General features: G+C 41.7%; 4 protein-coding genes, 2 long non-coding RNA genes and 3 pseudogenes across 92 annotated transcripts; 6 read left to right on the plus strand and 3 right to left on the minus strand.

Annotated features, from left to right (window-relative positions):
- Window positions 1-6,596: 6,596 nt before the first annotated feature.
- Window positions 6,597-98,349, minus strand: LOC149119652 (uncharacterized). 50 transcript variants are annotated; one of them, XR_016228419.1, is made up of 9 exons: window positions 97,940-98,146; window positions 96,648-96,750; window positions 96,348-96,512; window positions 95,954-96,154; window positions 92,923-93,032; window positions 92,447-92,570; window positions 92,208-92,322; window positions 79,477-80,099; window positions 79,029-79,314 (listed from the first exon to the last, which is right to left on the minus strand). It is a non-coding gene; the product is annotated as an uncharacterized LOC149119652 (long non-coding RNA). The 50 variants fall into 50 exon arrangements; XR_016228420.1 differs by lacking the exons at window positions 79,029-79,314; window positions 79,477-80,099 and adding an exon at window positions 6,597-7,264; XR_016228404.1 differs by lacking the exons at window positions 79,029-79,314; window positions 92,447-92,570 and adding an exon at window positions 77,021-78,141.
- LOC127487936 (anaphase-promoting complex subunit 16 pseudogene) lies at window positions 70,779-71,599 on the plus strand (annotated as a pseudogene).
- LOC103345229 (uncharacterized) lies at window positions 98,332-129,538 on the plus strand. 34 transcript variants are annotated; one of them, XR_016228462.1, is made up of 9 exons: window positions 98,332-98,644; window positions 99,273-99,383; window positions 109,760-109,977; window positions 111,817-112,318; window positions 113,160-113,340; window positions 113,469-113,632; window positions 117,402-117,560; window positions 125,799-126,182; window positions 126,615-128,131. It is a non-coding gene; the product is annotated as an uncharacterized LOC103345229 (long non-coding RNA). The 34 variants fall into 34 exon arrangements; XR_016228459.1 differs by having other exon boundaries at window positions 113,549-113,632; XR_016228461.1 differs by having other exon boundaries at window positions 113,549-113,632; window positions 117,426-117,560.
- Window positions 107,298-108,378, minus strand: LOC127487935 (putative palmitoyltransferase ZDHHC24 pseudogene; annotated as a pseudogene).
- A 39,708-nt stretch (window positions 129,539-169,246) lies between the features above and the next one.
- LOC149119653 (protein-L-histidine N-pros-methyltransferase CARNMT1 pseudogene) lies at window positions 169,247-196,629 on the plus strand (annotated as a pseudogene). The gene is made up of 6 exons (XR_016228470.1): window positions 169,247-169,412; window positions 169,706-170,045; window positions 171,622-171,732; window positions 173,158-173,230; window positions 191,468-191,578; window positions 191,944-196,629. The product of XR_016228470.1 is annotated as a protein-L-histidine N-pros-methyltransferase CARNMT1 pseudogene (transcript).
- Window positions 196,630-196,781: 152 nt separating this feature from the next.
- Window positions 196,782-222,829, minus strand: LOC138847675 (uncharacterized). 4 transcript variants are annotated; one of them, XM_089324863.1, is made up of 5 exons: window positions 221,203-222,829; window positions 218,945-219,075; window positions 218,602-218,652; window positions 211,513-211,852; window positions 196,782-197,069 (listed from the first exon to the last, which is right to left on the minus strand). In XM_089324863.1, exons 1-2 carry the CDS (start codon window positions 221,827-221,829, stop codon window positions 219,070-219,072), a joined length of 633 nt encoding a protein of 210 aa, XP_089180989.1. In that variant the 5' UTR covers window positions 221,830-222,829; the 3' UTR covers window positions 196,782-197,069; window positions 211,513-211,852; window positions 218,602-218,652; window positions 218,945-219,069. The 4 variants fall into 4 exon arrangements, 3 of the variants coding, with proteins under 3 accessions (XP_089180989.1, XP_089180990.1, XP_089180991.1); XM_089324864.1 differs by lacking the exon at window positions 196,782-197,069 and adding an exon at window positions 204,601-204,756; XM_089324865.1 differs by lacking the exons at window positions 196,782-197,069; window positions 211,513-211,852 and adding an exon at window positions 213,032-213,218.
- A 45,589-nt stretch (window positions 222,830-268,418) lies between these two features.
- Window positions 268,419-269,894, plus strand: LOC100352877 (DDB1- and CUL4-associated factor 12-like protein 2). The gene has a single exon (XM_002721826.5). The coding sequence runs from the start codon at window positions 268,419-268,421 to the stop codon at window positions 269,892-269,894; it is 1,476 nt and encodes a 491-aa protein (XP_002721872.4).
- A 2,854-nt stretch (window positions 269,895-272,748) lies between these two features.
- On the plus strand, window positions 272,749-274,224 carry LOC100353129 (DDB1- and CUL4-associated factor 12-like protein 2). The gene has a single exon (XM_017337830.4). The coding sequence runs from the start codon at window positions 272,749-272,751 to the stop codon at window positions 274,222-274,224; it is 1,476 nt and encodes a 491-aa protein (XP_017193319.3).
- Window positions 274,225-285,655: 11,431 nt separating this feature from the next.
- On the plus strand, window positions 285,656-287,311 carry LOC100353382 (DDB1- and CUL4-associated factor 12-like protein 2). Its single transcript, XM_051835083.3, has one exon. The coding sequence runs from the start codon at window positions 285,836-285,838 to the stop codon at window positions 287,309-287,311; it is 1,476 nt and encodes a 491-aa protein (XP_051691043.2). The 5' UTR covers window positions 285,656-285,835.
- Window positions 287,312-288,358: the final 1,047 nt, after the last annotated feature.

Genomic DNA, 288,358 nt, shown 5'->3' on the forward strand with positions numbered 1-288,358 from the left:
AGGTCCACCGTGTCCCTCTAATTTGTTAGTTTCCTCTGCCGTTTTCTCCCTAACTCTTCCCTGAGGCTGCACTCTCTCCACTTTTTAAAAACTATCTTCTCCTAGACTAGATCAGTATGCTCTCTCCCTATTCTGCCATCTTGGAACCTCATTTGGACATTTTCTATTGTGGTTTCAAAAAATTCACTAGTTGGTTCTTTTTTTTGTTTGTTTTTGCAAAGTCTAATCTGACATTAATTCTATCTGAAGAATTCTCATCACTTGTCTTTTTTTTTTAATCTTGTATGATTTGCTTAACATGTGCAGCATTTTCTCTAATGCCCTGAGCTGATGAAATAGTTACAGTAATGGTTTCTATATCCCTGTTTACTAATGTTGCAGTAATTGTCATTTTGGAGTTAGTTTTACTTGATTCATTTTTCTCATAATTATTTTCCCATGTCTTTTCATACCTATTATTTTATAATTGGATGCCAGTGTAAATTTTCACTTGTGTTCTGGATTTTTTTCTTCTTATAAATGTTCTTGACATTTATTCTGCAATGCAGTTAGCATACTTTGGAATTAATATTTTTGTACCTTGTTTTAAACTTTGCTAGGAATGAACAGAGCTAGAATATAGTCATAGCTATTTTACCCACTACTGAAATTAGAACTTTTTTATTACTCTAATCCTTGCCCTTTGATATATGAGGTATTCCACTTGTGCTATTAGAGTATTCCATGGGCAGTGTTCTCTGCCTTCTATGATCTCTCAGCATTGTTTCCTGTAACAATTTCAGGTGGTTTTTTCTTCCTTCTTATTTTTGTAAAGATTTATTTATTTGAAAGGTAGAGTTACAGAGAGACAGGGACACACACACACACACGCAGAGAGAGAGAGAGAGAGAGAGAGAGAGAGAGAGAGGGAGAGAGAGAGAGAGAGAGAGAGATCTTCCATCCACTGACTCACTTCCAAATGGTTGCAATGGATAGGATTGGGCAAAGCCGAAGCCAGGAGCCTGGATCTCCATCTGGGTCTCACATGTGAGTGGCAGGTGCCCACATGGTTTTAGAATATTTTAACCACTTTTTCTCATAGCAGTCACTTATTCTTGTCTACCCCCAAAAAACTCAGTCCTAGGTGACTACCAATCTACTTTCTATTTCTATAAATTTGACTATTCTGGACATTTCATGTGAACATAATTATACAACATAAGCTATTTTGTAAACTGGTTCTATTTAGCATAATATATTCAAGGTTCATCCATGTTGTAATATACATTACTGTTTTATTTGTATTGATGAATAATATTCCATTGTATGGATAAATCAGATATTATTTATCCATTCATCAGCTGGCAGACACTGGATCATTTCTAGTTTTAAGCTGTTACAGATGGTGTCACTATGAACATTCATATATAAGAGGGTTTTTTTGCAAGCATATGTTTTCATTTCTTTTAAGTATATAAGTGGGAATGGAATTGCTGAGTCATATGGAAACTCTTGCTTAAGAATTTAGAATTAAACTATTTCCAGAGTGGCCACACCATCTTACATTCCTACCAGCAATGTGTGAAAGTCTCAATTCCTTAATCTATTCACCATTAATTGTTATTGTCCTGATTTTTTATTATAGTCCTTCTATTGCACTTGCAGGGGCATCTCATTGTGGTTTTGATTGCAATTTCCTATTTTTTTACATTCTCTAATAAGCATCTCTTCAGGTGCTTATTTGCAATGTAACTATTTTCTCTGGAGAAATGCCTGTTTAGATAACTCTTCTTTTGTTTTTCTGGTTTTAGTTGGGTTGCCATTTTAGAATTGAGTTTTAAGATTTCCTTATATATTCTAGAATAAGGGATTTCATTAAATATACTATTTTAATTTTTTTCCCATTCTGTGGGTCATCTTTCATTTTCTTGATGGTGTCCATGAAGCACAAAAGATTTACATTTTGATGAAGTCCAGTGTATATACTTTTTGCTTTTTGTTGTGAATTTGGTATGTCTCCTATCTAGGAAATATTTGCCTAATCCAAGATCATACAGATTTATGGTTATGTTTTCATCAAAGAATATATAAGTGCCTACCTTTACTTTCTGATACATTTTGATTCACTTTTTTATATAGTATGCCTTGAATCTGTAGATCAATTTGGGGAATGTTGCTATCTTAACAATATTAAGTTTTCTGATCCACAAACATGGGATATTTTTTCAATTAAGCTCTTCTTCAATTTTTCAACAATGTATAGTTTTCAATATAAAAATCATATACTTATTTTGTTAAATTTATTACCAGGAGCTTTCTAATGTTATAAAGAGGGTAATCTTTATAATTAATTTTAGGTTGTTTATTGATAGTGTATAAATATTTTTGCATATTGATTTTGCATATTGATCTTGTATCCTGATACTTGATGTACTTCTTTTTTGTTCTAGTAGATTTTTATTCAGTTTTCGAGAATGTTCTACATATAGGAACACATCATCTACAAATAAAAATAGTTCTATTTCTCCCTTTTCAATCTGTATGTTTTGTAAAAAGTTAGATATAACTCTCTTAAACTCACTCTATGAGGACACTATTACTGTGATCCCAAAACCAGACAAAAATATTACAGGAAAGAAAAATTATACTACTATCAATGACGCATGTGGATGCAAAGGTCCTGAACAAAGTACCGGCAAACAAAATGTAAGAGCATTAAAAGGACTATAAACCATAATCAAGTGAGATTTATTCCTGGAATGCTAGGATGTTTCTACAGAAGAAAACTGATCAATGTAATATACCACATTAAAAACCACAAAATAATCTCAAATAATGCAGAAAAAGCATTTGACAAAATTCAATAACCTTTCATGATGAAAGGAAAAAAAACACACTCAACAAACTAGAAATATAAGGACTCTACTTCAACATAATAAAGATCATATATGAAAATCTCACAAGTTTCATCTTCCTCTATGATGAAAGATTGATTCCTGGGGCCAGCACCTATGTCATCTGCATCCCACATGGGCGCTGGTTCGTGTCCCGGCTACTCCTCTTCCTATCCAGCTCCCAGCTAATGGCCTGGGAAAAGCAGTGGAAGATGGCCCAAGTACTTGGGCTCCTGCCACCCACGTGGAGATGAAACTCCTGGTTCCTGGCTTTAGCTTGGCAGAGCCCTGGTCATTGCAGCCATCTGGGGAGTGAACCAGCAGATGGAAGACCTCTTTATCACTCCCTTTCTCTGTAACTCTGCCTTTTAAATAAATTTTTAAAAAATCTTAAAAAAAAAAAAAGATTTTTCCTGAGAGAACAGGAACAGAAAAGGATGCCCGTTTTCACCACTTGTATTCAACATATTATTGGAAGCACTAGTCAGAGCAATTAGGAAAGAAAAGGGAAGTGAAAGGCATCAAAATTTGAAGGGAAGAAGTGAAATTATCTGTTTGCAGAGACTTGATCTTGTATGGAGAAAATACTATATTTTATAGAAAAACCTTAGAATTAATTTTAATAAAGAAATTGATCAGTTTCAAGGTACAAAATAAACATGCAAAAGTCAATTCTATTTCAATACATTAACACTGAAAAATCTGAAAGTGAAATTAAGCAAACAGTTCCATTTATAATATAAATTAAAAAAATAAAATATTTAATAATAAACCTAACCAAGGAAGCTGCAATGGTCTGAATGTTAGTGTCTCCCCCAAACTCATATTTGAAACCTAATCACTCAATGAGGTTGGTACTTGCAAGATGTTAAGTCATGAGGGTGGAGCCCTTGTGGATGGCATTAGTGCCCTTGTGAAAGAAGTTCCAGAGAACTGCACTGTCTCTTCTACTATATGAGGACACAGGAAGAAGGCATCAGACATGAAAATGGGCCCTCACCAAACACATAATATGCTGACACCTTGATCCTGGACTTCCCAGTCTTCAGAGCTGTGAAAAATCTGTTGTTTATAACCCACCTAATTTACGGTATTTTGTCATAGCTGCTCTAACAGACTAAGACAGAGGTAAAAGACTTGTGCATTTAAAACTACAAAGCAGTGCTTAAAGGAATTAATAAACAGTAATAATTCTGGTGTTTGTAGATTGTTAATATAGTTAAGATATCAGTAATACCTACAGTGTTCTACAGATTTAAGGTAATCCATATCTAAATACAAGCAACATTTTTTTAAAGATTTATTTATTTATTTGAAAGTCAGAGTTACACACAGAGAGAAGGAGAAGCAGAGAGAGAGGTCTTCCATCTGCTGGTTCACTCCTCAGTTGGCCACAAAGGCTGAGCTGCGCCAATCCGAAGCCAGGAGCCAGGAACCAAGAGCTTCTTCCGGGTCTCCCACGTGGGTGCAGGGGCCCAAGGACTTGGGCCATCTTTTACTGCTTTCCCAGGCCATAGCAGAGAGCTGGATGGGAAGTGGAACAGCCGAGACTCACACCAGTGTCCATAAGGGAAGCCAGCAGTGCAGGCGGCAGCTCTACCCGTTACGGCCCCAACATTTTTTTTTAATAGAAAAATCTGAGGTAGGCACTTGACACAGTGGTTAATATGCTTCTTGGGATGATAGCAGTAGAAGATGGCCCAAGTCCTTGGGCTCCTGCACCCACGTGGGAGACCTGGAAGAAGCTCCTGGCTCCTGGCTTCGGATTGGCCCAGCTCTAGCCGTTGCGGCCAATTGGGGAGTGAACCATCAGGTGGAAGACCTCTCTCTCTCTCTCTGCCTCTCCTCTCTCTGTGTAACTCTGACTTTCAAATAAATACATAAATCTTAAAAAAAATATGCTGCTTGTGATGCTTGCATCCCATATCAGAGTTGCCTGGGTTCAAGTCCCATCTCTATTCCAGATTCCAACTTTCTGCTAATGTGTACCCTGGGAGGCAGCAGGTGAGTTGCATCGTGCCACTCTGATTTAATTCCTGGCTCCCACATTTGGCCTCACCCAGCTCCAGCTGTTGTGAGCATTTGGCAGTAACACAATGGATGGGAGATCACTCACTCTTCTCCCTTTGAAATAAAGACAGACAATATAGACCAATGGAATAGAATAGAGAGCCAAGAATTCAATCTTCATGTATATGGTCAAGTGATTTTTCACAAGGGCACAAAGACTATTGATTGGTGAAAGAACAGTCTTTTCAGCAAATGGTTTTGGGAAAACCAGATGCATACATGTAAATGAATGAAGTTGGACTCTTAAACTACATAAAAACGGTAACCCAAAGAACCTAAATGTAACATCAAGAACTATCAAATTCTTAGAAGAAAACCTACAAGGAAAACTTTATGACACCTGGTTTGGCAATAATTTCTTGGATATGACACCTCAAACAAAGAAAACAAATAAATTGGACTACTTTACCAAAATTAACACCTACGCCCCCCAAAACACAAAGAATAGAGTAAAAATGTAGCCTACATAAACATGTATTACTTATGGGTGTCTCAAATAAATATGAGTATATGAGAAAGTAGTTGCATATCATACATCTGATAAAGGATTGATATCCTGAATTAATATAAAGAACTACAACTCAACAACCTGATTTTTTTTTTAAAAAGGCAAAATGACTACACAGACATTTCTCCAAGCAAGACATAGAAATGGCTAATATACATATGAAAAGATGCTCAACTTCACTAATTCCCCAGAGAAATGCAAATCAAAATAACAATTAGATGTCACTTCAAACTTATGAAGAGAGCTACTATTAGAAATAACTTTAAGTACAAGTGTTGGAAAGAATGTGGAGAAATTGGAACTCTGCATTATTGGTGGGAATATAAAAATGTGCAGCCACTATAAAAAAAAAAAGGACATCTAGATTTATAACCAAAATAATTGAAAGGACTAAAATAGATATTTGTACACCCATGTTCATAGCAGTATTACTTACAATAGCTCTAAGATACACTCATCTATCAATGGATAAATGGATGGACAAAAAGTAGTATTTACATACACAAGAATATTATTCAGTTTAAAAAAGGGGGGGGATTCTAATACATGTTACAACATGGATGAATTTGAAGACATTATGCCAAGTGAGATAAGCCAGTCAGAGAAAGACAAATAATGTATTATTTTGTTTATATGATGTACCTAGAGTTGTTAAATTTATAGAGACAGAAAATAAATAGTTGCTGAGAGCTAAGGGGAGAGAGCATAATAATAATGGGGAGTTATTACTTAGTGGATATGAGGCTTCAGTTTTGCAAGATGAAATAATTGTGTAAATAGGTGATAGTGATGGTTGCACAACATGAATATATTTAGTGTCACCAAAATGGTAAAGATGATAAATTTTGTTAAATTTGTTTTACTATGGTTATTTTAAAACTCAATTGACCATAAATGAATGGGTTTATTTTTAGACTGAATTCTGTTCTCTTGATATGTAAGCCCTTTCTTATGCCAATAACACTCTCTATCACTGTGTTGAGTACTACAGTTTTTAAAATTTTGTGATTGAATTTGGCCTTTCTTTTAAAATATATTTTGGATAGCCCTACCTAAAACACCTGCACTATGACCCTGAGTAGTATGCATAGGACTTTATGACACATATTTTGGCATAAACTGTTCTAAGGAATGACATTCCAATATTTTGTTAACAAGTTGCTAACTCTTGTTTATTTCCCCTCTAATTCAATGACATCATTTGGCATAAATTAACAAAAAAACACCACTAAGGGATGGAACTATTACAAACAATAAGTTCCTCAGTCTAGAGGAGTAGGTGCTTTTGCAAATCAGTTTAATCCAATGATACACAAATGCCATCATTTACAAATAACTGCTATCAGTATTAGGGTGTAGTGTGTTATGATATATGTTTCTCTTTGTACACACACCAGCTTCTTTTATTGTTTTAGAATTCAATGAGCAGATACATAAACCAACTCCAGTTTTCCATACAGTGTACTACTACTTATCAATAAAGGGAAAATATATTCATGCATACAAGGTATGAATCTCAAAGACATTTTGCTGAAGGAAAAATGACAAATGCAAAGGAAGAATACTGCATGATACCCTTTATATGACATTCTAGAAATAGCCCAAGTTGTCTCCACAAATAGGAAGCAGGCCAGTATTTGGCTGTGAGGGAGCAGAAAGGAAAGTGACTGGAAAGAGAAGTGAGGAAAGGTTCTGAAAAAATGATAAATTTCTCCATAGTGGTAGAAATTTGTGTTACACATGTGGATGCAATGACCAAAACTCAACAAATACCGTAGTTCAGATCTATGAATTTCTTGTATGTAAATTTTACCTAAAAAGAAAAAAAATAGACAAATATTAAACTATTTAATCATTAACATGGTATATTATCTACAGATGGAAAGTAGGTTGCCCATAGCTTAATTTAAATCTTATTTATTTATTTATTTTCCTTTTAATTGAAAGGAAGAGAGGGAGATAAATAGATCAATTTTTTTTTGACAGGTAGTTATAGACAGTGAGAGAGAGAGAGACAAAGAGAAAGGTCTTCCTTTTCCATTGGCTGCTACCGCTGGCACTGCGCTGATCCAAAGCCATGAGCCAGGAACTTCTTCCTGGTCTCCCATGTGGGTACAGGGGCCCAAGCACTTGAACCATCCTCCACTGCCCTCCTGGGCCACAGCAGAGAGCTGGACTGGAAGAGGAGCAACCGGGAGTAGAACTGGCGCCCATATGGGATGCTGGCGCTGCAGGCAGAGGATTAACCAAATGAGTCAAGGCGCTGGCCCCTAGATCAATCTTTCATCCTCTGGTTCAGTTTTCAAATGCCTGCAACAGCCAAGACTTGACGACACCAAAATCAGATGCCCAGAACTTCATCTACGTCTCCTCCATGGGTGGCAGGGACCAAAGTACTTGACCTATCACCTGTGCTCTCCTAGGATGTACATTAGAAGGAAGCTGGATCAGAAATAGAGGAGGGGCTGGTGCTGTGGCATAGCTGGTAAAGCTGCTGCCTACAGTGCTGGCATCCCATATGGCCACCAGTTCAAGTCCCGCAATGGAAGACCTCTCTCTCTCTCTCTCCCCCCCTCCCTCTGTAACTCTGCCTTTCAAATAAATCTTAAAAAAAAAGTCTATCTCTCTCCCTCCCTCTGTGTGTGTGTGTGTGGGTGGGTGTGTGGGTGTGTGTCTGACTCTACATTTAAAGTAAATAAATAAATACTAAAAAAAAAGGAAATGGAGGAGCCAGGTTCGAATCAGGCATTCTAACATGGAACGTCTCAAGAGGTGCCATAACCACTGCACCAAATGCCCATCCCACACAGCTTACATTAAAATGTAAACACACACACACAAAAACCCACGAATTCCTCTATGGATAATGGGTGGATATAGATATAGATATAGATATAGATATGTGATACAGGATAGAAAACCGCAAATACTTTAGTTTCTAGGTGATGGTTATATGCATAGTCCCGAAACAATTCAGTTAGTCTTTCTGGGTACCTGATAACTTTCATGATAAAATGTCAGGAAAAACTGATACTGAATATAAATTTGTATCTTACTTATTCACTCTCAATATAGCTTGATCATCTCCTCACATAATTTTAAATGCTACTACTATCTTGTTAATGGAACCCTATGTGAATATTTTAGAGTTGTTCAATCCTTCCTGTCCTGTAGCATATTTTAATAATTTTGCAGGTGATAGCCATTCCATGAATGGAAACCATTCCCATGAAGGATTACTGTCTGAGAATCACTTCCATGAAATAAAATCTTCCGAGTCAGATGTTAAGCAAAGATTTTATGTGGTGGAATATATTTTCTAGAGCAACGCTAAAGTGATTCATATCAATTTTCATTGTACCAGAATTTGAGAAGGTCAGGTTGAAGTCAGGAGCAAAAGCAAAAAAATACAATAATCACTAATTTGGGAATATCTTTGTTGGACTCTTGGCTTATTGAAAATTTAAATATGATTTTAAATCTTAACTTTTGTCTTTGTTGAAGAATTATTAGAAAATCCAAGTCAATAGAGGATAAATTTTAACAGTATCTTCCATCATTATTAATAACTTTTAAAGATATAATTCCTCTGTGTACAGCAGGCAAGCAGTGGAGAGAAGGAACATATAAGAAGATCACAAAAAATATCTGCCTTAGACCAAACTGGGAGGTAATTCCTTCTGGGGCATATGTTATGGCAAAAACTGGGAGGTTACATTAAAAACATATACAAACTATCATATGAATTAGTAAGGATAATATTGAAGAATAAATAAAATAAATAATTTTAACTGGTCACTTAATTAAGAAAATCACAAATTATATAGAATGGACATACATAGAAAGCAAAATAAAAGGAAGATTTACTTTACGATGCAGGGAAAGGACAAAGAAGAAATGCTGCTCTTGGATTAGGAATGGACTGGGATCTAAGGCAAGCACATCAGGACAGTTCTCAGAAGGAAGGTCAAGACAGACTGGGTGCCAGTTAGGTTAACCCAGAGAAGGGTAGGGAATGGATTTTGAATCTCAGTGCAGTATATAAAATGGGAACTCCTGATCTGTGCTGTCCCTGGTGTGTGGGATCCTCACACACTGTGGAACTGAGGAATGGGCCCCAAATGATCCCTGGCTTCTTATTCTTAAGCAAGTCACAGGTCTAGAATGGAGGCTAAACTTGGCAGTGGGCTATAAATTTCAAGCACTCTACAACTCAGGCAATGGAGGAAGCCTGGGTGCTAGGATTGGACGTCCAAAGTACTTGGCTGATCAAGGAGGAAAGGTTGATAGGACCGTGTCTTGGGAGTTGTAAAGCACTCACTGACCAGAGGCTGTTGCTGGGCTGAGCTCGCGGCTTCAGATGTTAAAACAAGAGCTGGAGGTAGAGTGGGATCACTTGACCCCAAAGCACTTTGCTAGTCAGGAATCAGAAGTGTCCTGGACTAAGGATTGCCCTGAATGCCAAAGTCCATGTGGCAGAGCTTGGCCCTGATGATACCATGCCCCCATCCAACTGAACTGCTTTCTCAAACACCTACATTTCCATTGGAAGTTACTGATAGGAAAATGTGGAGAAGAACTAGTTATACCTGGTGGAGAGAAACAGGAGATCAATTTCCTGATATCATCTTCTTCTAGGTGAACGGTGGCTATTCTCAATGGGCTTAGACCACACTTTTCAGTGCCCTAACATGAAACTCTAAATTACCTAAAGAACTGGTGAAAAGGAAACACTTTGTAGTCCCACCTTGACAATAGTTTAGAGCATGTTATAATGCAATGGGGATGTGCAGGTCCTTTTGTTTGATGCAGATACCCCAATTCAATCAGTTGAAATAGAAGGCCACAAAGGAATGTATTTATGCAGATGTGGGACTTCCAGGACCATTCAGCCTCAGAATCAAACAACTAAATATAGTTGGAGGGGGGGGGTCAGGTGGAAAGGTTTGGTCCCTCCTGAGTGTACTGCTGTTTCTTTCTTTTTTTTTTTTAAGATTTATTTATTTATTTGAAAGTCAGAGTTACACAGAGAGAGAAGGAGAGGCAGAGAGAGAGAGAGAGAGAGAGAGAGAGAGAGAGAGGTCTTCCATCCACTGGTTCATTCCCCTACTGGCCGCAATGGCTGGAGCTGAGTCGATCCGAAGCAAGGAGCCAGGAGCATCTTCCAGGTCTCCCACACAGGTGCAGGGGCCCAAGCACTTGGGCCATCTTCAAATGCTTTCTCAGTCCATAACAGAGGACTGAATCGGAAGTGGAGCAGCTGGGACTTGAACTGGCACCCATACGGGATGCCGGCACTACAAGCGAGGACTCTATCCCCTACGTTACAGTGCCACCCCCTACTGTTGTTTCTCTTACTCTAAGAGCTTAGCATAACTGTCAACATTGTAGCTCATGTACTTCTTCACTCATCACACCACTCAGATGGCAAGGCCACAGGTGGGTTTGCTCAGTCCTTCATCCTCAGTTTCTTAGGAGAGGCCTGCTCTGTAGAAGGGGCTCCATCAATAATGGGTTGAATGCAAACAAATGAACAAATGTACAGGCTCCATGCAGTGTTGGCTGGCACCAAACCTCCCCTGGTGTTCGACTTGGCCAACAGTTATTCACTGGGGATTAAGGACAGGGTTGGCCATGGGTTGAAGTTCAAAAGGCACTTCAAGACATGTTAGGTCTGGGCTCAGTTTGAGGTTCCAGATCTGAGAGTTTTTTCCTAAGAGGAACTCATAAGGGATTTATTTGTTAAGACTCCAATAGCAGGCTAGTGTTGTGGCACAGTAGGTTCAGCTGCTGCCTGTGATGCCAGCATCCCACGTGAGTGCTCGTTCACATCCTGGCTGTTGCACTTTAGATCCAGTTCCCTGCTAATATTACTTGGGAAGGCAGCAGAAGACAGCTCAAATACTGGGCCCCTGCTACCCATCTGGGAGACCCAGATGGAGTTCCAGGCTCCTGGCTTTGGCTTGACTCAGTGCTGACTGTTGTGGCCATTTGGGAAATTCTGAAACAGTGACTGGAAGATCTCTCTCTATCCTCTCTCTCTTTCTCTCTGTAACTCTGCCTTTCAAATAAACAAATAAATCTAAAAAAAAAAAAAAAAAAAAAAAAAACACTCCCTGGGATGGTGCTGTGGCACAGTGGGTTAAGCCACAGTCTACAGTGCAAGCATCCCATACAGGTGCTGGTTCTAGCAGAGCGGAATGTCCAAAGTGCTCCAGGTCTGCTAGAGAATTTACAATTAAGCAAAACTTTACTTGCTCAGAAAGTGTTACACCTGGGCCCATGCTGAAGCACAGGAGATTAAGCCGCTGCCTGCGATGGTGACATCCCATATGAGCACCAGTTCGAGTCCCAGCTGCACCTTCCCAATCTAGGTCCTTGCTAATGTTCCTGGGAAAGCAAGGAAGGATGATCCACGTACTTGGACCCTAGCCAACACAAGGGAGACCCGGATGGAGTCCAGGACTCCTGATTTCAGACTGGCCCAGCACTGGCCACAGGAGACATGTGGGTAGTGAACCAACAGATGGAAGATCTCTTTGTCCTTCCCCCTCTCTCTGTTACTCTGCCTTTCAGATAAATAATAATAAATAAATCTTTTTAAAAAGAGAAACTGTTAGTCCTGCAAGAAACCTTTTGAAATCACATAGCCCAACACTGTTGCCCTACAGCCTCAGTCTTTCATTTTTCAAATTGGAAAACCAAAGCTTCAGAGAGTGAAGTAAAAGGTCTGTAGTCAAAGGGTATGAATGTGGTAGCTTTAATGCTCAAATTCAAGACTGTTCATACACTACCTACTACTTTTTCTATGCTGCAGCTCATGAGTCTAAGTCTTTCTTATATAAATATATTTTAAGAATTTTCAATGTGAATGCCTTTACTATTGACCACACTCCTCACCACACTCTAATGTCTCATTCCAGGCAACTCAAAGTGTAAAGAGTGAAAGACCATGCTGGCATGGATCAGATATATCTGTACTGTACTTCTGTGTCTCCATATATAATGCCAGACACACGTGCAGAAAATTATCATCTCATCCACATGAAATGGTTTTGGAGCAAATTGCCACAAACATGCTACGGTTTTCAAAGGAAACAAGTCTCCTCCTCCCTCCCCCCCATAGACACACACATCCAGCAACTCCATCACCTGTGCACAAGGAGATGCAAAGAAATCGTGTCAGCACAAGTAAATGAGTATGTAATTTATCTGCAGGTTTTGTTACTGGGTGACAACTGGCAAGACTCCACGAAAGTCTCTCATTCAGAAAACTGTTCAGAGTGGCCTCTCTAGCAGATGGCCTTTCCAGTCTCTGCAGGCCAAGACCATAAGCAGAGGGTCCCAACCAGTCAGATCCAGATTGAACCAGAGCACGCTGGATGCAAGAAGTACTGTCGTGCTTCTGAGTTCAAGATAATGCAGGTCTCAGAAGTGGGACCATGTCAGACTCCTTAACTCCTGAGAATACTGAGTTGCACATACAACAAACTGATCGTGAGGATGAGCTAGTGCAAGACAGGCACCCTAACATGAGATGAGCTTAAAGAGTTAATGGGATATTAGACATTGTCAGGTCAGAGGGTGTAAGCAACCATGGAATCTCTGGAGGGTTCCTGCAGAGAATTGACATACTCATGCATAAAAGTCCCAGTCTGCACTGTGGCATAGTGGGTAAAGCCGCCGCCTGCAGTGCCGGCATCTCCTATATATGTGCAGGATCGAGTTCCAGCTGCTTCACTTCTGATCCAGCTCTCTGCTATGGCCTAGAAAAGCAGTAGAAGATGGCCCAAGTTCGTGGGCCCCTGCACCTGTGTGGGAGACCCAGAAGAAGCTCCTGGCTCTTGGCTTCGGATCAACTCAATTCCAGCCATTGTGGCCTCTGGGGAGTGAACCAGCGGATGGAAGACTCACTTCTCTCTGCCTCTGCCTCTCAATAAATACATCAATATTAAAAAAAGCCAGTCTAATGTTTCAGCAAGAGACTGCAAGAGGGTAAGGCAATAACAGCGGATCTAGTTATGAGGTCACTGAGCAATAGAGGTGAAGATCAGAGCACCAGATTAACACATATGGAGGGGCATGAGAAGTACGGAGATGTGGAGTCTGTTTTGAAGGTAGAATTGATGGTACGCATATATGGAGAGTGAGAGAGAGGAATCCAGTGATGCCTGCAAAGCTTTTGGTTTGAGGAAGACAAAGGATGGAGATTCCATTTCCTGTAACAGTGAAAATAATGACAAAGGCAGGATAGAGGGAATGAGGAGCTGAGTGTGGTTTGTAATGAATTTCAATTAGGGATGTACATTAGAGGTCTCAGTGGTGATGCTGAGTAGACAACGGAACATATGAGCCTAGAGGGCAGTGACAGGACGAAGCTTACAGAATTCATGTTGGAGTCCTCTATGTGTGGGGAGGATCAAGCACATGCAACCATATGACACTTAGGAAGGCAGCACAGGTAAAGCATTGATGTGTGAGGGCCAAACCGCATGGCCCAGCAATGCAGACACGCTGATGAGGTGAGGAGCAACCAGCCATGACGCTGGAAAGTATGAGAGGGAGGAGGCAGGGATCAATATCCAAGTGTACTCAGCAACCCAATAAGAGCAGTGGTGAGAAGTGACCCTTGGGGTAAGCAGCATGAACAGTATTTAGGAACATTGAGAACAGCTATTTCAGTGGAGTGGTGGGGAGGCAGCTTGATTGGGGCAGGTTCAGCAAACATGGTGGTACATTGTAGAGTAACCAAGATACTCAGTGATTTTCCAGAAACCGTGGTGGGTGCAAAGGGCCGATAGATGCTGAGGTGGGAAATGGAGGGGGTTGTACACTGCTTTGTTTCTCCCTTATTTTGTTTTTGGACGGGAGGCTTTTCAGAGGGCGTGGGTACTGATGGGAACCACCCAGAGAAGGGTAAACAGTAGGTGTGGGAGGCAGCACAGGAAGGAGATCATGCACTGAACATTCAAGAAGGGATGGTATTGGGAGCCAAATAGGCCTGGGTGTTGGGAGGTGTGGTCAGGTCATGTGAGAGGTGTGCAAGTTCAGGAGGAGAAGGCAGAGTGCTACTCCAGGACACAGGGAGATGGGAAGTTCTGTGAGACTCAGGGACGGACACAGGGAGATGGGAAGTTCTGTGAGACTCAGGGACGGACACAGGGAGATGGGAAGTTCTGTGAGACTCAGGGATGTTTCCTTCCCTTCCACGTCCTCAGTGTCATCAGCAGACACTGTGGGTGCTGGCTTAGTAGCTGGATACGTGTGGAGAGGATCAGGTGTGAACTGCAACACCTTCAGATGGGGAGGGAAGTGAAGTGCCTGCAGCTGTGCTAACACACCCACCACATTCCCAGTCTGACTACCCAGCTCTGTAGGCACAGGGAAGGAGGGTGGGGTGGGAAGTATGGTGGGGCCCTCAGGGGCCAGTGCCCCACTTCTCTCCCACTGACAGTGAAGGGAATTTCCTGCCCAAAGCCAGTCCCCCATAAGCCTGAGTGTCTAGGGACTGCCTGCACCTTCTAGTTTGGCTGCTGGTTGCCATGGTGACGCAGCCAGGGGCAGGCACTCTGTTCCCTCATGGTAAATGAATGGGAGCCTGTGGGTGCAAAGGGGTGCCTTGAAGTGGAGGGGGGAATTCTCTCACTTGGGTCTTCAGTGAGGGACACCTCCTGGGCTCTGCCGCCCCACATGCAGCTGCAGCAGCACGGCCTGAGGCCAGCTACTTAGAGACCCTACACAGGCGGCCTTCACCCACACAGCCAACTTCTCATAAGTCATTTCTTTGAAGAATCCACTGCCTTAGGAAGCCTTGCCTTGCTCATGTTCCACGGAGGTCACATGTTCTCTCTCTGCTGGTGCCCTCTGGGGTGAGCATGCTGGGCAGAAAACCTAAGAACACTTGTTAACATCCGGGTAACTGGATGGGAACTGCGGCTAGCCAAAGGGAACGGCAGGCCCACAGGTGCAGGTTCGGCCTATGGCAGGGTGAGTGTAAGGGCACAGATCTGATGTCCAAAACGAACACTCAAGCTCACCAGCGGCCAGTCGCCCGTAGACCTGCTCACTCCTTCTTTTCCTGGCCTGAAGCACACAGGGCACAAAATTGAAGTCAGGGCAGGGCATGTCTGAAGCCCGGCTGCTCCTTCTCGCCACCGAAGAGCGCCTCTGTCTTAATTTCAGTGTCTTGCTTGGCCTCCCAAATTTGCAGAGGCATACTCAGCGTGGAGTGTCAGTGTCCAGATCCACAATGGCCTAATCTGCCTGGTGACTGGTTACTATGGCAACGTTGCCAAGAGCTTTCCTCACTCAGGCAAGTGAAAGGGAGCAGAAAAGGAGGAGGGGTTGGCCATGTGAGGAGGGACAGGAGTGTATTCTGAATACCTCATTACGCTAATTGATAGACTTTTGCGATGAAAAGCCCACTAAGGCAGGCGGGGGCAGCAAGGGGTTTGACTGGCAACAAGAAGCTTCAGTCAAGGAGGTAGAGGCTTTGTCCTTGGAGAAACTCGCCAGGAGTCCTTAGGCAGAGAAGGAAAGGTGTCTCCGGATCAGGACGGGCAGAGAACTCAGTAATTAACCCTACCGCTTGTTCTGAGCATTATAGAAACTGCAGACCCCAAACCCTGCTTGGGTTCTGTGCACAGGGAGGTAGCCAAAGTTCCTTCCCTGAGTGAGAAAGGTGACCGGGGCTCAGACCTGCAGCCTGGTGGCCCAGGGCGCATGCCTTGGTGTAGGCACCCAGGGCGTGGCTCCAGGGAGTCACGTGGGGAGCAGGTTGCCGCCCTCCACCACTTTGCTGCCCACTTCTTTGCAGCATCGACCTGCCTTGTTTTGCTTCTTTCAGCCTCTCTCCTCCAGCCAATATTTTGGGCTGTATAATCAGCTTAGGTGTCTTAATGACTCAGTCATGGCTTAATTGGCCCTAGCTGCTGGTTGCCATGGTGATGCAGCCAGGAGCTCTGCTCACCAAGTTGAAATAAGAGAGAACCTGAGGCGGGAGGGGCACCGAACATGGAGAGGGCCAAGACTGAGGATGAGAAGACTCTAATTACACTAATTGATAGCTTTTGGTGATTACAAGCACATAAATACAGGCCCTGGGGCCAAGGCAGAGGAGGCTGGGGGCCTACCTGGGAAAGTCAAACATGAGACCCAGAGGGAAAAGCTTTTGCTGGGCACAGCTCCAATAACTCCCACGGGAAGAGAAGGCTCTCTCTACCTGCTCAGGCTCTCGGGGGTCACATTTCCTGAGCAGTCAGGCATGTCAGAGGATCAAAGCTTGCATGGACAGGAGGCTAAGACAGCTGTTCAGATGGCAACCGAGACTCAGGAAGGAGAAGACACAGAACTCCGTCTCTCGCTTGGGTAGTGCAGAGCCAGGACTGGAGGCCAGGGCTCCCGTGGAGCAGGCTGGACCTCTGTGCCCCAGGCTGCCCTCACTGGACACCAGGATGGTCCATTCCTTCACTGTGAAAGTCGATGACGGCCAGGGAACGGAAGCAACCTGCCCTCCAGGAGTGAGAACGTGGCACTCGTGGGTTTGAATGCAGCCCACGTGAATGGAAAGTGCATCGGGCATTTGAGCAGGGACAGTGGGACCAGAGAAGGGAGCAGCTGGCTCTCCAAGGATCCCACAGGGCTCACAGCCAGGCTGGGAGTGACTCAGTGATTCTAAGTTCTGGCAGGGATCGGTGCCATTAAGAGGGAGGGGAGACAGGAAGAAAGGAGGAAAGGAGAGAGAGAACCTCCTCCCTGTCCAGAACTGCGACTTTCTTTGGCAATAGTCCCTTTCTTGAGCAGAGGCTGGAAATGATGTTCAGGGACTTTTGCCAAGATAGCTTGCTGGTGATTCCAGGGGAGCAGGAAGCTAATCTGCAGGTGAGGGCTAGGCCCCGTCAGTGTATGGATGGGCAGCAGTGCTACATCAGAGTGAGCAGTGACATCCCCACTCTCAGACCCTGGGTCACTGTCCGAGCTGGGAATGGGTCCCAGGAGGACTCGTGGTGTCCTTGCAGGGCTCTGTGTAGCAGGAGGGCAGCTGCAGGAAGGGCCTATTCCCTGGGCCTGGCACTGGTGTGGAAGTAAGCCATGGGGAGAATCTGCTCACACCTGGCGTCATGGGACAGGGCAGAGGAGAGAGCACCCTCATGCACTATCCTGAAGGGACCTGATGCCCCCACACCAGTCCCTGGAAAAAGCCTCGTTAGAGAAAATGTTGCAGTGCCTTGTGATAGACAGAAATGGCAGTGAATGATGAAGAAATCCAGGAAAGGCAAGTCCATGTGCTCCAGACTATGGTATTTCCAAGGAAGGCTGATACGGGAACAGCACGTTCAGACAACAGACATTGCAGGCCTAGGGTGGTGAAACCTGTATCACTTTTCTTACAAAAAAACCTGGGATACATGTGGGTTGGCCCTGATTTGGACAACAGACCCCCTGCTCCCTAGGTCAGCGGCTTCTGGACATTCTTTGTGTGTCACAGAAAAGACGTTCTGCACAAATATCCAATAACTGCTGCAGAGGGCACAAAGAAAAACACAGTGACACAATCAGTGCAAACACAGGTGCAGGTTCCTTTCTGCCCTGAAATAAAATGCCAAACTAATATCCTTCACATTTCCACAATGGAGAAAGAAACCATTTAAGTCTGTAGGAGTCCATATAACTTTCCTGACACTGAAACCACTCTCTGTGACATACTTGTACATGATGAAGATTAAAGGTTTAAATGAGTCATTGAGGAAGAGGCACCTACACACACACACACCCACACACGCACTCAAAGGAGGTTTCCACATAGTTGACCAAATAAAACTGTTCCACCTTTGAAAGTAAATGATACAAGTGTAATAAACAGGCAGGTGCCACCGTGCCAGTAACACTCACGTTTTCAAGGAGGGTGTCATGGCATGGGCAATGGGGAAACTCAGGTTTTTCTGTTTTCATCATGTGAGGTTGTTTTGGGGAGTGATCTCTTCATTGCTCTCCCTGTCTGCTTCTCTCAGTCCTGTGTTTGGATATCTGTATCTATTGTTATTTTGACTACAAAATATTTTACATGTGATATGCCCTGAACTGTCCTTGTGATATTTTTAACATGTCCAGTGCACTTTTGCCTTGGAACACACACCTCATGGAAGTGGAATCCTGAAGTATTTTGTCCTTCTGTGACTGGCTTATTTTCCTCAGCTTTATAACCTGAAGATTCATATATGTAGTCATGTATTGCAAAATTTCTTATTTTTTAAAGTTTTATAGTGTTTCAGCTTAAAATTTACACCATATTTTCTTTGTTCATTCATCAATTAATAGACATGTAGTTTATTTCCATGTCTTTGCTATTGTAAATACTGTTGCAGTGAATATAGGAGGGCTTGTACCTCTTCAAGATCTTGTTTTCAGTTCTTATGAATAAGTATCCCACAGTGGAACTGCTGAATCATATGGTGGTTTTTTTTTTATTTTTTGAGGAATCTGTATATTGTATTCCATAGTCACTGTACCACTTTCATTCCCAGTAACTGTGTTGTGATTACTTGAGGTCTTCCTTCTTTTTTATTGTAGGCACTTATCATTTATCACTATGAACTTTTCTGTTAGTAGTGCTTTTGCAAAATTCCCTAGGTTTTGGTATGGTGTGCTTTCTTTTTGTGTCTCAAGATATTTTATTTCTTTTTTCATCAGTGGTTGTTCACGAATATGTTAATATCCATCTATTTGTGACTTTTCCAATTCCACTTGTGCTGCCAATTTCTAGCTTCATTCCATTGTGTTCAGAAAATATACTTGGTGTGATTTCAATCTTCTTAATTTTTTTAAGACTTGTGTGACCTAATCTGAACAAATATCCAACTGTACTTGAGAAAAGTGTGTATTCTGCTTCTTTTGGGTGGAATGTTATGTGTGAGGATGTGTCACAAGTTTGTGGAAGATGAAATTAAAGGATAAATTTGTTTTGGTGCAAAATTTTGAAATCCATGAATACAAGGTGTGTAACAGTTTATGAAAAATGCATATTCTGAAAAAAGTATGCATGTATTTCAATTTCTTCTGCACCCAAATAAACTTACCTTTTAATTTCATTTTTTTTTGCATGAACTTTATCCAGGTACCTCCATAGATATGTTAGATACATTTGGTCTATAGTGTTATTTCAAGTGCTCCATTTCCTTATTGCTTCTCTCTATATATAGTCTATCCTTTTGTCCATTAATGAAATTGGGAATTGAAGCCTTTGCTATTATAGTATTACTATCTATTTTTCCTTTTATTTCTGCCCATGTTTGCTGAGTTTATATTTAATTACTTTAGTACTGGGTGTATGCATATACAAGTATATTCATAGATGTTAACTCTTTCTGGTAGATTGATCCATTTTTCATTATGAAATGTCTTTTTCATATGTGACAGGTTTATACCTAAAAGCTGTTTGTCTGATTTAAATATAGCCAACTCAAGTGTCTTTTAATTATCATTTGCTCAGAACATGTTTTTCTACACTTGGCTTTCCAGTCCAAATGTGCCCTCAATATCAACTGTTTCTTGTAAACACCATATAGTTGAGCTTTTTTAAAAAATCACACACCTAAATCTGTGTCTTTTGATTGAGGAACTTAATCTATTTACATTTAAATAATTACATATAAGGATTACATACTGCCATTTCTGTTAGTCTTCTAATTCTTTTCTCATTTCCTCTCTTGATGTCTTTCTCTGAACTTAAAAAATTTTGTTTCTATTGATATGCTTCAATTCCTTTTTCTTTTTCTTTAGTGTGACCTCTGTAGGTAATTTTGTTGTTGTTACCTTGTGGTTTACATAAAATATCTTATAATAGTCTATTTTCAACTTTAAGAATTTAAAAACTTTTTTCACTATGTATTCTTTTTTTTTTTTTTAAAATATTTATTTGAAATGAAAGGTAGAGTTAGAAAGACAGAGTTGGAGGGAGAGTCAGTGAGGCAGATCTTTCATTGACTGGTTTGTTCCCCAAATGTTCACAATGGCTAGTGCCAGTCCAGACAGAGGCCAGCAGCCTGGAACTCCATCTGGGTCTCCTGTGTGGGTGTCAGGGGCCCAAATACTTAGTCCATCTTCTGGAGTGGCCAGGACTTGAACTGGTGCTCAGATGGGACACTGACATCACAGGTGGCCATTTAACTTGCTGCACCACAATGCCAGGTCCCTCAACTGTTAACATTTAAGTTCAATCACATACAAAAAGTTTACATTTTAACAATATATTTACATATTCATACTGTGTATCTTTTAACATACTTTTAGATATAGTTATTTTTAATATTGTTGTCTCTTAACTTCTATACTGGAATTAAAAGTTGAAGAAGCACCTGGCTCCTGGCTTTGAATCGGCGCAGCTCCAGCCGTTGTGGCCATTTGGAGAGTGAACCAAGGGAAGGAAGACCTTTCTCTCTGTCTCTCTCTCTCACTGTCTGTAACTCTACCTGTTAAATAAATAAATAAATAAAATCTTTTAACATTTCTTATGAGGCAGGTCTAGTGGTAATAAACTCTCTCAGCTTTTGCTTGTCTAGGGAAGTCTCTCATCATTGAAGAAGAGTTTTGCTGGATGAACGATTCTTATCTGGCAGTTTTTGTACTTTCAGCACTTTGAATATACAGCTTATATACTCGGGGAAACAATGACAAGTTCACCATTAACTTTACATTAGAAACCACAGAGTTGGACCACAATGGAATGATACTTTAAAACTACTGAAAGAAAAATCCTGTCAAACCTGGAATTCCAAAAGCAACAAAAACTCCTTAGAAAATGAGCAAAATAAAGATATTTTCATACATAAAAAGTAAGAGGTATTTTCCTCCAGAAAGCATACCTAATATGAATTCTGGAAGAAATTCTTCAGGATGAGTCAAGGGAAATATCCCAGATGGAAATTTATATATGCAGGAAGGAAAAAGAGCACTGCATTTGGTAAATATATGAGTAAATACACGAGAATTTCTAAGTACCTTTATTTCAGCTATCAATCAATTTAAATATACTTTAAATACTAAAGACATTTTAGATAAAAGATAAAATAGCATGTGTGTAGAAGTGAAATATCTGACAAAAAGTATGCAAAAAATGTTGTGTTCAAATCCTGGGAAATGGGATTTAGGATTTAAGGATTCTAGTGCTGTGGCATAGCGGGTAAAGCCACCGCCTGCAGTGTCGGCATCCCATGTGGGTGCTGGTTCAAGTCACGGCTGCTACACTTCCGATCCGGCTCTCTGGTGTGGCCTGGGAAGGTGGTGGAGGATGGCCCAAGTTCTTGGGCCCCTGCACCCATGTAGGAGACCCAGAAGAAGCTCCTGGCTCCTGGGTCTGGATTGGTGCAGCTCTGGCTGTTGTGGCCATCTGGAGTGACCCAGGAGATGAAAGACTTCTCTCTCTCTGTAACCCTTTCAAATAAATAAATCTTTAAAAAAAAGTATGGGACTCTTGCCATTCGCTTTCCTCAAGATCATATCAAGTTAGTGATGAGTTAGTAAAATGATGCTTCAGGAAAAAAAAAAAAAAGAGAAAGGTTTTGCTGCATAATGTTTATAGATTTCCATGATGTAACTACTTCCAACATTACAGATTCCAAGCTACTAATAGTTAACAATCTACTCAGAGAAATTTTGATTATTTAACAACTGACTCTTATTTTTTATTTTTTATTATACAGATATAGTTAGACAGTGAGAGAGACAGAGAAAAAGGTCTTTTCCATTGGATCACCCCCTCAAAATGGCTGCAATGGCCAGAGCTGCGCCAGTCCACAGCCAGGAGCCAGGTACCTCTTCCTGGTCTCCCATGAGGGTACAGGGGCCCAAGCACTTGGGCCATCCTCCACTGCCTTCCCAGGCCACAGCAGAGAGCTGGACTGGAAGAGGAGCAACCTGGACCAGAACCTGGAGCTCATATGGGATGCCAGCGCCACAGGCGGAGGATTAACCAAGTGAGCCACGGTGCCAGCCCCAACAATTGACTCTTATGAATAAAGCTAGTAGCTCCAGTTCCAGTTCAAGATATCAAACAAATTCTTTTTCTATTGTTATATACAGTGAGGTTTGGTAGAGGAGGATGACAGCATTCGTAGGTCATCATAACACCCAACCCCAGCAAAATCTCATCTTTTACTTCTAATTGATAGGCATGTGGTCAGGCTGCATTTATTCAATAACTCAACAGGAAATGAGGAAGCTAGAGACAATAATTTTTTTACTCATTTCAAAGATACCATTTGTTAAAAGAAGGAGAGAGAGAGGATTAGCTATTTGAGGACATGGGACTGAGGAGAGACTATTTATTTCAAATTCCAAATAGGAGAGCCTTGAACAGCTTAATTGTAAGTGGCAAGAAGTCTAAAGAAAAATGGAAAGACAAAAAATGAGACACTGAAAAGAAAAAGATACGGAGAAGATAAAATTTACAAGTTAGGTCATAAGGTAACTAGAATATAGAGGTAGCATTTTCCAGTGCATTGGTAAAATGATTACACTTAAACAAAAATAAAAATGGATCCCATTGATTCAAGAAGGGAGAAACAAAGACTAGTTCTTGTCTACCAGCTCCTTTATTTTAGAAATTAGGCGAAAGTCATCTGCAGAGTGAGGGGGTGGGCTTTGTATTGTGAATTTGAAAACTATAAAATGATCATGACATAGTTTCTGTGAATGAAGAGTGAAAAAATGTTCAGAGGAAAATTAAACTAACATTCAGGCAACTTTGAAGATACTACAAAAGGCGGTTTCACACACACACACACACACACAGACAGAGAGACAGAGACAGAGAGAGAGAGAGAGAGAGAGAGAGAGAGAGAGAGAATCTTCCATCTGCTGATTCAATCCACAGATGGCTGCAATGTCTGGGGATGGGCCAGGTCAAAGTTAAGGAGCCAGGAACTCCACCAGGTATCCCATGTGGATGGCAGGGAGCCTGGTATTTGGGCCATCTGCTGCTTTCCAGGCACATTAGCAGGGGGTTGGATTGGAAGTGTAACAGCTAGGACTTGAGTTGGCACCCATATGGGATGCTGTACCACAATGCTGGCCCCTATTTCTTTTACTTCTTTGATTGGAATAAGAGGGTAGAGTAACTGAGAAACACATTTAATTGCTGCTAGAACCACAATCATTATTGTATATGTCGTTACAAAATCACTCATCTTATACATTTTCAGACTATGATAAAAGAAAGGAACCATAAGACTGTAGGGTTGGTGGCTTAAGCAGGAGGCTAGAAACGAATGGAGTAAGTAAAGTACAATAGTGAGGAAAAGCCAAATTAGGAGAGACTCTTGACTATCCCTAGCACATATCCACTAATCTCATAAAAATCAGTAGGAGGATGACTTTGATGTGATACAGCCTTCCTGTATGTGAGGAAATCTCTTTGGCTTAATCAAACCAGAATGACAATATGCTACTTATTCATGCTTTACAACAACTTTCTGAAGGACCCAAAATTAGGGTACAACCTTTTTTTTTAAGATTTTTATTTATTTATTTGAGAGGTAGAGTTACAGACAGTGAGAGGGAGAGACAGAGAGAGAGGTCTTCCATCCGCTGGTTCATTCCCCAAATGGCCACAATACCCAGGATTGTGCTGATCCAAAGCCAGGAGCCAGGAGCTTCTTCCAGATCTCCCACGTGGGTGCAGGGGTCCAAGGACTTGAGCCATCTTCTACTGCTATCCCAGGCCATAGAAGAGAGCTCGATCCAAAGAGGAGCAGCCGGGACTAGAACCGGCACCCATATGGAGGCACCCAGACGGAAGATTAACCTACTGTGCCATGGCGCCGGCCCCCAATCTTTTAAAGTAGCACACTGATTTCCTTGGACATTTTGCCATTATTCTCGAAGAAGTGGTACATCCTAGCCTATGTGTTCTTTAGGGATTCTGAAGGGGGGAAAAAGCATTATCTTGGATAATGGATGGATCAGCAAAGTTATCAAAGCTTGGATCAAGGGACCAGCACTGTGGCGCAGTGGGTTAAGCTACTTCCTGCAGTGCCAGCATCCCATATGGGTGCCAGTTCAAGTCCTGGATGCTCCACTTTCTATCCAGCTCCCTGCTAATGGCCTGGGACAGTAGAGGATGGCCCAAGTGCTTGGGCCCTTGTACCCATGTGGGAGACCTAGATGAAGCTCCTGGCTTCAGCCTGACCCAGCCCTGGCTGTTGCAGTTATTTGGGGGGAGTAAACCAGCATATGGAGAATCTCTGCCTCTCCTTCTCCCTGTGCAACTCTCAAATAAATTAAAAATCTTTTTAAAAAAAAGTTTGGATCAATTCTAAAAGTTCAATCCTTCTCATAGCATACCTTAAAGTCCCTGTTCAACAGTACCTTAATGTTTTCTTAGTGTGCACAGAATGGACTTGCAAGCATGTTTCGAGAAGCTACAGAAAGATACCTAGATCATCTACCCAAGTGGATATGGGTAGGCAAAAATTCTAGGACCTGCCATTGACTAGCTTTACAAGAGTCTTCAAAAAGTTGTGGAAAATGCATATTTATGAAAAAACTGCCTAGATTTCAATTTTTTTTTGCACCGAAATAAACCCTCTTCTAATTACATTTTCCACAAACTTTTCTGAAGTCCTCTTGTCCACTGTTTGTGCTTGATTTCACTCCTCTCTGAATGAAGAGGATGATTCACAACCATGTACCAGGTGGCTACATCCTTAGGGTCCAATCTATATCATATATTCTTGATAGATTCTACTCTTTTTCCATCCAGGCTTTGGCAACCACAACTAGGACATTTATTCCATTCCTTATAGGACTTTGGTTACCTGACTTTAGCATGAATCAGAATCGCCTGGAATTTTTTTTTTTTTTCACTTCAAAGGCAATAAAAGAGAGCAATTGATCTTCCATTTGCTGGTTCACTGCCCAAATGGACACAATGGCCTCAGCTGGGCTGCAGCTCAGGCAAAGCATGAACAGAAACTTCATTTGGTTCTCCCACATGGGTGGCAGGAGCTGAAGCATTTGGGTATGAGATGCTGCCATCACAGGGGGTCACTTAACCCACTGTGTTACCATGCGGCCCCTGGAGGGCTTGATACAGCACAGACTGCTGGGCCCTATCCTTAAGATTTCTTATATGGAGGCTGATCCTCCGCCTGCGGCCCCGGCACACCGGGTTCTAGTCCCGGTCGGGGCGCCAGATTCTGTCCCGGTTGCCCCTCTTCCAGGCCAGCTCTCTGCTGTGGCCTGGGAGTGCATTGGAGGATGGCCCAAGCGCTTGGGCCCTGCACCCTCATGGGAGACCAGAAGCACCTGGCTCCTGGCTTTGGATCAGCGCGGTGCGCCGGCCGCAGCAGCCTTGGGGGGTGAACCAATGGAAAAAGGAAGACCTTTCTCTCTGTCTCTCTCTTTCACTGTCCACTCTGCCTGTCAAAAATAAGAAAAAATTAAAAAAAAGAATTTCTTATATGGAAAATTAGAGATAGAGCCATAAAGTTTGCATTCCTAACAAATTCCCAAATAATGCTGCTGTTGTGGGACTGGAAACCACACTGTGAGAACCAATGTCATTTGCAGAGATAGTGAGTTCTAGAGAACACAGAAGGTAATGCCAGGAGAATAACTGTAGTGAAACCATAGGATAAATCAGGGCCTTGCTTGAGAGAACTGGAGAGGAAGTACTAAAACAGAAAAACGGAGAGGGAGAAGGAGAACTACAGGAAGGTGAGTTGGTTCGTTTGGAAGAAAGAAAAGAGCCTGCTCATATGCTGCTGAGATTGTGTGTGTGTGTGTGTGAGAAAGGGAGAGGGAGAGGGAGAGGGAGAGGGAGAGGGAGAGGGAGAGGGAGAGGGAGAGGGCATAGTGAGTCTGTGGGAACGTGTGGGAAGAATATATGGATGTAGACTTGGCAGGTCTGTAAGTGCTAAGAATGTGTAGAATATTCACTGTTTTTGTTCTTAAAGATTTATTTAATTGAAAGAATTACACAGAGAGAGATCCTCCATTTGCTGGTTTACCCCTCAAATGGTCGCAAGGGCTAGGGCTGAGCCAGGCTGCAGCCAGGAGCCAGGAGCTTCATCTTGGTCTTCCACATGGGTGCAGGGACCCAAGCACTTGGGCCATCTTCTGCTGTTTTCCCAGGTGCATTGACAGGGGGTTGATCAGAAGTGGAGTAGCTGGGACTCAAACATGTGCCGATATGGGATGCTGGCGCTGTAGGTGGAGGCTTAACCTATTGTGCCACAGTGCTGGCCCATTGATCCAAGCTTTGATACTTAGCTGATCCACCCCTTAATGGAAAACCAAGATAATGCTTTTTCCTCCCTTCAGAAAATGCTGGCCCCAGAATATTCACTTTTAATTACATGTGGTTTCTCAGTGTAATGAAAATAAGATTATCAGCAGAGAATAAAGATGGAGAAAATCTTAAGAGTTGAGGATAAAAGATAATACCTAACAGTTACTTAAGGTGAGTGCATAGGTGGACTAAAGAAATATAGCAGAACTGCTGGGCCTCACCAAAGGCACCTATTCTAAGATTTGTAGTCTATGATTGTCTCATGGTGTGGATTTTGTAAGAACCTAGAGTGGCAAGAGCAACATTCTGGTTTATAAAGGTTTTAAAGGGGGCCAGTGTTGTGGCTCAGTGTTAAGCAGCTGCCTGCAATGCTGGCATCCCAGATGGGTACAGGTTTGAGTCCTGGCTGCTCCACTTCCAATCCAGATCCCTGCTAATGTGCCTGAGAAAGCAGCAGAAGATGGTCCAAGCGCTTGAGCCCCTGCTACCCACATAGAGTTTAGGCTCCTAGATTTGGTTTGGCCCATTGTGGCCATTTGGGGAGTGAACCAGCCAATGGGAGATATTTGTGCGCGTTCTCTCTCTGTACTTCTGCCTTTCAAATAAATGGATGATTTTTTAAAAAAAATCTTAGAATGCTAGGATGTCAGTCATGTCTAAAAAGATTTTTTTTAAAAGATCTTATTTATTTGGGAGGTAGAGTTACAGACTGAGAGAGGGAGAGACAGAGAGAAAGGTCTTCCATCTGCTGTTTCACTCTCCAAATGGCCTTAATGGCTGGAGCTGAGCTGATCCAAAGCCAGGAGCCAGGAGCTTCTTCCAGGTCTCCCATGTGAGTACAGGGGCCCAAGCACTTAGGCGACCTTCTGCTTTCCCAAGCCATAGCAGAGAGATGGATTGGAAGTAGAGCAGCAAGACAAGAACTGGCCCCACATGGCACGTACTGGCTCCTAAGATTTTATCACTAATCAACTGGAGGAACTGAGACCCAGGACAGGTTACGGACTGTTACCTAATAATACTGGTTAGTAGAAAATCTGCAACTGGAGTTCAGGGCTCCTGACAACCATATCAGTTCATTATCTTGCAAGATTACTGGGCAGGACTGAGTGTACCCATTTTGTGCCTACTGAGGCTGTTGAACAGAGTTCTAAGGATACACTTCAGGGATTTTAAAATTACATGTCTATGTTTGGACATCCAGTTAGAGTGGGTAAGGGGCCCAGAGGATAGCACTGAGGAGATCCAAAGTCAAGTGTCCAATCCTTGTGTTCAAACCCCAGTAGGTTAAGAAACTACTTGGATCACTGTGTCCAACATAATCCTATAATGGAGGGCCGGTTCAAGTCTTGGTTAATCTGCTTCCTATACACTTCCTGATAGTGTTCCTGGGAAGAGAGCAGATGATGGTCCAAGTGCTTGGGCCCCTGCCATCAACATGGGAGACTCAAATGGAGTTCTAGGCTTTTGGCTTCAGCCTGGCTCAGCTTCAGCTGTTGCAGGGATTTGGGGAGTGAACCAGCAGATGAAATCTCTCTCCCTTTATTTCTGTTATTCTCTTTAAATTAATTAAATAAATAAATCTTAAAATAAACAACGAAAAACCCCAGGCCCTCAATACCCATGAGGCAAGAGGAAAAGGTGAAACTATGTCCAGCTTCTGAGTTTATCCCTGTTCCCTAGAGACAGGGGATGAGGTTAAGTGCAAGGGACTATGTTTGAGCATTGAGATGCTCAGCTGCCCTCTTCTCTCCAGCTAAGAGCTAATTTATTTTTATTCTTGCAAGCGCCACAATTCTATCTAAGTGCTCCAGAACTAAATATCATCTTCAGTGAATGAGTCACATTCTTAATCTGTGCAGGTGCTGATTGCTTTAATGATCTGTACAGTACTTATGCTCTGACAGTGAAAATAAGAAGGAATCTGAGAGGGCTGTGTATACGGATGTGACAGAGACCCAAAAATAAGTTTATCTTAATTTAATCAATAGTCCTTAATGACTAAAAGCCATTCCTGGATTTAGGGCCTAAGGTAGGAGAGCAAAAGACTTGAATGGGAGTGCTGAGCCTTAATCAGGAAGGGAAGGTTTGCCACTGGAAGCATTGCCTAGAAATGGGATAAAAGCAGAGGATAAAGTTCACATGCTCAGTAATCAGGGACTGTCAGGGTACTAATCTGCAGGGATCTTACAATCACTGAATGCCAGGTAGGGCTGGAAGATCTTTTTTACCTCTGTGGAAATACTGATGGAAGTGTGTGTGTGTGTGTATAAAATTTTAAATGAGACTTTAATATACATACTATTTTACAATTTGCCTTATGCAACTAATGGTATGTCACAGAGCTTTTAATGTGTAATACATAGAGATCCTCTGGCTGAAAAGCCCATGAGAGTATTTCAGGCATGGAAAGCCAAGACACTCTGGCAAAAAGATCTCTGTGAGTGAGATCCCAGTGGAAAGAACAGGTCTTCAAAGAGGGAGGTGCCTTTCTCTGAAGGGAGGAGAGAACCTCCACTTTGACTATGACTGTGTCTAAACAAGATAAGAGTCGGAGAACTCAAGGGGCTTCCATAGCCTTGGAAACTCATAACTGGTGCATAGGGAGATTACTGATGCCATAAACAGGAGTGTCAATTGGTAAAGTCAACAACAGGAGTCACTGTGCACTTACTCCTCATGTAGGATCTCGGTCCTTAACGTGCTGTACACTGAGGCTTAATGCTATAACGAGTACTCAAACAGTATATTTCACTTTGTGTTTCTATGGGGGTGCAAACGACTGAAATCTTTACTTAATGTACACTAAACTGATCTTCTGTTAAAAAAAAAAAAAAAAAAAAAAAAAAAAAAGAAAGAAATTTTCAATTCCCAACTTGACTCTCACTGGGATTAAACATGACAATAGGTCTGATCTGATTTCATCATCATTTTAAAAAAATCATCTATTATTTTTCACTTTATGTTTCTGTGTGGGAGCAAACTGTTGAAATACTTACTTAAGGTATACTAAGCTGATCTTCTGTATATTAAGATAATCGAAAATGAATCTTGATGTGAATGGAAGGGGAGAGGGAGTGGGAAAGGGGAGGGTTGTTGGTGGGAGGGACGGTATGGGGGGGGAAGCCATTGTAACCCATGAGTCGTACTTTGGAAATTTATATTCATTAAATAAAAGATAAAAAAAAAAATGTGTAATACATAGAGATCCTATGCACAGGATAGGATGTGCCATCATTTTATTTTACTGTAACTTAACCAGTCCTTTCTTGATGAATATTTGGGTTGTTTATACTTTGTTTTTACAATTACACATTCTGACACAGCGAAAATAATTGAATCATCTTTGTACCCACATAGGAATGCTATGTAAATTTCTAAATATTCTGTTCCTTTGTTTTATTCATATATTTCTACAAGGCTCTTAGAATGTTTTGATTTGTGGTAGGAAACCTCACTCCTTTTGTAAAAAAAATTATAATCTTGAAAATTTTCTTCTCCAACTGACTTGAACTTTCAGCCTGCCAGTTTCCAATAAAGAAATTCTGTTGCCTGTTTATCTTTTACTTCGAACTACATTGACCTATTTTGGATTAATTTCGGGTGTAGTGACCTCTTTACAATACTCAGTCATCATGGAACTTCTCCATGCCCACATATCAATATTAGGATTTTCATTGCTTTCTCTCTGAATTTTCTATTTTTTGGCAACATTTCTATTGTGTTCTTTGTATCTTTCATACTAATATTAATAATTGCTTTAGTAAGGATATTAATCTTTTGTCTATTAAAATGTTCTATATATGTTTAATGTATATAGTGGTATAGTAGCTAAATGACAAACTGAAACTAGACTGCTTGGAATCAAGTCCTGGTTCTACCTCATGCTAGCTGTGTGACACTGTGAGGTATCTAATACGTCTTTGCTTTAGTTTTCTCATCAGCAAAATTTGGATGGAATAAAACTACCTACTCCATAGTTATGAAAATTACATGAACTAGTACATGTAAATTCTTAGAATCACACAGAGCATATCGTAAACACTCAATAATTTTGAGTCCATGGAAAGTCCATATTCTTTCAGATTGTATCTTGTCCTTCCTTGAAAATTAATTTTAATTTCACAAATACAGATAAATACATTTCGGGTGTCAAAAAACTCCAAAGCATTACAAATGATGCTACCCACATGTGATACTGGATTGAATTCCCAGCTCTCAGCTTCAGCCCAGCCCAATCCTGGCTGTTCTGCACATTTGGAGAATTTGAACCAGTGGATGGGAGTGTGTGCTCTCTCTCTGCCTCTCAAATAAAGAAAAAAAAAAACATTGTAAACACACAGGAGATACTTCTATCCCACCAGACTCCCTAATGCTCAGGTGTGAGAATACTTTCATACTGGTTTATTCCCAGACCTTCATGTCCAGTGCCTAGAGCAGTACCAGGCACGCAGAGCTCTTCCTGCTGCCTGGTCTGCTAGACAGAGCCCTGACAGTCACCATGAGTCCTGTGAACCACTCACAGCTCTACTGTAACATTTTTAAAAAAATATTTATTTATTTGAAAGTCAGAGTTACAGAGAAAGAGAGGCAGAGAAAGAGGGAGAGAGAGATCTTCCATCCGCTGGTTCACTCCCCACTGGCCACAATGGGAGCTGTGCCAATCTGAAGCCAGGGGCCAGGAGCTTCTTCTGGGTCTCCCATGTGGATGCAAGGGGCTCAAGGACTCAGCCATCTTCTACTGCTTTCCCAGGCCATGGCAGAGAGCTGGATTGCAAGTGGAGCAGCCGGGACTTGAACTGGCGCCCATATGGGATGCCTGCATTGCAGGCGGCGGCTTTACCCTTTTCGGCACAGCACCAACCCCTACTGTAACATCTTGTGGTCTAGGGCTGGTGTCCTCCCCAGGCTAGGACTCAGGAAATGTATTTATATTTGTGGGTGGTAGACGCCCAACTACTCAAGCTGTCACCACTGCCACTCAGGATCTGCATTAGTAGAAAGCTGGGGGCAGAAGCCAGAGCCTGGAATTGAACCCAAGCACTCTCATACGGGATGCAGACATCTCAGCCACCAGCTCCTCCTATACACTTTCTCAAAGGAGCCTGGTGCCCCCTTCTGGCCGGATGTTTGAAGGCACATACTATAATGCTAATACTGTGGCTCATGGCTTACTGTGGAGAAGGGTATGCAGTACTCAGCTACTCAGCTGCCCAATTCTCTTCAGCTAAGACCTGCCTTATTTTCCTTCCTGTCAGTTTCTCTCCTCCATTCAATATTCTGGGCTCTATAATCAACTTAGGTGTCTAATTACATAGTTGCGGCTTAATTAGCCCTAGCTATTGGTTGCTATGGTGATGAAGCCAGGAGCTGCACTCACCAAGCTAAGCTAAGAGGGAACCAGAAGTGAAAGGGGACAACATGAGGAAAGGGGTGAGGTTGAGGCAAGATGATTAAAAGTCCATTTTAAACTTCTGCTCCCGGGAGGCTGGTGCTGCGGCTCACTAGGCTAATCCTCCACCTTGCGGCGCAGGCACACCGGGTTCTAGTCCCGGTCGGGGTGCCAGATTCTGTCCCGGTTGCCCCTCTTCCAGGCCAGCTCTCTGCTGTGGCCTGGGAAGGCAGTGGAGGATGACCCAGGTGCTTGGGCCCTGCATCCGCATGGGAGACCAGGAGAAGCACCTGGCTCCTGGCTTTGGATCGGCACTGGCTTCGCAGTGGCCATTTGTGGGGTGAACCAATGGAAAAAGGAGGACCTTTCTGTCTGTGTCTCTCTCTCAGTCTAACTCTGCCTGTCAAAAATAAATAAATAAACTTCTGTTCCCTACTCTGTATCTGAGAAATTATGAGTCTTTTCAGGATAAATGCCTTTCAATAGAGACATTCCCAAGGTAAAGATAAAGCTTCACATACTCAGGATCCATAGTAGTCTCAGGGAGTGGCTTTGGCAAAGACACAAGGAGGTATGAAGAGCAAGACCCTTATTTTATAAAATTCTTACTTTCAGGTAACATCAGTCCATGGCACATTCCAATTTTGAGGTCCTTTCCCTTTCTGAGTATTTTCAATAAACTTTATTTGCAGACCAGTGTAAGATCTACAGAAGAGGGGCTGGTGCTGTGGCACAGTGGGTTAACACCCTGGCCTGAAGCGCCGGCATCCTATACGGGTACCGGTTTTTTTTTTTTTTTTTGACAGGCAGAGTGGACAGTGAGAGAGACAGAGAGAAAGGTCTTCCTTTGCCGTTGGTTCACCCTCCAATGGCCGCCGCAGCTGCTGCTCTGCGCTGATCCGATGGCAGGAGCCAGGAGCCAGGTGCTTTTCCTGGTCTCCCATGGGGTGCAGGGCCCAAGCACTTGGGCCATCCTCCACTGCACTCCCGGGCCACAGCGGAGAGCTGGCCTGGAAGAGGGGCAACCGGGACAGAATCCGGTGCCCCGACCGGGACTAGAACCCGGTGTGCCGGCACCGCTAGGCGGAGGATTAGCCTAGTGAGCCGCGGCGCCGGCCTAGGGCACCGGTTCTAATCCTGGCTGCGCCACTTCCGATCCAGCTCTCTGCTATAGCCTGGGAAAGCAGTAGAAAACGGCCCAAGTCCTTGGAGCCCTGCACCCACATGGGAGACCCAAAAGAAGCTCCTGGCTCCTGGCTTTGGATTCGCGCAGCTCTGGCCGTTGCGGCCAATTGGGAGTGAACCATTGGATGGAAGACCTCTCTCTTTCTCTCTGCCTCTCCTCTCTGTGTAACTCTTTAAAATAAATATTTTTTTAAAGAAAAGATCTACAGAAGAGTCACAGAAAGTACAGTGAGGCCCCCACATACCCCAGATTTTTTTTTCCCGTTACAAACATCTTATGAAGCGTAATTAACAAATTTATTCAAGTTCATATTATACTGATATTTTCTTACTTTTACCTCTTTTATATTCAAATTGACAAGTACTTCAAAAACTTTGTGGAAAGTGGAATCAAAATTTTGAAATTGCTGCAGTTTTTCCTTAATACATATTTCTGTGAACCTTTAGAAATATCTTGTATTTATTTTTTGCTGTATATATTCATCATGTACAACATGATGTTTTGATATATAATAAAGGAAGCTTAAAATGTATATGGGAGTTTGAATCACTAGATAAATAAAATAATGAGACTTATAAGTTGAATCTAAAAGCTAAGCTTCCCATTTTCTAATTAACCAAATAGTCTTTTCTGTGCCCACAAAGATACTTTTAAGGACATCTATATGTCATACAGTTTGGTAGGAAATGAACTGAAATATTGGTAGTTACATTTGAGGTGACTTATTTTTCTTCTCTTTATCTGTATTTTATAGATCATCTTTAATATATTTGTATTATTCATATAAGTAATATCTATTATGGAAATATTTATTACATTATCATGTGTTAAAGCATTCATTATCTTTCTAATACTACAGTACTGGAATGAATTACAGATTATAGAAAAATTTTAACCTAATATAAGGGATTAAGGTAAAGGTTCATTTGCAGAGAAACAAACTCACTCTCCTCACAACCTTCTTCTGATACAAAGGCCCAGGTCAAGTCAAAAGCATAGGCCCAAGATCTTTCAACCTCACAAGTATGCAGGAATTAAAATATATGGAGGGGGCAGGTATTCATCCTAGCATTGAAGACACTAGTTAAGATGCTCCCTTACATTTCAGGATGACCAGGTTCTGATTCATAACTCCAGCTTCCTGCTAATGCACAGCTTGTGAGGTACCAGTTGTGGCTCAAGTGAATGAGTTCCTGCCATCCATGTAGGAGACCTGGATTAAATTTCTGACTACCAGCTTTGGCATGGCCCAGTCCCAGCCATTCCAAGTTTTATGGAGTGAACCAGATGATGAAAACTTTCCTTGTCTCCCTCTCCAACCAACAAACTCCACAAATAAGTTAAAAAATTAAATATACATATATGATGGATATAAAGCACACAAATAGTAATTTGCTTACAGTAAAGGCTAAATAAAGTATTATGAACTTATATAACTAATTTATGTACCTTGGTATATTTCTAATATATAGAAAAAACAAAAAATAAATAAAAACAATATCCTACTTGAATCAGAATCTATTAATATTCCATGGAAACATGAACACCTGTGAATCTATTAGTTCTGTAAGCACCACGTAACATACTATAGCTATGGCCTTCTGAATAAGGCCTCACCATGAAAAATCAGATCAGAGCAGCCTCTTCTAGGTGCTTCATGTTTGTCACAAGAAGCTTCCACAACAGATTTCAGCAGAGATACATATATAGTCACATGAATGCAAATCAGAACTATCACTTCCTCTATCATCCAGCCAGGCACTGGATCCCACAGGAAGCAAAGAGTTGGAGTCTGTCTGAAGTATAATTATCAAAATTTCATAGGAAAATCATTCAGTATTCATCAGTGACTTTATGTACTGAATAAAATATCTGTTCATTTTGAATACTTAAGTTGCTTCTCAGTTTTTAAGGAACATACTGAGATACAGAACATTTTAGTTTCTTAAAATAGTTCTGAATTCTCAAAAGGGAGATTACTGGGCCACCAGAGATGAATAATTCTATAATTCTTCACTTGTGAATAAATTATTTTTATCATGATTCTACCAATTTTGGCTGCCACTAGCAACAGGTGTATGTACCATTTTTACTAAATTCTAACAAGGAACACATTTCCTTCCTTTTTTGTTAGGAGAAAATGGTATCTCATTGCTTTAATTGTTCACTGTACCACTGCATATATAAAGACCATGAATGTACTAATAGCTGTATCTGAAAAAGGGCAAATCTTCTGGCTAAGCTATCCAAGTAACAGTACCTAATAAAACAAACTCAGGAACTAATACCAAGGAATGTGTAGAACTTCCTTTAAAACAGAAAGATCAAAACATTGTCAAATGCTGAAAACATCGAAATTAGAAATCCCTACAGCAATAATGCTTGCTGGTCCAGTAAATACTCCTCTTGGGGCTAGTGCTGTGTCATAGTGGGTAGAGCTGCTGCCTGCAGTGCTGACATATCTTATGGACGCCGGTTTGAGTCCCAGCTGCTCCACTTCCGATCCAACTCTTTGCTATGTCCTGGGAAAGCAGTAGAAGATGGCCCAAGTCCTTGGGCCTCTGCACCTGCGTGGGAGACCTAGAAGAAGCTCCTGGCTCCTGGCTTCGGATCAGCGCAGCTCCGGCCATTGCAGCCATCTGGGGAGTGAACCATTGGATGGAAGACTCTCTCTCTGTCTGCTTCTGCCTCTCTGTAACTCTGTCTTTCAAATAAATAAATAAATGTTTAAAAAATACTTTTTAATAGACAGTCTTATTTTTTTAAAAGATTTATTTATTTTATTTGAAAGAGTTACACAGAGAGGAAAAGCAGAGAGAGAGAGAGAGAGAGGTCTTCCATCCACTGGTTCACTCCCCAGTTGGCTGCAATGGCCGGAGCTGTGCCGATCCGAAGCCAGGAGCCAGGAACTTCTTCCGGGTCTCCCACGTAGGTGCAGGGGCCCAAGGACTTGGGCCATCTTCTACTGCTTTCCCAGGCCATAGAAGAGAGTTGGATCAGAAGTGGAGCAGCCAGTTCTTGAATCGGTGCCCATATGGAATGCTTCAGGCCAGGGCGTTAACCCACTGCACCACAGTGGTGGCCCCCAGATGGTCTTATTAATATAATTAAATAGTACTCAATTAAATGAGATTCTCCTAAAGAAGTTTTAAGAAATCAACCATTGAGGAAGCTATATATCACAAACTACTTAAGAGTACATTACTGGGGCCAGTGCTCTGGTGTAGTGGCTAAAGCCACGGCCTGCAGTGCTGGCATCCCATATGGGCACCGGTTTGAGTCCTGGCTGCTCCACTTCTGATCCAGCTCTCTGCAATGGCCTGGCAAGGCAGTAGAGGATGGCCCAAGTCCTTGGGCCCCTGCACCCACGTGGGAGACCAGGAAGAAACTCCAGGCTCCTGGCTTCGTATCGGCACAGCTCTGGCTGTTGTGGCCATCTGGGGAGTAAATCAGCAGATAGAAGACTTCTCCCTTTCTCTGCCTTTGCTTCTCTGTAACTCTGCCTTTCAAGTAAACAAATAAATCTTAAGAAAACAAAAAGAGTACATTATTATGGGGAAGGAACCAACATGACAGCTGAGTAAGGTGCTCTGGCTTCCACCTCCCCACAGAGAGACTAATATGAACAGCTACCCCTCCAATGCTGCCAAGTCACCCTTTCAAGAGCTACAGAAGCCAGGTGAGAAACCACAGTACCTTGTTTTGTTATAATCATAAGATTCACATGGAAGAGAGCAAGAAAGAATTGCTCTTGTTGCCATCCCTCCCACAGCTCCAAGAAAGATGGTGTGGAAAGACGCCTCCCACTTTGGAGGACAGGGAGCTGAATTTCACTCTAAGGCCAACCTGCAAAAATATTCAGCCAGACACAGCACCCTGGCTCCTGCCCCAAGGCCAGTAGTACCTGTAGACTACTTGGAACCTCAACAGCCAAGCAGCCTCCAATACCTGACCTCCAACCACAAGTAAAAAGCTAAACTCCAGTCATATGAAAAGGCCAGGAAAAGGAGCTTAGGACAGCACCTTGGAGCTCAGAGCTGTACCTGCTGTGCCTCAGACAAGGTACCTGATAAAGCTCAAAGGCCTCTACTTGCTGGGCAGTGCTCATAGACTGAGCCTCTAGACTTTCGTGGCATTGGGTGGAGACCTGCACTTTGGTTGATCAGACTCATGTTGCCATGGGTCACTGACAGCCTTGAGTGGGCTGGACAACCTGAAACTTCATGGGGACCTGTGATTGTGAGTCCTGGGTGTGACCAGCTTGGGACCAATCTGTTATCACCCTCCTCCAACCCTGGATAGACAGCAGGGGAACATGGGACTGTGTCTTTGGGACTCAGCAGATCCCAGTGGTTTCCATCCCTAGGCAAATGCCTGTGGACAGGCTCTCTGTGCACTTACCCCGGTATTAGACAGAGACCTGAACCCTAATGAGAAGATTTCTTTTGGCATATAGCACAACCAAGTTCTTACGTGCCTGGTGGGCATCCTCAGGAATGCACAGGATCAGGTAACTGTCAGACCCAAGTGTGACCCACTTAGGGCCTGCTTCTAGAGCTGAGGGGCTGCCTCTATCACTCTTCCTACAACCTTAAGCAGACAGCAAGGAATCACAGGACTCTATTAGGATTCAGTGCCGGACTAGTAAAACCCAGCCTTGAGCAGACCCTAATGGTCCTTGTCCCTAGACGAATGACTGCAGACACAGTCTCTGGACCTGCTTCAGGGTAAAGCAGAGTTTTGTGATCCTGGTTGAGCAATCTTATGCCCTAGCCAGCATCACCAGTGGCTGGCAAGTGTTGCTTCAGGCAGTGAGCATCAGCAGCAGGCAAAACACTGTAGAGTGAGCTTTGGTCCTATACCCAGACTGTACCGGTCTTGGTAGGCTGTGGGATCTGGATGTGATTTGGCAATGTGGCATTGGTAAACACAGGACAAAGAGCCTGGACTGACCACAGAAGCTTCTAGGGGTGTACCTCCCTCTCAAAGCACTTCCCCAGTGCATACTGAACAAGTTATCTATTCCAGATTTGGGAGATATCTGCATTTGGGGAGTACTTTAGGATTCAGTCAGTAAGTATATCAACAATGGACCTGGGACAAACTTCTATTAGGGTGCTACCCTAAATAGCAAAAGTATCAGTAGGCTCAGAGAAAATGAACAGACTGCTGAGAATTCTAGAAGGATGGCCACAAATGAAGCCAGATTACTATAACTGATCCTTCAATGCACAGACAATGTTGTATACTGGTAAATCAGGAACTTTAAGGAAACAATGACCTCAACTAAAGAGCAAAATAAAGTATCAGAAACCAACCATCCAGAAAATGAAATTTCTAAATGCTTAGATGAAAATATAAAAATAGCTGTTTTAAGGAAACTCAACAAAATTCAAAAGAACAATATTCTAATAGAGAGATTTGATAGAGAGGTGGAAGTAATTAAACAAAATGAAGCAGAAACCTTTCAACTGAAAAGTACACTAAGAGAAATTTAAGACATGATAGAAGGAATCAAGAGCAGAACAGATCAAACAGAACAAAAAGCCAGTGAGCTACAAGACAGGCTATTGGAAAACACATCATCTCAGAAGAAAAAGAATCAAAAGGAATGAAGAAAGCTTAGGGAAATTATAAGACAGCATGAAAAAAGCAAATATCTGAGTTACTGGGATTCAATAAGGATTTGAGAATGCTAAAGGCATAGAAAGCATATTCTAAGTGATAATGAAATAGGGCCAGTGTCATGGTGTAGCAGGTTAAGACGCCAACTGCGATGCTGGCATCCCATGAGTGCTGGTAAGTCCCAGCTGCTCCACTTCCAATCCAGCTAACCTGCTAATGTGACTGGGAAGGCAATGGATGTAGTTCTAGGCTCCTGGCTTTGGCATGGCCCAGCCCCAGCTGTTGCAGCCATTTGGGGAGTGAACCAGTAGAGGCAAGATCTGTCTCTCCCTCCCTCTCTCTCTGTAGCTCTGCCTTTCAAATAAATAAATAAATCTTTTAAAAAAGGAAAGAAATCCCATTTCCAATAGCTACAAATAAATTAATAACCTAGAAATAAAGCTAACGAAAGAGGTGAAAGATCTGTACAATGAAAACTATATATCCTTGATGAAAGAAATAAAACAAATGGCAAGATAACCTGTGTTCTTGGACTGGAACAATCAATATCATTAAAATATGCATACAAACCAAAGCAATTTACAGATTCAATGTAATTCCTATTAAAATTCCAATGATATTTTTTACAGAAGTAGAAAGAACACTACTAAAATTTGTATGGAATCACAAAGGACCCTGAATAGCCGAAGTGATCTTGAGCAAAAAGAATAAAGGAAGAGATACTACACTACCTACCTTTAAAACAGCTGCAGACATTGGAATGGGCAGCGAGCACAGGAAATAAAAAAATAGACAAATGAGATTTCATCAAACTCAAGAGCTTCTGCACAGCAAAGGAAACAATCAGCAGTGAAGAGAAAGCCCACTGAATGGGTGAAAATATCTGAAAACTATACATTTGACAAGGTTGATATCTATAATATAGAAGGAACTCAAATAACTCAATAGCAAAAATAAAAAACAATCCAACTAAACATGAGCATTTCATGTAAACAGATATTCTTCAAAGACATACAAATGGCCAAGAGGTACATGAAAAATGCTGAACATCACTAATCAGGAAAATGAAAATCAAAACCATATTAAGGTATCACCTCATTCTAGTATGATTGGCTATCATCAAAACTATAAAAGATAACAAGTGTTGGCGAGGATGTGGAAGAAAGGAAACCCTTGCAGACTGCTGGTGGAAATGTAAATTAGTATGGTCATTGTGGAAACAGAGGGAGGTTCCTCACAAAAACTAAAAATAGAACTACCATATGATCCAGCAATCTGTATATATCCAAGAGAAATTCAAGTCTGTTGAAGAGACATCTGTACTCCCATATTTATTGCAGCATTAGTCACAACAGCAAGGAAATGGAAACTACCTAAGTATCACCCACTGATGAATGGATTAAGAAAATGCTGGGTCCGGCACTGTGATGCAGCAGGTAAAGCCACTGCTTGTGATGCCAGCATCCCATATGGGTGGTGGTTCATGTCCCAGCTGCTCCACTTTTGATTCAGCTCCCTGCTAATGGCCCGGGAAAAGCAGTGGAAATGGCCCAAGTACCTGGGACACTGCCACCCACATGGGAGACCCAGCGGAAGCTCCTGGCTTCAGCCTGGCTCAACCTTGGCAACTGCAGCCACTTGGGGAGTGAACCAGCAGAGAGAAGACTGATTTCTCTGTCTAGCTCTGGCTTTCAAAAAAATAAATCTTAAAAAAAAAAAGTCACTGTATGATCTCATTCATGTGGAGTCTTAAAAGTAGGTGATCTCGAGCCGGCGCCGTGGCTCAATAGGCTAATCCTCCACCTTGCGGCGCCGGCACACCGGGTTCTAGTCCCGGTCGGGGCGTCGGGTTCTGTCCCGGTTGCCCTTCTTCCAGGCCAGCTCTTTGCTATGGCCAGGGAGTGCAGTGGAGGATGGCCCAGGTGCTTGGGCCCTGCACCCCATGGGAGACCAGGAAAAGCACCTGGATCCTGGCTCCTGCCATCGGATCAGCGCGGTGCGCCGGCTGCAGCGGCGGCCATTGGAGGGTGAACCAACGGCAAAGGAAGACCTTTCTCTCTCTGTCTCTCTCTCTCACTGTCCACTCTGCCTGTCCAAAAAAAAAAAAAAAAAAAAAAAAGTAGGTGATCTCATGGAAGTTATATATAATGGTGGCTGCAAGAAATGGGGAGGGTGAAATGAGGAATGGATGCTCAATGGGTACTAGGTTATAGCTAGATAGAAGAATGATAATGTACTGTATACTTCTCTAAAAAATTCCCTAGAAGATAGGATATTGGATATATACACTATATTTTTTTAAAGATTTATTTACTTATTTATTTGCAAGTCAGAGTTACACAGAGAGAGGAGAGGCAGAGAGAGAGAGAGAGAGAGAGAGAGAGAGGTCCTCCATCTGACGGTTCATTCCCCAATTGGCCACAACGGCCAGAGCTGTGCCCATCTGAAGCCAGGAGCCAGGAGCTTCTTCTGGGTCTCCCACATGGGTGCAGGGGCCCAAAGACTTGGGCCATCTTCCACTGCTTTTCCAGGCCATAGCAAAGAGTTGGATTGGAAGTGGAGCAGCCAGGTCTCGAACCAGCGCCCATATGGGATGCTGACACTGCAGGCCAGGGCGTTAACCCACTACGCCACAGCACCGGACCCAGGATATATACACTATAAAGAAATGTTGAATGTTTAAAAGGATACATGTATATATGCTAACTGGATATTAATAATGTATACACATGACAAAACATCACATAACATTCAATAAATATGACTGTTTTTATATGTCTGTTAAAAATCTAAAAACTTTTTCCAAAAGAATACAATATTACTTTTCAGGTATTAACAGAACAAAAATATGGGAAAGAATGCAAGTGAATAAAGACTTAATTACTATCCCAGGACAAAGAAAATTAGATGCTAAGCATCAGCGTTGTGGCATAGTAGGTGAAGCCTGTGACACCGGCATCCCATATGGGTGCAGGTTCGAGACCTGAGTGCTCCACTTCTGATCCAGGTTCCTGCTAATGTGCCTGGGAAAGCAGCCCCAGCAGCCCATGTGGGAGATTTGGAAGAGAGCTCCTAGCTCTTAGCTTTGGACCAGCCCAGCTCCAGCCACTGTGGCCATTTTGGGAGTGAACCAGTAGATGGAAGACCTCTCTCTCTCTCTCTCTCTCCCTTTCAAATAGATTTTAAAAAAAAGAAAAAAAGAAAATCTGATTCTAAAGGAACACTAGGGACTTAAAAAGAAAATCCTAGGTGTAAGTGCCCATTGGGAAGCTGACAGGATAGCATCAACTTTAAAAATCATGCTAGGACTTAGCAAGATCAAATAGCAATAGTCATTAAGACTATTTGTATTCTGGTCCTGTATTTCTGGGAACACAGTAGGATTGCATTTATCCATTCCCCTCTGAAGGTATGTGCATCACATGACTTGCTTTAGCCAAAGGAATTTGAGCAGAAATAACACTTATCAGCTCTTGGCAAAACCTTCAAGAGTAAGCTTCACCACATTCTCTCACAACTGGCAAGGTTCCAGAATGAAGCCCGAGTTCTGGAGTGAGGAAGTCATAGAACAGACTCTCCAGCCAAATCTCAATGAATACACAGCATGAATAATAAATGAACTATTTCTTCAATAGGCCTCAAGGATTTGGAGATTGGTTGTTACTACAGTAAAACCTAGTGTACTCACAGAAAACATCAGAGAATGCAGAGAATAGGAGGTATGCTTTTTTGAAAGACAATCTGAAAAAAGGGCATTTAATACGACAGCAGAGGTAAGGAATAAGCATGAGGTACTAGTTGAGAAAATATACTCACACATAAATCATAAATAATGGTATATAATGAGCAACTCTCTAACAATACCAGGGCCCTTAAAACTTAAATAATCCACACGAGGATTTAGTTTTACTATGAATAAAACTAGACTTTAAACAGAAATAACATTATCTAACATCTTTTAAGAGCATACTCCAGACGGCATGTTGAAAATAGACAGGTGAATCAGGGATTCTAGTAAAAATATTTCAATAATCTAGTCAAGAAATGACAGTGGCTTGAACCAGAGTGGTACCAGAGAAGTTGGTGATTACATAATTGTCAGACCTTGGAAGCAACCAAGATGGCCTTCAATAGGTGAATGGGTAAGCTAAATATACATCCATATGATGGATATTTGTTATTCCAATTGGCAATATCTAATGACTTATGGTGTTGAACATCATCTAATTTTTTGTTTTTGCCACCTCTGTATCGTCTTTGATAAGGTGGCCATACAGATCTTTCCCTCTATTTTTAAGTTATTTGTGTTCTTATTGACTGTTTAAGTCATCTCAGGAGAACTAAGAAATGGAAAGGTATCAGCTAATACCAAGACATACACATTATTTGGGTCCTAACTCAAACAAAAAATATTTTAGATGAAAGTCTCAGTATTGACTATGTATTTGAGAAAACATTTAATAGTGCATGTTTGACAACAGTACTGTAATTATGTTTTCCTAAGATCTCTTATTGTCTAGAGATACATACTCAATATTTACAGATAAAAAGATATGATGTTTGGAGTTTGCTTTAAACTAATCTAGGATAAGAGCAAGTGAAGTCTGGTGGGAGTATACAAGGGGTCTTCAAAATGTTCATAGGAGAGAGAGAGACAGATAAAGAGAGAATCTTCCATCCATTGGTTTACTCCCCAAATGGCCCCAAGAGACAGGCTGAAGCCAGGAGGCAGGAGCTTCCTCTGGATCTCCCTCGTGGGTAGCAGGGGCCCAAATACTCAGACCATCTTCTGCTGCCTTCCCAGGCATATTAGCAGGGAGCTGGATGGGAAGTGGAACAGCTGGGACTTGAACTGGCACCCAGATGGGATGCTGGCATCGCAGGCAGCCTAACATGTTACACCACAATACCAGCCCCAATAAACTTACCCTTTAGTTCCATTTTCCCAAATTTTCAAATAGCCTTGGAGATGAAATGATATTGGCCATGGCCTGATAATTATTGAAGCTGACAGGGATTAGGGTGATCATTACATTTTCTCTCTATATATATGCTAGAAATTTTGTCTAATTAAAAGCTTAATGAAAAAGAGTTAGTGGTAGGTTGGCTTGTGCTGCTGCCACTTTCCTGTCCAGGACATGTGAGCTGGCCTTGGGCTGCATGGGCAGGGGCCAAGGCCCTACCCTCAAGCCACCATTGAGTTGTGCCATCCTTAGAGCCAGAATACACACAGCCCTGCTCTGGAACGTACACCTCTGTTGTATTTCATATACAGTCCTCATCAACAATAGTTTTCAGCTATGGATCTGCAATGATTGATGATGATGCAATGGCAGCATAAATGAAGATCAAATGAGGGAAGCAGAATAATACCTAAGGATACATGTTCTAAAATACAAGCTCCAAGAATTTCCTTTTAGCAACAACAGAATGGAGAAACTTGGAAGAAGGATAAATTTTCTCTAACCAGGACCTCAAAGCTGGACTGCAGTGAGGAAGAGAAGGTCAGGGGGCCAGTGACAGAGTGGAGGGTACCCATCACTGTGGGGGGCCAATAGAGAGCAGGACACAGAAACCTCAACAGATAAGACTCATTCTCACACCTTATGGATGGCCATGGGCCCCTCCCTGCCAGTTCCTGATCTACCCCCACCACAGGAGAATGCATCATCGTGGCAAAGCTAATGAAGGGCTGAGTGCTGGATGGGGCCTGTGTATAAAGCTAAATTCTGTTATGCAGAAAAAAAAAATAGATAATATATCTTTTAAAATACTACATATAAAAACTGAGAAAAGGGATAGAAAAATGGACTACCAGACAACCCAGAAATAGAAACATGCACAGATGGAAGTTTGATTTATAAAACACAGGAAGTACTGAAGACCACTAGGGAAATGACGGATTGTTCAGCAAGTGGGGCTGAAAAAACTGGCTGTCCATAATTTTTAAGTGAAAATCCACTCCAAACAGATTAAGAAGTTAAATGTAAAAGCAAGACTTTTAAACTTTAAGGAGACCTTAGAGTACAGAAAGATTTCTTAAAAGCATAAAGAAAGCTCTAATCATAAAAAATACAAAATTCAATACAAAATCTGAAATGAAACTCTTCTTAGTAATCAGAGAGAAGTAAATCATGATTAAAATGAGCCACTTTACATATATTTGATTAAAAAATTAACATGATAATATCAAGTGTGAAAAAGGATATGGGTCACTGGGCTCTCTTATACACTGCTGGTAGGACTGTAGATTTGTACAATCTCACTGAAAAGCAATTTGACACTATTTTCCAGAGCTGAAATCCACAAATGTATGAACTAGCAATTTCTCTCCTAGTTGCACATAGAGAAGAGGAATCCATAAGAAAATCTGCATTGGCACTATTTGTAAAGGCAAAAACATTCAAAAGAACACAAATTTTACAGGCCGGCATTGTGGCATAGTGGGTTAAGCCACCACTTGCAACATAGGTGTCCCATATGAGTGCCAGTCTGAGAAAGGGCTACTTCACTTCCAGTCCAGCTCCCTGCTTATTAATGTGCCTGGGAAAGCAGTGGAGGATGGCCTCAGTGTTTAGGCCCCTACTACCTATGTAGGAGACCTGTTTGGAGTTCCAGGCTCCTGGCTTCAGCCAGCTGGGGAGTGAACCAACTGATGGAAGATCTCTTGCTCCCTCCCTTCCTCTCTCTGTAACTCTGCCTTTCAAATAAAATAAATAAGGCTTCAAAACAAACCCCACAAATCCCTAAGAGAATAGATCAAGAAAATATAGTGACACAATGAACTATTATACAATGTAAAGAAATGAACTAGAACCACACAATATAGACTGATCATAGTAATAATAATGTAAGAGAAAACTAAGTCCCCAAAATATACATATGGCACAGTACTCTTATTTATTGAACAATGTAAGTTCAAAACATGTAAATCATACAGTATGAGATTTACAGATGAGATTTAAGATTTATTTTATTATTTGAAAGACAGAGTCACAGAGAGATGTGGAGACAGAGAGAAAGAGAGGTATTTCATCTGCTGGTTCACCCCTGAAATGGCTGCAATGGTCAGAACTGAGCCAATCTGAAGCTAGGAGCCAGGAGCTTCTTCCAGGTCTCCTATGTGAGTGAGGGCCCAAGGGCTTGGGTCATCCTCATCTGCTTTCCCAGGCACATTAGCAGGGAGCTGGATCGGAAGTGGAGCAGCTGGGACTCGAACCAGAGACCATATGGGAGACTGGCACTGCAGGCTGGACTTTTAACCGGCTGCACCACAGTGCTGGCCCTACAGATGAGATTTTTTTTTTTTTTTTGACAGGCAGAGTTAGACAGTGAGAGTGAGAGTGAGAGTGAGAGTGAGGGAGGGATGGAGGGAGGGAGGGAGAGAGAGAGAGAGAGAGAGAGAGAGAGAAAGGTCTTCCTTTTTCCGTTGGTTCACCCCCCTAAATGGCCGCTATGGCGGGTGCGCTGCGGCCAGCGCTGTGCCGAACCGAAGCCAGGACCCAGGTGCTTCTTCTTGGTCTCCCATGCGGGTGCAGGGCCCAAGCACTTGGGCCATCCTTCACTGCCTTCCCGGGCCACAGCAGAGAGCTGGACTGGAAGAAGAGCAACTGGGACAGAATCCGGCGCTCCAACCGGGACTAGAACCCGGAGTGCTGATGCCGCAGGTGGAGGATTAGCCAAGTGAGCCGCGGCGCCGGCCAACAGATGAGATTTTTTATAAAGTAAGATAACAATCAGAAAATTTAGGATGGCAATTAGGTCTTGGAATGAGGCAAGGGGATAAAACAGGGCAGGGGGCAACACACAGTAGAGGTTAAAAGGTTACTGTTAACACTTGGATTGAATGGTTGGTTCATTATATTATTTTTTGACTCAAGAAAGAAAAAGCCAGCCCCTGACATTCAAGAACTGGTTTGACACTTGTTAGAGGTCTGCCTGGTACTCACTGCAAGGCCTTGTTATCCTCCTGTTGGATATGAACATCTCATAAAACACTAACATCAGACCAGGTCATCCTGAGTCTATGAGGAAATGAGACAAAACAAGACTATAAATTTCTGTAAGCATATACAAAAACAAGTTCATTGTGCAATTCACAAAATACCAAACTTTTTCTCTCAGTTAAAATGAGTTAACTCCTACTTCCAAGTATACCATTAGCTTCATACTAGTCAGCCCTCCCTATAGATAAAATGTATTGAGATACCCAATTATAGAATAATCCTCACTCCGATAGCTTCCAGTCCAATCCTGCTTCCCTAAACCCTCCCAAATCACCTAGCAGAAGCCCAAGTTTTTTGTTTATTTGAAAAGCAGTGTCAGAGTGAGGGAGGGAAAGATAGAGAGATCTTCCATCTGCTGGTTCCCTCCCCAAATGACAGCAACAGCTAGGGCTGGGCCAGTATGCAGCTAGAAACCTGGAATTCCATTCAGGTCTCCCAGGTGGGTGGTAGGGGCCCAGGTACTTGGGCCATCTTCTGCTGCTTTCCCAGGTGCATTAGTAGGGAGCTAGATAGGAAGAGCAGCTAGGACTTGAACTGGCATTAAAATATGCGATGCTAGCAATGCAGGCAGTGGTCTAACCTGCTGTGCCACAACGCTGGTCCCATAAGCCCAAGTTCTGTAGTAAAGTCTCCCCAATATCTTACTGAAAACAATCAACATTCCCATTGTTTATTCTACTTTGATACAATGAGTAATAAACTCAACGTGTTCAGCTACAGATATATTCTCAGTGGTCTATGCCACAGGGCACAGCCAAATTCATTAATTAACTCTTGGATTGCAAGAAAAATCAGGGATCCTATGCTAAAGCCCTCCTGGGTTACTTATTTCTGTCTGCATTTATATTTTTCCAACTAAAGAGTCTCTACTTCATTCTGTTTGAGAATTATTTGATATTTTCTTAGTGCAATGGGTAAAAGGAGAAAGACAGGAGCCCTAAGGGTGACTCTTGGAGGAGTCTAACTATAAATATGGACTAGCAAAGAAAAGTCAAAGAAGGAAACAGTTATGAGAGCAGCAACACCACGAAGAACAGCAACTTGGTGACATTAAACTCTTGTCTCACAGATTGGCTTTAGGTCTTTGGCAAGACTTTGAAAGGTCTCAAGCCACTGCTTTCATGACCAACCCCATTGTCTGTCCTCTTATCTAATACTTCAAACTCCTAGGAATTATCCTTGAGTATGATTAAAAGAGAAACAACCTGCATTATTTTTGAGGGATCTGGGGAAAGGGTAGTAGAGGCTTTCTATGGATTTGGCTATCACTTTTTTCGTCTTTTGTTTCCAAGGTTGTTTTGTGAGGTGCTCTAGGTAAAAGAGCAAAGGGGATCTGAAGGTAAAGCACAGAAGGGTCTAGGTATAAAGGAACATAGCTTCAAATAAAAACCATGCATATTTTGCACTTGGACAGTACAAATGCTAAAATAAAACATTACACAGAAAATGCATAGGAGCCCTGTCATTTGCTAGGTCTGCCATAACAAAATACCAAAGACTGGGTAAACAACAGAACTTTATTTGCTCATAGTAATGGAGGCTAGACGTCCAAAATGAAGGTGTTGGCAGGTTTGGTTTCTTCCCAGGCTTCTCTCCTTAGCTTGCAGATGGGTTCCTTCTTACTTTGTACTCACATGGTCTTTCCTCCATACATGCACATGTCTGTAACCTAATTGCCTCCTTTTAGAAGGACACTAGTCATACTGGATGAAGACTCACTCATATAAACTCACTGTAAATTAATTACCTCTTTAAAGGCCTATCTCCAATTACAGTCATGTACTCAGATACTGGGGGTTAGAATCTGAACATCTGAATTTGAGGGGAGCCAGAATTCAGTTCATAACAATAAGTATTCTACATATTTAAATTAAATCATACTTTGAAGGTAGCCCCTTCCCTGGAAAAAAAAAAAAAACCTCTTAAAATATACAGAAAAAAGGATAATGGGAGAAGAAAAAGAACATCCAGAGGATATTATAAATATTTTTCAATTTATGATTTAATTTTGTATTTTGGAACAATCAGAAAACCAGTATGTGATTTAATTTTATATTTTATCTTTGAAAACTAAAATAGGTATTTATATAAAATAAATTTCTGAGTATTCTCACAGGGGAGGGATATGGCCTTTTGGATATTAAGCACTTCATTAAACTCCATGAATCTAGCATGTGTTTTCAAAAGGAAGTTACAAGCTCAGGAAAACAATGAGAGTTTCAGTTTATCAATTAATAAATTATATGACCCTGGGTAAATTGCTTAACTAATCCATATTTGTAAAATGAAGACATAGGAAAGGTATATATTACTGAGTATATTTTTATATATTTAAATGTATATTCAAGGGTACTCCAGAAAGTTCACGGACAAATAGAATTAAAAGTTGTGTATTTTGGTGGATAAAAATTTGAATCCATGAATAATGTTTTTACAAAATGCATCTTCCATGAAATTTATAGGATTCCCTCACATATAGGATGTCAAAATCTTTTGTACCAAAATAAACTTATGAAGTACCCTGGTATTTACAGATGTCAAGTCAGTGACAGTCCTGCCTGACATATCTGTAAGAAAAACATCATAAAGGACATTTTAAGCAAGCATGTGGTTCCATAAAGAGAACTAATGATGATGGCAGCAGCAGCAGCAGCTGGAAAAGTAACCTCATGACGTACAGAGCAGCATAAAGTCTAGGACAGACTTGCAAGGGAAAAGGCTTTAAAGCCCAACCCACACCCCAGTTCCTTTTCAGGAATACCCCCACTCCACAGACATTACACTGATGCACAGTATTTGCTGGGAGTAGTGGGCAGATACCCCATTCACCTGTCTTCTGCTATCTGGGTTGTTTTGCATGGTTAGTATTCTATGAGGGGGGAAAAAGCATCACTTTGGGGAAAAGGTAGAAAGGAGAGCCGAGAGTGAAAAGAATAGCATCAATGGTCAGTACAGTCTCTTAATTTGCAGAAGGGTTTTAGGTATTGGAAAGACTTTGCAGGAGCCAAGATAGCTACTTGAACAACTAACTCCACACTACTGCTTTCCCATGAAGATCTCCCCTTTCCTAGGAATTATACATGCATATGAGCAAGTTTAGAAAAAAAGACAATGCTGTGACATTGGCTGGGGCCAGGGTTAGAAAGAAGGTGACTGGGATAAACTACATTCTTTTTCTTTGCTTTATTTAGGATTGTTTTTTAAGGTTAATAGTGTATACCATGTAAAAAACTTCGAAAAACCAGACTGTGGAGGCGTGACCAGGAGGTTCAGTTATAAACCAAAAGGCTGAAGAGAAGGGCAAAGCAAAGAAACCACGGATGGCAGAAACAGTAGCAGAAAAAAAGTTTGTACAATAACCCTTTGCATCAGAGGGACTCCAGGTTTAGCAAAGGCCTACCTGACTTGCTAGCCAATTTAATGCAGGGACCCACACTCCTGTGAATGGTGAACTCTGTTTTGTGAATCATGAACAGAAGTTTTTTTTTCCCCCCTAAACAAGAAATAGTATACAACAGAATATAATGGAAAATAGAGTGAATTGCAGGTAGAAAGCTAAGAATGGTTTTGCAAACCATTCTTTCACTTATACATATATCACAAAGATTAAAAAATGCAACTTCCAGTTAACAGGTCATGGTCAACACACCTCTCAGACTTTAGGGATAAAAGACTTCCTAGGAGCTTCCTGATGGGGAGACCCCAGGGATATATTCCTTCCTCTGCATTTTTTCCAATGGCAGGCCCTTTGCTTTTATTTTTATTTATTTTTTTAAAGGTTTATTTATTTGAAAGAGCTAGAGAGAAGGGTCCTCCACCTACTGGTTTACTCCCCAGATGGCTGCAATAGCTGGGGCTGGGCCAGTCCAAAGCCAGGAGCTTCCTTCAGGACTCTCATGTGGGTGGCAGGAGCCCAAGCACTTGCACCATTCTCTGCTGCTTTTCCCAGGCCATTAGCAGGGAGCTGGATCGGAAGTAGAGCAGCCAGGACATGAACTGGTGCCCTTATGGAATGCTGGCATTGCAAGCAGCAGCTTTACCTGCTTTACCACACTGGCCCTGAGCCCTTTTGCTTTTAGAATGGCTACTGGGAAGTGTTCTCTCTGGTCCCATCATTCATTCTGACATATTCCTTAGCAAAAGCTGAGTAAAAACACAAGTCCAGAAATAACCTCGAAGCTTTTAACAGTGACAGACCTCAATATTCCTGCCAACAGAGAGAGAAGGAGAGGCAGAGAGAGGTCTTCCATCTGCTGGTTCACACCCCAGTTGGCTGCAACGGGTAGAGCTGAGCTGATCCGAAGCCAGGAGCCAAGAGTTTATTCCGGGTCTCCCACGTGGGTGCAGGAGCCCAAAGACTTGGGCCATCTTCTGCTTTCCCAGGCCATAGCAGAGAGCTGAATTGGAAGTGGAGCAGCCAGGACTTGAACCAGCGCCCATATGGGATGCTGGCACTGCAGGCAGCAGCTTTACCTGCTACGCCACAGTGCCAGCCCCCATACTGCCAGCTTTAGTGAGCAGACTGGTCTGTGCCCATGAGACCCCTTGGAAATATCCCCTGGCTTCTCATAAGTCAGGGCAGCAAGTACTAGGGAGGTGATAGAGGTGAAGAGGCAGGCATTCAGAGTGACACAGCTGTAGATTAAGGACATCAAATGAAACAGTAATAATATAGAGATGAATAAGGGACCAGTTGTGGAATTCCTAGCCCCTTCATTTCCAAGTATTGAGGGTATTTTGGGAACTGACTATTTAGTTTAGTTTTGCTAAGGTACTTAGCCATGAAAAATGAAGGACAATCAGGAAAATGTTAGTGTGGGTACCTATTCTAAAAATGATGCTGGCCTCCCCCTGGAGGCACAGGCAGAAACAGATGGGATTTTCCTTCTCTCAAAACAGTCGCAGTAATTTGATACACATATTTCCCAAGAATAGCTCAATTATCACCTACATGGGAGCAGGGGTGGGGGTGGTTATCTAGGGGGGCAAGAGTGGTGCCTCAAGAATAAAGCTGATCCACCTGGCAGGATAGCACTCACGTTGCAACTAAAAACCTCTTCCTCTATACCTCTCATTCTGGTGAAAAAAAAAAAAAAAAAAAAAGAATATGGAAGATCTCTCTGTGACTCTGCCTTCTAGATAAATAAAAACCTAAAAAAAAAAAAAAATCCTAGAGGTGAGAGTTCAGGACTATGGACATGCACCATGACATTTCTGTGATGTGGAGTAGGCTTTTACAAAATCTAAAACTCCTTTACAGAAATAATCCCTTCCCAGAACTTATATATGTTTGTTTATTCTCTACTACGGGGTGGAGAATCTCTAGCACACAGCCAGGTAAGGCCCATAAAATCATTTGGTCTGGCCCTGCCAAGGTAACTGCAGATGGGCCTTGAAATTCAACAAATCTACAGCAGCCTCATTTTTAAGTTGATTATTTTGTATGGCCTATGAAGGATGTTATAAATATCCAAATAGCCCTTGGCTGAAAAAAGGTCCCCTTCCCTTGGTCTAATGCATTAAAGCCACCTCTGCGGATGGCAGGTGTTTGGAACCTGGAACTCATCTGTAAGTGAAGAGGTCATTTCACTTATATTTTGGCTGTTGTTGCACCTGTTATCATTGGTTCTTTTTTTTATTTTATTTTTTGACAGGCAGAGTGGACAGTGAGAGAGAGAGACAGAGAGAAAGGTCTTCCTTTGCCGTTGGTTCACCCTCCAATGGCCGCCGCGGCCGGCGCGCTGCGGCCGGCGCACCGCGCTGATCCGGTGGCAGGAGCCAGGAGCCAGGAGCCAGGTGCTTTTCCTGGTCTCCCATGGGGTGCAGGGCCCAAGCACCTGGGCCATCCTCCACTGCACTCCCTGGCCACAGCAGAGAGCTGGCCTGGAAGAGGGGCAACCGGGACAGAATCCGGTGCCCCAACCGGGACTAGAACCCGGTGTGCCGGCGCCGCTAGGCGGAGGATTAGCCTAGTGAGCCGCGGCGCCGGCTGGTTCTTTTTTTTTTTTTTTTTGACAGGCAGAGTGGACAGTGAGAGAGAGAGACAGAGAGAAAGGTCTTCCTTTGCCGTTGGTTCACCCTCCAATGGCCGCTGCGGCCGGCACACTGTGGCCGGCGCATCGCGCTGATCCGATGGCAGGAGCCAGGTGCTTTTCCTGGTCTCCCATGGGGTGCAGGGCCCAAGTACTTGGGCCATCCTCCACTGCACTCCCTGGCCACAGCAGAGAGCTGGCCTGGAAGAGGGGCAACCGGGACAGAATCTGGCGCCCCGACCGGGACTAGAACCCGGTGTACCGGCGCCGCAAGGCGGAGGATTAGCCTAGTGAGCCGCGGCGCCGGCATCATTGGTTCTTTATCTTTTTGTCCTTCCACTGGAACCAAATGCCTCCTGATTTATAATTATATCTGGTTGTCACACTCTTACTGCTCCCGCAAATCATCCTAAAGAAAAGGGGCAGCAAGAAGAGTTTTATTCTGGTACTCACTCCATCCTCAGTGAATGCAGCATTTTTCTCCTAAATATACTAAAGTAAAACTCCTGGGGATGTGGGTAACTGAGTAAGAAATCAGAAAAACAGGTTTGGCCCTAAAACATGTTTGGGTACCTCCTAAACTTTATTAAATCTATCAAAGTTAAAAAAAATTGGACTTTGTCAATAAGAGAATTTATTCCAAAGGATTATGTCAAGAGGAGGAAAGGGTTATTGCAAAAGCAAGAACCTCAGCAAGTGTTTCAAAGGTCAAGCAGGAAAGCGTTTTTTATTTTAAAGGCAGACATGAGTAAGCCTAGAAGAACAGAGTATGGGGAAGTGGGATCAAAGAGCATGGAGAATAGATAGCTGACCCTGGAATGTTTTTTTCTTTAAAGAATGGGCCTTTAAGGAGGGAGTGTATGCAGGTTCAGCTGAGGGTGGCCTGGGGGAAGATAGAGATGCCTAAGTAAAATTTGGTCAAGTAAAGGTACCAGGTATTGTTCCCATTGGTCTGTACAAACAGTTCAATCACTTACAAAACAAAGAACAGGAATTTGGAGGGTCTATGTCTGGCCTTGTTATAGATAAACTGGGGGAGAGGGGCAAGTATTCATGAGTTTTGTCTAAGTCATATGGGGAAAAGAGATTTTTTCAATAAGCCATTTCATGGAACACAAAATGGTGGAAAGGGTTCTTAATTGGCTCTGTTTTCAGGGAGAAAGGAGTTTAGACATAAGTCAATATTGTCAGTCCTTACTTTTGTTCAAAATGAATAAAATAGTATTTGTGGCTGAGTAACTCAGAGGTGACTGTAAGCCTCTTGAGTGAGTAATGAGAAGCAGGGTGTTTGAGGCCTTTCACTGGACTTCCTCAGCATCTAGACCATGGCTTGTCCAGGGAGAAATTCAGCCCATGCCTGGTGTGCTGTGGAGATGAGTCCTTTCCTGTAAAGTTTCTCCAGTTTCCAGTAAAATGATGAACTGAAGAATGGGAAAGACAAGGAGACTGAGTAAAGAGCATGCTTTAATAATCTGGATGGAAATGATAATAACAGGTGACATTTACTTAGCAATTCCCTTATACCATGTACCATCATCAAATATTGTACTTTGTTCCTCTAATTATACATAAAATATAACTGCTGGTGTTATAGGTAAGCAGATAGGGATTACAGAAAGAGCCAGAATATGTTACACACACTCCGCCCCCAGGGGTTGCTTCTAAAACTCCTCCCATGGCCAGCAACCCAAAATTGATAATGTAGCAAATCTGCTGCCTAAAACCAATGCCAGCTGAAAATATCCAACATGGCTGCAACCACATTCTGCCCTGACCTATAACCAATTATAACAGAATTACCATGGCTGACACTCTACTCAAATCATGCACCTGTGCCAAGATACTTATGAGATTTCATAAACAGACCAGAAAATGGGCAGCACCAAATTCCTGGAAACCTCTGCCCTTTCCTGGAAAACTCTACACAAAATACCACCCCCTGTGCCTCCAGATAACATAAAGGACTTCGAACCTCATGGGGTGCAGCTCACTCTAGAGCCTGCCCATATTTCATCTTGAATTTATAGTTTTGCTTTGCATCTTGTTCCCCTGCTAACCTTTATCTGTGTCTCATCCTTGAAATCATTCCTGCATTGGAAACAAGAACCTGGATGGACATACCCCACAACACTGGGGGTGGGGACATTTGTAATGGAAAGTAGAGTGTGAGGTTGATCAGTAAACCAACTGCTTAGAATCCTGCTAGCTATTCCCAAGTCCAATTTCATCTGCTCGATGCCTGAAAAAGCCAAAAATTCATGGGGAAAGTGTTAAAGCAAAGAAAACAAGTGTATTCAGAGTTTTGGTAAACTGTGAAGGTCAAAGACTAGTGTCCTAGAGAAACCATCTTGCCTGTGCATTATATCAGTCTATTTTTAAGTACAAGTGGGAGATAAAAGTGAGGAGGCAAAGGCAACAGGTGATGAATCACTTCAGACACCTCTGAATGCCAGCAAGGGTCCAAGAAGGATCATGAAACTCTGTTCTTGGATAGTTGACTTTGGAAACAGAGGTCTTGTCAAGCTGCTCCTATAAATCCTTAACAAAAAAATCATTATTTCTGTGCATGCCTCTGTATGTCCTCGGGGGAGGCAAGTTCCAGGTAAGGGCCTATTTGCAGAAACCTCAAGTTGCAAGCAGAATACCTCTAATGACTAGCACGTCTGTGTGCAAGGATGAACAGAAACAGTCTAACCCTAAGGTTAAGGTAGCAAAGGAGACAGAGAAAATATGAAGGCAGAGATGCCAAGCTTTCTCACCCTGTTTCACTTCAAGTCATTCCAAGACCTAAAGCCCCAGTATGAATCATGAAGTTATTTTTACTGACAGCTGGTGGTGCTCCTGCTCTCACAATCAGTTCCTTCTTTAACTTTTCTTCAACAGTCCAGAATACTCTTAATTTTTTAAGGTAAGTTTGCTCATTTTTATTTATTTATTTTTTTGACAGGCAGAGTGGACAGTGAGAGAGAGAGACAGAGAGAAAGGTCTTCCTTTACTGTTGGTTCACCCTCCAATGGCCGCCGCGGCCGGCGCGCTGCGGCCGGTGCACCGCGCTGATCCAATGGCAGGAGCCAAGTACTTATCCATGGGGTGCAGGGCCCAAGGACTTGGGCCATCCTCCACTGCACTCCCTGGCCACAGCAGAGAGCTGGACTGGAAGAGAGGCAACTGGGACAGAATCCGACGCCCCGACCGGGACTAGAACCCGGTGTGCCGGCGCCGCAAGGCGGAGGATTAGCCTAGTGAGCCGCAGCGCCGGCCACTCGTTTTTATTTTTAACAACTTTATTCAAGCCTACTTTACATACCACAAAGTTCTACCACATGAAGTATACAGTTCAATAATTGTTTTAGTAAATTCATGGCATTTTGCAACCATCACAACTATACAGTTTTAGAACATTTCCATTACTCCAGAAAGATCTCCAGTACTCATTTCCATTGAATCCATATTCTCACTACCAGTTCCAGGCAACCACTTGGTGTTCCAACTATCTCTACAGATTTGTCTCTTCTGTACATTTGTAAGTGTAGTAATACATATAACATATGTGGTTTTTAGTGCTTGGTCTACAGACTTGTAGCACCCCAGTCTTTGTAATTACCTAGTACACATTATACATCCCATAAATCAGTCCTTAGATACAATGTAAAAGGGAGAGGAACTTCAATCACCTTATGTTAGCTTATATTATATTATTTTATTTTTTTTATTTGAAAGGCAGAGTTACAAAGAGAGAGAGAGAGAGAGAGAGAGAAAGAGAGAGAAAGAAAGAGAGGCCTTCCATCTACCAGTTCACTCCCCAAATGGCCACAATGGCTGTGGCTGGGCTAGGTTGAAGCCAGGAGGCAGGACTCCCATGGGGGTACAGGGACCCAAGGACTTGGGCCATCTTACTGCTTTCCAAGGCTATGAGCAGGGAGCTGGATCGAAAGTGGAGCAGCTGGGACTCCAGCTGGCGCCCATATGGACGTTGGCACCACAGGTGGATGCTTAACCTACTATACCACAGCACTGGCTCCTCTAATCATTCTCAACTCCCATACCATTGCCTCTCTTCTTCCCTTCTCTTCCAGATGCCTATGTTTCTTATATAAGAAGCATACAGGCTGATAAGCATAATTTTCTCTAAAATGTGATGGCCACAAGGTTTCCCTTTTCTCAGAATTATTATCTGGAAAGTTCAACCCCTGGGTTCTAGGCCTCAGTTTCCCCGTTAATGAAATGTGGATAATAGTACATACTTCATTGAGTTATTGTGAAGATTGAATGAGTTTCTTTGTATAAAGCCCTGATTTCAGCGTCTGACACACAGTAAAAATTCAATAAACGTTTGCTGTTGTCACTACCATCATTAGGAAGCTCTCTGATGGTTCTAGGTGATGTGATTACTCCCATCTCCTCTCCACAACAGTGGCAGAAATCTGTGGGTAGGGTACCACATATGGCCTTGAATCTTTGAAGCATATCTGATTTGGGAAAGAGGACTTAACTTTCCACATTACCAAAGCCATGATCTCAGGTTCCTAGACAATAACAAACTTAAAATTAACTCCTTTCTCTAAGAATTAAACCAGAACTTTTATTTCCATTTTTTTTTGTTTTGTTTCTCAACAGTAGAAGGAAATATTAGCACTAGTATTAAGCTGTGAATGGGGAGGCTGCTGGTGATTTTCATTGTCCTCTTTAAACATCTCTGTATTTTGTGCATGCTGCTCTGCTTCTGATCCAGCTCCCTGCTAAAATGCACCTGGAAAAAACAGCAGAGTACTTGGGCCCCTGCCATCTACATGGAAGCCTAGGGTGGCACTCTGGGTAGAAGGATTATATATTGGTTTTCTTATTAATATTAAATCTATATTTATCAGGTTTTCAATAGGGCTCATGAATTGCTTTTTCTTTTTTCTTTTTTTTTTTTGACGGGCAGAGTGGACAGTGAGAGAGAGAGACAGAGAGAAAGGTCTTCCTTTTCCATTGGTTCACCCCCCAATGGCCGCTACGGCCAGAACTACGCCGATCCGAAGCCAAGAGCCAGGTGCCTCCTCCTGGTGTCCCATGTGGGTGCAGGGCCCAAGCAGCTGGGCCACAGCAGAGAGCTGGACTGGAAGAGGAGCAACCGGGACAGAATCCAGCACCCTGACTGGGACTAGAACCCGGTATGCCGGTGCTGCAGGCAGAGGATTAGCCTATTTAGCCTCAGTGCTGGCCATGAACTGCTTTTTCAATCATAAACAAAAGCTATTTAAAAAGATACATAAGAATTAGTAATGACATGGGAAAATATCACTGTATAGTTAAATGAACATTACATTAAATGCAAATAACTAAAAATACGGGAAAAGCTAGTAAAAATTCATCTAGAAATTGAAGTCTGGTAGTATGAGTGGGTGTTTTAGAATTTCTTCTGTGTTCAGTTGAACCTCTACAATGCATTCTTATTATTTTTATAATGAGAAAAGGTAAAGGCTATAAAATTAAATCTCAGTGTAAATATAGGTTAAAGGATGTGGGAATCATTCAAAGAAAGAGAAATCCTATGAAACACAGAAATATGTTTAAGCTTCCCTAATTATCAAAGAAATGCAAATTAAAACAATGCTGAGATGCAAGTTTTCACCTATCACATTGAGAAACAATTATTTTAAACATAATAATCAATGGAGGCAAGGATGCAGAAAAGTGTTTTATATCTACTCTGCTTGAAAGCATGTTTTTTCCTTCAAATGTGGCGGGTGGTGAGAAAGTGTGACTAGTTCTAGTTCATAGAGCACTGCTGCCATCTTCTGGAAGTAAATGAAATAATAAACAGATTTGAGGTGACTTTACCCCTAGACATTAAGGCCTTTGTGAAGGCCTTTCATCTGGTGACTAAAATAACTGTAATTCAGGTGATGGATATGTGGGGAAGAGCTAAATTTCTGTCAAGCAGATGGAGAGAGATCACTGCATAAAAGTTGAAGATGTAGAAGTTTTGTAGTGTGATAAGGGTCATCTGCATTTGCTGTCTTTTTCTCATATTCTATCATTTTTCATGTTTTCACATTTCCCCTCTGTCTCCTCTCCAAAGGCTGATGTTCGAGGGATTGTATCATAGGCCCTCTGCTCCTCTGCTAATGCAAAGATGTTAGCAAGTGACTAACATAAACGACCCTAACATTAATAATGGCTCAGGAAGAAATGCAAAAGGAATTTGCACTAATTGAAGAGTCCTGAGACTGAAGCTTTTTGAAGCACTGTAATAGTAGAGGTATTGGTAAAGAGTTGCAAAATGGTGGACTAGGAAGCTCCAAAATCTCTTCCCTCACATCTCAAACAAAACAAAACAAATAAAGAACGACCATAAAAAAAATGAAACAAATGTTCATTAGGTCCATTTGCTCTATAGTATGGCTCAATTCCACTGAACTTCCATTTTATCATGGCAGCATTCACAACAATCAAGATATGGAATCAAACAAAGTATCCATCAAGAGATAAAGAAAGAAAGTGTGGTAAATATACACAATGGAATATTATTCAGTAACAAAGAAGAATCAAACTTTGTCATTCGCAACACTATGGATGCTATTGGAAGCTATTGTTAAGTGAAATAAGCCAGACACGGAAAGACAAATATTTTTGCACACTCTCCCACACATGTACAGGCTAAAATCATTCAGTTTGAAAATAGAAGAGTGATCATTAGAGGGTGGGGATGGTGGGGGTTTGGACAGAGGGAGGCTGGATAATACGCACCAAATCAAAGTTAGATCGAAAGAATAAGTTCCTAGTGTTACATAGCACAGTAGGGTGACTATAGTTCACAATAATCTATTATACAGGTTCTAGCCCTGGCTGCTCCTCTTCCAGTCCAGCTCTCTGCTGTGGCCGGAGAAGGCAGTGGAGGATGGCCCAAGTTCTTGTGCCCCTGTACCCGCATGGGAGACCAGGAGGAGGCACCTGGCTCCTGGCTTCAGATCGGTGTAGTTCTGGCCGTAGTGGCCACTGTGGGGTGAACCAACGGAAGGAAGACCTTTCTCTCTCTCTGTCTGTCAAATAAATAAATAAATAAATCACACTATACATCATAAATATGTAAATTATGTTAATTTAAAAATAAAATAATTACTTCATTACTAAATAAAAGGAGAAATATAATCAAATAAAAAGATCTAATATTAAAGTAACAACAACAAACAAAACCAAGCAAGAACCCTCTGAACCAACTTTCCCAGAATCCAGAAAAAAAGTCAGTTTTATAGCAACCGAGCAAACACCCAATCCCCAAAAAAAAAAGAAAAAAGAAAAAAATCCATCTTCAAAATGATAGGAAAAGTTTGTGGTATTTTATTCATTCTTGCCCCACATCCTTTCCAGTGAGGTGGTGTTTCTGATCTTGAAGAGGTAGCACAAGTTCCCAATCCCCTTGTTTACAAATTAATGTGTACAACTGGTTCTACTTTGCTTGTGGGATAGCTGATGCAATGCACCCATCTCTGCCTAATTCGGAGCTAATATGGAAAAGTGGAAAAGCAGCAGGTACAACTCATAAAAGCTGCCATAAAACTACAGAACTGCAGACCTTTGGGGCAAGAGATATACAATAGACCATGCAGGGTGTGGAAGAGAAGCTGAGGAAAGGCTCTTTGGGAAATCAGGATATTAAAAGGGACAAAAAAATTGACAAAAACCACCCTGAGGAAGCCCAGATATAGAACTTACAAAGACAAAATCTTATACACAAGTGTCTTAAATATGACTAAAAGCTAAAGGCAACTATGCACAGAGAATTAAAGGAAAATTAGGAAAATGATCTAAGACCAAAATGAGAATAACAACAAAGAGATAGAAATGATAAAAAAGAACCAAACAGAAATTAGGAAACTGAAAAGTATGACTGAAATGAATAATTCACTACATGCACTCAACAACAGATTTAAGCAGGCAGAAGAATTTGAAGTTCACTTCAGTGAACTGAAGGCAGGATAACTGAAATTATCAAGTATGAGTCACAGATTAAAAAAAAGAATTAAGAAAAACAAATAGAGTTCAAGGGCCGGTGCTGTAGCACAGCGGGTTAAAGCCCTGGACTGAAGTGCTGGCATCCCATATGGGCGCCCATTCCTGTCCTGGCTACTCCACTTCTGATCCAGCTCTCTATTATGGCCTGGGAAAGCAGTAGAAAATGGCCCCTACAGCCACATGGGAGACCCGGAAGAAGCTCCTGGCTCCTGGCTTCGGATTGGCGCAGCTCCGGCCATTGTGGCCATCTGGAGAGTGAACCAGTGAATGGCTCTTTCTCTGTCTCTGCCTCTCTATGTTAACTCTTTCAAATAAATAAAAAAATACATCTTAAAAAAAAAGAAATAAAGTTTAAGAAAACTATTTAAAAAATTGGCTCACATAATTACAGAGGCTTGCAAGTCCAAAACCTGCAGGGTAGACCAGAAGGTTGAGAGTCAGAGATGTTGACCATGGAATTCAAGTTTGAAAGCTGCCAGGCTGGAGTCTGGAGAGAGATGTGATGTTACAGTTCGAGTCCAAGGGCTGTCTGCTACCGAATTCACTCTTTTTTGAGGAGGGTATTTTTGTTCTATTCTGGCCTTCAACTAATTAGATGAAGCTCACCCGCTGAACGGAGGACAATCTGCTTTACTGAAAGCGTACTGATTTACATGTCAATCTCAGCCAAACACACCTTCTAAATAACATCCAGAGTACTGGTTCACCACGTATCTGGACACCATGGCCTGGCCAAGATGATAGAAATGATGAATTTTATGTTAATGGATATTTTACCACAATCATTTTAATAAATCAGGAAAAAATTTAAGGAAAATGAGACCTGGTGGAGATGTGAAAAAAGTGGAACACTTCTGCACTGTTGTTGGGTATATAAAATGGTGCAGCTGCTCTGGAAAACACTTTGGCAGTCCCCCAAAAAGTTAAAAAATAGAATTACCATATGATCATTCCATTCCTAGTATTTATACAGGCATTATTCACAATAGCCAGAAGAAGAAAACGACCCAAACGTCCAACAAATGAATGGGTAAAGAAACGGTGATTTATACATATAATGGAATATTACTGGCATAAAAAAGGGCATTTTTAAAAAAGATTTATTTATTTATTTGAAAGGCAGAGTTACAGAGAGGCAGAAGGCAGAGAGAGAGAGAGAGAGAAGCCCTCCATCCACTGCTTCACTCCCTAAATGGCTGTAACAGCTGGTGCTGAGCAGATTAGGAGCCAGGAGCTTCTTCTGGTCTCCCATGTAGGTGCAAGGGCCCAAGCACTTGAGCCATCTTCTACTGTTTTCCCAGGCCATACCAGAGAGTTGGATCGAAAGTGGAGCAGCCGGGACTTGAACCAGTGCCCATATGGGGTACCAGCACTGTAGGCAGCAGCTTTACCTGCTATGCCACAGCGCTGGCCCAAGGAATGGAATTGATACATACCAAAACCTGGATAAATCTTGAAAACGTTATGCTCAGTGAAATAAACAAGAAAAAAGGACAAATATTATCTTAATTCTATTTATATGAACAGCTTAGAATAGGGAAATTCAGAGACTCAGAAAGTAGAATAGGAGCCGGTGCTGTGGTGTAGTAGGTTAAGGCTCCACCTGTGGCGCTGGCATCCCATACGGGCGTCAGCTTGAGTCCTGGCTGCTCTTCTTCCAATCCAGCTTTCTGCTAATGGTTTGGGAAAGTAGCAGAGGATGGCCCAAGTTCTTGGGCCCCTGGCCTCAGATAGGCCCCGGTTCCGGCTGTTGTGGCCATTTGGGGAGTGAACCAGCAGATGAAAGACCTTTCTTTCTGTCTCTCCCTCCCTTTGTCTGTAACCCTGCCTTTCAAATTAAATAGATAAATCTTTAAAATAAGAAAGTAGAACAAAGTTTATCAGCACAAGGGAGGAGATGGAAATGGAGTGTTAACTGTTTAACAGGTAAAAGAGTTTCTGTTTGAAATCATGCAAAAGTTCTAGATAGTGGTGATGATGGCACAACACTGTGAATATACTTAATCTGAATTATACACTTAAGCTGCCAAATGTTTTATTCTATATATTTGGGTACAATTAAAAAAAAAGAGTACAGTTCATAGGAGTAAAGAATTGAGCACTGGAATGAGAGGAGATTTTGATCAGGAAACAGAACTTTGGAGTTTAAGATTTGGAATACCATGTTATGACATGATAACAGGTATGGTCACTAGTGTGGGTGGGTAGTGTATTAGAGGTGAAGATGGCTACACATAAGGAGGATAACAAATGAAATAACAGGTTGTTGGGTGAGTTGGTGTCATACATACTAAATCTCCAAAGATGGTGGCAGTAGAGAGGAATATGACAGACAATTAGGTTCTAAAATACTTAATGAATATTGGATAAAGGACTGTATGTGATGGAAAAGAGGGACAAATGATAAATGAACAAACAGCATGAACCGCAAATGAGGCCTAGTAGTGAAGAAGAGTATGTTTAAAAGCAGAGATGGCCATTGCTTGTGACAGTTCTCTTGGGCCTATGCAAATTAGTTTGTCCCGTGAGGGTGTGGGAGCATTTTAGAAAGAATTCCTGGCTTTGCTAGCACCACTTAATCAAATTTAAAATTCCAAAGATAGTACCAGAAGTCTGTGACACAATCCTCCATAACAGCAAAGTTCCATAGAGACCTAACATGGAAGGATGAGGTCCCAGGATCCATACAGAAAGGAAGTCAGGAGAGAAGTCAGGCCAAAAAAAGAGGAAAAGCAGAATTTCCCAGTCTCCTGGGATTTTTGTGGTTATGTAGGAAAAGGACTAACCTAATTGCTCAAGGCCCTAACTCAGAGTAGCCTTTCTCGTCTGCATTCTACTGCTGGTACTGTTCTATTCTATTAGGCCTTGTAGTTTCTATTTTAAAAATATTTATTTTATTTATTTGAAAGAGAGAGGTAGAGACAGAGAAAGGTCTTCCATCCACTGGTTCACACCCCAACTGGCTGCAACAGCCGGAGCTGCACTGATTCGAAGCCAGGAGCTTCTTCCCGGTCTCCCATGTGGGTGCAGGGGCCCAAGAATTTGGGCCATCTTCTACTGCTTTCCCAGGCCATAGCAGAGAGCTGGTTGGGAAGAGGAGCAGCCGGGACTAGAACCGGCACCCATATGAGATGCCGGCGCTTCAGGCCAGGGTGCTAACCAGCTGCGCCACAGCGCCAGCCCCTGCCTTGTAGTTTCTATGATGATCCTAATTTTAAGAGTCCAGGGGCCGGCGCCGCGGCTCAGTAGGCTAATCCTCTGCCTTGCGGCACCGGCACACCGGGTTCTAGTCCCGGTCGGGGTGCCGGATTCTGTCCCAGTTGCCCCTCTTCCAGGCCAGCTCTCTGCTGTGGCCCAGGAGTGCAGTGGAGGATGGCCCAGGTGCTTGGGCCCTGCACCCCATGGGAGACCAGGAGAAGCACCTGGCTCCTGCCTTTGGATAGGCGAGGTACACTGGCCGCAGCGTGCTGGCCGCGGCGGCCATTGGAGGGTGAACCAACGGCAAAGGAAGACCTTTCTCTCTGTCTCTCTCTCTGTCCACTCTGCCTGTCAAAAAACAAACAAACAAACCAAAAAAAAGAGTCCAGGAGGTATAGAAAAAACAGAGGAGAGACATTCATCCATAAATTTATATATTGAGTCTAACAGTGAAATCTGACATAACTGTGGTAAGAAATTCTGATTTTTTTTTTAGGATTTTATTTATTTGAGAGGTAGAGTTACAGAGAAAGGGAGAGACAGAGAAGGATCTTCCCTCCACTGGCTCACGCCCCAAATGGCCACAATGACTGGAGTTGGGCTGATCTGAAGCCAGGAGCCAGGAGCTTCTTCTGGGTCTCCTACACAGGTGGCAGGGGCCCAGGGATTTGGGCCATCTTCCACTGCTTTCCTAGGCCATAAGCAGAGAGCTCGGTCAGAAGAGGAACAGCCAGGACATGAACCGGTATCCACATGGGATGCTGGTGCCACAGACTGAGGATAAGCCTACTACGCCACAGTGCTGGCCCCCCAAAATTCTGATTCTTAACAAGGCTTATATTGCCTTCAGCTTTCTCTTTGAATCTCTATTTCCCCATTCAGGTAACTTATTACAATGGACAGAAGTATACTTTTTACAATGCAAACAGCAAAAGATTTAAATCAATATTCTTCTCTCCTTGTTATTACCTTCAGTTAACTATGTGGGATCAAGTATCTGGTAGAGAAGGCAATCATATTACCCATCCTCCAGCGTTGTCAGGGAGGGCACACAGGTTCAGGCATGTATTCTCCTGGAACTCTGCCTATTTATTATATTCCTAGATTTATAATATACCTTTCATATATTTACATGAGATTTGCCTTTAATTTAGTTGTGTTTAAAAGAGACAGAGAGATTGATCTTCCATCCTCCTGTCTTTGTCTCTCCCTCTCTAAAACTCTGCCTATCAAATAAAATAAATAAATTTTTTTAAAAAAAGAACTATGAGGACCAAGATAAGCCAATTTGGAGATGGAAATATATGAATAATGTTGAAAATTAAATGAGGAATAAAAGGACAGATTCTTAGTAGGCCTTCATCAGGGACAAAAACAAGCAACCTCAAAACTTTTGAATTAGGAGCCATTTGTTGAGATAAGTGTCCCTGGAATATTAGCTCTATGTGAGCAGGGAGTCTGGTTCAGAGACTACAACAATGACTGGCACATAGTAGACACTCAGTGAGCACTTGGTGGTGAATGAATGAAATGGCAATTCTGTCAAAGATCCTGAAATATATAAAGCCATACTTTCAGTAATGAAGAACAATAATCTTCCATTGTCACTAGCCACGTCCCTAGCAGTTATCAGGAATTAAATATTTCCTTGGGCTTTGTAGGTACTACTACAGAAAATCTAAAAAGAACTTTAATCTTTGTAAACACTTTCAAAGTCTTCATCTGTTCACAAAAGGTCTCATATATATATATGGTATTTATAAATATATAAAGGTCTCTTTATATATATATATATATATATATATATATATATATATATATATATATATAAATGAAGGGGAATGGGCAAAGGGGAGAGAAAAGGAATAACCAAGTAGGCTATAAGCATCCCTAAAGACACAATCAATCCCAAATACTATAACACCAAACACTGAGATCCTAAAATCTCCAAAATCACAATTTTGATAGAAGAAAATCTCAAATGTTAAAATCCTGAAAACTGCAATTCACATGAAAAAAATGTGTCATTTGTCTGCATTGGCATTCTTAAATCTACTACATCACAGTGCCTGCCCCAAATTCTAGGAGCTTTTAATAATGCAGCTTTAAAGATGCATTTGACTGAAGAAACCAGCAAAGTTATTGACTGGGAAAAAGAAAAATGCTTTTAGTAAATGACAATATTTGTCTATCCTTGAGTTTTTTTTTTAAATATTTTATTTTGATTATTATTTATTTGAAAGTCGGAGTCACACAGAGAGAAGGAGGGGCAGAGAGAGAGAAAGAGAGAGGGGTCTTCCATCTGCTGGTCCATTCCCTAACTGGCCACAATGGCCAGAGCTGTGCTGATCCAAAGCCGGGAGCCAGGAGCTTCCTCCAGGTCTCCCACGTGGTGCAGGGGCCCAAGGACTTGGGTCATCCTCTACCGCTTTCCCAGGCCACAGCAGAGAGCTGGATTGGAAGTGGAGCAGCCAGGACCTGAACTGGCGCCCACATAGGATGCCGGCACTGCAGGCAGCAGCTTTACCCGCTATGCTGCAGCGGCAGTCCCTATCCCTGAGATCTTTTAATGGTGCCAGAAACATCCCAGGAGCTACAAGCAGACCTAGCACCTAGACTGCATTTCTAGTCAAATTCTCTGATAAAAGAATCAGGATCTCCTATGCAAAATAACTCCAAATAATTTTTTAAAGTCTCTGCCTCAAGGAAGTTGAGCATGCTGCACATTCCTAAAGTGTGGCCTGTGCATACTGACTTCCAAGAGTTCACTATGGTGTGGGGGAAGTAGTGTTATGTAGAAAAATGTGGCAAACACTACCTCACTCAAGCAATCCATGTTAACATCATCACTGATAAGTCATATTGATAGCATGCACCTTTAATATGTTGTCAGAAGGATGGCAGTTTTCTCTATGTGGTCAAACTCCCAAAAATCTGTAACTTCAATTCAATAATAAGAATGACACCAGACAAATCTTAATAGAGAAGTATTCTACAAAATCCCTGATCAGTATTGCTTAGATCTGTCAAGATCATCAAAAACAAGGAAAAGGAAAATCTGAGAAACTGTCACAGCTGGGTGGAATCTAAGGTGATATCACAGCTAAAAGTAACATGGCAATCTGGATCCTGGAATAGAAAAATTACATCAGGCAAAATAGAGGAAATCAAAATAATGTATGGGTTTTATTTTAAAGCAATTCATCCATATTGGCTTATTAGTAGCAATACATTTGTTATATTGTCAGTATACAATACTGAGATGTTGATAATAGGGCAAACTGCATGTGGAGTATATGAGAACTCTACTATTTTTGAAATTTTTCTGCAAAACTATTCTAAAATAAAAAATTAATCCAAATTATCATTAGTAAAGTTGCTTAAATTTCATGTATGAGATTATAGTAACTGGGATAAAAGGTTCTCGAAATTATGTTCAGAAGGCAAGCTTGGTTTCAGAACTTAATCATGGGAACTATGTTCTTCTATTTTTTTAAAAAATATTATTTATTTGATAGGACGACAGAGAAGGAAGGAGGATAGACAGTGACAGAAATATCTTCATCTGTTGGTTCATTCCCCAAATGGCTGCAACAACCAGTCTGGGCCAGGCCAAAGCCAGAAAGCCAGGACCTTCATCATGGTCTCCCATGTTGGTGGCGGAACCCGAGCACTTGGGCCAACTTCTGCTGCCTTCCCAGGAACATTAGCAGGAACCTGGATTGAAATCCAAAGAACCAGGACTTGAACTGGCACACTGAGATGGGATGCCAGCATTCCAAGTGGCAGCTTAACCCACTATGCCACAATGCAGGACCTTGGAACTAAATTTATTTAAGATTTCACTCCCCAAATGGCTGAAATGACCAGGGTTGGGCCAGGCTGAAGCCAGGAGCCAGGAGCTTCTTCCTACATGGATGGCAGGGGCTCAGAGACTTGGGCTCCAGGCTCATTAGCAGGGGGCTGAATAAGAAGTACGGCAGCCAGGACTTGAACCACGGCCCTTATGGGATACCAGTGCTGCAGGTGGTGGCTTAACTGCTGCACCATAGTGCTGGCTCCAAGAACTAAATTCTTAAAAGACAGCGAAGGTCTATAGCTCTTGCAGATGACACTGACAGATACTGGCATACTGTTTTGCACTCCCCTGTCACTTTCTCCTTCCCACCTTTTACTGCTGATTAGTTTATAACCTTTGGTGGCATCAGGCCCAAAATCAAAGTCCAATATTATGTGCTTGGCTGACATGTGGTGAAACAGAGAAGACTTCAAGTGGCATGAGCACAAGTTCCCCTCTCCATGCTGCTCCTGTGGATAAAGTCCCCTAGTCAAACAACTCTTCTTACCAAGAGGATCAAGTGCAATTCTTTCTCATCCCTGAGTAGCAGGGTTCACTTCCATGGCGTTCACATAATTATTCAAACAAGGCAATCATATCCTCCCACAGGAACCAGAGGTCACTCTGCTTTTCATACTGCAAAGCCTACCTCCTGCAGGCCCTAGTTGTGTATTCTGTTCCTGAGTGTATTTCTGACATGGACCTGCATGACATGTAGTGTGTGTGGCTGGGAGCATATGCAATCGACTGCTGCCCATCTCATGTGTTCAGTGCTGCATGCCATATGTTCAACCATTACCATGACCCTAGGGCAGAAATCCCTTCCTCAACAAGGGGATGAATAGGAGATGATTAAAATACTTTTATAACATACACAAGGAAAAAGGGCAATAAAAGTATTGATCACATAAGGCAAGGACAGCTATTCCCAAGCAAAAGGTATCTGGATTAAAAAGGCTAAAAAAGAAACAAACAAAACAAAGATAGAAACAGCAGCACATATCATTTGCAAAATAATCCTAAATCCCAGGGGAAAAAAAAAACTCAAACATCAAAACATCTTGAAAACTTTAGTTACAAGCCCTTCACCTCCCCTCCCCTCCCCTCCCCTTTTCCTTCCAACAGACATAAGGTATACTGTGGTTGGTGTAGTACACATCCCTGCTGTAGTCATAGATTGCTAAGGATTTGGGCACTGTTTATCTGTATGTTACTCTGGTAGCTGTTTATCTTCTTGGAAACCTCTGCAGACTTTGGGTGATAATGATATGTATCAATGTAGGTTCAGATTGTGAAAAATAACCAGCTGTAGTGCAGGATGTCAACAGTGGGGAAAGTTGTGTGTGTGCAGGAACAGGGTCAATGGAAACTCCCTGTGCTTTATGCCCAACTTTTCTGTGAATCTAAAAATGCTTTAACAAAATAAAACCTATTACCGAAAAGAAAATCACTAGAGTAATCCAACATCATATTTCAACAGGCAGAAGAAAGAATACGTCGTTTGAAATTATCCAGAGAAGCAGGAAAAAAAGGGAAGAAAAATGAACAAAGCCCAAGAGATTTGTAGGACACAATCCAGCATACTGACATAGACATAATTGGAGTTATAGAAGGAGAAGAAAGAAAAGGAAAGTATATTTGAAGAAACAATGACCAAAAACTTCCCTAATTTGATGTAAGACATGAATGTACACATTCAAGAAACCCAGTGAACTCCAGGTACAATGAACTTAGAGATACATTAGAATCAAACTGTCAAAAGCCAAAGATAAAAAAATCTTGAAAGCAGCAAAATAAGAACTCATTTAATACAACAGAATTTCACTAAGATCAATAGCCAATTTCAACAGCCAGTTTCAGAAACCACTGGAAGCCAGAAGGCAGTAGGATGACAAATTTAAAGTGCTGAAAGAAAAAAATTTCAACTAAGAATTCTATGTCCAAAAAACTCTTTCAGAAAAGAATTAAGATAACTCACATAAAGCTAAGAGACTGTTGTGAGGAGACCTGTCTACCAAAGATGCTAAAGAATGAGAGAAACTGAAGCTATATGAAGAGTAAAGGACACTGGTAAAGGAAACTACACAGAGAAATACAAAAGCCAGCACTGTATTTCTTTTTTTTTTTTTGATCTCTTCATTTTTTCCTACACAGTTTAAGAGGAAAAATGCATAATATAATGATTATAAGTCTCCATTAATTGACACTCATTGTATAAAGATGTAAAAATAACGTAAGCAGGGAAATGGAGTTGGATGTATTCTGGTAGAATCTTTGTACACCATTGAAGCTAGCTTGCTTCAATTCAAACAAGATTGTTATAAATTTAAGAAGTTAATTGTGGGACTGGCACTGTGGCATAGCAGGTAAAGCAGCCACCTGCGATGCTGGCATCCCATATTGGCGTGTTCTACTTTGGATCCAGCTCCCTGCTAACGGCCTGAGAAAAGCAGCAGAAGATGGCCCAAATCTCTGGGCCTTGCCACCAAATGGGCAGTAGCTCTAAACAGGTATTTCTCAAAAGGAGATATAAAATTGTCACCAAGAACATGAAAAAACGCTCAACCTCATAACCATCAGGGAAATGCAAATCAAAACCATAACGATACTATCTCACTCTAGGAAGACTGGCTATTATAAAAGACAACAGAAAAGAAATCCTGGCCAGGATGTGGGGAAAAGGGAACCCCTGCACACTGTAGATGAGAATGTAACTTAGTGTAGAATTGAGGAAAATTCTATGGAGGTTCTTTTAAAATAGAACTACCATATGATGCAGCAATCCCACTCCTGTAGGGAAATGAAATCCATCTGTTTAAGAGACAACTGCACTCCCATGCCTATTGCAGCACCATTGACAATAGACAAGAAATGAGGAAACAACTTAAGTGTTCATGCACTGGCAAAGAAAGTGGAGAAAGAAAAAAATGTGGGTTATGGCTCTGGCTGGCCCCAGGGGATGGGAGAGTAGGTGGGATGCCAAAGCTCTGAGTAAAGTGAGACTTCTTCTAGCAGTGTCTTCCTCCTTCTCAGCTAGTCCAGTCAGTGGAAGCTCTGTCATTGGATCTGATTTCAGTGCCTCAGACCTTGCTCACCATGGAAAATTCTTTTCATCTATCACAAAGGAGCTGGAGAAATGTTGAAAGACGGCTCTGTGAAATTTTTCTACAAATCTGTTTTCAGCTATCAAGTTGCATCCACGTTTAAACAGGTGAAACAAATCAGCAAGTTGCTCAGATGAAAAAACTCACTGGTTTGGTAGAAGAGCTGGAGGTTGATGAGTGGCTGCTCAAACCCACTGAGCAGCTGCTGGGGTTCATGTTGCCTGGAAGGACACCTCTGGTGCACAGCAAGTGCAGAACCAGCTTCCACAACCACACGTAGATTCAGAGCTACATGGCTGAGTTATTAACTCACATCCCTACTTGATTTCTCTGTTATCTATCCACAGGCAACAAATACTTAAATGTGTGATCTTGCTGGGAAAATTTTTGTTTATTTTTTTTTAAAAGCACAGAGAATCAGATTAAGATAGTCAGTTTCAGAAAACCAGAAGTTTTGGGTTTAAGGATATTTATAAAATTTTCACAAGCCACATAGGACACATGCAAGAATTGGCCAACCAAATTGTGTGTATCCTGTCATTCATACAGTTTCTGGAAATCTTCACTGGTAAAGTCCGTGGTCAGAGTCCGCTGGTTGTATAGTACTTCTGACCTAAAACAGTTCCTTTGTAAATGAATGTGATTTCAACTCAGGACTTGTCCAAATGAGGAATTTCTTTCCTTCCTTCGTTTTTTAAAGTTTTTATTTATTTATTTGAGAGGCAGAGTTACAGAGAGAGGGAGAGACAGAGAGAAAGGTCTTCTACCTGCTGGTTAATTCCTGAAATGGCCACAACGGCCAGAGCTGGGCCAATATGAAGCCAGGAGCCAGGAGCTTCTTCCAGGTTCCCCATGTGGGTGCAGAAGCCCAAGCTGGGACACAAACTGGAGGCCACATGGTATGCCGGCACCGCAGGTGGAGGCTCAACCTACTGTTGCACAGTACTGGCCCTGAAGGATTTGTGAATGTTCAATTTTCTTCTATTTTGTAGACAGCTAATACTATATATTCTTTTTCTAACTTCTAAACATGTCAATTTATGGCTAAACAAAAATTTTTTTTTTGACAGGCAGAGTTAGAGAGAAAGGTCTTCCTTCCATTGGTTCACCCCCTAAATGGCCGCTACGGCTGGCGCACTGCACTGATCTGAAGCCAGGAGCCAGGTGCTTCCTCCTGGTCTCCCATGCGGGTGCAGGGACCAAGCACTTGGGCCATCTTCCACTGCCTTCCCGGGCCACAGCAGAGAGCTGGACTGGAAGAAGAGCAACCGGAACAGACCCCGACGCCCTAACCTGGACTAGAACCTGGGGTACTGATGCTGCAGGCAGAGGGCTAGCCTAGTGAGCTGCAACGCCGGCCTCAAAATACTTTTTTGAATGTTGCAGTACTTATAAGAAACCAGTGAGCAAAATTCTTTTAAACACAGAAATTTTGAGTTTATTTAAAATTGGGAGACTCAAGCAATTCTGTAGCAAGTAAATCATTTAAAATAGACAAAAAGAAAAAATGTGGTAAAAACACACAAGGGAGTAGTACTGAGCCATAAAAAAGGATGAAAACTTGTCATCTGCAGCAACATGGCCAGAACTGAAGGCCATTATTTTAAATGAAATAAGCCAAGCACAGAAAGGTAAGTGCTGGGGCTGGCATTGTGGCACAGCAGTTTAAGCCACTGAATGCGATGCCAGCATCCTATATGCACTGGCTTGAGTCCTGGCTGCTTCATTTCCAATCAAGCTCCCTGTTAATATGCCTGGGAAAGCAGAAGATGGGAAGTGAACCAGTGGATGGAAGATCTTTCTCTCTCTGTATGTCACTCTGCCTTTCAAATATATGTCTTAAAAAAAAAAAAAAAAGGATAAGTATTGTATGATCTCCCTCATATGTGCAAACAGTGATCTCATAAAAGTTAAAAGTATAATCATGGTTATCAGAGTCTGGGGAGGGAATGAGGGTGGGTGGGATGGAGAAAGGTTGATTAATGGGTACTAAGTTGTAATTAGATATGAGTAAGAAGATCGTGGGGGGACAATGTCGTGGCGCAGTGGGTTAAGCCACCCCTTACTAGAAAACTGCCACTTAATTAAAGGTCACGATGATGAAAATAGAAAACTATAAAGCACAGAAATAATTTAAGGTTGTGTTTTTACTAATATAAAAGAAAATTCTGTGATTCATCAGGAAACAGTCAAGATACACTTCTTAGATATTAGTGGGCTCTTCTACCTTGAAGTAAAGTATATATTATGGGGGAAAAAATGGATTTGGGAAATAGGTCTTAGAAAAATGCAACCTACACCGATTCTTTCAATAATAACAGTTTCTGGTAGTATGGACTTTCCTAGGAAAAGAATTTTTTTTTAGATTTATTTATGTATTTGAAAGGTGGAGTTAGAGAGAGAGAAGGAGAAACAGAAAGAGAGAAGGGGAGAGAGAGAGAGAGAGAGAAAGATCGATCTTCCATCCATTGGCTCACTCCCCAAATGGCCACAATGGCCAGAGTTGGGCTGGTCTGAAGTTAGGAGAGAGGAGCTACATCTGGGTCTCCCACGTGGGTGTCAGTAGCTGAAGCACTTGAACCATCTTCTGCTGTTTTGCCAGGCATATTAGCAGGGAGCTGGATCAGAAGTGGAGTGGATGGGACTTGGACTGGCACCCAATACCGTACCTAGCCAGGAAGAGAATTGTTGACGAAATGATCTTTTTTTTTCTTTTTGTCTTCAATTTAATAACATTTGAGGCAATTTAAATTTCGTGAGACTCCTAGAATATTACATTAAGAATTATCCACGGGGCCAGTGCTGTGACACAGTGGGTAAAGCCGCCACATGCAGTGCCAGCATCCTATATGGGCGCTGGTTCGAGTCCTGGCTGCTCAACTTCCGATCCAACTCTCTGCTATGGCCTGGGAAAGCAGTGGAAGATAGCCCAAGTCCTTGGGACCGTGTACCTTCTTGGGAGATCTAGAAGCTCCAGGCTCCGGGCTTTGGATTGGCCCAGCCCTGGCCATTTGGGAGTGAACCAGCAGATGGAAGACCTCTCTCTCTCTGCCTCTTTGTAACTCTGCCTTTCAAATGAATAAATAAATCTTAAAAAAAATTATCCACAAAAAATTTGACAAAAAAGAAACAATATAATGGCAATGACTTTCAAACAGTTATCTAGAAAGCAAGTTAATTGTTCACCTAGAGTAAAATTTAATTTTGAATATGACATCAGTGTTCACATTAATAATATTTAAGGGAAAAATATACTTTGAATTAAAAAACTTTTATCACCCTTCCTGGCCTTTTGTGCCTTGATCATGAAATACAGATTTCCAGGAAAGTGAAGAATAAGATAGATTAAAAATAAATCACCAGGGCCAGTGCTGTGGTATAGCAGGTGAAGCCACTGCCTGCAAGTGCTGGCATCCTATATGGGCACCCATTCGAGTCCCAGCTCCAAGTCCTTGGACCCCTGTACCCGTGTGGGAGACCTGAAAGCAGCTCCTGGATCCTGAATTTGGATTGGCCCAGCTCTGACTGTTGTGGCCATTTGGGGAATGAACCAGTGGACAGGAAGACCTCTCTCTCTCTCTCTCTCTCTCCCTCCTTCCGCCTCTCAAATAAATAAGTCTTGAAAAAAAAAATCAGGTTGCTAGTTGTCTACCTTATTAGAACAATACCTCAAGCTACTTTTTGTCACTTATGGAGATATATTTGTTCCTAATATAAATATTTTCCTTGGAAAAATAATTTTTAAAACAAGACATTTTTGGGTATTAGTGTACAGTAGGGTAGCTATAGAAAAAATAAAAACCTCTATAAAATAAAACTTAGAAGATAAGGTTTGGAATTCTTTCACTATATAGAGATATTAAATGTCTGAGGAGATATATTATTCCCAATTTGACATTGTACCCTGGGAGGCAGCAGGTTATGGCTCAAATGGCTGGGTTCCTGTCACCTGGGTGGGAGAACTGGATTGAGTTCCCTGCTCCTGGCTTCAGCCTGGCCCAACTCTATTTCTGGCATTTGGGGAATGAATCAGGGGATGGAAGATCTCTCTCTCTCTGCCTTTCAAATAAATACATTCTGAAAATAAACAAGTAAACTTTCAGAACAAGATGATTTCACTGGTAACTAATTCTAAATACTTAATAATAATTAATGCAATATTCTTAAGCTCCTCCAAAAGGCAGCAGAGTAGGGATCACTTCCTAACTTACTATATGAGACCAACATTACCCTGATACTAAAGCCAAAGATATAAAATAAAAACTATATTAATAACTTATGAATATAGATCTAACAAAATATTAACAAACAGAATCCAACACACTGAAAGGATTATAGCCACATCCAAGTAGAATTAATTTTAGGAATACAACCGTGTACAACATGGGAAAAAAAAAAATGCCAAACATCAAACAGAGTGAAGGAATAATAAAGAGATGAGCATTGTAACCAGTACAGAAAGAATTTCATATAATGCCAACATCCTGCCAGCATCATGGCACAGTGGGTAAAGCTGCCATCTGTAAAACTGGCATCCGATATGTACGCCAGTTTGAGTGCTGGCTGCTCCACTTTGATCTAACTAATGAGCCTCAGAAAGCAGCAGAAGATGGCCCAAGTGTTTGGGGCCCTGGTACCCGTGTTGGAGGCCTGGATGGAGTTCCAGGCTCTTGACTTGAGCCTGCCCAGCCCAGGCTGTAGTGGCCATTTGGGGAATGAATGAGCAGACAGAAGACCTCAGTCTCTCCCTCATACTCTGTTACCAAGATATATCTTTAGAAATAGAAATTTCTTCAAGATAAAAATAAGTTTATGAAAAAAACCACAGTTAACATTCTTGATGTTGAAAAAAAAAAAAAAAATTAAAGACCAACCAGCTCCCTTCTAATGGCCTGGGAAAACCAGCAGAAGATGGCCCAAGTGTTTGCACCCCTGCCACCCACGTGGGAGACCCAGATGAAGCTCCTGGCTGCAGCCTGGCCCAGCCCTGGTCATTGTAGCCATCTGGGAAGTGAACCAGTGGAGGGAAAATCTCTCTTTGTCTTTGCCTGTTACTCTTTGAAAATAAATAAATCTTAAAAAGAGATAAAGAACATAAAGGATGTCAGCTTTCATCACTTTTTTTTTTAAAGATTGATTTATTTTACTTGAAAGAGTTACACAGAGAGAGGAGAGGCAGAGGCAGACGCAGAGGCAGAGGCAGAGGCAGAGAGAGAGAGAGAGAGAGAGAGAGAGAGAGGTCTTCCATCGGCTCGTTCGCTCCCCAATTGGCCACAACCGCCGGAGCTGCGCCGATCCGAAGCCAGGAACCAGGAGCTTCCCTTGGGTCTTCCACGTGGGTGCAGGGGCCCAAGCACTTGGGCCGTCTTCCACTGTTTTCCCAGGCCACAGCAGGGAGCTGGATTGGAAGTTGAGCAGCCCCGTTTCTTTCTTTCTTTTTTTTTATTTGACAGGTAGAGTTGTAGACAGAGAGAGACAGAGAGAAGTCTTCCTTCTGTTGGTTCACTCCCCAAATGGCTGCCACAGCCAGTGCTGCGCTGATCCAAAGCCAGGAGCCAGGTACTTCTTCCTGGTCTCCCATGCAGGTGCAGGGACCCAAGTACTTGGGCCATCCTCCACTGCCTTCCTGGGCCACCGCAGAGAGCTGGATTGGAAGAGGAGCAACCGGGACTAGAACCCGGTGCCCATATGGGATCCCGGTGCTGCAAGCGGAGGATTAACCAAGTGAGCCACGATGTTGGCCTGCAGCCGGTTTCAAACTGGAACCCATATGGGATGCTGGCATTGCAGGTGGTGGCTTTACTCACCATGCCACAGTGCTGGCCCCCATCACTTTTATTCAACTTTGTGCATGTTCTACCAAGAGCAATTAGTCAAGAAAAAAAGAACGTACAAATTTCATAGGAAGAAGTAGAATTATCTTTTTGCATAGGTGCCATAATCTTACATGTGTACAACTGCAAAGGATCTGCAAATAACTATCAGAGCTGGTAAAGGTAAATGAATTCAGTAAATGTGAAGGACAGAGATCGACACACAAAAATCAGCTGTATTTCTATACAGAAATCAACAATCTGTAAAGGCAACTAAGAAAGTACTTCCAGGTACAATGGTAAAAAAAAGAAAATAAAATGCACAGGAATAAATTTAGGCAAGCAGGTGCTAGACTTTACATTGCAAACTTAACTGTCAATATTCCTAAAGCAATATACATACCAAATGAAATCTCTATGAAAATCTGAATGGTCTTTTTTTTTTGCAGAAATGGAAAAAGTGATCTTTAAATTCAGAGAATTTCAAATGACCCCAAATAGCCAAAACAGTCTTGAAAAATAAAGTTATATGACTTGTATTTCCTAACTTCAAAGTTACAGGAATCAAAATAGTGTGATACTTCCTGCAAAAAGAGACCAATGGGATACGATTGAAAGCCCAGAAATAAACCGTAAGTCCATGATAAATTGCTTTTGACAAGCATTCAGTGAGGAAAGTAGAGTCTCTTCAACAAATGGTGCTGGGACAACCGAATTACCTACATGCAAAAGGCGAAGTTGGACCCCCATTGCATTTAAAATTTAATCCCAAATGGATCAAAGATCTACATGTAAGACCTATATCTATAAAAATCCTAGAAGAGGGGCCAGCATTGTGGCACAGTGGGTTAATGCCCTGGCCTGAAGCGCCCGCATCCCATATGGGTGCCGATTCCAGTCCTGGCTGCTCCTCTTCAGATCCAGCTTTCTGCTATGGCCTGGGAAAGCAATAGAAGATGGCTCAAGTTCTTGGGCCCCTGCACCCGCATGGGAGGCCTAGAAGAAGCTCCTGGCTTCGGATTGGCGCAGCTCTGGCCACTGGCAGCCATCTGGGTTGTGAACCAGTGGATGGAAGACCTCTCTCTCCGTAACTCTGTCTTTCCAATAAATAAAATAAATCTTTAACAACAACAACAAAAAAATCCTAGAAGAAAACACAGACTTAAGTGCTCATAAACTTGGGTTTGGCCACAGATTCCAGCTGCCACACTAGAAACATAAGACAAAAATGATAAATTGGGGATCATCGAAATTAGAAACTGTATATCTAAGGACACTTTAATATAAGCGAAAAGACAACCTACAGGATGGAAGCAAATACTTGAAAATCATATATTTAATTAGGACCTATTATCCAGGATATTAAAAGAACTTTAGCAATTCAACAACAAAAAGCCAAACAATCTAATAAAAATATAATACACCTGAGTTGTCATTTTTCCAAAGAATATACAGTCACCCCTCAGTATCCATGGGGGATTGGTTCCAAGATGTCCAAGAGATACCACAGTCTGTACTCAATTTTTTTTTTAAATATAAAATGGCATTATATTTACCTATGACCTATATACATCCTCCTGTATAGCTGCAATTATCAAGAGTATCTGTAATACTTAAAACAACATAAATGCTATGTAAACAACTGATATACTATTTAGAGAATAATAACAAGGGAAATAAGTCCATATGTTTAGTACAGATGCAGCTTTTCCCCAAATTTGGTCTATCTATTTGGTTGAATCTGTACATATGGAACCCACAGAAATGGAGAGCCAAATGTATATAGACAACAAGCACATGGAAATATGCTCATTGTTTTTAAACTTTAGAGAAATGACAATCAAACCCACAATGTGACATCACGTCACACCCCCTACAATAGCTAGAAGAAAGAAAAATAAAAGAGGAGCCGGCACTGTGGCATAGCTGGTTAAAGCCCTGGCCTGCAGTGCCAGCATCCCATACAGAAGCCGGTTCGAGTTCTGGCTACTCCACTTCCGGTCTAGCTCCTTGCTAATGTGCCTGGGAACATTTCTTTGTGTAACTCTTGACTTTGAAATAAATAAATAAATAAATCTTTAAAAAAAAAAAAAAACTTTTATTTAAAGAGTTACAGAGAGAGGTAGACAGAGAGAGAGAGAAAGAAGTCTTTCATTTGCTGGTTTACTCCCCAGTTGGCTGCAATGGCCAGAGCTGCACTGATCCAAAACCAGGAGCCAGGAGCTTCTTCTGGGTCTCCCATGCAGGAGCCATCTTCTATTGCTTTCCCAGGCCATAGCAGAGAGCTGGATCTGAAGAGGAGCAGCCGGGAATAGAACCGGTACCCATATGGGATGCCGACACTGCAGGTGGCAGCTTAACCCACTATGCCACAGCACCGTCCTGAATAAAATAAAACAAAAAATAAATAAATAAAAGGAAACTAACAACTTTCATTCACTGATAGTAGACATGTAAAATGATGCAACTACTCTGAGTAAGTTTAGCGTTTCCTTCAAAAGTTAAATATAGAATCACCAAATGTAATGGTGTGAATGTTCGTACCTTGCAAAATTCAGGTTGAAATTTAGTGGCCATTGTAAGGGTACTGCGGAGTGAAGCTTTAAGAAATGATTAAGCTGAGAGGGTTCCACCTTTATGAATACATAAAAATGCTATTATGGGAGTGGTATCCTGTGGTTCCTTCCACACAGCAAGAAGCCTGGACGTTAGACTTGTCTCCAGAATGGTAATAATTTCCTATTTGTTATAAATTACCACCCAGTCTGTGGTACTGTTATGGTAGCACAAAATATAAGAAGCCATGTGACCCATAATTCCAGTGCTAAGTTTTAGAAGCAAAGGATTAAGAACAGGTGTTCAGGCCAGCACCGCGGCTCACTAGGCTAATCCTCCGCCTGTGGCGCCGGCACACCAGGTTCTAGTCCTGGTCGGGGCACCAGATTCTGTCCCGGTTGTTCCTCTTCCAGTCCAGCTCTCTGCTGTGGCCCAGGAGTACAGTGGAGGATGGCCCAGGTCCTTGGGTCTTGCACCCGCATGGGAGACCAGGAAGAAACACCTGGCTCCTGGCTTCAGATCAGCGCAGCACTGGCTGTGGCAGCCATTTGGGGAGTGAACCAACAGAAGGAAGACTTCTCTCTGTCTCTCTCTCTCACTGTCCACTCTGCCTGTCAAAAAAAAAAAACAAACAAAACAAAACAAAAAACAGGTGTTCAAGCATAAACTCTCATATACAAATGTTAATAGCAACACTATAAGCAATAGTCAAAAGGTAGAAACAACTCAGTGTCCATAAATGAATGGGCAGATAAACAGGATGCGGTATATTTATATAGTGGACTATTATTCAGCCATAAAAGAGAATCATGTACTGACATATGGTATAAAGTGGATGAACCTTTAAAACATTATACTATTGCTGAGCGAGGAAAGACAGTGTAGAGGCCCTGGTGCCCACAGGCCAGGCAATGTCAGGGTCACTGACATTGCAGCACTGGCCAAGGGAGGCTGGGGACAGGTCACAGAGGCCCTGGTCTGCCTATGCAGGCTCTGAGCCTTTACTCTGCATGCAATGGGAAACATGGATGGAGACTTGGCCACTTCTTAGCTGCATTATTTTCCATTGCCTACTGTCTGGGAGCCTTGTGCGGTCTGTGTCCCCTTCCCCCTCCAGTGCCTCCAGAGTCAGTTCTTTATATTTTATCACACCTTAAAAAACAAACAAACAAACAAAAAACAACAACAAAAAAAACATTATGCTAAGTGAAAGAAGCCAGATGCAAAAGGTCACATTTTTTTTAAAAAGTTTTATTTATTTCAGAGGTAGAGTTACAAAGACAAGGAGAGAGACAGAGTTCTTCCATCTGCTGGTTTACTCCCCAAATGGTTGCAACAGGGCCAATCTGAAGCTAGGAGCCAGAGGCTTCTTCTGGGTCTCCCATGTGGTGCAGGGGTCAAACCACTTGGGCTATCTTCCACTACTTTCCCAGGCCATTAGCATGGAGGTGGATTGGAAGTGGAACAGCCCGAACTCCAACTGGCACCCATATGGAATTCTGGCAGTGCAGGCAGAGGGTTAACCCACTGCGTCACAGCAACAGCCCCTCAGCTCTCTTAAGTTATGATCATTCCTTAAGTTTTTTCATTTAGTTCTAACATCTACTTGTATATGCTAAATGCATCTAAACTTATGTTCTGGACTTCATTTCTCCTTTGAGCCCTAATTAACCTCTGCTTCTTGGTTTAGACATCATGCATCTCCAAACTAACTTTACATCCTAAACAGGCTTCTCTTCTAACCTTTCCCACATCAGTCAACTGCAGCACTCCACATGCTGTCACTGAATCAAAACACCCAAGAATTATGAGATTTCTTGTTTCCTCCATTCTAACCACTCAGCTTTACTGCCAACATATATACTGAAGCTATTCCCCTTCTCACCACCTCTACTGTTACCACCATAGTAGTCTAAAGAACTATCAGATACACTATGAGACACAGCTTCCTAACTGGTCTCCACGTTCCCGCTTTTGCCATCCCCCCACCCATTCATTCTGCATACTGCAATCAAAGTGATCTTATAAAACATAGATTGATCATGACACTCAGTAAACTGCAAGTGGTTTTAAATAAACATGTAAGCAATTGGTTTGGCTGGATCCTGGTTATACCTCTGCCCTCACTTCCTGCAGTCCTTGGTTACTTTATGTTTCTTGGGGCATGTCAGTTTGTTCTCATTGCAGGGCATTGGCAATTGCTATACCCTCTGGTTGGAATCTTTTGCCCTTAGATCTTTGCATAGTTTGCTCCTTTTTGTCATCTCAGACTCAGTTTAAGTATCATCTCCTCAGTGAAGCCTATGTAAAACTGCTCCACTGTCATCTTTTTTATGCCTCACACCCTCAATGAAATGTAGATCCTATGAAAACTGTACTTTGTGTCACGTTCCTTACTTTCCTGCACCAAAAAACAGTTTGACACATAGTATATAATATGAGCTATTACTAACTGAATGAATGCTTCTCATAAATCACTCCTATGGTTCCAGGGAAGCTGGGAAACCCAACAATATAGGTACCCGGACCAGTCTTTTTCCCTGTCATTCATCCTGCTTAGGTTCCTTAGCATTTGTTTCAGTGGTTCAAAGGAACAAAGCCACTGTGAAGACAGTGTTTTTAGATTTCATCTAATTCTTGTCACAACAGCCAACTTGGGGCAGTACTGTTCCATGAAAGTGCTACAAGGGCTGGCGATGTGGTAGAGCAGGTAAAGCCACTTCCATGATGCCTGCATCCCATATGGGTGCTGGTTTGGAGTCCCAGATGCTCCTCTTCCCATCCAGTTCCCTGTTAATAGCCCGGGGAAAAGCAGTAGAAGATGGCCAAAGTGCTTGGGCCCCTGCACCCACATCAGAGACCAGGAAGCTCCTGGCTTCAGCCTGGCATGGCCCTGATCTTTGTGGCAATTTAGGGAGTGAACCAGTGGATAAAAGATCCCTTTCTCCCTCTCTGCGTCTCTCTTTATAACCTTGCCTTTGAAATAAATCTCAAAAAAAAAAAAAAAAGAAAAAAAAAAAGAAAGAAAGAAACCAAGTGCTGCAGTCTGCTCTTTGCTTGCCCTTTGTGTTTGAAAAAGATTTTATTCTGTACAAGTTAGGCAAAAGGATGGAAGATCTGTATCTCCCTTTCAGTCACTCTGCCTTTCAAATACATAAATAAAAACGTTTAAAAAATCTTACAGGGCTGGTATAGCAGGTAAAACCACCACCTATAATACCAGCATCCCATATGGGTGCTGGTTCGTGTTCTGGCTGCTCCACTTCAATCCAATTCCTTGCTACTGGCCTGAGAAAAACAGTGGAAAATAGCCTAAGCGTTTAGACCTCTGCTACCCACATGAAAGATCTGGAGGAAACACATGGCTACAGCCTGGCTGAGCCCTGGCTATTGCAGCCACCTGGGGAATGAACCAGCAGTTATAAGCTCACTCTCTCTCTCTTATTTTCAAATAAATAAATAAATCTTAAAAAAAAAATCTTACAATCTATCAACATGGAGCACCTTTCCATTTGTTACTTCTTGCAGCAATATTTTGTAGTTTTCAGCATAAGTTTTATTTCTTTTTAAGATTTATTTGAGAGGTAGAGTTACAGACAGTGAGAAGGTGAGACAGAGAAAGGTCTTCCTTCCATTAGTTCACTCTCCAGGTAGCCAGAGCTGCGCTGATCCGAAGCCAGAAGCCAGGCGCTTCTTACTGGTCTCCCATGCGGGTGCAGGGCCCAAGGACTTGGGCCATCTTCTACTGCTTTCCCCGGCCATAGCAGAGAGCTGGATTAGAAGTGGAATAGCCGTGACTCGAACTGGTGCCCATATGGGATGCTGGCACTGCAGGCAGCAACTTTACCTGTTATAGCACAGCTCTGGCCCCTCGGCATAAATTTTTTGCCTCATTGATTAAGTTTATTCCTAAGTATTTTACTTTTTAGGTGATTAAAAAAAAAAAGACCCATTTATTCATTCCAAAGGCAAAGTGACAGTGAGACAGAATAGCAGAGAGAGGGAGAGGCGCCTTTAGTCTAGTGGTTCACTCCCCAAATGACCACTACAGCTCAGGCTGGGGCAGGCTAAAGCCAGGATCTTAGAACTCCATCTGGGTCTCCTACATGGATGTTAGGGGCCAAAATACACAGACTAACTTCTGCAGCTATCTCAGGAGTATTAGCAGAGAGCCAGATCAGAAGTGGAGCAGCCAGGACTCAAACCAGAGTTCCAATATGGGATGCCTACATTGCAAGTTGCAGCTAACTACCTGCCCCACAAGGCCATATCTGATTATTCTTTTTCAAATGGGGTTCCCTTTTTTCTGTTCTTTTTCAGGGGCATGTTTGTTTTATGTAATATTTTTAAACATTTATTAAAATATGGTATACATACACATACATACAGCTACTTTCATTTTGATTGCTACTCATTCGTGTATGGAAATATAACTGATTTTTGTATGTTGATATCTGTTTCCTCCACCCTTACTGAATTCATTTATCAGCTGTAACAGCTTTTTTTTTTTTTTTTTTGGTGGAATCTTCAGGAATTTTAAAAAGATTTCATTTTATTTCAAAGGCCGAGTTACAGAGAGATGGAGAGACAGAAAGAGATCTTAAATACCCTGGTTCACTCCTCAAATGGCCACAACCACCAGGGCTAGACCAGGCCAAAGCCAGGAGCCAGGAGCTTCTTTCGGGTCTCCCATACGGGTGCAGTGACCCAAGCAGCACTTGGGTCATCCTCTGCTGCTTTCCTAGATGCATTAGCAGGGAGATGGATTGGAAGTGGAACAGCTGGGACTCCAGCTGGTAATTCTGATCTTTCAAGAGCAAATAATTTCTGGCCAAAAACCAAAATTGCCCCATTTCCCTGTATATTTGGATGAAAGCTGTTAATAAAATCAGGTACAATTCCAAGAAATGACACTGGAGAAGAACCAAGCTGGATCTATATGTAAGGAATAACTCATGAGACAGCACACATATTTATGTTGTATCAAGGTCACTATCATCCTACCATATTAAGCTAAAAATACCATCACCACCTGGACAGTTGAATGTTTTATTGTGAATGATTTTTCTCTTTGTTTCTACACTCTGCATCACTAGGTTGGTTTGGTAATAAATATGTGAAACCTTTTGTTACAAACAAAAAGACCAAATAAAGACATTCTCAGACAGACAAAACCACAGAATTATTTGCTAGACTTTCTTTAAAAGAAATATTGGGGGCCGGTTCAAGATCCGGCTGCTCTACTTCCAATCCAGCTCTCTGCTATGGCCTGGGAAAGCAACAGAAGATGGCCCAGGTCCTTGGGCCCCTGCACCCACGTGGGAGACCCAGAGGAAGCTCCTGGCTCCTGGTTTCGTATTGGTGCAGCTCCAGCCGTTGTGGCCAACTGGGAGTGAACCATCAGATGGAGGACCCCCCCCCCCCCCCCCCCCGCCTCTCCTTCTCTCTCTGTGTAAATGTGTAACTCTGACTTTTTTTTTTTTTTTTTTTGGACTGGCAGAGTTATAAAGTGAGAGAGAGAGACAGAGAGAAAGGTCCTCCCTCCGTTGGTTCACCCCCCCAAATGGCTGCTACAGCCGGCACGCTGTGCCTATCTGAAGCCAGGAGCCAGGTGCCTCCTCTTGGTTTCCCATGCAGGTGCAGGGCCCAAGCACTTGGGCCATCCTCCACTGCCTTCCTGGGCCACAGCAGAGAGCTGGACTGGAAGAGGAGCAACCAGGACAGAATCCGGTGCCCCAACCTGGACTAGAACCCAGGGTGCCGGTGCCACAGGCGGAGGTTAGCCTAGTGAGCCATGGCGCCAGCCTACTCTGACTTTTAAATAAATAAATAAATCTTAATTTAAAAAAAGAAATTCCTCTTTGAAAAAAAAAATACATGAAAAACCAAAGAATACTATGAAAGCAATAATTTCTAACAGTATTAATGCATATGTATTCAAATTTCTCTTCTTAAGTGATTTAAAAAGCAATTTTATAAAACACTTATGGACCGGCGCTGCGGCTCACTAGGCTAATCCTCCGCCTGTGGCGCTGGCACACCAGGTTCTAGTCCCGGTCGGGGCACCAGATTCTGTCCCGGTTGTTCCTCTTCCAGTCCAGCTCTCTGCTGTGGCCCAGGAGTACAGTGGAGGATGGCCCAGGTCCTTGGGTCCTGCACCCGCACGGGAGACCAGGAGGAAACACCTGGCTCCTGGCTTCGGATCAGCGTGGCATGCCGGCCGTAGCAGCCATTTGGGGGGTGAACCAACGGACAAGGAAGACCTTTCTCTCTGTCTCTCTCTCACTGTCTAATTCTGCCTGTCAAAAAATAAAAAAAAAAATAAAAAAATATAAAACACTTATATAGTGGGATTGTTGGACCTATAATATACAAAAATGTAATATATTGAACAAAAACACAACAAAAAAGTTTGATGTTAGAAAAACTGTATTAGAGAAAGGAAATGCATGATAGTAATTTGAATCCAAAGGAAGAAATTAAAAGTACCAGAAATGGTAAATAATAATGTGTGTGTGAATACACTGACATATCTACTACATACATAAACACTTGGCTTTTTTTCTCAGGATTTTTATAAAAATAATTGGCAAAGTAACAATTATAAAAATGCAATGCTGTATTTTTTTTTAAAGATTTTTATTTGTTTAAAAGGCAGAGTTAGAGAGGGGAAAGAGATCTTCCATCTGCTGGTGCACTGCTGTATTTCAAATATACATATAACATTAAGGATAAAAGTGGGAAGGGGAAATAAACTTTTACAGATATAAATTTCTACCTCATTGAAATTTTTTTTTTTTTTTTTTTTTTTTTTTTTTTTTTTGACAGGCAGAGTGGACAGTGAGAGAGAGAGACAGAGAGAGAAAGGTCTTCCTTTTGCCGTTGGTTCACCCTCCAATGGCCGCCGCTGCAGCCGGCGCACCGCGCTGATCCGATGGCAGGAGCCAGGATCCAGGTGCTTTTCCTGGTCTCCCATGGGGTGCAGGGCCCAAGCACCTGGGCCATCCTCCACTGCACTCCCTGGCCATAGCAGAGAGCTGGCCTGGAAGAGGGGCAACCGGGACAGAATCCGGCGCCCCAACCGGGACTAGAACCCGGTGTGCCGGCGCCGCAAGGTGGAGGATTAGCCTATTGAGCCACGGCGCCGGCTTTACCTCATTGAAATTTAATATAAATCTCTAATAGATATGATAAGCATATAGTAAACTCTAGAGCTATCCAGTAAGATTACATATGTGTGTGTGTGTGTGTGTGTGTGTGTGTAACAAGAATTAAGGTGAGAAACTAGAAAGTATCTATATAAAATAAAAGATTGTAGTAACTGAAGGACAAAAATGATATATAGAAAACAAATATCAAATGGGAGACAGAACATAGAAAAACCTAAAAATTTCTTTGTACAGAAATCTGACTTAGTCACAAAAAGCAGCTGTGAAAGAAAATGTGTTTGTAGGCACAGGTATTTGGCAAAGAGTGTGACACGGCTTTGGTGGGGGGGGGAGGTGGTTGCATTGTGGTGCATTGGACTAAGCAGCTGCCTCGGACACTGGCATCCCAAAACAGAGGAGCACTGGTTCAAGTTGTTGCTGCTTCACTTCTGATCCAGTCCCTGTTAATGTGCCAGGGAAAGCAGGGGAAGATGGTCTAAGTCCTTGGGTGCCTACCACCCACAGGGGAGACCTGGGTGGAATTCCAGGCTCTTGGCTTTATCTTGATCCAGACCTGGTCACTGCACTAGTTCACTTGGGGAGTGAATTAGCAGATGGACAATCTCTTTCTGTGTCTCTCCCTCTCTCCTGTAACTCTGTCTTTCAAATAAATAAATACATCTTAGAAAAAAAGTCAGCAAATAATCAATACTGGCATCCCATAATGGAGTGTCTTTAGTGGACATCTGGGGAATGAGCCAATGATGAAATCTCTCTCTCTCTGTATCACTCTGCTTTTCAAATAGATGGATAGTTCTTAAAAGAATTTAAGAGTTATCAATACTGCTTGCTTCAGCAGGGATGGAGCTAAAGAGAAATAGGTTTGAGGATGGTGAAGCATTCACTTTTTATTACATATCTTTATAATTCCCTGTACTGTTTGAGTTTTTCAGAAGCATGTTTCCATGTCAAAGTGTGTGATTATGAACACATACAAGAATATAAACCCAGAAAGGACGAAAAGGTAATGTACCAATCAATAGTAGGTGTTAATGAGTTTTTAGCTCATAGATGACTGTTGTCTACTTTTTGCTGTTTTGCATTTCCCAGCACTTCAACAGTAAGTATGAATTACTCAAAAACATTTCAATAAGGTATATACAGGATTGCAACATTAAGACATGTTCACCATTATATGAGGAAGTGGGCTTCATTTTCCCCATTCATTGACAAACTACCTCCTATTTATAATAAGGAAAACAGAAAATACTAGGAATATCTAAGAAGAAATATTCTTTATTTATATGAAGAAAATGGACAATTGTACTGGAAAAGATAAAGGGGGTAAGTCAATAAAGGAATCAGCTATATTCTTGGTTGGGAAAACTTAATTATTTTAAAGATGATACTTTTTTTTCAAAGTAATATAAATTTGAACCAACACAAATTTAAAAATGCCTAAATGGGGGGGAGTTCACAAAGTTATTCAAATTTAATATGTAGGAATACATATAAAAAGTACCAATAATTTACAAAAAGAATAGATGTAAATTATATTAAGTGTTTTAATTGAGCTAAAGGACACTAAGAAAAAAAATTCAAGATAGAGAGGGTCACAATCTTAATTTAAAAATTAGGAAGCAAATGTGGACAAAATACATAATTTTAACCTCATAATATCACACCATAAGACCAGTATAGGAATGGGCAAAGTATATCAAAATGTTAGTAGTGGTATCCTGTGTTAATTTTTTGCTTTACAATGTGTTTAAAGTTTCTAATTTTTCTATAATGGAATATATTATTTCTGTAATGATAAAAAGAGGAAGTTACCCTTTAAAACTTCCAACAGGAAAATGAAGAATAGAAATGGAAAGATAAATTAGTGGTGAAAAACAGCCAATAAAAACATACAAAAGCAAATTCAATCTAACAATTTTAAAAGGCCACTTAAAAAATAATAATCTGTTCCATTTCTCAAATTGGCAAAGAAATTTTAAAAGGATATTTTTCAAGGGAGTATCCTAGCATTCAAAGCAGTAGAAATACATTCATTTCTGTTTTTCTCTTTTTTTTAAACACAAAGGGTGGAGGAAGAAGAGGAATTTGGTCTCTTTTTGATGCTCTGCTGCCATCTATAGAAAACTATGCAAAATGCAACTAAGAAATTCCCTTGATCTGAAATCCATTGCAGCAGACTTAAATAAATATATAAGTTAGAAAAAAACCTGATAACTCTTTCTGGGACCTTGGCTTCTCTGTAAGCTGCATAAGCAAAAAGGTTGTGAGGTGGGAAATGTTAGGCCTACATTGTAAATCTCAGTTATCAAATTAATGCAGGATGAAAAGTGAGAGAAATAAGAACAGGTAGATTGATACAAGTAGACTACCTCATAAAACAAATGTCAACAATTAAATTGAAATCATGCACAATAGACTGATCAGAAGGGAATCAAACGAGAAATCCTGAAAATCTCTGAACACTTGGAAAATAGACTACATAATTACAAATAATCAATGTATCAAAAAGAAAATCTAATAAGAAATAAAAGTAGCACTGAATAAAACTATAAACACAACATATTAAAATACACAGGATGCAGCTAAAGCAGCGCTGAAAGGGAAATTTATAACATAAATGCTTATCTTAGAAAAGTTTTTAAACCCGTAATTTAAGTTTCTATTTCAAGAAAGCAAAAAAACAAGAATAAACAGAAAGCAAATAGAGAGCAGAAATTAATGTAATTGAAAATGAGAAAATCCATTTAAAAAAGTTGATTCTGAGACTGGCGTTGTGGCATAGCAGGTAAAGCTGCCATCTGCAATGCCAACATCCCATATGGACTCTGGTTTGTATCCCGGCTGCTCCACTTCTGATCCAGCTCCCTGCAAGTGGCCTGGCAAAAGTAGTGCAAGATGGCCGAAGTGCTTGAGCCCCTGCTATCCACAAAAGTGACCTGCAAGAAGTTGCTGGCTTTGGCCTGTCTCAGCCCTGGCTTTTGAAGCCTCTTGAGGAATGAACCAGTGCATGGATGAAGACTCTCTCTCCCTTTCTCTCTGTAACTCTTCTAATAAATAGATAAATAAAGAAATAAATCTCTCAAAAAATAAAAAGTTAGTTCTGGGAGCAGCTTAACCAGCTGTACCACAACACAGGCCCTGAATGTATAGTTTTTTCATGACCTGCATATGAGCACCTGTTAAGACTCCAGGCTGCTCCACTTTTTTTATTTATTTATTTGAAAAGCAAAGTTATGGACAGGCAGAAGCTGAGAGAAAAAGAGAGGTGGAGAGGTCTGCCATCCACTAGTTCACTCCCCAAATGGCTGCAAGTTGGAGCTGTGCCCATCTGAAGCCAGGATCCTGGAGCTTCTTCCAGGTCTCCCACATGGGTGCGGGGGCCCAAGGACTTGAGCCATTTTCCATTGCTTTCCAAGACACATTAGAAGGGATCTGGGTTAGAAATAGAGCAGCACAGACACAAACTGGCCCCCATATGGGAGACCCAGAAGAAGATCCTGGTTTCTAGCTTTGGCCTGGCCCAGCCCTAGCAGTTGCAGTCATTTTAGGAGTAAACTAGTGGATGGGAGCTTCTTTCTGTCTCTCCCTTTCTGTAACTATGCCTTTCAAATTAACAAAAATATGAATCTTTGAAAAAAAAAACCTGAAAAAATGTAGGAAAATTATATATAATCCATGGGCTGACTCTTGAACAAGTCAAGGGATTTAGAATTCATTAGATAAAAAAATGATAACATTCTACAACATAAAACTAGTAATTTTTAATGGCAAAAGATACCATAAACAAAGTCAAAAGGTGGGCTGGTGTTATGGTATAGCGGGTAAAGCCAACAACCTATGATGCTAACATCCCACATGGCTGCCGGTTTGTGTTCTAGCTGCTCCATATTTGATCCAGCTCCCTCCTAATTGCCTGGAAAAGGAGAAGATGGCCTAAGTGTTTGGGCTCCTACCATCCACATAGGACATACAGATGAAGCTACTGGCTTCTGCCTGGCCTAGCCCTGGTTGTTTTGGCTATCTGGGGTGTTAACTAGTGGATGAAAGATCTCTCTCTGTCTCTGTGACTTTCAAATCAGTAAATTATTTTTTTAAAGGATTTTTAAAATTTATTTGACAGGTAGAGTTATAGACAGTAAGAGAGAGAGACAGAGAGAAAGGTCTTCCTTCCGTTGGTTCACTCCCCAAATGGCCACCACGGCCAGCGCTGGGCCAATCTGAAGCCAGGAGCCAGGTGCTTCCTCCTGGTCTCCCATGCGGGTGCAGGGGCCCAGGCACTTGGGCCATCCTCCACTGCCCTCCCAGGCCACAGCAGAGAGCTGGACAAGGAGCAACCGGGACAGAATCCGGCACCCATATGGGATGCTGGCACTGCAGGTGGAGGATTAACCAAGTGAGCCATGGCACTGGCCAAGGAAATTAATTTTTAAAAAGTCAAAAGATAAATAATGAATTACATAAAAATATCTGCAAAGCCTAACAGATAAGGAGCTAATTTGCATAATAAAGAATTCTTACAAATTGATTATGTTTAACTGATATATTTAATCTCCACATTTCAAACACCATTAATCCCAGAATAGAGTGAGTAAAGTATGACACTTGGCTATGAATGCTAAAAGGGAACTTGCCAAATCACACACAGGTGAAAAGCTGTTTCTTAGTGGTATTTAGCACTGGAATAGAATACAGTACTCCTTCAGGCTACTTAGGGAGTCCTTTGACCAGAAGTAGATAGATCTTATGTAGCAGAGCTGGCTGCTGGTTTTGAGTTTAACACATAAAAGCTATGTATGTCCTTGAAGAGCCCACTCTGCCATTCAGCACTGGAGCTTTTTTTTTCTCCTTAAAGATTTATTTATTTGAGAGGCAGAGTTACGGAGAGGCAGAGGCAGCGAAAGAGAGGTTTTCCATCTGCTGGTTTACTCCCCAGATGGTCAAAATGGCAAGAGCTGGGCCGATCCGAAGCCAGGAGCTTCTTCCGGGTCTGCCACGTGGGTGCAGGGGCCCAAGGACTTGGGCCACCTTCTACTGCTTTCCCAGGCCATAGCAGAGAGCTGGATTGGAAATGGAGCAGCCGGTACTTGAACCGGTGCCCATAGGGGATGCGGGCACTGCAGGCAGCAGCTTTACCTGCTACACCACAGCGTCAGCCCTGGTACTGGAGCTTTTAATTGAGCTACTCCACATGAGGGCCTGGGTTTTACCCATGTTCACCTCAGCTGAGCACTAAGCAATATAGAATAATCTTGGATCTCCAGAGAGAATATTCTGGTGAGGGTCCACATCTTCTAGGCCCTGGGACTCAGGAGTCTGAGATAGGCTCTTCACTCAAATGCCTAGAATATAGGACATGGCAAACCAGACAGGGTGAGAAGAGGCAGCCCACCTGGCTTAGGATGACCTCATTCTCATTTACTGAAACTACTTTAGGTAGCTGGGACTAAATAAACTGTCACTGCATTGAAGACCTTTATTACACTGTTTAGGCTGCTATGAAAAATTACCATAAACTGAGTGGCTTATAAACAACAGTAATTTATTTCTCACAGTTCTGGAGGCTGGAAGTCTACCATCAGGATGCCAGCAGTCAGGTTCTGCTGAGGACCCTCCTTCCAGTTTTCAGACAGCTGCCTTCTCGTTGTCTGAAGGGTCTTCAAGAATGCTGGAGGAAAATGAGATTAAGAGGTAAGTTTATTTTTATATAAAAATTTATTTAGAATTAATACAAATGAAAAAACATAATATACTTTTTCCATAAACATTTTTGAATATCCTTGTATACTCACATGGTGAGAACTAGGTAGCTATCTGGCCTCGTTAGAAGGGCAAAAATCCTATTCATGAAGATTCCATCCTTGTGACATAATTACTTCCTGAACACTAAGGCTGCAAACACCATCACATTGGGGACTGCATTTCAAAATACAAATTTTGAAGAAACACAGATATTCAGCACATAATAAGGCCTCACAGAAGTACTGCTGCTGAGTCGCTCAGTGCCCTTGGTCTGATTTCAGCTTTTCTTTTTTTGTGAGGGCAGTGGGAAAACTGGGTGGTTATATCGAATGGTATGGGGACACGTATGAATATATTAGCTCTTGCTCACATCTATGGTATGGGAGACATTACTCAAAGTAAAAGTAAGATTTAGACTGCAAGTCTGATGCCCAAGTATGCCACATCCATAAGCCATGTGTTTCAGAAGAAACAATGCAAAATACAAGAGAAACATTCCAATGTAAAGTAAAAGTGAAATTCATACCACATCTATGAATCAGGTGCCAAGCAGCTTAATCTCACAAATAGTTGTCTGATGATGGGGAGTGCCAAGGTAACTGAACTGACACTGCTGGTTGATAAATAAGGCTTCTCCTGGAGAGTAAAAGCCAAGGAAACAAGAAGTAAAAAAACAAACAAACAAACAAACAAACAAACAAAAACCTATGTGAGTCAAAGCCAAGGAGAGACACAAAATTACTTATGTTCACTTTCTACTAAATGGAGCACAGGATATTTCCCAGGTAGTTAAAAAGTGGAGAATTGATTGTTTTTAAGAGAACTGACCACTTGCTGCTGGTATGGTAGTTGGTACCCTCTAAGATGTGCTACAAACAGAAACAGCTACAAAGACAAAGAATGGGAAGGGAAAGTCACACTGCACAGACTGCAGAAGGATCCTGAGGAACTTCAGAAGACTGCATGGATGGAGAAAACCAGATATACAGCCACGAGCAGGGATATTATGGCTGTCCTGAAAGGAACTGGTATAGTCCCAAGGCTTCTTTTTCTGGCAGCCATTGTGGACACAGCAGGATGGAAGGTAGTTGTCATGAAGAATCAGTCTCCACTGGGGCTAATGACTATTTCTCCTCAGATGAGCTACAGAACAAGAATTTGGCATGACCAGACAGGTACACCATTGCCATTCTTCATGGACAGGGTAGCAATATGCATACTATCTGACATATAATTGGGAGATAGGCTTTTTTCAAATGCTGGCATTCAGAAAGGGGTGAGCAGAGTAGAGAGCCATGGTATCCTGCCATCAGAAGCCAGGTGGAAAGAAAATAATCTATGGCTGTGGTCACACATCCTACAGCTCAATCATCCCCAAATAGAAGACTCTATAAAAGTATGAACCTATTACACTTGGATAGGGCACAATGAGTGGAGAATATCTTAACAAAATATCTATTTGGGACTCTGTTGATGATGTTATAATTATGAGGAGAAATGGACAGAAATACAACATTGTAGGAAACATTAACATTTCCCTCTCATTCTTCAATGGATCCAAAAAAAAGTGTTGTGAAGCCAGATGATGTTGTTGGTAACATGCATTATTCATTCCATAAAATTTAGGGAGTAGCTACTATAAGACACAATCAGAACAAAATCGTAACAGACACACACTAAAGACAATGAAAAAGTAGGCTATGGAGAACTGACGTTCTGGTAGGCACAAACAAGCAAAGAACCATAACAAGTACATAAGGATGCTCAGAGGACAACACGCATCAAGAACAGGAGGGAAATGGGAACTGTGCATTTAGGTGAGGGTGGGGGTGGAGGGGTCACAAGAGATGAGATCAGATGCTGAGGGTTAGGTACATGGAAACCAAATGTTAAATCAAACACATGAAAAAAGGGGAACCCTGTGGACACCTTCAGGGAAAGTTCCAGGCAGAAGGAACACGGGGCAAAAGTCTGTATCTACTTTAGGAGCAACAGGACGTTAGTACAGTCAGAGGGGACTGAGAAGGGAGGGGAGAACTATGAGAGAAAGAAAGAGAGAGGACTGGTGAACAGAGCACATGTGGCCTGATGGGTACAGGCAAGGACGTGTGATTTACCCTGAATGACATGAGGCCTGCCAGCTTTGAGCAGACATCATATGACAGGACTGTTGTCTTAACAGCATTACTCTGGCTACTGGATTGATCATGGGGAGTAAAGAGAAGGACGGTGCGGCAGGGAGACAGTTGGGAAGCAATTCCCACAATCCAGGGGGAACAGATGGACTTGGGTCAGGGCAGTAGCAGCAGAGGTGGTAAGACATCAGATTCTGCGTCTGCTCTGACGAGAGAGCTCACAGGGTTTTTCCTGACCAATGGAAAATGAGGAGGGAGTAAAAGAGCCCAATGAAAGATGAATGACTAAGAAAAGAGGATCCACATCGTTGCCTGTGACTGGGAATGTAGCAAGTGAAGGTTTACATGGGCGGATGGAATAGTTCTGCATGAGGCTTCTTAACTTGGATGGACTCTTAGGCAGTGAATTCCAAAGGAAGGGCAACAGCCAACAGAGAGGAGGGGAGGCAGTGCTGAGATTTGAAGAGGAAAGCTAGTTGTGAGGTGCCAGGGCAGGCCTGCATAGAGACCCAAGAGAGGAGGACCATAAGCATTTGGAATAAGCACGAGGCAGGAAGATGCTTTCACTTTGGCAGGGACACAGCACTCATGCCTTATAACCTAGTCCAAAGGCTGTGGCTTTTGCTGGCCTCCTAGCCTCTAGGTACAGGTGTGCTCCTACTGGAGAGGGTGGCATGGGCAGGTCCCACTAAGGAAAAGAGTTATGTGTTTATGCTGACTTTTTCAGTTGGCCCAAGAGCCACAAGCAGGAGGAAGACACACGACAGCAAAGCAGGTGATCCACCCGGACTTCTGGCTTCTCTGAAACTAAACCTTAACTTTGCTCATAGGAAAAAGCACACACAGTGAGGTGGTTTCACCAATCTGAAAATGAGACATTGCCCAGAAAAGGTCCTCAGAAGAAAAGGGAAACCAGGGAGCCCCTCACTTCATGTCCCACGGGAGAGGAGTGGGACTGGCTTAGGAACAAGCATCAAAGCCTCATTGACTCACTCGGCTCAAACTGTTGCAGGGACTGCTGACTGCTCCCACACATAGTGAGTGCTTCACTCCACATCCCAGTGCTGGTACCAAGGGACCAAGAGCCACCAGGCTTCCAGACAAGGGGAGACATGTCCCACTGTGGCCAGTCTGACAAACGCCTGACCCCACATGAGACCCTGGAGGTTCACACCCTTTCCTCAAACTGGATTTCTTCTCCCACACTGGAGAAGGCAGGAAATCTCTTTGAGTACAGGGGTCTGTATCTACCTCCCTATGTACCCACACATGTGCATATCTGTACAGAGATGATCAGCTTTTTCTTCCAGGGAGGGCCTCCCTCCCATCTTGTGACCTATGGATTTGCTAACAGCAAATTAAATTCAAAGATGAGAGGAGGTCCCTGCTGAAATATACTTGAGCCTTTAAAGAGAAACTCACACATAATGCATCAAACAAAGGAAGGAAAACATAATGCAGGAGATGAGACGTTTTCCTTCACTGCCTTTCCACTGTCCCAGAAAATTCCAAGTTGCAGATGCAAAGCAGCTTGAAGAAGTAATCTGCCTCCTCTAGCACCCTGTCTGGTGTTCCCGTGTCATTACAAAGGTTAAATGAGGGACGATCAAAGGCCTTCACAACCTGCACAGAAAATACGTGTAATGAAAAATTCGTGCATAGACTTGGAACTTTTTACACCAAAATCAACGTACCTTTTAATCTGATGCTTCCATGAACTTTCCAAAGCCCACTCTTAGGGAAAAAGCCCACCAACCCACCAGCCAGTCCCAACCATCTCCTGCACTCTCCCTCTCCAACTACTCAAATACTTCACCCTTGCTTTGTCTGCTTCCACTTCTTTTGCATCAGATCTAGTTTTCTAGGACATTTGGTCCAGGATCCTAAAAGGCAGCTTATCCATCAAATGCCGGATCTCATTGTGTTCGTTCTCTCTGGAGGCCTGTTTGCTGGATGTCCCTTCACTGTGAACACCCCACATCTACAAAAGAACCATAGCGAGTGACAGCTCTACAACTTTTCAACTCCTTTCTCAGCCCCCGAGCTGGGATGACTAAAGGATCCCACTGGGGCCCACCAGAGAACATGTGTTCACATACTCAGTGATGTTACTTACACATGACGTTGTTGTCATCAGTTCCGCCTTCACTACAAGCCACAGGATTCCTTATAACATCACAGTCGTGATCACTTGTGCCAATTCCATGAAGTTGCCACAACTATGTAGGACATATAGCACCATGGGGCCCATACCAAACTGTCACCAAAATTAAGATACACCACCTGGGTTCAGCTTAGCACAGTGGGGTAAGGCGCCACCTGTAGCACTAGCATCCCATGTAACTGCAAGTTTTAGTCCTGGCTGCTCCACTTCTGTCCAGCTCCCTGCCAATGTGAATGGGAAAGCAGCAGAAGATGGCCCAAGTTTCTGGGCCCCAATACCCAAATGGGAGACCTGGAAGAAGCTCTGGTCTTCTGGTTTTGCCCAGGTCATTGCAGCCACTTGGGGAGTGAACCAGGGGATGGAAGATCTCTCTCTCTTTCTCTCTCTGTAACTCTGCCTTTCAAAAATAAATATTAAAAACATGTATTCCACCAGCTTTGTAATGACAGAAGGGAGGCCTGTCACTGACATACTCTCCACTATAGCAGACAAGCTCTGTGGTGCCCTAACCTAGAAGAAGATCCCAGGATCCATAAGGAAAGGAGGCCAGAAGGGAAGGCAGGGCACACAGAGGAAGGCAACTAGGCTTCCCCACCCTCTGCACTCCTTAGGTTCCGTGGAGAGATGCCTTTGGCCTAAGCGCTCAGGGCCCTGATGGAGCAGCTCTAGCGGTACACACTCTGGTGTGGGCACTTCCTCACCCCACATGGCCCTTCTATTAAGAGTTTTCCATTCTGGCGCTAGTTTTGAGTCTGGGAGCAAACGCAGCAAACCTGTCTACACTGTGTGCTCAGCTCTGTTAACCAGCCACGAACAACGCAGAACCAGCATTTCAGGGCCATGAAAGCCACGCAGCAGCATCCCTAATGCCTTTAAACATCATTGCTGGAAGGAGACGACCCTGACTACCTCGTCTAACTGGGAATCCGTCCACCGCCTGTCTTTGTCGCATCACTCCTTTTATTCTCTTACTATCCCTTAGCCCTAAGCTGATCACTGTTAGTGCGTTTATTGTCTGTCTCCACCCAAGGGGATGAATATGCCTTGAGAACTGGGCACTCGTGTCCTCTAACCGTCTTGGGTGCCCGGGCTCGAAAGCAGTGTCTGGTACACAACACGTACCCAAAGCACATGGCTTCGAGGGGAGAGGCTGTGCGGGAGGCTGGGAAAGGACGTCCTTAGAAGGCGTTCCAGGGCTAGCAGGCTTTCGCTCACTCAAGCACCCAGCCCCTTACCTTACTTACAAAGAAAAAGAACAGGAGAAACTTCCCACCAAACTTTCAACGCCATGATGATGCAGCCGCCTCGGGAATTCCGTACAGCAAGAATGCGCATGCCCAGCACGACTAAGCGTGCCCATTTTCACTGCACGGCCCGAGCTATGGTTAGAAAGGTACCGAAGACTAACGCCTACTTCCTCTTCGCTCTCACTCCTCCCAGCAATGTCCGCAACCACGCTGAGCAGAAGAAACCGCCCATAGAGCAGACTCGGCTCTGCTTACGGAGGAGCGGCAGCAATTCAGCACACACCCAATACTCGCCGGCAGCCTCAGCGCTCCCGCCACCGGAAGGGACAGGCTCTAACAGAGGAACTTCCTGTTGCTGTTGCTATGGCTTCGGGGCGGGACTTCAGGAGCCCTCCTGCGTCACAATTGCAAATCCACTTCCGGGGTAACACCACGAGCTACCGGGTGGGCTGCTTGTGCGGAAAGCGGTGGCTTCCCGCTTGCCGTTTGTGTTGCTTTAGTCCGTTAGTGGAATGATGAGGTCCTAAACAGCCCAAACGGGCGCAAAGCGAACGTTTTCTTAAGACCTTTGTCGTCTTTTGTTGAAACTTTGACCATGTGGGGGCAGTGTGGTAATACGAATGCCCGCCTCTCGGCTCTACCTCCGCCCTTCATGTTTGGAAAACAGTTACTCCTCAAAGTGAAAATTCCTTCTTTAAAGAGGTAAGTATGTTTTAAGCTAGCCTTGCAACTCCTACTGTTTCTTAAGTATCTCCTAATCTGATGAACAACAAATATATTTTGAAAGTGAATTTCTTTGATTGCCAGGGGCCTGTAAGATTTCTCATCTTTCCAGTTTTTCTAGGCAAACTGCCACATTTTTAGCTGAGCTTTTCGTAACTCTTTTTGTTCATTAAATGCAAACATGCTGTATTAACTATTGGGCTCTCAGAAAATAGAAATGAGGAAGTAGGTATCACCTCAATGCCACTATGCATATATGACTACCTATATTTTCATGTGTTGCCTTTTTATGAACGTGATATAAGGCTGGTAGCCACGCCCCCCCCCATGCAATCCTATCCAGCCACCTGTTAATCAAATGACCCTTACCCCAGGATGTACATCCCTTGACCTGGGGGCGGAACCATGTAATCACTCTCTACCTGGCAATGGAGAGGAGGATTGCTCTTTCCCGCTTTTCATGTGAACCTAGCGCAAGTACATTACTGCTGTCTGTCTCATTCTTTCTCTTCTTTGTCCGCTCTTGCTGAACAATGCCCGCGTGTTTGTTTTCCTTACCTTGAAATGAAATCTATCATTTTACATATGTATTTGTTCCTGTACTTAGAATGCTTCTGTAAGAGACAAGAGTCTGGAATAGGAATTTAGACCCAACCTAGCCACCACACATTGGCGGAGCCAACCAGGAGAGAGTTCACTCCAGAAACAACAGTGTTAGGTAAGTGGAATTAAACTGGTTTCTGTCTCAGGAACACGTGTTTCTAAATCCTGAAACTCTCCCCTAGTCTCTTCTCTCGGCTAAAATGCAAATGTTGGTATCTTATTCTTTCTAATTTTGATAGTTGTGGGGAGGAGAGGCCAATACAGACTGTTAGCATTAATGGGATTTGGGCAGAGAGGCAGGGAAAAGGTGGGCCAGTTTGTGAATGCTTGCTGATTTATAACTGTTTCCAAGGTGTGTGTAACATGTTTTTAATGATAATTTTTATTAGTTAAGTTAGAACTTTGGCTTTATGGAATGATTTTACAGTTACCATTCTTTGGTCTCTGCTTTTTCCATTTCAATCAGGCATGCTAGAGTGACTTTTCATTTGCTAATATTGGGTATCACCTGGTGTGGCAGGCTAGGGAAACAGGTTCTGTTGCTTAGTAACCTCAGCTAGCATCTAGAAGGCAGGACTCCAAACATGACAAAAGCTCCACTTCCTGCCGCCCAGGGTGGGACTTCCACCCCAATATGGTGGCCCCCAGTGAAAACTTGGTGGTTGTCAAGATGGTGGCGCTCATGGGGACTTCCGCCCTTACCAGAAGATGGGCAACAGACCTCACCCAAGATGGCGGCCCCCATAGCCAATCGCATGCTGCACTCCTGGTCAGCAGTGAGATATTTTTTATTTTAGTTTTTTGTATTGGCTTACGATGTTCCTCTGTCAGGTGTCTTCTGTGGGTCACTGGGACCACAGTGATGATGGGTCACCTAGGTCATAAGCCTTAGGCATGGCAGTATAAACTCCCGAGAATTTTCAGGGTGAAATAGCCAAGGTGTTACTGGGTACTTATTAATAAATTTGCAATATTGATAAGCCTGGATGTTGTTGCCACAAATTCAGAGAAGGATTCCGAATACTGGCATAAATGAACGAGGCAACATGATAAGTTTTAAGCTTTTTATTCAGTGAGATAAATGCATAGGAGAGTGAGGGTGTTAGTCTAATCTAAGCAAGAAGGGAAAGTCTGGAAATTAAATTGGAATCCTTACCAAGCAGAAAGCAGGCCAAAAGCCACATGAAACAAGTGTTTTGAGCAGCTATTAACAGCTTATGGGCAGCGCGTTGGCCATGCGCCCCAAAGGTACAGGGCAGCAAAGGTCCATAATAGCGAAAGAGGGCAAGAAGGGCTAGGCCCACCATGTTTCAGGCCTTTAATCCACTTCAAAAGGGGAGTGGTTAATTAGCTTGATTTGGCAGGTGGGCACAAAGGGGGATGAGATCACACAGGGGCGTGGTGAAGGTGTGGTCTTCCAGCTCACAAACCTGATCACCTTTTCTTTTTTAAAGATTTATTTTATTTATTTGAAAGAGACAGAGAGAGGTAGAGACAGAGAGAGAGGTCTTCCATCCACTGGCTCACTCCTTAGATGGCCACAACGGCCGGAACTGCACCCATCCGGAGCCAGGAGCCAGGAGCTTCTTCCAGGTTTCCCACGTGGGTGCAGGGGTTCAAGGACTTGGGCCATCTTCTGCTGCTTTCCCAGGCAATAGCAAAGAGCTAGATTGGAAGAGGAGCAGCTGGGACTAGAACTGGCACCCATATGGGATGCTGGCACTTCAGGCGAGGGCTTAAACCTGCTGTGCCACAGCACTGGCCCCCAAACCTGATCAGTTTTATTCTGTATGCCAGCCTACAACAAAGGAATTCACTTAGAATTCTGGGGACTTGTTTTATTACCCAGGAATTCAGCTTCCTGGTGTGAGGTGTGACCTGGAAGTCTGTATCCAGCAATGGTGGTGGCAATCTCTGAGTTTATTTGCAGCTCTCTGGAAAAGCTCAGTCATGCATGTATGTGCCTCCAAGTGTACTGGCATTTTGTGATGGTGGTATCCACCCTCGTGGCCAGCTACTCCAGGTATGGTGATTTCATATATGTAAGAGGGGCATTGGATAGTAATTATATGCAGGAAGGCCACTCAGAAGCCTGGTTGAAACAGCCCCTAGTGGGCTGGGTAGAATAATGGAACCCCATTCTGGGTACAAAAGGAGACTAAGGCGCCAAAATTGCAGGTAATACAATGGATCCAAGTCACATGCTTAAGCATAATTAGGTTTCTGGAGAGCCATGTCTATTTTTGTCTTCTTAGTTCCTACAAAGAGACTGTTCATCTGTATAATTCTACATGTATTCTGTGGACTAAGTTCTAAGGGTACAATTTGAAAACTAGCCACGGGACCCCAAATCTCCATGAACTGGATGGTAAAAGCAGCATTTTAAGTGTTTAGTGATAACATATATAGAGTTTAAGAGGATAGAATGCTCCACCATGGGAAGCAGTCCATTCAGACTCACACAATGGCAATTGCTCTAAGTATCCTTCAGTGGACTCAGAATCAGCCCAAAAGACATTTTGGTCTGGCTGAAAAGTCCACAAGAGAGCATTTAAGGTGTGGAGAGCCAGGACACTGGTATGAAGAGTATCCCTCCATCAAGGACCTCTATAGGACAAGTGTATTGTAGTAGGCCTGACCTATGAGATGAGCCTCTAGAAAAATTCAGATGTTGAGAGGTTTACTGATGGCAGTTGTTACATGAAGGAGTTTATGCCATAGTGGATCTTACGTAGGTATTAGAAGCTCTGGCATTGCCAAATAATACTTAAGCTCAAAAGGCTGAACATTATTCAGATCTTTTCAAAAACAGATCTGTTTCTGAAAGGTTTTGTTTAGTCTTGCAAACTCTTAATCACTAATGTAATTGGAAAAGACCCACAAAATGAAATGAATATAGACTATAATGCACTTTGCACATCCCCTACACTGTGGTGATCCTCTGCTGGAGTTCTTCATGGGTCTTCTAGATGGCCCCCGTGGCAGGGGTGAGGAACCTTTTTTCTGCCAAGGGACATTTGGATATTTATAACATAATTTGTGGGCCACACAAAATTATCAACTTCAAAATCAGCCTGCTGTAGATTTATTGAATATCAAATACCTCCTGTGTTTGCCTTGGCAGGGCCAGAAAAAAATGATTTCACAGACCTTATATTGCCCAGAGGCCAGATATTCCTCACCCCCTGCAAAAATCACAGATTGTGAAGATGGGTAGTGAATGAAAACATAAGGCCCTCAGCCTGTAACACTGAGATGATTTAATTCCTGCAAGACTAGATCAGTATACTGATGTATTAGTGGAAGTGATTCCTTTGCTCGGCTGGAATTTTTTGTAGGTGTTCCCTGTATGCTGACCCTATTGGTCACCTAAATTTACTGCTTTTTTCAGACCTGTCCTCATTTCCCATTCAAGAAACAGAGGTTGTTCCCAGGAAACAAACAAGAGCCTTCTGCCACTTGGAGGTAGAAGAATAGGGGATGGAAGCAGGAGGGATTATTTTCTGAGGACTGCATGCCTGCCAGTCAGGGGGCCACAACCAAGAGATGATGCCAAGTACAGTCTGGGGTCAAAAAGTTAGGCAGGGGCAGACCACATGTGCGGTAGGTTAAATGCTGCTTGAAATCCCTGCATTGCATACTGGAGTTCCTGATTCAAGTCCCATTTACTCCGCTTCCTGTGCAGCTTCTTGTTAATGTACCTGGGAGGCAGCACTTGATGGCTTAAGTACTTGGGTCCCTGTCACCCATGTGGGAGATCCACATGGAGTTTTTGACCCCTGGCTTCGGCCTGGCCTAGACTTGGCTGTTCTGGCCTTTTGGGGAGTGAACCAACGTATAGATCTCTCTTTGTCTCTGTGTGTCTTCTCTCATTCTGCCTTCCAAATAAGTAAATTAATTTTTTTTTTGAAAGCTCAGGTGGAAGCCAGTGCTGTGGTACATTGGGCTAAGCCGCCACTTGCAGGGATGGCATCCCATTTGGGTGCCAGTTGGAGTCCAGGCAATGGAAGATGGCCTAAGTGTGTGGGCCCCTGCCATCCACATGGGAGACCCAGAAGAAGCTCCTGGCTCCTAGCTTTGGCCTGGCCTAGTCCTGGCCATTTTGACCATTTGGAGAGTAATCAGTGGAAGGTCTCTCTCTTTTTCTCTCTCTCCTCTTTCCCTGTAATGCTGCCTTTCAAATAAATAAATCTTTTTAAAAATCAGGTGATAATGCTTCCAGTGAAGACTTTTCTTATTGGAAATTTATCCCCAACCTCCTTTCCAAATAATATAACTTCTCAGACTCATTTCAGATCTTGGACTTCACTCAGTGAACATTAACTTTAAATATTCAATAGTGTGGTCCATTTTTCACCATTTAGATTTATTTTGGAAATGTTTTCCAATATTGTATGATTTCCTTCATGGATTTCCTATTAATATTTGCATTCCTATCTTATACTTTGCTTAAGGTTGTTTGCTGACACATAATGAGTGACTATATCTTTTCAGTGAGTGAACATCTTTGGAATGTGACGTTTTTCCTTTTAAATTATCTTCTTAGGATAACTTTCCAAGACTGAAATAAATACATAAATGAAAGGGTTTGAATCTTTTCATTATTCTTGATGCATGTTTCCATGAGAGGCAGTGTCCAGTTTTTATTAAGAACATAGGGTTATTTACTTTGACAAAGCTTTATTATGCCAGCGCTGCCCATACTGGTTGCGTAACAAGACTACACTCTGTGTCACAGTTGTCTGTTCTATGAAATCGGGGATACACTAGTTAATACTGCACAGAAATACTAACAGAAAGGTGGACACAATAATAGCCATCATTATAGTCACTGTAGATATGAAATGTAGTGTATTTGTACTCTTGCATAATGAATTTCGCACGTCTTCTACAAGGGTTATCTTCTACATGCTTTTTGTTCTGTGATGTTTTATTCCTCTTTGAACATTAAGGCATTTAGTGGTATTCTTTTCATAGTTTAATAATTTTGAAATACCTTTAAAATGACTAATGCTTAAAAATTTCCTATTTTATTTTCCTCTTTTTCTAGGTTTTGTGGTCCATATTTTCCCTTCTGATTTTTTTTTTTATTGCTTTATACTTAGCCTGCAATTTGTTAGCTTCTTTGTCAACTCAGTTACATTGGCCTCCAACGCCTCCTAGGTACTGTTGGTCAAAAGGAATGAGGGGAAAGTGATTGAGGTAAAGTTTAAGACATTGTCTTCAGGCCATTACAGCATAGATCTTGAATTATATTCAACTCTTGCTATTTTCTGGCATTCTAATTCTCTTGATTTATCCCCTCCAACCTTTCTGGTCACCCTAATGCCCCTCCCCTTGTCTTCCTTTTCCTTTTGTCCTCCCTCAACTTCTAGCCCACTCTTCTTTCCTTTATGTCTATGCATTATAAATGCTATGGCTATCAGTGTTAAAATATTGTTTGTAAGGTGATATTCTTTTCTCACAAGTAAATGTAGTATGATAGTTTATTTTTTTGCATCAAATCATGTAGACAACTACATGCACAGATAGTGAACCAACATTTTCATTTATGTTCTTGGATGGGTGAGGCTAACATCTGAACAAGTAGACTAAGTGAAGCATATTGTCCTTCCTGATGTGAGTGTACCTCCTGCAGTCAATTGAAGGCCTAAATAGAATGAAAGGGTTGACCCTCTTCTGAGCAAGAGGGAACTGTTCCTGCCTGTCTTAGAGCTTAGATATTACTTTTGCCCAGAATTTGTTCTAAAATATTAACTTTGACTCTCCAGGGTCTCCAGCTTGGCAAGTGCAAGTCTTGATACCTGTCAACTTCCAGAAGCAGCACAGGGGAGCCAACATCTTTTTTTTTTTAATCTTTGTGTATATAACTTTATTGAAAGCATTAGATGGGTAGATACATCACTTTCATGAATTGGAAAATTCAATTTCACATGGATACCCGTTTTCCCCAAGTTGACCTATAGGTTCTAGTGGGTTCCATTTATGATCTCAGAGGAGTTTTTATTGGTGAGACTTGATAAGCTGATCCTCAAATTCATCTGGAAGAGCAAGAGCCAAGAGTAGATCTTAGTGGATTATTCTCAAAGGGAAGGGAACGGGGTAGCTAAGATGACCCATGGAACAGAAGAGGAAACTTGCTCATGGCATACTACGTACGCAGTGGATCACTGTACCACAGGGAAAAGGAATGGCCCGCAGCCATACACAACAATGGGCTACATCTCAGAAACAAAGCAGGAAGTGAAATGGCAAGGTGTAGGAGAGTAAACTTCATGTGAGTTCATTTGTGTAAAATACAAAAACATGCAAAAGCAGTATGAGCCCATGTCAGAAAAGCAAAACAAGGGAACTAGTGCAAGACAATGTCCCCCCACCAGGGAGGGCTCAGCGGGGACCCTGCAGGAAATGGAAACTTTTCCACATGGGTTGGGAGGTGGTTGTTTTACAAATAATCTTGCAGCTCCTCACCATGTAATAAAAATCATGAAGATATCCTGGGGTGTGAGGGATGGCAGGGAGGAGGATTCAGGGCAAATCTGCCAATGCTGACGTGTAGCACCAAGAGCCAGGCACAGCGAGTCCCCAATATCTTTAAAACACCGTAAACCAGCCAATGACCCCAGTAGCTCCATCCTCTTGGGCGTGCACAGAGCCTGCCACAAGGGCCCTGAGGTTAAGCCGAGGGTTAGGGCACCCATGTCCCACATTAGGGTGTCTGAGTTCAAGTCACTTCTCTGCTCCTGACTCCAGCTTCCTGTTAATGTGCACCTCGGGGAAGCAGCAGGTGATGGCACAAGTAGCTGGGTTCCTGGCACCTGTGTGAGAGGCCTGGACTGAATGCATCTGGTGCAGTTGCAGGCATATGGGGAGTGATGCAGCGAATGGGAGACTCGCTGCACTTCTCTCTCAAATTTAAAACAAGGGGGGCGGACCCCTCCGGAATTCTTAGTCAAGCCTGCTGGAAGGAGGACCTTCCCACATTTTCTGCAGACTTTTACTTAACCCTGTTTTAGACCCAGACCCTCCTCCCTCCCTTCCCCACTAACCCTGAGACCTGTCTGGTTTCTTTTTCAAACAACTCTTCACCCCTTCTCGCCCCAGAAGGGTGACTGTCAGGGATGAAGTGGGACCTGTGGGGAGGAGAGCACCGGAGCTGCCCCTGACCTACTTTCACTCATCCCTACCATCTGCCTGCAGCCTCGCCTCTCCTTCCCTGCCACTGGCGGAGTTCCTGAGCCTCTGCAGGGTTCTGGGGGGCGTTCTGCTGGCTTCCTGGTCCTGGGAACTTGCAACCCAACCCCTTTCTGTGCTTCCAAACATTGCCAGCCTCTTTGGCCTGTTGCTGCCTCTCCTCTCACTTTCCTTCCCTGGCTGAATTCGTATCTTTTTTATCTCTTTACTGTCATTTTACTGAGATTCTAAGAGAAAACTTTTGTTTACACCTGCCACACTGAGCCTGTCTGCTTGCAGTCTTTATGCAGGAATGGTTAACAAGGAGTTCTGGAGGAGCAGGCTTCACAGAGGCTTCAGCACCCCCTGCCTCGGGTTTGTTCCCTGCTTGCTTTAGCTGTGCAAGGTGAAGACGAAAGCAAAGACCTGGAATTGAGCAGGGACCCAGCTCCTTGAGGAATAACCTGCTGCCTCCCAGGATGCGTGTTGGCTGGTGGCCTAGGTTCAGTCCTGCCCCCTTTACTTGCTACCCCATGATCTCACTGAGCTTTAAGATTTTCACCCATTGAGAAAGGAGAAGTGCTGCCCAGTGGCCTGGGTTAGCTAAGAGAGGCTGTGTGAAACTGACAGAGTGCTAGACCTGGGAATGTTTGCCTTCTCACCACCAGATCCCAGCAGCCTGGCCCCAAGGAGGGGAGCCCTGGCCCCTGAGACCCTCAGGCCTGACAGGGCAACCAGAAACAGCAGCCCCGACTTAGGGAGGGACTGGAAATCCAGTGAAGACGGGGAGTGGGGCGTGGGGGCAGTGAGCAGGAAAGTCAGCAGTTGATTAGCCTGGCAGAAGGGCAGCAAGGCCCTGAGTTGCAGGTGCTGAGCTGTGTAGGGCCAAGGCCAAGGCTGAGCTGGCATTGCCCACTGCAGGCATCAAGGGCCAACCTGCCTCTCCGCCTGTACCCCCGCCCCGCCGTGCAGCTTGAGCCCTTCCTGGAGTCAGGAATCCGTGAGTCCCACTGCCTCTGAGGTTGGGAAGCTGATCCCATCCCCGGGCAGTGGGGAGGCCAGGAAGGGACAGAGCCAGACGAGGGTACAGTGAGGACCCAGGACAGCCTGCAGGTTGTGGCAGGGGCCCAGGTTGTAGGAGTGCTGGCCCCGAGCCCACTCCAAACAACAGCATCCCCTGTAAGAGCAGCCTGGCTGAATGCAGCCGCGCCCCCACCACACATGGGTCCATCATGAAGGCCAGGGCAAACTGGGCCAGAGACACTCTGTGAGCAGCATGAGCCAGGGCAGCAGGAGGAGGGCGATGGTGTGTAGGGCACCTGAGTACACAGCAGGGCTGCCAGCACGAGGCCCAGCAGCATGGAGACATAGAGCAGGACACCAGCGGCCTGGAGCAGCAGGCACAGGAAGGGCCTGTAGTTGTGGAAGCCCACACAGCGGTCCAGCAGGTGTCAATGGTGGTCCTGATGCAAGATGCAGACGCGGCAGGCAGAGCAATGCCCGCCGCGCGGCGGCACCTGCTTTGACACTGGTAGCAGTACACCTGGCCCAGGCCATAGCCATGGATGCTAGGATCCGAGCCCAGGAGGAGCCCCATGTTGCCCTGCAGGTTAAGCAGCTGGAAGGTGCCCAGCGTCAGCTGCAGGGCCCTGGCCAGGGTTTCCAGTGGTGGAGGCCTGGGACTCAGCACCAGCATGTAAGTCAGCTCCAGGCCCATGGCAATGGCCCACAGCACCCTGAGCACGAGTGGTAGCCACATGGTCACCCCTTCAGCACACCTAGCCGCCCTTGGCAGCCCCATGGCCTGTACCCCAATCTTTTTATAATGAATCTACAAAAATAAGCATTGCTCTATAGATAAATGATAGAAAAATAAATGTTTCAACTTCATATGGTTTCTATCAGTTTGAAGAACTTTGACTAATAAACTGGCTCAGGCAGGATATTTCTTTGAATATAAAGTGCTCAGGTGTCAGGCCTTGTGGTTTAAGAAAGCTGAGTAAAACAACCTGAATGCATGGAATATAATGAAAACTCAAAGACAATGAATACAGAAGAAATGCTTCTAGAAACAAGAGGAGGACACTTTAAATGTGGGTATAGTATAATAAGCCAATATGGCCATGTGAAGTTGCTTCATTGATAAGACAACTAGCATTGCCTTGGTGATGAGGTGGCAGGATGCAAGGGCCTATCACAAGCTGTGGACCATCCACCAACACCAAAGGACATGGACAGTAATACTGTGTTGGTCAATTCCAGTGAGGTGTTTCAGAGAGCCATGATGATACAGGTCCTCAGAACGTGCCAGCACTCTTTAAGCCTGTGTGTTTGCCTATAATAGATGACTTTCCTGAATAATGCCTTGCACATTGCCAAAATTTTATGGCCAAACTGTTGTTAGGATGACTGAATTCCTGTCAGTAATGCCAGGATGTTCTCTTATTACAGTTCAGATCCATGGTTTTAACTGTAGTGTGTTGTTCTTAGAACCAAAGACAAAATCTCTGATGCTGCCTAACTATCTGTCTAATGAACTCCTAACACAATACCAAGGTAAGTGCAGCCTTGTGGGGGAAAGCAGGACTCTTTTCTGGCTCTATGAATGTTGGGCCTAGAAGAAGAATCTCTCCTGAATCTCAAGAAATCTCCCCAGCCAGTCCGCTGGAGGTAGCACACAAGGGTGTGCACAAAACACACCAAAAGATATTCAAAAACTCTGGAGTACTTGGACTTTCTCAAAGAGGTCCTTTGGGTTTCTTGCAGACTGCACCTGAACACCCCTAGTGCTGAGCAAACCCAGCCCTAACATTCTGCTCTTACAACTCCTGAAAGTATGGAGGGTTCAGCAACACTGACAATCCTAAAGGAAACTGCCTCCTGACAAATCATTTCAGTTTATTTACTGCTCTGTGGTGGATTACTGCCTGGTGGATATTCAGAGCTGGGATAAAAGACATCTGCAAACATTTTTCCAAGGCACAGCATGAGGTGTCCCTCTCTCCCTTGCATCTCCATACCTAAATCTGCATGCAAAATTGAGTAAAGCTCCTTTGTTGGGGCAGGACCTCAACAAGTGAGTATAGTCTTTTGAGCTGCAGGATGGAGCCTCAATTGAGCTAAAGAATAAACTATGACTTGGAGGGAATGCATGGCCAGGGTTGGACAGTGACAAGTGTTACAGTGAACTTCACGGAATCCCCTTTCCCTGGGACACCTGCGTGTCATCATCTCTCCTGCTATGGCCCTTCACCTCTTCGGGTCCGTGTCTCCAGGTGTCAAATCATCTGATGTCTCTGCGCCTTTCTTAATTTTCAGATGTGAACTCGGTGATTCTATTGAGCAGATGAAAAGGTCAAAACACCGTCCAACATTATCTTGGAACAGCAGCCATAGGTGCATCAGCAGAAGGCAGCACTGGCACAGGAGCTCCTGGCCCCGTGAACAAAGAGAATCTCCATGGGGGTGGTAGTGGCTAGGAGCTCAAGAAACATGGGCTCAGCCAGTAGCCCTGCACCTCACCACTTTCACCTCAGGCAAGTGTTGGAGCTGGAGCCCATTTCATCCCCAGGTGCGTTAGTCTAGTAGTGGGCAGGCTTAGGAGGTATCTTCCTAGAGAGCCACTCTAGGTCCAGGCCTCCTCTCTCCCAGGACTCCTTCCCACCCTTCCTGAACCAAAAGTCACCTTAGGGGTTTCAGGCAGCTGGAACTTGCCTGCCCTTGAGCATTAGTGAGGTAGTACTGCTCCTGGGTACCGAGGTAAATATTTTCATATAGTGAGCCAAGTAGAGAAACTTTGGCTTTCTTCTACGTTTGTGTTAACAGTTTGGAACTAGGACCATGTTGAGGGTGAGCAGAGTAAGGCATGGAGGGTTACATTCTGCCTTTATTTAAATTTTTGAAAATTTGTTCATAGTAATTAATTTTATCTATTTTTCAAATAAATCAGCAAGTTTTACCTATCTGGAATCCTATGGGTTTTGGAGCCTCCTGAAATTTTTTGTGGAGGAAAAGTCATCCCAAAAGATAACCTCTATGTGGACATGGCACAGTAGGAGACTGGTAGAGAGGTTTTAGGTAACAGGCGTTTAAACACAAGCGTGAAATGAATGTCACGTATTTCATTCACAACTCCAAATACTAGACATCTGTGGTTCTCTTTTGTTAGAAAGCATGACTGAAGGCCGGCGCTGCAGCTCACTAGGCTAATCCTCCGCCTGTGGCACCGGCACTGCAGGTTCTAGTCCCAGTTGGGGTGCCGGTTCTGTCCCAGTTGCTCCTCTTCCAGGCCAACTCTCTGCTGTGGCCCAGGAAGGCAGTGGAGGATGGCCCAAGTGCTTGGGCCCTACACCCGCATGGGAGACCAGGAGGAAGCACCTGGCTCCTGGCTTCGGATTGGCGCAGCGCGCTGGCCGTAGCAGCCATTTGGAGGGTGAACCAAAGGAAGGAAGACCTTTCTCTCTCTCTCTCTCTCTCTCTCTCTCTCTCTCACTGTCTAACTCTGCCTGTCCAAAAAAAAAAAAAAAAAAAAAAAAAAAAAAAAGACTGAAACCCATGTGCAGGTCACTTTGGGTGAGAAGGTATTTGGCATGGCAGCCATTCTGAAACCTACTTCATGACTTGGATTCCATTGTGCTGGATATTCTGAAGTAGAGAAAAAAACAGAATATTCCTTTAGGAAAGGAAGTTTCCTTTTTGTTTTAAAGATTTATTTATTTGAAAGGAAGAGTTATAGAGAGGCAGAGGCAGAGAAAGAGGTCTTCCATCCAACAGCCAGAGCTGAGTCAATTCAAAGCCAGGAGCCTGGAATACTCCCCAAATGGCCGCAACAACTGGAGCTGAGTCAATCTGAAGCCAGGAGCCTGGAGCTTCTTCCAGGTATCCCACGTGTGTACAAGGGCCCAAGATTGGGCCATCTTCTACTGCTCTCCTAGCCTATAGCAGAGTGCTGGATCAGAAGTGGAGCAGCTGGGACTCAAACCAGTGCCAATATGGGATGCCAGCACTATAGGAGGCAGCTCTACCCACTATGCCACAACGCCGGCCCCCAGAGAAGTAAGTTTGAACTTTGGAGTCTTGTGAATGGAGAATCTGAAAAAGCAACTCTAGCTTATGGAAAGTTCCCATTAGCAGAGAGTAACTAATTGAAAAAAATCATAACAGAATCAAAGTACATTTTAAGTATCTGTATAAAATTATATATATGAATGAGGTACAAGTTATATAACTATGCATAAGTAATATCTCATGTATGTTTTTAAATATGTATATGGAGGGGCCGGCGCTGTGGCGAAGCAGGTTTAAGCCCTGGCCTGAAGCGCCGGCATCCCATTTGGGCACTGGTTTGAGTCCTGGCTGCTCCTCTTCTGATCCAGCTCTCTGCTATAGCCTGAGAAAGCAGTAGAAGATGGCCCAAGTCCTTGGGCCCCTGCACCTGCGTGGGAGACCCAGAAGAAGCTCCTGGCTCCTGCCTTTGGATTGGCACAGCTCCGGCCGTTGCAGCCATCTGAGGAGTGAACCAGCGGATGGAAGACCTCTCTCTCTGTCTCTCCCTCTCTCTGTAACTCTACCTCTCAAATAAATAAAATAAATCTTTAAAAAAAATTTATATGGAAATACACACATATATTTACTAGGATATATTAAGATGTACTTCTATGAGAAGACTGTAAGATAGGAATGAAAGCATTGTATATTTCATATAATTGATAAGTGGATCAAATGACATAACCTATGTAAATATCCAGCACAGTGATTCACATCAGGCACAAGCCCTTTGACATGTTATATCATGTTACCCCATTATATGTCCTATTGCCACACTATAATCCACGTCACATATCGTATAGCAGAATGAGACCTGATCAGGAGCCACAGGTGAGTTTCTTCTGCAGAGAACCACTGAAATAGTTGCAAAGGAAATGATGCACTGTTTACATTTGCATCACAGAAATCCCAGGGGAGCCAAGTGTTTTGGAGAATTGGTTAGGGTATTTGTGAAACAAGGTCATGTATGAACAGTCATTTAACATGGCTAATAGGTACATGAGATTTATCTTTCAATGCTCTCTGATTTTCTATGTGTCACATTTTGTGTAATTAAAATGTGTAATAATCTGATTTGCAAACTCAAATGTTGACAAGGCCAGGCGGGCAAGACAGAGTAGCAAGCAGGGAGAGGACTGTGGCAAATTGGGGAAGACTATTTCTTCCAGAAGGACAGGTGTATTCAGCTCCATTTCAGTTCTGGTGGCCAGGGATATTTTTTCAAGACTGACCAAAATCATAATATTTTTGTGAAACCTGTGGTTGTTTGATTGTTGGAAGTGGACTGAAATATGTTTTATCAGTGTACTATTGTGTTTAAGGGATGGAAAATTCTAATTACTCTGATTTGATCATTTCATATTGTACATGTATTGAATTATGCTTTATCCCAAAACCATGTACAATTAAAAAAAAAGTGTTCTGCCATCTAAGCAAGTTTGGTAAAGCAGAGGTATGCTGAAGCTTCCAATTTATTAACTACTTGAAACAAGTTTCATTCACTTGAAAGTAAGAATATAAGTGAAAATATTTATGAGCTAAACATTGTATCCTGCCACTCTTCTGTCTCATTTGTCCTCATTCTAAGTCTTGCTCCTGTATTTGCATTGCTCTGTAGCTCCCTTCACTTCCAGAAGTTCGTATAATTTTATGTTTCTCTTTCCATACCCAGTTCTGATATCAAAGTTCTAAATACCAGGAACCAAGATGTCACAAGTGGCTGAGATAAGAATCCTGAAAGTAAAGAACCAGAAACCATCTGAGATGCTCTCTTTCTTGTCCATTTGATGGTTGTTCTTAAGTCGTATGCAGGTCCTTGACAGACCCTGGCAAGCAAGTCTCCACGTCACAAGGTAAACAGGCTGGGGAGGCAGGGTATCCTTAAGGGCCCCAGGGGGATATTGTGAAACTAATATCTCTTGAGAACAGGAAATGCGCATTTGTTTTCTCAACAACTTTGCTTGTTTATTTTTTCTTTCAGTTGAAGTAACATTTCTGTTTAGTTTTCAAAAACATTTTAAATATGATTCCTGTTTTACTACATTCTGTCCTTGCATCCAGGCATCCATTCATTCATCCTTCATCTTTGTGTAATGGTTTCTGCAAAAAGGTTCCATGTCAGCCCTCATCATTTCTTCTTGAAATGTGAGTACATTTATCATCTCTGGTATGGATTTTTCTGAATTACTAGAATTTTTACAATACCAATTATTTTATACTAAGATCAAATGTTAGATATAAGAACAGATATTTTAAAAATATAGTATTTTATCTTGTTCCTTTTGAAGAATAGGAAATTGTCTTGCATTACTAGATGAAATGCAAGAGCTTCAGTTCATTTGTCTCTTTAGTTGCCTTGAATGCTGTAATATGTCCCCAATGGAATGCTTACTTCCTGCATCCTCTGTGTACCATGCTAGACTTTTTCCTTAGCACTTGATTCCCTCAATTCTCTACAGTCACATCAGCTCTATGGTCACATTTAGGTCCCCTGCCTCCACAGAGCTTTCAAGAGTTCCCCAAAAGAACTACCTGAGGCTCAAATGGTCAAAAGCTTTTTGAAAATCAACTATTTGATCCTCACTCATGGGCTGTAGAGACATTCAGAATGCTGTTTCATGTCTCTTCAGTCTCTCCCCTAAAGAGTAGTCCACAGCCTCCATAAGATTATATATTATATTAAAAGAAAACCTTAGAAGTGTTCCTTATCAAAATTGAGTATAAATTTATATATAGTAGGTATTAACCCATGAGTATGTATGGCTAATATTAGAATGAAAGTGGTAAGATCTCTGTATCTGTTTGTATGTTCATAATTGAATGTGATGTATTTTTTTTTAACTTTTATTTAATGAATATAAATTTCCAAAGTACAGCTTATGGATTACAATGGCTTCCCCCCCCCCCCAGTAACTTCCCTCCCACCCGCAACCCTCCCCTTTCCCTCTCCCTCCCCCCTTCAATTCACATCAAGATTCATTTTCAGTTCTCTTTATATACAGAAGATCATTTTAGCATATATTAAGTAAAGATTTCAACAGTTTGCATCCACATAGAAACACAAAGTGAAAAATACTGTTTGAGTACTAGTTATAGCATTAAATCACAATGTAAAGCACATTAAGGGCAGAGATCCTACATGAGGAGTAAGTGCACAGTGCCTCCTGTTGTTGACTTAACAAATTGACACTCTTGTTTATGGCATCAGTAATCACCCTAGGCTCTTGTCATGAGTTGCCAAGGCTATGGGAGCCTTTTGAGTTCACCAGCTCTGATCATATTTAGACAAGGTCGTAGTCAAAGTGGAAGTTCTCTCCTCCCTTCAGAGAAAGGTACCTCCTTCTTTGATGACCTGTTCCTGTTCTTTCCACTGGGATCTCACTCGCGGAGATCTTTCATGTAGGTTTTTTTTTTTTTTTTTGCCAGAGTGTCTTGGCTTTCCATGCCTGTAATACTCTCATGGGCTTTTCAGCCAGATCTGCATGCCTTAAGGGCTGATTCTGAGGCCAGAGTGCTGTTTAGGACATCTGCCATTCTATGGGTCTGCTTTGTATCTCAATTCCCATGTTGGATCGTTCTCTCCCTTTTTTATTCTATCAGCTAGTATTTGCAGACACTATTCTTGTTTATGTGCTCCCTTTGGCTCTTAGTCCTGTCATTATGATCAATTGTGAACAGAAATTGATCACCGGGACTAGTGAGATGGCATTGGTACATGCCACCTTGAGAATGTGATGTATTTTTGATATTTTTTCCATGTCTTGGTTACAGGAAGCCATGAATTAATAAAATTACTTGAAATGTTAGTCAAATTGTTTTAGATATAAATGAGGCTACATACATATACACACAAATATGTAAGTGTGTGTATGTATAATTTCTAAAACCCCCAGAAATAGAAATTATATTTCAGGTGCACTTGAGTTAGGTAAATCTTTGGTAAATATGATAGGTAAATAATGTAGGTTTGCTAAAAGCAGCTCTGTCTTCCATGTTGTCAGCTTTCATGATAACATGAGTGCATATTTTCATTCTACTTGGCTTCAATAATCAAATAAGCCACGATTATTTGTACTGGATGTTTAAGGTTATAGAAACCATAAACTGAAGAGCATATGCACAGGTGAAGATGGAATAAAAGTGAAGTGTGTGATATCCTTTACTTCATGTATGTCAAGCACAGTAGTGAATCTAAAACCTCATGCAAAAAATAAGTTACTAGGAAATTACTTATAATGCTGGTTAACTTTCTTAGTGTTATATCTGCCTAGAGTAAAAGTGTAGATCATTTCTAGGTCAGAATAACTACTGACACACTAATTACTGAACATACATACAATGTTCATATGTTCTATTTGACATTTCATTTCTGATGGTATGGAGAAGCTAAACATATTTGGGTATCTTAATAATCATGAAAAAGTATCCCATGAGGAAGCATATGCCTCTCAGAATTACAGATTCTCAAATGTGTTAGTCTGCTCTGAAATTTTGGTCCCTGATGGAGGTATTGATGAAGGGGTTATGTCTCTTTCAAATGCATCTGTTGCTGTCCTCAGCGCATTGTAATGGTATTAGGAGGTGTGACTCCTCATAGCCCTTATGACTTTAAATATTACCTGTCTGTTTCTGTTCTTTAAAGCCTTGACTAATTTCCACAAATTATCACAACCCTAATTATGTCCTTACTTGAGAGCCCATCTGGGGAAAGCAGTTGATTTGAAATCACAAAGACTAAGGATTACATAGTCAAATAGATAAATTTAAAGCCCTACCCTTGTATATTTACAGTGATGTTGTTCCTGTGATTTGAGAGATTGGAAGGACATGGATATTCAATAGTGACAGCCGCCACAACAGTAAATTCAAAGAAACATAAAGGGACAACTGACTAAGGAATTGCTAGCTTTTGCAATTGAGCTATATTTTGAATTATTTATTATTTATTTATTATTATTTATTATTCCTGAAGTATTTATGAAATGTGCATCTCTCTCCTGTTCATGTGATTCCTTTTTCCTTTGCTAGCTGTAATTTGGTGGCTACCGCTGAAATGCACCAAAGCCATTTCTACAACAGCATCTCTTGGGCCCAGAACCACAGATTGTGCTTTTTTTTTTTCCTCAAAGATTTTATTTATTTACTTGAGGGGCAGAGTTACACACAGACAGTGAGGGAGAGATAGAGAGAAAAGTCTTCCATCTGCTGATTCACTCCTCAAATGGCTGCAATGGCCAGAGCTGGGCCGATCTGAAGCCAGGAACCAGGAGCTGCTTTTGGGTCTCCTACATGGGTGGCAAGGGCCCAGGGACTTCGGCCATCTTTTGCTGCTTTCCCAGGCCATTAGGAGAGAGCTAGATCAGAAGAGGAGCAGCCGGGACATGAACTGGCACCCATATGGCATGCCAGCGCCAAAGGTGAAAGCTTAGCCTACTACCCCACAGCACTGGTCCCCACAGATTGTGCTTTGAGGCCAGGATCCAGCCTCTCTCCTATCAGTACCTCTTTTTTCTGTTCTGGAAAGTCTGCTTCCTTCTATATGAAAATACCCAGAGATCTCAAGCCTATTAAATTTGTGTTTTAGCTCTGGTGCAGTACACATAACATTCAAATGGCTGTTATCATACTTGCTCTATGTCTGCAGATTTTTTATTTATTCTGGAGATGGTTTTGGTAGCATGTGAGTTGTAGGAATGTGACCAGTACATTCATTATCTAATTTGTTGGAATTCAATATTTGTTAAATTCTGTTATAATTTAGTTTATTTCTGTCAGTTCTGTGGTCTTTCATTTCACTCTGTCCTGTTTTTCATTTCTGATTTTAGTTTGTCAGTTTCTTTTTTTTCCTAAGAATTTTAAAATTGTGTTTACTTGTTAGCAAATTCAGTTTTGCTTTCATTGATTTCTTCAAAAGGTTTATTCATTTTTTGAAAAACAGCAACAAGAGACAAAGGAAAAAGAGAAAGTAATATATTGCACCTGCAGATTCACTTCCAAATAATAATAGCCTGGGAAGAGTCTGACCAAAGCCCGGAGCTCCACCTGGATCTCCTGCATGGTGGCAAGAACTCAGGTATTTGAACCACAATATGCTATTTCCTACCTGCATTAGCAGAATAATCTGCTTGTTCACTTCTCAAATAACAGCCAGTCCAGGAGCCTGGAACTCCATGTGGATCTCTAACATTGGTAGCTGGGACTCATGTACATGTGCCATGACCTGCTGCTTTCTATAACGTACATCACCTATAATGGGAATAAGTATCCATATCTATGAGTGGAATGCAAGTACTTTGATATGCCACATAGGTATCCCATGCAGTGTCTTCATCAATGGGCCTAATGCTGACCCCATAATAATTTTCAGTATATAATGCCCTTCTTTGTTTTCACTAACAATTTTTGTCTTATGCGTGTTTCATGTGATGTTAGTATGGCCAAAACAGATGTATTCTGTTCTTTGAAAAATTCATTCTAACAATGACCTTTTTGTTTTATTTTTTGACAGGCAGAGTGGACAGTGAGAGAGAGAGAGAGAGAGAGAGAAAGGTCTTCCTTTTTGCCGTTGGTTCACCCTCCAATGGCCGCTGCAGCAGGCGTGCTGCGGCTGGCGCATCGCGCTGATCCGAAGGCAGGAGCCAGGTGTTTCTCCTGGTCTCCCAAGCGGGTGCAGGGCCCAAGGACCTGGGGCCATCCTCCACTGCACTCCCGGGCCATAGCAGAGAGCTGACCTAGAAAAGGGGCAACCAGGACAGAATCCGGCGCCCCGACTGGGACTAGAACCCGGTGTGCTGGCGCCGCAAGGCGGAGGATTAGCCTATTGAACCACGGCGCCGGCACAATGACTTTTCATTGGAGTCAAAGCTAGTCTTTGTTGTCTCTTCCTATAGTATTTTGTCGCTTGTTTCTACCACTACTGAATTTTGTCCAGTTAGTTAAATTTTGTAGTGAATTTTGATTCCCTCCTCATTTTTTTCTTTTACATATCTGGAATACTTTATGTGCCTATTGGGTATGTTTGTCCTTGCAAAATTAGTACAGAAGAAAAAGATGAACATTCCATATGGAGGACAATGACTATGTCCAGAAGACATAACAATGGGGTGGAAATTCGATCGTTTAGTTAATATGCCTATAGGGATGGAAATCCCAAATATGTACACAAAATTGTCGCAATTATATTAACACTGAAATTACATATAACATCCTAATTATATAGCTATTTATTTTGAGTTGTCAACACTCCCAATTGAGACTGGCGCTGTGGCATAGTAGGTAATGCTGCTGCCTGCAGTGCCGGCATCCTGTATGGGTGCCGGTTCAAATCCCATCTGCTCCATTTCCTATCCAGCTCCCTGCTGTGGCCTGGGAAAGCAGTAGAAGATGGCCCAAAGTCCTTGGACCCCTGCATTCTCATGGGAGACTTGGAAGAAGCTCCTGGCTCCTGGCTTTGGATCAGCATAGCTCTGGCCATTGAGGCCATCTGGGGAGTGAACCAGTGCATGGAAGACCTCTATCTCTGCCTCTGCCTCTCTGTTAACTCTGGTTTTCAAATAAATAAATAAAAACCTTAAAAAAAAAAACCACTCCCAATAGCAACAAAAAAAAAATTTTTTTAAATTTATTTGACAGAGTTAGAGAGAGAAAAAGCTCTTCCTTCAGTTGGTTCACCCCCGCAAATGGCCGCTACGGCCGGCACTGTGCCGAGAAACTTAGTCAAACATCTGCTAACCAATGATCAATCTTATGGATAAAAAAGTCTCCAACCACACTAGCTAAGATTCTGTCTACCTTTGGATGAAATCTTCTCTGTGGTTTCCCCTTGTTTCCCAGAAGGTCCTTGGGACTGTTCTCATTCTAGGTGGGGGCCTCTCTCACTTGTTTCTGAATGGTATCATGCTGGAGGTACTGCTGCCATTAAGTATCTGATTTATTTATTTATTTATTTTCATTTCTTAATCCTGAGTCCTCTTTTACCCTCTTCCAGTTCCTCAACCTCACCACATTTGGGAGGCTAGCTTTGTGGTTAAAGAAGCCAGAATGAGGTTTGTGAAAGTACAGATAGGAGCCTGGATTTTTAAACACTTGTCCCCAAAATCAAAGTGATAAATGGAATGGCGATATCCTTAGACATGTATAGTCAACATACATGTTGGGAAAGACAAAACCCTGTCATTGTTTCAAGGGTCTTGTTTCTCACCGAAGTATAGTAGAACTTATGTTTTCAGATTGTGGAATTACCAGGTTGGTGTGGTATCTTGAAATTCAAGGTTTCTTTAGCTGTGTCACCCTCACCCCATTCCTGTAGTCAGAAGCTTCCAGAAAAGGATGGATACCTACAAAACCATTCAGTTTCCACCATCCATTCAAATAGAACAGGAGCTGAGCAGCGAATTCAGGTACTTGGTTTTCACAGTGGCGTTAAACTCATTCTTTCCTGTTTACTTTCACGGAACACCTTCTTCTCTGAAGTCCCTGGTCTTTTGTCTTTGTTCACAATGGCCTGGATTCCCTGATGTTTGATCTTTCCTTCTATCCAGAAACACATAACCACTGCCATTACCTACATTTGAATCTGCCCTAGGCCTGCAGGTCCTTTTGACATCACAGTTACTAATGGGGTTTCCCAAGGGCAGCCTCAAGCCCTTGCAAATTTTCACACCTGTGTAGTGTAGTTACAAACTGCTTCTTTTCTCTGGAAACATGATGAAAATTCAAGATGAATGAATAATATATATTAACCTCATTTAACATTGGAGGAAACTGATAGGGCAGTGAAGTGCCTCACCCCTAGTCATGCAGCTGATAGGCATTGCATCCGTAAGATGGTGAGGTCCTCACAATGGTCTGTATTGCTGCCTCTCATAAAATGTTATCATTGGAATGGCTCACTTTCCTTCTTCACCAAAGGTTAATTACACAAGAGCCAGGTGGCATGCATCTAGGGAAGAGGAATGGCTCTAAGAAGGGAAATAAATTAGTTTTACAGATCAGCTGTGGTTCAACATGAACCGTAGATGTTTATGCAACAAAAATGAGGGATCTTTAAAGAGGGAGAAAGGAGGAGAAATGCCCCAGATACTCCTAAGTAGGGATATTGGATGCCACCTTCCTGGTATTTGCCTTGGTGGAAAACTATGGTTGGTTGGCTCTTGTTTGCATTTTTGAAATTTGAGACATAAGAGGAGGGAAGATATTTGTTCCACATGCAAGTTCGCTGTAGATGTTTGGGTTGATTTCTGGTGTTTCTGTTCTGTTCCATTGGTCTATCCATCTGTTTCTGTACCAGTACCCTGCTGTTTTCATTACAGCTGCCCTGTAGTATGTCCTGAAATCTGGTATTGTGATGCCTCCAGCTTTGTTTTTGTGATACAAGATTGCTTTAGCTATTCAAGGTCTCCTGTGTCTTCATATGAATTTCAGCATCATTTTTTCCAGATCTGAGAAGAATGTCTTTGGTAGTTTGATTGGTATCACATTGAATCTATAAATTGCTTTTGGGAGAATGGACATTTTGATGATATTGATTCTTCCAATCCATGAGCATGGAAGATTTTTCCATTTTTTGGTATCCTCTTCTATTTCTTTCTTTAAGATTTTGTAATTCTCATTGTAGAGATCTTTAACGTCCTTGGTTAAGTTGATTCCAAGGTATTTGATTGTTTTTGTAGCTATTGTGAATGGGATTGATCTTAGCAGTTCTTTCTCAGCCGTGGCATTGCCTGTGTGTACAAAGGCTGTTGATTTGTGTGCATTGATTTTATATCCTGCTACTTTTCCAAACTGTTTTATGAGTTCCAATAGTCTCTTAGTAGAGTTCTTTGGATCTCCTAAATAAAGAATCATATCATCTGCAAACAGTTTGATTTCTTCCTTCCCAATTTGTATCCCTTTAATTTCTTTTTCTTGTCTGATGGCTCTGGCTAAAACTTCCAGAACTATATTGAATAGCAGTGGTGAGAGTGGGCATCCCTGTCTGGTACCAGATCTCAGTGGAAATGCTTCCAACTTTTCCCCATTCAATAGGATGCTGGCTGTGGGTTTTTCATAAATTGCTTTGATTGTATTGAGGATTGTTCCTTCTATACCCAATTTGCTTAGAGTATTCATCATGAAAAGGTGTTGTATTTTATCGAATGCTTTCTCTGCATCTATTGAGATAATCATATGGTTTTTCTTCTGCAGTCTGTTAATGTGGTGTATCACATTGATTGATTTGCACACATTGAACCATCCCTGCATACCAGGGATAAATCCCACTTGGTCTGGGTGGATGATTTTTCTGATGTGTTGTTGCATTCTATTGGCGAGAATTTTATTGAGGATTTTTGCGTCTATGTTCATCAGGGATATTGGTCTGTAATTTTCTTTCAGTGCTGCATTTATTCGGGTTTAGGAATTAAGGTTATGCTGGCTTCATAGAAAGAATTTGGGAGGATTCCCTCTTTTTCGATTGTTCTGAATAGTTTGAGAAGAATTGGAGTCAGTTCTTCTTTAAATGCCTGGTAGAATTCAGCAGTGAATCCATCTGGTCCTGGGCTTTTCTTTGTTGGGAGGGCCTTTATTATTACTGATTCAATTTCTGTCTCGGTTATGAGTCTGTCTAGGTTTTCTGTGTCTTCATGTTTCAATTTAGGTAGGTTGCATGTGTCCAGGCATCTATCCATTTCTGATAGACTTCCCTGTTTGCTGGCATACAAGTCCTTGTAGTAATTTCTGATGATTCTTTTTATTTCTGTGGTGTCTGTTGTTACGTTTCCTTTTTTCATCTCTGATTTTATTGATTTGGGTCTTTTCCTTTTTTAGTTTGTTGGGCCAATGTTGTGTATGTTTTGTTTATTTTTTCAAAAAACCAGCTCTTCATGTGGCTGATTTTTTGTAATTTTTTTTGGATTCAATCCTGTTGATTTCTTCTCTGATTTTAATTATTTCTCTTCTCCTCTTAGATTTGGGTCTGGTTTGCTGCAGTTTTTCTAGATCCTTGAGATGCACTGAAAGTTCATTTATTTGGTTTATGTCACAATAGAACATTTTTTATATAGTATGTGCATGCTATCACTATTACTGTCTTCATAACTTAATGCAGGGCATTCAACCTCTACTTGTTGACTCATCCAAAAGAAATGAGTATAATAAACCACACTTTGTATACAAAGTTATTGTAGGTATTTAGTAAACTTGTGTGCATTTTAAAAACCTGAAAAACATGAAAGAATAAAAGTGTTACAATGCCATAGGGAATAATTCCATGTATTATGTTCTATAGATAAGATAGTCTCGTTCATATTTCTAGTTCACTCCCTACTTTCCCAAACCAACACTTCTTATGTGTCCTTTTTCAGCAAAGATTGATAGATGATTGCTTGGGGGAAGCAACATGGAGAGGAATTTTTGGAAGCAAATAGGGTGCCATTTCATGTATATCAAAACATTGTGTTGTAATCTTATGTTTGTACAACCAAAAGAACATTAGAAAAGAACTGTACATAGTTGGCCATGATAGCAATATTGTGGTTATGTCCATAATGTGGGGATTAACTTTTAAGATACTCAGTGACAGGTTTTCTAATGAAATAATGTAATTTGTGAATCTTCATTGTCTGTGGGTATATTGAGGGGTGTTGGAAATTTTCTTAGGGTATCAGTTGGTCTAGATTGACTATACTAAATATTGAACAGAAATGAGAGGATCAAACAAGGTGGAGACTGTAGTGGTCTGAGAAAAACTGTGTTTCCTCTAAAAGGGACAGCCAATTCTCAGTTCCAGTTCAGGGTACCTGGATGTGAATGTGGGACCACAGACAAAAGATTGTCTATTTTTTTTACATTGCCTGATTTTTGAGGATTTTGCCATAAATACTAATATTGTTATGAAAACTAACGTCCTTTTAAAGTTGTCACCCAATTCACAAGTTTATTTTATTTAAAGATTTGTTTTATTTATTTGAAAGACATAGTTATAGAAAGAGGTAGAGAGAGAGAGGTCTTCCATTCGCTGGTTCACTCCCCTAATGGCTACAATGGCTGGAGCTGGGCCGATCCAAAGCCAGGAGCTAGGAGCTTCTTCCAGGTCTCTCATGATGGGTGAAGGGGCCCAAGGAATTAGGCCATCCTCTGCTGCTTTCCCAGGTGTATTAGCAGGGAGCTGGATTGGAAGTGGAGCAGCCAGGATTCAAACTGATACCCATATGGGATGCCAGCACTATAGGCAGGGGCTTTAACCTGCTGTGTCACAGCACTGGTCCCTCACAAGTTTAAATAAAATGTGATCTGGCTATCTAAAATAGATCAAATTCAGCATGCAGCTGCAAATTTACAACTGTTTGGAGTTGTTTGAATACCTTGTTCCTTTTCATCCCATTCCACTGAGATTTTCCTCTTAGTTCCACAGAATCTCTGGAAATGCATTCATTTTAAGTAATTACTATATTTTAGGTATATATACATGCACCAAAAAAAAGCTGATTGTACTGTGTATTAGTACATCTGCTGTTTGAAATATATTTTGGGGCTTCTCATCCCTGCTTTCATGCATTTGAAATTTCAGGCTGATAAGGGAAGTTGTGTCCTATCCAGCATGGAGGGTGGCGGTGCAGATGGAGTATGAGGAGGTGGGGATCCACAAGCAGAACAAGAAAGTCTGAGGAATCAGTTCCTCTGTGGGCTTATTTACATTGACACATGCCATCTGATGATGCACAGCAGGCATAGAGAAGGTTTTAATGTACCAGATAGTGTCCAAAGTAACCACACTTTTGGGCTATTCCACAAGGCCATTTCCATGGAGCCAGAGAAAAGAGATCTCCTTGGTTTATAAGAATACTCCACTTCCTTTGCCACAGTGATAATTCCTCCATCCAGCTCTGCAGCCTTGCAGAAACACCTTTTACTATGTCTAGGAACCAGGATATCCAAAGGTATCAGCTAGATGCCCCATCCCAGTTTTACTTCTGCAGTTTGGGGTAGGGGAAATTTTCCTGGGCTCCCAAACCCCAACTGGGGAGAAATGGTAGGCAGGAATAGAGTAGAGCAGTGTCTGTAGGTTCAGAAGCTTTCACAGCTGATCTCCAGAACCCATAGTCTATTCCCTTTTATCTTAAGCAAATCTCAGTCATCTCTATTTAACAAACACGAAACAACAATGTAGTTTTGGTAAATTGTTGTTTCTGATATTCATTCAATCTTATACAGAGCAGCTTGGTCCTGCAGAGAATGGCCCACTATTTGAATAGGTTATTTTTTAAAAAATTTTATTTAAAGTATACACATTCCATACATTTCATATATACAGATTTAGAAAGATAGTGATTCTTCCCACTCTATCCTCCCTCCTGCCCACTCTACTACCCTTCTTCCTCTCTCTCCTATTCTCACTTCTAATTTTTACAAATATCTGTTATCAGTTTACTTTCACTAAGTATAATGGTTTCCAGTTGCATCAATTTTGTTGCAAAAGACAGGATTTCATTTTTAACTGCTAAGTAGTATTCCATAGTGTATATATACCATACCATCATTTCAGCTTATTTACTAGGTTGTACTAGATTATTGCCTCCTGGATATTCAGAGCTTGGTTAAAAGACATCTTCAAACTCTTTTCCAAGGTATTGCATGAGGTGTCCTTTCCCCACCCATACCCACACCCAAATTAGCAAAGATTGAGCAAAGTCCATTTTTAGGGCAAGACTCCCCCAGGATGAGTATAGTTAACTGTGCTGCAAGATACTGCCCCTATTGAGCACAAGTCCCCTGCACCCTGGGTTCACCCTTCTTACAATCACTTTCCATAGTTTCCCTCAACACCTGTGTATTTACATGCACCTGAAGTCCTACCCTGTGAGAGGAGACATAAAGAGAATGCCAACAACCAGCCTCTAAGTGGTAATAATTAGGTTTTGAATGTGAAGCCAGCATACTGACTTATGGTCCAGTGGTCCAGGCACCATAAGGAGATCAGACCCAGCAGGCTGACTACACCTCTGTCCTGACTCTGTTTCAGTGCAGGTCATAGCCCAGTGGTGACATAAGCTCAAGGAATGATGGTCAATACATAGGGCATGACCCTCTGCCCTGATGAGACCATGATGACACTACTACTCCACCGTGGGCAATAATGGAGACCAGGAGGGACTTCATAGCCAATGTTAGACAGTTACTAGTGTTAGGTTGGACTTTAAGGAACCACATTTTCCTGAGACAGCTGAGTGTTGTCTCTCTTTCTGTGGGTTTAAGGTACCCTTACCTCCTGGAACCCATGTTCATAGGTCTCAAATGTTCTGATCTCTCTGCTTCTGCCTTTCTTCCTTTTCAGATGTAATTCCTCCCATGGTCTTAGTGATTGTATTGAGAGGAGATGGAATGGTCAAAATAGTGGTCTTTGTTACCTCAGAACTGCAGCTGCTCTACCAAGACAAAGAGGTTTTCCAGGAGTGTGGCAGCGGGACAGCAGCAGCCTCTACCTCACCTAGTTAACCACCTGCAAATGCAGAAGCTGCAGTGCATTTCTTCCCCAGGTGCCTTAATGCAGTAAGCAGCAGATACAGGAGGCACACACTTTCCGGGGAGCCACATTGGGTGCAGGCCTCCTCTCTCTGGGAACCCCTGCCTGGCCTTCCTGAAGCAAAGGCCACCTAGGAGTTCAAGGCAGTTTGGACCTGTATGTTCTTGGGCAGTGGGAATGCTCCTGGGCACTGAGGTAAATATTTCCATGCCATGTTTAGATGAGTCAAGAGGAGAAGCTTTAACTCTCTATCTCCTATGTTTGTGTTAGCAGAGTTTGACTGGAACCAGGGCCCTGATCAGGTTGAGCAGAATAAGGCACGATAGTGCAAGTGGAGGGTCACATTTATGTTTTATTTCAATTTTGGATGATTTCTTTATATTAACCTTTATTTTCAAAATAATTCTATGAATATTACTGAATGCCGAGGATATTGGTGCCTCCTGAAATTTCATGTGGAGGTAAAACACCAACCTTAAAGATAGCTTCCATTTGGACACAGCACAATAGGGCCTGGGAGAAAGGTGTTAGGAGACATGTATTTAAACAGAAGCATGCAATGAACATTGTATATTTCATTTCATTCACATCATCATATACTGAACATCTTTGGCTTTCTTCCCTCAGAAAAGAGTGCAAGTTGCACCAGCATGACTGAAACAGGGGTCACTATGTAACAGAGGTCACTGTGTTTGGCAAGGCACTTATTCTGGACCCTGCTTCAGGAATTGGACTCCTTTGTGCTGGAAGTTCTGATGGAAAAAGGAAACTGCAGCTCATGGAAATTTCTCATGAACAGTGTAAATAGTTTCAAAATTATCAAAGGAAACTGAACCAAACTACATTTTAAACTTCTGTGTATAATTGAATTTATTTGGACAATGTACAGGTAATATGTTAATGTTACTTATTATGTAATGTAAGTAATATATCATGCTTGTATTTCTATAAATATATAGAAATATATACATATTCAAGAATATATTTGGAAGAACTTGTATGAGAAGACTGTATGCTAGGAATAAAAGTATTATGTGTGTAAGAGCACTGATGAGAAGAGTAAATGATATAACCTACCTAAATATCCAGCACAGTGCTTCATATCAAGCATAAGCCTTCCGATATGTTAACTATTGTTGTCCTATCATATGTCCTATTGACATTACCATAAACTATGGCACATATGGTATAATAGAATGAGATCTAACTAGGAGTCTAACCAGGATTCTTCAGGAGAGACTCACTGAAATGTTTACTAAGGAAATGATGCACTATCTATATCTATATTGGCATCACAGAAATCCTGGGGTGATGCATGTGTGTTGGAGTATTGGATAGGGTTTTGTGAGCCAATGTCATCTATGAACAGTCTTTAAACCTGGGTAAAGGGTATGAGATTCATCTTAGGATGCTCTGTACCTTTCCATGATAGACATGTTATAAAATTAGAAGTTCTAGATCAAGATTGCAAATTCAAATTCTGACATGGCCAGGTAGGTAAGAAAATTGAGAGGTGGGGACTGTCGCCAATTGTGGAAGACTCTTTTCAGAAAGGGAAAAAAGGGAAAGGACAGGACACATGCAGCTCCATGTTAGTGTTGGTGGCTGGGGATGTTGGGCCAGAAATTGCCAATTTTTCATTTTTTCAAGATTGACCAAAATCGTAATGTTTATATGAATTCTGTAGTTATTTAATCATAGGAAAACTAACTGAAATATCTTTCGTCAAAAAATGAGCTGTCATGTTTAAACATTCTTACTTGCATAATGTAGATGTGTTGAATTATGTGCCACTCTAAAATTTTATACAATGAAAGGAAAAAGTGTACTGGCTGTCTATACAAGGTTTGTAGGAAACACACATGCTGAAACTTACAATTTACCATCTTCAGTAAGAACCAGTTTGAAGTAATTTTCATTGTCTGGAAAAAGCATTGTCTGGTGAAAGCATTTATAGGCTAATCATTATAGTCTACCAGTCTTCTGTCCTTCTTATCCTCGTTATAAGTCCTGCTCCTGTATGTATATTGCTCTTTCACCCTTACCTTCCCAGTTTTCATATCAAAGTTATGAGCATCAGTGTCTAAGATGTCACCTGTGGCTGGGACCAGAATCCTGACAGTAAAGAATAAGACAACCCCTGAGCTGATTTGTCTTTCTTGTGTATGTGGTTGTTCTAAGTTCTTAGTAGTAAGCAGGTTCCTGACAGAGGCTGAACAAACATTATGCCTCAGGTGAACGGATATCAGGCTGTGAAGGGCAGTGCATCCCTGGGCACACACTGCTAGGTTTCTCCCTTAACTTTAGGTCCCTGCCTCCAATGGGCTGTCCAGGTATTCAGAGTCACCTGAAGAACTACCTTTTTTTTCTAGTGGAAAAAAGATTTTTGAAAATAGACTATGTATATTTGATTCCCCCTGATGGACTTTGAACACATTCAGACAGCTGACACATGTCTCATGCATCTCTCTTCTGACATGTAGTCCTCTGTATTCACAAGTGTATGTGTTATACTAAAAAAAAAAATCTTAGACTTGTTCTCCAATATTGATTATAAATTTATCTGTAGTGGATATTGTCCAGTGATCTTTGTGTTACTGATATATGGTGAATGTTTACAATGAAATCTGTGAGATCTCTGTGTCTGTCTATGGTCATGTATGAATGTATGTTTTATATGCATGTGCTTTTCCATGTCTGGATGATAGAAGTAAGAAATTTATAAAATCAGTTGGAGGATTTTTTTTTTTTTTTTGACAGGCAGAGTGGACAGTGAGAGACAGAGGGAAAGGTCTTCTTTTGCCGTTGGTTCACCCTTCAATGGCTGGCGCGCTACAGCCGGCGCACCGCGCTGATCCGATGGCAGGAGCCAGGTACTTATCCTGGTCTCCCATGGGGTGCAGGGCCCAAGTACTTGGACCATCCTCCACTGCACTCCCTGGCCACAGCGGAGAACTGGCCTGGAAGAGGGGCAAGCGGGACAGAATCCAGCGCCCCGATCGGGACTAGAACCCTGTGTGCCGGCGCCGCAAGGCGGAGGATTAGCCTAGTGAGCCGCGGCGCCGGCTTAGTTGGAGGATTTTATAGTCAAATTGGCTTAGATGTAAATGAGAGTATTTATGTATATATATATGTGTGTGTATATGTATATATATGATTCCTAAAACTCCTAGAAATAAAGGAAACCAAGTTATTGCAAATGCAGGTTTATAAATCTTTGGTAAATATAATATAGTTTTAATAAAAATAGCTTTCTAATGTCCACATGCTGTAAAATAATTAGGAAGTTACTGAAAATGATGGCTCACTTTCTTATTGTCATTTCTGCCTAGAATAAAATCTGGATCATTTCAAGGTCAGGTAAACCACTAAAACAATGATTACTGAATCTAAGTTTATATTTTCTATTTGACATTTGTTTCTGTATGTTAGAGGAGCCAAATATATTTGGGTGTCTTAGTAAACATGAAAAAGTTTCCCATGAGGAAGTATATTCCTCTAGAAATTGCAGATTCAAATGTGTTTGCCATTAAATGCCATTCCACAACTGAGTTATAGACTGCGTGTGACTTCCCTTAAATGCATCTGTTGCTATCTTCAGCCATTGTGATAGTTTGCATTATATGGGCCTTTCATAAATGATGTGATCATTCTTAGGGTAGAGCCCTTATGTCCTTAAACATTACCTGATTCTGTTTTGTGTAGCCCTCAGCAATTTCCACAAGTTATCACAACTCTGATTGTTTCCTTTCTTAGCATATTCTAGGAAACTTTTATTGGTAATCACAAGTATTAAGAATTACATGAACAGGCCAGCGCTGCGGCTCATTGGCTGGTCCTCTGCCTGCGGCACCGGTACTCCAAGTTCTAGTCCCGGCTGCTCCTCTTCCAGTCCAGCTCTCTGTTGTGGCCTAGGAAGGCAGTGGAGGATGACCCGGGTGCTTGGGCCCTGCACCCGCATGGGAGGTGGGGAGGTGCCTGGCTCCTGGCTTCGGATCAGCACATTGCGCAGGCCATAGTGGCTGTTTGGGGGGTGAACCAATGGAGGGAAGACCTTTCTCTCTGTCTCTCTCACTATCTGGCTCTGCCTGTCAAAAAAAAAAAAAAAAAAAAAAAAGAATTACATGATCAGAGTTTTGCAGGAGTTCAAGTTGGGTCTTTGTCTCAAGGTGGACAATGAGAAAGAAAAAGTGAAAGTAAGGTTTTATTGAGGAGCAAATACTGCCAAACATGAGGGGACACCAGGCGGGGTTCCATTGAGGTTTTGGAAAAGGGAGCTTATATAGGGAGAGCATACTGATTGATCCATTCCCTATTTAGTGCACTGCTTTTCTTGCCTGTTTGTTTTTTGCATACACTTGCTTCAGGGGTGTTATTTATGATCAGATGAGAAATGTTCAATAAAAAATAATTTTTGTTTTGAAAGTCATACTTGTGGGAGTGGGGGGAAGGGAGAGGGAGATGTTCTTGTTCCATCTCCCGGCTCACTCACTCTCCAGATGACCACAATGGCAGGAGTGAGAGCCCTGGCAGAAATTCCATCTGGATTCCCATGTGGGTGGCAGTTGTCCATGACTGGGGCCATCCTTGACTGCCTTCCTAGGCACGTCAGCAAGGAAATGGATAGAAAGTTAAGAAGCCAGGACTCAAATCTTTGCTCATATATTCAGGCAGCTGGTTAACCCGCTGCACTACAACATTGGCCCTCTAGAGGTGAATTTTTAAAAATTTCACCAGGGACAGGCACTGTGGTGCAGCAGGTTAATGCCCTGGCCCGCAGTGCCGGCATCCTATATGGGCGCCAGTTCAAGACCTGGCTGCTCCACTTCCGATCCAGCTCTCTGCTATGGCCTCTCTCTGTGTAACTCTGACTTTCAAAATAAATAAATCTTCAAAAAAGTAATCTTCACCAGAGCATGCAAATGCTACAATTCTCTGATGTCTGAAGTGCTTAGCCATGTCTGTGTGGAGCCTGGAGATGAAAAGGTGTGGAGGAATACTAGGGCATCATATGAAGAGAACCCCAAACAAGTGAGAATTCTAGGGCAGGAAGGGGCATAAAGGAAAGCGATGACAATGGGCACAAAGTAGGTAGGGTGAAGGGAACACTAGATGATCAGAAGCAAAGAAGACAAAATGACTATTCTAAAGGCAAGGATGCTTGTACAAAGTAATGTGGGCACATCTTGCTCTTGTCCACTAAAGGCTCACCTGCTTTTCCATGCCCAAGAAGCCACACTACAGCTTGTCGTTCTAGGGATGTGATGAGTCCTTGCAACAGGCAGATAAGGAAGCAGAAGTAAAGAGGGTGCCAGGGACACACATTTCAACTCTAGTGAAGAAGATCCCAAACAAGAGGGGAAGGGCTGTTTTCAGGTTTCTGAGCTGAGCCTCCAATCCTCCCTGCCCATGACTGATGATCCTGGCCATTCTGGTTTCCAGGTCAAAGGGAAAAGATGAATAGAAGCTGCCATTCATGAGGAGCTGATGGGTTTCCTGAGCTTGGTAACCTTAGACAACTGACCATGCTCATCCCTGGTGCCCAAACTGACCCTCGGGCAGCCATAGATTGGGATACCAGAACTACTTCACCTTCAGGAATACAGGAAGATCTGCATGGCCTTTGGCTCTCAAGGCCCGCCCCTATAACACTTCGCAGAGCTGAGGATCCTTAGAAACAGTTTCTAGTACATCAACAAAACCTGTCTCTGTGCCCCCCTCCGACTATTGGTAGGAACATGAGTTACCCTGTAAACCTGTGGAGAACAAATTTTCTGTCCCTTCTAGTTCTATAGGAGCTTCTGAAATCTAATGATTCGGAAGCCACTTTTGTTTCCAGCCTAGGACTGCAAATATGGGGAAGGAAATGATGGGCTACAGGGTACATTTCACTGAGCAAATGTATCAATCGCACAGTCAAGTCTTCAACTTCAAGTGCTGTCTGTGTAAATTACATATAATGTGGAATGGGGGAGGTGTCTAATATGCATGTGACTGCAATATACATTGGTATGTAATATAGGAACTGTTCAAAGTATATTTTCCTCTGGAACCCTTTGAATTAAAAGAAAAATATCTAAGTGGGATAGGAAGAAAAGGGACAAAGCATTCAAATTATTTCCTACACAAATTACTATTTTACAGCAGCAAGATTTAGCAACTTTGAATGTCAGAATAAAATACAAATCAAGTTTTGGTTCTGTTCCATGTGGTATTTGGGAAAAACTAAGAAATGTATTGAAGTTGGAAAATAACTGTGGTTCACCTAGTTTCTAATGTCATGCAATGCTATTTCATATTTTTAAAAATCAACTGGGTACAAAGTGCTTTCTTACAATTTAAATTTGAAACATTATTATGTTAGGTAATGTGGTCTTTGAAAATTCATGGAAAATGTAAATAAATTTATTAATTCCATATTCCATAAAGTTTTTGAAGATTCTACAATTCAGTGAAAAAAGAACTGCACAATTCATTTCAAAAATTCCACAATTCAATTCAAAAACTTAAGGAAGTAATAAAGGTCCAAAGCAATAAAAAGTAAAACTACAGACTTCTCATGCAGAAGAAAAAAAACAAATCTATAGACTTCTCATGCAAAAGAAATAATCAGTCTTAGCAATGGTGCATCTTCTCACAGACATCACACACAAAGATGATGCTCCTCTTCGGGTCCAGGTCTCTGCTATGGCCTGGGAAAGCAGTAGAAGATGGCCCAGGTCCTTGGGCCCCTGCACCAATGTGGGAAACCTGGAAGAAGCTCCTAGCTCTTGGCTTTGGATCGGCGCAGCTCCAGCCGTTGTGGCCATCTAGGGAGTGAACCAGTGGATGAAAGACCTCTCTCTGTCTCTACCTCTCTAACTCTGTCTTTCAAATAAATAAATCTTTTTTTAAAAAAAAAAAAAAGAAAAATGGTGGGTGAGTGGATTCAGAAACAATAAGATTGAACTCATGCCACATGTAGGTTTAAAAAATACGAATTATTGTGTTTAAAATTTGCTTCAGTTTTACATAAGAAAAAAACCAAAGGAGATGTTTCTTGATCATATGATACAGTATTTTCCCAAAGTCCTCTTTTCTGTCTCTTGTGTGTCGTGCCCTTCCTAGATGTTACCTTACGTATTGAGATGTTTCAGGCTCTTCCAAAATGCTTACTTGCCGTAGAGATGAGCTGGGAGGTGCCATGTTAAATGGGGCCTAAAGATGGATCCTATTGTTATCTTGAGGCTTCATGTCTTAGATGCTCCTGAAGTCTTGGTCCTCAGTTGTCAAGATAATTAGAAAATGAGAGTGAAGGTTATAATCTAAAACACCTGGGATGGAGTGGAGTGTCAGTGAACAAAGCATATATTAGATCATGATTTACAAGGAAGAAAACCAGGGCAGAACGATGGCATTCTAGTGTTGTCAGCCATGAAGCCTTCCACTGACTTTTGCTGCTGCAGACTTTTGAAAGTTGTCCAAAATTAGCTTTCCAAAAAGAAGTTGCAAATTGGAAGCTGTGGGCTGAATATATTCCACTGAACTGTTTTAGATTGCCAACACTCTGTGGACAAGTCATATTTGAGTTGATTTCTGATACTTAAGGAATACAAAGCTTTGGGTCAATGTTTGTAGTTTTGATACATACTAAATCCTGGAGAATAACCCTCCCCTAAATATGAGTAATGGTCATTCATTTTGGAGCAGACCCATTCCTTCCCAGTCCCCCACATTTTCCATCCTGCTTGCTTCCCTCATTTGGGTTTGTAATGCTGATCATTTTTAAAAATATTATAAGGGATATAAAAATTACACAAAAGCAATTTCCTAAGATGAACCCTCATTTGCCAATCATCAATTTCCTTTTTTAAAAAAAAAAAAACATTTATTTTTATTATTTGAAAGGCAAAGTTTCAGAGAGGCAGAAAGAGAGAGAGAGATCTTCCATCCACTGGTTCATTCCCCAGATAGCCACAGTGGCTGGAGCTGTGTTGATCTGAAGCCAGGAGCCAGGAGCTTCTTCCAGATCTCCCATGCCAGTAGTGGATCAGCTGGGACTTGAACTGGTGCCCATATGGTATGTTGGCCCTGCAGGTGGTGGCTTTACCAGCTACACTACAGCTCTGGCCCCTCATCAAGTATTAATAGTCAGCATCCATAGCCAAATGTTTTTCATCAATACTGCCACCCATTCTTCAAAGAACCTGCCTCCATTCATGGATTACTTTTAAGCATACTCAGATCATCACCACACTTCTTCAACCACATATTTCAAAGTATTATCTAACATACAGGCCACTTTTTTTTTTAATGCAAACACAGTAGCATTAGCACAGCCAAAAAGTGTGAATAATTTTTGCTTACTATTATCAGATATACCATTGGCTCATTTTATACAAACAAAGCAACTTTCTTTCCATGTTATTTTATTTATTTATTTTTTTGACAGGCAGAGTTAGACAGTGAGACAGAGAGAAAGGTCTTCCTTCCATTGGTTCACCCAACAAATGGCCGCTAAGGCCGGCGCGCTGTGCTGATCTGAAGCCAGGAGCCAGGTGCTTCCTCCTGGTCTCCCACGTGGGTGCAGGGCCCAAGCACTTGGGCCATCCTCCACTGCCCTCCCGGGCCACAGCAGAGAGCTGGACTGGAACAGGAGTAACCAGGACAGAATCCGGCGTCCCAACCGGGACTAGAACCCGGGGTGCCGGTGCCACAGGCGGATGATTAGCCTAGTGAGCTGAGGCGCCGGCCCATGTTATTCTCTTAATTTTGCTGCCTTTTTCTTGCAATGAGGAGAAAGAAGAAATGTGGAATGCCATTCTGAGAAAGAGGACTGGAGAGTCTTAATTACGAATAGGATATTCGTAGTGCAGGGAAGGATTCCTTGACTGTTCTCACTTTAGTCCTTGGACAGGTTTGTGTGCATATGATACAATATTGCTCTCATAATTTTCGAGGTGACAAAACAATGAATTCCATGGCTTGCTCAAATTTACACACTTAGTATTAGAGCTTAGAGAGGAACTCAGCATGACTTTGTTGGCCCCAAATATTCAGGACTGACCCAATAACTGATAGCTTCCCTAATTTTCACCTCTACTTCCAATTAGGACCAACTGAAAAAGCCAAATCTCGTCCTTTACCAATCGTATAAGATACTTCTAGTTATGCTGCCCTTATCGTCACCACAACAACAATTTACAGCCAGGGCATATCCTAAACCTTCCCTTTTTGCCCCAGTAAAAGATGACACTCTGGCTATCCTTGCTTCTCTATCAAATGCAACTTATTATGGCTGAATTCCTTTCTACAGAAATTTCTGAATCAATAGCTCATTCTTGCTCTCATTAGGGTGGTCCACATTTATTTCCATAAATCTTATATGTTTCAGATTCACATGCAGATGACAGTGGAAAGACTCAGGCCCATGTCACAAATGTGGGACTGCATAAGTTCCTATTGTCTTCTCTGACTCTGATGTTCAAATCAGCCCACCAGTCCATCAAACTAAATATAAATTAATATATGTTTGAAAACACCTCTGTCTGGGCTGGCGCTGTAGCATAGTAGGCTAATCCTCCGCCTGTGGCACCGGCATCCCATATGGGCACCGGTTTATGTCTCTGCTGCTCTTTTTCCAATCCAGCTTTCTGCTTATGTACTGGGAAAGCATTTGGAAGATGGCCCAAGTGCTTGAGCCTCTACATCCACTTGGGAGACCTGGAAGAAGTTCCTGGATCCTGGCTGTGGTTTGGCCTGGCTCCAGCCATTGTAGCCATTTGGGGAGTGAACAAGCAGATGGAAGACCTTTCTCTCTGTTTCTCCTTCTCTGTAACTCCACCTCTCAAATAAAATAATATTTTTTTTAAAAAGAAACTGCCTCAGTCTGCATACTTTATATATGTATATATATACACACACATATATGTATGTGTGTATGTGTATGTGTGTGTGTATATAAGGCAAGAGTGGTAAGTGGGAGGGAGAGAGAGAGAGTTTTCACCTGCCAGCTCATTCTCTAAAGTCCCTCAACATCCGGCAGCTGGTGCTGAGCCTGTCTGAATCCAGAACCCCAGAACTCCATCAAGTTCTCCCATATAGGTTGTAGGGATGCAACCACTTGAAATTTCACCTGCTTCACCCCATAGTGCACAATATCAGGAAGATGAAAATGGGAGTGGAGCCAGGTCTCAAAACCTGTAGCACTCTGATATGGGATGCAGATCTCACCATAGCATCTTACTCATCATGCCAAACGACTGCCCACAGTAACAGATATTTAAGGCAGTATTTTCAGACTTCAGTTCATTGACTTTCCAGGTATGGCACACATGTGTATAAAGGGCTGACTATGTTTATATTAAATCTTACTTTTTCTGTCAGTTGTCTAACACTAGGATATATTACAACTAAAAGACCAGCATTTAAATTCCTGCTATAATTGACAAAGGGAGATTGTCTACATCAAGGGTGTGAGAAGAAATGACTATATTGCTTATTTCTTCTGAGTTGAGCGATTGAAGTCATTTTAGATTTCTACCAACGCTGCTCATGGTATGTTCTCATCCAGTCTGATCCATTAGTCCTGGATATAGCAGGCAAAGGGTGTTTGTTACCCAACCCCAAATGCGGAGGTGTCCTGCATTAGGGACAGCCCAAGAGCAACTGCTTTTGTGTCAGAGACAACATTCCTAATAGCAACAGTAAGCATGAAAGTGGAGTTTGGACGTGCATCCAAGGTGACTGAATAAGATGTAGTTATAGTGACTTCAGCTGCCTTTGAATTCCATAAGGACAAAGGAAGGACCATGTTTCCAGTGATCTAAGGGGAATTTTTAGCGGAGAAGTGACAAAACAACAAATACTCCAAGCCTCCATGGAAGAGCCAGGAGGGAATACAGCTGGCTCCACAGCACAGCCAGCTGACCACTGGGAGTTGCCATCTTCTTAAGTTAAAGTAGGAAGAAGTTGCCATGTGCCTTGCCAGTCACAGCTTTAGCTACGAGAGAATTCCAAAGCCACCCACTTTTACTACAGCCTAGAGAGCTGACTGCAGTCTGAACAACAGCTTGGCTCTGAGAAGGGAAACCACATTGTCTCTCTCCCCTCCCACACCTCAGCACAATGCCAGACTTGGCTGTGAAATGTTGCACAGAAGATCTCGGTGATGCTGCTACCAGAAGCAAACAGATCCAGATTCAGAGCAAACTGAAGGGCAGAGAACAAATCCCCTACATCTTGAAACTGAGGGAGTTTGGGGGCTTTAGCCTGTAGGTGTGCTCACTCACTATATGTGATCCATGAGGGTTTCTCCTGTAGCTTCTGGGTGCTAGCACCATCCACAGCTCATAAAATCCCATTAGCACCCTGGGAGATCTGGGTAATGACCTCACTGTACCCTAAACATCGGAACCGTAACAACTGAAATTTCCTCAATCCCACTGAAATCTACCCAGTGGACCTAGGGAAGAACATACTTGCATTCCACTCATGCCTCCTGAGCAAAATAGTCTGTATAGCCTGAAGTAAGCCTGTGGGACATGAACAAGGTTCATTTCACATCCCCCAGTACCAGCAATAGGGATGTTGGTGTTACAAGCCAAAGCATCACTTGCATTCTTCTAGTAGGAATCGAGGAAGGGCCTATCCACCCCACACAGTCGTAGAGCCACAGCAATTGGTGGCGCTAGCACTAGCATCACTCAGATTTGCCAATGGGACAAGAGGACAGCCAAAATTGTCTCCCTTTGCACCATGAACAAGGACTTAGATATCACAGTCTCCAGGGTGACTGACAGAACTCTCTGTGGCTGGTGCTATGGCACAGTGGGTTAAAGCCCAGGCCTGCAGTGCAGGCATCCCATATGGGTGCCGGTTCCTGGCTTCTCCACTTCCAGTCTATCTCTCTGCTATGGCCTGGGAAAGCAGTATAAGACGGCCCAAATCCTTAGGCCCCTGCACCCACGTGGGAGACCCAGAAGAAGCTCCTGGCTCCTGGCTCCTGGGTTCAGATCAGCGCAGCTCTGGCTGTGCAGCCAGTTGGGGAGTGAAGCAGTGGATGGAAGACCTCTCTCTCTCTCTGGCTTTGCCTCTCTCTATAACTCTGTTTTTCAAATAAATAAAAATAAATCTTTTTAAAAAAAAGAAAAATGAACGCTCTGTGGACTAAAGATGTACACCCTGGGAAACCCATGTTAATCTCTGAGCCACACTATTGTCCCACTGAATTGCAGCAGAATAGGCCACTCTGTCTCTTATAGACACAAATAACATTGACTAGAGCGAAAGAAATCACTGACATTACACTTCTGTACTCTCCTAGAACCAAAGACAAAGCAACAAGCCAAGTGATACCATACAGTCCATCTAAAACATAAAACACCTTTCCAATAAAACCTATTCCATAAAGAAGAGAACGTTATACTACATGCACAGATGTTAATGTAGGGACACAGTAGACATGAAGAAGCAAGGTAGCATGACTCCTCCCAAATAACACAATAGTTGCCCAGAATTTGATCCTGAACTGACCAAAATATATGAAATAACAGAGAACTCAAAATAATGATTTTAAAGAAACTCAATGTGAGGCAAGATTAAAGAAATGAGTGAATCAATGAATGACATGAATGAAAATATTGCTCTGATAAATAAATCAGTAAGAAGAACCAAACAGAAGTTTTAGAGATGCAATCTTCAATCAGTGAAATAAAAAATACAACTGACAGCTTTAACAGTAGAATAGACAAGTAGACAAAGAATTTCTGAGCTAGAGGATAAGACTTTTGAAATAACACATACCAAAAAAAGTATTACAGAAATCTATATGAAATATGTGATAGCATTAAATAACCAACTATTCATATTAGGTAACTATTCATATCTTATGAGTATTATATTCACATTCCTGAATAAGAAGCAGGGAAAAGTCCTTGAGATCTGACAAATAAATTGTTGAACGTTTCCCTGGTCTTGAAAGAGACATGGACAACCAGATACAAGAAACTCAAAGGACTCCAAGTAGACTCTAAATATCTTCTCCAAGGCAAATTGCAGTCAAACTGACAATAGTTAAACACAAGGAGATAATCTTTTTTTAAAAAAGATTTATTTTATTTATTTGAAAGAGTTAAAGATCAAGGTAGAGACACACAGAGAGAGAGAGGTCTTCCATCTGCTGGTTTTCTCCTCAGGTGGCTGCAATGGCTGGAGCTGTGCTGATCCAAAGCCAGAAGCCAGGAGCTTCTTGCAGGTCTGCCACGTGGGTGCAGGGTCCCAAGGACTTGGGCCATCTTCTACTGCTTTCACATGCCATGAAAGAGAGCTGGATCAGAAGAGGAACAGCTGGGACTAGAACCGGTGCTCATATGGGATGCCGGTGCTTCAGCCAGGGCTTTAACCCGCTTGGCCACAGCGCTGGCCCCAGGGAGATAATCTTAAGATAGTTAAAGTATCAAGTTATACACACACACACACACACACACACTCAGGAAAATGATTACATTAATGTGTTAGATCATGTATTTGATGCCTTTCCAATTTTTTGATGTAGACACTAATTGCTATAAACTTTCCTGTTAATACTGCTTTTGCTGCATCTCATAAGTTTTGATATATTGTGTTGTCATCTTCATTCCCAGGATTTTTTTATTTCCCTTTTTATTTCTTCTGTGATTCATATTTAGGCAGGTACTGTTCAGTCTCAATGTGTTTGCTTATGTCCTAGCGTTTCTAAATTTGTTAATTTCCAGATGCACTCTATTTTGATAAGAACACATTCATGGTATAATTCTAATTTTTTCAAATATGCTGGAACTTGCTTTATTTTCTGGCATATGGTCTATCCTAGAGAAAGTTCCATGCACTGATGAAAATAATGTGTATTCTTCAACTGTGGGATGAAATATTTTGTAGATATCAATTAGGTCCGTTTGGTGCATAGTGTAGTGTTGGGGTGTATGAGTGAAAGGAGAGACAGGACATGGGAACTCCTCCTCCAAAAAGTGCCGCTAGCCAACCCAGTGGTTTCCTTTATTGATAAGGATTACAACAGCCTTTTTTTTTACAGCTCAGGTGCATGTTCATATAACTCTAAGGTTTCTCTGAAACATGTTTAGCAAGACAGATTACATAAGCATGTCTGGGAAAGCAGCTGCATGTCCTTGTGAAGCCAACATTTCCAGAAGGGCTCAATGCTCTTTTTATTTGTAGGTCATAAACTTTCCTTAACCAGTTCCTGCAGTCACACACTGTTCTAAGAAGAAAATATCTTCACTAAGAGTTCTTTGGCACAAATCTTATTCTCCACAGTGCAGACCAGCTCTGTTGTTTCTTTGTTGATTTTCAGTCTAGGAACCTTTTAGAACTGTGGCCCTCAGTTCACTAACATGTTTTTTTATCTTTGAAGATAAACCCCTAGAAATGCCTGGGAAGAAATATTTCCTTCTACATATGTACCCTACCTGATGTACAGTTCTTATTATGTGCCAGGCATTGATCTAAGTACATTACAAATATTAACATATTTATGTTCATAACTACATTTTTTCATTGCCCATGATTGGAAACTGAAGCCAACAAGGGCTAAGGATCTTGCCCCACATTCCATGGATACACCATAACAGAGACCCACCACAAAAGTGAGGTAGGGAAAAATCTACCCTACACTTTTGCTGTGAGTAGTTAAGGAGTCACTGCATATGGAGTGTCTCATACTGTGCCTGGTACATGCAGAGAATGAACACTGCAAATGGCCAATGCTGACAGTGTATTGGTATTCAAAGCCAAGTATCTGAAAAAGGAGCTCAGAGATTTTCATGTGCCAATTCTAGGAATAATAGAGAATAAAATTCATTTATACAAGAATTGGTTAGCAATAACAGGTCTAAAGACTTATGGGCCACCTTATATGCAAATGTGTACACTCAGACATAAGTCAATTTTTACAATTTTATTATTGAAATAATTTCACTTGGCCATATTGACTAATTACACCTCACCCCCAAATTAAATTTCCCTCCTCTTTTGTCTCTGGAAGCATTTATCTTTCTGTTGCTTTGATTTGTTCATTGTTTTGTTTTTGTTTATTATTTGAGGTAGCTTTGTGTTCAGTTCCTCCAGGATAGAATCTTGTTTTACTCTTTTTTCCTTAACCACAATGCCTGACACCTGAACTGTATACAGGTACACAAATATATGTGCTGGCTGAGCAGGCATACTAGTCAGAGTTCTTCAGACTAGTAAAACCTATAGAATGCAGAAATATCTAGGAAACTACCTACCTATCATCTATCATATTTAGATGTTTATTTTTATACAGATATATTATAAAGTTATTGATTCCCTTGACTTGCTTCTGGTAGCTGAAAAGTATCATGACTTGCACTTGGCAAGCTGGACACCCAGGAGAGTCAATGCTAGTGTTGTAGATAAAATTCTTAGCAAAACTAATATTCCAGCTATAAAGCAGTCAGGTAGTAGTGAAAGTTTCCTCTGGCTGAGAAGAGGGTCAGCACTTTAGTTCTGTTTAGGCCTTTAAATGACTGGAGAAGGTACACTCAAGGAAGGAAAATCTGTACTTTACCTGTTCAGATGTTAACCTCATGCAGAAATACCCACAAAAACCACTATGAAAACTTACCAAATATCTGGGCACCCAGTGGCTAAGTCAAGTTGATACAAAAAATTAAGTCATGGGCTTTCTCAGCCAGATCCGAATGCCTTTAGGGCTGATTCTGAGGCCAGAGTGCTGTTTAGGACATTCATCATTCTATGAGTCTGCTGTGTATCTCGCTTCCCATGTTGGATCGCTCTCCCTTTTTTTTTTATTCTATTGGTTAGTATTAGCAGGCACTAGACTTGTTTATGTGCTCCCTTTGACTCTTAGTCCTTTCATTATGATCAATTGTGAACAGAAATTGATCACTGGGACTAGTGAGATGGCATTGGTACATGCCACCTTGATGGGATTGAATTGGAATCCCCTGGTATGTTTCTAACTCTACCATTTGGGGCAAGTCAGCTTGAGCATGTCCCAAATTGTACATCTCTTCCCACTCTTATTCCCACTTTGCATGGAAAGCCAAGACACTCTGGCAAAAAAAAAAAAAAAAAAAAAAGGACCTAAATGAAAGATCTCTGTGAGTGAGATCCCAGTGGAAAGAACAGTTTTTCAAAGAAGGAGGTACCTTTCTCTGAAGGGAGGAGAGAATTTCCACTTTGACTATGACCTTGTCTAAATAAGATAAGAGTCGGTGAACTCAAAAGGCTTCCATAGCCTTGGAAACTCATGACTGGAGCCTAGGGAGATTACTGATGCCATAAACAGGAGTGTCAATTTGTAAAGTCAACAACAGGAGTCACTGTGCACTTACTCCTCATGTAGGATCTTTGTCCTTAATGTGCTGTACATTGAGATTTAATGCTAAAATGAGTACTCAAACAGTATTGTTCACTTTGTGTTTCTATGGGGGTGCAAACTGTTGAAATCTTTACTTAATGTATACTAAACTGATCTTCTGTATATAAAGAAAATTGAAAATGAATCTTGATAAGAATGGGAGTGGAGAGAGAGTGGGAAAGGGGAGGGTTGCGGGTGGGAGGGAAGTCATGGGGGGGGAGCCAATGTAATCCATAAGCTGTACTTTGGAAATCTATATTCATTAAATAAAAGTTAAAAAATTAAGTCATGCAAAATTTACTTATGAAAATAAATTTAAGGATTCAGAGAAGATTTCAGCACTGATAGCCATAAGACATTGTAAGGCATAGACAGAAGGAAAGGAGAGGGGTCTGGAGTGTGAGAAGGGAAAGGAAAGAAGATCAGAAAATTGGTGTTAAGGTGATCATGAAGGTGAAAATGGAAAAAATTAATAGTTAGTATGGCAGAAGGGTAGCATTGGAGGCATGTAATTTAAGATCTAGGATGCAGTGGCCTGAAGATGATGTCCCAAATGTTAACTCAATCCTTCGGGTAAATTCCCAAGAGTGGGATGGCTGTGTCTTATGGTAGATCTATTTTCAGTTTTCTGAGGAATCTCCATACTGTCTTCCACAATATCCAAGACTGCCTTACAACAGGCAGAAGTCCTCTGAAATATTAGCTATGGTGACCCCTCAATATTTCCTATTACCATGCAATAAACTTTGACACATATTGTATAACAGAATGAGATCTGATTAGGAGCCACACATGGGGTTCTTTAGGAGAGATCCACTGAAATGTTTACTAAGAAAATGATGCAATGCCCACAATTGCATCACAGAAACCCTGGAGGGATGCAAGTGTGTTGAATTGGTTAGGTTATTCATGAGACAAGGTTGTCTGTGAATAATTGTTGAAACTGAGCAATGTGTACATTAAGATTCATCTTATGATACACTCTGCTCTTCTACATTTGATATTTTATATAAAAGAACATTGTAACAATCAGGGTTTGGAATTCATATGTTGACAATATTAGGTAGGTAAGACAAATGAGAACAGCAAGCAGGGTGGGGACCATGGCAAGTTGGGGAAGAATCTTATCTATTCCAAATGATGGAGAATGTTCAACTCCCTTTCAGTGTTGGTGCTCCTGAATGTTTGGCCAGAAATGCTGAATTTTCTTTTTTCAAGACTGACCAAATCCAACATGTTTATGTGAATCCTCTATTTTATTGATTGTTGGAAACTGACTGAAACATGTTTTATCAAAAAGTTTGCTGTCATGCTCATGGAGATGAAAAATTCTAATTACCCTGATGTGATGATTGTACATTATACACATAGATCATTCTGAATGACTGGAATTTTTTAAAATACCAAATATCATTATATAGTAACATAATGTATTATACATAAGAACAAATAGAAATTTTAAAAATACAATATTTTTGTCTTGTTCCTTTTGAAGAATAGGAAATAGTCTTGCATTGCCATATCAAATGCAAAACATTCAAGTCTATTTGGAATATACTGCCCTCACCCTGATCTGTGGTTATTCCATTTATTTGGCCATGCATTTTCAGATTGACTTCCTTCAGTAACCTCCAGTGTATGACCACACAGTGGTGATAACTATCTCTGTAGCTCCCCTTTGAATAAAATGTTCCCTAATATATTTAACATCAGTCATAAATAATATTTAATTAACAGTTACGGTGCCATGACTTGGAGAGGATCAAGTCCATAATTGGATTCTGGAATTTCTCATCTGGTACCCTGGGTATGCACACTGCAATCCTTTTCTTCATTTCTCACTGGTGGCTTTTTGCAATACATTGGTGAGTCAAACTCCTGACACATTGCTCCAGAGACACTTAAATTAACACTAGTCATAGCAGATTTGATTCTAATGATTCTGTGTGTGCACTGTGCAGCTTGGTGGGAGTCCTGGGTTTTGTGTAAAAGGTAACTACTGGAATGGAAAGTCCTTTTCTTGGCTGTCCGTCTTGAGTGGGGGTTCTTCCCTGGTTCCATGGTATGGAATATCTTTTTCTATGACCATAGTAAGGCCTGCGTGTTGTCTATTTGTTCCTTTTTCTCTCATGAGAAAGCAGTGGAAAATGGCCCAAGTAAGTAAGTATGGTCCCTGCCACCCATGTGGTATCCTGGATAGATTTCCATGCTTCTATCTTCAGGGTGGCCCAGCCCTGGCTACTGTGGCTATCTGTGGAGTGAGGCGGCTGATTGATGGTGTCTATGTCTCTCTCTCTTTCTCTCCCCCTTCTCAATCAATCAATAACTCAATAAAACTTTTAATAAAATTTCCCCAAAGAGGCTACACTAAGACTTTGGGTCTCTCCTCCTTCCTCTTACTACCACCTTTAATCCTCTCTTCAGTTGCTGTGAATGATTTAATATGTCCCCTCTATACTTCCTGTATCCCTCTGTGAACGCTATTAGAATTTACCATTGCCACTTCATTCCCTCAGCTTTCTATAGTCACATTAGCTTTAGATCTCCTGCTTCCACGGGGCTCTCAAAGATCTCAGAGTCCTAAAAGAACTACCTGAAGCTCGAGTGGGAAAAAGCTTTTTGAAAATAGCCTGAATATTTGATCCCCGCTGATGGGCTGTGGAGACATTAAACAGCTGGTAAATATCTCCTCATTCTCCCCTAAAGTGTAGTCACCACTCTCAGAAACATTACACATTATATCAAAATAAAATGTTAAAAGTGCCCTCCACCAATAGGGAGTATACTTTTTTTTTTTTTTTTGACAGGCAGAGTTAGACAGTGAGAGAGAGAGACAAAGAGAAAGGTCTTCCTTCCATTGGTTCACCCCACAAATGGCCGCTATGGCCGGCTCACTGCGCTGATCCAAAGCCAGGAGCCAGGTGCTTCCTCCTGGTCTCCCATGCGGGTGCAGGGCCCAAGCACTTGGGCCATCCTCTACTGCAGGGAGTATACATTTTTACATAGTGGATATTAACCAGTGAGATTTGTATTACTGATATATGGCTAACAGTTTGGAATGAAACTGTAAAATCTCTGTTTGCATCTGTCTGTGTGTTCATGTATAAATGTGTATTATATATTCCTCATCTAGATGATAGGAAGTAATTTAATCAGTTGGAGGTGTTCTAACAAATTGGCAAATATATATATATATGGCTATATATATGTATATATATGTGTGTGTGTGTATTTATGTATAATATCTAAGAGTACCAGAAATATAGAATTAAACCCAAGTGCTTTTCAAATGCACATTAGTTATGTAAATCTTTGGTAAATAAGACAAGTTAATATTGTAGGTTTAATAAAGTCAGCTCTGTCTTCTGAGTTATCAGTTTTAGGTATAAAACTGATAGGTATATGAGCATATATTTTCTTTCTTTTTATTTATTTATTTTTTTGACAGGCAGAGTGGACAGTGAGAGAGAGGCAGAGAGAAAGGTCTTCCTTTTTGCTGTTGGTTAACCCTCCAATGGCCGCCGCGGCCGGCGCGCTGCGGCCGGCGCACTGCGCTTATCTGATGGCAGGAGCCAGGTGCTTCTCCTGGTCTCCCATGGGGTGCAGGGCCCAAGTACTTGTGCCATCCTCCACTGCCTTCCCGGGCCACAGCAGAGAGCTGGCCTGGAAGAGGGGCAACCGGGACAGAATCCGGCGCCCCGACCAGGACTAGAACCCGGTGTGCCGGTGCCGCAAGGCAGAGGATTAGCCTAGTGAGCCGCGGCGCTGGCGCATGAGCATATATTTTCGTTCTTAGCTTTACTGGTCCCATAATCCACTACTGTATCTACTGGAGATTTAAGTTTATAGAAACCATAAACTTAACCTAAGACCACATGGACAGGTGAAGATGAAGTAAAAATGAAGTGTGTGGGGGTCGGCACTGTGGCCCAACAGGTTAAAGCCCTGGCCTGAAGTGCTAGCATCCCATATGGGCGCCGGTTCTAGTTCCAGCTGCTCCTCTTCCCATCCAGCTCTCTGGTATGGCCTGGGAAAGCAGTAGAAGATGGCCCAAGTCCTTGGGCCCCTGCACCTGCATGGGAGACCCAGAAGAAGCTCCTGGCTCCTGGCTTCAGATCTGCGCAGTTCTGGCTGTTGCAGCTATCTGGGGAGTGAACCAGCGGATGGAAGACTTCTTTCTTTCTACCTATCTCTGCAACTCTGTCGTTCAAATAAATGAAATAAATCTTTTAAAAAAGGTGAGTGTGTAGTTTGTTGTTATTCTAGGTCCTTGAAATGCATTTACATTTATTTTTTGGCTTTCCAATTTCTTGATGTTTGCACTAATTATTATAAACTTCCTTCTTAACACTGATTGTGCTGTATCCCATAAGTTTTAATATGTTGTATTGTCATTTCCAGGAATTTTTAATTTTTATTTTTTCTATGACTCACTGATCATTCAGGAGATGCTGTTCAGTCTCAATCTGTTTGCATATTTCCTAGAGATTCTTGCGTTGTTAATTTCCAGCTTCATTCCATTGTGTTCAGAAAAGATACATTTTTGAATTTGCTGAGACTAGCTTTTTGGCCTAGCATATGGTCTATCCTAGAGAAAATTCCATGCACTGATTAAAAGGATGTGTATTCTTCAATGGTGAGATGAAAGTTTCTGTAGATATCAGTTAGATCTATTTCTTCAATACTGTAGATTAGCTCTGTTGTTTCTTTGTTGATATTATATCTCAATCCGTCCATTTAAGAAAGTGGGGTATTGAAGTCCCCATTACTATTGTATTGAAGTCACATTTCCCTTTAGATCCATTAACATTTCTTTTAAATAGCCAGGTGCCCTGTAATTAGGTGCATATATGTTTATAATAGTCACATCTTTGTGATGAATTGATCCCTTACTCATTAATTATATATTGTCCTTCTTTGTCCCTTTTAACATTTTTTGCAATCGAGTCCATTTTGTCTGACATTAAGATGGCTACACCTTTTTGTTTCTGCTTTCCATCATCATGGAATACCTTTTTCCATCCTTTCATTTTCTTTTTCTTTTAAAGATTTATTTACTTGAAAGTCAGAATTACAAAGAGAGAGAAGGAGAGGCAGAGAGAGAGAGAGAGAGAGAGAGAGGTCTTCCATCTGCTGGTTTACTCCCCAGATGGCCGCAATGGCTGGAGCTGCACCAATCTGAATCCAGGAGCCAGGAGCTGCTTCCAGGTTTCCCACACGAATACAAGGACTTGGGCCATCTTCTACTGCTTTCCTAGGCCACAGCAGAGAGTTTGATCAGAAATGGAGCAGCCAGGACTCGAACCAGTGTCCATATGAGATGTTGGCACTGCAGGCGGCAGCTTTACCCGTTATGCCACAGCGCCAGCCCCCTATCCTATCATTTTGAGTCTGCATGTATCTTTGTTGGTGAGATGTGTTTCTTATAGGCAGCAAATAGATAGGTCTTGTTTTTTAATCCATTATTCCAGACTGTATCTTTTAATTTGAGAATTTAGGTGATTTTATTTTCATTCAAGTTTACTATTGATAGGTAACGACTTGGCCCTGCCATTTCATAAATATTCCTATGATTGCTTTGGATTTCTTTTGTACTTTTAAACTAGGAAATATTTTGCTTTCAAACTGTTCCATAATGATGATTATCTTTCTTTGTTTCTGTGTGTAGTACATCCTTAAGAATCATTTGTAATGGTTGGCACGTGGTGACAAGTTCTTTCAATTTCTGTTTTTTTAATGGAAGGTCTTTATTTATTTATTGGAAAGGCAGAGTTACAGAGAGGCAGAGGTGAGAGAGAAGAGAGGAGAGAGGAGAGAGAGAGAGAGAGAGAGAGAGAGAGAGAGATCCTCCATCCAATGATTCACTACCCCTGAGCTAAGCCAGGAGCCAGGAGCCAGGAGCGAGGAGCTTCTTCCAGGTCTATGCGGTTGCCCAGTCCCAAGGACCTGGGCCATCTTCTACTGTTTTCCTAGGCCATAGCAGAGAGCTGGATTGGAAGTGGAGCAGCCAAGACTCGTACTGGCTCCCATATAGGATGTCGGCGCTTCAGGCCAGGGCTTTAACCTGCTACACCATAGCACTGGCCCCATTTATATATATATATATATGTATATGTATATCTCCTTATCTGTCACTTTGAACCTATTATTTAAATATTTAGTGATTTTAGTGATTTTCTGTAGAGAGTGCATAGTTTAATTTAGTTTTTAATAATTCATTTTGGGGGAAGCTAAGGGCGTGAGGAGAGAGCCCACTGAAAAAAGGCGAAGGAGCAACAAAGAGGAGAGGCGGAGAGCCCCGGGAGCAGAGCTTCAGCAGGGCTTTCGAACTTGGAGAAGAGCAGCTGGCAGGTGAAACAACAGCCGAGGCACTGTCTCAGGATCAGAACTCCAAACTTGCTGGTCCCTTGATGCTGGGCATCCCAGACTCCAGAACTGTGAGCCAATAAGTGTCTGTTCATTGCAAATTATCTAGTTCAGATATTCAGATTTGGTGACAAGTCACCAAAATCTCCACTGCGATGCTAGTCTCAGAAGGACTTTCTTCAGCATTGGGCAGTACCTGGTTTCCTTTTTGGTGCTCAGTTAGTTGTCACCTATCAAGGAGAACAAGTGGTATTTGTCCCTTTGGGATTGGCTTATTTCACTCAGCATAATGTTTTCCAAATTCCTAACAGGGATCACTTTTCAGTTAAAATTTAAACACCTAAGAATAATTGTGTGTTAATTACAGAGTTCAACCAATGGTGCTAGCACAAAAAAAATACTAAAATGGATAAAGTATTACATTGTACATCAACAGTCAGGACAAGAGCTGATCAGGTCACTATTTCTTATAGTGTCCATTTCACTTCAACAAGTTTAGCCCAGTATTGATTCCTTCCCTGATGAATTTGCAACATTTAATAATTACTGAAGTATCAGAAAGACTTCTTGAATAAGACCCCAGAAACATAGGCAATAAAAGCTAAAATAGACAAATGGGACTACATCAAGCTAAGAAGCTTCTCTACAGCAAAGAAAACAAAGTGAAGAGGCCACTGACAGAAAATATTTTCAAACTATGCATCTGATAAAAGATTAATATCCAGAATATATAGTAAGCTCAAGAAACTCAACAACGAGCCGGCGCCGTGGCTCAATAGGCTAATCCTCCACCTTGCGGCGCCGGCACGCCGGGTTCTAGTCCCGGTCGGGGCGCCGGATTCTGTCCCGGTTGCCCCTCTTCCAGGCCAGCTCTCTGCTATGGCCAGGGAGTGCAGTGGAGGATGGCCCAGGTGCTTGGGCCCTGCACCCCATGGGAGACCAGGAAAAAGCACCTGGATCCTGGCTCCTGCCATCGGATCAGCGCGCTGCGCCGGCTGCAGCGGCGGCCATTGGAGGGTGAACCAACAGCAAGGGAAGACCTGTCTCTCTCTCTCACTGTCCACTCTGCCTATCAAAAAATAAAAAAAAATAAAAAAAATAAAATAAAATAAAAAAAGAAACTCAACAACAACAACAAAAAAACAACAAGCCAGTTAAGATATGGGTAAAGGATATGAACAGGCACTTCTCAAAAGATGAAATACAAATGGCCAACAAACACATGAAAAAATTCTCAAAATCACCAGCCTTCAGGGAAATGCAAATCAAAACCACAAGGAGGTATCACCTCACTCCAGTTAGAAAGGCTAGAAAGGCAGCTATTGAAAAATCAAAAAGTAACATGCTGGCAAGGATGTGGAGAAAAAGGTACCCTACTGTATTGTTGATGGGAATGCAAATTGGTACAACCATTATCAGAAAAAAATATGGAGATTCCTCAGAAGACTAAAAGTAGCTATACCACAGGACCCAGCTATTATCCCACTCCTGGGAATATATCCAAAGGAAATGAAATCAGCATACAAAAGAGTGACCTGTACTCCCATGTTTATAGCAGCTCAATTCACAACAGCTAAGACATGGAATCAACCTAGATATCCATAAACTGATGATTGGGTAAATAAAATGTGACATATGTACATACATGATGGAATATTAGTCATAAATAAGAAAGAGATTGGCACTTGCAACAAAATGGATGCAACTGGAGATCAGTATGCATGTGAAATAAACCAGACCCAAAAATACAAGTATCACATGCTTTCTCTTCTTTGTAGCAATTAATATATAAAGAGTATAAAAATTGTGGGCATATCATATCATTTGGTATATAATTATAAATATTGCTTCACTGAGTCATACTATGTAAAAAACAATATACTCTTCTTTCTCACATTAAAAGAATGGAGAGGGGGAGGAAGAGGTTAGTGAGGACTCCTGCAGTACTAGCAATGTTTTGTTCTTTTTTGGAGTGTTGGTTATGAGTGTGATCTGAGGACAAAAACGTGTTTATCTGTACACTTATGTGCATTTCTTGATTTATATACTGTGTTTCAATAAAATGCTTTTTTGTTAAAAAAAAAAAATTCATTTTGATGCTATCTGACTTGTTTTCCCCAGAAAACTTTTTTTAAAGATTTAAAAGCAAGATTTATTAGAGTCAGAGACCTCCATCCAGAGTGGCATCAAAGGGGGCTGCAAGAGAGGAATAACCTGAATGCACTTGTACTGGGGTGTTAAAGCACAATTTTGGGGAAGAAAAAAAACTTATCAGCTTGACATTTAGTTACAAGGTGCCTACAAAAAAAACATCAAAAGATCTGATTTGTAATCTTTTTACATTGTCTAGCTTGCTCACGATAAAACAAAAAGAGACATCAGAAGGGTGAGATACCTAATTTACTTTACAATAAACTGGGAGCTCAGAAGGAATCGCCACTCCCTTGGTATTTTCATGATAAGATTGGAAGCTTTCAAGGAGTGGGCAGGCAGGTGCTTTTGACCTTGCTAAAGATAACTTTTTGCGGGGAAGAAAGCATTTTTGCACTCTCAATTTCCACTGAGACTACCTTGACTGCCTATTAACCCATCTGACTTCTCACATTGCCTCCCCCAGAAGAATGGACCCTAACTTCTGTTAGGGGGTATGGGATAATGACTACTCTGGCTTCTTCAAGCTGAGTAGGGCTGGAGTAGCAGTCAAGACGGTGCCAGCAGCAGGTGGGGGATGCAGTGCAAAGTTGCAGAAACAGCTTCCATTTGAGGTTTCAAGTGCATGGCTATCTAGAATTTCACAGTTTTAAGTTTGGAGAAAATGCATCTTAAAAAGCAGATTAAACACCGAGGGTCTAAAACAAAGGACAGAGTCATTATTACAGAACCTATAGGGAAGGAGCTGTCTAAACCATGAGGAAGTTTTCCCATTGAGAGGCAAATAGAAACTGACAGAGGGGCTTGATAATAATGAAGTGGGCTGTAAGACCTGGCCAGGTATGAGGCCCAGACCTATATATCTCTTGGGAATACAAATTTCATGCATTTCATAAGCACAACTGTAGAAGCACAGTGATTCTTCCCACCATTCTCACCCTCCCATCTACACTCCCACTCCTCTTCCTCCTCCCTCTTCTATTCCCATTTTAATTTTTTACTAAGATCTATTTTCAATTAACTTTATACACATATGATTCTACTAAATAAGGAGGTCAAAGAGTAGTATGGAAAAATTCCAAATTAAGGAAGTTTTCAGTAATTATTTCACTAAAAAGGCCTTTTATCCATTCTCTCTATCCAATTTCAAAAACTCCTAAGACCACTATGTTGGGTCACTTGATAGTATCCCATAAATCTCTGACATTGTTTTATAGTTGTCTTATTTCTTCTTTTACTTTTTTATTTAAATGTAAACTTTCCAGAGATTTGTCTTCTAACTTGGATTTCTTTCTTCTACATCACCAAGTCTGTTCTTAAGGCTCTCCACCCCATTTTTTATTTATTCTATTGAGTTCTTCATATCCAATATTTTGTTTTCATGGCTCTTTAAAATCTCAATTTCATGGGCAAAGTTTTTATTCATGTCATGTACAGATTTCTTTAGTTCATGGATTTGCTTCTGATTACTTCTAAGTAATCCTATGATCAATTTTTTGAATTCAGTTTTTGGCATTTCTTTAGTCTCATCATCTTCACATTCTAGTACTGAAATGTTGTGTTCTTTTGGGGGTGTCATGTTGTCTTCCTTATTCTTGTTTCTTGAATTGCTGCATTTATTATTAGACATTTGTGAAGATACTTGTTGGATTTTTTTCCCCCTCTGATGGGTTTTATCTTTGGACTCTCCTCTGTGGCTTAGTGGAGTGTCCACTCTTTCAGTGAATACCCAGAGACATGTGCTGGTTGTGGTCAGGGAACTCTGTTAAGTGCTCCAGGGTGAGGGGAGTTTCCAAGGAGACACCCAATCTGGGTGACCTAAATCTATTTTGTCAGAGGGGAGGTTTGTTCTGCTTTGTTGGCATATTTTCACACTCACCCCCTCTCCTCAGAGGAGATCAGTGCCTCATTGCTAGATCCACTGGGTACAATATTCATCTGTACTGCCACAAGAACCACTGAAAGGATCTGTGCAGTCCTTTATGTGAATATTCATCCTGTAGCAATGACCCTCACCAGAGAATCAGAGAGCCCTGAGGGTGTGAAGCTGCCCACAGTGACTGCCCAAAGTCCCAGCCACACACCGTGCCCTCCCACAAAGCTATAGTGTTGTCACAGTCCAGGCACACAAAGTTCCCACAATGACGAGCATCCAGCCTCCGTCAATTCTCTCAACTAGACTCAGGCATTTCCTCTCTGTTGCTTGCTGGGCACATAGACATGAGCTGGCACAGTTGTTACATATGTCCAAAATGGAGCCCAACCTCTCTTGGCTAGTTATAGGACACTGGTGCTGGGTGGTAAGGGAGAAAGAAATGTGCCACCCCCTATTTTCCCTCTAGGTTAGCAGGTACACTGTCCCATACACGGCTCCAAGCCATACTCATGCCAGATTCTTCCCACAGGTTAATCACCAGTGGCTTGGGATGCTGCAGTGTGGTCTCAGCTCACTCTCCAAAGCTGACTCTGAGGTTCTCAGCTGCTGAGGTCCTAAGTTGTGTGCATCCACACCCTCTACGTAGGTCCACAGTGTTCCTCTAATTTGCATGAAGTTTCCTCTGGAGTTTTCTCCCTAACACTTCCCTGAGATTGTACTCTCTCCACTTCTTTTTAAACTATCTTCCTCTAGACTAGAGCAGTAAGCTCCCTCCCTATTCTGCCATCTTGGAACTCTCCCTGCCTTTTCATTGGAGATTCAAAACTATGCATATTAAAATAATTAGGATATTACTTCCGAAATTTTACTGTTTTTTGTCTGATATGATTTTCCACCCATTTCTGCCATTTACTGCATTTCTTCCATTCAGTTAAATTTTTGTAGTGAAAAGTTTTGATTTCCTCCTATTTTTTCCTTTGTACATACTTTTTTTTTTTTTAAATTTATTTGACAGGTAGAGTTATAAAGAAACACACACACACACAGAGAGAGAGAGAGAGAGAGAGAGAGAGAGAGAGAAAGGTCTTCCTTCTGTTGGTTCACTCCCCAAATGGCCGCTACGACCAGCGCTGCGCCGATCCGAAGCCAGGAGCCAGGTGCTTCTTCCTGGTCACCCATGTGGGTGCAGGGCCCAAGCACTTGGGCCATCCTCTGCCCTCCCGGGCCACAGCAGAGAGCTGGAATGGAAGAGGAGCAACTGGGACTAGAACCCGGTGCCCATATGGGATGCCTGCGTTGCAGGTAGAGGATTAACCAAGTGAGCCATGGTGCTGGCCCTGTACATACTTTTTTTTTTTTTTTTTACAGGCAGAGTGGACAGTGAGAGAGAGAGACAGAGAGAAAGGTCTTCCTTTTCCGTTGGTTCACTCCCTAATGGCCGCTGCGGCAGGCATGCTGTGGCAGGCGCACCGCGCTGATCCGAAGCCAGGAGCCAGGTGCTTCTCCTGGTCTCCCATGCAGGTGCAGGACCCAAGGACTTGGGCCATCTTCACTGCACTCCCGGGCCACAGCAGAGAGCTGGACTGGAAGAGGAGCAACCGGGACAGAATCTGGCGCCCCGACCGGGACTAGAACCCAGTGTGCTGGCACCACAGGCGGAGGATTAGGCTAGTGAGCCGTGGTGCCGGCACCCTGTACATACTTGTGATACTTTATGTACATATTCGGGATACTCATCCTAGCAAAATTAGTATGAGAGACAAGAGCATTATATATTTAGGAAAATTACTTTGTCAAGAAGAAATAACATGGGATGGGAATTTGATCCATTTGCTAATACATTAGTAAGGATGAAACCCTGAAACATGTACATGAAATTATTTAGGGACCAGTGTTTGTGGCATAGCAGGTAATGCTGCCTATGACATTGGCATCCAATATGGGTACCAGTTCAAGTCCTGGCTTATCCACTTCCAATCAAGCTCCCTGCTAATGTGCCTGGGAAAGCAGTGGAGGATGGCCCAAATGTTTGGGCTCCTGAACTCTTTGTGGTGGACCTGGAAGAAGTTCCTGGCTCCAGGCTTTGGCCTGTACCTGCCCTAGTCATTGCTGCCATTGTGTAGTCCATAGTCTCCATAAGATTATATATTACGTCAAAACAGAATCATAGAAGTGCCCTTCATCAATATGGACTGTATATATATATACTTAGTGGCTATTAACCAGTGAGCTTTTTATTACTGATATATGGCTATCAGTATTAAATCTGTAAGATCTGTGTTTGCAGCTGTCTCTATGTTCATGTATGAATGTATGTTATGTGTATGTGATATTTCCTTTGGATGACAGAAAGTTACTAGTTTTGTCAGTTGGAGGAGATATATATAAATTAACTTGTATATAAATGAGGCTTTGTGTGTGCACGTGTGCACGTCTGTGTGTGTGTGTATGTGTGGTTGTGTATAGTATCTAGGGCTCCAAGAAATATAGAATTAAACCCAAATGGTTTTCAAATGCACATGAGTTAGGTAAATCATTTCTAAGTAGGACAGGTTAATGTCATAGATTTAATAAAACCAGCTCTGTCTTCCGAGTTGTAAGCTTTAAGTGTAATATGAACATATATTTTCATTCTAATTTTGCTGGTCCAAAAAGCCATTATTTTGTCTCCTGGACATTTGACGTTATAGAAATTATAAACTTAATCTGAGATCACATCGACAGGTGAAGATTCAATAAAAGAGAAGTGTGTGATAGCCTTTACCTCATGTGTGCCAAGCACAGTGGTGAATCCAAAACCTTCTGCAGCAAGTTTTTAGGTTTCAACATTTGTGCTATTTGCCTAACATACACATGCTGAAATAATAGTTACTAGGAAATTACTTAAAAGAAGAACTAGCTTTATTTAATGTTACATTTGCCTAGAATAAAAATCTAGATTATGTCGTGGTCAGATAAACTACCAAAACCCTAATTACTGAGCATATGTATTAAGCTGTATATTCTATTTTGACATCCCCCTGTATGGCATAGTGAAGCTAAATATATTTTGATATTTTAATGATCATAAAGAAGTATCCCATGAGGAAGCATGTGCCTTCCAGGAATTGCAGATTCACAACTGTGTTAGTCTGCTACCAAAATGCTGGTCCATGACAGAGCTATAGACTGAATATTTGTGTCTCCCTCAAATGTATCTGTTGCTATCCTCACCTCATTGTGATAATATTAGGAGGTGGAGTCCTTGGTGAGAGTGATGATGTCACCCTGGGGGCAGAGCTCTTACAACCCTAAGCATTACTGGTCTGTTTCTGTTCTGTAAAGCCCTGAATAATTTCCAGAAACTATAGCACCCCTGATTGTTTCCTTACTTGAGAGATGTCATGAGAAAGTGTTTTATTTGAAGTCACAAAGGTTAGGAATTACTTGATCAGATAGCTACAAATGGAGTCTCACCTGATATATTTACAGCGGTGTAGCTACTCTGCTGTGTGAAGTGAGCGATTAGAAGGCCATGGATATTGAACAGCAGCAGCAACAATAAATCCAAAGAAACACAAAGGAACATGTGACTAAATAATTTCTCATTTTTGGCAATTGAATTTTATTTTATATTTTGAGCCCAGAATTCCTGAAACAATTTTATAGAAGTGAATTAGAAATGTACATGTGTTTCCTGTTCATGTGTTACCTTTTCCCTTTGCTGACTAATGTGTTGGTAGCACCTGGAATGCGCCAGAGCCATTTCTACAACACATTCTCCAGGCCTGGAACCTCAGATTACAACATGTAGCCAAGATCCAGCCAATCTCCTATCAACCCTTCCTTTTCCGTTCTGTCATCCATGGTAGCGAGGTCCTCTTACATGTATAAGAAAGCACTCAGCCATCTCAACACTTCCATTTGTGTTGTTTTTATTTTTAAATTCGCTTATTTGAAAATCAGAGCTACAGATGGAGAGGAAGTGGGAGAGGAAGATATATCTTCTATCTGCTGGTTCACGCCCCAAAGGACCACAACTGCAGGGCTGAATCAAGCCAAAACCAGTAGCCAGCAGCTCCATCCTGGACTCCCATGTGGATGTAGGGGCCCAAGTACTTGGGGCATCATGCATCGCTTTTTCAAGGCCATTAACATAGCATAGCTAGGACATGAATCAGCACCCAACTAGATAGTGTTTGCAGGTGGCGGCTTTACTCATTACCCCACAATGCTGATCCCCACATTTGTGGTTTAGTTTGCTGCAGTACATGTAACATTTGAATGATTCTGGCATTGTTGTCAAATATTATACTAGTTCTATGTGCGGATTTTTTTTTATTCTGAAGAGTTTTGGAAATGTGTAGTTTTATAGGAATGTGTCCAATACATGCATTATCTAATTTGTTGGAGTTCAATGTCCATAGAATTCCCTTATAGTTTTGTTTATTTTCTGTCAACTAAGTGATAATATTCCCTCTTTCATTTCTGATTTTAGTTTCTAAGTTTCTTTTTTCTTTTTTTAGGCCCTTTATTTTAAATTAGTTTTAACAGATTCTATATGGTTTGTAGACACAATTGTAATAACATAATAATAGTCCCTTCTTTTCTCCCTCCCTCCCTCCACCTCTCTCCCTCCCAATCTCCTTTCTTCCCCTTTCTGTCCTTTTTTTAGCTTTTGATATAACATACTTTAAATTTATATTACAGCAAAAAGTCTTAGCACTTCACCAAATAAGAAGTTTAACAACTAAAAAAGCAAAAAAGTCAGTCTGTTTCTCTTTTTTTCATAATTTACCTAAGAATTTGTAAGTTATGTTAATTTGTCAAAGAATTATTTTGATTTCATTGATTTGTTAAAGATTTATTTATTTGAAAAGCAGAGTGACAGAGACATGGGGGGTGGAGAGAGAGAGAGAGAGAGAGAGAGAGAGAGAGAGAGAGAGAAAATCCACCCACTGATTCACTCACCACATAAGCACAACATCCTGGACAGAATCAGGGCAAAACAGAGGCCTGAAACTCCATGTGGCTCTTCCATATCGATGGCAGGGACTCAAGTGCATGTGTCATGACATGCTGCTTTGTATGACCTGCATTGGCACAACTTGAAATAAGTAACCATAACTGAAACTAGAAATCAACTACTCTGATATGGCATGTTGGCATCCCATCAAGTTTCTCAACAATTAGGCCAAAGGCACACCCCATATTATATTGCCTTAATACAGTTTTTGTCAATATATAATGACTTCTTTGTCTCCAGTAATAATATTTGTCTCACGCATACATTACATGATGTTAGTATGGCCACACCAGCTAGATTTTGCTTTATTATATTTATGTCCTTTTCTGTCTGTTACTTTGCAAATATTTATGTATCTGAATCTGAAGTAATTTTCTGTAGACAGTATATAGTCCAAATTAGTTTTTACAACTTTATTCTGATTATATACGTCTTTTCATTGGAGAGTCAAAACTATGTATATAAAATAATTACTCAGCAGACTCATAGAATGGCGGATGTCCTAAATAGCACTCTGGCCTCAGAATCAGCCCTAAAGGCACTCAGATCTGGCTGAAAAGCCCATGAGAGTATTTCAGGCATGGAAAGCCAAGACACTCTGGCAAAAAGATCTCTGTGAGTGAGATCCCAGTGGAAAGAACAGGTCTTCAAAGAGGGAGGTGCCTTTCTCTGAAGGGAGGAGAGAACCTCCACTTTGACTATGACCTTGTCTAAACAAGATAAGAGTCGGAGAACTCAAGGGGCTTCCATAGCCTTGGAAACTCATGACTGGTGCATAGGGAGATTACTGATGCCATAAACAGGAGTGTCAATTTGTAAAGTCAACAACAGGAGTCACTGTGCACTTACTCCTCATGTAGGATCTCTGTCCTTAATGTGCTGTACACTGAGGCTTAATGCTATAACGAGTACTCAAACAGTATATTTCACTTTGTGTTTCTATGGGGGTGCAAACTGTTGAAAGCTTTACTTAATGTATACTAAACTGATCTTCTGTAAAAAAAAAAAAAAAAAGAAGAAGAAATTATCAATTCCCAACTTGACTCTCACTGGGATTAAACATGACAATAGGTCTGATCTGATTTCATCATCATTTAAAAAAAAATCATCTATTATTTTTCACTTTATGTTTCTGTGCGGGAACAAACTGTTGAAATCCTTACTTAAGGTATACTAAGCTGATCTTCTGTATATTAAGATAATCGAAAATGAATCTTGATGTGAATGGAAGGGGAGAGGGAGTGGGAAAGGGGAGGGTTGTGGGTGGGAGGGACGGTATGGGGGGGAAAGCCATTGTAACCCATGAGTCGTACTTTGGAAATTTATATTCATTAAATAAAAGATAAAAAAAAAAGAATTTGAAGCAATACAAAAAAAAAAACAAAACAAAAAAACCAAAAACTATGTATATAAAATAATTAAGACATTACTTCTGAAATTTTACCGTTTGTTGCCTGATATGACTTTTATTCCTCATTTCTACCATTTACAGCATTTCCTAAATTCAGCTGAGTTGAATTTTGGGAGTGCAAAGTTGATTTCCTCCTCATTTTGTCCTTTATACATACTTGGGATACTTTATACACATAATGGGGATACTCATCCTAGAAAAATTACTATACAAGACAAGAGCCTTATATATATTGAGGAAAATTACTGTGGCAAGAGGACATATCAACAGGTTGGAATTTGGCCTGTAAGTTAATATACCAGTATGGATGAATTGCTCAAACATGTACACAAAATTATCTAGGGACTGGTGTTTGTGGCATAGCAGGTAATGTTGCTGCCTATGTGGCTGGCAAAACATATGGGTACTTGCTCCCGTCCTGGCTGTTCCACTTCCAATCCAGCTGCTTGCTGATGCATCTGGGAAAGCAGTGGAGGATGGCCCAAGTTTTTGGGCCCCACATGATACCTGAAATAACCTCCGTGCTTGGGCCTTGCCCAGCCCCAGCCATTGTGGCCATGTGGGGAGTGAACCAGTGGATAGAAGATCTGCTTCTCTCTCTCTCCTTCTCTCCTTCTCTCCCTCTCTCCCTCTCTCCCTCTCTCCCTCTCTCCCTCTCTCTGTATGTGTGTGTGTATAGCTACCTTTCAAATAAATAATACGCATCTTTAAAAAGTTATCTAAAATATGTTAACACTGGGATTATATATTGTGGGGAGCAACTGAGACTAGACTAAGTTACTGGAATTAAGACTTATTCTAGCCTGCCTTCAGATCAGTGTGGTGCGCCGGCCGCGGCGGCCATTGGAGGGTGAACCAATGGCAAAGGAAGACCTTTCTCTCTGTCTCTCACTCTCACTGTCCACTCTGCCTATCAAAAAATAAAAAAAAGAGACACCAGCGGGGAGAGGAGGGATGCCCAGGGCTCCGAGTCCACACATCGGCGCTGGAAGCGGAGGTGAGCTCAGTAACTGGACACATTGGCGGGGAAATGGCGGACAGAATTTTAGAGGGAAGCGGGCATTGAAGCAGGAAAGTTCAACAAACTGACTACAGGAGAGAAGGAAAAATAAATAAATAAATAAATAAAAAGGTGGGGGCGTACTGGTACAGACAAGATCCACTCTCCCCCAACCTTGCAAAGGTGAGCAAGAGACAAAGAGCTGGGATATACATAATAAAAGGGGAGAGTTAAGGCTACAATTCAGTAGCCTAGGCAACTCAGTGGGAGTCCGCAGGAGAAACCAAGCCTGCACAGACTCTTTGGGTAGAAGCCAGAGATTGGAAGCTAAATACCATCGATTCTGCTCAGCCTTGCAATATTACTTACCTCCTGAATAAAAAATAAAATAAAATAAATTAATAAATAAATAAATAGAGATTTACCACGCATAACCTGAGGGTGTCACCTTTGCACACCTGTAACCCTGAAGAACCAAGCAGAGCTCTCAGGCCACACCCATCTCAAGCCTCCAAGGCTCCTCCAACAGCAGGCAGTCCACTTAACACGGACATAGTAAAAAAAAAAAAAAAAAAAAACAACAAAAAACCTCACAGTGAGGGAAACAGAATTAACCATGCCAAGCAACAAACACAGAAATCGAGGGAACAAGATCAACGATGACACTATGACAACTCCAAATAAACAAAACACCCCAAGCCAAGATTATGAAGATGATGAGATAGAAGAAATGCAAGATACGGATTTCAAAAAACTTATGATAAGAACATTTAGAAGTTTTCAAAAGCAAATCCTTGAACTACAGAAATCCTTATTGGACAGGATTGAAAATCTCTCTCGTGAAAATGAAATTTTAAGGAAGAATCAAAATGAAATGCAGAAACTAGTAGAACAGGAAAGTGTGATAGTGAAGAGAAATCAAAATGAAATGAAGAGCTCAATAGATCAAATGACAAACACATTAGAGAGCCTTAAAAACAGAATGGGTGAAGCAGAAGAGAGAATATCGGACTTAGAAGATAGAGCACAGGAAAACATACAGTCAAACCAAAGAAAAGAAGAGGAAATTAGAAATCTAAAAAATATTGTTGGGAATCTACAGGATACTATTAAAAAAATCAACATTCGGGTTCTAGGAGTTCCTGAAGGCATGGAGAGAGAGAAAGGATTAGAAGGCCTTTTTAGTGAGATACTAGCAGAGAACTTTCCGGGTTTGGAGAAGGACAGAGACATCCTAGTACAGGAAGCTCATAGAACCCCCAGTAAACATGACCAAAAGAGATCCTCACCACGACATGTGGTAATTAAACTCACCACAGTGAAACATAAAGAAAAGATCCTAAAATGTGCAAGAGAGAAACGTCAGATTACTCTCAGAGGATCTCCAATCAGACTCACAGCAGACTTCTCATCAGAAACACTACAGGCTAGGAGGGAATGGCGAGACATAGCACAGGTGCTTAGAGAGAAAAATTGCCAGCCCAGAATATTATATCCTGCTAAGCTCACATTTGTGAATGAAGGTGAAATAAAGACCTTTCATAGCAAACAGAAATTGAAAGACTTTGTGGCCACTCGTCCGGCCCTGCAAAAGATACTTAAAGATGTGCTACACTCAGAAACACAGAAACAGGGCCATCAATATGAAAGAAGGGAAAGGAAGAACACCTACCAGTAAAAGAGCATGGGAAGCTCAAAGCATATACTAGAAAATATCTCCGGGAAAATGGCAGGGCAAAGTCACTATGTATCAATAGTCACATTAAACGTGAATGGCCTGAACTGTCCAGTTAAAAGACACAGACTGGCTGACTGGCTTAAGGAACAACACCCAACTATTTGTTGCCTACAAGAAACACATCTCTCTAACAAGGATGCATGCAGACTGAAAGTGAAAGGTTGGAAAAAGATATTCCATGCCAATAAAAACCAAAAAAAAGCAGGTGTAGCCATATTAATATCAGACAAAATAAACTTTAATACAAAAACTGTTAAGAGAGACAAAGAGGGGCACTATATAATGATTAAGGGTTCAATTCAACAGGAAGATGTAACTATTATAAATGTATATGCACCTAATTACAGGGCACTGGTCTATTTAAAAGATATGTTAAGGGACTTAAAGGGAGACTTAGACTCCAATACAATAGTACTGGGGGACTTCAATACTCCACTCTCAGAAATAGACAGATCAACAGGACAGAAGATCAACAAGGAAACAGCAGATTTAATCGACACTATTGCCCAAATGGATCTAACACATATCTACAGAACTTTCAATCCTACATCTAAAGACTTTACATTCTTCTCAGCAGTGCATGGAACCTTCTCTAGGATTGATCACATACTAGGCCATAATGCAAGTCTCAGCAAATTCAAAAGAATTAGAATCATACCATGCAGCTTCTCAGACCACAGTGGAATGAAGCTGGAAATTAGCAACTCAGGAAATCCCAGAAAGTATGCAAACACATGGAGACTGAACAACATGCTCCTGAATGAACACTGGGTCATTCAAGAAATCAAAAGAGAAATCAAAAACTTTCTGGAAGTAAATGAGGATAACAACACAACATATCAAAACTTATGGGATATGGCAAAAGCAGTATTGAGAGGCAAATTTATAGCAATAGGGGCCTATATCAAGAAATTGGAAAGGTACCAAATAAATGAGCTTTCAGCGCATCTCAAGGACCTAGAAAAACTGCAGCAAACCAGACCCAAATCTAGTAGGAGAAGAGAAATAATTAAAATCAGAGAAGAAATCAACAGGAGTGAATCCAAAAAAAATTACAAAATATCAGCCAAGTGAAGAGCTGGTTTTTTGAAAAAATAAACAAAATTGACACCCCATTGGCCCAACTAACTAAAAAAAGAAGAGAAAAGACCCAAATCAATAAAATCAGAGATGAAAAAGGAAACATAACAACAGACACCACAGAAATAAAAAGAATCATCAGAAATTATTACAAGGACTTGTATGCCAGCAAACAGGGAAACCTATCAGAAATGGATAGATTCCTGGACACATGCAATCTACCTAAATTGAACCATGAAGACATAGAAAACCTAAATAGACCCATAACTGAAACAGAAATTGAAACCGTAATAAAGGCCCTCCCAACAAAGAAAAGCCCAGGACCAGATGGATTCACTGCTGAATTCTACCAGGCATTTAAAGAAGAACTGACTCCATTTCTTCTCAAACTATTCAGAACAATCGAAAAAGAGGGAATCCTCCCAAATTCTTTCTATGAAGCCAGCATCACCTTAATCCCTAAACCAGAGAAAGATGCAGCACTGAAAGAAAATTATAGACCAATATCCCTGATTAATATAGATGCAAAAATCCTCAATAAAATTCTGGCCAATAGAATACAACAACACATCAGGAAAATCATCCACCCAGACCAAGTGGGATTTATCCCTGGTATGCAGGGATGGTTCAACATTCGGAAATCAATCAATGTGATTCACCACATTAACAGACTGCAGAAGAAAAACCATATGATTATCTCAATAGATGCAGAGAAAGCATTCGATAAGATTCAACACCCTTTCATGATGAAAACTCTAAGCAAATTGGGTATAGAAGGAACATTCCTCAATATAATCAAAGCAATTTATGAAAAGCCCACAGCCAGCATCCTATTGAATGGGGAAAAGTTGGAAGCATTTCCACCGAGATCTGGCACCAGGCAGGGATGCCCACTCTCACCACTGCTATTTAACATAGTTCTGGAAGTTTTAGCCACAGCCATCAGACAAGAAAAAGAAATTAAAGGAATACAAATTGAGAAGGAAGAAGTCAAACTATCCCTCTTTGCAGACGATATGATTTTTTACTTAGGGGATCCAAAGAACTCTACTAAGAGACTATTGGAACTCATAGAGGAGTTTGGCAAAGTGGCAGGATATAAAATCAATGCACAAAAATCAACAGCCTTTGTATACACAAGCAATGCCATGACTGAGAAAGAACTGCTAAGATCAATCCCATTCACAATAGCTACAAAAACAATCAAATACCTTGGAATAAACTTAACCAAGGACGTTAAAGATCTCTACGATGAAAATTACAAAACCTTAAAGAAAGAAATAGAAGAGGATACCAAAAAATGGAAAAATCTTCCATGCTCATGGATTGGAAGAATCAACATCATCAAAATGTCCATTCTCCCAAAAGCAATTTATAGATTCAATGCAATACCAATCAAGATACCAAAGACATTCTTCGCAGATCTAGAAAAAATGATGCTGAAATTCATATGGAGGCACAAGAGACCTCGAATAGCTAAAGCAATCTTGTACAACAAAAACAAAGCCGGAGGCATCACAATACCAGACTTCAGGACATACTACAGGGCAGTTGTAATCAAAACAGCATGGTGCTGGTACAGGAACAGATGGATAGACCAGTGGAACAGAATTGAAACACCAGAAGTCAACCCAAACATCTACAGCCAACTTATATTTGATCAAGGATCTAAAACCAATTCCTGGAGCAGGGAGAGTCTATTCAATAAATGGTGCTGGGAAAACTGGATTTCCACGTGCAGAAGCATGAAGCAAGACCCCTACCTTACACCTTACACAAAAATCCACTCAACGTGGATTAAAGACCTACATCTACGACCTGACACCATCAAATTATTAGAGAACATTGGAGAAACCCTTCAAGATATTGGCACAGGCAAAGAATTTCTCGAAAAGCCCCGGGAGGCACAGGCAGTCAAAGCCAAAATCAACTATTGGGATTGCATCAAATTGAGAAGTTTCTGTACTGCAAAAGAAACAGTCAGGAGAGTGAAGAGACAACCGACAGAATGGGAAAAAATATTTGCAAACTATGCAACAGATAAAGGGTTAATAACCAGAATCTACAAAGAGATCAAGAAACTCCACAAAAACAAAACCAACAACCCACTTATGAGATGGGCCAAGGACCTCAATAGACATTTTTCAAAAGAGGAAATCCAAATGGCCAACAGGCACATGAAAAAATGTTCAAGGTCACTAGCAATCAGGGAAATGCAAATCAAAACCACAATGAGGTTTCATCTCACCCCGGTTAGAATGGCTCACATACAGAAATATACCAACAACAGATGCTGGTGAGGATGTGAGGAAAAAGGGACACTAACCCACTGTTTGTGGGAATGCAAACTGGGCAAGCCACTATGGAAGTCAGTCTGGAGATTCCTCAGAAACCTGAAGATAACCCTACCGTTCGACCCAGCCATCCTACTCCTTGGGATTTACCCAAAGGAATTTAAATTGGCAAACAAAAAAGCTGTCTGAACCCTAATGTTTATTGCAGCACAATTCACAATAGCCAAGACCTGGAACCAACCTAAATGCCCATCAACGGTAGACTAGATAAAGAGATTATGGGATATGTACTCTTTAGAATACTATACCACAGTAAGAATCAACGAAATCCAGTCATTTGCAACAAAATGGAGGAATCTGGAACACATCATGCTGAGTGAAATAAGCCAGTCCCAAAGGGACAAATACCATATGTTCTCTCTGATGGGTGACAACTGACTGAACACCAAAAAGGAAACCTGTTGAAGTGAAATGGACACTATGAGAAATGGTGACTTGATCAGCATAGCCCTGACTGTTAATGAACAACTTAATACGTTATCCCTCTTAGCAGTTTTTTTGGTCTGTTCTACTTAATATGACTGGTTTAATTCTGTAATTATCACACAGTTATTCTTAAGTGTTGAAATTTAACTGAAATGTGATCCCTGTTAAACGTAAGAGTGGGAATAAGAGAGGGAAGAGATGTACAATTTGGGACATGCTCAGGCTGACTTGCCCCAAATGGTAGAGTTAGAAACATACCAGGGGACTCCAATTCAATCCCATCAAGGTGGCATGTACCAATGCCATCTCACTAGTCCAAGTGATCAATTTCAGTGTGCAATTGATCATAATGAAAGGACTAAGAGTCAAAGGGAGCACATAAACAAGTCTAGTACCTGCTAATACTAACCAATAGAATAAATAAGGGGGAGAGTGATCCAACATAGGAAGCGAGATACTCAGCAGACTCATAGAATGGCGATGTCCTAAACAGCACTCTGGCCTCAGAATCAGCCCTAAAGGCATTCAGATCTGGCTGAAAAGCCCATGAGAGTATTTCACGCCTGGAAAGCCAAGACACTCTGGCAAAAAAAAAAAAAAAACACTAAATGAAAGATCTCTGAAAGATCTCTGTAAGTGAGATCCCAGTGGATAGAACAGGTCTTCAAAGAAAGAGGTACCTTTCTCTGAAGGGAGGAGAGAACCTCCACTTTGACTATGACCTTGTCTAAACAAGATAAGAGTCGGAGAACTCAAGGGGCTTCCATAGCCTTGGAAACTCATGACTGGAGCATAGGGAGATTACTGATGCCATAAACAGGAGTGTCAATTTGTAAAGTCAACAACAGGAGTCACTGTGCACTTACTCTTCATGTAGGATCTCTGTCCTTAATGTGCTGTACATTGAGACTTAATGCTATAACGAGTACTCAAACAGTATTGTTCACTTTGTGTTTCTATGGGGGTGCAAACTGTTGAAAGCTTTACTTAATGTATACTAAACTGATCTTCTGTAAAAAAAAAAAAAAGAAGAAGAAATTATCAATTCCCAACTTGACTCTCACTGGGATTAAACATGACAATAGGTCTGATCTGATTTCATCATCATTTAAAAAATCATCTATTATTTTTCACTTTATGTTTCTGTGTGGGAGCAAACTGTTGAAATCTTTACTTAATGGATGCTAAACTGATCTTCTGTATATAAAGAGAATCGAAAATGAATCTTGATGTTAATGGAAGGGGAGAAGGAGTGGGAGAGGGGAGGATTGCGGGTGGGAGGGACGTTATGGGGGGTAAGCCATTGTAATCCATAAGCCGTACTTTGGAAATTTATATTCAATTAATAAAAGTTAAAAAAAAGGACTTATTTTGTGTATCTGCTCTCCCACAATATGGCGCTGGGGAGGAGTAAACTTCTACACAGCTGCCTCTCGCCAATTTGACTGATAAGCTGCAGGAGCTGATCCTGCTCCTGATTGGAGGAGAGCAGCGTGCTCGGCGTGTGGGCAGCAGAGTTGGGATTGGTGGAAGAGGACTATAAAGGAGGAGAGAGACAACATGCACGAGGAACATCTGAAGGAACATCTGAGCAGCCCCAAGAGAGCCGGCCGGCGGTGTGCCGCTCCTCCGTGGAAGCGGGGAAAGTGGCAGGGGGAGCCGCCCCTCCACGGAGGTGGAGGGGTCAGCAGCCAACCCGAGAAGGACCAGCAGCAAACCCGGGAAGGGCCGAGCAGACAAAAGAACAGCGCAGGGTCCTGTGTCATTCCTCCACGAAGAGGGGGAGCGACAATATATAACATCGTTTTTATAATTTGTTTTTATTTAATAGACAGGTAGAGTTACAGACTGTGAGAGAGAGAGGGAGATAAAGAGAAAGGTCTTCCTTCCATGGTTCATCCCCCAAAAGGCCGCCACGGTCGAGCTGTGCCGATCCGAAGCCAGGAGCCAGGTGCTTCTTCCTGGTCTCCCGTGTGGGTGCAGGGGCCCAAGTGCTTGGGCCATCCTCCACTGCCTTCCTGGGCCACAGCAGAGAGCTGGACAGAAAGACGAGCAATTGAAAGTAGAACCCGGTATCCATATCAGATGCCGGCACCGCAGGCAGAAGATTAGCCATGTGAGCCACGGCACCGGCCTATATATAACATCTTAGAGAGCCCTTTAGTCTGAAATGATACCACCTATGATAGCATACACAAATTCTCCTATATGCCTTCGTCCAGTACTTGGGATACTTGAGATATTTCTTGTTGTAGACAACATCTTCATACATTGTGTGCACAAGACTGCCTAATTATAATTATTTTTATATATTTCCCTTTTAATTGTTATACAAGTGAAAAGATGGATTCATGGGTGTGCATTTGGGGCAGCAATTAGGTCACCTCTTGGGATGCTCACATCCCAAATAGGATTTACTGGGTTTGCACCTCGGCTTCAGTCCTGATTATATAGATTCCTCCTGGAGCCAGCGCTGTGGCACAGCGGGTTAAAGCCCTGGCCTGAAGCGCTGGCATCCCATATGGGCACCGGTTCTAGTCCCAACTGCTCCTCTTCCCATCCAGCTCTCTGCTATGGTCTGGGAAAGCAGTGGGAGATGGCCCAAGGCCTTGGGCCCCTGCACCTGCGTGGGAGACCCTGAAGAAGCTCCTGGCTTAGGATCAACGCAGCTCTGGTCGTTGCGGCCAATTGGGGAGTAAACCAGCGGATGGAACACCTCTCTCTGTGTCTCTCCCTCTCTCTATAACTCTTTCAAATAAATACAATAAATCTTAAAAATAATATTTCCTCCTGATGTTCATCGTGGGAGACAGCAAGTCTCACAAGGGCCTGAAATGCACCCTGGGGGCCTTTGTGAGAATGCTGTGTTGGAGTGTGGATGGGGATGGATGATAGAGAAATTTGCTTGCCATGGAATGGAAGCTGAAAATACACAGCTGCTTAGGAGCTGAAAACCAAAGGTGCAGAGAGAAGTCTGAATTCCATTGTTTCAAGTTTTTAGGGGGCAAAACTGGGCTAGGAGTAGGCAGGAGGTGTGTTTGGGGAATTCCTAATTTGCCAGAGGAGGGAGACCTGCAGGCAGCTTATGACAGGCACTTTCCAGCCGGAATTTGGTAATGGGAGAGTTTAGTGATATTTCCCACAAACCAAAAATGTGAGCTTTTCTGCAGGAGTGCTAATCTGTGAGTCAATAATTTACCTCTCCTCCTAGACAAGCCCATGTTCCCCTCCCATGCACACAACTTGCACAAGGATGTGTTGCCCAAGAACGCCTCTCTACCATTCCAGATGGCGAGAAGTAAACATTGGTTCATTTTCAAGGTACGACTGCTAGGTTACATGCACCTGAAAGTTCTTAGGCAAATAAGATTTAGTGGCCAAAACAGCTGAAGCAAATGCTAGGAAGGTTGGACCCTGTTGTTACTCCACCAATGAGGAACCGGAGGAGGGATCTGCAAACTAGGCAGTTAATAGCTTGCTGTAAACCACCCCAGGTGTGCTGGCCCACCAGGCACTGGGTCTTGCTTTTGCTGCACTTCCCAAGCCTGTGTCTATCATTTGAGTGGATGGATGGGGCTGTTTCTCACAAAGACCAAAGTTTATGAAGCATCCGTCATCATAGGCAGGACCATCTATGGTGAGTGTGTGCGTGTCCTCAAACATGTGAGGCTTTACTTTCATCACTTGCCTGTGGTTTAGTAGGCCACGTGGAGTTCCAAAGACCTCAAGGGCCAAGAAGGGGCTCGCACCTCAGTTTCCCTGCTGTGGGTACTTAGGAGACGCCTGTGAGTGAGCAACATTTGTCCACATGAGAGATTTGTTTGGAGATACCTGCATATCTCTACTCTGTTAACTTCATTGTCAATTCAGGAAAATGTGTCCTCTCCACCACGCCACATGGTGAGAAGTAAACATTTGGTTTGTTTTCAGTGTACGACCGCTAGGTTACCTGCACCTGAAAGCTCTCAGGCAAACAGGAGTTTAGTGGCCAAAACAGCTGAAGCAAATGCTGGGAGGAGTGTACCCTCTTGCTACTCCACCAATGAGGAACCAGGGGATGGACCTGCGTGCTAGGCAATAAATAGCTTGCTGTGAACCACCCTAGGTGTGCTGGCCCACAAGGCACGGAGTCTTGCAAGATCATTCAACAAGTCTCGCTTTTGCCGCGCTTCCTGAATCTGTGTCCTTCGTTTGAGAAGATGAGTGAGGCTGTTTCTCACAAAGACCAAGCTTTATGAAGCAACTGTGAACAAAGACAGGGTCACCCATGGTGAGTTGTGTGCATGTTCTCAGAGACAAAGATGCGTGGTTTTATTGCTTGGCTACTGTTTCCTTTGCCACACTGAGCTCCAAGGACCTCCAGGGACTAGAGAAGGCAGACAGGTTAGTTTCCTTGCTGTGGGAAAGGAGGAGATGCCTGTGAGAGAACAACAAGTTGCCCACATGAGAGATTTGTGTGGAATTGCCAGGGTAGCTCTACTCTGTTAGCTCCTTCCTGAAGTCAGGAAAATTGGCCCTAGTGGGCCAACTAGGTAGTGTTGCTCACCATGGGGTGAGGGATGAGGGATTTAGCTAATGTTGGGCGTTCTCTGTTCATCGGCTGCACTCTTACCCTGGAGTTTTACTCCTTCTGCTCAAGCCTATGGCATTGTTTTGTCTTCTAGTTTTCTCCCTTTCCTCCTTTTCCATCTTCTTGCCTCCAGAATACCCCTTAACTTGCCTCCTTTTAACCCCTTCTCCCCTTCCAGCCATTCTTTCTCATTTCTCCTATGCATGTCAAGGCTTATGGCTTTGAATGCCAAAATGCTGCCTTGATCCTTGTGTTTTTTTTCACATGTAATCCCGGTATGAGTGTTAATTTTATGTAATGACTGGACTAGACCACTAAGTGCCTATACGTTTGGACAAAATTCATTGTTCTGTCTATGTTGGTATTTCTGGTAAGGTTTAACATCTGAACAGCTAGACCTTGTAAATGAAATTGCCTTTCCTGGCGCAGCTTGAACAAAAGGGCTGACCTGTCTGAGCAAGATGGGATACCTTTTCCTTTAATGCATTTTATATGTGACAGAAGAATAGTCTGGAGATTGTACTAGAATTTTCAGTGTTTCTCCAGACCATGAAATGTATGTCTTGGTACCTGGGAGCCTCCTTAATTGCCTCATGAGTGCCAGCAAGTGTGTAATGCATCTTTCTTTCCCTGCCAATATAGGGAAATGGCAGATATATAGATGGATGAATGGATGATTAAATAGACATGCAGATGCACATACATGGAGATTTCTGCCTTCTGTTTTTTTCTAATATTGACATTTCTGGCTAAAATATTTAGCCAGCGAATATCTTGAATACCTCTATAGTGGTGAGGCGTCAGGCCGTGTGGTTAAGCAAAGATGAACTGGGTTGATAATACAAACTGACTTAAGACAATGGACATATCAAAGCAGAGCAGAGAGATGCTTTGTCTCAAAGTAGGAACACTGTTTAAATTTCTGCAGGTGTAATCAGCATATGTGACCAAGTTTCAATCACATCAAAACTGAAGACAACCCACCTGTCTTGGATTTGTAGAAGTAAGACCCTTGGCTTTTCCCTAGCTGAGATAAATCCTTGAAGTTCATATGCCATGGACCTGGAGCTATGCTAGTCAGTCTCACCTGGGCAGATCACTGAGCCATGATTTCCCAAAGATCTCATCACATTTTAGTTCCACTTAAGCCTGTGGGGCTGGCTACACAGATTTCCTCCTTAAAAAATGCCTTGCGTAGAGCTGAGGTATTTTATCCAAGCTCCCTGTCTGATGGCTGAGTTGCTAATGGTGATGCCCTGCTGTTTTTGTTTCCCAGGTTAAATGGATGATCAGACCTGCAGTAAGCTACTCTTAAAGTCAAGGAGCAAACTTTCTAGTGCTGCTGCTCTACGGAGCTGGCAAAGCAATTCCACATGCAAATACCAAGGTAAGAGCTAGCTTCTGGGGGGAAGTGAAGGCGTTTTTTCTGGTTTCTAGAAATAGTCTACTCACGTTAGAAGAAGAAGAATCTCACCCTGGATGGAATCCAACACTCCCCAGCCAGTTATCTGGTGAGTGGCACTCAGGGAAGTGCACAGTGCACCGTAGAAACTTCTTTAATATGTGGAAATGCACTTTGTATCTTTAGAGACATAATGATTAATTTTTTAATATTTGTTAAAGATGAGAGTTAACAATAGTCTTTGAACATTGGTCTAAATTGGACCTCATGGTGTGTAGTTGTTCACATTAAGTCTCCAACCTCTGGTGTTTATCGAGTACTTTAACAGTTTCTTCCCACCTTGGTACTACAGAGATCCCCTCTCTGATTCCCCCTTGTCATTCAGGAGGTCCATGGTTCTGTTCTGATTCTGGGTTGTGGGCCTTTCCTTCTTATGTCTGAATGGCCCCATAATAGGAGATTTCCCCCAATGAATCGTCTTAAGACACCATGCTTTATTAGGATGTTATTTCCTCAAGTCCCAAGTCATCTTTGATCGGCCCTAAAGTCCTCTACCTCTCCACATTTGGGAAGCTAGCTTTGTGGTGAAAGACTCTAATCTGGTATGTGAAGTAGAGCTCTGAGAGGAGAATGGATTTTTAAATATATCTGTGGAAGCAAAGCAATAAATTAAATGGTAATGTCCTTAGACATCTTTCAGCCACATGTGCATGTTTGAGAAAAACAAAGCCCTATCATGGTTTTGAGGTTATTGTTTGTCACATAAGTACAGTGTAAGAACTCTGTTCTCAGAATATAATGTGAACATATTTAATGTATTTCTCTTATACGGACTTAGGAGCCTAGTGAGGCTTCCCACTACCACCTGTGTTCACGTATTTCTAACCTCCCTACTCCTTCATTTCTCATTTTTTGTTTCAGTTTTTAGAATGATATATTTTCAGTTTTATAACCATAAGCTTAACTTTCCACTAAGTTTTCAACAAATAGTAAGAAAAAAACTTGTTCCTCAACAGTACAGACAAGGGTTGTAAACAATAAATCTCAAAGGTTAATTTTGCTCATATATATTGTATTCTTAGTTGCCACAGATCAGAACACAAATGGTATTTGTCTTTTTGGGACTAGCTTATTTCACTAAGTATAATGGTTTCCAGTTGCCCCCATTTTGTTGCTAAAGACAATTTAATTTTTTATGGCTGATAGTATTCCATAGTACTTATATACTGCATTTTCTTTAGACAGTCATCAATTGATGAGCACTCTGGTTGATTCCATATCTTAGATGTTGTGAATTGAGCTGCAATAAACATGGGTGCACAGATAATTCTTGAATATGCCGATATCGTTTGGTTTGGGTAAATTCCAAGGAGTGGGTTGAAATGAGGTATATGGTGGATCTGTTTTCAGATCTCTGAGGAATCTCCATACTGTCTTCCACAATGGCGGTACTGGCTTATTGTTCCTCCGACAGTGGATTAAGGTACCTTTTTTCCACACCCTCACCAGCATTGTTTGTTGATTTCTGTATGAGAGCCATTCTACCTGGGGTAAAATTAAACCTCATTGTGTTTATTTGCATTTCCCTGAAGGCTAGTGATCCTGGGCATTTTCCCCCAAAGACGCCTTTTATTTAAGAATACAAACTTCATGCATTTCATAAGTACTTTAGGAATATAGTGATTCTTCCCGCCATACCCACACTAACACCCATTCTCCTCTTCCATCTTTCATTCCCAGTCCCATTCTCCATTAAGGTCCATTTTTGATTAACTTTATACACAGAAGACCAACTGTATACTAAGTAAAGATTTCAACAATTTGCACGCACACAAACTGTTCCTCAACAATTGAGACAAGGGCTAATCAGTCATTGGATCTTGAAGTTAATTTTACTTTATTTCAAGAAAATTAAAGATGTGCCCAAGAATGATGCGTCTTTTGGAAGCACTTAGCTATAATACAACACTTTGAGAACAGAAGTCTTGCATGGGAAGTTAGACCTCCTGTTAAATTAACAGGTAACACTCTTATGTGTGGTGTCAGTGATCACCCAAGGCTCATTTTTTTAAAATACTTATTTGAAAGAGTTATACAGAGGCAGAGACACAGAGGTCTTCTATCTTCTCACTCACTCGCCAAATGGCTGCAATGGCTGGAGCTGGGCGGATCTGAAGCCAGGAACTTCTTCCAGATCTCCCACACAGGTGCAGGGGCCCAAGGACTTGGAACATCCTCGGCTGCTTTCCCAGGTGCATTAGCAGGGCGTTGGATCAGAAATGGAGCAGCTGGGACTAGAACTGGCTGGCACCCATGTGATGCTGACGTTGCTCGAGGTGGCTTTATCAGCTATGCTACAGTCAGTGCCAGTCCCCTGAGCATTTTTTAAATGAGTTTGCTGGCTATTTTAATTTCATCCTCTGAAAAATGCCTGTTCAAATCCTTGCTGATTTCTTAACTAGATTGATTTGTTGTTGAATTTCTTGTGCTGTTTATAGATTCTGGATAGTAATACCTTATTGGTTGCATAGTTTGCAAATATTTTGTACCATTCTGTCAGTTGCCTGCTAACTTTGCTGAGTGCTTTCTTTGTAGTGCAGAAGCTTCTTAGCTTGATGACGTAATTCCATTTGTCTATTTTCTATTTCCTATGCTTCTGGAGTCTTTTCTAAGACGTCTTTGCTTATGCCAATGTTTTTGAGTTTCTCCAAAGTTTTCCTCTAATAACTTGCTGGTATCAGGTTACAGATTGAGATCCTTGATGCATTTTGAGTTGACTTTGGTATAAGGTAGTGGTCATCTTTCATAATTCTTCTGCAGAGATCCAATTTTCCCGGAACCATTTGTTGAAGGGACTGTTCTTCCTCCAGGCATTGATTTTTTTTTTTTTTACCTCCTTTGTCAAAGATTAGTTCGTTGTAGATGCATGAACTGATCTCTGGGGTTTTCACTCTGTTCTGTTGGTCTACTTGTCTATTTCTGTGCCAGTATTGGGCCCTTTGGATTAGAAGTACCCTATAGTATGTCTTGAAATCTGGTATTGTGATGCCTTGGGCTTTGTTTCTTGTTTTGTTTTTAGATGTTCAGAGTCTTTTGTATTTCCTTATGAGTTCTAGCACTTTTTTCTAGATAGGAGGAAAAATATGGTTGGTATTTTGATTGGGATTGCATTGAATCTGTAAATTGCTTTTGGTAGTATAGACATTTTGATATTAATCTGTCCAATCCGTGAACATGAAGATTTTTCCATTTTTGTCTTCTATTTCTTTAATGTTTTGTATTGTAAATTTTATCAGATCATTTACCTCCTTGATCAAATTTAGTCCATGGCATTTAAATTTTTTGTAGTTACTGTGAATGATATTGATCTTTCAAATATTTACTTGAGGCTGGCGCCGCGGCTCACTAGGCTAATCCTCCACCTTGTGGCACCAGCACACTGGGTTCTAGTCCCGGTCGGGGCGCCGGATTCTGTCCCGGTTGCCCCTCTTCCAGGCCAGCTCTCTGCTGTGGCCAGGGAGTGCAGTGGAGGATGGCCCAAGTGCTTGGGCCCTGTACCCCATGGGAGACCAGGATAAGTACCTGGCTCCTGCCATTGGATCAGCACGGCGTGTTGGCCGCTGCACGCAGGCCGCAGCGGCCATTGGAGGGTGAACCAATGGCAAAAGGAAGAACTTTCTCTCTCTCTCTCTCTCTCTCTCTCTCTCTGTCCACTCTGCCTGTCAAAAAAATATATATTTATTTGAAAGTCAGTTACAGAGTGAGAGGGAGAGACAGAGCTTATATCTGCTGGGTCACTCCCCAAATGGCTGCAATGGCTGGAGCTGGGCCAGGCTGAAGCCAGGAGCCTCCCCCAGGTCTCCCATGTAGGTGCAGTGGCTCAGGCACTTTGACCATCATCTGCTGCTTTCCTAGACAGTATCATAAGCAGGGAATTGGATTGAAAGTGGAGCATCCAGGACTCAAACAATTGCCCATGTGTGATGTCAGCTTCCCAGGTGGCAGCTTTTTCTTCTCCACAACATCAGCCCCTATGACACTGATCTTACAAGTTCTTTCTCAGCTATGGCATTGTCTGGCTATACAAGAGCTATTTATTATTGTGTATTGATTCTATATTCTGCCACTTCACCAAACTTTTATGAGTTCCAATAGTCTCTTAAAGGAGTCTTGGTTTGCCTATGTATAGGATCATATTGTCTGCAAACAGGGATAATTTTACTGCCTCCTTTACAACTCATCACTTGATTTCTTTTTGTTGTCTAATGGTTCTGGCTAAACCTTACCTTCCAGAAATACATTGAATAACAGTGGTGAATGTGGACATCCTTGTCTGGTTCTAGATCTTACTGGAAATGCTTCCAGCTTTTCCCCATTCAATATGATGCTCACTGTAGGTTTGGCATATATTGCATTGATTGTGTTAAGGGGTGTTGCTTCTATACCTAATTTGCTTAAATCTTATCACGAAAGGATGTTATTTTTTGGAATTTTTTTTAACTTAGTAAATATAAATTTAAAAGTACAGTTTATGGATTACAATGGCATCCCTCCCATAACTTCATTCCCACCCATAACCCTCCCATTTCCTGCTCTCTCTCCCTTTCCATTCACATCAAGATTCATTTTCAATTATCTTCATATACAGAAGATCAATTCAGTATATATTAAGTAAAGATTTCATCGGTTTGCACCCACACAGAAACAAAGTGTAAAAATACTGTTTCAGTACTAGTTATAGCATTACTTCACATTGGACAACACACTAAGGACAGAGATCCTACATGAGGAGTAAGTGCACAGTGACTCCTGTTGTTGACTTAACAATTTGACACTCTTGTTTATGGCGTCAGTGATCTCCCTAGGCTCTTGTCATGAGTTGCCAAGGCTAGGGAAGCCTTTTGAGTTTGCCGACTTCGATCTTATTCCGACAGGGTCATAGTCAAAGTGGAAGTTCTCTCCTCCCTTCAGAGAAAGGTAAAGGATGTTCTATTTTATCAATAGTTTTCTCTGCATCTATTGAATACTACTTTCATTCTTTTTGTTAATGGGACATATAACATTTATTGACTTGTATACGTTGCATGACCCCTGCATACCAGGGATAAATCCCACTTAATCCGGGTGAATGATCTTTTCTGATGTGGTGTTGTACTTGATTAGCTAGTATTGTGTTGGATTTTTTGATCTTTGTTCATCAATGAATACTGGTCTTCAGTATTTTATTTCTAAAACCAGAGAAAGATATAAGGTGATTGTCGTCTCATAGGAGTTTGGAAGGATTCCATACCTTTCAATTGTTTTGAATATCTTGAAGAACTGGAATTATTCTTATTTGAAAGGCAGAATTGTAGAGAGGCAGAGGTGGAGAGGGAGATGGAGTGGGAGATCAGTCGATCTTCCATCTACTTGTTCACTCCCCAAATGGCCACAATGGCTGAGGCTTGGCTGATCTGGAGCCAGGAGCCTTTCCTGGGTCTCCCATGCAGTGCAGGGGCCCAAGTATTTGGGCCATCTTCTGCTGCTTTCCCAAGCCACAGCAGAGCTGGATTGGAAGTAGAGCAGCCAGTTCTTAAACCAGAGCCCATATGGGATGCTAACACTGTAGGTGATGGCTTTACCCACTGTGCCAGAGTGCTGGCCCTGAAATTAGTTATTCTTTAGAAGTTTGGTATAATTTAGCAATGAAGTCATTTAGTCCTGGCTTTTTATTTTGGGAGTGTCTTTATTACTGATTCAATCTCCATTTTAGTGATTGGCCTATTTAGCTTTCTATGTCTTCATGACTTAATTTTGGTAGATTGTATGTATCCAGGAATCTATTTCCTGAGGGTCTTTCCAAGATTTTGCATATAACTATTTGTGTTAAATCATGGTGATTCTTTTTATTCCCATGGTATTCATAGTAACATCTCCTTTTTCATCTCTGATTTTATTTAGGTCTTTATTTTTGTGGTCCAATGGCATATAAATTTTGCTTATTCAATAGAACAATCTCATTTCACTAATCTTTAGTATCTTTTGGTGTCAATTATGTTTAATTCTCTCCTATAAATCATGTTTTTTTTCCTCAGTACTTTAGATGGAAAGATATCAGATAAAAAGTAAATCTATCTAATGTAGGCACCAATTACTGTAAACTTCTTGAACTGGAATACTGCTTTTGCTATATCCCATAGGTGTGTGTGGTTTTTTTTTTTTTAGGTTTTGATATATTATTTCCAGGAATTTTTAAATTTAATTTCTTGCATGTCCCATTCCCTTTTTTTTAAAACAGGCAGAGTTAGACAGTGAGAGAAGGTCTTCCTTCCGTTGGTTCACCCACCAAGTGGCCACTACGGCCGGTGTGTTGCAGCTGGTGCGCTGCGCTGATCTGAAGCCAGGAGCCAGGTGCTTCCTCCTGGTCTCCCATGTGGATGCAGGGCCCAAGCACTTGGGCCATCCTCCACTGTACTCCAGGGCCACAGCAGAGAGCAGGACTGGAAGAAGAGTGAACGGGTGCAGGCGGAGGATTAGCCTAGTGAGCCATGGTGCCGGCCTGTATGTCCCATTCTTCATTGAGAAATATATTGTTTAGTTTCTGTGCATTTGCATGTCTTCTGGAGTTTCTTAGATTGTTAATTTCCATCTTCATTTCATGTGATTAGAAGAGATAGTATGATTTCCAGTTTTTATTGAATTTGTTGAGACTTGCTTTGTGGCCTAGCAAATGGTCAATCCTAGAGAAAGCTCCGTGCACTGAGGGGGGAAAAGAATTCACATTCTTTTCCATAACAGGAAACGCAGGACCACTTGGATCTGTACTCAGCCTGGGTGTCCTTTTAGATACCACACTTGTTTAAATGACTTTGGGAGGTGGCTGGAGTGCCACTATCAGGGGTCCCAAATGCCAGCCTCAATCCCTTCCATATGCACAAGACTGTCTTCACAACATTACAACCTTCTTATAACCTTTTCTCTGGAAAAGTGAACAGTCAAAATAAATGCAAAGTGTATACTTTATTGAACATTAGAGGGACCAAAAGGCTAGGGTCATGAAGGGTCTCCCCCAAAGTGACATTCTGTGTTTCTGCCTCCTAAAACGAGCATAGAAGCCATTTTCTTCCTTCACTGGAGTTTATCACATCAGGTCTAGTTGGTATATACAATTGGGGTGACAAATGACTCCAAGAAGGGTTATGAATCCTGTCTACACATGAGGCATTAGATGCTCTGAACCATTGTTTTTTTAAATATTTATTTGAAAGGCATAGTTAGAGAGAACAAGCGAGAGTTCTTCCATCTGCTGGTTCACTATCCCAAATGGCCTCCACAGCCAGGGCTGGGCCAGACCAAAGCCAGGATCCTATTGCTTCATCCAAGTCTCCCATGTGGGTGCAGGGACCTAAGCATTGGGACATTTTCCACTGATTTCCCACGTGCATTAGCAGAGAGTTGACTCAAAATATAGCAGCTTGTACTCAAACCAGTTTCCATGTGGGATGTTGGCATTGCAGGCAGTGGCTTTACTTGCCGTGCCACAATGCTGGCCCCCATTGATGTTTTGCAACAAAAACCAGGGAATCTCGGAAGATGGAGTAAGGAGGAGAAATGCCCCAGATGTTCCTAAGTGAGAATATTAGATGCCACTTATGGTAATTTGTTGATATAGAAGCCATTATTGGTTCATATTTTTAGTTTTGAAATTGAGGACCCAAGGGAGGAAAGTTATTCCTCATGCAGGTTTGTGTTCATTGGGCCTCTGGCTTGGAGGGCCTGATTACTCTTCAAGCAGCTTTCAGAGGAGAGAGTCAAAGTCTCATCCAGCAGGACTTCTGTGTCATTGGGCAAGGTTTCTGCGCTCATTTTAGGGACTGTCACTATCTGCAGTCAGCTGACAAATGTGAATTCTTTTTTATGGAATTTCCATTTGTCTTTCTCCACTATATATTGCTGTAAGCCAAATATCTGACTGGATAGTTTATACAGAGGTTTATTCTGGCTCATGGCTCTGGAAGCCAGGAATTCCAAGATCTGGCAGTTAAAGTGGGTAAGGCTCTGATGCTGCCTCATCTCATGGCAGAAAGTGGAGTCATCGGAGGGGAACTGAGGAAACACACAGAAGTCAGCCTGGCTTTATCCAACTGCACTCTTGATAAGACAAATCTAGTTCTGGAAGAGTCAGAACTCACTCTCAGAAAGAGACATTAATTCATTTATCTGGACTCTATTCCCATGGTTGAAACAACACTTCCATTAGGTCTCACTTCCCAACCTTCCACCATTGAGTAATTAAGGTTACAATCCATGAACCTGTAAGGGACACTCTCAAACCACAGCATTACTTAACCACTATCAGGAGTGTTTTGTTTGTGTTTTTTTGTTTGTTTGTTTGTTTGTTTCAGAAAAGTTTTCTTGGTTGGCTTTTGTGACACCTGTGAATTGAGGGATAGGGAAAGTTCATATAAATACTTTTGCACACATTGAGTGTACTCTGGAGATGACATGAAGGGATGGTGGCAGACACTAAGCATGCAGTCACAAACATGTGGGTTCCATGTGATCAATATATTGGAACAGGAATGCAGTTCTACAGTAAGTTCACTTCTGTAACTTGAGCCTTGCAGCCTGGTACATAGGACAAAGAATTAGCAGAATGCCTCTGGTTGGATAAACTGTCTGTCTGGAAAACATAGGAGATGTCAAAGTCATGAGTACACATTGACTTTAATTTATTTGCCCGATTCAGCCAGGCTAATCTGTACAGGTGAAAACCACCAACATATTTCCCAGGATTTGTAGCATCTCATCCTTACATATCCTAAGAAAATAGCATATTCTCTCTCAGGCAGTTTTCCCATACAGGTGTATAAATTGGGGGTCTAGTGGCCTAAGGAAGTAGATGCTCTTCTCAAAGCATTCTTTATAGCAAACTCATAAATAGGAGAGGTACCTAAGGGACCAATACTGATTTAGTTTTGGAATGTATTGACTGCACAGTTAGATGTACATGATCATGTTCCATTTTAGGTGCTTTTCTATCCATGGCTGGCTTTGTCCCCGTTGTGTAGCTTTGGCAAGAAGGCTCTGGATTTCTGGGCTTGGAAGGTCAGGTAGATATGGTATTTCTTCTGAGCAGAAGCCAGGTGAATTGGATGGAAGTGAGCTGTTCCATCCCTTAGGAAAAATTCCCACCTAGGTCTATGCTGGGAAGCAATCAAAGCAAAGTCCATGACACCAGGCACTTCCCTGCATCTCAGGGCATTGGTTAGTGAGGAAGCAGGCAAGCCAGGTTTCTCTTGGTGCAAACCCCCCTTTCATGCTGACTGTTCTTATTAGGAATTGTGTTACTGGAACTGTGAAGACAATTTCTGCACAGGCGTACTCATTCTTGAGCTGTTCTGCTGTGGAGCACTACTTATTTTGGGGCTTGGAAAAGTCCTATGCCTGCTAAACTCTGGACTCCTGGATCATACTAGACAAGGACATACCATAAGCAGCACTGGGTGAAATCTAAAGTGACTTCCACTGCCAAAATCTTGAGGAACTAGGCAGTATAGCCGTTTCCATCCACATTTTCCCCCTTTGAAATTGCAACAGGAATTTAAATGTTGATGTTACAACTGAAAGATCAACATTTTCTATACAAGAAGCTTATTTATACAAGGCAAGCAAATTTCACATTTCCTATAAGAGTTAAGAGCATAATGATACTTCTCATCCTCACTCCTTCCTTAATTTCTTTTGAAGTTACAATGACATATTTCAGTTTATTTTATAATTTGGAAGTTTAACCTCCACTAAAGTATTTGACAAGCATAAAAACTGTTCCTCAAGTGTATAGACATGGCTGTAAACAAGTCAATTTTCAAAATATCAATTTTGCTAATGTACATACATCTATTAGTTTTAACCCAAATAACAAAGTCTAGTATTTTAATATAAACACAGTGCTATATATACACCTGTTTAGCTTCTAGGTCATCAATGAACTGAAGTTCAAAAATATCAGGGGTAAAAAACTGATTGGAGGCAGGCACTTGGCCTGAATATTAAAACACTCCTGGGGACATCCATATACCATGTCCGAGTACTGGGGTTTAAGATTTGGCTCCAGTAGAACTTAAGCTTTACAGTTAATATGCAGCCTTCAAGCAAGTACAGAATCAAGTTATTTGTTCACTGAAGCTTACATGAGAGACACTGGTAGAGTTCTGGGCTCCTGGATTCAGTCTGGCCCAACCTCAGTTCTCGGCCATTGTGGCATTTGGGGACATGGACAAGTGGATGGCAAACCTGTCTCTACTCATCCTCTTTCAAATAAATTAATAATTTATTGAAATATTTTGACTGGGGTTTTAAAAAATATTAATTTTTTTTGACAGGCAGAGTTAGACACAGAAAGGTCTTCCTTCCGTTGGTTCACCCCCCCAAGTGGCCACTACAGCCAGCACGCTGTGCTGATCAGGAGGAAGCACCTGGCTCCTGGCTTCAGGTCTCCCATGCGGGTGCAGGGCCCAAGGACTTGGGCCATCCACTGCCTTCCCAGGCCGCAGCAGAGAGCTGGACTGGAAGAGGAGCAACCGGGACTAGAACTTGGCTAATCCTCCACCTGCAGCACGGGCACCCCAAGTGAGCTACTGCACCAGCATGTTAATTGACTTTTAAAGCTGGGAATGCCAGAAATAGAGTTCCTAATTACTCTTTCACACTATCTGGGTCTTACATTTATGACAGTTACCCCAGTATTTCTACCATCTTCTACCTTCCAGGTGTGCTAGCAAGAAGCTGGATCACTCAATGATTTTTTTTATTGTTTTCTGTGTTCTCTTTTTTTTAAATTTTTCAGGTAGAGGTATAGACAGCAAGGTCTTCCTTCCGTTGGTTCAATCCCCAAATGGCTGCGACGGTCAGCGCTGCACCAATACAAAGCCAGGAGCCAGGCGTCTCCTCTTGGTCTCCCATGTGGGTGCAGGGGCCCAAGCAGTTGGGCCATCCTCCACTGTCTTCCCGGGCCAAAGCAGAGAGCTGGACTGAAAGAGGAGCAACCGGGACTAGAACCAGCACCCATATGGGATTCTGGGCTGCAGGTGGAGGATTAACCCACTGCACCACAGTGCTGTTCTCTTTTATGTCTCCAGTTTCTTATTTTCTTGCTTCCAGCATTGGATTTAGTATTCTTCTGCTTTCTCTTAAATGTATACATTGAGATGATTGATTTCAGTTGTGATTTTTATTATAGTTGTTTATATAAACTTTCCTCTGCACACTGCTTTACTGCATTCATTATGTTTTTGAATTTTTCTTTACATTATAATTCACCTCTATTTAATGTTTTACTTGTTCCATGTGATCTGAGTATTAGCTTAGGCTCCTATAGTCCTTTATTTGATATATTTATTTCTCTTTGAAAGGCATAGTTGGAGGAAGGGAGGGGTCTTCCATCTGCTGGTTTACTACCCAAATGGCCATAATGGCCAGAGCTGAGCAAATCTGAAGCCAGAAGCTGCTTCCAGGCCTCCCGAGCAGGTGCAGGGGCCCAAGGAATTGGGCCATCTTCCACTTCTTTACTAGGCCACAGCAGAGAGCTGGATTGGAAGTGGAGCAGCTGGAATTTGAACCTACACCCATATGTGATGCTGGCACTGCAGGTGGCAGCTTTACCTGCTATACCGCAGTGCTGGACCCTCTAAGTATTTTCTAATCTCTTTCTTGAACTTTGTTAACCCACTGTGTGTGTGTGTGTGTGTGTGTGTGTGTGTGTGTGTTTATGCAGCACGTGAATGCATGCAAAGCAAGATTAACTCAGAAACCTCTTACCACAGAAATCAGGAAGAGGGCTCCAAGAGAGGAAAATTTCTAAAAAAAATTTGTCAAGGTGCGGTCTTCTAAGCACATTTCAGGTGAGGAGTAGGATTATAGCTAACAGAGTGTGGGGACAAAACTCATCAGAAGGCTGGAATTGTTGTCCTTTCTAGCCTACTCGTGATAAAACAAGCCTTCAGAAAGTTAGGAGTAGTAATTTTTTCATATTCTCATAATAGAAGTAGAAACTCGGAAGGGTGGGATCACTACTTTCTATTATGATACAACTAGAGACTTGGAGTAGGTTCAGTACTTTTATCTTACTGAAGGCTGCTTCTATGGAGAAGCATTCATCTTGTCACTCTTCAAGGGACTTTCCCTTTTCTCAAGTAGGTACTTGACATATCTGCCTATTCATCTGTCTCCTCTTGTACCCCCCTCCACACACATACACAAGAATGGACACTAATTTCCCTTAGGAATATGAGGATGACAACTGCTCTGGCTATTTCATGCTGAAAGGGGCATTGTTGGCCGGTGCCATGGCTCACTAGGCTAATCCTCTGCCTTGCAGCGCTGGCACACCGGGTTCTAGTCCTGGTTGGGGCGCCGGATTCTGTCCCGTTGCCCCTCTTCCAGGCCAGCTCTCTGCTGTGGCCAGGGAGTGCAGTGGAGGATGGCCCAAGTGCTTGGGCCCTGCACCCCATGGGAGACCAGGAGAAGCACCTGGCTCCTGCCATTGGATCAGTGCAGTGCGGCGGCCATTGGAGGGTGAACCAATGGCGAAGGAAGACCTTTCTGTCTCTCTCTCACTGTCCACTCTGCCTGTCAAAAAGGGGGGGCATTGTTGAGGGACAGCAACAGGGCATTCTTAGGGTCAATATAAGGGTCCCTGATAGAATGCAGATTTCCAGGCACCATCTGGAATACCACCTGGAGTTAGATGGCTTCTAGTTGTTTAGAAATCCTGGATAACAAAGCATGTAAGACACTTATCTCTCAATGGAGAGCCTCATCTTCTCAGTTCAAGGCATCTAGCTGGAACCCTCAAGGTCAGAGACTAAGTTTTAGATGGAAAAGAATTTCTAGAGCTTTAAACCATAAGGTCAAAGTAAAAGTTAAAGCAGAATTTAAATTAAGGCTGTGGACCAGAAAAATAAGGACTAAGTTAGATAAAGTTAACTCCTTTAAGATTAAAATTTTTAGAGGAATTACTCAAAGGCAACAGAAAACATATGAAACTTCCCTGAGGAGCATAAAATTTTGTAACCTAAGGCAGTTATAAAACACATAAAAAACCTCGATTGAAAAGGATTAGGATGCAATATAAAAACATACAGAGTTTTTTTTTTTTGACAGGCAGAGTGGACAGTGAGAGAGACAGAGAGAAAGGTCTTCCTTTGCCGTTGGTTCACCCTCCAATGGCTGCCGCGGAAGGCGCGCTGCGGCCAGCGCACCGCGCTGATCCAATGGCAGGAGCCAGGAGCCAGGTGCTTTTCCTGGTCTCCCATGGGGTGCAGGGCCCAAGCACCTGGGCCATCCTCCACTGCACTCCCTGGCCACAGCAGAGGGCTGGCCTGGAAGAGGGGCAACCGGGACTAGAACCTGGTGTGCCGGCGCCGCTAGGCGGAGGATTAGCCTAGTGAGCTGCGGCGCTGGCCAAAACATACAGAATTTTAATACATAGTTACATAAAGCAGCTTTTGAATTTTGAAAATGTTAAAGCAGTTTTTCCTTCCAGGAAGGAAACCAGTAAGTTATTTTTTTACAATTAAATTTTACAAAAGTGTTGCATGCCCTAGGAATCTCGGGAAAAGTTTAGCCTAAAAGGCAGACATTTAAGCCTAGTGCCAACACTTTCTTAAGACATCTTTAAAAAGTTTGATACATGCATACATGTTAATGATCAAATTAGGATAATTAACCTCCATCACTTCATATATTCAGGATTTCTTTGTAGTGTGGGCATTGAAGCTATTTAGAAATATAGATATATTAACTGTTAACCTACTGTACAACAGAACACCAGAAGGATTATTTTTACAATAAGGAAAAAATACTTTTTAAATAAACCTCAGATTTACTTTTATTGAACTTTTTAGGCATTGATTTCTGTATGAAAGCCATACTAATTGGTATGAGGTAACACTCAATTGTGGTTTTGATTTGCACATCCCTAATGGCTAGTGAACCTGAGCACTTTTTTCATTTGTCTGTTGGCCATTTGGATTTCCTCTTTTGAAAAATGTTTAAGTCCTTTGCCCGTTTCTTAACTGGGTAGTTTGTTTTGAGTTTGAGCTTTTTATATAGTCTGGTTATTAATCCTTTATCAGTTTCACAGTTTGAAAAGAAGTTCTCACATTCTGTTGGCTTTCAAACAGAAATCAACTAACAATAAAGGCTGAGGATGTGGGGAAAAAGGTACTCTAATCCACAGTTGGGAATGCAACATGGTAAAAACACTGAAGATAGTTTGGAGATACCTCAGACATCTGAATATAGTTCTACCATATGACCCAGCCATCCACTCCTTGGAATTTATCAAAGGGAAATGAAATTGGCAAAAAGAGCTATCTGCACCTTCATGTTTATTACAGCTCTATTGACAATAGCTAGGATATAGAATCAACGTAATGCCCATCAATGGAGGACTGGATAAAGAAATTATGGAATATGTACTCGATGTAGTACTACATAGTGGTAAAAAGATATGAAATCCTGTCATTTGCAACAAAAATGGATGAATCTGGAAAACATACTAGTGAAATAAGCCAGTGTAGGATGAAAAGTTCTGTAGATATCTGTTAGATCCATTTGGCTTAGATCCATTTGATCTATAGTGTCAATTAAATCTGCTGTTTTTGTAATCCATTCAGCCAGTCTGTGTCTTTTAACTGGAGAGTTGAGGCTATTTACATTCAATGTGCCTATTGATAAGTAGTGACTATGTCCTGCCATTTTTCCAAAGAGATTTCTAATATATGTCTTGAACTTCCTGTGATCTTTTACTGGGAGATTTTCTTTTACCTTCGTTTGTTTTGGTGGTCATGATTCTGTGTTTGTGTGTAAAACATCTTTAAGCATTTTTTGCAGGGCTGGACGAGTGGTGACAAACTTTCAATTTCTGTTTGCTATGAAAGGTCATTAATTCACCTTCATTCACGAATGAGATCTTTGCAGGATATAATATTCTGGCATGGCAGTTTCTTTTAGTACTTGGGCTATATCTCGCTATTCCCTCCTAGCCTGTAGGGTTTCTGGTGAGCAGTCTGCTGTGAGTCTAATTGGAGATGCTCTGAGAGTAATCTGACATTTTTCTTGCATATTTTAGAATCTTTTCTGTTTCACTGATGTTAGTTTGATTACAATGTGTCGTGGTGAAGATCTCTTTTGGTCATGTTTATTGGGGGTTCTGTGTGTTTCTTGTACTTGGACGTCTCTTTGCTTCTCCAAACCCAGGAACTTTTCTGCTGGTATCTCACTAAAAAGGCTTTCTAATCCTTTCTCTCTCTCCATGCCTTCAGGAACTCCTAGAACCCGAATGTTGGGTTTTTAAATATTGTCGGGAATCTACAGGATACTATTTTTTAGATTTCTAATTTCCTCTTTTCTTTGGTTTGATTGTATACTTTCCTGTGCTCTAAGACTGATATTCTCTCTTATCACTGATTTCTGTTTTTAAGGCTCCCAAATGTGTTTTTCATTTGTTCTATTGAGTTCTTCATTTCGTTTTGGTTTCTCTTCAGTATCTCAATTTCATGTTCTACTAAATTCCTCATTTCGATTCCTCAAGATTTCATTTTCATGAGTTTCTGTCCTGCATGGATTTCTGTAGTTCATGCAACTTTTTTGATAACTTCTAAATGTTCTTATAAATTTGAGATCCGTATCTTGCATTTCTTCTGTCTTATCTTCATAATCTTGTATTGGAGTGTCATGTTTGGGAGTGTCAATGTCTTCCTTGTTTACTCGGTTTCTGCATTTGTTTGGCATTGTGGAGATATTCTTTGGTTTCTTTTTCTGTGGCGGCTTTTCTCATTATACTTTGACTCTAGATTAAGCAGAGTGTCTGCTTTTGGTGAATCTCTAGAGGCTTGTGTTGGGTGTGGCCAGAGAGCTCTGTTCAGTTCTTCAGGGTTAAGGGTGTGCCAAAGGTGACACACCCAGGTTTGGCATGGTAAATCTTCTCTTTAGTCAGAAGGGAAGTAGCTCAGCTCAGCTGAGCTCTTCTCGATGGCAATCAGTGCCTGAGGCGCTAGCCCCAGTGGGTATAATATTTGTCTGCTCTGTCCCAAGGACCAAAGGATCTGTGCAGTCCTCTGTGTAAGCTCAGATTCCCCTGCAATGTCTCTCACTGGTTTGCCAAGGTTAGAGTTTGTGGTGTCTCCCACGGAGACTACTCATGTCTCAGCCACACTGTGAGTTCTGCCACACACCCTCAGTTTTTTTCCGCAGTCCTGATTTATAAGCTCCACACATTCACTAGGTCTTAGTCTCCTGTTATTTCTCCCCATCAGAGTCAGGTTTTTCTGCTTGGCTGAGGGTGGGCACAGCCCCAAGCTGGTGCAGCTGTTACATGTCCAAAATGGCACCTGCTCTATTTTCTTGTTCACCTTTGTGAGGTGAGTGGAGAGAGAATCGTGTCTGTACTGGTCCCTTTTTTCCCCTCTCCTCTAGTTAGGCTGGTGTACTTTCCCCTACGGGGCTTCAAGCCTCGTTCCCTCTAGGCTCTTCCTGCTGCTTTTCCGCCAATGTCTCCAGCTACTGTGTTTTTTGCCTCATCTCCCTTTCCAGTGCTGGTGCATAGACTTGGCAGCTGGGGTCCCGAGCCGTGGGCACCCATTCCCTCCATGTAGGTCCACCGTGTCCCTCTAAAATTCCGGAAGAGTTTCCTCTGCGGTTTTTCTCCCTAACTCTTCCCTGAGACTACAGTATCTCCACTTTTATTAAACTATCTTTTCCTGGACTATCCCTATTCTGCCATCTTGGAGCCCTTCCAACTCAAATCTGCTTTTAAAAATTGTGGAAAGAAAAGTAAGCCTGACTGGCAGATAACAGATTTTCCAGTCTAGTGAACAGGAAGGCAAAATAATGAAAATAGAATTGAGTATAAAGACAAATGAAACAGTATCAAACATTATGTCTTGCCCAGTGTAAGCTGCATAAGAATAGTAGACCTTAAGAAGCAGAAAGAATATTGGAGGAAACAAGTTGGAAAAATTCTAGGTAGAGAAAGACTTGAGTCTACACATCCAAGAAGCATGGCAACTCTATGGCAGGATAAACTAAACACCCATGCTGATACATTTTGTATTTAAATTGTAAAAACAAAGTTTGGGACATGTGCCTGGCCTCATTGTTAACATGGAAGTTAGGTACTCTGATGTAGAATGGGGTATCCTATGTTTAAGTCCCAGTTATGCCTCCTGATTCTTTTGATCAAGATTTTTCAATGTTTTGTAACGGACCTCGGTAACAAGATTGTGTGTATCTCAAGGAAGTTTCATGTGTTTTCTGTTGCCTTTATTGAATTTAACTGCTTTGAAAATTTGAGTCTTAAAAGAATTCTTTAATTCTGATTAGTTCCAGTCCATAGCATTCATTAAAACACGGATTTAACTTTCACTTTGACCAAAGTGTTTAAACCTCTGAATTCTTTTAATTCCAAAGCTCTAAAACTTAGTCTTTGACCTTGAGGCTTCTAGATGGATCCCTGGCCTCTCAGAAGTTGAGGGTCTCAATTGGTAGAGATAATACCTGTCTTACACATGGTGTCATCCAAGACTAAAACAATTAGACATCAAACTCTAGGAAGTACTCAAGATGATGCCCCGAGGAAATCTGCATTCTCCCAGGGACCCTTAGATCAACACTAGGAAAGCTCTGCTGCTGTCCCTTAATGATGCCCCCTTTCAGCAGGAAGCAGCCAAAGCATTATCAGCCCCCATATCCCTAACAGTAATTATGGTCCATTCTTCTGTGAGGAGGTAGATGAATGAATAGGCAGTTAGGTCAGGTCCCTATTGGAATGAGGAAAAGGAAACTCGCTTTAGAAGTGGACAATATGCATGCTTCTCCCCAGAAATTGCCTATAGCAAGACAGAATCATGATTCCCACTCCTGAGATTCTAGTTTTATTTGAAAATAGAAAAGGTACTGGGGGCTGTAGCATAGTAGGCTAAGCCTCTATCTGCTGTGCCAGCATCCATATGGTCACTAGTTATTGCCCCAGCTGCTCCTTTCCAATCCAGCTCCCTGCTAATGGCCTGGGAAAGCAGTGGAAAATGGCCCAAGTCTTTGGGCCCCTGCCCACGCGTGGGAGACCTGGAAGAAGCTCCTGGCCATGGTGGCCATGGGGAATGAAACATTGGATGGAAGACCTTTCTCTCTTTCTCTGCAACTTTACCACTCAAATACATCTTAAAGTTAACTATCCCACCCATCTGATAGCTTTTTGTTTTCTCATGAGCAGGCCAGAAAGGACTACAATTCTAGCCCTCTGAGTGTTGTCCTTACACTCCAATTATTGCAAGTAAACCTGTACCTCACCTGAATTATGCTTAAAACACTCCACCTTGAAAGATTTTCCAGGTTTTTTCCTATCTTGGATCCCTCTCCTGATCTCTGTGGCAGGAAGTTTCAAACTTTCCTTTCATGCTGTCTGTCTCTCCCTCTCACGCAGTATGTTAACACGTATATCAAGAGACTAAAATTGATGAATTACAATGAATATAAAAATACACAAACCTAATGACTAGTGAAAGCAGGTCCCAGAGAAAAATCTATCTATAAGCGCCTACAATAGAAAAGAGCGAATATCTGAAGTCGGTCACCTTAATGTATGTCTAAGAACAAGCAAAAAAGACAACTAAATCCAATGCTGGGAGAACAAAGAAAATACTGGCGTGGAGATACATAACGTACAGTAACATACAGAATAACATGAAAAGATTGTTGAGGGGTCTGGCATTGTGGCATAGTGGTTAATGGCCACTGAGGGCAATGTTGGCATCTCGTATGGGCACCAATTCAAGTCCTGGCTGCTCCACTTCCAATCCGGCTCCCTGTTAATGCACCTGGGAAAACAGCAGAGGGTGGCTCAAGTAGTTGGTTCCCTGCACCTACCTGGGAGACCCAGAGGAAACTCCTGGATTTGGATCAGACTAGTTCGGGCTAGTGGGTGAAAGATCTTCTGTTTCTGCCTCTGAAACTCTTAATTTCAAGTACATACATGAATCTTAAAATCATTCAGGGGTGGATATTGTGGCACAGTGGGTTAAGCTGCTGCTCATCTGACATCAGAGCACAAGACTGAGTCACAGCTTCTGTTTCCATACCCAACTCCCTGTTAAAGTGCCTGTTAAAAGTAGCACATCATGGTTCAAGTACTTGAGTCCCTGGTTCCCACCTAGACCAGTTGGAGTTTGATTCCTGGATTCTGCCTGGCTGAGCCCTGGTTGTTGTCCCCATTTTGGAAGGTGAACCAGTGGGTATAAGATATCTTTCTCTGCGGTGTTCTTTTCTCTCTCCTGCTTAAGTAAACCTTTAAAAAAACAATAGAACCAGACTTCATTAGTCAACAAGTCAGCAAAACTGACAAACTTAGTTACTTGAAGGAAAAAAATGGCAATTTTGTTGGACATTGTAGTTGGTCTTACAGTGTGATTCTAGGGATTCATTTTGGATCAAAACAGTTTAAGCCATTTGCCTCATCTGCATTCTACTTTTATAGTATATGGTTGGTTTATGAAGAAGGTAATCTGCTAGAGGAAACTGAGTCATTCTTTGCTGTCCAACACAGAGCTGGGAGGAGAGTGAAGTTGGAGATATAGATGGAGTGTCTGGAGGCCCAGAACCTTGGAGAATGAACGCTCCACAATTTAACATCTTAACCCTGTCAGGCAAAACTTTACACTTCTGACTTCACATTCCTCAGCTTGAGTCCACCTGGAACAGCGTGAGGCCCCTGCACAAATGTCTTCAGCTGCAGATCACCTTGGCACCACCCCCGAACCATGCAAAAGGAAATCTCCCAGGCCCATCCAAAGTGAGTAGATTCTCTGGGAGATAGACCTGCATGGCTGGTTGGGCATGCCCCCTACAGCTCATCCTGGGATTATACAAGGAGTTGGTTTTGAGCTGGACAGACCTCAGGGAAGAAAGAAGCAAAATGCCCTAGTTTCCCTGCACATGAGATGCAGGGGTGGGCGACTTTGTATCAGTAATGTGCTTGCTGGAGAAAATTGCTCTCATAATCTTTGATGTTGGCCTCTTCCTCAGATGAGAGATTGTGGAGGGGAATCTGGGAAGATTTAAATGAACTAATTTACATGAACCAACGTGGAAAAGAAACATGGCTTACATGTATGCTTTGTGAGCATGCCTTTAACAGATTTCTTGTTTTCCTTTTAGGTTTGAAAGGACTTCATATTACTCACTTGCTTAGACCATGCATGCTTAAGTTCAAATCGGCCTCCCACTCAGAGTCAGGAAGCACTTCTCTGTTACCTTCACTGAGCTTCTCCAGAGACTGAAGAGGGAAGGTGACAAAGGACAAAATTTGAGGCTCAAGGTATGAAGGTCTGAAGATCAAACTGCAACTGTATTCTTTCACACAAAATCCCAATTTACACCACCCTTTCCAGAAAGGTAAGAACAGGTGACACTCCTAAAAGAGCCTGGAAGTAGAAAGTAGTAAAGGCATACCAGGACGTTATATGAAGAGACCCTAGAATGAATGAGAATTCAAGGGCAGGAAGGGGTAAGAAGGAAAGGGATGGAGGTGGGGACAAGGCAAGCAGGGAGAAGGAATTGGCAATGATCAGAAACAAGGGAAGACAGGATGCCCACTCTAATGACATGTTCACTCACGGGAGGTAAGGAGCAAGCATCTCATTCAAGTGTTCTGCATTCTCTCCTGCATCTCCTTGCACAAGAACCTAGGCCACAGGTTGTCTTTCCTATAGGGGCGAGAATAGACTTTGCCTCTGACAGACAAGGAGGCAGAAGTGAACAATGTGGCCAGGGTCACACAGCTCAGCTCTATTGAGAAAGATTGCAAAGAGAAAGATAAAGGCTGCTTTCTGGTGCTTGGACTGAGCTCAGTTCTCCCCCACCCTCTTCCATCTGTTTTGGTCCACAGACCAATGGAAGATTATGAATGGAAGCAGCTGTCCCATGAGGATCTGTTGGCTCTGCTGAGCTTGGTACCCTTAGATGACCTGTATGACTATCCCTGGTGCCTAGGCCATAGCTTGGATGGCCCTAGAGTTGGATACAAGAGACCCTGCAACTGTGGAAATATGGGAATATTTTGTATTGCCATGGGCTCACAGGACTCACCCCCATGCCTCATCAGAGCTCAGAATACTTAAATAGTTCCAGGTAATACCTCGACAAAGCCCATCTCTGCACATTGGGTAGAATGTAGAGACTTGTTTAGCACTGTAAGTAAGACTATGGGGGAATGCCAAGGAGCCCTTAGCACCTGGGGGAGCCCAACATGGATGCGGGGCTGAGGGCCGTGGAGGGTAGGATGCACAGTGAGTTGAGGGTAGGTCTGCAGTGGGCTCCATCCAGAGGAAGGCTGAACTCCTGCCACCAAGCTGATTATGATGCCTGGGATACAACATAGGAATATTCCACAACCTTCCACCTCTCAGCTGCCCAAAGGCTGCAGGGCAAGAGGCAGTGGCATATGTTGTGGAAGCAAGGAGGTGGAAGCACTGTTCTCCATCTGGCATTTGGGATCAGCCATGGCAGTTCCCTCTGCTGCCTTGCACAGCATGAGGGAGGAAAAGAGGCTGGAGCATGAGCAATTCTGGAAGCTAATTACTTTTCCTATATGGCACCAGTATGTATGAGCAAGTACACTTAAAAAGAAGTAGAAAGACCACTTCGATCTGTTCCAGCTAATCAACAGAAAATGCTTCCTTCAATTTCTTCACTTGGATGAGATGCAAAAAATGCATTGATCTTAAGAAATACGACTGACCATTGTTAATGACTGCATACATATGTTCAAAAATAAGATATGGTGAATATAGAAAGAATGGAATGATTATGCCAACATCTACATTTGACAAGGATAAGTTGAAGTCCACATTGAAACACGCTGTGAGAGACTGGAGTGAAACCGGTAAAGCAGAATAGGATGTCTGCTACCATCTACTCATTAAAGATTCTTTACAAGTTTCCAGAAGAGATGACATCTTTTCAAAGCAACTATTCTACGTGGTGTTGGATGAGGAAGACTGGCCTGGGAAATACCTATGCTAGGTTATGCTGGTCCAGGAAACGAATGGAGTCTTGTTATGCTCTGTTCCCCACCTTTGTACTCAACAGTGCTCTGAAACAACAAATATAGACTTTATACCTGGGTCCATCAGTTTAACAATAACTGGAGATCAGCTGATCATATTCAACCCATCTTTTTCTCTGATCCCCAGTCTTCCTTCTGCTTCCAACTTCTATGATTGCAGGAGACTTTTAGGTTTATTTAGAATGCAATACCCAGCACTGTATTGCTACCTGCTCACAATGTAATGGATTAATATTGGTAAAAGATGGAAAATACCTAAACTAGGTGGAAAATACCTAAACTAGGTGGAATTTGTATCCATCTAGGGCCCCTTTTGTACCACTTTAAAAATTTTTATTTTGACAGGCAGAGTGGACAGTGAGACAGGTTTTCTTTTTCCGTTGGTTCACCCTCCCCCCGCCCCCCAATGGCCGCTGCAGCCGGCGTACCACGCTGATCCGAAGCCAGGAGCCAGGTGCTTCTCCTGGTTTCCCATGCGGGTGCAGGGCCCAAGGACCTGGGCCATCCTCCACTGCAATCCCAGGCCATAGAGAGCTGGCCTGGAAGAGGGACAACTGGGACAGAATCTGGCACCCCGAACGGAACTTTCCATAGAATTGAACTACGAGGATATAAAATCTTCATTCTACAGTGTGGATTCCAGGTCGAGATAGAAAAATAATCTGTCTTGTCAACATATACTGTGAATGATCTATGATCAAATGCTGCTATGGATGTTTTTGTGGTTCATAAACCACAGTAATGGTCATAATGGATACTACTGAGTAAAGATTGTAAAAAGAACAAGTGCTGACAAACAACTCAATCAACTATCACTGACAGGACACAACTGAGTGTTAATATTTTTAAATTTTGTCATGGAAAATAAGGTGTCTATTAACATACCTATTGCTTTTTCAAATATACTATATTGTGCACAGTTGGACCACACAAGGAAAAGTAGAGGCAATGCCTTGGCACACTTGCCTTGGGTTTTTGTTCAATAGAAAAATTGTAATCTCCAGTGTCTTCATGGAACTATCCATTGCAAGTCTGCCAAATTATTATGGGCTTCAGTACTATTCATATCTCCTTTGTTTTGGACATGTTATTTTTTGAGACAAAGGATATTCTGTTGCATTCCATACATAGAATTGAGATTGCTGTTCACTTTGGGCCTAAGCATTCTATATATACATAGTATGTTTTATTCAAGTTTATTTAAGCTTACTTGAACTTAGAGAAGCATGAAAAATTTTCATGAAAGGTTAAATTTAGTAAGAAGACAGGTTAAGTAAAATGCATTCAGGTACAAAGGAATTAAGTCTTTCAGCCACACTAAACTGAACACTTTATGAACATATACTCATCATGCATAACTTTGAAATGTGGGAGATCAATACTGTGAGGCACAGAAACTTCAAATTAGGTCTAGGAATCTAGGGAAATAATAAGGTCTGTAATATTTGAAATGAATTTCAAAGTAAATATAGCATTAGTGTGATATTTACAATATCTTCAACAGATTAACAAAAGCTTGTTTTCAATAATCCTAATAAACAGACAAATGCTAGTAAAAACTGTCATATCAATGTAAAGAAGTCCTGAATATGAAAATCAGGGATAAATTACTACCATGGTCTGTATTCAATACTGTATGCAGTAGCCACTAATGTAATTTTAGTCTACTTTGTTCCTTGATAGATGCAGCTTTAGTGTTAAACAATGTTTTATGCTGCTTTAAGTTTGTATCGCTAACAGATCTGAGTTTTCCTTTGTTTAATGTTAATCATTCCATTTCCAGTAGCTTGAATAGTAATGACTGTTTTAATTTTTCCTTGGAAAAGAACGCTTGTATGTTTTTACAGATGATTGTTTGCTTTAAAGGACCTCTGTGGCAATTTGGTTTAGTTGGTCTTACTAAAGTGCTTGTAGCATAAATGTCATGAAACAGAACACACTTATTTGTAGATCTTTAGCCCTTTGTTTCCACTTAGATGCCACATCCAGTAGTAACTCTGCAACCTTACTAGTTAGGTTGTAGATCTTTTCTGCATACAATGAAGGAAGTTTCATGATCATTACTCCTAGTCAAATCAGGGAAGTCTATAAACTCATTTTAACTGCCTCTCAATTTTATGTTCCTCAGTACTGGCAAATGTTCACTTGGTAATTCTCATTATCTGCATTAATAAACTTCAAATTTATGCAAGGAAAAATATTTTAAAAATCTTAAAAGGAACATTTTGAAAAACACATCCTTTGAATGCGAAGGCTTACAGTCTTGAATTTAGCAGTGCTTCTTATTCACTGACTGGTTTTTTTTTTTTTTTACAACTTGCATCAATGAAGACAATCTTTGTCTTAGAGGAAAAACAGCAAGAATATTAACCTACCTAAATGGATCAAGCTATCAGGTAGTACTCACAAAAGTTACATTTCTGAATTATACATTTAATTCTGAGATCTTTGATTTTTCACATAATGTTCTATACAAATCTGCATCACTATTATACCTTTTGTAGTTACTTTTTTCAGGTTTAGAATATATCAATATTACAAGTGTCACTAGAAGATTTATTGAATATTTTATATTTAATCTTAAATACTAAAGTATGAGCCTTAATGTTTTTTTAAAATTAGCTTCATACACAAATGTTTCCATCAGAGGAGATGGATAATTGTACCTGCCTTGGAGTTCCTTATACTGATCTAATGCAGATTTAGGGTATGTTAAGTGGCAAGGTGGTGTATATATAACATAGAAGCTGTCCAAATCACAGTAAATTATGTAGACTATTTGTATGTAACTCATTCTAATAGTTGCCACAAATTAAGCTTCATGTCTGCATGACATTTGTCTATGATGGACCCATTTGTCAAGAGTATTAAAGTCCAATGTGATGGGGCGGAGCCAAGATGGCGGAATAGTGAGGGCACACACCGATAGTCCGGGAAAATTTAGTTTAATAAGAGTGGAGTTACAGTAGCCTCAGAAAAAGAATCAGGAAAAAATTGCAGAGGAAACTCTTCTGGATCTAGGGGCTGTGACTCGGAGGACCTACGGGGAGAGCAAGGTCTCCCACTGCACGGGGGCCGAGCCGCGGGAGCCACAGGGTCTTCGCGCCAGTGCTGGAAGGGGAGTGGACGTGACACAGATGACCAGCGGAGAGAGCAGGGATGCCCACGGCTACGAGTCCACACATTGGTGCTGGAAGGGGAGGTGAGCTCAAGTAACCTGAGACAACAAGGAAACAGCAGATTTAATCGACACTATTGCCCAAATGGATCTAACACATATCTACAGAACTTTCAATCCTACATCTAAAGACTTTACATTCTTAGCAGTGCATGGAACCTTCTCTAGGATTGATCACATACTAGGCCATAAAGCAAGTCTCAGCAAATTTAAAAGAATTAGAATCATACCATGCAGCTTCTCAGACCACAGTGGAATGAAGCTGGAAATTAGCAACTCAGGAAACCCTAGAAAGCATGCGAACTCATGGAGACTGAACAACATGCTCCTGAATGAACACTGGGTCATTCAAGAAATCAAAAGAAGTCAAAAACTTTCTGGAAATAACAATACAACATTCTGGAAATGAGGATAACAATACAACATATCAAAACGTATGGGATACAGTGTTAAGAGGCAAGTTTATAGTAATAGTTGCCTATATCAAGAAATTGGAAAGGTACCAAATGAGCTTTCAGCACATCTCAAGGACCTAGAAAAACTGCAGCGAACCAGACCCAAATCTAGTAAGAAAAATAATAAGAAATCAACAGGATTGAATCCAAAAAACATTACAAAAAATCAGCCAAGCGAAGAGCTGGTTTTTTGAAAAAAAAAATTGACACCCCATTGGCCCAACTAACAAAAAAAGAGAAGACTCAATAAAATCAGAGATGAAAAAGGAAATGTAACAGACACCACAGAAATAAAAAGAATCAAAAATTATAAGGAATTATATGCCAGCAAACAGGGAATCCTATTAGAAATGGATAGATTCCTGGACACATGCAACCTACCTAAATTGAACCAGGAAGACATCGAAAACCTAAATAGACCCATAACTGAAACAGAAATTGAAACAGTAATTAAGGCCCTCCCAACAAAGAAAAGCCCAGGACCCGATGGATCCACTGCTGAATTCTACCAGACATTTAAAGAAGAACTGACTCCATTTCTTCTCAAACTATTCAGAACAATCAAAAAAGAGGGAATCCTCCCAAGTTCTATGAAGCCAGCATCACCTTAATTCCTAAACCCGAATAAATGCAGCACTGAAAGAAAATTACAGACCAATATCCCTGATGAACATAGACGCAAAAATCCTCAATAAAATTCTCGCCAATAGAATGCAACAACACATCAGAAAAATCATCCACCCAGACCAAGTGGGATTTATCCCTGGTATGCAGGGATGGTTCAATGTGTGCAAATCAATCAATGTGATACACCACATTAACAGACTGCAAAAGAAAAACCATATGATTATCTCAATAGATGCAGAGAAAGCATTTGATAAAATTCAACACCCTTTCATGATGAAAACTCTAAGCAAATTGTATTGAGGAATGTTCCTTCTATACCCAATCAAAGCAATTTATGAAAAACCCACGGCCAGCATCCTATTGAATGGGGAAAAGTTGGAAGCATTTCCACTGAGATCTGGCACCAGACAGGGATGCCCACTCTCACCACTGCTATTTAACAATTCTGAAAGTTTTAGCCAGAGCCATCAGACAAGAAAAAGAAAGGAATACAAAGTGAGAAGGAAGAAGTCAAACTATCCCTCTTTGCAGACGATATGATTTTTTACTTAGGGGATCCAAAGAACTCTGAGACTATTGGAACTCAGGAGTTTGGCAAAGTGGCAGGATATAAAAATCAATGCACACACACAAAAAAAAAACAGCCTTTGTATACACAAGCAATGCCATGGCTGAGAAAGAACTTCCAAGATCAATCCCATTCACAATAGCTACAAAAACAAATACCTTGGAATAAACTTAACCAAGGACGTTAAAAGATCTCTACGATGAGAATTACAAAATCTTAAAGAAATAGAGGATACCAAAAAATGGAAAAATCTTCCATGCTCATGGATTGGAAGAATCAACATCAAAATGTCCATTCTCCCAAAAGCAATTTTTACATTCAATGCAATCCCAAGACAAAGACATTCTTCTCAGATCTACAAAAAATGATGCTGAAATTCATATGGAGGCACAAGAGACCTCGAATAGCTAAAGCAATCTTGTACAACAAAAAGCCAGAGGCATCACAATACCAGATTTCAGGACATACCACAGGGCAGTTGTAATCAAAACAGCATGGTGCTGGTACAGGAACAGATGGATAGACCAGTGGAACAGAATAGAAACACCAGAAATCAATCCAAACATCTACAGCCAACTCATATTTGATCAAGGATCTAAAACCAATTCCTGGAGCAAGCACAGTCTATTCAACAAATGGTGCTGGGAAAACTGGATTTCCACGTGCAGAAGCATGAAGCAAGACCCCTACTGTCGCGACCCCTCTTCGCAGAGGAACGACACAGGACCCTGTGCTGTTCTTTTGTCTGCTCGGCCCTCCCCGGCTTTGCTGCTGGTTCTTCCCGGGTTGGCTGCCGTCCCTCCACCTCCGTGGAGGGGCAGGCCCCCCTGCCACTTTCCCCACTTCCGCGGGGGAGTGGCACACCACCGGCCGGCTCTCTCGGGGGCTGCTCAGATGTTCCTCAGGTGTTCCTGGTGCATGTTGTGTGTCTCCTCCTTTACAGTCCTCTTCCACCAATCCCAACTCTGCTACCCACATGCCGAGTACACTGCTCTCCTCCAATCAGGAGCAGGATCAGCTCCTGCAGGTTATTGGTCGAACTGGAGGCAGCTGTGTAAAAGTTGTTTACTCCTCTCCCAGCGCCATATTGTGGGAGAGCAGATGCATAGAATAAGTCTTAATTTCAGTAACTCAGTCTAGTCCGAGTTGCTCCCCACACCCTACCTTTCACCTACACAAAAATCCACTCAACATGGATTAAAGACCTACATCTACGACCTGACACCATCAAATTATTAGAGAACATTGGAGAAACCCTTCAAGATATTGGCACAGGCAAAGAGTTTCTGGAAAAGACCCGGGAGGCACAGGCAGTCAAAGCCAAAATTAACTATTGGGATTGCATCAAATTGAGAAGTTTCTGTACTGCAAAAGAGACAGGAGAGTGCAGAGACAACTGACAGAATGGGAAAAAATATTTGCAAACTATGCAACAGATAAAGGGTTAATAACCAGAATCTACAAAGAGATCAAGAAACAACACAAGAACAAAACAAACAACCTACTTAAGAGATGGGCCAAGGACCTCAATAGACATTTTTCAAAAGAGGAAATCCAAATGGCCAACAGGCACATGAAAAAATGCTCGATCACTAGCAATCAGGGAAATGCAAATCAAAACCACAATGAGGTTTCACCTCACCCCAGTTAGAATGGCTCACATACAGAAATCTACCAACAACAGATGCTGGCGAGGATGTGGGGGGAAAGGGACACTAACCCACCGTTGGTGGGAATGTAAACTGGTCAAGCCACTATGGAAGTCAGTCTGGAGATTCCTCAGAAACCTGAAAATAACCCTACCGTTTGACCCAGCCATCCCACTCCTTGGAATTTACCCAAAGGAGTTTAAATTGGCCAAACAAGCTGTCTGCAACCTCATGTTTATTGCAGGTCAATTCACAATAGCTAAGACCTGGAACCAACCTAAATGCCCATCAACGGTAGACTGGATAAAGAAATTATAGGATATGTACTCTTTAGGATACTATACCGCAGTTAAAAAATGAAATCCGGTCATTTGCAACAAAATGGAGGAACCTGGAACACATCATTCTGAGTGAAATAAGCCAGTCCCAAAGGGACAAATATGTTCTCCCTGATCGGTGACAACTGACTGAACACCAAAAAGGAAACCTCCTGAAGTGAAATGGACACTATGAGAAACGGTGACTTGATCAGCATAGCCCTGTTAATGAACAACTTAATACGTTACCCTCTTAGTATTTTTTTTGTCTGTTCTACTTAATACTACTGGTTTAATTCTGTAATTAATAGTTATTAAGTGTTGAAATTTAACTGAAATGTGATCCCTGTTAAATATGAGTGGGACTAAGAGAGGGAAGAGATGTACAATTTGAGACATGCTCAAGCTGACTTGCCCCAAATGGTGGAGTTAGAAACATACCAGGGGATTCCAATTCAATCCCATCAAGGTGGCATGTACCAATGCCATCTCACTAGTCCCAGTGATCAATTTCTGTTCACAATTGATCATAATGATAGGACTAAGAGTCAAAGGGATCACATAAACAAGTCTAGTGCCTGCTAATACTGATAGAATAAAAAAAGGGGAGAGCGATCCAACATGGGAAGTGAGATACACAGCAGACTCATAGAATGGCGAATGTCCTAAACAGCCCTAAAGGCATTCGGATCCAGCTGAAAAGCCCATGAGAGTATTTCAGGCATGGAAAGCCAAGACACTCTGGCAAAAAAAAAAAAAACAAAAAACAAAAACACACACACACACACACACACACACACACAAAAGAGACAACCCTAAATGGAAGATCTCTGTGAGTGAGATCCCAGTGGAAAGAACAGGTCTTCAAAGAAGGTACCTTTCTCTGAAGGGAGGAGAGAACTTCCACTTTGACTAGGACCTTGTCTAAATAAGATAAGAGTCGGTGAACTCAAAAGGCTTCCATAGCCTTGGAAACTCATGACTGGAGCCTAGGGAGATTACTGATGCCATAAACAGGAGTGTCAATTTGTAAAGTCAACAACAGGAGTCACTGTGCACTTAGTCCTCATGTAGGATCTCTGTCCTTAATGTGCTGTACATTGAGGCTTAATGCTATAACGAGTACTCAAACAGTATTTTTCACTTTGTGTTTCTATGTGGGTGCAAACTGTTGAAATCTTTACTTAATGTATACTAAACTTCTGTATATAAAGAAAATTGAAAATGAATCTTGATAAGAATGGGAGGGGAGAGAGAGTAGGGAAGGGGAGGGTTGTGGGTAGGAGGGAAGTCATGGGGGGGGGAGCCAATGTTATCCATAAGCTGTACTTTGGAAATCTATATTCATTAAATAAGTTAAAAAAAAGTCCAATGTGATTCCAAAATTTACTCAAAAGTGGCAAATGACTGGAAAATGTATTTCCATAATAAATTCAAATGGCTGAAATGTATACAAAAGCTCTTCAACATTGATTATCATCAGGGAAATGCAATGTTAGGGTGGCTAGCCCCAGAAATTCAGAGAAACACAAATGTTGATAGAGAAAATAGAATGCTTATGCATTGTGGAATGTAAATTCTATTTTCCATGAAATCCTTGAGAATGTATGTGTGTGTGTTATTCATCCATGAAAAAGGAAGTCCTGCCATTTCAGACAAGAAGGAATCTGGTAGATATCCCTCTGAAATAATGTGAATACAAAGGAAAATGCTGGGAGATGACATTTGCATGTGGAATCTCAACCAGTTAAATCCATGTACACATAAAATGGAAGTGTGGTTTCATGAGGGTAGTGGGAGAATGAAGTGATGTTGATTAAAGATCATAAACTTGAAGATGGAAAAACTCGATCACTAGAACAGCATGGTGACTACAGTTCTTAATTATGTATTTTACAATGGACACTTAAGAGGTTATTTCTAAGGGGGTGATCACCACACTCCAGCAGAAAGGTAATTTGTGAATTAATGGTTGACTCAGATTCACTTGTGATTCAACTTGACTATATATATAAAAATGATCAAGTAATACACCTTTAATACACATTACTTATGTCCACTAAAGCTGAAGACACTTTTTAGTAAACAGCTTTCAGTAAAGCTGAAAACATTACTATAACCATGACAAAAGGGAAAAAGTTTCATTTAACAAATAACTTGGTTTACACATTTTAGAATTTCAGTCCTATTGATATTGTCGACATTAGTCAACTTTGTTACTTTTGAAAAATACCTGAAAAAGTATTTGAGAAAGAGGCAGCTTATTTCAGCTTACAGTTGGAGGGTGCCGGATCATATTCAGAACTTAAATTCCTCACATTTTCAAGTCCTCTGTGTTGATGTTTAGGGAATTTTTGGCCAATAGACCTGTGAAATTTTACTAAATGTATAGATTTGGTACCCACCACTACAATCAGTATACAGAACTGTTCCTCATACACTTGTACTTGCTGTTTGTCACACTCCCCCCACCCACATACCCTAGCAACAACTGATCGTTTTCCATGTCTACAATTTCCTGACATCAGGAGTGTTACTTGAAAGGGATCTGCTATGTTTTGGATGCTGCGTGTTCTGAAGCCCCAGGTGTTAAAAGGTTGGTTTCAGGGTATTGATACTGGGACTAAGGGAACCATTAGTAGATGAAATGAGGTGAGAGGTCATTGCATCATTGGGGGTGTTCCCCTAGAAGGTAGTTCTCTTGAGAGTGTTATTCTAATAGCCTGAGGTTGGGCCCAGCCTCCCCAATTCCTTGCTGGCCCTATGATCCTTCTTTCACATGCACTCCTCCATTGCAATCCACTCCTCTCAGCAGAGAACAATTAAGTTCCCTAATCATGGACATGGATGTACAAACCCTGAAGTTAAAAGCAACTCAATATCTCCAATCAGTAACTTGAAAGTATACTTGCTGCCTCCAAGGATGCAAATTACCATGAAGTTGAAATTGGGATTGGAGCCTGGTCTTATACCCCAGCATTCCGACACGGGATGTAACTATCCTAGGAATATTTTAACCATCAGGCCAAAGGCCTGCCTTCAGACTTTTACTCCCGATATCTTTAAGTTCATTGGCCACACAGAAGCTGCACACATGTATATGCTGGGCTGTGTTTATATCAATTCCTCAACTTTCTTTAATTTGAGTTAAATCAAGAGGATAAAAACAAGAGGATGAATGTGAATGAGCAAAATTGACATTGAGACTTCATAATTTTTTATAGCTTTGTCTACACTCGAGAAGTTTTTTTTTACAGTGGTAATATTTACTACTTGAATTCTTTAGTGGAGGTTAAGCTTGTGATTATAAAATGACAGTATGTGATAGTAAAAATTAAAAAAAAAATAGAGGAGGGGGAGGGTAGGGTAGGAAGTATCATTTTGCTCTTAAATCTATGTATGAAATAAAGGAAATTTGTCCATCTCATGAATAAATTATTTTTTAAACTAGAAAATGTTACAACTGAAAGATCAACATTTAAGCTCCTATTTGTGAAGCAGAACTATCCCTATAGTTGAGGGTATGGAGGGGAAGTGGCTATACTTCCTGGTTCCTCCAGAGTTGGGTAGTTGAAGACATTTTAGATTTCTCCAAATGCTGCTAATGTAATGCCATCATCCAGTCTGATCCAGGATTTTCAAGTTTAGCAGGCTTTGACCTTGCCAAGCTCCAAAAGCAGGGATGCCCCACAGCTGAACAGCTGAAGAGTGAGTACTCCTGTGCAGAATTTGTCTTCACAGTGCCAGGGACACCACTCCTAATACGAACAGTCAGCATGAAAGGAGGAGTTTGCACCAAGAGAAACCTGGCTTGTCTGCTTCCCCACTAACCAATGCCCTCAACTGCCAGGGGAGCACCTAGTGTAATGGACTTTGCTTTGATCCCTCCCCAGAAGAGCAGATCTAGGTCAGAATTTCGCGTAAGGAACAGGTTAGCTCACCTCCAACCAATTCACCCGGTTTCTTCTCAGAAGAAATACAGTGAGAAGTGATTGCAAGCCCTTCCATATCCACCTGATCTTTCAAGCACAGCAACCCAGAGCCTTCTTGCCAAAGCTGTCAGGGTAAGTTACACAATGGGGACAAAGCCATACATGGAGAGAAAAGCACCTAAAACGGAACATGATCATGTACATCTAACTGTGCAGTCGACACATTCCAAAACATCCCCTGAAAAATGGCACTCCAGCCACCTCCCAAAGGCAAACAAATGCGATAGCTAAAGAACTCCCAGGACTAGCACAGATTAAAAAGTAGGAGTGGCAGTGGTCATGTGTTTCTGGCTAGAAGATCAAACAGAGTATCCAGAGCACTGTGAACAAAGACAAAAGGCTTTGGTAACTTTGGGAAACAGCCTTGTTGTTTTGAAGGTGTTCCTTGAAACTAGAGAGGAAACAGTAAGTTTCGTGGTACTACAAAAACAAAGTACACCATAACCCTTCTCAGCTGCTACTCTATTTGAAGAGATGGTGAGAAGTGGATGGTTTTGAATGTGTCCATCCTTTCTTGAGAGCTTCTGTCTGAGGGAAGGGAGTGAATGGGACACAGCTAAAGAAACCATGATTTTCTTTAAAAAAATTCCCTGGATGGGGCCAGCACAGTAGCGCAGCATGTTAAAGCCCTGGTCTACAGCGCTGGCATCCATATGGGCATTGGTTTGAGTCTTGGCTACTGCACTTCAGATTCCAACTCCCTACTAATGTGCCTGGGAAAGCAGAAGATGGCCTAAGTCCTTGGGCCCCTGCACCCATGTGGGAGACCCAGAAGAAGTTCCTGGCTCTGGATCTGCTCAGCTCCAGCCGTTGTAGCCATCTGGGGAGTGAACCAGCAGGTGCAAGAACTCTAGGACACACACTTTCTCTTTCTTGTCCTCTTTCAAATAAATTCTAAAAATAATCTGGATTTTTAAAATATTTAAGGTATGCAAATTTCACATATTTCCTGTATGCACATTCAGGAACACAGTGATATTTCCCATGTACTCTCCTTCCCACCCACACTCTCCATCTTCCTCCTCCCTCCCCAATTCTCATTCTGAATTTTTACAAAGATCTACTTTCAATTTAAATTTATACTCATAAGACTAACCCTGCATTAAGTAAAGAGTTCAACAAACAGTATGAAGAAAACACACACTGTTTCTCAATAGTTGAGATAAGGTCTGAAAAAAAGCATTGAATCTCAAAATGTCAATTTTACTCCTAAAGGTTACATTTTAGGTACTCTATTAGTTACCAGAGGTCAGGAAAAACATATGATATTTGTCTCTTTGGGACTGGCTTATTTCACTAAGTATAATGGTTTACAGTTGCATCCATTTTGTTGCAAATGACAGGATTTCATTTTTTTTACTGCTGTGTAGTATTCCATAGTGTATATATACCATAGTTTCTTTATCCAGTCTTCAGTTGATGGACATCTGAGTTGTCTTCCTCAAACATGCGTATGTTAAAGATGTCTAAGGACATTGCCATTTGATTTATTATTTTGATCCTGGGGATGTATTAAAAGCCCATGCTCCTCTCTCCACTCCATTAAACTAATTCCAAAATTGAAACTTTAACCAAAAAGCTAGTTTACCAAACGTGGTGAGGTTGAGGACTGGAGGGCTGATAAAAAAATGACACAGGACTAAGAAAGGAAATAACATACCAGATGCTTCACTTGGGAAACTTTCACCAGCATGGCACCATTCAGACATAAAAGGGAGAGGTCCTCACCCAGAATCATAACAGAACTGAGGACCTCCTGAGAAAATTTGGGGCAATAAGGGAATGGATCTCTTCAACAAGGTTGAGAGAATCTGGATTAAAGTGCTCAGAAAACACCAGTACTTGAAGACCTTTACATCTATAGGCTTGATTGATCAGTGCTTAGCAGATGCTAGATACAGAATCTTGGTTTATGCAAAATAGGTAATATGGAAATGGCTAAAATACACTAAATTGGAGTATATTCATTCATTGGCTATGTGAACATTTCACTTTGGTGCCAATGGTCATTGGAATATTCCCAAGCATGCTGTGAACAATTAAAAACCATGAGGTCCATTTTATACCAATGTAGAAAAACTACTGTTGACTCATAATTATCAGCAAGGATTACAAGAAGAGTTTTCTCACTATATCCCTAAGAAAACAGTGAATTTCCACATATTAGAGAATCACTATGGTACACTGTGCAACTCCTTGTGCACCACTCACCAGATGGCTGGCTGGGGAGTTCTGGATTACATCCAGGGAGATATTCTTCTGGGACTAATATGAGTAGACTATTTCCTAAAAAGTAGAAAACCAGCTTCCTTTCCTCCCAGAAGCTAGTTCTGACCTTGGTAATTATATCTGGATTTGGTTAGCCAGGTCCCTAGGGCAGTACCAGAAGTTTTGTTCCTTGATTCTAAAGTACCTCACTGCATTTCTGCCCATGGATCTAATCTGGGATAAGAAAACACCAGGCAATCACCATTAGCAATTCAGCCAGCAGAGCTTGGATAAAATACCTTGGCACTGTGCAAGGCATTTTAAAAAGAGGGAATCTAATGTATGGCCAGCCCCACAAGCTGAAATGTGATGAGATTTTTGGGTCATCATGGCTTGGTGGTCTACCCAGGTGGGACTGATTGGTATAGCTCCAGGTCCACGGCATATAAACTTCAAGTAATTAACTGAGTTAGGGAAAAGCCAGGGGATCTTACTGCTATGACCAATCCCTCAAACAGGTGAGTTGATTTTAGTCTTGAAGTGACCACACTTGGCTACGCTTGCTGATTACACATGCACAAATTTCAACTGTGCTTCTGCTTTTTGAGACAAAGCATTTCTCTGTATGATTTGTTCATTGTCTTTTTAAGTTTGATATAGCTACACAAGAAACTTGGCACATTCATGAAGGGTGTAATTTTGTTTCACTCCCCTTTCCTTACCACACTGCCTGACACCTCAACATTATACAGGTACTCAAGATTTCTGCTGGCTGACTAGATATATTAGCTAGAAATGTCACTGTAAGTCCAAACAACATAAGTCTTCATGAATGTATATCTGTATATCTATTTAGCCATCCATTTACTTATCTATATACAGACATTCCCCTATGTTGATAGGGGAAGAAAGATTATACAGCCACTGGCACTCTGGAGCTATTTAAGGAGGCTCTCAGGTACCAGGATGTCTATTTAAAAATTTGGAAACCCGGAAAAGCCACTTGTAAAATTATAGGACGATTTCTAGAGTATTCTAATATCACTTAGATAAGGCACTAAGGGAGGACGTGTCCCCTCTTGCTCACGGACTGGTCAGCCCTTGTGCTCTATTCAAGCCTTACCAGGAAAGGCAATTTCACTTACAAGGTCTAGCTGTTCAGATGTTAAACTTTACCAGAAATACCAACACAGACACAACAATGAATTTTGTCCAAACGTATAGGTACTTAGTGGTCTAGTCCAGTCATTACATAAAGTTAACACCCACTAGGATTACATGTGAAAAAAACACAAGGATCAAGGCAGCATTTTGGCATGCAAAGCCATAAGCCTTGACATGCATAGGAGAAATGAGGAAGAATGGCTGGAAGTGGAGAAGGGGTAAAAAGGAGGCAAGTTAAGGGGTATTCTGGAGGCAAGAAGATGGAAAAGGAGGAAGGGGAGAGAACTAGAAGACAAAACAATGTCATAGGCTTGAGCAGAAGGAGTAAAACTCCAGGGTAAGAGTGCAGCCAATGCTGAAAAGCCCATGAGAGTATTTCAGGCATGGAAAGCCAAGACACTCTGGCAAAAAAAAAAAAAAAAAAACACACACACACACACACACACACACACAAAGATCTCTGCGAGAACCCAGTGGAAAGAACAGGTCAAAGAAGGAGGTACCTTTCTCTGAAGGGAGGAGAGAACTTCCACTTTGACTACGACCTTGTCCAAATATGATCAGAGTCAGTGAACTCAAAAGTCCTCCATAGCCTTGGCAACTCATGACAAGAGCCTAGGGTGATTACTGATGCCATAAACAAGAGTGTCAATTTGTAAAGTCAACAACAGGAGTCACTGTGCACTTACTCCTCATGTAGGATCTCTGTCCTTAATGTGCTGTACATTGTGATTTAATGCTATAACTAGTACTCAAATAGTATTTTTCACTTTATGTTTGTGTGGGAGCAAACTGTTGAAATCTTTACTTAATATATACTAAACTGATCTTCTGTATATAAAGAGAATCGAAAATGAATCTTGATGTGAATGGAAGGGGAGAGGGAGTGGATAAGGGGAGGGTTGTGGGTGGGAGGGACGTTATGGGGGGAAAGCCATTGTAATCCATAAGCTGTACTTTGGAAATTATATTCATTAAATAAAAGTTAAAAAAAAAAGTGGAGGTGGTACATGAATCCAGGAACTTCAGGATGGTATGCATGTGTCTTAACTGCTTTCTCAACAACCAGGCCAAATGCCTTCCTTTAACATTTATCTCATCTGCAGTACCAACGCCTAAGATTATCAGTTTTACTAGCCTTTAATAATAATTTCTTTTTTTTTTTTTTTTTTACAGGCAGAGTGGACAGTGAGAGAGAGAGACAGAGAGAAAGGTCTTCCTTTGCCGTTGGTTCACCCTCCAATGGCCGCCGCGGCCGGCGCGCTGCGGCCGGCGCACCGCGCTGATCCGATGGCAGGAGCCAGGAGCCAGGTGCTTTTCCTGGTCTCCCATGGGGTGCAGGGCCCAAGCACCTGGGCCATCCTCCACTGCACTCCCTGGCCACAGCAGAGGGCTGGCCTGGAAGAGGGGCAACCGGGACAGAATCCGGCGCCCCAACCGGGACTAGAACCCGGTGTGCCGGCGCCGCTAGGCAGAGGATTAGCCTAGTGAGCCGCGGCGCCGGCTCTAATAATAATTTCTTGTTTATTTCTTATCCACCTAAATTATAGAAGAATATTTAGGGGCCGGCGCTGTGGTGTAGCAGGTAAAGCTGCTGCCTGCAGTGCTGGCATCCACATGGGCGCCAGTTTGAGTCCTGGCTGCTCCACTTCCTTTTTAAAAAAAAAAAAAAAAAAGATTTGTTTGCTTAAAGGTCAGAGTTACAGAGAGAGAGGGAGAGGCAGGGAAAGTCTTCCATCCGCTGGTTCACTCCCCAGATGGCAGCAATGGCTGGAGTTGTGCCAGTACGAAGCTAGGAGGCAAGAGCTTCTTCAGGGTCTTCCATGTGGGTGCAGGGGCCCAAGGACTTGGGCCATCTTCTATTGCTTTCCCAGGCCATAGCAGAGAGCTGGATCGGAGGTGGAGCAGCCGGGACTCGAACTGGCGCTCATATGGGATGCTGGCACTGCAAGTGGTGACTTTACCTGCTATGCCACAGCGCCGGCCCCGATCCATTTCCTTTTTTAAAAATTATTATTATTTATTTGAAAAATCAGAGTTACACACAGGGAGAGAGAGGGAGAGAGAGGGAGAGAGAGGGAGACAGAGGGAGAGAGAGGGAGAGAGAGGGAGACAGAGGGAGACAGAGGGAGACAGAGGGAGACAGAGGGAGACAGAGGGAGAGAGGTCTTCCATCGCTGGTTCGCACTCCAGTTGGCCACAACGGCTAGAGCTGTGCTGGTCCGGGGCCAGGAGCTTCCTCCAGGTCTACTACTTGGGTGCAGGGGTCTAGGGATTTGGGTCATCCTCCACTGCATTCCCAGGCCATAGCAGAGAGCTGGATCAAAGTTGAACAGCCAGGACTCGAACCGGCACCCATATGGGATGCCAGCACTGCAGGTGGCAGCTGCTTCACTTCCTATCTAGCTCTCTGCTGTGGCCTGGGAGGGCAGTCGAGGATGGCCCCAGTGTTTGGGCTCCGGATGGGCCCATCTCCGGCTATTGTGGCCAATGGGAAGTGAACCGGCGGATCAAGGACTTTCATTTCTCTCTCTCTCTTTCTCTCTCTTTCTCTCTCTCTTTCTCTCTCTCTTTCTCTCTCTCTTTCTCTCTCTCTTTCTCTCTCTCTTTCTCTCTCTCTTTCTCTCTCTCTTTCTCTCTCTCTTTCTCTCTCTCTCTCTCTCTCTTTCTCTCTCTCTCTCTCTCTCTCTTTCTCTCTCTCTCTCTCTCTTTCTCTCTCTCTCTCTCTCTCTCTTTCTCTCTCTCTCTCTCTCTCTCTCTCTCTCTCTTTCTCTCTCTCTTTCTCTCTCTCTTTCTCTCTCTCTTTCTCTCTCTCTTTCTCTCTCTCTCTTCTCTCTCTCTTTCTCTCTCTCTTTCTCTCTCTCTTCTCTCTCTCTCTCTCTCTCTCTCTCTCTCTCTCTTTCTCTCTCTTTCTCTCTCTTTCTCTCTCTTTCTCTCTCTCTGCTTGTGCCTCTTCATAACTCTGCCTTTCAAACAAATAAATACATCTTTTAAAAAATATTTGAAACATGGAAAATCAAATTTGGAAGTTTTATGATTTTGACCTATCATCTATCGCTTAGAGTAAAGGAAGTCATAGACAAAATATTAGTATATTTCCTTTGATTTTGTTTTAATATGTATAAACCTAGCATGTAACAAATAAAATTGGCTAAAAAAAAAAAAAGTGCAGCCGATGAACAGAGAACGCCCAACATTAGCTAAATCCCTCATCCCTCACCCCATGGTGAGCAACACTACCTAGTTGGCCCACTAGGGCCAATTTTCCTGACTTCAGGAAGGAGCTAACAGAGTAGAGCTACCCTGGCAATTCCACACAAATCTCTCATGTGGGCAACTTGTTGTTCTCTCACAGGCATCTCCTCCTTTCCCACAGCAAGGAAACTAACCTGTCTGCCTTCTCTAGTCCCTGGAGGTCCTTGGAGCTCAGTGTGGCAAAGGAAACAGTAGCCAAGCAATAAAACCACGCATCTTTGTCTCTGAGAACATGCACACAACTCACCATGGGTGACCCTGTCTTTGTTCACAGTTGCTTCATAAAGCTTGGTCTTTGTGAGAAACAGCCTCACTCATCTTCTCAAACGAAGGACACAGATTCAGGAAGCGCGGCAAAAGCGAGACTTGTTGAATGATCTTGCAAGACTCCGTGCCTTGTGGGCCAGCACACCTAGGGTGGTTCACAGCAAGCTATTTATTGCCTAGCACGCAGGTCCATCCCCTGGTTCCTCATTGGTGGAGTAGCAAGAGGGTACACTCCTCCCAGCATTTGCTTCAGCTGTTTTGGCCACTAAACTCCTGTTTGCCTGAGAGCTTTCAGGTGCAGGTAACCTAGCGGTCGTACACTGAAAACAAACCAAATGTTTACTTCTCACCATGTGGCGTGGTGGAGAGGACACATTTTCCTGAATTGACAATGAAGTTAACAGAGTAGAGATATGCAGGTATCTCCAAACAAATCTCTCATGTGGACAAATGTTGCTCACTCACAGGCGTCTCCTAAGTACCCACAGCAGGGAAACTGAGGTGCGAGCCCCTTCTTGGCCCTTGAGGTCTTTGGAACTCCACGTGGCCTACTAAACCACAGGCAAGTGATGAAAGTAAAGCCTCACATGTTTGAGGACACGCACACACTCACCATAGATGGTCCTGCCTATGATGACGGATGCTTCATAAACTTTGGTCTTTGTGAGAAACAGCCCCATCCATCCACTCAAATGATAGACACAGGCTTGGGAAGTGCAGCAAAAGCAAGACCCAGTGCCTGGTGGGCCAGCACACCTGGGGTGGTTTACAGCAAGCTATTAACTGCCTAGTTTGCAGATCCCTCCTCCGGTTCCTCATTGGTGGAGTAACAACAGGGTCCAACCTTCCTAGCATTTGCTTCAGCTGTTTTGGCCACTAAATCTTATTTGCCTAAGAACTTTCAGGTGCATGTAACCTAGCAGTCGTACCTTGAAAATGAACCAATGTTTACTTCTCGCCATCTGGAATGGTAGAGAGGCGTTCTTGGGCAACACATCCTTGTGCAAGTTGTGTGCATGGGAGGGGAACATGGGCTTGTCTAGGAGGAGAGGTAAATTATTGACTCACAGATTAGCACTCCTGCAGAAAAGCTCACATTTTTGGTTTGTGGGAAATATCACTAAACTCTCCCATTACCAAATTCCGGCTGGAAAGTGCCTGTCATAAGCTGCCTGCAGGTCTCCCTCCTCTGGCAAATTAGGAATTCCCCAAACACACCTCCTGCCTACTCCTAGCCCAGTTTTGCCCCCTAAAAACTTGAAACAATGGAATTCAGACTTCTCTCTGCACCTTTGGTTTTCAGCTCCTAAGCAGCTGTGTATTTTCAGCTTCCATTCCATGGCAAGCAAATTTCTCTATCATCCATCCCCATCCACACTCCAACACAGCATTCTCACAAAGGCCCCCAGGGTGCATTTCAGGCCCTTGTGAGACTTGCTGTCTCCCACGATGAACATCAGGAGGAAATATTATTTTTAAGATTTATTGTATTTATTTGAAAGAGTTATAGAGAGAGGGAGAGACACAGAGAGAGGTGTTCCATCCGCTGGTTTACTCCCCAATTGGCCGCAACGACCAGAGCTGCGTTGATCCTAAGCCAGGAGCTTCTTCAGGGTCTCCCACGCAGGTGCAGGGGCCCAAGGCCTTGGGCCATCTCCCACTGCTTTCCCAGACCATAGCAGAGAGCTGGATGGGAAGAGGAGCAGTTGGGACTAGAACCGGTGCCCATATGGGATGCCAGCGCTTCAGGCCAGGGCTTTAACCCGCTGTGCCACAGCGCTGGCTCCAGGAGGAATCTATATAATCAGGACTGAAGCCGAGGTGCAAACCCAGTAAATCCTATTTGGGATGTGAGCATCCCAAGAGGTGACCTAATTGCTGCCCCAAATGCACACCCATGAATCCATCTTTTCACTTGTATAACAATTAAAAGGGAAATATATAAAAATAATTATAATTAGGCAGTCTTGTGTCAATTTTTTATTTTTGCTGATCTTTTGTAATTTTTTTGGATTCCATTCTGTTGATTTCTTCTCTAATTTTAATTATTTCTCTTCTACTAGTTTTTGGTCTGGTTTGCTGCAGTTTTTCTAGATCCTTGAGATGCACTGATAGCTTATTTATTTGATGCATTTACAATTTCTTAATGTAGGCACCTATTGCTATAAACTTTCCTCTCAACCCTGCTTTTGCTGTATCCCATAAGTTTTGATATGTTGTGTTATCCTCATTTACTTCCAGAAAGTTTTGATTTCTCTTTTGATTTCTTGAATGACCCAGTGTTCATTCAGGAGCATGTTGTTCAGTCTCCATGTGTTTGCATACTCTCTAGGGATTCCTGAGTTGCTAATTTCCACCTTCATTCTGCTGTGGTCTGAGAAGCTGCACGGTATAATTCTAATTCTTTTGAATTTGCTGAGATTTGCTTTATGGCCTAGTATGTGATCAATCCTAGAGTAGGTTCCATGTACTGCTGAGAAGAATGTGTATTCTTTAAGTGTAGGATGAAAAGTTCTGTAGATATCTTTTAGATCCATTTGGGCTATAGTGTCATTTAAATCTACTGTCTCCTTGTTGATCTGTCTGGTTTATCTGTCTATTTCTGAAAGTGAAGTATTGAAGTCCCCCAATACTATTGTATTGGAGTCTAAATCTCCCTTTAAGTCCCTTAACATATCTTTTAAATAGACCGGTGCCCTGTAATTAGGTGCATATACATTTATAATAGTTACATTTTCCTGTTGAATTGAACCCTTAATCATTATATAGTGCCCCTCTTTGTCTCTCTTAACAGTTTTTGTATTAAAGTTTATTTTGTCTGATATTAATATGGCTACACCTGCTTTTTTTTGGTTTTTTTTTTTTTGTTGGCATGGAATATCTTTTTCCAACCTTTCAATTTCATTCTGCATGCATCTTTGTTGGAAAGATGTGTTTCTTGCAGGCAGCAAATACATGGGTTTTGTTCCTTAATCCATTTAACCAGTCTGTGTCTTTTAATTGGAGAGTTGAGGGCATTAATGTTCAGTGTGACTATTGATAGTGACTTTGCCATGCCATTTTCCCAAAGATATTTTCTAATATATGCCTTGAACTTCCTGTGATCTTTTCCTGTGAAGTTTTCTTCCTTTACTGTCTTTCATGTTGATGGCTGTGTTTCTGTGTGTAACACATCTTAAAGCATTTTTTGCAGGGCTGAACGAGTTGTGACAAATTCCATTTCTGTTTCTATGAAAGGTCTTTATTTCACCTTCATTCACAACTGAGAGCTTTGCAGTATATAATATTTTGGATGGCAGTTTTTTCTCTTAGTACTTGGGCTATGTCTCACCATTTCCTCCTAGTCTGTAGGGTTTCTGATAAGTCTTTTTTGAGTCTGATTGGAGCTCCTCTGAGAGTAATCTGACTTTTCTGTCTTGCACATTTTAGAATTTTTTTTTTTTTACGTTACACTGATGTTAGTTTGATTACAATGTGTCGTGGTGAAGATCTCTTTTGGTCATGTTTATTGGGGGTTCTATGTGCTTCTTGTACTTGGATGTCTCTTTGTTTCTCCAAACCTGGGAAGTTTTCTGCTAGTATCTCACTAAAAAGGCCTTCTAATCCTTTCTCTCTCTCTATGCCTTCAGGAACTCCTAGAACCCGAATACTGGTTTTTTTAATAGTATCCTGTAGATTCCCAACAATATTTTTTAGTTTTCTAAATTCCTCTTCTTTTCTTTGGTTTGACCGTATACTTTCCTGTGCTCTAAGACTGATATTCTCTCTTCTATCTCACTGATTCTGTCTTTAAGGCTCTCAAATGTGTTTTTCATTTGTTCTATTGAGTTCTTCATTTCGTTTTGGTTTCTTTTCAATATCTCAATTTCATGTTCTACTAAATTCCTCATTTCCTTTTGATTCCTCCTTAAGATTTCATTTTCACCAGGTTGATTTGCTGTCCTGTCCTGTATGGATTTCTGTAGTTCATGCAATTTTTTGATAACCTCTAAATGTTCTTTTTTGATTTAGATTTATAATTTTCATTGACAATGTTTGTTAGAATATTTAAAATCAAAGTCCAATTCTTAGGTCTCCGTTAGTTACTTATTCCATTCATTAAACCTACTTTCCCTAAAGTCTTAAGAAACAAGTCAAGCCTATGAAAACACCTGTTCACATTCAACATCAGTTTTACATATTTCTGTTCTATGATGCATTTTTAAACACTCAATTGGTATATCAAATAATTTTTATAGCAGTATGTTTTTGTTTAAGATTCAGAGATTATTTAACAAACTGATTAAGAAAAATATAAAATCAGTCTCATTCAAGAGTGGTCCATATGCTGATCACCTAGAATCCTGATTGGCCAAAATTTCAAACCCAACAGCCCTAATTACACAAATACACTGAATTTCTTTAAAGGTAAACATAAGCATATTATAATTTCTGAGAAATACTTTGTCAGAGATAGCCGCTACTGCCTAACATTTCTGGCACCATTAACTGGTTCCTTTATCATCATTATGTGGGTGATCAAGTTTCCTTTAAATATGAGCAATTTATATGGGCAAAGTAGTTAATAAGAATCGTTTCATTTACTAATAAACCAAATGTGCTTGTATGTAACCCCTCTTCCCAAAGTTTTTGAAGCTTTGATGTATTGATTTTGGTCTGCCCTTAATATAAAATATATCAACAAACATTTTTGCAGAGTTAACACTAATACTACAAATTGATGACACTTTAAAGGCAAAGCAGGGGACCTGTCTGTCCTGTCCCTGAATTCTGACTTTCGCTGCTGTCACACTGTCTGCTCAACACTGACATTTTATCGTTTACAAGTGGAAAGATACCTACCTATGTGAGTTTAAAAACTGATCTGCACAAAAGAAATAAAAAACCTTATATACACCAAATTGGTTTTTAAAAATATAAAAATAACACCTGTCACTTCTGTCATGCTGAAAATTTGACATATATACACACATGCAGGAGAGAATTTCCATTATAGTCCTCTGGACAACTGTAGCGTGTGTACTGTTACATGATGAACACACCATCACTGGAGCTTTCACTCTGACAGAAGAGATGTGTATTCAAAATAGTTCATGTACTAAATGCCACAATAGTCTATATATAAATGCCGGTTATAACTTTTGTTCTACCTGATTAAAAGAATGTCTTAAGCAAGCTAATATTAAGTGCACTAAAAACCACAATTCAAGGATCTATATCCTTATATAAAGAAATCAAAAATGTACAAAATACAACTAAATGTTCTTATCATAAATTTTTTGAAATCTGTATCTTGCATTTGTTCTATCTCATTATCTTCATAATCTTGTATTGGAGTGTCATGTTTATTTGGGAGCGTCATGATATCTTCCTTGTTCTTATTTCCTTAGTTTCTGTATTTGTTGTTTGATATTGTGGAGATATTCTTTGGTTCCTCCTCCTCCTCCTTCTTTTTTTTTCACTGTGGTGGCTTTTCTCATTATACTATGACCCTAGATTAAGTGGATTGTCTGCTTTTGGTGAATCTCTAGAGGCTTGTGTTGGGTGTGGCCAGAGAGCTCTGTTCAGTTTTTCATTGTTAAGGGTGTGCCAAAGGTGACACACCCAGGTTTGGCATGGTAAATCTTCTCTCTCTCTCTCTTTTTATTCAGAAGGGAAGTAATTCCTCTCCACTGAGCTCTTCTCCTGGATGGCAATCAGTGCCTGAGCACTAGCCACAGTGGGTATAATATTTGTCTGCTCTGTCCCAAGGACCACAAAAAGGATCTGTTCAGTCCTCAGTCTAAGCTCAGATTCCCTTGCAATGTCTCTCACCGCGTAGCCAAAGCTGCCCAAATTTGTGGTGTCTGCCACCCAGACTACTCAGGTCTCAGCCACACTTTGAGTTCTCCCACATGACCTCAGTTTTTTTTTTTCTATTCACAGTTCCAGTTCATAAGCTCCACACTTTCACTAGGTTATAGTCTCCTGTTATTTCTCCCCATCAGAGTCAGGTTTTTCTGCTTGGCTGAGGGCGGGCACAGCCCTGAGCTGGTGCAGTTGTTATGTATATCCAAAATGGCACCTGCTCTATTGTCTTGCTTGCCTTTGTAAGGTGAGTGGAAAGAGAGAATCGTTTCTGTACCATCCCTTTTATTTTTTTTCTCTCCTCTAGTTAGGCTGGTGAACTTTCCCCCATGGGGCTTCAAGCCCTGTTCCCTCTAGGCACTTCCTGCCACTTTTCTGCTAGTGTCTAGGGCTACTGCAATTTCGTTTCACCTCCCTTCCAGTGCTGGAGCAGAAACTCCCTCGGTAGCTTGGGTTCAGAGCCATGGGCATCCGTGCCCTGCATGTTGGTCCACCATGTCTCTCTCATTCTGGAAGAGTTTCCTTTGCAGTTTTTTTTCCCTAACTCTTTGCTGAGTCTACAGTATCTCCACTTTTATTAAACTATCTTTTCTTGGACTGTCAGTGAGCGCCCTCCCTATTCCACCATCTTGGAGCCCTCTCCTCCCCATTATATGACTAGTGTTTATTGAAGTGCACTTGGAGCAATGTGTCAGGAGTCTGACCAATGTGTTGCAAGGCCACCAGTGAGGAGTGAGGAAAAGGATTGCAGTGTGCATATTAGGGGTCCCTGGTGAGAAATACCAGAATCCAAAAAGGAATTGAATCCTTTCAAAGTAAGGACACCATAGCCATTAATTAAAATATTATTTATGACCAATCTTAAAGACAGTAGGGAAAATTTTATTCAAAGAGAAACTACTGAGATGGTTATCACTGCTGTGGAATCACACAGTGGAGGTTACAGAAGGAATTCAATCTGAATATGCATGCACAAGTTGAACTGAATAACCAAAGGACAGAGTAAGGTCTGTATATCCCAAAAAGAGTTGAAGGTCTTACATTTTTTCTGTAAACACAAGCAAGGTCCTATTCTTCAAAAGGAACGAGATAAAATATTACTTTTTAAAAAATTCTATTTGTTCTTGTGTATAATCTTTATCTAAGAATAGAATGATATTTGCTATTGTACAATTTCCAATCATTCAGAAAAATCCATACCAGAGAGAATAAATCTACTCACATTTCAAGAAGAAATCATGAGTGCTGGCGCTGAACCTCTTTGCCGATATCACTACAGAAAAATAAAAAAGGAAGGATGGGTGAGTGGATGTCTAGATACACAGAAAGAATGGAATAAGACAGGAATGACATTGCATATTATTTTTTAAAAATAAACATGTTACATCAACTTAAAATAAGAAAATAAAGGGTGTTGAGAAAACTACTGAAAATTTCCTGATCACAAGAGATACTTGTTTCACAAAATTCTGCTGGCCTCCTCTAGGTTTCCCTGCCATTGCCAGCCTATTATCTGGTCCACTGAGGAATAATGTTTGCTCAGCCTCTGTCAAGAATTTGCTTACCATTAAGAAGAGCAACAAAATGGACAAGAAATAAAGGTAGCTCTTGTGGTTTGAGTTCTTTACTGTCAGGATTCTGATCTCAGCCACTCATGATATCTTGATTGCTGCCAGTTAGAACTTTGATATCAGAACTGGAACACAAAAAAATCAGAGAAACTTCAGCCAGAGATGAGTGTAGAGAGCAATGCACTTAGGTGAACAGGACTTATATTGAGGGTGAATGCAATGGAAGGCTGACAGGCGACAACATTTAGCTCATGTATGCTTTCATTTATTCTTATTTTTCCAGAGAATTGTTTCAGACTTCCTTTTCAGGCAGTTTATAGACTTGAAGTGTAAGCATGCATCTGTTCTATGAACCTTCCTTAGATGGCTGGCACACTTTTTTCCTTTAATTGTAGATAATTTTGGTGTAAAACATGGTAATTCAAAATGTGTACAATGTGTAACCATCACATCAGGGTAATTAGGGTTTTTCATTTCCATAAACAGCAAACCCTTTAATAAAACATTTTTCAGTCAGGTTCTAGCCATTAAACTAGAGGATTCCTACAAAAACTTTGATTTGGCGTGGAAAGCCAAGACATTCTGGGGGAAAAAAAAAAACCTAAATGAAAGATCTCTGCGAGTGAGATCCCAGTGGAAAGAACGGGTCATCAAAGAAGGAGGTACCTTTCTCTGAAGGGAGGAGAGAACTTCCATTTTGACCATGGCCTTGTCTAAATATGATCAGAGTCGGTGAACTCAGGGGGCTTCCATAGCCTTGGCAGCTCATGACAAGAGCCTAGGGTGATTACTGACGCCATAAACAAGAGTGTCAAATTGTTAAGTCAACAACAGGAGTCACTGTGCACTTACTCCTCATGTAGGATCTCTGTCCTTAGTGTGCTGTACATTGTGATTTAATGCTATAACTAGTACTCAAACAGTATTTTTCACTCTATGTTTCTGTGTGGGAGCAAACTGTTGAAATCTTTACTTAATGTATGCTAAACTGATCTTCTATATGTAAAGAGAATTGAAAATGAATCTTGATGTGAATGGAAGGGGAGAGGGAGTGGGAAAGGGGTGGGTTGCGGGTGGGAGGGATGTTATGGGGGGGAAGCCATTGTAATCCATAAGCTGTACTTTGGAAATTTATATTCATTAAATAAAAGTTAAAATAAATAAAATAAATAAAATAAAAAAATGAAAAACTTGGCATTTCAGGCCCAGCAGTCAGGGATACACGACTGAAATGGGGCTGAACATTCTGTTTTTTAGAAGAGATCGATTCTTCCCCAAATGGCCATGGTCCCTACCCTACTTGCTGGTCTTGTGGGGAGCAATCCGGACTGGACTAAGTTACTCGAATTAGGACTTATTCTATGCATCTGCTCTCCCACAATATGGCGCTGGGAGAGAAGTAAACAGCTTCCGCACAGCTGCCTCCAGTTCAACCAATTAACTGTAGGACTTGCTCCTGATTGGAGAGCAGCGTACTCAGCCGAGTTGGGATTGGCGGAGGAGGACTATAAAGGAGGAGAGAGACGGCATGCATCAGGAACATCTATGGGGAACATCTAAGGGAACCCGTGCAGCCCCCGAGAGAGCCGGCCGGCGGTGTGCCGCTCCCCTGCGGAAGTGGGGAATGCGGCCAGGGGGAACTGCCCTTCCACGGAGGTGGAAGGGATAGTAGCCAACCCGGGAAGAACCAGCAGCAAACCCGGGGAGGGCCGAGCAGATGAAAGAACAGCGCAGGGTCCTGTGTCGTTCCTCCACGAAGAGGGGGAGCGACATAATGGTGCCGTGACTCGGATATGAAGCCTAGGCAGGGCTTAGTGTCGTTCCTCCACGAAGAGGGGGAGCGACATAATGGTGCCGTGACTCGGATAGGAAACATGACTCGGATAGGAAACCTAGCTCGGATAGGAAACTTAGGACGGATAGCAAACTTAGGAGGGAAGAAACGGGAAGAACTGGGAAATTACCGGAGAGAGAGACTAGCAAACAGCCTAGGGAAAAGCCGGACGAAAAGGGTGCCGGAAGAAGCTATTGAAAGCCTAGGCATAGACTCGGATATGGACTGTGGGAAAGAAGTTAGGATTGAAAGCGAAAGTGAAAGCTTTCATAGACTCGGATGCGGACTATGGCGGGGAAGCTAGGAGATTGAAAGCGAAAGTGAAACCTGGAGGAGGCTTGGACTCGGATACGGACTGTGGGGAGTAGCCAGGAGAAATGAGAGGAATATTGTTGGAAGAAAACTTAAGGAAACATACCGGGTAGAGAAAAACGTTAGGGAGGATGAAGCCGCGAGTGCAGGCCGAGGCGGAGATATAAGCCACCTTGGAATTCTTCAAGTCACCCCGGGGAGCAAGAGGCGAAGATCTGGAACCAGAGGCAGAGACGTGGGCCGCCAGGTTGAAATTCGCCAGGTTAGTCCGGGGAACTTGGACTGAATGCCGGTGGTGGCGGAAACATTCGCGGAAGCCGCCGCGTGCAGAGAGAGCACGGGGCGTGAATAGATAGAGAACGCGGGGCTGGCGCGCGAGGCCGTGGTGCGGGCGCGAAGTGCGTGGAGACCGCGGAGCGTGCGCGCAGAGCCGGGAACCCGCCGGCGGGGCGAGGCGCCGGGAAGCCGCGCAGAGCCGTGAAGCTGCCGCGGGGCGAGCCGCCGAGAAGCAGCCTCGGGGCGGAGCCCGCCGGCGGGGCGAGGCGCCGGGAAGCTGCGCGGAGCCGTGAAGCTGCCGGCGGGGCGAGGTGCCGGAAAGCCGCAGGGATAAGAGAAACAGAAGTTTGGAAGTGAAGTAAAAGAAAAATAGGAATGCTGGAAGATAGAAGTAAATGGAGAAATAGGAATGCCCGGAGATAGAGAAATAGAGAAAAATAAGGCCTCCCCTCAACATGCCAATTAGAAGGCTTGGATTCGGTCTGCCCGATTAGTGAGGCGATGAGCACCTGGGCGGCTAGCCGCAGGTCACCGAAGACAGGCACGAATTAACATCAGTAAGGCTTCCCCACAATACAACAATATTAAGCTTGGATTCGGTCTGCCTGATTTAAGGCGGTAAGCGCCAGCAAAGCTCGACCAGAGTATGAGCTGCAGGTCACCGAAGATAGGCACGGACCAACACTAATAAGTCTCCCCCACAATAAGGCAATGAGAAGGCTTGGATTCGGTTTGCCTGATAGGTTTTGTAAGCCCCTGCGGGCAGAGCAGAGCATGCGCTGCAGGGCACCGAACACAGGCATGCATCAGCGCCTAAAAACCTCCTCACAATGGCGAAGAGAGGACCCGGATTCGGTTTTCCTGATTGATAGGACTTGTAAGAGCCTGTGGCAACTCTAGCAAGTAGAGCAGAGTGTGTTCCGCGGGACACCGAAGACAGGCGCGTATCAACGCTAAAAAATAAAAAGAAAGGGGGATCTGTGGGGAGCAATCCGGACTGGACTAAGTTACTCGAATTAGGACTTATTCTATGCATCTGCTCTCCCACAATATGGCGCTGGGAGAGAAGTAAACAGCTTCCGCACAGCTGCCTCCAGTTCAACCAATTAACTGTAGGACTTGCTCCTGATTGGAGAGCAGCGTACTCAGCCGAGTTGGGATTGGCGGAGGAGGACTATAAAGGAGGAGAGAGACGGCATGCACCAGGAACATCTATGGGGAACATCTAAGGGAACCCGTGCAGCCCCCGAGAGAGCCGGCCGGCGGTGTGCCGCTCCCCTGCGGAAGTGGGGAATGCGGCCAGGGGGAACTGCCCTTCCACGGAGGTGGAAGGGATAGTAGCCAACCCGGGAAGAACCAGCAGCAAACCCGGGGAGGGCCGAGCAGATGAAAGAACAGCGCAGGGTCCTGTGTCGTTCCTCCACGAAGAGGGGGAGCGACAGGTCTCATTAATCTTTTTTTTTTTTGACAGGCAGAGTGGACAGTGAGAGAGACAGAGAGAAAGGTCTTCCTTTGGTTCACCCTCCAATGGCCGCCGCAGCCAGCGCGCTGCGGCCGGCACACCGCGCTGATGTGATGGCAGGAGCCAGGTACTTCTCCTGGTCTCCCATGGGGTGCAGGGCTCAAGTACCTGGGCCATCCTCCACTGCACTTCCCTGGCCACAGCAGAGAGCTGGCCTGGAAGAGGGGCAACCAGGAAAGAATCTGGCGCCCCGACCGGGACTAGAACCAGGTGTGCCAGCGCCGCAAGGCAGAGGATTAGCCTAGTGAGCCGCAGTGCCGGCTGGTCTCATTCATCTTACCTGCATAACCTTGTCAGCATTTGAAATCCCAACCATGATTATTATAATTTGTAGTTATATAAAATATCAAAGGCAGACAAACAGAGTGTATCATACGATGAATCTTATGTTTCCGTTACCCAGTTTCAACCATTATTCATAAACAACCTTGTCTCACAAATACCCTAACCAATTCTCCAACACACTTGCATCCCCTCAGGATTTTTGTGATGCAAATTTGGACAGTGCATCATTTCTTTAGCAAACACTTCAGAGGGTCTCTCCTGAAGAACCCCATATGTGCTTCCTAATCAAGACTCATTCTGTTGTACCATTTGTGCCATGGTTTATAGTGTGGTAACCATATCTAACATATCAGAGGACTTCTGACTGGTATAAAGCACTGTGCTGGATATTTAGGTAGATTATATCATTTATTCCTTTCATCAATTCTTTGACAAATACAGTATTTTCATTCACACCTTACAGTCTTTTCATAGAAGTCCTTCCTAATATGTCCTTGTATGAATATATCTGCATATTTATATATATGTATAACATGCCCTATTATATATGCATATTTATTTAACATAGAATATATTCATATATTACATGTATTACATATATACATGTATTACATATATACATGTATTACATATATACATATATACATATATTACATGTATATTACTCATATACATTTAATTGTGCACAGGAACTAACAGTTGTAGTTTGGTTCTATTTCCTTCTATTTATAAAATACTTTACTCTCTACTATTGTGAAATTTCCATAAGCTTTATTTTTTAAGCTTTTATTTTTTAAGCTTTTATTTTTTTAAGCTTTATTGTTTCTGATTTCCATTCACAAACACTTCAAAGTTCAAAACTAATTCCCTGAAGTGAAAAAGACAACAAAATCTCAAGACTTCAGACTCTCTAACACACAAGAGTCCAAGTTCTGAAGAAGGTTTCAGAATAGTGACCCTGCCAAATACCTTCTCTCACCCACAGAGACTGGCATGGCAGTTTCAGTCATGCTGGTGCAACTTGCCTCTTCCTGAGGGAACAGAATCACAGATGTTTGGTATTTGGTGTTGTGAATGAAATTAAATATATCACATTCACTTCATGCTTGTGTTCAAACACCTGTCCCCTAACACCTCTCTCCAATTCACGTAATGTGTCATATTCATATGTAGGCCCTTGTCAGGGCTGGTTTTACCTTCAAATGAAATTTCAGGAGGCTCCACAAAGTTCAGAAATCCAGATAAATAGCACTTAGTGATTTACTTTGAAAATATAGTCAATTGCTATGAACAAACTTTGTAAGATTTAAATAGAGATAGAATGTGGCCCTCCACCTGCATCATGGGCCCTGGTTCTAGTCAAACCTTATTTACACAAACCTAGAAGTCCAAAGTTTCTCCACTTGGTTCACGCCTACCAAGTGGAAATAATATGTTAGTGCCCAGGAGTATTTCCAGTGCCCTAAGGCCCAGGGGAAGCCAGTTTCCACCTGCCTTGGAACCCCTAGGTTGCCTTTGGTTCAGGAAGGACCCAATGTGGCTCCCTGGAAAATGTGTTCCTCCTGAGCCTGCCACTTACCACACAAACACACCCGGGAATGAGATGGACTTCAGTTCCTGAACTTGCATGAAGAGGAAATGGTGAGGTTGAGGGGCTGCTGGCTGTGTCTAGGCTGCCCAATCTCCTAGGCAGTACCACACTCATGGAAACTCTCTTTGTCTGTGGGGCAAGGAGGTCCTGTGTCAGTGCTAACTTCTGCTGACTAAACTGTGGCTGCTGTCCCGAGACAACGTTGGACAGTATTTTGACCTTGTCATTTGTTCTCAATAAAATCATCAAGATCATGGGAGGAATTTCATCTGGAAAATAGGAATGGCTGAGAAAGATCAGAACACTTGCGACCTAGGGAAATGGACCCCAGAGGTCAGACCTGGAACCCACAGAAGGAGAGACCACAATACTCAGCTGCCCCAGGGAAAGGTTGTTTCATGAAGTTTGTTATAAAACATCCAATTCTAGCAATGAAGTCCTTCCTGGTCCTTGCTGACTCTTATGCTCAATATGGAATCTTCTTGAAGCTCATCCCACTACACTCTACTTGGTGGGGTCCTGACATGAAAGGAACTTTGCTAAATAATGCATGATGATTGAGCAAGGGGAGGGAGGGAAGGAGACCTCATGTGATGCCATGATAAAAAGTTTACAGATGACTTTTAACCCAGGTATGTATATCCATCATGCAAAAATACAGCATAGACTAGTAAATAAGGTGAAATGTTTTGTTAGGAGGCAACTTCCTTGAGAATTGTCAGTGATATATAGCCCTCCATGCTTTTGGGAGCTGGGGAGCTGAATGTTAGGGAGCTGAATGTTAGGAGCTGAATGTTTGCTTAGCAATTAGGGAGCTCAGATGCACTCTGCAAGAGTCCCAACATGTCTCTTGAGAAAGTCCAAGTACTCCAGAGTTATACAGTATCTGTGTACCTTCCTATGTGCCACTCACGTGAGGCTGGCTGAAGAGATTTGTTTCACCCAGCAAAGAGACTCTTCCTAGAATCCATAAAGCAGCATAATTTCCCACAAAAAGCCAGCTCTTACAATGATATTTGTATCTGGAATTGGTTAAGAAGGTCCCTAGGTAGCACCATAGATTTTGGTCCTTTTATTTTTTTTAAAAGGATTTTTAAAAAATTTATTTGAAATCAGAGTTACAGAGAGAGGTAGAGCAAGAGAGAGAGAGAGATCTTCCATTCTGTTGGTTCACTCCCCAAATGACCACAATGGCCAGAGCTGAGCTGATCTGAAGCCAGGAGCTTCTCCCAGTCTCCACGTGGGTGCAGGGGCCCAAGAACTTGGGCCATTTTCTATTGCTTTCCCAGGCCATAGCAGAGAGCTGGATTGGAAGAGGAGAAGCTGGGACTCAAACTGGTGTCCATATGGGATGCCAGCGCTGCAGGCTGGGGCTTTAACCCACTGTGCCACAGCACCGGGCCCAAGATTTTGATCCTTGATTCAGATTTTATCAAGCTAGGAAGCTGTTGCACTGCAAAGGAAACACTCAATAAAGTGCAAAGGCAACTAACCGAATGGGAGAAAATATTTGCAAGCTATGCAACTGATAAAGGATTAATATCCAGGGTCTATAAAGATTTCAAGAAACTCAGTGACAACAAAAGAAACAATCCAGTTAAGAAATGAGCTAAGGACATCAAGAGGCATTTTCTAAAGGATGAAATACAAATGACTCATAGACACAGGAAAAAAATGCTCAGAATCACAAGCTATCAGAGAAAGGCAAATAAAAATTACAATGAGTTTTCACCTCACCCCAGTTAGAATGATTTTTATCCAAAAATAAAAAAAAAAAACAGTAATGAATGGTAGGGATGTGGGGAGAAAGGTACCCTAGTCTACTATTGGTGGGAATGTAAACTAGTACAACCATTATAGAAGACAGTATGGAGATTCACCATAGGTCTGAAAACAGACCTATCATATGATCCCACCATTCCACTCCTAAGAATTTATAGAAAGAAAATGAAATCTGCAAATAAAAGTTATCTATACCCTCATGTGCATTGTAGCTCAATTCACAATAACTAAGATATGGAATAACTAAGATACGGAATCAACCCAGATGCCCATCAACTGATGACTGGATAAAGAAAATGTGGTATACGTATACTATAGAATATTACCCATTAAAAAGTAATGAAAAAAATTTTTGCAACAAAATGATTGCAACGGAAAACTATTATTCCTAGTGAAATAAGACCGTCTAAAAAGACAAGCATCTGGGGCTGGCGCTGTGGCACAGCGGGTTAACACCCTGGCCTGAAGCGCTGGCATCCCATATGGATGCTGGTTCAAGGCCTGGCTGCTCCACTTCCAATCCAGCTCTCTGCTATGGCCTAGGGAAGCAGTAGAAGATGACCCAAATCCTTGGGCCCCTGCACTTGCATGGGAGACCTGGAAGAAGCTCCTGGCTCCTGGCTTTGGATCGGCACAGTTCTGGCCATTGAGGCCAATTGGGGAGTGAACCAGCAGATGGAAGATCTCGCTCTCTCTCCCCACCCCCTCCCTCTCCCTTACCTCTTCCTCTCCCTCCCCCTCTCCTTCTCTCTCTCCTTCTCCTCTGTGTAACTCTGACTTTCAAATAAATAAATAAATATTTTAAAAAAAGACAAGCATCATGTTTTCTCTGATATGCGGCACTTAATATAGAATGCAAAAATGCATAGAAACAAAATTAACATTTTTGAATTTGATTGTCATTTTTAGCCCTTGTTTATATTCCTGTGAAACTGTGGTCTTCCTACATTTTCCTTGTTGAATATTATTATTAGTGGTGAATTAAGCCTATGGGTACAGAGTGGATCAAAATTATGACTTTGTGAAAAATGATGAAGAGAGGAGAGATAGGGAGGGGAATTGGGGGAGAGCAGTTGAGTGAGGGAAGTTTGGTTGTCTTCTTGGAACTGTACCTATGGGATATATGAAATCTGTTCTCTGTATATTAATCAAAATATTAAGAAACAATAAATTAATATTTACAAAATAAAAAGTCTTCAGGTGAAAATAAACATGGTATAGAACTTACTCATCTGAATGCCCTTGACTAGGCAAGTTACACCTGCATTCATAATCAAAAGCACATTTATGGTAATATCCAGGAAACTGAAGAGTAGGGAACTCTAGGGCTCCATCACTCTATAGCAGCAAGTAAAAATCCAGACAATCACACCAGAATCTAGTTTTCAGAACTCTGGAATGAATTTAACAATTTACAATAATCAGGGGAATGTTTAATAAGGAAGCTGTAGCTCTGAGTTAAGAAACTGCTATAGCAGTTCAAATCCATGCCTACATATTCTAGTTCTCAGGTAAGCAACCATTCATAAGGGCAGTGATGCAAACTCCTGATGAAGGTTATTGATGCCAGAAGGGGTAATATAGACATCAGTTTGGAAGAGTCGAACCTATGTGATAGTCCCAGATGGAGTGACATAGAAGCTTCCTTACCTTTGTTTTGCCTGACTTGTAGCAGTTCCAAGGTTGTAGCAGCTTCAGAGGCAACATTTTCTGAAAGCCTGTAAAAGTAAAAATTTTGGTCCTGGAATCCAGAGGGATCATAGAAGCTAGTATGAGCCACAGAGTGAAAAGGGGGAGGAGTAAGGGAATGGGGCAAGAGATAAATGGGGTAACAAGGAATTTCTAATATCTTTCATATACCATGTAATCAGGATGTTACATACATGCCCAAGGCAGTACGCATGCTCAGGAAAGATCATATAAATATCTTCAGGTTTCAACACTGAATAATTGCAGGATGCATACAAGCAGGAGCTAAATGTTATTACAAAGAGAAAATTTTCTTGCTAAACACTGACATAGTAGACCAACATAGAGGCAACCTGCAAACAACAGGAAGGATTTTGTTTTCTTCTGTTTCTTTTTCAACTAAGGCATTTTAAGAACAGAGACACTGAAAAATAAGGGAAAAAACACAAACCTTAGAAGCCATAGAAGACAAAGAACACAAATTTTTCAAAAATAGTTGAGCAATGTTATTTAATAGGAAATAAGAGAGTAAACAAGCAAAATGAACACAAAACAGGTTCATGGAATACATATGATTACCAGAGCTTTGTGAATTACACAAGAAATTGTGTGCTATGCTAAGAACCAAGAAGTAATCTCCCTTTTATCAAAAATGAATGCAATTAATGGAAACTGAATACAAAAAAAGACAATGAGTCCATTGTGCACAAATTAAACAACATAAAAATAACTAGAGGGAATTAGGTAAACGATGGTAGAAACAAAATGAAAATGTTGGCCAGCGCTGCAGCTCACTAGGCTAATCCTCTGCCTGTGGCGTCGGCACCCCAGTTTCTAGTCCTGGTTGGGGTGTCAGATTCTGTCCCTGTTGCTCCTCTTCCAGTCCAGCTCTCTGCTGTGGCCTGGGAAGGCAGTGGAGGATGGCCCAAGTTCTTGGGCCCTGCACCCCATGGGAGACCAGGATAAGTACCTGGCTCCTGGCTTCGGATTGGCGCAGCGCACTGGCCATAGTGGTCATTTGAGTGGTGAATCAACGGAAAAAGGAAGACCTTTCTCTCTCTCTCTCTCTCTCTCTCTCTCTCTCTAACTCTGCCTGTCAAAAAAAATGAAAATGTTAATAAAGAAATAAAAATTACAGAAAGGAATCAAACAAAATTGGAACTGAAAAATACAACTTAATGAAAAGTTCACTACAAACGTTTCAAAGGGGATCTGAGTGGGCAGAAGAAAACTTAAGCAACCAAAAAGTAAGTTAATTGAGGTTTTCCAGTTTATGGAGCAGAAAGAAATAAAATAATAAGGAAATAAGGAACAGAATGTAAAAGACCAAAGAGACAGTATCAAGTGTACCAACTGTAGCATAATGTAAGTTGCATAAAAATCAGGGAAATTAAGAGAAAAAAAGAATATTTAAAGAAACAATGTCTTAAAAATTGCCAACTAGAGGAAACACATAAGTCTACCACATCCAATAAACTCAACAATTCTAAGACTGGTTAAACTCAAAGAGATCCATACTGAGACATTTTTTATTCAAATTGCAAAAACAGACACAAACTTTGGGGCATATATCTGGCCTACTGTTTAAGACGCCAGTTAGGACACTCCATACCCACATTAGAGTACCTGTTTTGAAGTTCCAGCTATTGAGCTGAAAAGATAGCTCAAGTAGGTTGCTGACACTGGCATCAGAGAATGGTCTAAGTTCTCCACTATTTCAGGCATTTGGGGAAGGAGCTGCCAATGGAAGCACTCTCACTAACTCTCATTCTCTTTCTGTCATTCCTTTTCAATAACATAATCAATTGAAAACAACAAAATTAAAATCTGAAATCAGCCTAAAAGAAAAGACTTATCACATGCAAGGGAGCCTCAATAATATTAAGTCATTGGAAACTATGCAGGCTAGAATGTAGCATGCTTTTTAAATGCTGAATGAAAACTGAAAGCCAAGGATTGCACATTTAGCAACACCATTCTTCAAAATGAGGGAGAGATTAAGACATGCTCAGGTAGAGAAAACCTGAGAGAATTCTCAACATCAGACATTTCATTTCCTACAGAAAACTCTAAAGTGAGACTTTAGGTTAAAATAAAATGAAAGATAATGGGCAGAAACTCAAGGCTTTACAAGAATGTTCTGCAAAAGGTAACTACATAGTCAATGCAAAAACCAATATTATTATATTTTTGAGTTTAATACCACTTTAAATGTACATTTAGTTTTTATTTCACAGGCTGAGAAACATCAAATGAAGCAAAGACAAATAGAGACAGAGAATTCCCACTTACTGATACTCTCCCCAAATGCTGTGGCACTAGGAACTAAATCTGGGCCTCCTCACATGGGCAGCAGGGATCCAATTACTTGGTCCCTCATTAGCTGCCTCCCATGGTATATATCAGGAAGAAGATAGAATTAGAAGTGGAACCTAGATTCAAACAAAGTCACCCTTATTTGAGATGTGGGCCTCCCAGGAGCTGGCTTAACTACTGCCTCAGATGCCCACCCATGAGTTCATATTTTATCTCATATAGTATTTAAAAGGTAAACATATAAGTACACTTATAAACAGGAACTTTGGTGCACACATGTATAAACGTATCTGTGATGAGAAAATAAGGAATGACGAAGGCTTCATATAACTGTGTTAATGAATACCATGTACTTTGTTTCATCTTCACATGTCTATGGGGTCTTCAGTCAAGTTTATGGTTTCTATAACCATAAATATCCAACACACATAATTGTGAGTTACTTGAACAGTAAACCCAAGTACAGTGCACACTCTGGAGTTTGTAAACTTAACACCTGGGACTTGATAACCATTCAGAACTATCAGATCTTGTATATGAGGCACAGCCTGAGAAGCCAGGCCAGAAATACAGCTTGGGAGGCTAAGTGAATTTTATGCATGCATGGCATAGCCACTAAGTACTCATCCCATCTCCTGCAAAAGGTGACAGAAACTGGCTTACGTTTGCAAATAATTTCACATGTTGATAATTGTTTATGAAAGGAGAAACATGTGCCAGGTAATACATATATTCTATGAATATATGAATAAAATTTGTCTCTTATTTTTTATGATCTCAGGCTAGTGGTAAAATTTTTAGATTATTTTTAATTTTTTTATTTGAAAGGCAGATTTAGAGAGAGAGCAAGACAGACACACAAACCTACACATACACTCATGCACACACACACAGAGTAAGAGAGAATGAGAGAGAGAGAGATGTTCCATCCCTGCGGTTCACTCACCAGATGACTGAAATGACCTGAGCCCTAGCTAAATCTGGGATCCTAGAATTCCATCTGGATTCCCATGCAGGTGGCAGGTGCCCAAGACTGAGGCCAGTCTCCACTGTCTTCCCAGGCATATCAGCAGGGAACTGGATAGGAAGTTGAGAAGCCTGGAGTCAAATCTGTGCTCCTATGTGATGCTGTTCTGGGCTTCCACGGTGCTTTGGCATGTCCTCCCATGCATTATTCTCTGCTCTGGTTGGATGTGCATCCTATCTGTCTGTAGTGGCTTTGCGTTGCCTCAGGACAGCTTTCTTTTGCTTTCTTTCTTTTTTTTTTTTGACAGGCAGAGTGGACAGTGAGAGAGAGAAAGGTCTTCCTTTGCCGTTGGTTCACCCTCCAATGGCCGCCGCGGCCGGCGCACTGCTGCCGGTGCACCGCGCTTATCCGAAGGAAGGAGCCAGGTACTTATCCTGGTCTCCCATGGAGTGCAGGGCCCAAGTAGCTGGGCCATCCTCCACTGCACTCCCTGGCCACAGCAGAGAGCTGGCCTGGAAGAGGGGCAACCAGGACAGAATCCGGCGCCCCAACCGGGACTAGAACCCGGTGTGCCGGCGCCGCAAGGCGGAGTATTAGCCTAGTGAGCCGTGGCGCCGGCCCAGGACAGCTTTCAGTGCATGCATCATGCTGCACTGAACTTGCAGACTCTGATCAGATTCCTTCTGTGCCGCTGAACAGTTTTAATAGGGCAAAAAATCTGTGTGATTCAAGGAAAGGTTCATAATGATCCACTGAGTCTGCTCCTGTGTGTGTACCCCAAAGGATTGAAAAGAGGGATTCAGACAAAAACTTATACACAAATGTTCAAAACAGTACTATTCATAGTCAGAATACCCCAGATGTTCATCAACTAATGGGTGGATCAACAAATGTGCTATAAACAAACGCTGTGGTTTTCAGCAGGATTGGGATCCTGAAATGCATGCATCTGTTTAAACCTCAAAGTTCTGTGTTTGCAGTTAATGGATGAATGGTTGATGCACTATGGATGGAGGCTTGGTCCAATTATGGCCTCTGAGGGTGGGACCTTTGGGAAGCAATTGGAGGATTATGTTGTTGGGGGAGAGAGCTCAGGATCAAATCAAGTTGGCTTCATAAAGGGAGAACACACGGAGGGGTGATGAAGAGTATGCACCCTGTCTCTGCTCTCAGGCTCTTCCATCTGCACATGTTCCACCATCCTCATCATGTGACAGACTACTGGGGCCACCTAACTTGGGACTGTAAACCACCAAGTGTAAGCTGAAATAAACCTTCATTTTAGTTAAAATAATGAAAAGCTAACAGTACAACATATGATACAATATTATTCAGCTGTAAAAGGGAAGACATTCTGACACTTGCTCCAATACACGTAAATCTTGAGGACAATGTGAAATTAGTTGCAAAGGCTACAAATTACATGATTCGTTTACATGAAATGTCCAAAATAGGCAAATATATAGGGACAGAAAGTAGATGAGTGGGGTTAGTGTAGGAGAGTAAGCCACCACTTGAAACATCCACATCCCATATTACAGTGCTGCTTTGAATCCTAGCTACTCTGTCTCCTTTTATATGAAAGGCAGAGAGGGAGAGACAGAATCATAGATCTTCCATCAGATGGTACACTCCCCAAGTGCCCACAACAACCAGAGCTGAGCAAGGCCAAAGTTAGGAGCCCAGAACTCCGTCCAGATCTCCAATGTGGGTGGCAGCAACCCAAGTACTTGACCATCATCTACAGCCTCCTAGGATGCATATTAGCAGAAAGCTAGATCAAAAGCAGAGCTGCCAAGACACAAGCTAGGCATCCCAAGCACCAACTTCAGTACTGTACCAAACGTTCTCATTCCTAAAGCATTGTTTTTAGTTTTCTAACAAAAACCTTCCTGTGTGTGTGTGTGTGTGTGTGTGTGTGTTGTTTTGGTAATATTTGATTAAGTTTGATGTCATTGCATAGGTAGATTTGGGGGCAAGAAGATTTGAATATTGGCAAGTGTTCAGCTTACCTGGTGGAAGCAGAAGCACTAGCCAGTGGATTGTTGTGTTCAGTGTGTGTGGAGGGATCAGGGTATTGTACAGGGTTGGAAAAGCTTTGGGCCCCATCAGTACTTTTGGCTGGTTAGGCCCAAGGCGGGAAGATGTACAGAGTTATTAAAATCATCACATCAAATACTTTACTTGGCACTATATAAATGATTTCCTGGTTCAGTATTTTCTATATCATGAGGTTGATTTATGCTAGAAAACCATAACTTGAAAAAGATAATAGGGAGCGTACTTTATCTCAGGTTCCAGTGACTCAAAGGAACCTGAAACACGACTACAATAGTGAAAACACAGAGCCTCACAAAGTCCATAGAAATGCTGAAATGCTTTTTATGCCACTAGTCTACAAACTTTGTGAAGTCACTTTGTATGTCAGACATGTGAAATTATTTGTGATGCAGGGATCACACTATGACTGAAATCAGGGGGCTTTAATGGCAAAAACACAAGATCAAATCCAGAGACAAGAATTATTCCAGGAAAAAAACCTTAGGCATATTTTATATTTATTGATAACAACTTGTTATGATGCTTTAAAAATACAATGATTATATGACAAAGTACCAGTCATGCTAGATAGTTAAAATAGATTAACACATGTATACATACTAAGGCACATATGTGTTTTGATATTTTTATACTCTACTGATTTTTTTCAATTAGCCAATTTCTTTTTTTTTAACTTTTATTTAATGAATATAAATTTCCAAAATACAGCTTATGGATTACAATGGCTCCCCCCCCCATAACTTCCCTCCCACCCACAACCCTTCCCTCTCCCGCTCCCTCTCCCCTTCCATTCACATCAAGATTTATTTTCAATTCTCTTTACATATAGAAGATTAATTTAGCATATATTAAGTAAAGCTTTCAACAGTTTGCACCCACATGGAAACACAAAGTGAAAAATACTGTTTGAGTACTAGTTATAGCATTAAATCACAATGTACAGCACATTAAGGACAGAGATCCTACATGAGGAGTAAGTGCACAATGACTCCTGTTGTTGACTTAACAAATTGACACTCCTGTCTATGGCATCAGTAATTACCCTAGGCTCCAGTCATGAGTTTCCAAGGCTATGGAAGCCTTTTGAGTTCACCGACTCTAATCATATTTGGACAAGATCATAGTCAAAGTGGAAGTTCTCTCCTCCCTTCAGAGAAAGGTACCTCCTTCTTTGATGACCTGTTCTTTCCACTGGGATCTCACTCGTGGAGATCTTTTATTTAGGTCATTTTTTTTCCAGAGTGTCTGTCTGGTTCTTCAGGGTTAAGGGTGTGCCAAAGGTGACTCACCCAGGTTATTTTCTCTCTCTCTCTCTCTGTCTCTCTCTCTCTCTTAACTCAGAAGGGAAGTAATTTTGCACAGCTGAGCAGAATTGAGGGTAGTCAGTGTATGAAATCTGGCCCCTGTTGGTATAATATTTGTCTGCTCTGCCCCAAGGACCACACAAAGGGTCTATGCAGTCCTCCATAGATCTCAAATTTCCCTGCAGTCTCCCACTGGGTTGTCAAGGTTACCGAGTTTGTGTACTCCATGAGTTCTCTCCCACACCCTCAGATTTTCACAGTCTCAGTTCATTAGCCCCACACCTTCACTAGGTCCTAACCTCCTACTATTTCTCCCCACCAGAGTCAGGCTTTTCTGCTTGGTTGATGGCAGGTGCTGCTTTACGTATGTCCAAAATAGCGCCTGCTCTTTGTCTTGCTTGCCTTTGTAAGGTGAGTGGAGAGAGAGGCTCGTGTCTGTGCCGGTCCCTTTTATTTATTTATTTTTTTCTATCCTCTAGTTAGCCTGGTGAACTTTCCCTAGTGGGGCTTCAAGCCTCATTCCCTCTAGGCTCTTTCTGCTGTTTCCCTGCCAATGTCTCGGGCTACTGACCTCACCTCCCCTTCCAGCGCTGGTGTGTAGTTTCCATGACTGGGATCCCGAGCCATGGGCGCCCATGCTCTTCTCGTAGGTCCTCTGTGTCACATCCACTAGATCCGGAAGAGTTTCTTCTGCAATTTTTTTCCCAAGCCTTTCCCTGAGACTACAGTAACTCCACTTTTATTAAACTATATTTTCCTGGACTATCAGTGAGCCCTCTCACTATTCTGCCATCTTGGCTCCGCCTCCATCCCTCTCATTCACTTTCTTGATTGGCTGCTTACTTTTTCCCCTCACTGTGGACCAGACCCTGAGTAAGGACCCCAGGCCTAAGCTCGTACAGGCTTTGTTGGAAACTCATATCTTAAACTAAAACAGGAGGAAGCTGAAAAGTTTTGGGAAACCACTGCAGGCCTGTCTGTGGCTTGAGGCAATAGATATTTATTATCCATTCATCTGGGAGAAGTTTTTATGAGCTGCCTGATGCAGGGGGTGGATGCCAACATACCTTTCCCCTCCAGTTTTACCTTGTAGTTACTGCCATCTTGCAAGGCTTAGCGCCCCCTACTGCTATTTTCCCAACATTCATGCCATTGGCCAGATCTCTGTGTTCTGCCTCAGATGCTACAAACATCTACAGAGTTTCATCGGCTGACTCAGACAATTATTCTGACTCGGAGACTCCCCACCAAAGATAAAATCTCAGAGGCTGCGGGCCTGATGGGGAACCAAATTGGAGGGACCTTGGCTTCTGCCCCCCTCCCAACCTCACCTGAGCCTTCCCTCCCCCCCATCCTTGGCCCCTCTTATCTTGGCCATCAGTTCCTCCACCTGGGGAACAGGGAGAACCTCCTTCTTTTGGTGTCTGTCTCCCTCCCTTGTCATCTCTGGTTTTCCCCTAGGCTGTGCCACCCACCAATAAACAGGTTAAGGTCCTGCTGGGCCAGCCCAAACCACAAGCCCCACCCTAGCCATCAGTGTTGCCTCCTTTTCCTTACTGAGTACCTGCTGTGCCCTCGCCTCCTGCTGCTCAGGTTCCTGGGGGCTGCTTTCTGCCTGGGGCCACTTCTGCTAGGTCCCTGCCCTCAGGCTCTGACTCCTTGAGGCTTTTTGGCTCACTGTGCCTCCCCCAACCCTGCCCTGTGGATCTAAATTTCCCCTTCAGGTCAGCTCACCTGAGGCCTTCCCTGTCAACACTCTGCCAACCCCTCAATGCCCAGTGTTATCCCCACAATCATTCCACTCTTAAGGATCTATGTGAGACGGTACATAAAAATGGTCCTCATGCCCCCTACACTGAACAACTACTGGAGACAATAGTCATCGGCCTTAACTGACCCCAGGACTGGAAGGAACTTGCACAGGCCTATCTGGAGCTTGTGGAGTATTGAAGTCCCCCAGTACTATTGTATTGGAGTCTAAGTCTCCCTTTAAGTCCCTTAACATATCTTTTAAATAAACTGGTGCCCTGTAATTAGGTGCATATACATTTATAATAGTTACATCTTCCTGTTGAATTGATCCCTTAATCTTTATACAGTGCCCCTCTTTGTCTCTCTTAACAGTTTTGGTGTTAAAGTTTATTTTGTCTAATATTAAGATGGCTACGCTAGCTCTTTCTTTGGTTTCTGTTGGCATGGAATATCTTTTTCCAACCTTTCACTTTCAGTCTGCATGCATCTTTGTTGGAAAGATGTGTTTCTTGTAAGCAGCAAATAGATAGGTTTTGGTTTTTAATGCATTCGACCAGTCTGTGTCTTTTAACTAGAAAGTTGAGACCATTTATATCAAATGTGACTATTGATAAATAGTGACTTTGCCGTGCCATTTTCTCAAAGATATTTATAATATATGCTTTGAACTTAATGTGATCTTTTACTGGGAGGATTTCTTCCTTTACCTTCTTTCATATTGATGGCTGTGTTTCTGTGTGTAACACATCTTTAAGCATCTTTTGCAGGGCTGGACAAGTGGCAACAAATTTTCTCTTGCACATTTTAGAATCTTTGCTTTATGTTTTACTGTGGTGAGTAGTATTCCAATGTGTCTTGGTGAGGATCTCTTTTGGTCATGTTTATTGGGGGTTCTATGTGCTTCTTGTACTTGGATGTCTCTTTGCTTCTCCAAACCCAGGAACTTTTCTGCTGGTATCTCACTAAAAAGGCCTTCTAATCCTTTCTCTCTCTCCATGCCTTCAGGAACTCCTAGAACCTGAATGTTGGTTTTTTTAATAGTATCCTGTAGATTCCCAACAATATTTTTTAGATTTCTAATTTCCTCTTCTTTTTTTGGTTTGACTGTATACTTTGCTATGCTCTGTCTTCTAAGACTGATATTCTCTCTTCTATCTCACTGATTTCTGTTTTTAAGGCTCTCAAATGTGTTTTTCATTTGTTCTATTGAGTTCTTCATTTCGTTTTGGTTTCTTTTCAATATCTCAATTTCACGTTCTACTAAATTCCTCATTTCATTTTGATTCCTCTTAAGATTTCATTTTCATGAGAGAGATTTTCTGTCCTGTCCTGTATGGATTTCTGTAGTTCATGCAATTTTTTTTTGATAACTTCCAAATGTTCTTATCATAAATTTTTTGAAATCAGTATCTTGCATTTCTTGTATCTTATCATCTTCATAGTCTTGTATTTGTGTGTCATGTTCATTTGGGAGTGTCAAAATGTCTTCCTTGTTCTTGTTTCCTCCGTTTCTGCATTTGTTGTTTGGCATTGTTGAGGTATTCTTTGGTTTCTTCTTTTTCTTTTTTTTTTTTTTACTTGCTGTGGTTACTTTTCTCGTTATATTAAGACTCCAGATTAAGTCGACTGTCTGTTTTTGGTGAATCTCTAGAGGATTGTGGTGGGTGTGGCCAGAGAGCTCTGTTCAGTTCTTCAGGGTTAAATCTTCTCTCTTTTTTTTATTCATAAGGGAAGTAATTCTGCTCAGCTGAGCTCTTCTCCGTGATGGAAATTAGTGCCTGAGCACTTGCCCCAGTGGGTATAATATTTGTCTGCTCTGTCCCAAGGACCACACAAAGGATCTGTGCAGTGCTCAGTGTAAGCTCAGGTTCCTCTGCAATGTCTCTTACCGGTTTGCCAAGGTTACTGAGTTTGTGGCGTCTCCCATGGAGACTACTCACGTCTCAGCCACAATGTGAGTTCTCTCACACAGCCTCAGGTTTTTTTTTTCACAGTCACGGTTCATTAGCTCCACACATTCATTAGGTCTTAATCTGTTATTTCTCCCCACCAGAGTCAGATTTTTCTGCTTGGCTGAGGGCGGGCACAGCACCAAGCTGGCGCAGCTGTTACATTTGTCCAAAATGTCGCCTGCTCTATTGTCTTGCTCGCCTTTGTAAGGTGACTGGAGAGAGAGAATCGAGTCTGTACTGGTCCCTTTTATACTTTTTTTCTCTCCTCTAGTTAGGCTGGTGTACTTTCCCCACGGGGCTTCAAGCCTCGTTCCCTCTAGGTTCTTCCTGCTGCTTTTCCACCACTGTCTCCAGCTACTGCATTTTTGCCTCACCTCCCTTATCAGTGCTGGTGCATAGACTTGGCAGCTGGGGTCCCAAGCCGTGGGCGCCCATGCCCTCCATGTAGGTCCACCGTGTCCCTCTAATTCTGAAAGAATTTCCTCAGCAGTTTTTTCCCTAACTCTTCTCTGAAACTACAGCATCTCCACTTTTATTAAACTATCTTTTTCCAGACCATCAGTGTGCGCCCTCCCTATTCCGCCATCTTGGAGCTTCTCCCTCTCTTTCAAATAAGTAAATAAATCTTTTTTTATAAAGTGTGTTAGCTTAAATATGCATGACATTTAACATTATTTTTCACTTTGTCTTCTGACGTCCACAATAACTTCACTAGAATTTTAAAAAAAAATTGACTCTTATTTCAGGCATGGAAAGCCAAGACACTCTGGGAAAAAAAATGACCTAAATGAAAGATCTCTGCGAGTGAGATCCCAGTGTATAGAACAGGTCATCAAAGAAGGAGGTACCTTTCTCTGAAGGGAGGAGAGAACTTCCACTTTGACTATGACCTTGTCTAAATATGATCAGAGCTGGTGAACTCAAAAGGCTTCCATAGCCTTGGCAACTCATGACAAGAGCCTAGGGTGATTACTGAGGCCATAAACAAGAGTGTCAATTTGTTAAGTCAACAACAGGAGTCACTGTGCTCTTACTCCTCATGTAGGATCTCTGTCCTTAATGTGCTGTACATTGTGATTTAATGCTATAACTAGTACTCAAACAGTATTGTTCACTTTGTGTTTCTATGTGGGTGCAAACTGTTGAAATCTTTACTTAATGTATGCTAAACTGATCTTCTGTATATAAAGAGAATTGAAAATGAATCTTTGATTTGTCTTAATTATCTTTCTGTCCCAGAAAAATTTTTATCCATGTCATGTATGGATTTCTTTAACTCATGTATTTGTTTCTTTATGTTTTTAAGTAATCATATGATCATTCTTTTGAATTCCTTTTCAGGCATTTCATCGATCTTTTCTCTTTCACATTCTAATACTGAAGTGTTGTGTTCCATTTGGGCAGTCATAATGTCTTCATTGTGTGTGTTTATTGTATTTACATATTTGTTTTTAGGCATTTGTGGAAAAATTTAGTTTTCTCCTATGAGAACTGTTATCTTTGAAATATGCCTCAATGGCTTAGTGGTGTGTCTGTGCTATTTTGCTAGATATCCAGAAGTCTGTGCTGGGTAGGGACAGGAAAGTCTGACCAGTGCTTGAGAGTGGGACAAGTGTCTAGAGTGACACATGAGTTTGGCTTGGCAGATCTTCTCTATGGTCAGCAGAGGGGAGGGTGTGATTGCATTGGCTGCTGTGATCACAGCCTCACTCCCTGTCTGCCATGGTGCACCAACTTCACAGGGTGATCCCAAAGTGGCTATATACCCAAACTATGCAGGTACATAAAATCACACAAAAGATCTGTGTGCTCCTCAGTGCAAACACAAAAACCTCTGTGATGACCCTTCCTAGGCATTCAGGGAACTCTGAGCTTCTGAAGCCAGACAAAGTGATTGTTCAGAGACTCAGACATACCCTATTCCCCATCATATGGTCAAATAATATCCATAGGCATAGTGTACAAGGCTCAAACAGTCACAGGGAGCAGGGATCCACTCATAGTCCCACCAGCCTCCCTCATGCACAGAGTGAGCTGTGGCATGAACCATCTGCCTTCCTGATAGAAGTTGGGTAGTGCTCTGCCTTGGCAAGTCAAACCCTGACATTTTAATAGACAGTGAGGAGCACTTTATAGGCCTAAGTGGATACCTCGCCTCCAGCCAACCCTCCAGTCCAAACTCAAATTTATTCAGTGGTAACTGTGAACTTACCCCTTCAATAAAAACCCTCAGGCATGGCTGCAGCAGCCTCTTAGCATCATTGGGATGGTGCTTGCTCCCTGTTAGTCTCTATACACCCATGTAAGGAGATTAGAAGAAAGCAATGGGCTCCTCCCTCATGGGTTGAGTGGGCACCCTGCCCACCACTAGCACTCCAGGTTGGACTCAAAGTTAGTGGAATCTGCAAATTTCACTCTTAGGCAATATTACCAGTAACATGGACTGCCACAGGTTTCTCTCTCCTTGCTCTGAGAAGCTCCAACAGCTACCAACAGCAGGATTTGCTGATGGTGTCCTGCTCACTGCTGTGTAATTGTAAGATCTCTACTGCTCCACAGCATCTCTTTTCTTTCTATAGAATTTCCACAGCAAACTTCTCTCCAACTTTCCCCTGAGAATGCAGTTCCTCCCCTTTACTTTTCTATTATCTTCCTATGGTCAAAATCAGCATATCTTTTCCCTGTTCAGCCATCTTGTATCTTTCATAATTTATTTTCATTTAAACACTATTTTCATAAAAACTGTGAAATAAAAAGTGATTAGAATGTGTCAGGGAGAAGTAACGTGCAAAACGAAAGCATTTTTAAGGCTGAAATGAATAAAAATGGAAGAAAATAATAATAAATGAACAAGTAACAGAAAAAAAAAACCTAGAGACTATCCCTAAGTGGTTAGAAAAATGTGAAACAACAAGTTGAGTAGTTTCTGATTCCAAGGTAGAAATATGAGAAAGGACACATGTGAGCATTTTGGGGAAAAATAAAAACCTCAGCTCTGGAATAATGAGAAAAAATCTTTAAAATTGTTAGTTAAATAAGTATATGTAAATGAATAATGTTAGACTATTGTTGGCAATCAAATCTGCAAGTATTTGAAACCAGTGAGGAAAAAATCAAATCTAAGAACATTATTCAACTAAAATAAACTCAACTATCAAAATAAAGAGTATCTATTTTTCAGCAGTTTACAGATAATAATATAACCAGTAAAAATGAAGACAACATTTATTAAGACAAACTAATATAAAACAAGGGGATCAAGACTGAATCTTTCAAATATGATAGATGGAAAATTATAGAACATAAATCAGAAATGTTGCAATAAACACCAAGTTACAGATAAATAAAAGATATAATGCATCAGGGATTATGCAATATGAATGCTATTTAACAGTCATGATTTATAAGTGGTCATTTAATGCACATAAGTAAATATTCAATAATTTATTATTAAAGTATTAAAAGGCTGGGCTTGGGGCCGGTACTGTAACACACCAGGTTAAAGCCCCAGTCCGCAGTGCCATATGGGTGCTGATTACAGTCTCGGCTGCTCCACTTTTGATCCAGCTTTCTGCTATGGCCTGGAAAAAAGCAATAGAAGATGGCCCAAGTGCTTGGTTCACTGTACTCACGTGGGAGACCTGGAAGAAGCTCCAGGATCCTGGCTTCGGACTGGTCCAGCTCCCAGCCAATGAAAGACAGACTCTCTCTCTCTCTCTCTCTCTCTCTGCCTCTGCAACTCTGTAACTCTGCCTTTCAAATAAATAAATAAATAAATAAATAAATCTTTACCAAAAAAGGCTGGACATGTGATGTATAAAGGGGATATAAATGATTCCAGCTGTTTTTTTTTCTGAAGATTGAGAGTGGAACCGAAAGTATTATAAAAATTGTATCTTTTGGACGTGATGAGAAAGACATAGAAAACCAAAGCAGCTTGATGTAGAAAAGAGTTTTAGCATATTGGTAGATAATTTTAACATAATAGGAAATAATATACAGATAATTACTAGTGCTGAAAATGAAAGCCATTTAAAGGACTAGATCATTACAGTGAAATTTCCACACTAATCTGTATCTAAACCGATGAATAGAAACTTCATTTTAAAACTTAATTGTATGTAAAAGAGAAGGGGTACATATGTAAAAGAAATAATCCACAATTATAATATTACACTGGATATGAGGAAACTGATACCATCTGCCTAATATGTTAGAAATAAGGTTAAAACACTTGTATGTAAGAGGGAACTTGGTAAACGTTCTATTATAGGATGAGATTTCAATAATTATCTTCAGATTGAAGAGGTCTATTTGCAAAGAAATAACAGAACAAAAAGAAATTGGAAAATACAGTAAACAAAGCTGGTTCACTCACAAATGGCCACAATGGCCCAAGCTGGGCTGGTCCAAAGCCAGATGCCAGGAATTTCCTCCAGTTTTCTCACATGGGTGGCAGGGGCCCAAGCACCCAAGCCATATTCCACTCTTTCCTTAAGCACATCAGTAGGAAGCTGGATTAAAAGTAGAGCCTCCAGGGCTCGAACCAGTGCCCAAATGAGATGTCAGCATCACTGGCAGCAGCTTTATATGCTGTGCTACAATGCCAGTCTCAGAAAACTTGATCATCTTTAATTATCGTGATTGCATATGACCAGCATTGTACAGAAATATTATCATTTATCTAATTATTGTTTCCAATTAAGAAGCTAATTGAATTTAATTCAGCAGCTCACTTTTAAAAGTTAAGTATATAAACAAGGAAGTCAAGTGTAAAATGATTAGTACCCTATTCAAGGAGTGAGAAAACTTGTATTTCAAAATATTTAACTGAAAATATGAGATTAATAGATGCATATTACCCATACCCTTTGTTCCAACTTTGTTCTTTCTCATATTATCTACCCTTACATTCTGTTTTTTCCAAAGTATCTAAGAGTGTTTGTTTTTTAAACTTTTATTTAATAAATATAAATTTCGAAACTACAACTTTTTGATTATAGTGGTTTTTCTCCCCATAACCACCCTTCCACCCGCAAACCATCCCATCTCCTACTCCCTCTCCCATCTCACTCTTCATTAAGATTCATTTTCAATTATCATTATATACAGAAGATCAACTTAGTATATACTAAATAAAGATATCAACAGTTTGTACCTAGACAGGCTCCTGTCATGAGCTGCCAAGGCTATGGAAGTCTCTCAAGTTCACAAACCCCAACTTTATTTAGACAAGGCCTTAATCAAAGTGGAAGTTCTCTCTTCCCTTCAGAGAAAGTTACCTCCTTCTTTGATGGCCCCTTCTTTCACCGGAATATCACTCACAGAGATCTTTCATTTAGATCTTTTTTTTTTTTTTTTGCCACAGTATCTTGGCTTTCCATGCCTGAGAAACTCTCCATGGGCTTTTTAGCCAGATTCAAAAGCCTTAAGGGCTGATTCTGAGGCCCGAGTGCTGATTAGGGCATCTGCCATTCTATGAGTCTGCTGTGTATCTCACTTCCCATGTTGGATCGTTCTCTCCTTTTTAATTCTATCAATTATTATTAGCAGACACTAGCAGAACATAAAGAGCAAATTTCAAATAAATCTAGTCAGATCCTCTTAATTAGAACAAAGCTGAACCTTTGAAAGTTTGTACATTAAAATAGGAAATAATTTCATGATTTTCAGAGATTTGTCAGATAATATTAACAAACTGCATTCAGTATTTCTACAACAAACTACTACAATAAGGCACATAATGAGCATATATAAACAGGATATTCTTTGCTGTAAGTGAAGCAAATTAAATAAAAATAAAGGAGTCAAATGAGGAGTTGTTAGGTTATTACCTTACTTAGATTGGAAGATGCCATGTGACAGGACTCAGGGGTGCAAATAATATCTTTGGAGCTCTACTGTCCTATATGCTTATAACTCAGTAACCTCATTGGACACTGACTTGCTCTACTTGGTGACAGGACGACCACAGATAACTCCAACATGCACACTTCTATCCTAAAAATATATCAACTCAAAACTTAAAGTTCTGTGGAAGACTGACTGGATGCATCCATTCATATGTCCATCCTTGTGGTGGGAAGAGTGGGAGATGAAATTGAGCCAACTGGAATGGGGTCCCCACTGAACAGAGATTGTGTGTTTTCAGGAATATAGGAAAATAAGCAATTAATGCACTACTTGATGTCCAATAGTTATAAGGAATACAGATTTTTATTGTCTCTGATTCCTGCTATGTTTATTCTGGTCTCTCTCTCTCTCTCTCTATATATATATATATATATATGTATGTATAGTCTCACATTATAAGCCCTTAAACCCTTAATTACACATAATTACACTCACTTCCAAGTTTCATTGTTACAATATTGGTGCATATATTGTCAATTTTAAGAAATACTATTTGAAGGAAAAAGTGTAGCAAAGGGGAGATAAGGAGGAAGGAAGGGAGAGAGAGAGAGGGAGAGAGAGAGAGAGAGAAAATGTTCTATTCACTGGTTCAGTCTTCCAATACGACAGCCAGGGATTGGCCAGGCTGAAGCCAGGGACTAGGAACTCCTTCCTTGTCTTCCAGGGGAGTGATAGAACCCCAAGCAATTAGATCACTATTTATTGCCTTCTGAGGTACATTAGCAAGAAATTGGATTAGATGTAAATTAGTCAGGACTCAAGCAAGCCCTCTAATATGGTATGCAAGTGACATAGGTAATAGATTTACCCACTGTGTCATGATGCCCACTCCATCAATTATTTCTCTTTCTCTGACTTTTCTTCCAGGATAGAATTGTGTTCTGCTTTTAGTTTATTATACATCTCAAGATGTGTGTTTATATAGTCATGCCATGGCTTCAACTCTGTTCACCCTCTAGCTCCAGATCCCTCTTTATTCTTCTTGCCCTCTTTCTTTTGCTTCTGCTCACTAGAATCTTCCAAATCCTCATTGTCTCCGATTTTAAATGAAGGTCTACTGGCCACCTCTTCAATATTGAATCATGAAGACAGAGCAAAGAGCAAAGATCTAGAGAAGAGTGAAGCCTGGGCAAAAGCTGGCCGGGACTCCAGGCAATAATGTGCTTTTACCATATGGCCCCATACACCAAAATATTTATTCATAAATGTACTTTTAATAGTTTTTCTCATCAAATTTCTTTATCCTGGATTGTTACTCTATTATGGCTTCTATGAAATCATTCCATTCTACTCATAGTAATCACAACGGAAATGATATATGAAAATGTGAATTCCTTTTTTTAGTTTAATCTTGTCCTAATGACAATCACCCATGAATACCATCAGTGTCACATTGTGCCAATTCTAGCACTGTGAATATGTGGCCATTGTAGTTGACTGTTTCTTTGGGCTATAATCAACTCACTGAAAATTCTCTACTTTTCCCTGTCATCTTTCACAAATACAGTTTTCAGACATTTCTGATTATGGTGTAGTGATTCATTCTATGAAGCTCATATACTTTTCCATGTTGTAAACTCATATATGTTTATACTACTCTGACCACAAAAATTTACTTGGTCTAAATCTAGATACATATGTCTTATATTTAAGAATCCTCAATAATCCATGATGGCTGAATAGGCAAATGTTGTGCTGATTCTAACCACAGAAACATAACACAAGAAAAGGAGAGGAACTGTATTTCCAGGGCCAGTTGGAGAGAAGACTACACTAGAAATTTTAAAAAGAGGTACAGGATGGAGCACTGGGGGCAGCAAAATCATGCAGCAGTAAGCAGGACACTGCCAGTGACTCCAACAGCCAGTGGCTGGAGGGGAGATACACCAGTTCAGCTTTGGTGTCATACTGAACTCTTGTCCCACTCTCAAACATTGGCCTGAGCTCTCTCCCAGCATATGCTTTTGAGTATCCACTTAATCAGCATACATTCTCTTGGGTACACTTTCTACTAAGTCACAGGGGCATATTTTAAAGATGAAAGCCCTTAGAGGAGAAAACCAGCAAGTGCTTCCATAAATGCCTAAAAATAAACGTAGAAATAAAAAATGAAGAAAGAAGAAAATATGACTACCCACAATGAACACAACAACATTTAATATTAAGATGTAAAGATGAAGATATTGATGAAATGCCTGGAAAGGAATTCAAAAGAGTGATCAAAGGATTACTCACAAACACAGGGAAGCAAATACATGAGTTAAAGAAATCTACACATGACATAGATGAGTAATTCTTTCAGGAGGTAGTAGAGGTAATGAAGAGAAATAAAACTGAAATATTAGGAAAAGAAGAATTAAACATGTCAAATAAAAAATAAAGTGGAAAGCTTTACCAACAGATTCAGCAAGGCAGAAGACCCAATATCCAAGCAAGAAGACCAATCTTTGGAAATAGAAAGAAAAAAATAGGAAAATTGAAAATAGTGTTTGAGTTTTATGGGATACTGTAAAACAAAAAATATACCTTTCCTAGGAGTTCCTGAAGTTGTGGAAAGTGGAATGGCTTAGAAGATGTATTCAGTGAAATTATAGCAGAATATGCTCCTAAAATGGAAGAAGATAGGGGCATCCTAATATAGGAAGCACAAAGAGCTCCAAATAGACATAATCAGAGAAAGAGCTTCATAATGACAGCTTATAATCAAACTTTCAAGAACAAAACATGAAGAAAAGATAATAAAATGTACATGAGAGCAATGTTGGATTGCCTTTAAATGATCTCCAATTAGATTGACAAGTGATTGCTCATGAGAAACCCTAGGGGCTAAGAAAGAATGGAGACACATAGTCCACCTCATAAAAGAAAAAAAAAAACCCTGTCAACCCAGAATACTGTAACCAGCAATGCTCTCATTGATAACTGAAGGTGAAACAAATAAATTCCAAAACAAATAGAAATTCAAAGAATTTATCACCACTCATTCATCCTTACAAATGATAATTAAGGATGTGCTACGGCCGGTGCTGCGGCTCACTAGGCTAATCCTCCGCCTTGTGGCGCCGGCACACTGGGTTCTAGTCCCGGTCGGGGCGCCGGATTCTGTCCCGGTTGCCCCTCTTCCAGGCCAGCTCTCTGCTGTGGCCAGGGAGTGCAGTGGAGGATGGCCCAAGTGCTTGGGCCCTGCACCCCATGGGAGACCAGGAGAAGCACCTGGCTCCTGCCATCGGATCAGCGCGGTGCGCTGGCCGCAGCGCGCTGGCTGCGGTGGCCATTGGAGGGTGAACCAACAGCAAAGGAAGACCTTTCTCTCTGTCTCTCTCTTTCACTGTTCACTCTGCCTGTCAAAAAAAAAAAAAAAAAAAAAAGATGTGCTACACGCAGAAATACAGGAAGAGATAGTCATAATCATGAAAGAATGTAAAGGAAGACAATCTCCTAGAAAAATTACCAAGGGAATCCACAGGAATATTCATGGAAAAAATACGAGGACTAAACCATTAATTTTCAATAATTTTTTCAAAATTTATTTATTAATTTGAGAGGTAGAGTTACAGGAAAAGAGAGTGAAAGAGAGAAAGTTCTGGGCCAATCCAAAGCCAGGAGCCAGGAGCTTTTTCTGGGACTCACACGTAGGTGCAGGAGCCCAAGTATTTGGGCCATCTTCCACTTCTCTCCCACGCCATAGCAGAGAGCTGGATTGGAAGAGGAGTAGCCAGGACTCGAACTGGTGCACATATGGGATGATGGAACCATAGGCAGAAGGCTAACCTACTGTGCCACAGTATCATCCTTCTCAATAATAATCTTGAATTTAAATAGTCTAAATTCTACAATTAAAAGATATAGACTGGATTAAAAAAACAAGACTCAGCTATCTGCTGCCTACAAGAAACACACCTCATCAACCAAGATACACGCAAATTGATAGTGGGAGGACAGAAAAACATATTCCAAGCTAACAGAAAACAAAAAGGAGAAGTAGCCATCCTCCCAAATATCAGATAAAATTGACTTTAACACAAATAAAACTGCTAAAAGAGAAAAAGAAGAACATTATGTCATGATTAGGGATAAATTCAACAGTAATATTTGACTATAGTAAATGCATGTGCACCCAATGCCAGTGAGCCTGGCTATTTAAAACAAATGTTAATGGATTTAAAGGGAGACACATAACACAATCGCTATGGGGGATTTGACACCTCAGTTTCTTCAATGGATAGATCAGCTAGACAGAAAATCAACAAAGAAACAACAGAGTTAATCTGTAATATTGACCAAATGGATTTAAGTGATATCTACAGAACAGTTTTTCTGACTGTTGAAGAACACACATTTTTTTATCAGTGTATGGAACATTCTCTTGGGTGCACCATATGCCAGGCCAGAAAACAAGTCTCAGCAAATTTAAAAAAGTGAATTCATACCATGTGTATTTTCTTACCACAACAGAATGAATCTGGAAACTAACAAATTAAGAAACTCTACAAAACATGTAAACACATGGAGACTGAACAACACGCTGCTGAAGGAACATTAGATCATAGATGAAATCAAAAGAGAAATAAAAGAATTCCTGGAAATGAATGAAGATGACAACACAACATATCAAAACCTATGGAATACAGCAAAAGCAGTGTTAAGAGGGAAATTTATAGAAATTAGTGCCTAAATCAAGAAATTAGAAAGACATCACATAAATAAGCTATCAATGCATCTCAAGGACCTAGAAAACAACATTAAACCATACCCAAAATTAGTATGAGGAAAGAAATAATTAAAATCAATATGAATAAAACAAAATTATAACTGTAAAAATGATACAAATGATCAGTGAAATGAATTTTGAAAAAAAAATGAAATTGATACACCATTGGCTCAAACAACCCCAAAATGGGGGAAAAGACACAAACCAACAAATCTGAGATGGAAAATGGAGGTGTAAAAATGGATACCACAGAAATAAAAGTATCATCTGGAATTAGTAACAGACACCTATATGCCAAAGTTGGAAAATATATAAGAAATGAAGAGATTACTAGACATAAATCATCTACCAAAATTGAGGCACAAAGACACTGAAAATATAAAACAGATCAATAACTGAGATGGAAATTGAATCAGAAATAAAGACCCTCCACAAAAAGAAAAGGCCAGGCTGGGATGACTTCACTATTGAACTCTGCCAGACTTTCAAAGATGAACTAATTGCAATTCTTCTCAAAATATTCAAAACAAAACATCCAGCATCAGATTAATTCCAAAATCAGAAAAACAAAGAGAACTATAGACCGATAGCACTGATATCATAGATTCAAAAGTCCTCAACAAAATATTGTCTAATTAATCAAAAAACACATTAGAAAGATCATTTACCTGTACCAAGTAGGATTTATCCCAGGTATACAGGAGTGGTTCAACATACATAAATCAATAAATGTGATACACTCAATTAACAAATTGAAGAATAAAAATCACTCTTTGTCAAGAGGTACAGAGAAAGAATTTGATAAAATACAAAACACTTCCATGATAAAAACCTTAAGCAAATTGGTTATAGAAGGAACATTCCTCAACATAATAGGACAATATATGACAAACCCACAACCAGCATCATTTTAAATGGAGAAAAATAAGAAGCATTTCCAATAAGATTCAGAATCAGACAAGGATGCCCACAAGAATGCCAATTGCTATTAAATATGGTCCTGGAAGTTTTAGCCAGAGCCATTAGGCAAAAAAGGGATACAAATTGGAAAGGAGGGAGTCAAATTATCCCTATGTGCAGGTGACATGATTTTATAAATAGGGAAACCAAAACACTCCACTAAGAGATTATTGGAACTTGTAAGAAAGTTAAAGTTGTAGGATATAAAATAAACACAAAAAATCAATAGCCTTTATGGCTGGAGCTGTACAACAGCAGCTAAAGCCACTACCTGCAGTGCTGGTATCCCATATGGGTGCTGGTTCAAGTCCCTGCTGCTCCACTTCCAATCCAGCTCTCTGCTATGTACTGAGAAAGAAGTAGAAGATGGCCAAAGTCCTTGGGCCCCTGCACCCACGTGGGAGACCTGGAAGAAGCTCCTGGACCCTGGCTTAAGAATGGTGCAACTTGGGCCATTGTGGCCACTTGAAGAATGAACCAGCAGAAGAAAGACCTTTCTCTCTCTCCCTCTCTCTGTAAATCTGTCTTTCAAATAAAAAATCTTTTAAAAAATCAATAAACGTTGTATACATGGCTGATAAAGAATTTATATGATCAATCCCATTCACAATAGCTTCAAAAATTTTAAAAAACTTGGAATAAATTTAAGGATGTCAAAGATCTCTATGATAAAAATTGCAAACATTAAAGAAAAAAATAGAAGACCAAAGACAAATACCAAAGTTCTCCCTGCTCTGTGGTAACTAAAGTAATATATATAGAAGTGAAACTGACACTTTGAGATGCGAGGACTATGAACAGCCCTTTTCTCAACTTTTGGGGAACAGTTTTTTTCATAGTATTTGTTTAACTCTGTACTTCATGTATGGTTAAACTTATATATATAAAGTTAATTGAAAATAGATCTTAGTAAAGAAAGAATAGGAATAGGAGAGGGATGAGGAAGAAGGGTGGGAGTGTGGGTGGGAGTGAGGAAAGTGTGGAAAGTATCACTATGTTCCTCAATTTGTAATTGTGAAATACAAGAAGTTTGTATACATTAAAGAAAAGGTTTTTGGGGAAAAAACTTAAAAAATAAACAAAAAGAATAAAAAGAAAACTCAAAATTTGAAAACAAATGGGAAAAAATGGATTATGAAAGATAAAAAAGAAATAGAAGACAAAAATAGAAAAATCTTCCAATCTTATGGATTGGAAGCATTAATATTATCAAAATTTCCATACTACTGAAAGCATTTTATGGAATCAATGTGATCCCAGTCAAAATATCAATGATATTTTTTTCAGGTACAGAAGAAATGATGCTAAAATTCATATGCAAACACATTAGAGCCTGAATAGATAAAGCAATATTAAACAAGGAAAAAATAAAAGCAAAGCCAGAGGCATCAGAATACCAGACTTCAGTACAGGTACAATCAAAACAGCTTGGTGCCAACACAAACATAGACATGTAAACCAAGAAACAGAATAGAGTCCTCAGAAATAAATGCAAACATCTACAACTACTAATTTTTGACAAAGGAGCTAAAATCAATCACTGGATAAAGGACAATCTCTTCAAAAATGGTGCTGGTAAAATTAGATCTTTGTATGCACAAATATGAAACAAGATCTCTATCTTACATCTTATATAAATATCAACTCAAAATGTTTAAAGGATATAAATCTTTGATTTGATATCATCAAATTACTATATACAAGATATTGACATAGACAAAGAATTCTTGGAAAAGACCCCAGAAACACAGGCAGTAAAAGCAAAAATAGACAAATACATAAACCTAAGAAGCTTCTGCACCACAAAGGAAACATTTAACAAAGTCAAGAGGCAATCTACCAAATGGGAGAAAATATTTGCAAACTAGGAAACTGATGAAGGATTAATATCCAAGATATATAAACAGTTCAAGAAACTTAAAAACAACAAAACAATGAAGTTAAGAGATAGGCAAAGGATTTTAACAGGACTTTTTCAAAAAATGAATTCAAATGATCAACAGACACATGAAAAAATGTTCAGGATCACTGGTCATAAGGGAAATGTAAATGAAAACCACAATGAAGTTTCACCTCACCCTCATTAGAATAGCTCTATTACAGAAATCAAAAAATAAATACTGGCAAGGATTTGGGGGCAAAGTTTCCCTAATGCACTGTTGGGGGGAATGCAAACTACTACAGCCATTGTGGGAGACAGTATGGAAAGACCTCAGAAAGCTGAAAACTGATATACCATGTGAATTAGCCATAATACTCTTGAGAATTTATGTGAATTAAATGAAATCAGCATGTGAAAGAATTATTTGCACTCTCAGGTTTATTGCAGCTCAATTAAAAATAACTAATATATGGAATCAACCTGTATGTCCTTCAACTTATGACTGGATAAAGAAAATTTATATATATATATATATATATATATATACACATATATACTCTGGATTACTACTTATCCATTAAAAATGAAATCCTCTCTTTTGCAACAAAATGTATAGAATTGGAAACCATTATGATTAGTGAAATAAGCAAGTCTCAAATATTGCATACTTTCTGTGATATGCAGCTGTTAATGTAGAATACAGAAAAAGTATAAGATTAAAATGGACATTTTGGGGTTGATGTTTTTAGTCCACATTTATACTCCTGTGGAACTGTGGTCTTCCTGCATTTTACTTGTTAGATATTATAGTTATTGACAAATTAAGAGTGTGAATATATAGTGTATTAAAATTTTGTGTTTGCAATAACTGATGAAGAGTGGAGAGGGAGGGAGTAGGTTGGGGGAACAAGGGAGTGAGAGAAGTTCATTGTCTTCTTGGAAATTTACCTATGGAATGCATGAAACTTGTCCTGTTTATATTAATACAAATTTTTAAGAGAAAGTTACAGTAAACTTATTAAAATAAAAAAATACAAGGCTGGCGCCATGGCTCAATAGGCTAATCCTCTGCCTGCGGTGCCGGCACCCCAGGTTCTAGTTCCAGTCGGGGCACCGGATTCTGTCCTGGTTGCTCCTCTTCCAGTCCAGCTCTCTGCTGTGGCCTGGAAGTGCAGTGGAGGATGGCCCAAGTCCTTGGACCCTGTGCACGCATGGGAGACCAGGAGAAGCACCTGGCTCCTGGCTTCGGATCAGCGCAGTGCACCGGCCACAGCATGCCGGCTGCAGAGGCCATTGGAGGGTGAACCAATGCAAAGGAAGACCTTTCTCTCTGTCTCTCTCTCTCACTGTCCACTCCGCCTGTCCAAAAAAAATTTAAAAAATACAAAGGTACCTTTAAAAATATCCTGACCTGGAATTTTAAAATTATTGTGAAAATATATTTCATATAAAATTTATCTTGTACTCATATAGGAATATTTGTAACATAGCTCTTCCATGTCAATGAGTATAACATGATTATTTAGTATCCACACTCATTGAGAATGGTTTTGATTCATTTCTGGCTCTACATACTTTTTAAAAACTTTTCTCCTAGTAGTCAAAGTGAAATGACTATAATACATGCATTATTAAGACAGAGAAAAAGCCAGCACCGTGGCTCACTAGGCTAATCCTCCGCCTTGAGGCGCCGGCACACTGGGTTCTAGTCCTGGTCGGGGCGCTGGATTCTGTCCCGGTTGCCCCTCTTCCAGGCCAGCTCTCTGCTGTGGCCAGGGAGTGCAGTGGAGGATGGCCCAAGTGCCTGGGCCCTGCACCCCATGGGAGACCAGGAGAAGCACCTGGCTCCTGCCATCGGATCAGCGCGGTGCGCTGGTCGCAGCGCGCCGGCTGCGGTGGCCATTGGAGGGTGAACCAACAGCAAAGGAAGACCTTTCTCTCTGTCTCTCTCTCTCACTGTCCACTCTGCCTGTAAAAAAAAAAAGACAGAGAAAAAAATGAAAATTGAAGTTAAAACATCCCATTATAAAATTTATCCCTTGGTTATAAAATTTGTAATTATAACGTTGATAATGGTGGCTACATATCAGATACTGACTGTTGAAATAGTGATTATAGTTTGAAATTGCACATACAACAGTTAATTCAATTTGATGTAGGTGTAATTTCACTTTGAAGGAAGTATTGCATATTGAACAACTTAATTTTAATAAAATTATTCCAGGAAAAATAAGTGCACAAGCAACAAGGAGTGTTATCAAGCTTGGGAGAAAGATGGAGCTGCAATCAATAATGTTCAAGATCATCCTTTAAAACAACCTGGAGGCATGGTGGTTTGTGTCTGGAGCAGAAATTAATTGACTATAAAAGGGCACAGAGTTTGGGGCTGGGTTTACGTACCATTCATTTCTATCTCCTTATAACTGAAATCTCAAATGTCTCATGGCATCAGGTGCATGATGGGAATGGGAGTGGGTTTTCTGCATTTGAGCAATTAGTGCCTAGGCACTGATTCCTTTGTATTTCTATACTTTGGGCTATTTTCAAATTATTAGATATTTATAATTTTATTTACATTAGTGTCATTGATGCTAATAGGCCTCAATTGGGAATAAAATATAAACAAACTAGCAGTCAAAACATAAAGACGATCAGTTACTCACTTATATAATAGCATAGAATGATAAGAAATTCTGAATGTTCTATCCAAAAAGTAAGCAAATTCCAAAATGGTTGAAAAGGTAAAATATAGGTTGATTCTGACTAGGAGAAGATAACAGAAGAAAAGTGAAGGAAGTATACACTGAGGGAAACAGTTGAAGAGAAATTTTCAGCAGAAACTACCAAAAGAGGAGGAATGCTGTGGAGCAGTGTTGAAAGTGTGGACACAAAGCAGCGAGCGGGGTCATTACACAGGATTCATGTAAAAACATATTTTTCTTCTCTGGACCTTTGCATATGTCTCTTTCTTTAATTTCTTCTCACCTGGAGATAAAATCATGGATGAAGACTAGCCAGGGTCCACCCCACAACAGTAAGACTTATAGATTTATTCTTTCTTTTGAGATTGAAGAAATTTTAATTGGATTAAATATATATTTTAATATGAGATGTTACAGTATAGTGGGTCAAACCACCATTTGGGGCATCCAGATCCTATATGGGAGGGCCTGGGATGAAGTTCTACCTCCACTTTGGATTCAGTCCCATGCTAAGGTACTTGGAAGGCATAAGATGATGGTCTAAGTATTTGGGTTTTGGGCACTTATGTGGGATATACACATAGAGTTCCAGGATCCTGACTTCATTTTGGACCAGTCACCATCACTGAGGATATTTGGAAAATTAACCAGCAGATAGACAATCTCTCTCTCTCTCTCTATCTTCCTCTCCATCCCTCCCTTCTCTCTCTCAAATGAAGAAATAAATAAAACTTTAAGCCCATAGTAACTGGGAATTTGATTATAAAAGCCCATGAGAGTATTTCAGGCATGGAAAGCCAAGACACTCTGGCAAAAAGATCTCTGTGAGTGAGATCCCAGTGGAAAGAACAGGTCTTCAAAGAAGGAGGTACCTTTCTCTGAAGGGAGGAGAGAACCTCCACTTTGACTATGACCTTGTCTAAACAAGATAAGAGTCGGAGAACTCAAGGGGCTTCCATAGCCTTGGAAACTCATGACTGGAGCATAGGGAGATTACTGATGCCATAGACAGGAGTGTCAATTGGTAAAATCAACAACAGGAGTCACTGTGCACTTACTCCTCATGTAGGATCTCTATCCTTAATGTGCTGTACATTGAGATTTAATGCTATAACGAGTACTCAAACAATATATTTCACTTTGTGTTTCTATGGGGGTGCAAACTGTTGAAATCCTTACTTAATGCATACTAAACTGATCCTCTGTAAAAAAAAAAAAAAAAAGAAATTATCAATTCCCAACTTGACTCTCACTGGGATTAAACATGACAATAGGTCTGCTCTGATTTCATCATCATTTAAAAAAATCATCTATTATTTTTCACTTTATGTTTCTGTGTGGGAGCAAACTGTTGAAATCCTTACTTAATGTATACTAAGCTGATCTTCTGTATATTAAGATAATCGAAAATGAATCTTGATGTGAATGGAAGGGGAGAGGGAGTGGGAAAGGGGAGGGTTGTGGGTGGGAGGGATGGTATGGGGGGGAGGCCATTGTAATCCATAAGTCGTACTTTGGAAATTTATGTTCATTAAATAAAAGTTTTTTAAAAAAAGAATCAAACCAGTTGATGACAATTGTCATATTTACAATATCCAGTCTTTCCCTAAAGGATGTTGTGGATGATTTATTTTTTTGGTAAATAAAATAAGTATATTGAATGACTTGTTTAAATTCTTCATCTAATATTAATATTTCTCATATGTTCTTTAATAAAATAACCAAAGATTTTTATATATTTATTTTTAGCATTTTATGTGTGATCTTTACAAATTGTGATTTTTATACTTAACATCGTCTTTTTCTCAAATTTTCTTCAAGCCATATTTTCACAAAGGAGGAAAATTTAGTCATTTATTCTATTTTTACTTTCCATATAGTTCTGGAATCCTCCTACCAGTCTAGATTCTATTTATTTATTTATCTACTAACATTTAAATTGTAATTATATTGTAACAAATCAAATATACTTCATAGACACAATTCTAAGAATACAATGATATTCCCTTCCTTAATCTCTTTCTTTCTTTTGATTTTTCTTTATTTTTAAATATATATTTATTTATTTGAAAGAGCTACAGAGAGGCAGAGGCAGAGAGAGTCTTCCATCTGCTGGTTCACTTCCCAGATGGCCGCAAGTGTGAGAGATGCACTGATCCAAAGACAGGAGCCAGGAGCTTCCTCCAGGTTACCAAAATGGGTGCAAGGGCCCAAGGACTTGGGCCATCTTCCACTGCTTTCTTTTTTTTTTTTTGACAGGCAGAGTAGACAGAGAGAGAGAGAGAGAGAGAGAGAGAAGAGAGAGAGAGAACCACTGCTTTCTAAGGCCATAGCAGAGAGCTGGATCGGAAGTGGAGCAGCCGGGACTCCAACCGGCACCCACATGGGAATGCCAGCACTGCAGGTGGCGGCTCTACCCACCACACCACAGCACCAGGTCTTTTTCTGATTTTCAGATAAGAGTTTTTTTAAAATTTGTTTGACAGGTAGAGTTATAGACAGTGAGAAAGAGAGACAGAGAGAAAGGTCTTCCTTCTGTTAGTTCAGTCCCCAAATGGCCACTACGGCCAGCGCTGCGCCAAGCCAGGAGCCAGGAGCCAGGAGCCAGGAGCTTCCTCTTGGTCTCCCACACGGGTGCAGGGGCCCAAGCACCTGGGCCATCCTCCACTGCCCTCCCAGGCCACAGCAGAGAGCTGGACTGGAAGAGGAGCAACTGGGACTAGAACCCGGCACCCATATGGGATGCCAGCGACGCAGGTAGAGGATTAACCAAGTGAACCAAGGCGCTTGCCCCCAGATAAGAGATTTTAAATTTACATTACATTAAAGAGGCTTAATGCTTCACTGAATAAGCAGTTTAATAAGTAAAAAAGACCATAGTTTGGGTGAGAATATAGGACAGAGCTATAAACAATTGAATAGAAAAAGGAGTCAATACTACTGAAATATATAAGTTCTACTACTGCTGTCTGACAAAAAAATTGTATCAAACATTCTAATTTTATCACTTCTATAACTAAACCAACCACAACTCACTAAAAGATAATGCATTCTTACCTTAATGTTTTTGAGAATGTATATCAAGCAATGTGCCACAATCTTCTATATTCTTGCATGCTGCTGCTGGGTCAGCATGGAATATCAGCTCTTCAGTCATAGCAAGGATGGAGAAATAGTACTGACTGATTCTGATTTTCAATACTTTGTTAAATTTCAACTATGGTGGCTGGGAGTGAAACTTCAAATCTAATTGAACAACACTTAACAGCAATAAAAGAGAAGCAGATGAAGCATGGTGGTGACTAGACTTTTTGAGCCCTCACATTAAATCTCCTTGAGACCTGAATGTAGGTGGGGACTTAGCTCACACTGGACACACTGGCGCTACTCCCAATGAGGAAGCGGCATGTAACCCCAATTTCTGCGAAAATGTGATCAGAAGATAAGCTATCCACTAGGCCTCACGGACACAGATTCAGAGTAAAGTGGAGATAATTCAGCTGATGTTTGGCTATGGTAGGTATTGCCAGGAAGATGTTTCAGTTGTTAACCTATCTCTTGTTTCCCAGTGCTTTTGTTGAGGGTGAACAGGCTTGGAACGTTTAATATATCTACCTACTGAGAGTTGTGGATTGCAGGTTTCTGTAACTTTCTGTCCAAAATCTATGGGATACAAAAAGGACAACCAGGAAACTGATCATCTTGTTATATGTCACATAAGTTCAAGGATCCAAGCAATTGAACCATCCTCCACTGCTCTCCAAAGCGTGTTAGTAGGGAGCTGGATTGGAAGTGGAGCAGCAGCGACTCAAACTAGTGTCCAAAGGGATGCGGGCGTCACACACTGCAACTTTAACCACTTATGCCACAATGTTGGCCCCTGTCCTTTCTTCTATTGCACTTGTAATTATAGTCTCTTTGTTACTATGTACAAAGAGCCCATTTATGATTAAGGGAGTTAACATTTTTTGTTCATTACAAATGAAACAGCTTATGTCTATTTTACTTTCTATGCTTTGCTTGTACAAAATTCATGTACTAAAATATAAGCTCTTTTGCTGTTCTACAAATTATGCTGGACTTTTGAATTGGATAGTATTGAATCCATAGGTACAATCAGAAGAAAAATGTAATAACAAAAATTGATTTTCCTAAGCCATTATGACATTTTTCTCACAATTAAATATTTTTATTTATAGTCTCTTACAGATTTCAATGTGCAATTCTTGCAACTATTTTGATAAACTTTACAACTAAGTCATTTTTCTATTGTGAGTAGCAGGTTTTTGTTTCAATCTCTGATTTTTCATTGCTAATGTATACAGTTCTTTTTTTGAAAATGTAGAAAATGCAACATGCTAAGATCTTATATATTTTTGTATGTTTTGTAGATTATACGCATGGTTGTACCTATTGTGTGGTATACGGGTGTTAGCATTGTCCTCTGAATGTTCAGGATTTTATCTGAGGTTATGCCTTGCATTTAATTACATGTGTGTGGTATATCATTTGATGTGGAACAGGTTATTTTCTTTTTTTTTTTGTTGTAAGAGAAAATACTGAGGCCTAGCACAAAGATGAACTGTCTGCCCATAGGTCACATCTAATAAATGCTATGGGCACAGTTAAATTATCCTTCAAGTCCCTGCTGGGTACTATTTTTCACCAAAATGCATTCTTCAAGTCTTTTGGATTTTTTTTTGTTTGTGTGTGTATGTGTGTGTGTGTGAGTGTGTGTATATGTGCCAGCAGGCATGCTTCTGTATGTGTATATGTCTCCTAAGTTTCATAGGTAAATTATGATTGGAAGTTCATGTAACACACGATACAGCATTAAACAGTGTATATAATAGAAATTCAATTCAACAACTATCAATCATATTTTGTTTTGTGAAATGAAAATGTCTAATACTACGGGAAAGCTACTTTGATTTTCTCAGCCACCGTAAGAAATAGCTACTCCTTTTCAGTACCCCCTTATAATGGTGGAGTTTTGATGAGACATCCTACAAAACACATAACGTGCTTAATGCTGATGTAAATGTGGTGGATTGTGTTGTACTATTATTCATGCCTAAATGCCTATTGAATCCTGTGGATACATTTACACGTATATAAATGTAAGATTCCTAAAAAATTATTTATTTATTTGAAGGTCAGAGTTACACAGAGAGAGAAGGAGAGAGAGAGAGTGAGAGGGAGAGAGAGTGGTGTTCCATCAGCTGGTTCACTCCCCAGATGGCTGCAACAGCTGGAGCTGCGCTGATCTGAAGCCAGGAGCCTGGAATTTCTGGTTCTCTCATGTGGGTGCAGGGGCCCAAGGACTTGGGCCGTCTTCTAATGGTTTCCCAACCCATAACAGAGTGCTGGATTGGAAGTGGAACAGCCGGGACTCGAACTGGCGAAAATATAGGATGCTGGCAGTGCAGGTGCCAGCTTAACCCGCTATGGCACAGATCCAGCCCCCATAAATATAAGATTAATTTCTCCCAATAGGCTAAATACACTCTTTCAAATTTATCACACATACCCGATGATAATTAGAGATATGATTTTTTGAAATGGACAATTTCTACAATATTATATGTATCTCTACCATTATTTATAATTTATAATGTCTGTTATTATTTACTCATATGCAGATTGGAATAAAATTCCTTGCATTACAATAAAAGAGTCAGAGGATGCACGTTGTACACTTCTCATAATAAGGATTTAATATACTCTTAAACTTAATCTCTGCTTATTATAACATCAAGCAGCTTGTGAAGATGCCAAGAAGAGTAGAAAATGTCAGTAAATTATTTATCAGCTAGCCTGCCAGTTGGAAAATAGGGAGCTTACCTCAAATGATATCTGTAGAGTAAAAGCAAAATTAATTAGAAAATTTCACTTCTTAGAGACAGACAAACATCTTTTCTTATCCTGCCCTTCTGACAACCATCTGAGTTCTGTATCTGAGAACACTATATATAAAAGAAAACCTATACACATACATCCATGAAAAAAAAACAAGTTTAGAATTTACATACTCTGTATATTTTGAGAATTGTCTATAAATGCTGCAATTGGAAAACAAAATATTTTCACTGACCAAAAATCAACGGCAGACAATGCAGAAATTGTTGCTAATGTCTTTTTGTGTATATTTAATTATTCTTCAGTGGGCTTTAAATTTGGAGATAAGAAACAAGGTTTTGGATCCCATTTTTTCAAGCAGGCACTTTTTTAAGTGTATCTTAAATTATTTTCCAGAATACAAACAACATTATGTGTTAGTTTGAATAAGTTATGTGACCATGTTATGAAAATTGATACAAGAAAAGTAAAAGTAAAAAAAATAAAATTTACTTTGAAATAGTTTCTTGTCTATATTTGTTTAATGTATTCTATTTATATACCTATGTACTATTTAACTATATACAAGCAGGAAATCATTACCTACACCAATATCTTGAAACATTTCCCTATGTTTCTTCTAATAAATTCATAATTTCAGGTCTCCTATTTAGGTCTCTGATCTATCTGGAGTTGATTTGTTTTAGTTGATGAGAGTTACAGGTCTAATTTCATTCTTCTACAAATATATGCCCAAATTTTCCAGTACCATGTGCAGAAAAGACTATCCTTTCTCCAATGTATGATCTTTACACTTTTTTCAAAAACCAGTTGGCTGTATTTATGTGGTTTAATTTCTGCTCCCGCTATTCTCCATTGATCTGTATTTCACTTTCTTTAGCCAGTGCCATGCTGTGGTAATTACTGCTGCTTTGTAGTTTGTTTTGAAATCAGGTCTTGCGACTTCTGCAGCCTGATTTCTTTTTGTTCAGGATTGGTTTTGGCTATTCTGGGTATTTTGTGGTTCCATATGAATTGTAAGATTGATTTTTGAAATTCTTTAAAGAGTGCCATTAATATTTTGGTATGGATTGAACTGATTCTTTGGATTGCTCTAGGTAATATAGACATTACATCAATATTAATTACTGCAATTTAGGAGCAAGGGATGTCTTCCCACCATTTTACATTCTTGATGGATTGTTTCACCAGGATCTTACAATTTCATTGCAGACATCTTTCACTACTTTGGTTAAATTTATTCCTAAGTATTTTACTTTGTAGCTATTTTGAATGATATTTCTTTCTTGAATTTTCCTCGGTTGAAATTATTATTGATGTAAAAACCTTCTAGTATCTTTTTCAAATGTTGATTTTTCATCCTGCAAATTCACTGAAATGGTCTATCAGTTCTAACAGCTTTTTTTTTGGTAGATTTTTTTCACACTCCCAACATCACAAATATGGATAATTTCCCTTTCTCCTCTCACATTTTCAGATTCTGAATTTCTTTCTATTTCATAAAAGCTCTTTCTAATACTTGCAAAACTTTATTGAATAACAGTGGTGATAGTGGTTATCCTTGTCTTGTTTGACATCTGAGAGGATGTGTTATCATTGGCAAGGTCTCCTTTATATGTTTACTTTTGTTTATTTAAGAGTTTTCTCTTTTTTAAGTCTTGATAATTGTCCCTCCCTCTCCCCATCCCTTAATCCCCATCTTTCATTCCCTTTTCTCCTGTTTTTCCTAATTTCTATAGAAACAAAATTTCAGTCCCATTTATGATCAGAGGTTTAATGCACCACTAACCATAATTTTCAACAAGTAAAATGTAGAAAGACCATAGTTTCAAAGGAGTATTAACAAGGACTAAAATAACAATCAAATCTCAGGTGTTCATTTCATTCCTCTGCATTGTTGTATTTTGTATTAACTTCCATATATCAGAGTATACATATAATGTTTGTCTTTTGGGGACTGGCTTATTTCACCAATAGTAATTGTTTCCAGTTGCATCCCCTATTTTTAACAAAGGACAGGCCTTCATTCTTTGTGTGGCTGCGAAATATTCCAAGAGTGCATTAATATATCCCTCTCAACCTCATCTGCATTTTTTTTGATTATTGCATGTTAGCTATTCTTATTGGGAGGAGCTGAAACATCATTGTGATTTTCATTTGCATTTTCCTAATGGCTAGTAAATCTGAGCACTTATTTCATGTCTCTGTTGGCCATTTATATATCATTTTTAGAAAAATGTCTGCTCATATTTGTTGTCCATTTCTTAACTGGTTTTTTTGCTTTGTTGTTGTTGAAAATTTCTTGAAAATTTACATATTATAGATATTGATCCACATGCAAATATATTTTCCAATTTTGTCAGTTGCCTTTTCACTTTGTTGAGTGTTTCCCTTTCCGTACAGAAGCTTCTTAGCTGATGTAATCCCATTTGTCTTTTTTTGCTTTTATTGCCTGTACTTCTAGGGCCTTTTCCAAGAGGCCTTTCCTATCCCAATGTCTTTCAGACTTGCCCTGATGTTTTCCTCTGTTAATTTGATGATATTAAGTCACTGATGTGGTTCTTTGATTCATTGTGGGTTGATTTTTGTATAACATGTAAGACAGGGGTCTTGTTTCGTACTTCAGTATGCATAGATTAAATGTTCTCAACACCACTTGTTGAAGAGACTATCACATCCCTAAGAGTTGAGTTCCTTGATTTGTCTTCCCACCTCAATGACTTTGCTGCTGGTTATGTGTGGAATATCAGCTTCTCAGCCATAGCACGGATGGAAGAATTGGAGTGCTGATTGGCTCTGATTTTCAATACTTTGTTAAATTTCACCTTTGGTGGCTGGGAGTGAAACTTCAGCTTCTCATTGAGTCATACTTACAGTGATAAAAGAGAAGCAGGTGAAGCATGGTGGTGACTAGACCTTTTTTAATCCTTGCATTAAATCTCCTTGATACCTGAGTGCAGGTGGGGACTTAGCTCACAATGTGACACACTGGTGCTACTCCCAATGAGGAAATGGCATATAAGCCTAGCTTCTGCCAAATTGCGATCAGAAGTTAAACACTCCACTTGACCTCATGGAAACAGATTCTGAGTGAAGTGGAGGTAAATCTGTTGATGTTTGGCTAGGGTAGGTATTGCCAGGAAGATGTTTCAGTTGTTAACTTACCTCTCGTTTCCCATAACCTCTGCTGCGGGTGAACAGGCTTTTCTTGGAACTTTTAATGTATGTGCCTACTGACATTTCTGAGTTGCAAGCTTCTGTAGCTTTCTGTCCAGAATCTACAGGATACAATACGGAGATCCAGTGAACTCATCATCTTGTCATATGTCACACTTTGAGGCCCTTAGTCCATAGAACTTTTGTAGCTTTTCCATACGACTTCTTTCCATTGCTTCCGAGACTCTATTTACTTGGCAGTTGTATTATGTTTGAGGACATGTTTTTGTTTTAAGTGAGTTGCTTGGAAGGAATAGTTGAGTGTATCTTGTTCAGAACTCTAAGTATCCTTCCTACATCTATGTGACATTTTGGACAGCTATAATACCCAGCATCCAGCACTAGAGACATATCGACAAACATTATGACTAAGGGAGGATCATAACTGTGTAAAAGGTGCTACGCTACTATGTGTGGTACCTCACCACCCCAAACATGAAAGTCTCCCTATTTTTGTGAAACTTGTTTCATGAATTTTATTTTCTGTCTTAAAACTTGGGAGGAAGATGTATCACAATTCCTTATTCTTCTAGGCCAAATTGCATTTGAGTCCATGCCTTAAACACCTGGATGATAGAAAGTCTAATATCAATAATTGAAAAGGTCCCTCTTGAGGCATAAGGGATGTTACTATAATTTTCATGATTTGTTGTTCCCAGAAAAAGGCACTGGGTGTAGTCCTTAGTTCTTGTTTGCTGTGGCTACCCCTATTGTTCGTTCTGACGTCATTTTGACCTCTACTGATCCTTGCAGGTCTGCCAAGCTGCTGTTCCAGAAGAGCTATGCTTTTGCCCTTTGCATCAGGCCTCGCTATTGACCTCTGCCTGAATCATGGAATCCCTCACAGCTGCTCTTCCTTGTGTTTCTACACCTGGCATTCAATCTCCACAGATGTTCCCTAGTCATATCTCATCATTTGTGGGGCTTAGGAAGGGAAGCTTACTGAATGCCTACCACTAGTAGAACCTGTGACTCAATCCTTCAAATTACATCAGTCTCTGTGAAATGGATAAGAAGATGGAGTGTAGAATTCAAACTACGTGTTTCCTAAATAATTCACTGACAAAAATCATAACCTCAAAAACTCTCCATAGCCTCACTTAAAAAGGAGAACAATAGTTAACAGTGGATGAAACAAGATATTCTCTGTAGGGTGGCAGGAGCTATGGCCTGTGGTGCAGCCTCACCATAGAGGAACAGGTAGAAGTTAGCGTGTGTGATCCTTCCCAATCCCGGTTAAGTGACAGAGTCTTATAATATCTATACTAGGTCTTGGGCAAGCTCACCCATGTATCTTTTCTTGTGTGATAGGAATGGAAGGTGGGGTGGAGGAGAGACAACAGGTAGCTGTGGGTTTTGACAACCAATAGAAGCGCAGGGGGTGAGATGCTTTCATTAATCCCTGGCTCTGTGTAGTAGTGGGTAAAACTGCTGCCTGTAGTGCCAGCATCTCATTTGGGCGTCATTTTGATTCCCGGCTGAAACCAATTTTGTTCCAGCTCTCTGCTATTGCCAGGGAAAGCAGTAGAAGGTGGTTAAAATCCTTAGGATGTGCACCTGTGTGGGAGGCATGGACAAAGCTCATGGCTCCCGGCTTTGGATTGGAGCTGCGTTAGCCATTGCAGCCCTCTGGGGAGTGAACCAGCGGATGGGATATTTCTCTCTCTCTCTCTCTCTCTCTCTCTCTCTCTCTCTGCCTCTGTATCTTCCTCTGCCTCTCAGTACATATGGCTTTCAAATAAATAAATAAAACTAAAAAAATACTAAAAAATTAAAAATTTACCTTGTAGGGTCTTTCTAGCTTTTCCACTAAGGGGTTTGCTGCATGTCCATGCCAATTGGGTGGGTATAACTTGAGCCATCAAATGATTGACCTTTAGGCCATCGGATTGTGACATGTGGGTTTTGCCTTCCTGAGCAGCTTCTCCCTGATCCAATGAGTGTGAAGCATCTGGTTGGTTGTGCTTCTCTGAGGTTCTTTGGTTTGGACTTCAGTGAGGAAGGCAAGGACTGTTTAACGGATAGATCAATTCTGGAGCCAGGAGTTGGCCAGCCTAAGAAAAGTGCTGGGACTGGTCATACAATAGGCTCTTCAAGAGAGGGAAGTCTGAGATTTGGATGGAGTGGAAGGGGACTCGATGCCTGTGTGGACACGCAGTAGTGGATATATATCCACAATTAATTCTGTATTGAAACCCACACCCCATACACTGCCTTGGTGGTAGAAGTGTAAGTTTGCTCCTGTGTGCCTCTGGCTTGGCATACCTTCTCATTTTGATACACCCTACAGTCCATTCCATTGGGTTTTGGGCAAAAGAGCAGGGCATCTGACTTGCAAAACTTGTTTCTTTAGGAATTACGACTGAGTGTTAATGAACAGGAAAAGTCACTATGTGCTGATAAGGAGAGTCGCCTGAGAATCATCAACATCTTGATGCATATTTCCATGGACAGAAAGATGTTTGTAGGTTCATAGAAAGGTTTTGGAATCCTGCAAATCCAGAGTATTACTTCTGTGGGACACAGGGATCTGCATGCAGACTGACATTCTAATACTCCTGCTTAAATCTTTTCAGGGATGATAAAAGCTTTAGATGAAATTTTAAAATTGAAGTCATTTTAAAAGATACTTTTTTTAAAAGAAATCTGCAACAATGCCTGTTATTATAAACATGTGGCAGATGTGTAAGGTAGTAGTAAACTTTAAGTTCTATGTACCTGACAAGTAGAATTTTCCTCCCTGGGCCACTCTCTGCCCTGGCCTCCACGGGATCATAGTGTCTTGAGTTGCAAGGCTTTCACAATATTTGCCAGAATGGTGTCCATGTTCAGGGTCATGTGGAAGTACATTGAAGATGTAAATTTCGTACCTGCAACACACCTTACTCCCACCTGTGTGACAAAGGCCTACACTGGTGTTTCTCAAAAATCTTGCACAGATCATCTGAATTAACCCTTTAGATATCAATACATGGGTATATATATTTTCAGACTGCACTTTGATTTAATGCAAACTAAATTTGTGAACCAATTCTCTATATAATCATGTTTTTTCACATAAGATTGCTAGGTTCTGAACGATATATACATCCCAATTCTACTTGTGGAAATGAAATCTGACCTCCACCAAGAAGCTTTTCCTAAGTCCTTGGTTAATAGCACAGCATACGCAACTTCCTTCGTACTGGGAAGAAAGACAATGGAGATGAATCACAACTGTGGTGCAAGAATGCTGTGGAGGGGTGGCATTGTGGTCAACTGGTAAATCCACCACCTGCAATGCTGACATGCCTTATGGGTGCTAGTTGGAGTCCTACCTGCTCCACTTCTGCTCCAGCTCCCCACTAATGTGCCTAGGAAAGTAGTGAAAAATGGTCCAAGTCCATGTGGCCCTGAATTCATGTGTGAGACCCAGGAGCATCTCTTGCCTCCTAACTTCAGTCTGGACTAGCCCTAACTATTGCAGCCATTTGAGTAGTGAACCACTAGATGGAAGATATCTCTCTCTCTCTGTCTCTCTCTCTCTCTCTTTCTCTCACTCTCTTCATAGCTCCTGCAAACTTCCTCCCTCCCTCTTTATAATTCTGGCTTTCAAATAAATAAATAAATAAATAAATCATTAGGAAAAGAGTGTTGAAGAGTAGTAGAATACAGAACATTGACTTGAGTGGTAGGAAGACATCAAGGCTTGTGCATCAGATTTTTGCCTTGAGATGAAGCTGTAAAAAAACAAAAGTGGTGGAGAAAATCAGCAAGAGGGACAGGGGCCGATGGGAGAGGGAAACAGCCTGAAAGTAGCCCTCATGACCTCCTCCCACACCAAGTGGGAAACCCACCTGCTGTTCCAATATCCTGGCAATGGCAGGGCCCCAGCCATATGGGCATTGTATCAGCATATCTCTATCACACTTCCTTTCAAATAAATGAAGTAATTTTAAAAATAAAATAAAAGGGACAGTGGGATAGATGCAGGAAGTGGGAACCCTGTCATGGGCAAACAGCCACAATCATTGCAAATTCAATCTTGAGGGATGTCCCAACATTACAAGAAGTGCACAGTCTTGTTTGTCACTATAGTTTAGAGTTTAGATTATTTCAAGTAAGAATGTTAAGAAGTCTAATCAGCTGTTGTAGCTAGCTCAGAGAGACTGTAGGGGGTCTGATCCCAAGGTCTCATTGCCACAGATGTGTGGAAACATCTTCAGGTGACTCCATTCCCTACTATGCAATCCAGGCCAGCTTCTGCTACTCTCACCACAGGCCTGGCTGCCATGCCAGCCCCGCAAAGTCTCTGCCCCCTGCATGAGGTCAAACCCCTCACCCCACGCGTCGTCTTCCCCTCAAGCTTAGCTCCCGCCCTTTTGCCTGCTGCACACCCAGCCCTCCAGGAGGTTCGCACCACCGCGCTCAGCTGGTGCTCTGCTGCCTCCTTCTGTGTGTCTCTTGAGTGACCCCGCAGACTATCTCTGCCTACAAAGCCTACTGAGCTGAGTGGACTAGGCGCCCCAGGGTCATCCAGCCTCCAGGCTCTTAATCCTAGCGCTCCAGTCTGACTGGAACAACCACCGTTCCCACCGCCATCATGGCCGACGGGTCTGACACCGGAGGGCGTCCCTGCCACCACCGTCGACACACGGCCCCGGCCGCCACTGGCCTGCCACCCACTCTGGCCCCGCAGCAAACAGGTAACAACAAGGGGACAGCTCCAGAGCTTGAGGCCGCCGCCGGGAGCTCGTCATCCAAAGGGTTGGCAGGGGCAGACGGAGACGGACGGCTACCAGACAGGAGGCAGAGGCGTTCTGCCACATGTCGCTCGCTGGTGCACTACCTGAAGGACCGCGAGAAGGGTGGGCCATGGCGCGCAGGGGTCCGGGACTTTGAGAACGAGCTGTTTAGTCAGGCAGTGCGGAGCCTGCCCGGGGTGCTGAAGGAACGCCAGCTGAACCTGGGCACCCTCAACAAGGTGTTCGCGTCTCAGTGGCTGAACAGCAGGCAGGTGGTGTGTGGCACCAAGTGCAACACGCTCTTCGTGCTAGACGTATACTCGGGCCAGATCACGCGCCTCCCTCTGATTCGAGACATGGTTCCGACGGTGGCCATAGCCCAGCTGGGCTGTGGCATCCACTCCCTGGAGCTGAATCCCTCCAAGACGCTTATGGCCACAGGAGGTGAAAACCCCAATAGCCTGGCCATCTACCATTTGCCCAGCCTCGAACCCATGTGCCTTGGCGACCGCCGAGGCCACAGAGACTGGATCTTTGCCATTGCCTGGATGAGTGACACCGTGGTTGTGAGCGGTTCCCGGGATGGCACCCTGGCACTATGGTGGTTGGACCCTGATGATGTAAATGACAGCATTGAGTCGGACAATGCAGTACGGTCCCCCTTGTATGCTCACATTAACCCAAAGGACCTGGAAGCCATCCCCAGGGCCAACAGCAACCCCTATAACTACCAGGTGCGCGCCCTGGCCTTCAGCAACAAGAACCAGGAACTGGGATCAGTGTCCCTGGATGGCTACTTCCACTTATGGAAACCAGAGAACCATCTGTCCAGGATGCTGTCCATTAGGCTGCCCTACTTTGGAGAGAATGTGTGCCTGACCTACTGTGATGATTGTTCCCTGTATGCTGTAGGTTGCCAGTCTCACCTCTCATTTCTAGATCCACGCCAGGGCCAACACAACATCCGAACCACCCACTCTTGTGAAGGTGGCACCTGCGTGTGCTCAGTGAGTTTCTACCAGCACATCATCACGGTGGGAACAAGCCATGGCTCCCTGCTCTTCTATGACGTCCGTGCGCAGAAGTTCCTAGAGGACAGACGCGGGGACATCCCAGACACCTCTCCAGGGCCTGCCAGGAGGAAACTCAAACTCATCTGTGGCAGAGGCTGGCTCAGACATGATCAAATAGTTGCAAACTACTTTGGTGGTACGGATGAATGGTCAAATGCGCTTTACACCCACTGCTACAACTGGCCAGAGATGAAGCTCTTCACGGCTGGGGGACCTCTCTTTTCTGCCCTTCATGGGAATTATGCTGGCCTGTGGAGCTAGGTACGTGTGATCCTTCGTAGAGTACACAAATTGACCCTCTTGTTCCTTCTAACTTTCCTTGTTGTGCATCTTTTACGTCTTTAATTCCATGACTTTTTGTTTTTCAGATGGAATTGTCCTGATGCACACCTCCTTCCTCCATACAGAGAAAGGAAAAGATCATCTATCAAAACGTCCTGCACGCCCTACTCCCCTACACTAACATTTGGAATTTTATCCAGAGATTTTTGCCTAAAAAGTATTTGCATTCTGTGTTTGAGTTATTCACATATTCTGTTTTTTTAAGTTAATGTATTTATGATCTTACTCTGATGTATATTTTTTCTCATTACTAATAGTACAGCATTACACTGTGTAGTCATCTTTCATTGCAGAAATGTAGTATATTCAGAATGTTCTCTATCAGAAGGTTAGAAAATATGTGTTCTGTTGAACTGTGATTATATTACATTATACTAATTGTGAAGTACATTGGGCATTGTAGATTACTTACTTTTCTGATGATTTCACTTGAAAATTATGATTTTAGAGGACATATCTATATAGTCTTGATTTTGAAGCTTTTTTTAAACCCTAGAATCTGGGGGCCAGCTTTGTGTTATAGTGTGTAAACCCACCACCTGCAGTGTCGGCATCCTATAAAGGAGTCAAACTCCAGGCCTGGCTGTTTTACTTTCAATCCAGTCATGTTCTATAGCCTGGAAAAGCAGTAGAAGATTGCCCATGTCCTTGGGCCTCTGCACCTACATGGGAGGCACTGAAGAAGCTCCTGGCTTCAGATCAGCCCAGCCTCAGTCGTTTTGGCCACTTGGCAGGTGAACTAGTGGTTGGAAGACCTCTCTCTCTCTCTCTCTGCCTCTGCCCCTCTGTAACTACATTTCAAATAAATAAATATTTAGAAAAATAGTGCTGAGAGCAGAATATAGAAGGTAACTTGAGTGGTAGGAAGAAATCAAGGATTGTGTATGAAATTTTTGCCTTGAGATGAAGTTGTAAAAAGCATAAGTGGTAGAAGAAAATCAGCAAGATGAACAGGGGCCGATGGGAGAGGGAAACAGCCAGAAAATAGCCCCCATGAACTCCTCTATTAGACATAAAAGTAAATTCATCCTTTCATCCTCCTTTCCCATACCTCCTCAGGAAACACATTTTTGGGGGGAGCAGAATTATGGAGTGTGCCTCGTTGCTATCAGGTAGGTAGTTCTCCAAGCTCACGGTGTTACTCTGTTAATAAACTCCCCATGTGTGGAAGTATGCCTGGTCCAGGCTGAAAACTGAAGTTCAGGATATGGACCTTTCTATCACCCTGAGACTAAACCCACTCTCTCAACTGCTGTAGTCAGCACTGTTTCTGTGTAATTGTCTCTCTTTCCTTACCTCCTCTGAAAATTCTGTCCATCACACAGGATTATGTCACTGTCATCCGAGCATACAGGAATGAAATACTGATGTTACCTACTCCTGGAAGGGAGGTACTCCTCCCCTGGCCTACTCCACTCCACCTCCCATGGGCCCTGAGCATCAAGGAAAGTCAAACCTTCAAAGAATCTCTCATTTCTCTCTTCCTTCCACTGTCCATTGCTGCACTCATCCAGATTCTCGGGGTTGCTGCCACCTAAACGGTCATGGAGCACACCAGGAGCAGAACATTCCTTGTCCAGGGTCTGCATTTGGAATATACTCCCAGGGGATTCTGGCATAGGATTTCAGAAACCTACACTATTTGGTTGAAAATATTTAATAATTACACAAAAGCAAATTGTTGTACCACAATTGCAGTACAACAGGTCAAGCAGCCACCCCCAACTCCAGCAGGTTCCAGTCCTTGGAGGCAGCAGAGGGGCCAGAGCTGTGGCACAACAGGTTAAACTGCTGCCTGCTGAGAGCATGGTTTTAATGCTGGCTACTGTACTTCTCCAATCCATATCCCTGCTAAGGTGCCCGGGAAAGCAATGGAGGATGGTGCAAGTGCTTGTGTGTAGTACCCACGTTGAAAACCAGGATAAAGCTCCTGTCTCCTATCTTCTGCCTGGTCCAATCCTCGTCTATAAGGCCACTTAAGAATAAGGCAACGGAAAAGCAGCATAAGACCCAGGTGGGAAATATATCTGGTGTTCCAGGAGCCTGGCTTTGGTAGAGCCTCAGCAATTTGGGCATTGTATCAGCATATCCCTATAACTCTGCCTTTCAAAAAATTAAAGTAATTTTAAAAAAATAAATAAAGGGACAGTGGGATAGATGCAGGAAGTGGGAACCCTGTCATGGGCAAACAGCCACAATCATTGCAAATTCAATCTTGAGGGATGTCCCAACATTACAAGAAGTGCACAGTCTTGTTTGTCACTATAGTTTAGAGTTTAGATTATTTCAAGTAAGAATGTTAAGAAGTCTAATCAGCTGTTGTAGCTAGCTCAGAGAGACTGTAGGGGGTCTGATCCCAAGGTCTCATTGCCACAGATGTGTGGAAACATCTTCAGGTGACTCCATTCCCTACTATGCAATCCAGGCCAGCTTCTGCTACTCTCACCACAGGCCTGGCTGCCATGCCAGCCCCGCAAAGTCTCTGCCCCCTGCATGAGGTCAAACCCCTCACCCCACGCGTCGTCTTCCCCTCAAGCTTAGCTCCCGCCCTTTTGCCTGCTGCACACCCAGCCCTCCAGGAGGTTCGCACCACCGCGCTCAGCTGGTGCTCTGCTGCCTCCTTCTGTGTGTCTCTTGAGTGACCCCGCAGACTATCTCTGCCTACAAAGCCTACTGAGCTGAGTGGACTAGGCGCCCCAGGGTCATCCAGCCTCCAGGCTCTTAATCCTAGCGCTCCAGTCTGACTGGAACAACCACCGTTCCCACCGCCATCATGGCCGACGGGTCTGACACCGGAGGGCGTCCCTGCCACCACCGTCGACACACGGCCCCGGCCGCCACTGGCCTGCCACCCACTCTGGCCCCGCAGCAAACAGGTAACAACAAGGGGACAGCTCCAGAGCTTGAGGCCGCCGCCGGGAGCTCGTCATCCAAAGGGTTGGCAGGGGCAGACGGAGACGGACGGCTACCAGACAGGAGGCAGAGGCGTTCTGCCACATGTCGCTCGCTGGTGCACTACCTGAAGGACCGCGAGAAGGGTGGGCCATGGCGCGCAGGGGTCCGGGACTTTGAGAACGAGCTGTTTAGTCAGGCAGTGCGGAGCCTGCCCGGGGTGCTGAAGGAACGCCAGCTGAACCTGGGCACCCTCAACAAGGTGTTCGCGTCTCAGTGGCTGAACAGCAGGCAGGTGGTGTGTGGCACCAAGTGCAACACGCTCTTCGTGCTAGACGTATACTCGGGCCAGATCACGCGCCTCCCTCTGATTCGAGACATGGTTCCGACGGTGGCCATAGCCCAGCTGGGCTGTGGCATCCACTCCCTGGAGCTGAATCCCTCCAAGACGCTTATGGCCACAGGAGGTGAAAACCCCAATAGCCTGGCCATCTACCATTTGCCCAGCCTCGAACCCATGTGCCTTGGCGACCGCCGAGGCCACAGAGACTGGATCTTTGCCATTGCCTGGATGAGTGACACCGTGGTTGTGAGCGGTTCCCGGGATGGCACCCTGGCGCTATGGTGGTTGGACCCTGACAATTTAAATGACAGCATTGGGTCGGGCAATGCGTCGGTGTCCCCCGTGTGTTCCCAAATTAGTCCCAGTGAACTGGTAGCCATTCCCAGGGCCAACAGCAACCCCTATAACTACCAGGTGCGCGCCCTGGCCTTCAGCAACAAGAACCAGGAACTGGGATCAGTGTCCCTGGATGGCTACTTCCACTTATGGAAACCAGAGAACAGCCTGACCAAGATGCTGTCCATCAGGCTGCCCTACTTTGGAGATAATGTCTGCCTGACTTACTGTGATGATTGTTCCCTGTATGCTGTTGGCTGCCAGTCTCAAATCTCATTCTTAGATCCACGCCAAGGCCGGCACAACATCCAAACTGCCCACTGTCAGGAAGATGACACCTGCGTGTGCTCGCTGAGTTTCTACCAGCACATCATCACGGTGGGAACAAGCCATGGCTCCCTGCTCTTCTATGACGTCCGCGCCCAGAAGTTCCTAGAGGATAGATGTGGGGGCAACCGAGGAACCTCTCCAGGGTCTGCTGGGAAGAAGCTCAAACTTATCTGTGGCAGAGGCTGGCTCAGACACGATGAAATCGTGGCAAACTACTTCGATGGTATGGAAGAATGGTCAAATGCGCTCTACACCCACTGCTACAACTGGCCAGAGATGAAGCTTTTTGTTGCTGGAGGGCCTCTCCTTTCTGCCCTTCATGGGAATTATGCTGGCTTTTGGAGCTAGGTATGGTGCTCTAATTCAAAGTACACAAATTGACCCTCTTGTTCCTTCTAGCTTTCCTTTGTTGTGCAGCATTTATATGTTTAATTCCATGACTTTTTGTGTTTCAGGTGGAATTGTCCTGATGTAGCCCACCTCCTCCATGAAGAGAAAGGAAAAAAGTTACATTCAAAACTTCTTAGGATTTTGCTCCTCCCATGCACTAAAATTTGGAATTTTTATCCAAATAATTTTGGCTAAACATTTGTTGCAATCTATCTTTGACTTATTCACACATTCTCATTTTTAAGGTTATGTAGTTATATATTTTTTCTCATTACTAATATTACTAATATTACAGGATTACACTGTTTAGTCATTTTTTATTGCAAAAATATTGTATATTCAGAATGTTTTCTAAGCAGAAGTTTAGAAAATGTTCTGTGTTCTATAGAGCTTACTGCGATTTTATAGCATCATTCTAATTGTGCAATACACTTGGTATTCTATATTACTTACTTTTGGAAACAATTCACTTGAAAATTGTGATCTGAGAGCACACATCTTCATAGTCTTGATTATGAAGTTTTTTTTTTAAATTCTAGAATCTGCTATTTGTATAAAAATCCCAGTTGATTAGAATACTTAAGGGATATAAGGTTCTTCTTAATTGAATGAATCAGCAAATCAAATCAATATTTTGTCTTTCAAGTCTTATTTCTAGCTTATATCATCTTTCCTAGATAAAAGAATGCCTTTGTCCTGAAACACTTGTGAATATATTTTAATGCATTCTGTTTGAGGTACTTGCAGAGTTTCAGGGCCACCGTTCAAGGCAGGGGTCTTAAGTGTAAACTTGAAGTATGGTACTGAGTGTAATGTATTCTGAACCAGGGGATTGCCTGGATAATTTTGATGCTGCTATTTTTTATATCAGAAGTTATGCTTGAGCATTCTTTAAATGTTCCAGGTCTGCTTTAGTTAAAATAGTGGAAACTCATTCAGCTCACTCTGAAAAAAAAAAGATTTTTGAGGAGTTAAGATTACTAATATATTTTAATTTCAAAGATTCATATCCAAAGTAGAATAAATGTGTTGTTAAAAATGATGCCATACCCCTCGATGTGATGATATATAATAATCAACAACACAGGATATGTGTTTCAAGATGATGAGCTGGAAATGAAAAATAAATGAGATTAGTTTGATGAAAGATACTTTGAAGCTCCAGTTAAATGCAAATTGTGGACTAGTGTGGACACTGTTTGTCCTTGGGTACAAGATAGAACATTCTAAACGGGAGGAGAAATCAGCCCTTCCTCCATGCAACCAGATTGTGCTGATTTGGATTAGTATTATGTCGTCTATTTTCCTTTAATGAGTTTTAGAAGATTTATTCACTTGTTTTGAAGACAGAGTGTGTGATTGTGCGTGCGTGTGTGTGTGTGTGTGTGTGTGAGAGAGAGAGAGAGAGAGAGAGAGAAACAAGCAAGATAGAGAGAGAGAATGAGAGACAGAGAGAGAGAGGGAGAGATCTTCCATCTGCTGGTTTACTTCCCAAATAGCTGCAGCAGCCAGGGCATGACCAGGAAGAAGCCAGGAGCCAAGAGCTTCTTCTAGGTCTCCCACAGGGGTGCAGGGACCCAAGCAAATGAGCCATCCTCCACTGCTCTCCAAAGCATGTTAGTAGGGAGCTGTATTGGAAATGGAGGAGCAGGGACTCAAACTATTGTCAAGAGATGCCAGTGTCGCATGGGGCGGCTTTACCCACCATGCTGCAATGTCGGTCCCTGTTCCTTCTTTTTTTGCACTTGTAATTATAATCTCTTTGTTACTATGTTTGAAGAGCCCATTTATGATTAAGGGAGTTAACATTTTTTGTTCATTGCAAATGAAATACCTTTTTCATGTCTATTTTACTTTCTGTATTTTCCTTGTAAAGAATTTATGTACTGAAATATAACTAAACTCCTTTGCTGTTCTGAAAATTGTGCTGGATTTTGAATGGTTAATAAATGCTATGGGCACAGTTAAATTATCCTTCAAGTCCCTGCTGGGTACTATTTTTCACCAAAATGCATTCTTCAAGTCTTTTGGATATGTTTCTGTTTTGTGTGTGTGTGTGTGTAGGTGTGTGTGTGTGTATGTGCCAGCAGGCATGCTTCTGTATGTGTATATGTCTCCTAAGTTTCATAGGTAAATTATGATTGGAAGTTCATGTAACACACGATACAGCATTAAACAGTGTATATAATAGAAATTCAATTCAACAACTATCAATCATATTTTGTTTTGTGAAATGAAAATGTCTAATACTACGGGAAAGCTACTTTGATTTTCTCAGCCACCGTAAGAAATAGCTACTCCTTTTCAGTACCCCCTTATAATGGTGGAGTTTTGATGAGACATCCTACAAAACACATAACGTGCTTAATGCTGATGTAAATGTGGTGGATTGTGTTGTACTATTATTCATGCCTAAATGCCTATTGAATCCTGTGGATACATTTACACGTATATAAATGTAAGATTCCTAAAAAATTATTTATTTATTTGAAGGTCAGAGTTACACAGAGAGAGAAGGAGAGAGAGAGAGAGAGAGAGAGAGAGAGAGAGAGAGAGGGAGAGAGTGGGAGAGGGAGAGAGAGGGAAAGAGAGTGGTGTTCCATCAGCTGGTTCACTCCCCAGATGGCTGCAACAGCTGGAGCTGCGCTGATCTGAAGCCAGGAGCCTGGAATTTCTGGTTCTCTCATGTGGGTGCAGGGGCCCAAGGACTTGGGCCGTCTTCTAATGGTTTCCCAACCCATAACAGAGTGCTGGATTGGAAGTGGAACAGCCGGGACTCGAACTGGCGAAAATATAGGATGCTGGCAGTGCAGGTGCCAGCTTAACCCGCTATGGCACAGATCCAGCCCCCATAAATATAAGATTAATTTCTCCCAATAGGCTAAATACACTCTTTCAAATTTATCACACATACCCGATGATAATTAGAGATATGATTTTTTGAAATGGACAATTTCTACAATATTATATGTATCTCTACCATTATTTATAATTTATAATGTCTGTTATTATTTACTCATATGCAGATTGGAATAAAATTCCTTGCATTACAATAAAAGAGTCAGAGGATGCACGTTGTACACTTCTCATAATAAGGATTTAATATACTCTTAAACTTAATCTCTGCTTATTATAACATCAAGCAGCTTGTGAAGATGCCAAGAAGAGTAGAAAATGTCAGTAAATTATTTATCAGCTAGCCTGCCAGTTGGAAAATAGGGAGCTTACCTCAAATGATATCTGTAGAGTAAAAGCAAAATTAATTAGAAAATTTCACTTCTTAGAGACAGACAAACATCTTTTCTTATCCTGCCCTTCTGACAACCATCTGAGTTCTGTATCTGAGAACACTATATATAAAAGAAAACCTATACACATACATCCATGAAAAAAAAACAAGTTTAGAATTTACATACTCTGTATATTTTGAGAATTGTCTATAAATGCTGCAATTGGAAAACAAAATATTTTCACTGACCAAAAATCAACGGCAGACAATGCAGAAATTGTTGCTAATGTCTTTTTGTGTATATTTAATTATTCTTCAGTGGGCTTTAAATTTGGAGATAAGAAACAAGGTTTTGGATCCCATTTTTTCAAGCAGGCACTTTTTTAAGTGTATCTTAAATTATTTTCCAGAATACAAACAACATTATGTGTTAGTTTGAATAAGTTATGTGACCATGTTATGAAAATTGATACAAGAAAAGTAAAAGTAAAAAAAATAAAATTTACTTTGAAATAGTTTCTTGTCTATATTTGTTTAATGTATTCTATTTATATACCTATGTACTATTTAACTATATACAAGCAGGAAATCATTACCTACACCAATATCTTGAAACATTTCCCTATGTTTCTTCTAATAAATTCATAATTTCAGGTCTCCTATTTAGGTCTCTGATCTATCTGGAGTTGATTTGTTTTAGTTGATGAGAGTTACAGGTCTAATTTCATTCTTCTACAAATATATGCCCAAATTTTCCAGTACCATGTGCAGAAAAGACTATCCTTTCTCCAATGTATGATCTTTACACTTTTTTCAAAAACCAGTTGGCTGTATTTATGTGGTTTAATTTCTGCTCCCGCTATTCTCCATTGATCTGTATTTCACTTTCTTTAGCCAGTGCCATGCTGTGGTAATTACTGCTGCTTTGTAGTTTGTTTTGAAATCAGGTCTTGCGACTTCTGCAGCCTGATTTCTTTTTGTTCAGGATTGGTTTTGGCTATTCTGGGTATTTTGTGGTTCCATATGAATTGTAAGATTGATTTTTGAAATTCTTTAAAGAGTGCCATTAATATTTTGGTATGGATTGAACTGATTCTTTGGATTGCTCTAGGTAATATAGACATTACATCAATATTAATTACTGCAATTTAGGAGCAAGGGATGTCTTCCCACCATTTTACATTCTTGATGGATTGTTTCACCAGGATCTTACAATTTCATTGCAGACATCTTTCACTACTTTGGTTAAATTTATTCCTAAGTATTTTACTTTGTAGCTATTTTGAATGATATTTCTTTCTTGAATTTTCCTCGGTTGAAATTATTATTGATGTAAAAACCTTCTAGTATCTTTTTCAAATGTTGATTTTTCATCCTGCAAATTCACTGAAATGGTCTATCAGTTCTAACAGCTTTTTTTTGGTAGATTTTTTTCACACTCCCAACATCACAAACATGGATAATTTCCCTTTCTCCTTTCACATTTTCAGACTCTGAATTTCTATTTCATAAAAGCTCTTTCTAATACTTGCAAAATTTTATTGAATAACAGTGGTGATAGTGGTTATCCTTGTCTTGTTTGGCAAGGAAATAATTTCTGCTTTTCACCATTATGTATTATATTGGCTATTAGATGATCATTTATTGACTTATTATTTGGAGGTCTGTTCCTTTAATACCTTATCTGTGTTATATGAAATGAAGATTGAATATTGCCAAATGGTTCCCTTGTATCTATTGAGACGATAATATAGGATTTTTAAATTTATTTTACTTGAAAGAGTTACACAGAGAGAGAAGGAGAGGCAGAGGGAGAGAGAGAGAGAGAGAGAGAGAGAGAGAGAGAGAGAGAGAGAGTTCTTCATTCCACTAGTTCACATCCCAGATGGCCACATTGGCCGGAGTTCTGCTGATCCAAAGCAGGATCCAAGAGTTTGTTTTGGGTCTCCCACATGGGTGCAGGGACCCAAGGGCTTGGGCATCTTCTACTGCTTTCCCAGGCTATAGCAGAGAGCTGGATCGAAAGTGAGGCAGCCGGGACTGGAACGGGCTCCATGTGGGATGCCAGCACTTCAAGCCAGGGCATTAACCTGCTGTACCACAGCGCCAGCCCAGATAATACAGGTTTTGAAAATTTCTTTCTGTTGATGTGGTTTATGACACCCTTTGACTTATGAACATTGAACCACTCTGAATCTCTTAAAGATCCCTTTTGACCATGAATTATGAATCTTTGATGCAATGGTGTATTAGGTTTGCTAATATCGTGTTGGGAGTTTTTGCATTCATGTTTATAAAGGATATTGCACTGTAGTTTACATTTAGTGTTATGTCTTTCCTTGGCTTTGTTCCCAGAGTAACAGTGTCTGCAAAATAGTTTGGCAGATTTCCATTCTTTCCAATATTTTTTAGTTCTTTGAAAATGATTTTTGTTAGTTCTTCTTTAAGTTTTTATAGTGTTCAGTTGTCAAGTGATCAGATCCTATAATCTTCTTTAATGAGAGACTTTTAATTATTATTTTTAATATAATTATGTGTTATGGGATGGCTTTTATTTTCTGTATCTTATTTTTTAAAGATTTATTTATTTATTTGAAAGTCAGAGTTATACAGAGAGAGAAGGAGAGGTAGAGAGAGAGAGAGAGGTCTACAATCTGCTGCTTCACTTCCCAATTGGCCGCAATGGCCAGAGCTGTACTGATCTGAAGCCAGGAGTCAGGAACCAGGAGCTTGTTCCAGAACCCCCATGCTCATGCAGGGCTCCAAGACCTTGGACCATCTTCTACTGCTTTCCCAGGCAATAGCAGATTTCTGCATTGGAAGTGGAGCAGCCAGGACTTGAAGTGGTGCCTATATGGAATGCCAGCACTGTGGGCAGCGGCTTTATCTGCGACACCACAGAGCCGGTCACTTCTGTATCTTCTTAAATTAACTATCATAATGTTATGCATCCAGTAACTTTTCCATTTCTTCTAATTTTCCAGATTGGCTGGCAAATAATTGCTCTCAGTAGTTTCCTCTGATCATTTATTTTTCTGTGTTATCATTGGCAAGGTCTCCTTTATATGTTTACTTTTGTTTATTTAAGAGTTTTCTCTTTTTTAAGTCTTGATAATTGTCCCTCCCTCTCCCCATCCCTTAACCCCCATCATTCATTCCCTTTTCTCCTGTTTTTCTTAATTTCTATAGAAACAAAATTTCAGTCCCATTTATGATCAGAGGTTTAATGCACCACTAACCATAATTTTCAACAGGTAAAATGTAGAAAGACCATAGTTTCAAAGGAGTATTAACAAGAACTAAAATAACAATCAAATCTCAGGTGTTCATTTCATTCCTCTGCATTGTTGTATTTTGTATTAACTTCCATATATCAGAGTATACATATAATGTTTGTCTTTTGGGGACTGGCTTATTTCACCAATAGTAATTGTTTCCAGTTGCATCCCCTATTTTTAACAAAGGACAGGCCTTCATTCTTTGTGTGGCTGCGAAATATTCCAAGAGTGCATTAATATATCCCTCTCAACCTCATCTGCATTTTTTTTGATTATTGCATGTTAGCTATTCTTATTGGGAGGAGCTGAAACATCATTGTGATTTTCATTTTCATTTTCCTAATGGCTAGTAAATCTGAGCACTTATTTCATGTCTCTGTTGGCCATTTATATATCATTTTTAGAAAAATGTCTGCTCATATTTGTTGTCCATTTCTTAACTGGTTTTTTTGCTTTGTTGTTGTTGAAAATTTCTTGAAAATTTACATATTATAGATATTGATCCACATGCAAATATATTTTCCAATTTTGTCAGTTGCCTTTTCACTTTGTTGAGTGTTTCCCTTTCCGTACAGAAGCTTCTTAGCTGATGTAATCCCATTTGTCTTTTTTTGCTTTTATTGCCTGTACTTCTAGGGCCTTTTCCAAGAGGCCTTTCCTATCCCAATGTCTTTCAGACTTGCCCTGATGTTTTCCTCTGTTAATTTGATGATATTAAGTCACTGATGTGGTTCTTTGATTCATTGTGGGTTGATTTTTGTATAACATGTAAGACAGGGGTCTTGTTTCGTACTTCAGTATGCATAGATTAAATGTTCTCAACACCACTTGTTGAAGAGACTATCACATCCCTAAGAGTTGAGTTCCTTGATTTGTCTTCCCACCTCAATGACTTTGCTGCTGGTTATGTGTGGAATATCAGCTTCTCAGCCATAGCACGGATGGAAGAATTGGAGTGCTGATTGGCTCTGATTTTCAATACTTTGTTAAATTTCACCTTTGGTGGCTGGGAGTGAAACTTCAGCTTCTCATTGAGTCATACTTACAGTGATAAAAGAGAAGCAGGTGAAGCATGGTGGTGACTAGACCTTTTTTAATCCTTGCATTAAATCTCCTTGATACCTGAGTGCAGGTGGGGACTTAGCTCACAATGTGACACACTGGTGCTACTCCCAATGAGGAAATGGCATATAAGCCTAGCTTCTGCCAAATTGCGATCAGAAGTTAAACACTCCACTTGACCTCATGGAAACAGATTCTGAGTGAAGTGGAGGTAAATCTGTTGATGTTTGGCTAGGGTAGGTATTGCCAGGAAGATGTTTCAGTTGTTAACTTACCTCTCGTTTCCCATAACCTCTGCTGCGGGTGAACAGGCTTTTCTTGGAACTTTTAATGTATGTGCCTACTGACATTTCTGAGTTGCAAGCTTCTGTAGCTTTCTGTCCAGAATCTACAGGATACAATACGGAGATCCAGTGAACTCATCATCTTGTCATATGTCACACTTTGAGGCCCTTAGTCCATAGAACTTTTGTAGCTTTTCCATACGACTTCTTTCCATTGCTTCCGAGACTCTATTTACTTGGCAGTTGTATTATGTTTGAGGACATGTTTTTGTTTTAAGTGAGTTGCTTGGAAGGAATAGTTGAGTGTATCTTGTTCAGAACTCTAAGTATCCTTCCTACATCTATGTGACATTTTGGACAGCTATAATACCCAGCATCCAGCACTAGAGACATATCGACAAACATTATGACTAAGGGAGGATCATAACTGTGTAAAAGGTGCTACGCTACTATGTGTGGTACCTCACCACCCCAAACATGAAAGTCTCCCTATTTTTGTGAAACTTGTTTCATGAATTTTATTTTCTGTCTTAAAACTTGGGAGGAAGATGTATCACAATTCCTTATTCTTCTAGGCCAAATTGCATTTGAGTCCATGCCTTAAACACCTGGATGATAGAAAGTCTAATATCAATAATTGAAAAGGTCCCTCTTGAGGCATAAGGGATGTTACTATAATTTTCATGATTTGTTGTTCCCAGAAAAAGGCACTGGGTGTAGTCCTTAGTTCTTGTTTGCTGTGGCTACCCCTATTGTTCGTTCTGACGTCATTTTGACCTCTACTGATCCTTGCAGGTCTGCCAAGCTGCTGTTCCAGAAGAGCTATGCTTTTGCCCTTTGCCTCAGGCCTCGCTATTGACCTCTGCCTGAATCATGGAATCCCTCACAGCTGCTCTTCCTTGTGTTTCTACACCTGGCATTCAATCTCCACAGATGTTCCCTAGTCATATCTCATCATTTGTGGGGCTTAGGAAGGGAAGCTTACTGAATGCCTACCACTAGTAGAACCTGTGACTCAATCCTTCAAATTACATCAGTCTCTGTGAAATGGATAAGAAGATGGAGTGTAGAATTCAAACTACGTGTTTCCTAAATAATTCACTGACAAAAATCATAACCTCAAAAACTCTCCATAGCCTCACTTAAAAAGGAGAACAATAGTTAACAGTGGATGAAACAAGATATTCTCTGTAGGGTGGCAGGAGCTATGGCCTGTGGTGCAGCCTCACCATAGAGGAACAGGTAGAAGTTAGCGTGTGTGATCCTTCCCAATCCCGGTTAAGTGACAGAGTCTTATAATATCTATACTAGGTCTTGGGCAAGCTCACCCATGTATCTTTTCTTGTGTGATAGGAATGGAAGGTGGGGTGGAGGAGAGACAACAGGTAGCTGTGGGTTTTGACAACCAATAGAAGCGCAGGGGGTGAGATGCTTTCATTAATCCCTGGCTCTGTGTAGTAGTGGGTAAAACTGCTGCCTGTAGTGCCAGCATCCCATTTGGGCGTCATTTTGATTCCCGGCTGAAACCAATTTTATTCCAGCTGTCTGCTGTGGCCTGGAAAACTAGTAAAAGATGGCTCATGTCCTTGGGTTCCTCTACCCGCATGGGAGACCCATAAGAAGCTCCTGTTCTGGGTTTTGGATTGTGGCATCTCCAGCCATTGCAGCCAATGTGGAGTGAACCAATGGATGGAAGATAACCCCTCCCCCCTCTGTCTCTCTTCTAATACCATCTCACCCTCTCGCCTACTCACTTTCCCTCCCTTCCTATCAGTAACTGTGACTTTCAAATAAATAAAAAGTTTTAGAAAAGTGTTCTGTGGAGCAGTAGAATACAGACAATGGGCTTGATTTGTAAGAAGCAATCAAGGCTTGTGCATGAAATTTTTGCCTTGAGATGAAGCTGTAAAAAAGAAAAATTGTGAAAGAGAATCAGCAAGAGGAACAGGGGCTGGTGGGAGAGGAAACAGATAGAAAGTAGCCCCCATTACCTCTTCTATTGGACATAAAATAAATTTTTCCTCCTCTCACACACCATCAGGAAACACTTTTTTGGGATGAACACAATTGTGGAATGTGCAGCGTTGCTATCAGGTAGCCACCTCAACAAGCTCAGGGTATTACTCTGTTAATAAACTCCCCGTGTGTGAGTATGCCTGGTCCAGGCAGAAAACTGAAGTTCAGGATATGGACCTTTCTATCACCCTGAGACTAAACCCATTCTCTAAACCTCTGTATTTTCAGCACTGTTTCTGTGTAATTGTCTCCTTCCTTACTTCTGATAATTCTGTACATCACACAGTATTATGTTGCTGTCATCCGAGCATACAGGAATGAAATACTGATGTTACCTACTCCTGGCAGGGACGTATACGTCCCCTGGCCTACTCCACTCCACCTCCCATGGGCCCTGAGGATCAAGGAAAGTCAAACCTTCTAAGAATCTCTCATTTCTCTCTTCCCTCCTCTATCCATCGCTGTATGCATCCAGGTTCTCAGGGCTGCTGCCACCTAAATGATCTTGGAGTACACCAGGAGCAGAACATTTGTTGGTTCAGGAACTGTATTTGGAACACACTCCTAGGGGATTCTGGCATAGGATTTCAGAAACCTCAACTATTTGTTTGAAAATGTTTAGTATATACACAAAAGCGAAGAAAGACCCACTGTTGTGCTGTAAGCAGCCACCCGCATCTGCAGTAGGTTCCATTCCTGGCTGCTCCAATGTGCCTGCGTAGGTTGCAGGGGGCCGAAGCTGTAGCCAGCAGATTGAAATGCTTCTGAGAGCATGTTTATAGTGCTGGCTGCTCTACTTCTCCAATACATCTCCCTGCTAAGGTGCCTGGGGAAGCAGTGGAGGATGGTCTAGTGCCTGGGCACCTGCACCCACGAGGAAAACTAGAATGTAGCGCATGGCTCCTGTCTTCTGCGTGGCCCTGTCCTGGCCAATAAAGCCATTTACAGAATGAATCAATGGAAAAGCAGCATAAGACCCAGGAGGTAAAAGCACCTTGTGTTCCAGAATCCTGGCTATGGCAGGGCTCGGGCCATTTGGGCGTTGTATCAGCCCATCCCTAACACTCTGCCTTTCGAATAAATGAAGTAATATTAAAAATATAAAAAGAGGGACAGTGGGATAGACTTAGGGAATGGGGTCCCCTGCCATGTCCAAACAGCCCCAAATCTTTGCAAATTCAGACGTGAGGGGTTCTCAGCATTAAACCAAGTGTGCAGATCCTTTTGGAACTATAATTTGGAGTTTAGATTTATTTCAAGTAGGAAAGTTAAGAAGGCTAATTCTCTGGTGTGAGGAGCTTGGAGAGACTCCTGAGGGCTCTGATGCCAGGGTCCCAGTGCGGCAGCTGTGAGGAATCCTCCTCAGGCAGCTCCGATCCCCACCATGCAATCCAGGACAGCTTCTGCTACTCACCACAAGCCTACCCGCCCTGCCCCCACCACAGTCTCCTCCCCTTGCACGAGGTCCCCCCTCCCCCTACCGTCCCCCGCGTGTGGTCCTCGCCTCACGCTACTCTCCCGCCATTCTGCCTGCTGCACACCCAGCCCTCCAGGAGGTTCGTACCACCGCGCTCAGCTGGTGTGCCGCCTACAAAGCCTACTGAGCTGAGTGGACTAGGCGCCCCAGGGTCATCCAGCCTCCAGGCTCTTAATCCTAGCGCTCCAGTCTGACTGGAACAACCACCGTTCCCACCGCCATCATGGCCGACGGGTCTGACACCGGAGGGCGTCCCTGCCACCACCGTCGACACACGGCCCCGGCCGCCACTGGCCCGCCATCCACTCTGGCTCCGCAGCAAACAGGTAACAACAAGGGGACAGCTCCAGAGCTTGAGGCCGCCGCCGGGAGCTCGTCATCCAAAGGGTTGGCAGGGGCAGACGGAGACGGACGGCTACCAGACAGGAGGCAGAGGCGTTCTGCCACATGTCGCTCGCTGGTGCACTACCTGAAGGACCGCGAGAAGGGTGGGCCATGGCGCGCAGGGGTCCGGGACTTTGAGAACGAGCTGTTTAGTCAGGCAGTGCGGAGCCTGCCCGGGGTGCTGAAGGAACGCCAGCTGAACCTGGGCACCCTCAACAAGGTGTTCGCGTCTCAGTGGCTGAACAGCAGGCAGGTGGTGTGTGGCACCAAGTGCAACACGCTCTTCGTGCTAGACGTATACTCGGGCCAGATCACGCGCCTCCCTCTGATTCGAGACATGGTTCCGACGGTGGCCAGAGCCCGGCGGTGCTGTGGCATCCACGCTCTGGAGCTGAATCCCTCCAAGACGCTTATGGCCACGGGAGGTGAAAACCCCAATAGCCTGGCCATCTACCATTTGCCCAGCCTCGAACCCATGTGCCTTGGCGACCTCCAAGGCCACACGGACTGGATCTTTGCCATTGCCTGGATGAGTGACAACGTGGTTGTGAGCGGTTCCCGGGATGGCACCCTGGCGCTATGGTGGTTGGACCCTGACAATTCAAATGACAGCATTGCGTCGGGCAATGTAGTGGGGTCCCCTATGAATGTGCACATCAGACCAAAGGACCTGGAAGCCATCCCCAGGGCCAGCAGCAACCCCTATAACTGCCAGGTGCGCGCCCTGGCCTTCAGCAACAAGAACCAGGAGCTGGGATCATGTTCTCTGGACGGTTACTTCCACTTGTGGAAACCAGAAAGCCACCTGTCCAAGATACTGTCCTTTAGGCTGCCCTACTTTGGCGAGAACGTTTGCCTGACCTACTGTGATGATTTGTCCCTGTACGCTGTGGGCTGCCAGTCTCATATCTCATTCTTAGATCCACGCCAGCGCCGACACAACATTCGAACCGCACACTCCCGGGAAGGTGGTACCTGTGTGTGCTCGCTGAGTTTCTACCAGCACATCATCACGGTGGGAACAAGCCATGGCTCCCTGCTCTTCTATGACGTCCGCGCGCAGAAGTTCCTAGAGGACAGACGCGGGGGCATCCCAGACACCTCTCCAGGGTCTGCCGGGAAGAAGCTCAAACTCATCTGTGGCAGAGGCTGGCTCAGACATGATGAAATTCTGGCACACTACTTTGGTGGTACGGATGAATGGTCAAATGCGCTCTACACCCACTGCTACAACTGGCCAGAGATGAAGCTCTTCACGGCTGGGGGACCTCTCTTTTCTGCCCTCTATGGGAATTATGCTGGCTTGTGGAGCTAGGTATGGTGCTCTAATTCAAAGTACACAAATTGACCCTTTAGTTCCTTCTAACTTTCCTTTGTTGTGCAGCATTTATATGTTTAATTCCATGACTTTTTTTTTTTCAGATGGAATTGTCCTGGTATAGCCCACCTCCTCCATGAAGATAAAGGAAAAAGGTCACATTCAAAACTTCTTAGGATTTTGCTCCTCCCATACAGTAACATTTGGAATTTTCATTCAGATAATTTTGGCTGAGTATTAGTTGCATTCTATCTTTGAGTTATTCATGTATTCTGGTTTATTAAGTGATTGCAGTCATGGTCTTACAGTTATTAATATTTTTGTCTTTAATACTACAGCATTACACTGTTTAGTCATTTTTCATTGCAAAAATATTGTATATTCAGAATGTTTTCTAAGCAGAAGTTTAGAAAATGTTCTGTGTTCTATAGAGCTTACTGCGATTTTATAGCATCATTCTAATTGTGCAGTACACTTGGTATTCTATATTACTTACTTTTGGAAACAATTCACTTGAAAATTGTGATCTGAGAGCACACATCTTCATAGTCTTGATTCTGAATTTTTTAAATCCTAGAATCTGCTATTTGTATAAAAATCCCAGTTGATTAGAATACTTAAGAGATATAAGGGTTCTACTTAATTGAACTAATCAGAAAATCAAATCAATATTTTGTCTTTCAAGCCTTATTTTTAGCTTATATGACCTTTCCTAGCAAAAAGAATGCCTTAGTCCTTCAACATTTGTGAATATATTTTAATGCATTCTGTTTGAGGTACTTGCAGAGTTTCAGGGCCACCGTTCAAGGCAGGGGTCTTAAGGTAAACTTGGAAAGTATGGCCACCTGAGTGGAATGTATTCTGATCTAGGAGCTTGCCTGGGCATTTTGATATTGTTCTTTTTGATTTCATATGTTGTTATACTTGAGCATTCTTTCAATTTTCCATGTATACTTTGTTAAATTGTGGAAAATCATTCAGCTCACTCTGAACAATAGATTCTTGATTTGTTAAGATTACTAAGATTTTATATTTTTAATATCA

Source organism: Oryctolagus cuniculus, chromosome X, assembly GCF_051225735.1.
Source record: "Oryctolagus cuniculus isolate XC-2025 breed Fujian yellow rabbit chromosome X, ASM5122573v1, whole genome shotgun sequence".
Taxonomy (NCBI): Eukaryota; Metazoa; Chordata; class Mammalia; order Lagomorpha; family Leporidae; genus Oryctolagus; species Oryctolagus cuniculus.

What these genes read in the sequence shown, in the direction of transcription:
- LOC100352877 (XM_002721826.5), top strand. Translation starts at nt 268,419, where the DNA reads ATGGCCGACGGGTCTGACACCGGAGGGCGTCCCTGCCACCACCGTCGA.
- LOC100353129 (XM_017337830.4), top strand. Translation starts at nt 272,749, where the DNA reads ATGGCCGACGGGTCTGACACCGGAGGGCGTCCCTGCCACCACCGTCGA.
- LOC138847675 (XM_089324863.1), bottom strand. Translation starts at nt 221,829, where the DNA reads ATGTTGAGGGGAGGCCTTATTTTTCTCTATTTCTCTATCTCCGGGCAT.
- LOC100353382 (XM_051835083.3), top strand. Translation starts at nt 285,836, where the DNA reads ATGGCCGACGGGTCTGACACCGGAGGGCGTCCCTGCCACCACCGTCGA.